This window comes from Balaenoptera borealis (genome assembly GCF_965194805.1).
Source record: "Balaenoptera borealis genome assembly, chromosome: 19".
NCBI lineage: Eukaryota > Metazoa > Chordata > Mammalia > Artiodactyla > Balaenopteridae > Balaenoptera > Balaenoptera borealis.
The window spans coordinates 60,357,358-60,598,978 of NC_138878.1; the positions used below are offsets into that span (position 1 = coordinate 60,357,358).

A 241,621-nucleotide genomic window follows, 5' to 3' on the forward strand; every position below is an offset into this window, starting at 1 on the left:
TTAAAAAAAAAAAAAATCTACTGAATTGGGGAATTCCCTGGTGGTCCAATGGTTAGGACTCGGCGCTTTCACTGCCGAGGGCCCAGGTTCGATCCCTGGTTGGGGAACTAAGATCCTGCAAGCTGCGTGGCAAAAAAAAGAAAGACAGAAAGAAAAACCAACTGAATTGTACATTTTAAATGGGTGAATTACATACCATACAATGTATGGTATGTGAGTTATATCTCAATAAGGTCGTTACCACCCTATCCCAAACCCTCCAAAAAAAAGTCCTTCCGGATGGCTCTCATCTCACACAGAATAAACCCAATGTCCTCACCACAGCAGGTCTGACCTTGTGTGTTCTGTCTTCCACGTCTAATCCTTCTATTTTATGAACACGTCGCCTCCACTGTCCCTTTTGCTCACTCTGTTCCGGCTATACTGGCCTCCTTGCATGTTCTGCCCCAGGGCCTTTGCACTTGCTGTTTCCTCTGCCTACAATACTCTTCCCCTGAAATTTCCCATGGCTCCTTCCCTCACCTCCTTCAGTCTCAGCTCAAATGTCACCTCCTCCAGCCAGGCCCTCCTGACCATCCATCTAGAATAGCAGTGCCATCTGCCAGGCTTCCTTCTGTCCTCATTGTTTGATTTGCCTCCATAGCACTCCTCACTTTCTGACATACCAGACATGGACTTGCTTCTTTATGCATTGCCCCATCACCCTCAGGGGACTGAGCTCTCTGAGGGCAGGGGATTTGTTCTGCTCACTGCTGTATCCCCTGGTACTAAAACAGTGACTGGCACATAGTAGGTGCCCGAGAAACATTTGTTGAATACACAAATAAGCAAATGCTCTCTGCATCCTTCCTTCTGTGAGCCTCAGGTCTGTGTGTCCGAAGGCCTCCTGGTCCTTTCCTGGGTGACCCCCAAGAGCTCACACTCACTCTAGTGGGTCGATGGTAGCCCCCAAAACATGTCTACATCCTGGAGCCTATGAGTGTGACTTTACTTGGAAAAAAATTACATCTTTGCAGATGTAATTAAGTTAAAGACCTTGAGATGAGATCGTCCTCGATTATCTGGGTGGGCCCTAAATCCAATGACAAGTGTCCCTATAAGAGATAGAAAAGTAGAAGATGCAGACATAGAGGGAAGACCAGGCAGAGATTGGAGAGATGCAGCCACAAGCCAAGGAATGTCAGGGGCCATGAGAAGCTGGAAGAGATAAGGAAGCATCTTCCCCCAGAGCCTTCAGAGGGAACAAGGCCCTGCTGACACCTGGATTTCAAATGTCTGGCCTCTAGAACTGAGATGGAATCAATTCCTCTTGTTCTAACCCACGTAGTTTGTAGTCATTTGTTACAGCAGCCTTAGGAAGTTAAAACACTCTCCATGTTCTAATAACCTTGGCATATTCCTCCAACCTGCTCTTTCCCCATCTCAGGAAGGACCTTACCTCCCACCCCGTCACCCAGCCGAAGATCCAGGCCTCAGCCTGGGTGCCCCCCCACCCCGACACCCTCACCCCTCCAGGGTGGTCAGTCTCAAAGTCCTGTTAGTTTAAGCCACTAAGTTTGTGATAACTTGTTACAGCAGCAACAAGAAACGACTACACTGTTGGAGTGATTGTATCTAGAAGGGAATTCACCTCCCCAAGCCTCAGTGTCCCACATGTAAAATGACAATGATTATAGTCAGTGCTCACCGTTCACATCTATGAACATCTTTTCTCTCACAGGGCTTTGCACACAGCAGGCACTTAATGTCTGTGCAGTGAATGCGTGCTTACTGATGCGAGGTACTGCCCTAAACTGTCCCGGGGTTAACTCAGTTACTCCTCAAGAACACACCATGAGATTAAAAACCATAGTCGACTCACTTTCCAGATGAAGAAACAGAGGCAAGAGAGGTTAAGTGACTTACCCCAAGGTTGCACAGTGTGTATGTAGCTGAGCTGGGACACAACCTACCCCCTGCAGTTGGGAGACTGACGCGAAGCTGTGTCACATTAATGGAAGCGGACGGGACGTGCCTAGTATTCTCAGCTCTGCCAAGGATGCCAGTCATGGCTGCAGCCAGCGGCCATCACTCTGCTCTCAGTGGGCATGGCGGGAGGGGGCACAGCCCCTCCAGAGGGCACTAGAAACACATGGGGGGAGCTCCCTGGTGGTCTAGTGGTTAGGACTCGGCGCTTTCACTGCCATGGTGCTGGGTTCAGTTCCTGGTCGGGGAACTAACATCCCAGAAGCCACACGGTGCAGGCAGAAAGAAAAGAAAAGAAAAAAAAGAAATATGCAGGAGTGTTTTCTGCTGTCACAAGTGCTGAGGGCCACTCGGTGCTGGCACTTGGCAGATGGAGGTGGACAGTCTTACACAGTGAAGAATCTTCCTACCCCAAGCGCCAGCAGTGCCACTGCTGAGAACCACTGAACACTGGGACCAGCGCCTGCACCTCCGGCCTAGTGGTTAAGAAAGAACAAGGATTCTGGAGCCGCCTGCCTGGGCTCAAAACCAACTGGTTCATCTGCAGACTCTCCACGTGACCTTGAACGAGCCTTGTAACCTTCTCTGAGCTCAGTGATCTCCTCTGGAAAATGGGGCTACTAACAGTCCCTTCCTCATCATCTTGCGAGGATTAAGTAAGGTACTACGAGTCAAGGCTTAGAACGGCGCCTGAGAGGCATTGGTGTCGGCCCTGAGCATCGTTATTTTAGTAGCAAGTGCTCAGTGTCGAGATCCGTCACCGCTTCCAGCCCCAGCAGCCCTCTGTGGGCAGAAACGGGTGGGAAAGCATCTGCACTCCCCCTCCGCCACCCTCAGCACGAGCAGTTTGTTGGGGCTTTTTTTTTTTTTGACTGCCCTGCACGGCTTGTGGGATCATAGTTCCCCGACCAGGGATTGAACCCAGGCCCCCTGCCGCAAAAGCTCAGAGTCCTAACCACTGGACCACCAGGGAATTCTCACGAGGAGTGTTTGTTGACTGACTGCCTGATGCACTGATGGCAGGGCGTCTGGAGTTGCCCCTGGTTCCCAGGGAAGATAGGCAAGGGCTCAAAAGACACGAGGCCAGGCGGGGACCACAGGTTTACTGGGGGCTCCACGCACGCACTCACGGCATCACACGACAACGGCATGGTTACTCGGTACACGCGAGTGGCCTCCGCCCACAGCTGGGGCCCAGAGGCCGTGGGGGCGGCCCCCTCCCTTGTGGCCCAGACCCGGCTGGGTGCCTTCCTCCAGGGCAGCTGAGGGAGGGGGCCGCTGGGGTAGGTCCCAGGCCTGGAAAGGGGAAGGAAGCAGGCTTGACCGGGGGCGGGACCGGGGGCGGGAGGGGCCGGCCAGCCCTCACTCCAGCGACTGCAGCATCAGCAGCTGTTTGAGCACCTTCGTCTGGCTGGTCTCTCGGATTTCGCCGGCCAGGAACATCTCGTCCACGACCGTGTAAACCTGAGTGAAGGGAGGGTGAGGGGAGACCCTGGTGTGAGAGGTGGGGAGACCCCCAGGATGCTGGTCTAAACCTTGGGAGCTGAGGGCTCTGATGCTCAAGTGCCAGGAAACAGACCCTCGCAGAGGCACCGGGGCGGCTGCGGGGGTCCGGCCCACCCCCCTTCCCCCTCCTCCGGCTCCCTCCTCCTCATCTCCTCCTCATCTTCACCAGGAGCCCACCTTGTAGAAGTTGAACACCAGGTCCAGTTCACAGACGTTGTGGAAATATTCGTTTAAGACCTGGGAGAGGAAGACAGAGGTGGTGAGAGATGGGCAGGGAGAGAGACACACACACACAGAGACAGGAACAGAGGGCATCAGAATGAGACGGCAAAAAAAAAAAAAAAAGGCAGAGAGAAGCTGAGGAAAGGGGAGAGACAGAGACCAGAGGAAACATCGAGGTGGGCCGAGAAAGACAGTGGCCCTCCACCCCTGGCCTCTGAGGGGAGGGCAAGGAGGGCCCGTGCATCCCAACAGAGGGGACAAGGGACGGTGCCCGCCCGCCTGTGCACCTCCACAAAGTTGTGGATGGCCTCCAGGTAGGCGAGGTTGTTGTCGTTGACGTCCACACAGATGCAGAAGTAGAGGCCGGCGTAGCGTCGGTAAATGATCTTGAAGTTCCGGAACTGCGGGGCAAAGAGGCAGGTAGTCAGTGACAGGGCGTGCCCAGGACCCAACGTGCTGGGCAGGGTGGAGCCAACATATTCAGTCCTGTGTTCCACGTGTGGTCCCTGAGGCTCTGCTCTGTGTCTGGCCTTGTGCTGGGGACACAGTGGTCCTGGCCCTCCCTGCCTAGGGCTCACTGTCCAGTGGAGACAGATTCATCCTCAGTCATCCCGAGTGGGCAGGGCTAGACTGTGGGAGCCCCGAGGGGGCAGGCAGCTGACCCAGGATGGGGGTCTGGGAGGGCTTCCTGGAGGAGGGGGCATCTGGACTGAGATCTGGAGGATGAGTAGAAGTGAACGGGCAGGAGTGCTTTAGGCAGAGGGAACAGGCTATGCAAAAGCCCAGAGCCCAGAGAGAGAGGCAGGGGTGTTCCACGGTGTCCATTCCCCCCTTTCTGTGGCTCCCTGTTGCCTCTAGAGAGAGTCAAACTCCTCAGCCTGGAACTAATCTACTCAATCATTCCACAAACACTGCCTGAGTACTTATTGTGTGGCAGGCTTTGTGCTGGGCAGTGCACACTCACCACCTGTAACCAAGACAATCTCAGCCTTGCCCTTAACTGAACAATAATATAAATACAAATATTACTACCTTATCACATACACACAATCCACGAATAAATATGCATGAACCAGGGATACAGACTCTAATTTTATACGCATGTGTAAGTAGATAAAGCGATAGACACATAGAGATATGCATACTGGCTTGCAAAGCTCCATGTCTTTGGCCAAAATCTGAAAAATCCAGCCTGGCGTGTGTGTGTGTGTCACCACCTGGTGGCGACTGCAAAAGCCAACACAAGTCTCTGATTTTCTTTTCTTTTTTTTATAAATTTATTTTTATTTATATACATTTTTTTCACTGTGTTGGGTCTTCGTTGCTGCGCGCAGGCTTTCTGTAGTTGCGGCGAGTGGGGGCTATTCTTTGTTGCAGTGCGTGGGCTTCTCATTACGCTTGGCTTCTCTTGCTGCGGAGCATGGGCTCTAGGCGCATGGGCTTCAGTAGTTGCAGCAAATGGGCTCAGTAGTTGCAGCTCGAGGGCTCTAGAGCACAGGCTCAGTAGTTGTGGCTCACGGGCTTAGTTGCTCCATGGCATGTGGGATCTTCCTGGACGAGGGCTCAAACTCATGTCCCCTGCATTGGCAGGCAGATTTCTAACCACTGCACCACCAGGGAAGTCCTCAAGTCCCTGATTTTTATTTATTTTTTTCCTAGTGTATCCTTTTGTTAATTCCTATACTTTGAGCATGTTTTCTAACTTTTTTTTTTTTTTTTGGCTATGCTGCTCAGCTTGTGGGATCTTAGTTCCCTGATCAGGGACTGAACCTGCACCCTTGGCAGTAAAAGTGAAGAGTCCTAACCACTGGACTGCCAGGGGATTCCCAGTATGTTTTCTAATATTATTACAGTAGTTCCTGCACATAATCCATGGATTAGTAAGAATATATCAAGAATAAACCTATCTAAGGAGGTAAAAGACCTGTAGTCAGAAAACTATAAGACATTGATGAAAGAAATCAAACATGACACAAACAGATGGAGAGATATACCATGTTCTTGGATTAGAAGAATCAATACTGTGAAAATGACTGTACTACCCAAAGCAATCTACAGATTCAATGCAATCCCTATCAAATTACCAATGGCATTTTTCACAGAACTAGAACAAAAAAATCTTAACATTTGTATGGAGACACAAAAGACACCGAATAGCCAAAGCAATCTTAAGAAAAAAAAAACAGAGCTGGAGTAATCAGACTCCCTGACGTCAAACTATACTACAAAGCTACAATAATAAAGACAGTATGGTACTGGCACTAAAACAAAAATATATATCAATGGAACAGCGTAGAAAGCCCAGAGATAAACCCATGCATCTATGGTCAACTAATCTATGACAAAGGAGGCAAGGATATACAGTGGAGAAAAGACAGCCTCTTCAATAAGTGGTGCTGGGAAAACTGGACAGTTACATGTAAAAGAATGAAATTAGAACACTCCCTAACACCATAAACAAAAATAAACTCAAACTGGATTAAAGACCTAAATGTAAGACCAGACACTACAAAACTCTTAGAGGAAATCATAGGAAGAACACTCTTTGACATAAATCACAGCAAGATCTTTTTTGACCCACCTCCTAGAGTAATGGAAATGAAAAGAAAAATAAACAAATGGACCTAATGAAACTTAAAAGCTTTTGCATAGCAAAGGAAACCATAAACAAGATGAAAAGACAACCCTCAGAGTGGGAGAAAATATTTGCAGATGAATCAACGGACAAAGGATTAATCTCCAAAGTATAGAAACAGCTCATGCAGCTCAATATCAAAAAAAAAGCAACCCAAACCAAAAATGGGCAGAAGATCTAAGTAGACATTTCTCCAAAGAAGACTTACAGATGGCCAAGAGGCACATGAAAAGATGCTCAACATCACTAATTATCACAGAAATGCAAATCAAAACTACAATGAGGTATCACCTCACACCAGTCAGAATGCCAGCATCAAAAAATCTACAAACAATAAATGCTGGAGAGGGTGTGGAGAAAAGGGAACCCTCTTGCACTGTTCATGGGAATGTAAATTGATACAGCCACTATGGAGAACAGTATGATGTTCCCTAAAAAACTAAAACTAGAATTACCATATGACCCAGCAGTCCCACTACTGGGCATATACCCAGAGAAAACCATAATTCAAAAAGACACATGCGGGGGACTTCCCTGGTGGCGCAGGGGTTAAGAATCTGCCTGCCGGGGCTTCCCTGGTGGCGCAGTGGTTGAGAATCTGCCTGCTAATGCAGGGGACACGGGTTCGAGCCCTGGTCTGGGAAGATCCCACATGCCGGGGAGCAACTAGGCCCGTGAGCCACAGCTACTGAGCCTGCGCGTCTGGAGCCTGTGCTCCGCAGCAAGAGAGGCCGCGATAGTGACAGGCCCATGCACCGCGATGAAGAGTGGCCCCCGCTCGCTGCAACTAGAGAAAGCCCTAGCACAGAAACGAAGACCCAACACAGCCAAAAAAATAAATTAATTAAGTTTAAAAAATAATAAAATAAAATATTAAAAAAAAAAAAAAAAAAAAAAAAAGAATCTGCCTGCCAATGCAGGAGACATGGGTTTGAGCCCTGGTCCAGGAAGATCCCACATGCTGCAGAGCAACTAAGCCCGTGTGCCACAACTACTGAGCCTGAGTGCCACAACTACTAAAGCCCGCGTGCCTAGAACCCATGCTCCACAACAAGAGAAGCCACGTCAATGAGAAGCCCGTGCATCACAACAAAGAGTAGCCCCCGCTCGCCACAACTAGAGAAAGCCCACGTGCAGCAACAAAGACCCAATGCAGCCAAAAAAAAAAAAAAGACACGTGCACCTCAATGTTCATTGCAGCACTATATACAATAGCCAGGTCATGGAAGCAACCTAAATGCCCATCAACAGACGAATGGATAAAGATGTGGTACACATATACAAAGGAATATTACTCAGCCACAAAAAGGAATGAAATTGAGTCATTTGTAGAGACGTGGATGGACCTAGAGACTGTCGTACAGAGTGAAGTAAGTCAGAAAGAGAAAAACAAATATTGTATATTAACGCATATATGTGGAATCTAGAAAAATGGTACAGAGGAACCAGTTTGCAAGGCAGAAATAGAGACAGAGATGTAGAGAACAAACATATGGACACCAAGGGGGGAAAGGGGGGGTGGTGGTGGGATGAACTGGGAGATTGGGATTGACATATACACACTAATACGTATAAAATAGATAACTAATGAGAACCTGCTGTATAGCACGGGAACTACACTTTGCTGAACAGTAGAAACTAAAACAACTATACCCCAATTTAAAAAATAGTAATAAAAAAAATTAAAGAAAAAAGAATATATCAGGGTGCTAACTCTACTTTTTAAAAAAACTGATACAGATACATGATCACATGTTTGAAGGCCCCTGCTCTGGAGTGGAAGGTTCAAGACAGGAAGCCAAGAGGGCAGGAAAACTTGATCTGGAGAAGTTACCAGCTGACTGTCATAGCTGGTGTGGCCTTGGCAGGATCTGACCCTGAGCAGCACTCTTCTCTACTTGAAATTCACCCTTTCCTGCTGTCATCCTCCTGGTTCCTTCCTGTCACCACTGTGTCACCAGCACTGCCCTGCACAGGGCTACGCGCTGGAGTGGGCCTGGACTGGGAGGAACCTAAGATGGTCAGGCCCCCTTGTGACAGTTTCACCTGACCAGCCAGCCTCTCTGGCTTCTCCTGTCTATTCAGGCCTCCCTGTCCCTCTCTGGGTCCCTCAGTTGCTGCCGTTTCTAGCACTCAGTGTGGGACCCACCCTGCGCCGGCAGCAGGATGCCCCGGGAGGGCGGGCATCCCTTGACCTCCCCGCTCCTCTCCCTTCATCCCCTCCTGGACATCTCGGCTGGGATGAGAACAGACACCTCAGTGCTGATCTTCACCTCAACCTGCTCTTTCCTGAGTCGGCCCCATCCGAGAAAGTGACAGCGCCCCCTACTGGTGGCTCCATTTTCTTTCACACACCTCATCCAATCTTTGGTCCTTCAGTTGGCTCTACCTTCAAAACGCTTCTCAGCACCCCTACTGCTTCCATGCCAGTGCCAGTCACCAGCATCTCTCACCTGGACCTCAGAGGTCACCTCCTGAGTGGTCCCCCTGCTTCTGCTCTTGCCCCCTAGAGAGGGATCCCTAAAGCCTAAGTCAACCCATGTCCCTCCTCAGCTCAAAACCCTTCCGTGGCTCCCGTCTCACTCAGAGCAAGAGCCCAAGTCCTCACCACGGCCCACAACACCCTGCGCCTTCTGCAGTGATCTCATCTGCTCCCACCGTCCTCCCTGGCTTACTCCACCTCAGATACACTGGCCTTCTTGCTATTCTAGGAATGCCCCCGTACATTCCTGCTGCCTCAGGGCCTTTGCACTTGCTGTTCCCTGGGCTTGGAATGTTCCTTTCTCAGATATCATCTCCTTCCACTCCTCAGTTCCTTCAGGTCTGGGCTCAAATGGCCCCTCTTCAATGAAGACCTCCTGACCAAACCATTTAAACCTGCGTTCTAACCCCTGCTGTACACACCCCAGCAATTCCATCCCCCACAGCTGCTTCTTTTTTCTCCCTGACACCTATCACCACCTGATACACTATATCTTTACTAACAGTCTCCCACCCACTAGAATGTCAGCTGTCAGCTCTCCAAGGACAGGGACTGGGTCTGTTTCGTTCCCTGCTGTATCACCAGTGCCTAGAACATTGCCCGGTACACAGCAGTCCCCCGATTAACATTTGTTGAATTCTACAGAACAATCAGCCTGGTCTCTTGAACACGCTAATCCCGTGGGAATTAAAGCTGGAGGCATCTCAGTAAAGAGACCAAAGAGACATGGAAACCAAAAGCAATGCCAAGATCCTTGACTGGCTTTGGACAATCAGTTTTGATGATTTGGGGGAAATTTAAGTATTGATTGGGTATTAGAGTAATAATAGTAAGGAAGTATGACTCATTTTATCAGGTCTGATGATACTTTGGTCATGGAAGGAAGTGTCTTTATTTTCTGAGATGTATCCTGAAATATTTAGGGATGAAACATCATGGTCTCTGTAACTTATATTTTTTTTTGGCTGCACTGCACGGTTTATGGGATCTTAGTTCCCCAACCAGGGATTGAACCCGGGCCCTTGGCAGTGAGAGTGAGAAATCCTAACCACTGGATCGCCAGGGAATTCCCCCGTGATCTCTGTAACTTAATGGAAAACACTACAGCAAGGGATGGTTCATTATACCATTCCCTACTCTTGTGTGTTTGAGCATCTTTATAGTAAGTTTTTAAAAGGCACCAGAAAAAAAAAAGTTGTTCGGCCGGAAAAAAGAGAATAAAGGTAGAACAAAAATGCAGGACTTCCCTGGTGGTGCAGTGGTTAAGAATCCGCCTGCCAATGCATGGGACATGGGTTCGAGCCCTGGTCCGGGAAGACCCCACATGCTGTGGAGCAACTAAGCCCGTGCGCCACAACTGCTCAGCCTGCGCTCTGGAGCCCGCGAGCCACAACTACTGAAGCCCACGCGCCTAGAGCCCGTGCTCCGCAACAAGAGAAGCCACCGCAATGAGAAGCCCGCGCACCGCAAGGAAGAGTAGCCCCCGCTCGCCGCAACTAGAGAAAGCCCGCGCAGCAACGAAGACCCAACGCAGCCAAAATTAGATAAATAAATAAATAAATTTATAAAAATAAAAACAAAAGCAAACTCTTAACACTATGAAATCTGGGTAGTTTGCAATCAACTTCTCTCTTGTTGTACTAACCTGTACGCCGGAAAATTTTCACACTAAAAAGTACCCCCCAAAGGAAGGAAGACAGCAAGCATGTTGAATAAATGAATGTGGGAAGGAAGGAGGGCGTGAGGGGTTATTGCCATTAGAGGTTGGGCAGGAGGCTGGGAAGGAGGGGTCAAAAGGAAGCAAGGGAGTGGGGGGGGCATTTTGGCCTGGGGCGGTGGGGGGGGAGGGGGAGTTTCCCGTCACCTCCACAAAGTTGGTGTGTTTGGCATCTCGGACAGTGACCACGGCGTGCACCTCCTCGATCAGCTTCTGCTTCTCATCGTCATCAAACTGCATGTACCACTTGGCCAGGCGGGTCTTGCCTGCCCGGTTCTGGATGAGGATGAAGCGGATCTGGGGGCAGCAGGAGGAGGAGGGAGGGAGAGGGGTGGGGAGGGCGGGCCAGGGTTGGGCGGCCCTGCCCAACAGCCCCACCCATCCCCACAGGGGAGACGGGGCCCACGTGTCCCTGCGGCCTGTCTTCCAAGGGTCTCAGCCACGCCCCAGAGCCCAGCCAGGTTGGTCTGGCCACACACTCCTGTCCCAGGTCCCTCCAACACCCCTGTGATTTCTCTGGCCAACTCTGCAGTCATTTCTAGGGTACTAAGTCCCAGGCTCCACCAACTCTCGTCTCCCTGACCTTGGACAAAAGATCCGCCCCCCTAAGCCTCAGTTCCCCCCCCCACCCCCCACCGCAGCAAAACAAGTTTCCATAGAAGACCCACTTTGTCAGGGTGTTCTGAAGGTTAAATAAGTTTATACATTTAGTCTAGTAGCTGGCGCTAGTAGGTTCACTCGGTGTCGGCTACGATCATCATCAGTGATGGCTAGGAAATGTGTTTTTATGATTCTGAAAAGCCAGCTCAACTCTCATCGGGCTACTATGAACACTGAACAAGGTGACCCCGGAAGTGCTATGCATAGTGCCTACGACATACTGAGTGCTCAATAAAATTAGCTATTATGGCTGAGGCATTTGACCAAGTGGCTAAGAACACAGACTACAGAGCCCGAATGAATCCTGGCACTGCTGGCTGTGTGTCTGCAGGCAAGTTACTTAACCTCTCGGGACCTCAGTTTCTCCGTCTGTATAATGGATATAACGAGAGTATCTCCCTCAGGAGACTGTTGCATGAGTTATTAAATATAAGAGGTATAATACAGTGACTAGTACATACTAAGTGTTATACAAATATTAGTTCTTAGTAATATTATAATCCATTGGCATTTGACTTTGAGAAAACCATGGCCCAAGTTCACGTAGCTAGGAAGCCTGCCTTTGGGCTCAGTTCTGTTTGAGATGCGCATGCTTATGCCCATTTTACAGATGAAGAAACTGAGGCTCAGAGAAAGGAAGTCTCACAGCCAGAAAGCAGAGCTGGGAGTCCAAAGGCTTTGCTCTGAACCCCCTTACCCTCACTTGTGGGAGCCTCCACCCACTGGCGAGAGTCCGCTCTCTTTCCTAAGCCTCACTCTCCACACACTCCATCCCTCCTCCCCCAACCAATCAGGCTGCACAGAAACAGGATATTACACTCTCCTTCCAAGAACCCCTTCTGCTGAGCCAGGGAAAACCACTTCCTAGCAGGGCAGGGGTCCTGGCAGGCAGGGAAAGGGCGTGGGGTGGGAGTTGGGGGGACCCACGCCACGCAGCCACAGCCTGGGGGCAGAGCCAGAGATAGATGGGGTATCTAGGGAGGAGAGACACAGAAGCCAGTCTACACAGCTGAGGGAGAGCTCTGCCTCTTACTCCTAAATTCCCTCACACACCTCTTCCTGTTTCTCCTCCCAGTTAGAATCTCTCCACCTCAGGGAATCCACAATGAGAAGTCCCTTCCCTCCTGTATCCTCGCCCCTCTGATGTCCCCTCTTGATGCTCCCCAACCTTCTCTGTCTCCAAGCCCCCTACCCAAAAGGGAGTTGCTCCCTTTTGACTCCCGCTTTCTCCATTTCAGTGCCCTCTGTCAGGTCGCCCCATCCCGATCCCCGGGGAGGGGTGACAAATCCAATGCCCAGTCCTTGCTCCCAAAGCCCCATCCCCACCTCTCCCACTTCCATGCCTACTCCTTATTCTCCAAGACCCCTTCTCTTGCAAAGACCTACTCCATTGCTCCCCACTCATTTCTAGCATTCATTCCCTACGTCAAGTCTTCCCCCTTTTATTGCACACTTTCCCTGACATTAAAGCCCCATTCCCTACAGCTGTCTACTTCCCGTTTCCAGGGTCCAGTCTCTTCCCCTTGAGATACCTCTCTCATCAGCAGTATCCGGCCCAGTTCCAGCACCCCCCTCCGCCTGCAATGTCAGCTTCCTGCCTCTAGAGACCCCCTCTCTCCTATCACAATGTCTTCCATTCTTCAACTCTCCTGCCACGCTCCCAGAGAGTCCTCCTCTTAGGATGTCCCCTCCCCACCTCCAATTCCTTCTGCCCATCTGAGATCCTCCCTGATCTCTTGCCTCCCTGTTTCAAAACCCTCCAGCCATCTCCAGTGTCTCCCTCCCGCACAGCTCTCTCCCCTTGCCATCTGGTCTCCAAAGCTCCCTGGCCTCGAGAACCCTGGTACACTCCAGCGCCCAGAACCACCTCCCAGTTCCCCCCTTCCCCGGCCTTTGATCGGCCCCAATCCCGAGAGCCCGCGCCCGGCCCAGACCATCGCACCGCAGCAGGGGCGGCTTGTCAGTATCCCAACGAGTCTCCAGTACCTGCACGTGGACCCACCCTTCCCCCGTCCCCAGCGTGGGCGCGCCCCCGTTACCATGGCGACCCCCGTCCGGACCCCAGCGGCCCTGGTCCCGCGGCTTCTGGGCGGCTCCGGCTCTGGCAGCTGTTGGGGGACCGAGGGCTAGAGCGGACTTCCGGGAGACGAACTCGCCCGCCCTCTCGCGCACAGCCCGCTGGGAATTGTAGTCCGAAAAAAAAATGAGTTCGCTCGTCTGGGAGGCAAGCCTGGGAAAAGAGCCAGTCTCGCTTCCCAGCATGCTGCGCGACTGTCCTTTTCCTACCGCACATTTCGGACTCCAAATACATGCTGGGAGCCGAGGGCGAATTGTAGTCCTCGGAGGACTACGATTCCCGACATGCTTGACGGCCAGCGAGGCGAGTGCTGCGTCCTGGGAAATGTATTTCCTCCAGCCTCCCTCCACCTCCCCGCCAAGGCGGAAAGGACAAGCTGGGAATAGTTGTTTTAAATAAGAAACTGCGTTGGGGGAGCTAGAAATGTAACTGTCTTTCCGTATTCACCCAGTACTTTGTTTAAAATGTGTTGAGTGTTTTCTGTGGGAGACGGACAGTGGTTTAAGAGCATGAATTTGGAAGTCAGCACTGTGTGCAAATCCTGCCGTCGCATTTCCTAGCACTTTGGGCCAGCAATTTCACCTCTTAACTCAATTTCTTCATCTGTAAAAGAGGGGTGATCAAGGGGTCACCTCAGTGGGGTTGTTGTAAAGCTTCGGTAAGTTTCCAAAGTACTTAGCACAGTGCTCAACACATGGTAAGTGCTCAATAAATATTAAAATCATGAATGTTCACTGTTAACATACATCAGGTAATAGGGGTCTTCTTACTTCCTATCCAGAGGCAGACCTGCCTTCTTTCAGTTACCCAAACAGGCCAAGGGCTTTCCCACCTCAGTGCCTTTCCTTTGCGCTGTTCCCTGGAAATCCTTCCCCCATTTATTTGCTGGCTGACCTCTTTTCTTCCTCTAGCTTAAACAGCACCTCCACAGTACTGTATAGAGGACCCAACATACAAAAGTCCCCCTCTCCGACCCCTCAAATTCTCTAGGTCAGCAGTTAGTTTGATTTTTTTAAGCCTTTTTACGACTGTTAATGATTTATTTGGGGTGTGTGGGTCTGTTGTCTGGATCTCCCCTTAGGTCCCTGTTGAGAGCAGGGACCCTGTCTGTTAACTGTATCTACATCACCTAGAACACGGTGGCACATAGTAAGCACTCAGTAAAGGTATTGATACTGAGGGGAGACGCCCTAATAAAAACAAACCATATCCTAGAACAATGTAAATTAAAAGTGTAGTATTGGCAGAAGAACCAACACATAGCTATTGAATAATTGCAGGGGCAACAAGAGGTCAGAGATCAATCCGTCTCTTGCACTGCTTTATCTCCAACAGGGTTGGGACCAGGATAAGGTAAGCAATGTGCCCAGGGTGAAAAAGGCACTCACTCGGGACTTCCCTGGCGGTCCAGTGGTTAAGACTCCATGCTTCCAATGCAGGGGGTGTGGGTTCGATCCCCGGTCAGGGAACTAAGATCCCATATGCCGCGGGGCGCAGCCAAAAAAAAAAAAAAAAAGTTGAAAAGGTGCTGACCCAGCCCTTGCAAGAGCCTGAAAGTGAGCACCTGGCTTGCCTCCCCTTGGTCCCAGCCCTGATCTCCAGTGCCCAGCTCAGTGCCTGGCACAAGTCTGGTGTTTGTTTGATAAACATCTGCTGAATGAATGAATTAATAGGTATCAAGAAAACAGACATGTGTAATGCTAAGTAAAAGAAGTCTTACACGAATGAGTAGTTACTATGTGATTTGTTTGAATGACCATGAAGACTAAAATTGGTAAAACTAATCTATGATGTAAAAACAGGAACAATGATTGTCTCTGTGGGCAGGGGGCTAGGAGGTGAGGATTATGTTAGATTTGGCATAGTAATATTCTATACTTTGAAAGAGGTTTTAGTTACATGGATGTAGATATACATCAAAAATCAACAAATGATACACAAGATTTGTGCATTTCACCTTACATAAAATTTACCTGAACAAAAATAGTCAGTAAATATTGAGCTCTATTTGATGATATGCATATTGGTTTGTTTTTTGTTTTTTTGTCTTTTTTTTGTTTGTTTGCTTTTGGCCACACCATGCAGCATGCGGGATCTTAGTTTCCCGACCAGGGCTCAAACCCGAGCCCCCTGCAGTGGAAGCGCGGATTCTTAACCACTGGACCACCAGGGGAGTCCCTAAAATTAACTTTAAAATATATCAGAAAAGTAAGTTAGATTAGTGGATTGATTAAAGGATAGAGAGGTGAAAAGAAAAGAAACAAAATTATAGAATCTAGATGCTGAGTATATGGGCATTCACTGTGTAAAACTTTCAAACTTTATGTTTGGAAATTGCCATAATAAAAGAAAACAGACACTGTCCCCACCCCGACGTCATTCATGGTCTAGCAGGGGAAATAGACTTAAATGACATATGCAAATAAATAACAAATTACTGAGCAAATAACAATAAATATTTCTTATCTCACACAGCTTCTGTGGATCGGGAATTTGGGAGCAGCTTACCTGGGTGATTCTGGTTTGGTGTCTCTCATGAGGTTGCAGTCAAGATGTCAGCTGGGAGACTTCCCTGGTGGTGCAGTGGTTAAGACTCCACGCTCCCAATGCAGGAGGCCCGGGTTCGACCCCTGGTCAGAGAACTAGATCCCAAATGCATGCCGCAACTAAGAGTTCACATGCCACAACTAAGGAGCCCACCTCCCACAACTAAGACCCTGCGCAACCAAATAAATAAATATTAAAAAAAAAAAAAGATGTCAGCTGAGAATGCAGTCATTTGAAGGCTCAGTCGACTGGCCCTGAAGGATCTCCCTCCCAGGGGCTCACTCATGGGGTTGGCTGATTAATGCTGGCTGTTGGCAAAAGGCCTCAGTTCCTCGCAGGTGGCCCTCTCCACAAGGACACATGAGCTGTTTTCCCCCAGAGTGAATGATCCAAGAAAGGGCAAGGCCAGAAGCTGCAATATGTTTTATGACCTGGCCTCAAAGTCACACCCTGTTATTTCCACATTATCTTATTGGTACCCGGAACTGCCCTATCCAAGGTAAGAGGGGACCTGAATACCAGGTGAGAATAAGCGGGGTCCGTCTTGGAGGCCTGGCTACCACAATTGCTTAAAGCAGAGGCACCTAGCCTAGCTGAGGAGTTAGGGACAGAGTTAGGCAGAGTGTGCAAGCAGGGAACAGACCTTGTCTCTGCTCTCAAGAATCTCATGGCCTGCTCTCAAGAATCTCATCTATGGAATATAGATATAGACAGAAAGGACTAGTCCCAGCACTTCCTCTTTACTACAGAACATGGAAAGGCCCTTTCCTTTGAGGTGTCATTTCAACATGCTTGCCATAGGGAAAAATTGGAAAGAGGCAAAATATTCATTGATAGGGGAAAAGTCAGCTAGTTCATATGCAGTCACATAACAAAATATGTGCATTCAGGCAAATATATAGAGAAGTCTGGAAGAAAACACATTTCTGGAAAGGTGAGGGGATGGGGTTGGGTTGTCCAAGGAGACTGCATCTTATCTGGTGTATTTTAAAATTTTGTAAGCACAAGAAATTCATGTATTATTGGTAATTAAGAATAATTAAAAGAATATATAACACAATTGAAAGTGGGCAAAAGATTTGAACAGCATTTCACAAAAGATGCTATTCAAATGGCTCATGTATATATGAAACGATGCTCAACCTCATTAATCAATGGGATAAGACAAATTAAGACCACAGCTGGATACCACTACACAGACATTAGAATGGCCAAAATTAAAAAGATGGACAATATCAAGTGTTTGGGGAAACGTGGAGTAGCTGAAATTCTTCTGCATGTCTCTGGGGATGTAAATAGGTGCATCCACTTTGGGAAACTGGTTGAAGTACACATGCACACCCTGTGACCAGCAATTTCACTCTCACGTACATACCTAGCAGGAATGAGTACAAATATTTACCAAAAGACATGTTCTAGACTGTTCATAGCAGCGCTATTCATAATAACCAAAAAGTGGAAACTACCCAAATGCTCACCAACAGTAGAATGTATAAATACATCGTGGATTCTTCACACAGTAGAATACTACACAGCACTGAGAATGAACGATCTCCATTTACACAAAGTAACGTGGATAAATCCAACAAACTATGTTGATCAAAAGAGACCACTTAATTCCGTTTATGTAAAGTATTAAAACAGGCAAAACTAAAACTAAAATAAGCATAGAAATCAGGATAGGGGGTCTCCTTGTAGGGGGGAGAGGAGTGACTGGAAGGGGACGGGGTGGGGGGGCTTCTCAGAGATTGGTCACATTCTGTTTTTTTATCTGGGTGCTGGTTACAAGGGCGTGTTCTCTTGGAATGTTCATCGAGCTGTACACTTGTGATTTGTGTACTTCTCGGTATGCATGTTTTATTTTATTTTTTAAAATTATTTTTTTAAATGGGATCTCTCTCTCTCTCTCTCTCTTTTTTTGGCCGTGCCACGCAGCCTGAGGGAACATAGTTCCCCCGTCAGGGATCAAACTCGTGCCCCCTGCAGTGGAAGCGCGGAGTCCGAACCCCTGGACCACCAGGGAATTCCCTCCATTTTTAAAGTTTATAAAAATTGGGAGGCTCATCATCCATCCTTCCATCAGACATTTAGCGTGTGCCTCTATGTGTCAAACACTGGCCAGGCGCTGGGATTTTGCACTGAGCCTAGGCATCCCCGCCTCCCGTTCCTTCCTCGTGATTGGCTGCTCTTCCGGCCAATGGCGGAAGAGTTCACCTCTCTTTGCCATAACACCCGCAGCATCAGCTAGCTGCAGCTTCCTCAGTTCGGTTTGTAGGCGGCGCTGTGAGCTCACCGACTCCTTGGTCAAGCTGAGACCTGGTCCCCACCCTCTGATTCTTTCTGACTCTGAGGAGTGGAGAGAGAATATGCCCCAGCACCTCCACCCTCTTTGCAGAACTCTTTCGTGGATTTTTCTGCCTGTGCATCTCCCCGATGCGGATCCAGATCCCCAGGTTCCGCCTCACACCTACTCCAGCTCCACGGTTGGTGTGACCTCCAGTCCCAGCTATTCGGGCCTCTAGGTCCATGCTTGGGAAATCTTGACAGTGGCCTAGGCCGGCAGTCGGCACCTCTCTCTGTCAGCTAATTGTTTACTCGCTTGTCTATTTATCCTGGAGTGGAGGTTAGCCGGGTGCGCGGAGGCGGCTGCCCCCAGGGAAGCCTGCTTCCTGTGGTTGGCTTGCTCAACCAACACCCGACCTCTTGTGCACTGGAAAGAAATGCAGAGCTGGGAAGGCGCTCCGTGATGGTTCCCCTCGTTCATCCAGGGAAACACTGCCTGAGCCCCTGCCTTGTGCCTGGACCTGTGCTAGGAACATCAACGTTGATTGGGACATCCCCACCCTGTCCTCCTGGGGCTCACAGGCCAGTGGGATAGAAAGACCTATCAGTACAGGGGAACAACCCAGGGGTGGTCAGGGCTTGGCTGGAGGACCCGAAGGTGCTGTGGAAGCCTAGAGGGAGACTGGCAGGGCCTCAGGGAGGGCCTCCCGGAAGAGGGGACATCTGAGCTAGTATCTGAAAGAGGGAAAGGAGTTAGTCATTAAACAAGGACTGTGTCTTGGCTACCATGCCTGCAGTGCCAGCCATCATCCCCTTTGTTTAGAATTAGATTCATTCATTTATTCATTAGCAGGTATTTATTGTGGGCCATTTTCCAGACTGAGGAACTAGCCAGAATTCCTGCCTTCAAAGGGCTCACACATAAAATGGTGATACCAGGGACTTCCCTGGTGGCGCAGTGGTTAAGAATCCGCCTGCCAATGCAAGGGACACGGGTTCGAGCCCTGGTCCGGGAAGATCCCCTATGCCGTGGAGCAACTAAGCCCGTGCGCCACAACTACTGAGCCTGCGAGCCACAACTACTGAGCCCGCGTGCCACAACTAGTGAAGCCTGCACGCCTAGAGCCTGTGCTCCACAACAAGAGAAGCCACCGCAATGAGAAGGCCGTGCACCGCAATGAAGAGTAGCCCCGGCTCTCCACAACTAGAGAAAGCCCGCGTGCAGCAACAAAGACCCAACACAGCCAAAAAAAAAAAAAAGAATAAAAATGGATACCAATACAGAACTTCAACCCCTGATGGAGTGCTGTGAAGAAGTACTAGGTGTGCAGCTATCTGACCCCAGTTGTCTGGGTTTGAATCTCACATCTGCCACTCACTAGCTGTGTAACCTCTCTGTGCCTTAGTTTAGCAGAATAACAACTCTAACCTACTTGTAAGGTGTTCTGAAGGTTAAGTGAGTTAATATGTTTAAAGTGCTTTAGAATGTTGCCTAGCATAAAGTGCCCATTTTTATCAAAATATGAGGGTTAGGCCAAATCTGCAAGGCCGCCCTGAGGAAGTGACTTCGAGTGAGACTTGAATGATAAGACAGGGTCGATGGGCTCCAGAAGAAGGGGAGAGGGGCATCTGGATCCAGAGTGAGCCCAGGCTTCTCTCTTCTCTAGGTGCTGCCAGTTCAAAAATTTCCCAAGATTGGAAGGACCTAGAACACGGCACTGGAGTTATAAACACGTATTAATTTGAGGTAGGGGAATCCGATGTCCCTTCTCCCGTTTTTCTGGTGTTCTCAAGTGATAGATCTCAAAATCACTTACAAACCAGGGCTTGCAGTGGCACCTAAAGAAAATCTGGCCCACGCATTGGATTTGTTTAGCCCACAGTGCTAAAAACAAACTTTAAAAAAACTCATGAACAGGGACTTCTCTGGCGGTCCAGTGGTTAAGACTCCCGCTTCCACTGCAGGGGGCACGGGTTGGATCCCTGCTGGGGGAACTAGGATCCCGCATGCCACGTGGGGCACCCCCCCAAAAACAAGTCATGAGCATCTAAAAATCAAATTTCATGCATTAAAAGTGTTAAATTAAAAAAAAAAAAGGGAGTCAATGGAAACGACCGTCATCAGTAATCAGAAAACCTTTATTTGATGGGATGCTTTAAAACTTGAGCACACTTCAATTTTATTTTATTTTATTTTTTTATAGATTTCTTTAATTTATTTATTTACGTATTTTTTGGCTGCATTGAGTCTTCGTTGCTGTGCGCGGGCTTTCTCTAGTTGCTGCGAGCGGGGGGGGCTACTCTTTGTTGCAGTGCGAGGGCTTCTCATTGCGGTGGCTTCTCTTGTTACGGAGCACAGGCTCTAGGCGCGCAGGCTTCAGTAGTTGTGGCACACAAGCTCAGTACTTGTGGTGCACGGGCTTAGTTACTCCGCGGCATGTGAGATCTTCTCGGACCAGGGCTCGAACCCGTGTCCCCTGTATTGGCAGGAGGATTCTTAACCACAGAGCCACCAGGGAAGCCCCACACTTCAATTTTTTAAAAAAGCATTGAGATATGACCTCAAAAACAAAACAAAACTTGAGCGCATGTAATTTTATTTATCAACGTTTGTAGAGCAAGGCATGATTTTCAGCGCTTTACAAATAGAACTCATTTAATTCTCCCTGCAAACCTTACTAAAGAGCTAAGATTATCATTCCATTTTTTAGATGAGGAGACTGAGTAAAGAAATGAAAAATGCAATCAGAAGCATAGCTTTTCTTCATGCATTCCTTAAATATTGACTGGGCTCCCAGAACGCTCATCTTCCAAGACCCGTACTTCCGGAGGGGTCCCAGAGGAACCCCTCTTCAGTTCAGAGGAATTCAGGGGTTACAGCGGTGCCCCTTCCCATCACTACTCTTTCCCCTCCGGGCTCCCGAACTGACATTTGATTTGCAGTCATTTACACAATGCCGACTTGGAGGCCAGGGCTGCATGCGGGACCAGGCCCTCGCGCCTCTTACGGGATCAGGCGATCACAGAACCCAAAGCAAGTTGTAATAAGGCACTCGTTACCTGCAGATTTTCTTCTCTGCCCGGAAAAAGAGCACGCGCTCCTCAGCCCCGCCCCTTCTTCCGGATCGACGAAGTGCTAGGCTCCTATTGGGCTAAGGCGGGCCACGCCTCTCCGTGTTCCCCAATCAACTTCTCCACTGAGTGCGCTCCCTCCTCCTCAGCCCCGCCCCACCGCCCCAAGTTACGTCGCTCCCTCTCTCCTCCTCCGTTTTCCCCGGGGCTGCGCTCGCGCGGCAAACCCACCGCCCCTTGCCTCTCATTGGCTGGTCAGGTCCCGCGCGAGCGGGATCGCGCCCTTCGCTCCCGCCCCCAAAGCTGGGCCATGCCTCTCCCCTCCCGTTTTCTCCAAGAGCCAGGGCGAGAAGGGTTTCGGCTGCTTCTGGCGCGCGCAAGGGTGCGCGCGCCTCTCGAGGACCACTCCCTCCGCCTCGCGCGAGTAGCCGCGGCGGCTGGCAACCCCTCCCGCGCACGCGCACTTGGCCACCCATTCCTCTGCCCGGTCGCGGGTCGCCTCGCGCTCTGTCTCGAGCTGCAGCCACCGCACTAGCGGCATTTCTTGGGGGCGCACGCGCACTGCGCCCTCCGCACCCGTTCCCTGGACGCGGCCGATGCGGTGGCAGTGAGTCCGTCGGGCGCGCACGCGCTCTCGGTTCTGCCGTGCCACGCGCCGGTTATCCCCTCGCGGCGCGCCCTCAGGGGACGTTATCCCCCTGCAACGGTCCCCGCGCCACGCACGCGCAGCAGCGAGGGGGAGCGCGCGCGGGAGCGGCGACCGCAGGAAGGAGGCGCCGCCGCCGCCATTGCGAAGGAGGGAGGGAAGGAGCGAGCAAGGCTGGTCCGCCCTCCCCCTGGTTCCCGCCCCTCCCCCCTTCCCCTCCCCGCCCCCCGCCCCGAGGGAGAGCCGCGGAGCGGCGGGAGGAGGAGGTGGAGGAGGCGGAGGAGGGAGCCCGCGAGGGAGGGTCTGCCCGGCCCCCCGCCGCCGGAGCTGCCGCCGCCGCCTCAGCTGCCGCTGAACGAGGAGCAGCAGAACATGGCGCCGGGGCCGCCGTCGCCGCTGCCGGGATCCCGGAGGCCAGGGCCGCGCTGAGGGCGCCCAGCTGGTGAGTGCGCGAGCTCGCTGGCCCCGGCAGCGAGGCCGGGCGCCGCCCCGCTGCGGGGTCCAGGGGGAGGCGGGGACGGCGGGGCCCGGAGCCCGCGAACAATGGAGGAGCCGGAGGGGGAGGGGAGGGAGCGGCCCCCCAGCCCCCCGGGCTCCGCCGGCCCCGCCGATTCGCGCTGCGGCCCGGCCCTCCGGGGCCCGTCTGCCCTTCGGACTTGCCCCTGCCCGCCCAGCCCTGCTGTCGCCGCGTCTGCCCCCACCCTCCAACCCACTGGGATCTCGGTGTCTGCCTCGGCCTCCCCCCCCAACTCTGCTCCCAATTCTGCGCCTCCCCCTTCCCTCTTCCGCCCCTCAGTGATGCCCTTCGCCCCTCCTAGATTCTGCAGTGCTCATGGGATCCACCTCCTCAGTGACCCTTCCGCATCCCTTAATTCTGGATCCGTACTTTGAGATTCGTGATCCTTCTGCCTTCTTCGATTCCGCTCTCCCCACCCTGGATCTGTTCCCTTCTTTGACCCATCTTCTGTTACCCTCCGCTGTTTCACCGCCAGGAGCTGTCCCTCTAGGACCTGTGGTTCCACCTCCTTGGTGATTCATCCAAGACCCTGTTCGTCTTGGCACTGCTGCTCCCAGGTCTTCTCCTTGGCCTTAATTCCACGTCCCTCTTGGGCCCTACTGCCCGCTGACAAAACCTGCCCCACCGCCCCCCGCCCCATACCCCTGGACTCTCTGACCCTCGTCTGCCTCAGTTCAGTTCCCTGCCCCCTCTCGGACTCCGATGCACCATGCTTGCCTCCTCCCCTGCTCAGACCTTGCTCCCGTTTGCCGTTCAGATCCTTTCCTCTCTTCTAGACCTTTCTGCCTCCCCACTCTGCTCTTCATCCAATCTCAGATCTTGCTGTGCCCTCCAGCCTGCTTGCTTTCTGACTTTGCCTTCCATGAGGCAGCCTCCTCCCCCTTCTCTGACCCTGCAGCTCTCTCGTTTCTGCCTTTCACTTCTCTGACCTTTCTCCCGAGCTCAGCCTCTCCGCAGCCTCAAGCCCTGCAGTCCCCAGTTCCGCCCCAGTGTTCTCCTTGCCGTTTCCTCTCTTCCCCACCTCCTTATTGGCCCTCTTTTGAGCGATTCCATTCATTTGCTCCGGCTTCCTTTGACCTGTCTCCCCTTCAGTACTTCTCTGTGTAAGACCTGCTTCCAGCCTGTTTCTCCAAGTCCTGTCCTCTTCATTTTGGCCCTTCTTAGATTTGTCCTTTACCTCACTGAACCGTCAATAACTTGTTTCTGACGCATCACCCCCTTCCCTTCCCATTCTGCACCTCAGACTTGCCCCAAATCCTTTTTGCACCTGCTCTTTCATTTGTTCACTTCTGCCCCATCCTCTCTATTTAGTGCTTTCCTCACAGCTCTGCCCCTTTTGGAGCTGTCCACTTGTCCACCTATTTTTTGGACCCATTTTAACTTTCTTACTGCTGTCCCCTCTCGGTGTGGTCCTCTTTAACTCTGGTCATCTTGTGACTGCCTCGCACCTCTGTTGCCTCTCAATTCTAAGTTTTCCACCTGATCTTCTATCCCCCCACCATTTTGATTCAGCTCTCAACCTCCACTCTCTCCTTGCTCGTATTTGTCTTTCCCTTTTTGCCCTACCTCTTACCCCCTTACTGAGTCTCCTTCCCCCTGCTCTGCCCAGTATAGAGATGTTTTCCCAACCATTCCTACTTGTTACTCCCCCCACCCCAGCTTCCTCTTGGAGCTATCTCGGTTCTGGGCTAGAGTCTCCCTCCCTTTTGTGATCCCTCTCCCAGATCTGTTCTTCTTTGCCTTGTTTTCTCCCTCATCTTTTTTTTCCCCTTGTATCTTGCTAGGCTTCTTCTCTTCCCATTTAGTTCCTATCAGATTTGCTTCTCCCAGCTTCCCCGCTTGACCTGCCCATTCCCACTGGGTGCTTCCCTTCTTCAGGCATGCCTTTCTCTGGTCTCCATCCCTCAGCCTCGGAGGGGAAGGGGCTGGGTTGGGCCTAGGCTTCTGCAGGCTCAGGTTTAGACTGCAGATTCTCTCAGCGCTCTGACCCTGAGGGTTTTATCTCGAGGGATCCTGTGAGATCTGAGGAAATAGGTGGGGGTTGGTTGATTGGTTACTGCTCTTGAGTCTGGGAGTGTCTCCCCCATCTCCCCCATTTCTGCCAAGGTTAGTGGTGGTGGGAGTATATCTCCTTTCCACTGCCCCGCTTTCTTTCCCGCTGCCATTTTGCTCCCCAGCCCCTTCGGGTCCCTGGGCTTTGCAGTTTTGTGTCCTTCGGAAAAGGAGAGTGCAGCTGCTCACAGGTCTGTCTTCTCTTTCTCACTTTCCCTCCCTCCTTCTCTGAGCTATTGTAAAGAGACAGTTGTACCCTCTCCCCCTTTCACTTCCAAGCCAGCACCCTTTGGGAGAATTTAGGAGTATGCTTTTTTGGTTTTCGTCCAGCTGACAAGTCATATATTTGTTTTACCTTCGGCTGGGGAAATGCCAGTTCTCGAGTTCTCCCCAGTCCCACCGGGGGTTGTGGTCGCACTTGGTGTTTACTGCTGTGGGTCTGCAGAAGCTGCCAGTCTTGCCTTCCCTAATGGCCTCTGGTTTGCTTTGTGACCTTCGGGAGGGGTGGTGGAAAGTGGGCTTATTTCTTTTTCACCTCTGCCCCAGGAAGGATTCAGCTTCCTGGTCTTCAAAATGGTGAGGGCCTGGGTTTGGAAAACTCTTTGCAGTTGTTTGTTGAAACAGAGTGCCAAGTGTCACTTAGATTTCTGCCCTCTGGTATTGCAGGCGCTCCCAGCCACAGGAGCCGAGTGTTTATAGGTAGATCCATGTTTGGGAAAGGGAGGGGGCTCATTGGTGTACCAGGAGTATGTGGGTGGGCCCTGACACTCCCCCAGCCTTTTGACTGCCCTGATTTGGTAGAGTGAGAAATGGGTGCCAGGAACTGGCTGATATGATTGGGTTTTTGGTTTATTACCTGCGAAATGTACCTTTGCTGCCTTTTCCTTGAGCTTCAGTGATCTTATGTTGGGGGTAGGGTTTAGGAAATTCATTCAGAGGAAGAGGTGGTTTTTACAGAAAACCAGACAAGCGTTTTCCTTCCTTACCTTGGGAGAAGGAAGCTTTTGCATGTTCTAGGTTTATTTATTTTATTTCTTAAGTAAATCAAAAGCCTGATTTTCTTCCCCCCCTGTGGCCTAGGGCAATTGCATATTAAAGCAGCCATCGAGCTGTGAAGGAGCGTTTACTGGAAGGACTTTATTTCTTAACTGAGCTATAATCAAACTTTGTTTACTTCAGAACTTATTTAGAATAGTTCTGTGTGAATGCATGTGAAATAAAAAACATTCACTGTCATCTACAGAATTGAACCATTGACTCATCAAATGTTAGGGCATTTGTATGTGAGACGGTAAGGGGGGCTGGATAGCAGATCCATATGGCTCCTTTAGTTTCTAAGTTCTTAGGACTTTAAGTTTTGTGACAAGCAGAGTCTGGTAATTTTAATTATCTGTGGCATTTGTCTTCACCATTATTGACTTTAAGAATTTTGGTTCATTTCTGTTAGTTTCTGTTCATTTCTGAGTTTTGGCCTTGTGAACCATGATTAATTCTCTGAATTTGTTTGCGTTTATGTTCCTCATGTTGGTATAAATAGTTGTTTTGTTTTTTATTCTTAATGTGGAAGTGGCAGCTAATTAAGAATAAAAACAACTGTGTATGCAGTCCTGCTTAAATTCGTGTTCCAGGGTTTTAACATCACTGGCAGCATAGAAAGTTTCTGCGTGCCCAAAGCTTACGTTTACATAATAGGAAGAGAGGAGACAGAAGAACAAAGAGCTGATTTTTCTTCCTAAACTGGTAACTGATGTTCCAGAGCTTGTCAGATTTCTCTGATGGTAGCAGAGGCTCCAACCCCTGTATCAACATTTGCTTTCATGAAGGAATTGGGTGCTACAGAAATCTGAGGTGGTAGCCTTGGCCTTCTGGAACATTTAATGTGCCAGTTGGGGGTGGGGTGTGGAGTGGGGGATGGCGGTAGACGACTGTTTTCGACCTCGTAATATGTCTTCAAGGGCTCTTGCCCTGCCTAGAAAATCTTTGTATTACTGGCCTGATTAAAGTTCCTGTCTTTTTTTATACTAGCCTTTCTTTTTGGCTATGTCCCCCCTCCCTTACCCTCTGCCCCTTTTTTTCTTGCTATGATGAAGGCCAAAGATTTAGGACTATAAAAAGATCAGAAAATAGTCATTCCTCTTGATACTGGACACATGCAAGTTGTCCTTGTGCAGATCCATGGGCCTGATGGTGACTCTTGACAAAGGACAGTCTGGGAAGAGTGAGGGTTGCATAGGTGATTGTAAACTACAGCCTCATAGGTGTTTGGTCAGTCGTATGTGATGAGGAAACACATCAGGTCAATACAGTTGGAGACTGAAAAGATGAGACTAGTTGTCTGTTTCCCTCTAGTCTTGTCTGCTTTCCCCTCTTCCGTGTGCTGTGGTGTTTCTGAGAGGTGTTAGGTCTCTTGTAGGGCCTTCCTGTGATCTGCTTTGACTCTTGTCATTCACCAACTGGCAGTCTAAACAGTGTGTTAACATACTCAGTCACTGTGACATTTTATTTATCATCTAGTTCAGTCGTTTAAAATTTCTTTTCCACACTATATGAAATAGGTAAACTTGGAGATTCTCTGCTTGAAGAGGGAAGGCGACCAGCAGAATACCTTTGGGTTTGGAACAACAGTTTGAAGCTCAGTGCCTCGTCTAGCCTCCTCATTTACAGTTGGGGAAATGGAAAGCTTGCAAGGGGCATGCTGACAGGCTTCCTGTCATAGTTGAAAAAGTAATGGGCATACGGGTAGGAGACCTTCTGGTCTAGGCCTTAACCTAATTAGAGGGTCACTTGGACAGAACGCTTTACCTCTCTGGGCTTCACATTCGTAGCCTGAAGTCTTGTGTGCCATTCAGCTCTGATTGTAGATTCTCGCCCTGGATCACATACCACGTCAGAGCTGGGGCTGGGACTGGACTCCTGGTGCTACTCTTAACCACCGCCCCCCGCCCCACCCCATCAGATCCAGTAACCCAGAACAGGCCAGGCAGTGGGGGGGCTCTTTCCCCAGGGGATGCAGTAAAATGAATTGGATTACCTTTGTTGTATGCTTTTTCAAATATAAAATGAACACTTGCCTCTTTTTCAGGCAGTCACATGAAGATTAGTTTATAATTTGGGGAGAAAGGGGCATCCAGATTGTATTAACTACATAACTAAAACCATATACCTCTTAAAAACAGTATGGAATTTTTCAAGCTGAGTCATTGTTGACCCAGGCTCTCAAATAGCAGTGGTCTGAATAGCACTTGAATGCTGGTATTAAGAAATGCAAACAAATCATTCATGTTCATCTTCCTGAAAGTTTATTTCAATTTAATTTTTGATACTATGCTTTATCAGGCTTCATCTATGAAGAATTCTTGAAAATAATACTTGGCATCTGTCAGTCTAATCTTCATTTATTTGCTTCGCTGATGTTAAGAGACACCATTAAGTTGATATATTAGCAGAGAACCAGCCATGAAGCATCCTCACAGGAAAGTAATATTTATTTTAGTCAAAAGTAGCCAGACTTGCCTATCTCCTTCATCCTTTTTGAAATGAACATTTTCATTTTATGAAATTTGTGGCAGTTGTGATGTTGCATTATGCATCTATAGGTATTTCATACTTAAAAAAAAATTTATTTATTTATTTTTGCCGTGCTGGATGACATGCGGAATCTTAGTTCCCTGACCAGGAATTGAACCTGCGCCCCTGCAGTGGAAGGGCAGAGTCTTAATCACTGGACTGCCAGGGAAGCCCTCATACTTTTTTTTTTTTTTTTTTAATTATTGGTTGCACCAGATCTTAGTTGCGGCTTGTCAGCTCCTTAGTTGCGGCATGTGGGCTCCTTAGTTGTGGCTTGCGAACTTCTAGTTGCGGCATGCATGTGGGATATAGTTCCCTGACCAGCGATTGAACCTGGGCCCCCTGCATTGCGAGCGCGGAGTCTTAACCACTGCACCACCAGGGAAGTTCCTACCCTCATACTTCTTTTGCTCTCCTAGTGTCTGCCTTCTTATTTGGAAAATGTTCTCTTGCTAGTCACTATTGTAATATTTGCATTTGGTAATCAAACTTGAACAATTGAGAGGCAGCTTCCTATGGCATAAACAAGGTTGAATTGATAAAGAAGAAACCTGGGTTCTAGCCCTGGCTCTGCTGCTTACTAGCTGAGTGACTTTGGCCAAATCATTTTCACTTCTCTGGGCTACAGTTTCTTCATTAGAAAAATGAAGGGATTATACCAGTTGGTTCCCATTATTTCCCATCATACCTAGCAAAATATCTTGTACATAGTAGACCCCCACTACATACATGCTGATTGAAGCCAAGGTGGTGCCAAAGACTTTTTTCTTTTTTGGGGTGGGAGGGGGGGAGTTGGGGAGATGTGTACACTGACCATAATGGCTATTTTTAGGCTTGAAACCCTTAGATGGCATGCCCTCTTGGTTAGCATTTAATCCGTATACATACATACACACATATATCCTAAGTGTCTTGACCAGGGCTACACAGCTAATAGATGCTAGGGCTGTGTTATAAATCCATGTCTGTCTGATTCTAAAATCTGTGTTTATTTTATTAGACTGCCTTGCCTGTCTGGGATGTAAGAATAAGCTATATTTCTAATCTCTTGAGGAATTCATAGTCAGTTATAAACAATTAATTATATATATAATATGGGGTAGGGTGAGGGAAGTGAATGTTCAATAGACTATTACTAATTTCTAGCTGCTTTGGAGGCAGTCCCATATTAATCTTAAAGATTTTCATATTCAGAGACTGAACACACATTAGGTTCCATATCACAGTATTTTAAAAGGAATCCACAGCCACAAGTACCAGCTTGTCTTTCTAGTCAGCATATTGAAGAAGTTGAGCATTTTATTTCTGACCTGGATTCACACCCAGGTATAACAGAAGTGTAAGTAAATTTGTCTAACAGAAATAAGATGGAAATGTTTGGTCATGTAATGGCCTTAAATCTATATTTCGGGACTTCCCTGGTGGCACAGTGGTTAAGAATCTGCCTGCCAATGCAGGGGACATGGGTTCGATCCCAGGTCCAGGAAGATACCACATGCAGGGGAGCAGCAAAGCCCGTGTGCCGCAACTGCTGAGCCTGCGCTCTAGAGCCCGCGAGCCACAACTACTGAAGCCCGTGCTCTGCAGCAAGAGAAGCCACCACAATGAGAAGCCCATGCACCGCATCAAAGAGTAGCCCCCCTCGAAGCAACTAGAGAAAGCCCGCGCACAGCAACGAAGACCCAGCGCAGCCAAGAAAAAAAAAATCTATATTTTCTTTGGCAAATAGAAAAGTATCTGAATAGCTCCTAATTGATTTTTTTCTGAGAAAACTCTCTAGACAACTACAAATGTATAGATAAAAATATACTTTGCCCCTTGACTTGTTTGTGTGGAGCTCCCTATAATACTTTTTTTTTTTTAATTACAATTCAGAAAGTTATTAAATAATGTTGGGGTGAGAGAGTGTTTTCCAGCTACAGCTAATAGCCTCCTGAACTGTAAAAAAAATATTGTTGCATTGTACTTCTTCCCATCTCCATTTAAAAGAAAGGTCAAAACCGAGGCTTCATCTATTGCAGCCTGCACTGCTTAGGAATAAGACAAGGAAAATGATTACTGTTAATTGCCACGGGCAATTAAAGAGGATTCTTTGTTCAGTAACAAATTGATTGTGTACAAATGAAAGTCAGCACTGCATTAATACAAGATTATTAGATTTTTGAAAGCATCTTCAGCTAGAGTGGCTTTCACTTCAAGGGAATTGTGTCACTGGGAGTAGTGTACCTAAATGCTTGGTGATTAAAAGTGTCACTAGGTCTTGGACTTCCTTGGTGGCGCAGTGGTTAAGAGTGTGCCTGCCAATGCGGGGGATGCAGCTTCGAGCCCTGGTCCGGTAGGATCCCATATGCCGCGGAGCAACTAAGCCCACGTGCCACAAATACCGAGCCTGCGCTCTAGAGCCCACGAGCCACAAATACTGAGCCCGTGTGCCACAACTTCTGAAGCCCATGTGCCTAGAGCCCGTCCTCCGCAACAAGAGAAACCACCACAATGAGAAGCCCGTGCACCATAGCGAAGGGTAGCCCCCGCTCTCCGCAACTAGAGAAAGCCCGCACGCAGCAACGAAGACCCAACGCAGCCAAAAATAAATAAATTTATTGGGAAAAAAAAAGTATCACTAGGTCTTTATATTTCAGAAATGCTTATTAAGTTTTTAGGTGGAAGGCTGGTAGATGCTGCTTTTGTAATATCATTTTTTTAAAAGAATTTCACTTTTATTTATTTATTTTTGGCTGTGCTGGGTCTTCATTTCTGTGCGAGGGCTTTCTCTAGTTGCGGCAAGCGGGGGCCACTCTTCATCGCGGTGCGTGGGCCTCTCACTATCGCGGCCTCTGTTGTTGCGGAGCACAGGCTCCAGACGCGCAGGCTCAGTAGCTGTGGCTCACGGGCTTAGTTGCTCCGCGGCATGTGGGATCTCCCCAGACCAGGGCTCGAACCCGTGTCCCCTGCAATGGCAGGCAGATTCTCAACCACTGCGCCACCAGGGAAGCCCTGTAATATCATTTTTAACAGACTGATATCATTGAATATTTTAATGCTGCTGACCTATAGGAAATTTCTTCCACTGATTGGTCAGTCAGTTGAGGAATGCACATAAAACCTTTGATAAATGAGGAAAAAGGACCCTGACTGCTGCGGGAGTGGGTTGTGGCATATGCCTAGTATTAGTCAACAGCCATGAAGGCTTAAAAATGGTCAGTTGAGCTAAAGTAGTTGTGATTTGATGTTACATGTGTGTATGCAAGGAATACATATTTTCTTATGTACAGATTCCCTTAACATTTTTTCTTTTTGTTTACTTTTTTTAAAAAATTAAGTGGCAACTTACATGTAGAAAAGTACATAAATCTTAAGTGTACATTTCTGAATTTTCTACATCTTGTACAGACCCCTTTTTCATATGATGGGGCATAATTTCCTTTCCACACAATTCTTCAAAAGTTGGAAACTGAGAGTCTGTCTGTAAGGCACTTCAGTCATGACTTTAATATACAAATGTGAATGTGTAGGATCATATTTATAACTTTTCCAAGTTTGTTCAAGGTCATATACCTGATAATGAATGGGATAATAGTGATCTCATACAAATTACAAGTGTCAAAAGCATCTTGTAATAACAGATCTTTCCTATTTGTGTTGTAATTCCAGAGTTTTTGGGTCTCTGTTTACTTGGAATTAAAAGGAAATAGGTATGGTCACTGCTGTGACATCATGATGGGACTGTCAGGCACGCAAACTGGTGTGAACTTTCTGGAAAGCAGTTTGGCAATGTTTTAAGAGACACAATCCTTGATCTAGTTATAGGTATCTATATGGACCCAAAACTAGAGATGACCACCAAGGTTTTATACAAAGATGTTAATTATAGTGATGTGTATTGGAAAGAAGAGAAGCAATCTAAATGTTTTAACTTTAAGGGAATGGTCACTTTATGGAAAAGTCTGGAGTCATGTAAAAGGGATGTTTTTGGAGAATTCTTGACATGGGAAAGTGCACACAAAATAAAATTAAGTATGAGAAAAAAGCAGGATATAGAACTATAAACAGTGTGGTTCCAGTTATTTTAAAATATATATGGGAAAAAGTGGAAGAAATATGCCAAAGTGCTGTTAGTATTTATCTCTATGTTGTAGAATTTTGAGTGATTAAATTTTTTTTCTGAGTTTTCCCATTTTCCATAATGATTTTACTGTTTTTGATTCAGAGGAAAAAAAGGTTAAACAAATTTTTTTTTTTTGGCAGAGCAGTTGTATTATATTTGGTTTTTCTTGAAAACATATGAAGGAAAAATTGAGCTGAAAAGCAAGAAATTAGTAATAGTGAGGTCTGTTGGACTCCAGTACCTTTTTTTTTTTTTTTTTTAGAAGGTTTATTCAGGAAGAAACACACTCCACAGACAGAGTGTGGGCCATCTCAGAAGGCGAGAGGCCGACTCTAGTACCTTTGAAGGTAAGGCAGTTACCCTTTTTTAGCACAATAATTGAATTAATTATAGCAGTATTACCAGTTAATAACAACAGTATGCTTATTGAGTACCAGGAGACTCCTGAGTGTTCCCTCATATTCTTCTCACCGTAATCCTCTGCTCTGAGGTACGTGGTATTTCATTTTCTAGTGAGGGAGCTGAGGCTTCCTGAGGGAACTTACCCAAGGCCACAGGGCTGATAGGTCCCGGAGGCAGTCTGGTTCAGAGCCTTTGCTTGGAGCCCCTGCTTTCTGCCACTTTCTCTGGTGTGCTGTACACTTTACAGAACTGATTTTACCCCAGAGATGAGGAAGATAAAAGTCTACTTCATGGCTGATAGCTGTAGCTATACCAAGGTGTCCCCCACCCCAACCATGCTTGTTTTAAAGGAGCCATTAGTACATTACTTTTTCCTTTTCTTGGTCAGAATCAGGAATGGACATGGAACTAGTTATATCTTCCCTTTTAAGGGCCAAAAAATTCTTTAAATCGGATTTAAATAATTTTATTTATTTAATATAGTTGATTAATTTTACTTAAATATTTAAATAACTTAAATAATTAAGGACTATTAAGCAGAAGAGGGAACAAACTGGTTCTCTGAGCTCCAAAGGATAGAGGTATCGGGAGACAAGTTTTATTTTTCCCTTTTCCTCCCTGTTCAACCAATGTTTGGGTGTCTACACTGCTTAGAATACCAGTTGTACAAAACATGCCTCCTCCTCTCTGAGAGTTTATATGCCATTTATAAAACAAAAACAATTCTTCCCTTACAGGTGACACAAGGAACACCCTGTTTCTGTACCAGAAAGTAAAAAATTTAGAAGGCCAGTGGCCTGATTTTTTTTTTTTTTCCCCGATCTTATCTTAAAGAATTAAGTGCGACTGAACATTTCAACACAAGAATGCGTTGACTAGGAAGACAGATATCATCTTATTATGAGAAAGAAAGTGGTCCAAGTTCATGTTTTATCTTGAATACGGAATAATTTGGAAATTAACAGTTTTACCTTCTTTGTTTTTATTGTTGTTACTAACAGGACATTTGCACACACATATACCTGTTCATTTATTGGTCATTCTTTCTTTCACTAGGGAGAACATCGAAGACCTGATGTTCATTTGCAGTGTGAGGGGTTTACATTTAGACATGAGGAAGAAATTGCAAAGTAGCTTGGAAGCTCCACAGGGTTTTTTTGTTTTGTTTCCCCGTTTATTCTGTGAACCCATCACATTTGTCCTAGAACACGTCAATAGAAGCACAGTATTTGTTGAATTAAATATATGATTTTTTGAGAGAAACCAGGAAAAATAAAGTCTCTGGAATCCTTTAGTCCTTAGGTTCTTGGGTTTCTTCAAGTGATGTAAAAACCCTTTCTGCCGTTTTCATTTTGCTTCTTACCAACTTTGTGACCTTGGACAAGTCATTTATCTTGAGTTCTTGTCTATAAAATGGGCCTAAATACCTATTCTGCCTGCTACAAAGGCTTTTTGTGTCCGGTTTTTTTTTTGGAGAACTAAATGCCAACAGTGGATGTGGAATTCTGTAACATTGGACAGTCTTTCAGTTTTCTGGGAGGATGAAAAAGCACAGTTTGATTAATTAAACTGTTTAAGTAGGCCAGCATGTTAGAGGAAGCCTGATGAAGTTTTGAATCAGTAGAACAGCATGTGCTATAGATCTGTAATCTTGTAACTCACCCCAGGTAGCAGCCAATTTTAGGGTCTTAGCAGGGTCTCACACATCTAAATGTTGTAGGTCATAGGCCGAGTAGCAGTTGTTGAGGTCTGTTTAGTATTCACAGCGTTAGCACTGAGGCCTCAGTTACTCCTCCCATCGTGATGCATGGCCTCGGGTCGAGCCCCAGTCCCACCTCTTGCCAGCTCTGCACCCTCAGACAACACACTTAAACTTTGGTGCCTTCAGGCACCTCATCTATAAAAAGGGGAATATAATAGTGTCTACTCATAGGGTCACTGTGCAAATTAAAACAGATAGTGTATTTAAGAAGCTTAAGATCATGCCTGCGGTAAATGCTCTGTAATGTCATTATTGGTGCAGTAGTTCCAGACTTGGCTTTTACAGACCAGTTGACAATATGGTGGTGGGAAAAAAAAAAAATTAATTTACCAATTTTTAGTTTCGCCAGGGAGGACATTAAATAAAAAGAAAGAAAGGGAAACTACTCACCGTTATTTCGTTGAAGAAAAAGGACCCACTATTAGAATAGAAGACAGCCATTTTCTCTTTTTTGGCCGCGAGGCTTTCGGGATCTTAGTTCCCCAACCAGCGACCCCTGCAGTGGAAGCGCAGAGTCTTAACCACTGGACGGCCAGGAAATTCCCAAAAGATAGCCATTTTCAAGGAAGTTGGCAGCTTTACGTGGACATATGTAAGTGTATGTTTCTGATTCTCATTTTTACATAGACTGGGGAAAACTGCCACAGGCCAACACGAGTAGTATGTGCACAGGTATTAAATAGACAGATACCTGTCTCAGTTCCTGCATTTATTGTAACCTTAAGCTCTTCTCTGAGCCTTAGTTTTCTCATGTGTAAAGTAAAGATACTAATAGCTGTCTCACAGGGTTGTTTTGAGAAACCGGGGTAATGTATGAAAAACGTTTGGCATATAGTAAGTGTTCAGTTGATAGAGCTTGTTATTCTCAAATGATTAGTTGAGTATTAAGCCAGTTAAGCAAAATCCCCTGTGCTTTGTACCACTGGGAATTCTGAGAAGTATGGTATTGTGCTTGATTGCAGAAGTTTCCTACAAAGGTGTCCTCTTCATTCTTTCCTCTCTCGTTTATTCTCAACAAGTCACTGGAGGCACTAAACAAAAACCTGACTGTTGCTCCCATGCTTTAAAACCTTTGGTGCTTTTCTATGGTCTGTAAGATTAAGTCCAGATCACTAGTGTGTTCTATGGAATCCTTTATACACTTTGGCCCATCGTGCCTTCCCAGTCTCCAGAACACGCTCTGTTCTTTTTCTGCCTCTGTGTGTTTTTTAAATTAATTAATTAATTAATTTATTTATTTTTGGCTGTGTTGGGTCTTCGTTGCTGTGTGGGCTTTCTCTAGTTGCAGGGAGTGGGAGCTACTCTTCGTTGCGGTGCGCAGGCTTCTCATTGCGGTGGCTTCTCTTGTTGCTGAGCACAGGCTCTAGGTGCGCGGGCTCAGTAGTTTTGGCTCACGGGCTCTAGAGCGCAGGCTCAGTTGTGGCGCCGGGGCTTAGTTGCTCTGCTACATGTGGGATCTTCCTGGACCAGGGCTCGAACCCACGTCCCCTGCATTGGCAGGTGGATTTTTAACCACTGCACCACCAGAGAAGCTCTGCCTCTGTGTTTTTGATGAAGCTGGTTCCTCTTGAGAGTTCCCTTACCTATCCTCTGATTGGTGAATTTCCTGCTCATTCTTCAGCATCCTCTCAAGTGTCCACTATTGAGACCTTTCTTCCTGGGGTTTTTCCTCAGCTCTGTTCCATTAGCACTTTGCTGGTGATGTTATACATATCACTTTTTTGTGTGTGTAGTGATATGTTTATATGGTTCTGAATCAGCAGTCACAAAACACCCATACTGTTCCCTTATCCCTGTCCCCCAGCCACCCACTTGTCCCCTGTGGAGACATCAGTGTTCTACCAGAGATATTTTTTTCCTTCCAGAGATACTTTATGCAAACAAGCAAATAGAAGTATGTATGCATTCCACCCCACCCCCTTTACATGAATAGTAGCATACTATGATTACTGTTCTGCATCTTCCTTTTTTCTACTTAATATTTTGGGAGATGTTCAGTGTTAGCACAAAGGAAGCTTCCTTGTTCTTTTTTTGCAGCCTCGTGGTATTCCACTACACAGATAACACTGTAATTAGCCAGTCTCCTATTGATGGATATTGGATTTGTTTCCAGTTCTTTGCTTTTGCAATCAGTGCCGTAGGGGAAATGTGAATATATGTCAATTTGCATGTGTGAGATTATACCTGGAGGAGAAATTCCTAGAAGTAGAATAGTTATCTTCTACTACTTCTTTTCTTCTTTCTTTTTTTTTGGCTGCCATGCCATGGCTTGTGGGATCTTAGTTCCCTGACAAAGGATTGAACCCTGGCCACTGCAGTGAAAGCGCCGAGTACTAACCCCTGGACCACCAGGGAATTACCATCTTTCGCTTCTTAAAGCTAGGAATTTGTTCTTTTTTGTTTTTCACTTTTCCTCATAAAGTGCCTAACTTGTCACTGGTGCCTAATTAATGCCTGAATGAAGGATAGACTAGTCCAGCTGGTAAGCCAAGATGGATTTTTGAAAAAAACTGGACTTTGATTCCTAAGTCCTGATATCAAGGGTCCGCAGCTAAATCCTAAAGCTTGCCGAAGTTCTGGCAGCTGTCCCCCCATGGCTTTGGGTGTTATAATAGCGCATAGGACGTGGTTGGAAGATGTCTGTGTAGCTCACTCAGCTTGGGACAGATGTGACTTTTCAAAACCCCCCTCCCAATATGACAGTCAATACAATATCCCTCTCCCCTGTGAGCTAACCTCTAGGGAAATCCTTTTACTCTCTCACCAAGTGAAACTAGGTCCTCAGAAACTTCTGCAGTAATAATAGCCAATACTTCTTTAGTCCTTTCTATGTGCTAGGCACTGTTTTATGCACTTTACGTGTATTAACTCAAGGAATCCACGTTAACAGACCTCAGAAATAGGTACTGGTACTATTTCTGTGCCCATTTTACAGATGAGGGAACTGAGGGCAGCATGTGTTTAGGTAATGTAGGTAGATTCAGAGAAAAGAGAGTAAGAAAAAAACACCTGCCCCTTAGAAAGTACCAAATTGTTATACAGTTTTACCAGGCTGGTTTTGTGTGTGTGCTCTCTTTTCTCTCTCTGTCTCTGCAGTTTCACCTTAATTATTGACCTTGATTATTGGGAAATGTTTCTCCCACTGAAGGGTATTTGGATGAACATGGTACATTCTTTCGTTTGTCCCCTTGATCCCTAGTTTAGCTTACCTGTTAAAGATTTCCAGAATGATCTAGCAGTTAATTCCAGTTCCATTTTCTGCCCCTCCTTTTTAGTGAGGTCCTAATTGGACTTTATAATCTAGTTTTTTCATCTAATCTTATCTTAGCAAAATACAGTCAAAGCCTGTTACCCAATTCTTTCTGTTATGCCTCCTTGAAAAATTTGCTTTTGATTTTTGGGGAATAGCCCTGGGAATTTTGGTATTGCATGATGTTCAAGGGAAAAGCCAGTGGCATGTGTTGTGTGTCATCAGCCAGCCTGGAATGCTCACTTTAATAACCATGTCAGATGCATGTCTTCCCGGAAACCTTGCCCAGATCCTTTCTCTATTTCCAAGCTCTGAATCAGCATCAGAGCTTCTTTTAGATCAGCCCTGTCTAATCACCTCTGTCCTTTACAACGGCCATCAGCCGCGTGTTTCTACTTGAAATGGAGCTAGTGTGACTGAGAAACAGAATTTTAAATTTTATTTAATTTTGATTAAACTTTAAATGGGCAAAGCATTAGGGAGTGCAGATGTAGACTGTATCCTCCACAAGGGAGAGATTCTTCTTTTCCTCCCTCTCCTAACTCTGACATAGGACCATGCTTCTTATGTATTTGATGAATGTTTGATAAATAGCCCGCAGATAAATAGCTGAAATATGTAAAGAAAGTTAAAATATTCCTTAAATTCTACTTCCTAGGAATAGCTATTTTTAAGAATTGTGTTTTAGTTGTAGAAAAAATTGCCAGTTTTCATTGGCATTTCAGTGATTTCTGCAAAGGATTCATCCTTGATTCTACAAATTGAAATTCACCAGGGTTGTTGTAGGTTTGGGAATTTTCAGAGATGGAGGCTTAGAATAAATATAATAGAAAGGGTCATAAATTTAATAGAAGTATGACTAATGTTGGTCAGTTAGCTTTACGAAGATTGTTGTGACAAAGTGGAATTCTGTCCAAATGATTAGAGTCCTTAGTGAAAATCTAAGAGGATGAATCATCATTCTTTCCACTTCCATATCCCAGATGATTTTGCTGGCATTTTGTTTTGAGGATGAGTCGGGTGTTCCGGTGTTTTTGGCTTGATTCCTTCTTGGGATGATTGGGGTATTTGAAGAGAGAGAAATTAAAGGATTTATTACTTGCTAGCAAGACTAAAGAAGCAGAAGCGGATCTGCTGTCATTTCTTTTCTCTTCCATAGTGGAAGCAGTACCAAAGGCCAAGTTCTTTTTGTAAAGGGGAGGCTAGGGGCGTGTGTATGTGCGTGCTCACGTGTATACGCTTTTCCCATGTAAAGATGTCACTGATTTAGTTTTTATTAAATTTCCTTGAATCCCTAATGGTTTTCCCTACTCCAAATCATTTGTTTTTGGGAACTTCCATTCTGTTCTGAAATGATGTAGTATTTACATTCTAAGTGGGCTGGTGATGTTGGGGCCTAGCGAGGCATGGATAGAGTGATGAAAAATGATAAAACTGTGGTGCTCAGGAGTAAAGGAAGGAATTTTTTAAAGTCTTTGAATTAAGTGGAATGTGGCATTGGATCCTGGAACAGAAAAGAGAATTAATGGAAAAACTGAAATCCAAATACAGTCTGCAGTTTAGTTTTTTGTACCGGAGATAATTTCTTTGTTTTGACACGTGTAAGTCTAAAATTATTCTAAAATAAGTTTAAAAAAAAAAAAAAGAAAAAGCCAGGAAGAGCAAGAGCATTTAAGGGCTGTGAGTTCACTAAGTGGGATGGGGTTTACATAAATTTAGATTATATAAGGGCCCTCTGGGAGCTCTGCCTCTCTCTCTGTCCACTTCCCTCATTAAACTCAGTGTTCCAGCCACGTTGGATGACTGGTAGCTCTTCCAGAGATCCTTGCTTCTGACTCTTTTCATATACTGTTTTCTTTTTTATGGTATATTTTCCTGCCACCCCTTACCCCCAACCAAACCAAACCGAAACCAAAACAAAACCAAAAACAACCCCCACAAACAGACAAACCAAAAAAACAAAAACACAAAATTTAACTAATTCTTTAGGTCTGCCTTAGATTTTATTTCCCTCAGAAAGCCTCCCCTGACCTGCAGTGGTGAGCCCCTTGCCTGAGTTTATCCCTAACGTGGTACTTATTACTCTGTGTTCTGATTGTCTGCTTTCTTCTCTCTTTATCCAACTACGTCTTAACACCTTGAAGACAGGGGCTGTGCTTTTCACCATTTTATCTCTAAGCATATAACCAGGGATCTAGGCATCATTGATGTTCAGGAAATGTTTCTTGAATAAATATCTTTACAACCAGAAGCAAGACTCCTACTCACACCCCCTCACCCTCTCAGACCCCACTGGCAGTTTCCCTCATTCCTTTAGGGAATGGTGGCTGTAGTTTGCTGTATAGTGGCATATATACCATAGATGGCCAAATCCCTGCCATAGAGACAGAAATCAGGACTATAGAGATGAGAAAGCACATTTTTAACAAACTTAGTCTTGTATTTCAAGCTCCCAGGGGTCCAATTCAGGAAAATATTTTGTTTTAAAATCTGCTAGTTATGTACCAGACTATCTTTTCCTGTACTACATTAATTTATATCTCACTTTACAATAAGAGATAACGTGTAGGTTGTTTTAAATCTGTTCTTTAAGTAAACCATTATCTAGATAATTAATATTGTCAGATATGACACCTGCTTTTGAATTTCTTACATTCTGTTTGGGGGAGAATGAACATGCTTACCCCCCAGTTTTTTACTGTGGCATAATAACATGAATCAGGTAGTGAGAGGAGCAGGGACCCTTTGTTGTGGTGGGCAGTGAGACATTGCCAGTGCTAAAGCTATTACCTCTGTCTTCAATTTCCCGAATGTGGGTATGACCTCTAACGAACAAAAAGGTTGATGAATTTGGGTTGCATCTAGTTAGACGGGGCTTAGAGATGTGGATTCTAAGGAAAAGTTACGAACTCAAGGGTCTATGGACCCTTAAGGGATTGAGATGGGGGAATGTCCATGATGCTGTCAAGAGTATGTCCTGAATTTTGGTTCTGTTTATTTTCTGTGAAGAGAGGATCTGTAGCTTTCTTTTAATTCTCAAAGGGATCCATGACCCAAAAAAGATTAGAACCACTGGTTTAGAGTAACACTGACACCCATGGCCTCATTTTGTCTCCCTTTTATTTCACCATTTTAGATTGGGCACTGCATTTCGTTTTTCCCTGATATATATATATATATATATATATATATGTATATAATTTGTTTATTTATTTATTTATTTATTTTTAAACAAGCATGTCAGTTGATTCTTTTTTTTTTTTTTTAATTTTTTTTTTGGCTGTGTTGGGTCTTTGTTGCTGTGCGCGGGCTTTCTTTAGTTGTGGCGAGCGGGGGCTACTCTTCGTTGTGGTGTGCGGGCTTCTCATTGTGGTGGCTTCTCTTGTTGTGGAGCACGGGCTCTAGGCACGCGGGCTCAGTAGTTGTGGCTCCAGGGCTCTAGAGCACAGGCTCAGTAGCTGTGGCTCACGGGCTTAGTTCCTCCGCGGCATGTGGGATCTTCCCGGACCAGGGCTCGAACCCGTGTCCCCTGCATTGGCAGGTGGATTCTTAAGCTCTGCGCCACCAGGGAAGTCCCTTTCCCTGATATTTATTTGGAGGTGTCTACTGTTGAACATCTAAGGGAGGGAGGAGTGTGTAAGTTTTCTTTTTGGAAGCTTGGTTTATGGCTCTTAAGCCTTCATGTATTCTCATTGTTTAGTAAAAATGTCTTTGTATTTGAAATATGATTACTACTTTCCTACGTCTAAGTAGCTGAGCAGTGGTCATATAAAGATGAAAATGACTAGGTTCTGGCCTTAAATAGGCTTTCAGTGATATACAACGTAAGTGCTCAGAAATGGTAGCTAATAGTCTCATGGGAACAACTGTCATGTAGTGTCATGGCTATAGTCTTGGAAGATGTACGGGGTAGAATAGGAACATGAGGGGAAAATTATCCAGACTTTATTTTATTGAAATTTCACCGTTGGGGTTTCCCTGGTGACGCAGTGGTTACGAATCTGCCTGCCAATGCAGGGGACACGGGTTCGATCCCTGGTCCGGGAAGATCCCACATGCCGCGGAGCAACTAAACCCGTGCGCCACAACTACTGAGCCTGCGCTCTAGAGCCCGCCACCCACAACTACTGAAGCCTGTGCACTTAGAGCCTGTGCTCTGCAACAGGAGAGGCCACCGCAATGAGAAGCCCGCACACGACAACGATGAGTAGCCCCCGCTCGCCACAACTAGAGAAAACCCACGCGCAGCAACGAAGATCCAAGGCAGCCATAAATAAATAAATAAATAAATAAATAATAAAAAAAAGAAATTTCACTGTTGATTTATCTCATTACGTCATTGATATCTTGCAAACCTTTGCGTGCAAGGGTGTAACATAGATGAGGTGCTTAGGGTCATTGACAAGCTGGAGAGGCCCAGTTGGAAATACAACAGTGACTGAGGTCCAAGCTGTGACACACGCATTCACGTGGAACTCTTTTAAAGACTGTTGACACCATTTCCCCCCTTCTGTGGACAAGGTTCTCTTTGCCCATAGTCACTCAGCACGTATTTATTGGCCACCTGTACGTAGGGTGTGTAATACTGAACTGGAACCTTGGACTGGACTGTTTACTTACTAGGAGATGGCAGTATCTTTTGATCGCTCCCCATAATCAATATAGTGACAAGGTCCTTTTTGCTGGGAGGCAGTATAGATGGCCTTTGGAAGTCAAAATGCCAGAGTTCTAAACCCAGCTCTGCCATTTGCCAGCTGAATAGGCTTGAGTCAGGTCAGTTGATCCCTCTGAGCTTCGGTTTCCTCTGAAATATAACTATTATATAGGACTTTAGTATTATATACTGCATATCAGCTGCTTTGCGGAGGGCCTGTCACGACGTAGTCAAGCCCAATAAGTAGAAGCTGTTTTGTTGCTAGCTGATGGAGATTATAAAACTTGGAGAAATTCTCTTATTTTATTTATTCACTAAGGATAATTACTACGTCACTCAGAAGAGAGAGTCTACATATGTGAATGGGGGGAATTGGGTACTCCTGGTTAGTATTAGAAACTGCAGTTATGTCTTTTTTTTTTGGTTAGTCCTGTTTGTTCCATAATTTTTACTAGGGAAAGGTTCTTAATCGGGGTTCCTGAATTTTTTTGTGTAAGTGCATTTTTCTGAGAGAGAGGGTCCATATTTTCATCAGATTGTCAAAGGGATCCTTAACTGCCAAATGATTAAGAATGGTTAATTGACCTATTAGGTCAGTATAGAGTCACAATTGGTACCCTTGATCTGAAATTATCCATTACAGTAATATATTACTGAGAGAACGTTTCCAAATAAAAAGAACGTAATGAGGATATAGAGTGAATACTCAAAAGCTTTTGTGTGCTACCCTTATCTATTTATTTATTCTTTAAGCTGGGAGGAAGTGGGACAAGTAGGAAAGGAAGAGAGGTATCAGAGGGAGTAAGAATCTACCTGAAGAATTAAATGCCAGCTTCTTGCCCACATATTCCACAGACTGATTCTAGGTCATCACTCAGCCTCCTCTTCCCTCTACTATAACTTCCAATGAGGCTGAATCACTTGTTTTCTTCCAGACATGTTTTAAGGTTTTATCACCTCATGTTGGTCCCTCTACCTAGACTCTCCTTTCTCCCATAATTTGCAGGTCCAGTTCTCTGTGCTTCAGAGCTCCTTCCTGATGCTGCCTTTCTTAATTGTCATCAGCTTATAAATCCCTTGAAAGCACTCACTCTCATTCATCTTTTGTCCTCCAGAGGCACAGTCCTTTGTATAGAGTTAGGCACTAAAGTGAAGAATGATGCATAAGATGGAACCGAATATCTGCTAAAGGGAGGAAAAAGATACAGGTTAAAATTACTGAAAACAGAAAAAATGATCAGATGCCAGTGTGAGTTCTGAATTCTGGGAGGGAGTTTGGGAACCCCTTTTATAGCTTCAGTGACAGCCTGGGTAGGGAGAAGAACCCACCCTGAATTAGGAAGCAGGAGTGTGGGGAATAGGTAGCCAGCATTATGGCCTTGGCCAGGTCATATCACTTCTGGACTGGGGTTATCTTCTCTGGAAAGTGGGTTGGGCTTTTTGAATATGTAATAGTGATGGTGTTGATGAGCATCTGCTGTGTACTAGGTGCTATGAGAATATGATACGGAACAACCAGACAAGGCCCCCTGCTTCTGTTCCAGTAGAATGTATTGGGTGGGTTGTCCCTTCACCAGCTTTAAAATTCTGTGATCTGGAGGATGGGGCACCAGTCTCTGCTTGGGATTGTTGTGAGGATTAAATGAGAAAGTGCTTTGAAGATTATAAAGTGCTCTTCTCTTATTTATCAATATTTTGAGTATCCTCCACCCCCCGTCTTTGACCTATAACTTAAACAGATTAAAAATGTTTAAAATGTGTATGAAGGTCACTGCCAGCATTTTTACATTAGCCAGTCCCCAGTGAGGTTTCATGCCATATTGTAAGCACATTAGCATAGGAAGATTGGATAGAAGCTTTTTGCACCAGTAGGAGTATGAACTAATGATCCCAGGGTTTAGGTAGAGTCAGGCACTTAATTCTTTCCATTATAAGTGAATCCCTTAACAGGATTGGAATATAGATCTGTAATACAATCTTCCCCAACTAAAAATGTATTTGAGGAGAGTACATTTACTTACGAATGTTTCTGAATTTTTTCTACATTCGGTTTGTTTCAGCCTTTTAATTGAGTTCTGTTTTTTTTCCCCCTGAAGATTTCAGGCTGTCTCTTAAATTCTTTATTTTATTTATTTATTTTTGGCTGTGTTGGGTCTTTGTTGCTGTGCGTGGGCTTCTAATTGTGGTGGCTTCTCTTGTTGCAGAGTGCAAGCTCTAGGCGTGCGGGCTTCAGTAGTTGTGGCGCGCGGGCTTAGTTGCTCCGCGGCATGTGGGATCTTCCTGGACCAGGGCTCGAACCCGTGTCCCCTGCCTGCATTGGCAGGTGGATTCTTAACCACTGTGCCACCGGGGGAGCCTTGTCTCTTAAATTCTTAAATGTAATTTCATTCTGGTGAAGGCTGCATGTTGGGGAAAATCAAATTTCTCTACTGATATGGGGCTTTTTGACCATAAATTCAGGAGACAGTTTTTCTTCAAGTGCTTGCATTTTGTGATTAGGATGAAAATTTTAAAGCACAACTCCCTTGTCTTTAAAATTGTCCCAGAACCCTCAAAACAGAGAGCAAATGATGCAATTAGGGTGCAATCCATTGCCTGTGAGTTTCAAGGGAAATCATTTTCTACACAATTCGGAAGCTCATGGATAAAGTCAAGATTCCTTTTATATCTGGTGAATTTTGTCAAAAATGACCTGATGAGGTGAGATTCTTACCTTGAGGTTAGAGTTTTTGAGTGTTAAGCAATGCTGTGAAATTTGTAAGATAGCTCTGATTTATGAATAAAATGTCACTTCTGATTCATTCTTTGAGATGTTTTTATTCTTTTTTCCTTGGAACTTTAAATGGAATTGACTTTGTTCACCCTATTCTGGTGTTTTTCACTTTTGGTGAAAGGAAAGACTTCCATCCTTTCCTGCTGTCTCCTGTGTTACGTCTTACTCTGCTGTTTGTGAGTTCTTGGGATTGAGATAAAAGATGAATTTTTACCTACCCACTGATTTTTAGTATAGATATCTTAATTCCTTTAAATTTGAGACTGACTTTCTTTCCATAGAATTTAATTTTATGATTGTCCTTATTGGGGGCCAAACCCCTCAGGATTCATATGAACACAGCTGTCTGATCATTAAGGAAGATGCTTCTTCCAGAGCCTTGAAAGAGTATTTCTATAATCGTGGAGTCACATAATTACTTTTTTTTTTGGTGACTTTTCAGGTGTACTTTCTGTGTGAGTAGAAATCAGTTTTTGCAATGGGTTGAGAAAAAAAAAAAAAGAGGTTAAATTCAAGGGCAGAAACTTATAGCATCTTCTCCCTTACATTGTTTGAGAACTGAAGAAAGGTGCAAGTTAGTGTTTTCTCACAACTTAATGCTCAGATGACTGAAGTCATATTAATTCTTAATTGCAAATTACTGAAGTTTAAAGACAACCATTTTCCATCAAGTCTCATTTTGGAAATGGTCTTTGTGGTTAAAACCACGAGAGACATTCTGTTTCTTCTGAGTCTTGGGTGACATCAGTGTGCCCATTGAGGAGACAGCATATTGAATCCTGACCTACTTTCCCTTCCCAAGTGGGTTTAAGAAGCCGTAAGACAAGGTATGTAATAGTACTTTGAGCAACATCAGGCGCACACACATTTTTATGGGGAGTGTATTATTAAAGTTTTGCCTCGAGGTAGATGAAAGCCTGTTCCTCTTATAGTGGAGAGCTCTGCTGAAATAGCAAATGGATTATAGCGATAGTAGCTTCTGTTATCTCCAGAAAGCTCAAGCTGCACAGCTGTTTTTGTCCATTCAGTCTTTGCAACACTGCAGTGTTGGGGTTAAGCCATGTACGTAGGTTTCAGAAGCAGGCAGCTAGGACCACACGAAGCTGGGTGATCTAGAATGAGTCACTTGACCTCTCTGAGGCTGTTTTCTCATCTGTAAAATGGGGATGATAATAGTACCTGACTTGGGTTATTGTGAAAAATGAAATGAAATCACATATGTATATTGTTTATTTGGTGCCTGGCTCATGAATATTTGCTATTATTACTTGTATAAAAGAGAGATGACTAAATGGGAAAACAACTAGTGTAGGCGTGTGTGTGTATTTAAAGCCAATTCTAGTGCATTTTCTGTTCCATCATTTACCCCACATACTGTGCAGTGGGAAGACTTCATGTTGGCATGGGACTCCTGCTCTGTCCTTTTATTTCTCATCTGGCCCCAAGAAGGCCTTCAGTAAATGTTAAATAAGTGATGAACCTGAAGCCCCTCATTGTGAAGTGCTGGCTTAATTATCAGAGAAAGATGTGATTTCCTGTGGTAATTGCTAGATACATTTTTGTATATTCCAGTTTGTTGAGAGTTGATTATCTATGAAGCATTCAGTAAATCCCATTTTATCAGACCTTTTCATTTTCCAGTCTCTGAAAGGAATTTATTGTGCCTAACACTTGGAAAATGTTTATATTGGGTTATACGGCATGGTTTCCTGTGGTAAGGTTGTTAGAAGTAATAATGGACTAGCTAAAAATGTTAAAGCATTTATCTATTAGGTTAGTTGGCAGATGAAGTATGAAAATGACAACAGCTGATGGCCCAGTTTCATCATTCAGCCTGGAAATCAGTGAGAATCAAGCTTCTTTGTGCTCTGGTTGGAGGTTATATCTTCCCTAAGGTTTCCATTTCATGAAACATTTTTTTGTTAATGGAAAACTGGGTCAGCAGATGATGTGATGAAGGGCCATAGGTGTGGTTTTAATAATTGTTAACCTCCGGAGTTACTGGGTTTTTATTTAGCCTTTTAAAAAATTTACACTCTCTAGCACTTCTTACCCTTATCTACGTTTAAGATAATACCTGAAATTGAATTTAAGATAAGACTTAGAGATGTCTAAATGACCTCTGAGCAGGTTGGAAACACAGACTTTCAGGAGCTGGAGGTTTGCATCTGTACTAGATTGATTCAGTTCTTCATCCTTCTCAGAAAGGTAAACTGTGTTCTGGGCAGTTTTTTGTAATGGGGTTTTCAGGCTAGATGTTTAACAAAAAAATAGAGACCCTCATCAGAAGTAGAGGTTCGAGGGTGGCTTCGGCAAAGAGGACGCAAAAGTCCCTGCCTCATGTGCCAATTGAACTCCTCCGCCTTCCTTCCCTAGTGGCTGCATTTCAGGACTTGAAAGAGCTTTGGAATCCTTTGTTGAGTGTTCTGGATGAGATTTGTATTCAAGTTGCTTTTTAGAACTAGGCTATTTGCTTGGCCTTCACTCCCAATCTCTGTGAATCCCACAGCTGTATAACAGACATCAGTCAGACACCAGACACCTAAGAAGTACCTCTTGTGTGTGAGGTTCTGGGGAAACATAGAAGGAAACACATAGAAGGATTCTCTCTATTCCCTAGAAACTCAGTGAGTCAAAGAGAGAAGCGATACTGACTTCCTTTAAAAAAAAATGTACACCTAAATAAATATACAGCTAAACTAGCATTTTAATCTTTAGAACTCAAAAATGACATTGCAATATATCTAGGGAGACATTTTCTAGGATTTCATTTTATGAAATTAAAAAAAAATTGGTGGTCTTCATTCTTTCGCCATTTTATGTTTTATTTTTCATTTAGTTGATATTACTATTTTTATTTCTTCATTATCTGCTGTTGGATCAGTTATTGTCCAATCAGGAAAGTGGGAACCACTCTAGATACTTCAAGCAGAGAGGGATTTGTTACAGAGGTGGTAGAAGGGCTGGAGGAGCAAAAGGAGGAAAGGAGGTGTGTGGGGGGCAGCACAAGGGAGAAGGGGGTTCTTAGCCAAAGATCAGAAAGCTGCCTTTGGGCTGGAGCCCAGGAGTCTGCACTCACAGATGAGCTTGGAGCCATATTGCCACAGTTCAGCAGGAACCCAGAAACCAGTGCTCCGCTGATGCTGCTAGAACCTGTGGTGTGTGTGCAGTTGCCTGCAGTCCTCCACAGTTGCTCGTTGCTGCTGCAGACATAACCAGAAGCAGGAAAAGTGTTGTATCCCTCTTCCTGCCATCCAGTCTCTAGCCTTTGGCAGATTCTTAACTGGAAGCCAGCTAGCAAAGGAGTCTGGGAAATGTAGTTTGCAGGCTTTCAGTTCTGGTGATACAGAGAAGAGTATAGAAAGTGTAGGTATGGCCAAATGAATGCTAACATTACTTGGGAATGATGAATTTGTCATAGTGGACCTGAGCGGAGAAGGCATTATTTTAAACTGATAACATTCAGATAGGTGGAAAAGTGTAATGGCATTCCAGCTAAGGGGTATAGCCTGGGTAGAGGTGTGAAAGCAGGAATGTACAAGGCAGGTTCAGGGAACAGTTTATCTGGAGCTTGGAATTCTTATTGAAGGATAGTTGGAAATAAGGTTGGAAAGGTAGGTTGGAGTCAAATTGGGATGGAGGTGTTGCGACAAAACTGTTCTAAAAGTAACACAGCAATGATTTGGCCTGGGAGAGACCAGTGAGGAAATGCACATGATAGTCCAAGTTTTGGAATAAAAAGGACACAACTAAGGCCACGGTAGTGGAGTTGGAGAGGAAAATGCAATCCGAGATAAGCTTTTAACTGGTATATATCAGTGGGTTGGGGCAGGCCATTGGAAGAAATAATGAATTCTCATTTTCTGTTAGTTTTTCCACATAAATTGAATGTGTTAATTACTATGATCTTTGAAGGTCTCTGTTCTCTACTTTTTATGCTTTTACCTCTCTCTGGGATGGTACCTTAATGAGTAAGTCTCATCATAATATTGTGTGGATCTCTCTCAAAGTGGCACTAAATTAACTCTGATCATAAACTTTATTAGTAAATCTGAAACCTGTGTAACCTCTGCAGGGGCCTTGATAACTTGAGGTGACACTTTTATTACTTCGGGACACCTTTTTGGCTTTTTCTTTAGATACAAATTCACGTATCCCGTTCAGCAAGTAATTATTGAGCCAGGTATTATGTGCGGTACTGAGGTTGAATGGGGAGTGGAATAGATATGACACTAGGTCCCCATCTTCTTGGAGTCAACAATTTAACAAGAAACACATTAAAGGAAAAATAGTACTCGGCCTTAACAGTCTTTGTAGTTGCTGTTTACCTGGAACGCTCTCCTCTCAGCCTCCCACATTATTAACTCCCTCACTTTTCTGTTTTGTAATTGTCTGTTACCCTTTGTTAGAATGTGAACTCCAGGAGGGCAAGGATCTTTGTCTCTTTTGTTCATTGCCATATCCCCAGTGCCTAGTGTAGTGCCTGGCACAATAGTAGGTAATTTACAAAGGCTCAGTATTTGTTTGTTGAATGGTTGAATGAGAATATGTGAATAGGGGCGCCCAGGGAACTGGATAAAGGCCACAGTGGTTTTAGAGTCCAGTGAGAAAGAAGTAGAGTGGTGGAGACGAGGTCACATAGGGATGTATAAGAATTTGGGGTTTTATTAGAAGGGCAGAGGGAAGCTCTGAGGGGTTGTAAGCAGGAGATCAGCAAGAACAGATCTGTACTTTAAAAAGATAATTTGCTACTCTACAGAGTATGGATTGCAGAGAGCAAGAGTAGGGTGGGAAGGAACACTTGACACTGTAGGGATCTAGCTTCCCTGGAAGCAGATATGTTTTCTTTCTCAGCTGTTGAATTTGAGTGTCTGTTCCAAGGGTAGGGGTTGATTGTTATCAGTCTGATTATAATTGCATGCACTTAGGTTATCATTAGCCCCAAGAGGCCTACCTGTCTCCTTGAAGAACATCATTGTCCAGGGATCCTGCTGACGGATGAAAGCTGTCAAGACAGCTTGGCTGTGAGATGCCATTTAACTAGTTTGTGTCTGTGTGTGCCTCCCTTCCCCTCTGTGAGATTTAATGACCTAGTTAGAAAGTCCAGGCCTCTTGGCTACTCTCCAAGCGTTCTACCACTAAAATGTTGATATTACCTTTCTCAGAATTCTTCTGAATCATTTGCAGGCACTGTAAGTGGTTTTTTAAACTTCGATTTTGCCACTTTAAAGACTGCTCGTACTAGTACTTTTCCCTGTAGGAATTTGAGTTGCTTTGGTTACTTGAAGAAGGCCTTTTCACTTGCCTCTGCTGGTTTTTTTTAATATATATATATATATATATGAATTTATTTATTTTATTTATTTTATTTTTGGCTGCGTTGCTGTGAGCGGGCTTTCTCTAGTTGCGGCGAGCGGGGGCTACTCTTCATTGCGGTGCACGGGCTTCTCATTGCGGTGGCTTCTCTTGTTGCAGAGCACAGGCTCTAGGCGCATGGGCTTCAGTAGTGGTGGCCCGCGGGTTCTAGAGCGCAGGCTCAGTAGTTGTGGCGCAAGAGCTTACTTAGCTGCTCCGCGGCATGTGGGATCTTCCCGGACCAGGGCTCGAACCCGTGTCCCCTGCATTTGGTAGGTGGATTCTTAACCACTGCCCCAACAGGGAAGGCCTGACTTTGCTTTTTTTTTTTTTTATGGCTGTGTTGGGTCTTCGTTTCTGTGCGAGGGCTTTCTCTAGTTGTGGCAAGTGGGGACCACTCTTCATCGCGGTGCGCGGGCCTCTCATCGTCGCGGCCTCTCCCGCTGCGGAGCACAGGCTCCAGACGCGCAGGCTCAGTAATTGTGGCTCACGGGCCCAGTTGCTCCGCGGCATGTGGGATCCTCCCAGACCAGGGCTGGAACCCTCGTCCCCTGCATTGGCAGGCAGACTCTCAACCACTGCGCCACCAGGGAAGCCCCTGACTTTGCTTTTTAAAACGGAGTTGAGTAGCCTGTGATAGGTAGGAATGTTTCTGCCTCCTGACGTGGTAGTTGGCAAAGTAGTAGAGGCAGCCCTTAATAAAGCTCAGTTTGGAAGAATATTATTTAGGTACTTAGCATTCTTGGCATTCTTGTGGAATGATACAGGTTTATGGCCTTTTTATTAAGTTCTTAAAATCGAATGGTCTTTAATTAGAAGCAAGCACATAAAACTTTGTGACTCCAGACAACACTGGTTTTACTGTATTAGATTGTAGAGTGTGGTTTGCGCCTGTAGGAATATGGGTTTTGGAGGAGGAATCAAGAAGGGGTGTGAAAAGGCCGTATCGAACACATTCTAGCCCTGTCCAGGCCATTGGCTTACTGCAGCCTTAACTGTGTGGAATGTGGACATACAGCTTTCAAGCTCAATTGCCTTTTGATTGCTCCTGACTAGGCTTTTAGTTCTCATGATTCAACTGGTTGAGTTGAGCTTTTGTTAGATAGTCAATATGGAAAATGGAGTTCAGTAGCTTAAGTTTTTTTAACTCATGTAATTATAAGACTTGACAAGCCATGATTGCATAGATTTTAATCGTCATCTTTGAAATGGTCTGCTCTAATGTTTTAAATAAGACAGTGGAGGAATATATACATTCAAGGATTGACAAGTTATTACAACCACCCCCGCCCGCCCCCCCCCTCCAAAAAAAAAAAAAAACAGTGAGAGAAATCCCACCATACTGTATGTATTGTGTAAGATTCTTCACTGGGCAAAAAGGCTCAGGAAAGTGTATATCACGTCTTCATCCAAGTGTAACTCGGGATGTCCTTAATGAGGAAGACCTGAAGGGCCGGTGTGTTTGACAGAGCATTTTGGTATAGACACGTTATATAAGTTTACAGGCTGACACCTGTGCTGTTTAGGGGAGTTGATAGCCAGAGGGATCATCCTGTTATGGACAACAAAATTAAGCCCCTGACAGGCTCTCTTAAACACAGTGGATTTTCTGAGCAGAAAGTTGAAATAGCAGTTGGATTGCAGGAGCAAGTGAGTGGTCTGAGGAGTTGGGAAGATACGTGCAGAAAGTGAAGGAGCTTGGCTGAGTCACCTCTGTTCGTTACCAAATCCTCTCTTCCTTCTGCAGACTATAGTAGTCACATTAGCCATGTTATAAAAGTTTTCATTTAAGCATAGCTGATGCTGTAGGTAGTTAAAGTCAGTCTGCTGACAAGGTTTTAAAATGGTGGTATATTTTTCTATTCCGTTCTTTCTAGTGTGAGTTAGAAATCAGTAGCTATTTCTTGTACACTGATTTTAAGACTTTTCCAAAGAAAGTAGCTGTGATATGTTCCCAGGGCCATGTGTAACCTGGGGAGTGGGAGGTGAGGTCAATGAGGGAAACAGTCAGTGGGTTTATGTTGGGATGAAACAGTGTGAGCATTCTGTGCACAGGTAACTGAGAAAGGTATGTTGTCACCTAATGTAAGTATATTTTTGATAATTTGAACTCAGGGACATTGTTTTCTGAATAGCAGCCAAATACATGAGGTCAAGGTGATTTCCTCTTGTAGGTAGGACAGCTGTCATGGAAGAGTAGGTTGAACCTGTTTTCCTTCTTAAGTATGAGGGCTGAAGTAGTGGTAAGAGATGACTCATTCGTTTTCATGAAAATTACTGGCCAAGGACTTTCAAGGAATGGTGGTTGATAAGGAGGAACTAGTTACTATTCTGGTCTGTTATCTAAGGGAAAATCATTTTATAGAAAATGCCATTTATTAAATTCCTTATATGACTACAAGTGTTTTCTTAGTTATTTTTGGACTCCTCAACAGGACATGTTACTTTTATAGTTTGAAATTTATCTTGAAGTAATGGGTAGTAGATAGGTGCTATATGGAACATATAGCAGAAGCTCATGAAAGTATACATATGATGAGGGACAGAGGTTGTTTTTGTCCCCTTCCTGATCATTTTGATTCTCGGATTTCATTAACCTTATCGTCTCTGCCACCCACCCATGGCAGAGAGTGGTGTGTAGAAACAGCCCTGGGGTGGGGTGGAGTGGGGAGAGGCGGGAGAGACCCTAGCACAGGTCTGATGGCAGCTTCTGTGACTTCCCTTTTCCTCTTCAGCGTCCTCATCTGTTACCTGAGGGAGCTGGCTGACAGCTCTCCACAGCTCTGCATTCAAGGGGCTTTCATTTGGAGAGACAACAGATTGGTTCATCTAGAAGTCTTTTTAGTTGTTAATCCCAAGAAGAATCTTAGGAATTTTTTTTGGCCAGTTTTCTTCAGATTTTGCTTCTTATTTATCTGCCCTTTCCCCTTGGCCGACTCCCTTGACAGTGAGACACAGGGTCATCGGTTTAAGTATGGGAAGGAAATTATGGCCTTGAGCACAGTCAGAAAGAATCTGGCTCTCAGGCACTTCCTGTGAGCCACCACTAAATTACAAAGACTGAGCCCTGACAAGGCTTTTCAAAGGGACATCTTACACCACCACTGTGTCAGCGTTTCCATCGTAAGCAGTTGTTTTTCATGGTGCTTATTATGACCAGGTTTGAAGTGGCCTTTACACGGAAAGCATTTACCCAGTAGGGTGAGGGTAAAATAGCAGAGAGAGATATGGAGGGAGGGGGAGAGTACAAAGATTGCTTTCAGAATTCCCTCGTTCAGCCCAGACTGACCATGCCATTCTGCTCAGAATCCTGGGGGCTCCTCAGAGGATGAAGTCTAGACTCTCCTTATTGTGACAGGGCCCACCACAAAACAGGTTTGCCCCCGACCTCTCCCACCATACATACCTTATGCTCGCTGTTCCAGTTCTCTGGCCAGGACAGCATGTTAGAGCAGCAGGACAGGCCTGGGGGCGGGTGGGGAGGTGTCAGACCTGGGCCTGTCAGACGGGGCACCATCCCTTACTAGCCAAGTTGTTTCCTTTCTCTCTGTCTCGGTAGTCACTAATCTGCATAAGTTTCCTGAATGAGAAGAGAAGGGAGCCTTTGGGGGACAGACAGGAGACTCTTTTTGACTCTTGTCTCTTGGCAAAATCTTGGGAATTAAACCACCAAATGTCTGCCTATTAAATTGGTTTTTGAACCGTGAAGTTTTTTGAGCTTTTTAAAAAACTATAGAAGTTGAAAAATTTTTTTTCTTTATATGTGGAATCCCAACATATAAAATAGATCAAATTGAGTTGCTCTGTTTTAAGGCTGGGAGGTCTGGTGTTCCACCTGTTCAGCCTTCTCCATAGCCCTGAAGATCTGCCAGTTACATCCGGGGCCCTCCAGGGCACGCTCCTCAACTGTTCTTCTTGTTGGTGCGTGAGGATTAGAGTCACCTGTTTAACAGGACCCCAGGCAGAGGCCTAGTATACAAGGGGGAGAATGTGTCCCCGTGGTTGAGAGAGGGGCGTGTTCACATCCCAGCTCTACTTCGTAGCTATGTGAACCTGTGTTTCTTCATTTCTCTGAATTGTATCCTTTTTTAAAAACTGTAGAGAAAAGTGTATAAAGCATGTACAGTCTGAACAATTATGAAGTGAATACCCTACCCGTGTAACCAACCCAGGTCAAGAAATACAACAGAAGCTCCGCTCATATCCTTTTTCTATCATACCTTCTTTCCTAGCCTCAAAGTAGGAACCTGAAATATGCTTTTCAGATAGTGAGGTGAAAAATATTTGAGTAAGAAATATTTTTCATAGTACCTTTTTGTTAATAGTGCCTACATGTAACATCTTCTCATTCAGAAAATCCATTTTGTGTTAAATGTATTAATTCATAAATCCATCACCTCTAGAAGATAGGGATAAACACCTCAATTTAGCAGATTTTCAGATATGATGAATTGAGCCTAAGGCATGATTTTGTGCTAATTCCAGGCTCCTTCCCATGTTCTGTCTTGTAACTGTTCATTTTCCATTTCTCTCAGACCTCTGCTTTTAACTTTATTTGAAGCAAGGGAAGTATATAAGTAAGTGTGGAGGCTAGAAAATGGAAAGGAGAAATATAAGTATTGGTTTGCTAGTGTGAGTCCTAAATAAGTTCTTTAATCTGTGAATTCAAATTGTTCCCTACTAAAATTTGCTGGATTTAGAGGTTGTTCTGTTATGTTTCTCTGTGACCATTGTTCTTATCTTCAGTACAGGTGAATTAGATAAAATAAAACCAACTGTTCTTATTAAAAAAGTTTATACATGTGGCATAATTTTTATTACTAGCAGTGGTCTGCTTTAGGACTGGCAATTTATAGAATAATGCAAATGAGTAGTGAGGAATAATTAGAGATAATGGGCTGAAATCCTCATGTCATCTTAGACTGCCACCAGGGGAACAGAATAGTAAGGCTTACTGTTGGACTTGAAAACAAGCCGACCTATTTTTCCCAATTGACAGAAATGCCTGTTTCCTCCTCTGCAAGACACATTTGGCTGTACCTCCACTCTTGTATATTCAGATAAATTTTTTTGGAGAATGTTCTTGAAAAAAACTTGTTTTTTCCTACTGAACTTTAAAAATAAACTGAATAGATCAGAAGTGCTCAGAAGCAACTGCTGAGATAATTTTATAGGTTTTCTTTACCATTTCAAAAATCAATGACCCGAATACCAGGAAATTCAGAGGTAAGATGTGGCTGTGTTTTTTTGTTTTGTTTTGTTTTTAAGCATCTTTATTGGAGTATAATTGCTTTACAATGGTGTGTTAGTTTCTGCTTTATAACAAAGTGAATCAGCTATACATATATGTGGCTGTGTTTTTGTATCTTGGTTTGGTAAGAATCTTAGCTCACTGTATTAATGGTAGATAGGCTGTGATACCAAGGTGGATTCGAGTAATTTCAGTTTCCACTTGGCCTTGGTGTTGCATTTCCTTTGGCGTGGAATATTTTTGCAGGTTATCAGAAATTGTATGTTGTTGTTATCGTTCTTAATATAGGTAACCCAGAGAAATTGTGCTGCATCAGTGAGAAAGATTTCTCAGCCTTCACTTTTGTCTTTGTTTATAGTTGCTTTGATCAGATAGCCTGATCAGAACTCCAGAGTTACCTGAGAGAAAGCTGCTGAGGATAAAGTTTAAGGAAGTGCTTTTGCTGAAAGCAGCTCCCTTCATTCATCAGGGGAATTTGATTTCATCCTGTGAATAACTTGGCTTAGAAATTTTGTTTCTTTGGGACTGGCTTGTAGAGTTCTGCATGAGAACTGTGTCATGGTGAAAAATGGGCTATTTACTTTATTCTTTGTGGGCCGGCTATGATGGTAAGATAACGTAGCTGTGTTTTTCTACGCTGGAATTTGAGGTACCTTTACCACGGTTTGGGGGGAAGATAAATCAAGAGGCGCATTGGGACTTCCCCGGTGGTCCAGTGGTAAAGAGTCCGCCTTACAGTGCAGGGGACACGGGTTGATACCTGGTCAGGGAACTAAGATCCCACATGCCGCGGGGCAACTAAGCCTGCGCGCCACAACTACTGAGCTCTTGCGCCTCAGCTAGAGCCCACGTGCCGCAAACTACAGAGCCCACGTGCCCTGGAGCCTGCTCACCACAACTAGAGAAGAGAAAACCCACACGCCGCAACTAGAGAGAAGCCCGCGCACTACAACGAAGAGCCTGCGCGCCTCAACAAAAGATCCCGCGTGCTGCAGTGAAGACCCCGCATGCTGCAACTAAGACCCAATGCAGCCAAAAATAAATAAGTAAATAATAAATCTTAAAAAAAAAAAAGAAAGAGGAGCATTAAGAGACATTTGTAAAAATTATATACGTAATGTCAGAGAATCTTTCATAGCTGTCCTTTAAAAAATTAACTTTGGGCCAAATTATTTTCAAAACAGACATCTGAGTTATCAGTCCTTGAAAACTGTTTTTGATCCCTTTGTGTTTTCTTCATTGGGCCCTCTGGAGCGTGCTGTCCATTGCGTAGCGCATAGTAAGAGCTGAGTGCACATACATACCCATTGTCCAAGAATAGCCCATCTGTTGTATGAGATTACATGTCTCAAGACCAGATGGTTAAACACTTAAGTCAGTCTTTCCAAAGATCCAGATGACCCATTTCAGAGATTTCCTGTACCCAGAGCCCTGGGGATGTAGTAAGATTCTGTGGCTTTGAGGAAATCCTCCCTCCTACGCTAAACAGGAGTAGGTGTATGTAGCCTGTGCTAGTGGGAGCAACCACTAGTACTATTCTGGGCAAATATTTGCTGTTTGCTTCCTTTGTAAAATCCGTGGCTTTCTGCCCCTTCCCTACCATGTTATTTGAATTTGCATTGGACTGAACGGTAGAAATATAATTGCCATATTCAAATGGTGTTTTCTTTCACGTAAGATGATCATCTCCTTAGACTGTGTTAATTTGTTAGGTGAGGAGTTGAGGTAGCAGTGTTACCAACAATAAATAACACTGGTGGGATAAAAGATTATTTTCACGTTAGATTCTCACAGGTAAAAATACAGTCTGTTCATAGTCTGAGCCCTGCTGACCTTCTTGTCTTCTACCTTCCATGCACGAAAACTCTGTGCCAGTCAGTATGTCCCAAAACATATCTGCTGCTGTTCCATTTTGGTCACCGTCATTCATACCCTTTTATGTCTTTAGAATACCTGGGCCATCTCTCCAAGCCCTGCCAGTCTTTTATGTACCAATTCAGATTTTACTTCTGCTCTGACACCATTCCCAGTCTATCCCACCATTCCCAGTCTATCCCAGATCTGAATGATCTCCTCTTCCTTTCTCTGGATCCCAGGAAATTGTCTATGCCATTTATTGTCTGTGATCTAGTTATTTTTTAAGTTAAAATACTGTATTTCTAGTAAATTATTAGATTCTCACCAGCAAGGACAGGGTCCTGTTTCTTCTTTGTTTCATCACGTTGTCTTAGGTATAAATATGTATTTGATTTTCTTGATGGACAGTTCAGTTCTTAATTTTAAGGATTAGAGACTAGAGTGATACAAAAATGGTTAACGTCTCTGAAATATTATGAAGGAAGGAGAGAATTTAGCTACTCTGTAACTGGGGCCATCAAATGGCTTACCTTTCTCTTTTATTCAGTGTTAGGGGCTATGTTGTGCTTGTTAAGTTTGATGTAGTCATTTCAGATGTAGTCATTTCAAAAGATACTTCTCGCGGTAAAGAAATGAGCAGAACAAGGGCATTTCTTCACGTTTCAATAGAAATCACACGGAGGAAGTGAAGACTCCCTCTTTATTTTGGTGTCAGATTTATAAAGATGAAAATTCCTATTTATAGCTAAATACTCTGATACATCATTTGTGCACATCACTAACCTGAAGGTTCTGTAAATTTATTTGGATTTCACAGATGAATTAATTGGATAAACGAGGACCTTGGATTCCACTTCCAACTTTAATTTCTTTTTGTAAAGGAAAACAAACAAAAACCTTAGAAAATTTTACTTTAACATTTAATAATGTGAAAATAGAAACATTGGGTTTTTAAAGACTATTTTGTTTAAGTAGACCAGAGAGTCGTATTCTCTTCTTACTGGAGCTTTTATATCGCATCCTTTCTGGCCTGTTTGGAAAGTAAATTCCTCTGAAAAATTCTTAAGGAATCTTTCTTACAGGGAAAATGCTTCCTGGTTAGATCCTTTCCTTTTGTTCTTCCCCTCCCCTCTGTAGAGCAATGAGTCTTATCATGTATCTACTTAATGCAGACATTTTAACCAGCTGTTGATGGTAATTTATAGTTTGAAAATCCATTCAGAAATTTAATGTGTTCAGAAGTATGAGGTATTAAGGACATTTAGAAAATGCTCTGCTTTCTGTTAAATTAAAATGCATATTTCCATTCCTTTCTCCTATTGGAATTAAGAAAAATTATGGTAACAAGGATTTTGCTTCCTTTGCTAGTAGCTCACTATGAAATTATTTCCTTATATTATCATATAATATATAATTATTATACAGTGTTATATTATTATTAGTTTGGTGGTGGTCTGTATATGGTTGTTTGAAACAAAATGCATTTTCAGAATTTGTTGGCTAGTCTCATAGGCAGAGACAGTAGTTTTGGTTATGAATAGTGGTGGTAGGTAGATAGATCTGTGTCTTAACAGGGCATTCTAGGTTATAGAGCCCAGAAACATTTCCTCTTGGGGGTGGGGGTAGGGGGTGTGAGGTTGCGGATGGAAGGGTGAAACACACACTGAGCTGCTGATTGTATGAACTTGAGCAGTCATAGTAATGCTGGATCACAGTGGCATTTCTGTGTCCTATGAAATGTGTACTATCTTGGGAATGTTACCACTTCTTGTCCTGGGTGTTTTGTAGAGGTGTTAAAAAAGAAGACACCCCTCCTCCTACCTTCCAGGTGAGGTGCTCTTTGTGGAGCTACTGTCTTGGTTAAACAAGTCAAATAACTCCGGAATCTTGGTGACAGGTTCTAAAAAAGCTCTCAGATGTTTGCATTATGGTTTTGTTTTTTTGTTTGTTGGTTTTTTTGATGTGGACCATTTTCAAAGTGAAAATTGAAATTGAAAATTGAAAATTATTGAACTTGTTAACAGTATTGCCTCTGTCCTATGTCTTGGTTTCCTGGCCGCAAGGCATGTGGGATCCCAGCTCCCCGACCAGGGATCGAACCTGCACCCCCTGCGTGGGAAAACGAAGTCTCAAGCACTAGACTGCCAGGGAAGTCCCTGCATTATGTTCAGCCTATATTTGTGACAAAGAATTGAAAATACTCCTGGAGTATTTTCCTTCCTAAAGAAGTGGACTTATGGCTTCAAATGTGAAGCTAAATGTTAGGTTCTGCGTTTTAATTTTTCTAATACAAGTAGCTCAGTAAAGCTTAAAGATAAAAGGAGTTACTGGTTTTTTTTTTAATTAATTAATTTCTAATTTTTTTGGCTGCATTGGGTCTTCGCTGCTGTGCGCAGGCTTTCTCTGGTTGCGGCGACCGGGGGCCGCTCGTCGTTGCGGTACACGGGCTTCTCACTGCCGTGGCCTCCCCCATTGCGGAGCATGGGCTCCAGGAGCATGGGCTTCAGTAGTTGTGACACGAGGTCTCAGTAGTTGTGGCACGTGAGCTCTAGAGCGCAGGCTCAGCAGCTGTGGTGCACGGGCTTAGTTGCTCTGCGGCATGTGGGATCCTCCCAGGCCAGGGCTCGAACCCGTGTCCCCTGCATTGGCAGGCGGACTCCCAACCACTGTGCCACCAGAGGGAAGCCCGGAGTTACTGTTTTAAAGAATACTTTTTTCCTCCTCTACTGTAATTCTTCAGTTTTAAAAGGATTAGTATTGGCAAATTATTAGAATGGGTGTTCAGATTTTGCTGTTTGAGTAGCTTAGTTGCCCACTAAGAACACCAGTTCCCATCAGATTTACACTCTAAAGACATTGCGAAGTCTTGGACATGCCCTGTCTTCTACTTTCTCTTTCTTTGTGGCCTTCAGATCATTAAATTTAGTGACTCAGCTAATTTTTTTTACCCACCTCTTAGAAAAGTCCAACGTGTTTGTGACCAAGCACTTAAGGTTATTTCCTTTAAACCAAGTGTTTGAGACGTTTTTAGATTTATAACAGTCTTTGTTTACCATGTAATTCAGTCCAATTGAGGAACTAGTAAAACTGCATTATCCAGACATCAAAGACAGACATGTAAGAAGAGTATACTTATACCAGGGAAACTGTTAGGTTTCTAACAAGTGGAAAGTTACCAGGTGTCCAGAAATTAACCACTCCCATGCCACCTAATTCTCATTTCTTGTAGCTTTTTTAGTTCAGCCAGAAGCATTCTGGGTTTTAAATATCAGTTGCTACATTCTTGAGAGTTGAGAGTGTTTTCTTTTCTTTAGCATCCTTCAGATAACTGAGACTTTGACTTGAATGGACTAAATAGAATATCCTGCCATAAAAAAAATTGTAAGTAACAAGGTGTTGAATGGACTATACATTTTAGTTTAGTTCAAAATTAAACCAATATCTTTATTTCTTGAGGTTTAAGAGCAGGTTGTGGTTTTGTTTTCCTGAGATTTCTGTGAAGAGGTAGATTATTTGGCCCACTTTACGGAGGGTAAGTGGGATGATTTGCCAGCTGCATGCAGCAGTTGCTTGAAGTAGGACCTGTGTCGCCAAGTTGCATTTCAAGATTGGTCAAGTGGATGGCCTTGACTCCTGCCAGACCCTGGGATGAGGAATGATAGAGAAGGGCTCTGTTAGGTGCGCACTCTTGACTTCCTTAAACCTTCGTCAGCATTCCTACCTGAGGCTCTGTTAAAGCCTCATTAAAACAAAATTGTAGGGACTTCCCTGGTGGTGCAGAGGTTAAGAATCCGCCTGCCAATGCAGGGGACACGGGTTCGAGCCCTGGTCTGGGAAGATCCCACATGCTGCGGAGCAACTAAACCCGTGCGCCACAACTACTGAGTCTGCGCTCTAGAGCCCGCGAGCCACAACTACTGAAGCCCGCGTGCCACAACTACTGAAGCCCGCGTGCCTAGAGCCTGTGCTCTGCAACAAGAGAAGCCATCGCAATGAGAAGCCCGTGCACCGCAACGAAGAGTAGCCCCCGCTCGCCGCAACTAAAGGAAGCCCGCGCGCAGCAACGAAGACCCAACACAACCAAAAATAAATAATAAAAAAATTAATAAATTTAAAAAAAATTGTATATGTGTACTACAGAATAATGTGCAAAAAGCACTTTGATTTCATATAAATCTTTCCTTTTCAGGTATTTCAGAGGTTGTATGTAAACATGCTTTAGATGTTCATAAGCGTCTTATAATTTTACTTATGTATGCAATCACCTAGGGAAGTGGGGGATGGGGAAGGTTGGGTTTTTTTCTCTTTCCCATAGCTATCCTGCTTGCTCCTCCTGAAGCCTGGAGCTTGGCTTCTATAGGAGCATGCCACTAGGTTATCTGGAGGTGATTACTTACAGGCATTGAGATTTCTCTTTTGAGAAATGGTCAGACAATTTTTACATACTATCTAGCCACATTTTGTCTCCATAGAGGGTTTGGCTTTCTGGGTTATCAAAGGAAGACACGGATTTTTGGGAAATGTCTTTGACCTTTCAGGGTTATCATCATAGGGGACAATTGTGCTCTCCCATTTGTTGCCCCCTTGTATCAGTCAGAATAATGTATGGTGGTCTGACTTCCTGTGGCACTTCTTGTGAGATAGGCTCACAAAAAAATATTAAGGTTGTGGAAATGCTGGGTTCCTACCAAGCATAAATGAGATTCAAAAGAAAATTGCTGTTTATTTTAAATTCTTCTCTTTGGAGTGTCTCAGGAGACTGTTCATTTGGCTACAGGTTCAGCAATTGCACAGTTATATTTACATGTGTAAGTAGCCTGTAGTGCAGCATAAACTGTAGCAACCAGAAGAACGTTTACGTAGAGGCAGCCAAAGACTACATATTTTACTTATTTCAGCTGGGAAGCTGCTACAGGCTTTGTAAGACATCATCATAACATTTTGTGACTTCAGCTATAGGTCCTTTTAGGTGCCACTTCACAGGCACAGTCTGTGACTCCCCATAGCCTTTGGGGAAGAATCGAAGCTCTTTGAAAGTGGCTTAATCTGGTCCCTGCTTACTTGCCAATGCATCTCACCCATCTCCTCCCCGTACACACTTAAGTTCAGCTGGTTCTTCCACGGGCAGTGCCCTTTTCTGGAGAGAGAGGAGTCTGCGCAGTTCGGCCCCTCTACTTTAGGTCTCACCTGAGATGGAACTTCCTCCAGCAAGGCTTTCCTAAATCTGAAAGGCTGGGTTTGGGGACCCTTTAATAAGCTCTAATAGTCATTCATTTATTCATTCCTTCAGTAAATATTTGTGTCAAACATGTTCTCGTAGCTTGAGGACACAGAAGTGAAGAAGGCAGGGGTGGGCCTTACCCTCACAGAGCTTACATTCTTGTCAGGGAAGCCACCCCATATTCATACCCTTTAAAAAACAAACAAAAAAAACCTTTTATTTGGAAATAATTACAAACTTAGAGAAGTTGCAAAAATTAAAATAGCACAAAGGAATATCCTGTACATTTTACCCAGATTCACCTGTTGTTAACATTTTACCTTGTTTGCGTTCTTAGTCTCTCTCAATATATAGGTGTGATTTTTTTTTTTGGACCAGCCACATACATTATGGTCTTTTTCCTCTAAATACTTCAGTGTGTATTTCCTAAGAGTAGGGCTTTTCTCTCACATGATAGTTGTAAACTTCATAAATTTACACTGATAGAATACTTTTATCTAATTCCATTCATAGTCCAATGTTATTAATTGATCTAATGATGTTCTGAATAGCCTTCCTCCTCCTGCCCCTCCACGCCCGCCCCATACAGAATTCAGTCTAGGATCAGATAATTGCATTTAGTTAGGATGTCTCTGTAGCCTCCTTTAATCTGAAATATTTATTTACAAAGCCGTTCTGTCTATTATGACACTGATTTTTTTTTTTTAAGTACAGAAATGCCCCCCCACCCCGCACCCCCGGCCGTAATAGAATCTTGCTCATTTTGTGTTTGTCTGATGTTTCCTTGTGATTAGGTTGAGGTAGTGCATTCTAGGCCATCATACTGCATAGTGATGTTGTGTCCTCCTGGGGTATCACATCTGGAGGCCCATGATGTCCTTCTGGCTCTTTGGTGGTAATAATTTTCATTACCCAAAGTGTTGCCCAACATCTCCACTGTGTAATTAGTGTGTGTTTGTTTTTCTTCTTCCATTTGCAATAAGTAGTCTATCAGGAGACCTCATTTCTGCACAAAATCCTGCTCCTAATCAAAATTTCCCCCCCTAGATTAGCATCAAGTGATGATTCTTGTCTGATCCAGTATTATGAACTCAAGTTCCTACTTCTGCAGTGGATTGTAATTCGTTACTGTACTTAATTATTTTGATGTTCAGAGTGTCCCAGATTTGACCAGTGGGTGCCCCTTCAAACTGGCTCCCGTGTCCTTGTGAGGTACCCTATCATTTTTTCAAGCACTTCCTTCCTTTCTTGTACAATGAGATGTTCCAGGCCCATATTGTACCAACCCTGCCCTAGCCCTGGAATCAGCCACTTTTCCAAGGAGCTTGCAAGCCCTTGTTTTAGCCCTTAGCACACTGCTTGCTTATGTGTCTTCCTCCATTAGATGACATTGTACCTCTGAGGGTACAACGGATGTCAGTCTTTTTTTTTTCAATAATTGTAAACTGCCTTGCTTTGTAGATTGCCTTTAGTGCAAATGCTTTGGTTATTTCACCATTTCTTACATTCTTTGCTGTTGGCAGATTCTCTTTTTTATTTATTTTTTTATTTTTGGCTGCATTGGGTCTTCGTTGCTGTGTGCAGGCTTTCTGTAGTTGCGGCGAGCAGGGGCTACTCTTCGTTGCGGTGCGCGGCCTTCTCATTGCGGTGGCTTCTCTTGTTGCGGAGCATGGGCTCTAGGCATGTGGGCTTCAGTAGTTGCAGCACGTGGGCTTAGTAGTTGCGGCACGTGGGCTTAGTAGTTGCGGCACGTTAGTAGTTGCGGCACATTAGTTGCTCCGTGGCATGTGGGATCTTCCCGGACCAGGGCTTGAACCTGTGTCCCCTGCATTGGCAAGCGGATTCTAAACCACTGCGCCACCAGGGAAGTCCAGATGTCAGTCTTATTTGCTCTTATGTCTTTACCCAGCTTAAGGCCTCGTACATTTGATGTTTACTGTAATTATTTGTTGAACAATAAAATTGATTTTTCCTACTGTTTGGTGATTAAAATTGGTTTCAAAATTATGATGCTGATTGGTTTTCTTTTTTCCTCCCCCACCTAGGAAGAAATGTTGGCTATTTGGCGATGAGAAGTGGCAAAAACTAACCTCGTACTGGTATACAAGCACGATGAGATCTGACACTTTTGCTTCGTGGGCAGCCGGCCCCCACTGATAATGTGGGGAAGCCATTGGGTCCACTGGAAAACACTAATCTGATCTTGGAAGTAGCTGATTGTGGCAGGATGTGTCGACGATGATGATGGCAAGAAAGCAAGATGTCCGCATTCCCACCTACAACATCAGTGTGGTGGGATTGTCTGGGACGGAGAAGGAGAAGGGCCAGTGCGGCATTGGGAAGTCTTGTCTGTGCAACCGCTTTGTGCGCCCGAGTGCTGACGAATTTCACTTGGACCATACCTCTGTCCTCAGCACCAGTGACTTTGGTGGGCGAGTGGTCAACAATGACCACTTTCTCTACTGGGGGGAAGTTAGCCGTTCCCTGGAGGACTGTGTGGAATGTAAGATGCACGTTGTGGAGCAGACTGAATTCATTGATGATCAGACTTTTCAGCCTCACCGGAGCACGGCCCTGCAGCCCTATATCAAGAGAGCTGCTGCAACCAAGCTCGCATCAGCTGAAAAACTCATGTACTTTTGCACTGACCAGCTGGGGCTGGAGCAGGACTTTGAGCAGAAACAAATGCCAGATGGAAAGCTGCTAATTGATGGTTTTCTTCTTGGTATTGATGTTAGCAGGGGCATGAATAGGAACTTTGATGACCAGCTCAAGTTTGTCTCTAATCTCTACAATCAGCTTGCAAAGACAAAAAAGCCCATAGTGGTGGTCCTGACTAAGTGCGATGAGGGTGTTGAGCGGTACATTAGAGATGCACATACTTTTGCCTTAAGCAAAAAGAACCTCCAGGTTGTGGAGACCTCAGCAAGATCCAATGTAAATGTGGACTTAGCTTTCAGCACCTTAGTGCAACTCATTGATAAAAGTCGGGGAAAGACGAAAATCATTCCTTATTTTGAAGCTCTCAAGCAGCAGAGTCAGCAGATAGCTACAGCAAAAGACAAGTATGAGTGGCTGGTGAGTCGCATTGTGAAAAACCACAATGAGAATTGGTTGAGTGTCAGCCGAAAGATGCAGGCCTCTCCTGAGTACCAGGACTATGTCTACCTGGAAGGGACTCAGAAAGCCAAGAAGCTGTTTCTCCAGCACATCCATCGCCTCAAGCATGAGCATATTGAGCGCAGGAGGAAGCTGTACCTGGCAGCCCTCCCACTAGCTTTTGAAGCTCTTATACCCAATCTAGATGAAATAGACCACCTAAGCTGCATAAAAGCCAAAAAGCTCTTGGAGACCAAGCCAGAATTCTTAAAGTGGTTTGTTGTGCTTGAAGAGACACCGTGGGATGCCACCAGCCACATTGACAACATCGAGAACGAGCGGATTCCCTTTGACTTAATGGATACCGTCCCTGCAGAGCAGCTGTACGAGGCCCACTTAGAGAAGCTGCGGAACGAGAGGAAAAGAGCTGAGATGAGAAGGGCATTCAAAGAAAACCTGGAGACCTCTCCTTTCATAACTCCTGGAAAGCCTTGGGAAGAGGCCCGCAGTTTTATTATGAATGAAGATTTCTATCAGTGGCTAGAAGAATCTGTATACATGGATATTTATGGCAAACACCAAAAGCAAATTATAGACAAAGCAAAGGAAGAGTTTCAGGAGCTGCTTTTGGAATATTCGGAATTGTTTTATGAGCTGGAGCTGGATGCTAAGCCCAGCAAGGAGAAGATGGGTGTCATTCAGGATGTTCTGGGGGAGGAACAGCGATTTAAGGCATTACAGAAGCTCCAGGCAGAGCGTGATGCCCTTATTCTGAAGCACATTCATTTTGTGTACCACCCAACAAAGGAAACATGCCCTAGCTGCCCTGCCTGTGTGGATGCTAAGATCGAGCACTTGATTAGTTCTCGGTTTATCCGACCATCTGACCGGAATCAGAAAAATTCACTTTCTGACCCCAACATTGATAGAATCAACTTGGTGATCTTGGGCAAGGACGGCCTTGCACGAGAGTTGGCCAATGAGATTCGAGCTCTTTGTACAAATGATGATAAGTATGTAATAGATGGTAAAATGTATGAGCTCTCCCTGAGGCCAATAGAAGGGAATGTCAGGCTTCCTGTGAACTCTTTCCAAACACCAACGTTTCAGCCCCATGGTTGTCTCTGCCTTTACAATTCAAAGGAGTCTCTATCCTATGTGGTGGAGAGTATAGAGAAGAGCAGAGAGTCCACACTTGGCAGGCGAGATAATCATTTAGTGCATCTCCCCCTGACCTTAATTTTGGTTAACAAAAGAGGAGACACCAGTGGAGAGACCCTGCATAGCTTAATACAGCAAGGTCAGCAGATTGCTAGCAAACTTCAGTGTGTCTTTCTCGACCCTGCTTCCGCTGGCATTGGTTACGGACGCAACATTAACGAAAAGCAAATCAGTCAAGTTTTGAAAGGACTCCTGGACTCCAAGCGTAACTTAAACCTGGTCAGTTCTACTGCTAGCATCAAAGATCTGGCTGATGTTGACCTGCGAATTGTCATGTGTCTGATGTGTGGAGATCCGTTTAGTGCAGATGACATACTCTTTCCTGTCCTTCAGTCCCAAACCTGTAAGTCTTCCCATTGCGGAAGCAGCAACTCTGTTTTACTTGAACTACCAATCGGACTACACAAGAAGCGCATTGAACTCTCTCTTCTTTCATACCATTCCTCATTTAGCATCAGAAAAAGCCGATTGGTCCATGGGTACATTGTTTTTTATTCAGCCAAACGTAAGGCCTCCTTGGCTATGTTGCGTGCCTTTCTTTGTGAAGTGCAGGATATTATCCCCATCCAGCTGGTTGCACTCACTGACGGCGCTGTAGATGTCCTGGATAATGACGTAAGTCGGGAGCAGCTGACCGAGGGGGAGGAGATCGCTCAAGAAATTGATGGAAAGTTCACAAGTATCCCCTGTAGCCAACCCCAGCATAAACTTGAGCTCTTCCACCCATTCTTTAAAGATGTGGTGGACAAAAAGAACATAATCGAGGCTACTCATATGTACGACAATGCTGCCGAGGCCTGCAGCACCACAGAAGAGGTGTTTAACTCCCCCCGGGCAGGCTCTCCGCTCTGCAACTCAAACCTGCAGGATTCGGAAGAAGATATCGAGCCCCCTTCTTATAGCCTGTTTCGAGAAGACACATCACTGCCCTCTCTGTCCAAAGACCATTCTAAGCTCTCTATGGAACTGGAGGGAAATGATGGGCTGTCTTTCATCATGAGCAATTTTGAGAGTAAACTGAACAACAAAGTACCTCCGCCAGTCAAACCAAAGCCTCCTGTCCATTTTGAAATTACAAAGGGGGATCTGTCTTATTTAGACCAAGGCCATAGAGATGGACAGAGGAAGTCTGTGTCTTCTAGCACCTGGCTACCTCCAGATGGGTTCGATCCTTCTGATTATGCTGAACCCATGGATGCTGTGGTCAAGCCAAGGAATGAAGAAGAAAACATATACTCAGTGCCCCACGACAGCACCCAAGGCAAAATCATCACCATTCGGAATATCAACAAAGCCCAGTCCAACGGCAGTGGGAATGGTTCCGACAGCGAAATGGACACTAGTTCTCTAGAGCGAGGACGCAAGGTATCCATCGTGAGCAAGCCAGTGCTGTACAGGACGAGATGCAGCCGGCTGGGGAGGTTTGCTAGTTACCGAACCAGCTTCACCGTGGGGAGCGATGATGAGCTTGGGCCCATCCGAAAGAAAGAGGAGGATCAGGCATCCCAGGGTTATAAAGGGGACAGTGCCGTCATTCCGTATGAGACAGATGAAGACCCAAGGAGGAGGAATATTCTTCGCAGTCTAAGAAGGAACACTAAGGTAAGACACGAGTTTAGGAATGAGTTATAGGAGTGGCTTGCACAGCACAGTGTCTTGGTAAGAGTTCATTGATGATGATGAAGATTTTCAAGGACAGCTTACTCTGGTAAAAAAACTGCCCTGTGGGTGTGTGGGTGTGTGTCTTTACTCTTTGACTTAGCATTAAAAAATAAGCAGTGTCTCAGATAGCTACTACTGGTAGCTCTCAAGTGGTAAGGACTTTGGATAGACAGCCCGAGTTGTCTTTGTCCAAAACAATAGTTAGGTAATTACCAAAATGAGCAGATCATGTAGAACTTGTCAGTGTCCTGACAAACAGCCAAGCCAGTGACAATGTACTTGGCCTTTCTTCACTTAAACAGCAGAACCCAGAATCACAGCCCTCAGTCTTTGACTGAGAAACAAACATTTCATCCATACATCTCTTAAATGCTCCTTTTCCCCCTTGCTGATCTGTAAAGGTTGCTACACTTTAGATTAGGAAAAATTAGATGGTTATTTTATTTGCACACATAAATCAGTGAAGGGTCTTCAAGTACCTAAATGAAAAATAATCTTGTCTCTGTGAGTTATAAACCTGTCCCGTGTTTGTAAAATTGGAGTGCCCTCCAGCTCCTTGAGTGAGTTGCTGCTGCTATCAGTGAGAGCTTCAGATTTGATTTAGGGACCACAAGTGGGGCAGGAAGGGGAAAAGAAAGAAAAAGTAAACCATGTGTGTTAGGAATATCAGGCCTGCTGTCAGATGTAGAGGAAACAGCCCCACATGTAGGAGCAAATGAAGTCTCTATCTTGCGTGGAGTTGCACTGTGCAGGGCAGTGTGCCCTGTCCTCTTGGGCTTAGGCTTTGAGATGGAAAAGGTATTTCTCAACTTTATTTTTTCCCCATTTAGAGTAGGGGAAATACCTTTTGTTTTTCAGAGAAAGACATCTTGGTGAGACACCACAACAAGAACTCTGTCAACAGACTGTTACATGCGGGCCCGCCCCCAGCATTGTGTATACAGGATGGTTTCTCTGCATTGAAAGCTTTTGCTCCTCTCCCTACCATGAAATGGCAGAGAACAAAGTCACTTGTCTGAAAGCGTTTTAGGGAACTTTGGAAGAAAGAGTCCCCAAAACTTATGTTATTACAAGACATACCAAATCAGAAGGATCTTGAGTCCAGGCTGTTTTGAGAGCTGACAATTCTGTTGTAAAATACTATCTGGAGGCCAGTTCTGCAGCTCATATTGGTTAAGAGGGTCCTTGGAGATGGAGGAACATGGTGCCATGGCCCTCACAGGGAAAACCTATTCACTTTGTGTTCCCTGATAGCATACAGCATGCTTCTCAATCACCACTGGCCAGAGCTTCCAGAATTTTCTTACCTATAGAATTTCAGAAAGGGCAGGGCAGTATCATTGTGTGTTCTGTTCCCCTCCCATTCTGAGCTGTATATCAATAAATATCATAGGAATTCTTCTGTTTGCTCTCCCTGTGGTTTGCTTTTACATTTCTGTACCTTTATCTGCCTGCAGTATTTTGTTCTCCAAGTTAGTAGCGGGCAGACCAGTGGAAAGCAGTTCTTATTAGGAAGCCAGAAAGTAGCCTGACCAGCCTGCCAGTATTTCCCCAGAGCTCTCCTGTTTGATGATACTGGAATCCAAACATTTTGAACATTTTGGCCTTCTTCTCTTCCTCCTCCACTCCCGGTGAAGACTGTTGCCAGCACAGCGTATCTAAACGCTGACAGTCTTCGAAGTGTGGAGGTGTCTGCACACCTGGGAATTAGGAAGGTGGCATAATATCACACTGTGAATCATAACGGGTTTTCCGACTTCAAGCTACGTTTTTAATACTGTTGAAAATAAAGCTTTTAAAACACATTCCCAAACAAGCTGTGCTTTAAAGAGCAGGCTCAGCAGAGAACGGCTGGTCACAGTGAGCCTCTGAGACGGCCCCCTCCACGCTGGTAGTGAGTGCCTCCTAACCTAGAGCTGCCTCATGCTGGATTGCTGGGTCAGCGTGCAAGAAGTGATCCACTTCCCGTCTATCTGGGTTATGTGGGCCACACCTCTCCTAGTCAAATAAAAATGATACCTCTGGCTCAAGAGCAATAGCGTGCCAGAAGTCATTTAGGAGTATCCTTTGGAAAGAGTGAGTAAAAGGTGAAATTGTCTTTTCCTGCCTTGGAAAATGGTGCCTTAAAATGAGCATAGCTGCTTTGTCATCCTAGTGCAGAGATAAGCAGAGTTTTCATTCTGTTCCTGGTTGGAGCAAACCTCCTATTGAAATTTGCTGCCGTTAAGAAATCAGACTGACACTTGTTTACTGGAAAAGCAAGGTACCATGGGGGCAGAGAATGCCAAGCCAGCCCCTACATGGGGAATTTGGCCTTTGATTTTTATTGGCATGACAAAGCAGTACAGTATTTATTTGAAGTGAGGGGAGAGCCATTTGGTAATGGAAAACACACTTAGTTCCTCCTGCATGCCACACACCACTGGGGAAATGGCACAGACCCTTCTTGCCCAGACCTTAGCACCCAGTTGAGGCAGCAAGACCTACACAGCTTCTGAAAATAGGTGGTCTGCCTAAGAGGGTGAGGGGAGGGGGTCTGTGTGGGGCAGAGCAGATATCCTGTGCTGGGGGTGGTTAAGGTAGTGCAGTGTGTGGTGATCAGGAGCTCTGGGAATCAGGGGGCCTAAGTCAAAACCCAATTCCTCCTCTTCCTTGCTGGGCCTTCGAGCACTTGATTCACGTCTCCACGTCCCTTCTGCAAAAGGGACGAACTTAGTAGTAGCACCTTTCTCATACGGTGTGAGAGAGGGAATGAGATTGTGCCTGTAAAACACTGAGCATACTGCATGCTGGATAAGCATTAGTTATTATTATTTAACTTGAACTTGAAGAATGAGTAGAATTGAAGAAGTGGTGTGAGGTGGGGAAAGGCTTGAAGGTGAAAATATGCATGTTGTATTCAAGGAGAGGAGAAAACTGGTCTGGTCTAGCTGAGAGCTTGAGGGACCAACATTGTCCCTCCCTTTTGTATAAGTTTTAAACCCTGTGTGTTACTTAGCTGCTTTCTCCTCCCTTACCCTAGCAACAGCCCTAACAACAACCAAAAAAGCTATGCTCTGGGTACCTGTGTGATGTGGAGAAAGAGAAATTGCTCAGTGCCCTTGGCTAATATGCTAGATTAGCTCCTTACTGTAAAATTGGAGTTGAAGTGAGGGAATGGCTTTCATTTCTACTAATGAAAGTGCAAACTGTAAAGCTGACTCTCATTCCGGGGCCTTTTCCCAGCTGAACCATTGAGCAACCCACCCTCATAGTGGGAGCCTTCCGCACTCAGCTGAATGAAATTGAAAATCTACGCTTGCACTTCAGTGGGGTCCATGAATAGATGCTTTGTCCGTAAAGAGTTGTCGTTGCACATGGTCTCTGTCTCCCAGTGCCATGCGTTTGCAAAGATGAGATCAGGACCAGCAGGGTCTTATTTTAAAGCCAAAAAACAGGCTGGGGTGCCTTGCTCCACACAATGTGCTGTTTGGGCAAGCTCAAATTGCTGAATTCGTTGTGCTTGACCACAGATTTAGAGAAGACATTACTGGCTATTTTACCCTTCTATCTGATGTGCTCTTATTTTGTGTTTTTTTTTTTTTTTTTTTTAAAAAGACAAAACAGAATGATAAAGAAAATCTTTCACTCACTCTAGCTACCACATGACAAGACAACCTATTGAAAAGCAAACCAATTCAATCACGCATTGTTTGGTCTATAAGGCACCAAGTAACCAGTTTGACAGTTTGTGTCCCCCCCCCCCAGTGAATTGGCTTATTTCACTGGATTCAGTGAATTGGCTGGTTGTTGTGGCTTTGTGTGGACACAGCTCTCATTTTGTGAGGCCTAGAACGGAGTTAAAGTTTCTAGTGTGAATAAAAACCAGCTGGGGAATTGGACTGCTCGTTCCACAGGGAGGGATGTTGCATTTTGACAAGCTGAATGGTATGAAATATGAGCTCTTTGTAACCTGCTCGGGAAAGACTCTCAGTGTGTGCTTCAGAAAAGGCTAGCCCTGCCCCATGAGCACTGAGTCCAGATAAATACCTTGGTCTTAAAAGTGGGGTAGGGGCGCTGACTGGACCTTGGATTTTCTGATTCCCGAAAGAATTTTATCTTTTAAAAGAAGTACTCTTGCTCCGAAGCACATGTTCATTCATTCTTTTAGGAAGGAAACATTCAGCTCCACGCACGGGCATTTCCTGAGCACTTGTATGCCTGGTGTTGTGCTAAGTATCATATGTGTGGTAGTTGCGTTCATCTAGTTTACCATAACAGAGAATGATAGATTTTATACATGTATTTACGTGCATTTTGAATGTTGCCGGAGTGGAGGTACAGGGTGCTAAGGAATTGTATAGCAAGGAGTTTTACCCTCACCTAGGATATCCGGGAAAGCTCCCGGAGGAAATGATATGTAAAGCTGAGACTTAAAGGGTGAAGCAGACAAAGTCAGTGAAGATGGAGGCTTCCTGGGTCGAGCTTTTGAGAAAACAGTGTGGAACTTGGAGCTGAAAAAAATGTGGCATGTGCTAAGACTTGAAAGAGACCTAGAGTGGCTACTGTAGAGGGTGAGGGAGAACTGGGCAGAATAACAGAGGGCTACGGATCCCATGTGAAAGATTTTGTACTTTCCTGCATTTATTGAATACCTGCTGTATGCCAGGTACAGTACCAGATATTTTCACATCACTTTTTCATCTATTTCGCTTAACAATCTTAAGGAAGTGATTTTTTAAAGTCCTGGTTTTAGAGATGAGGAAACTGAGTCTCAGTGCTCCCAAATTAGTGTAGTTACTGAGTGGAGGAGTTGAGATTTTGGAACCCCAGTCTTCTGACTTCTGTCTGCTTCCAGTGGGTTTTTAGAGTCCCGTCTCCAAGAAAGATGGTAATATTCAATAGCCAGGCACACAGTTGGAGTACTCAATCAATCCAGTCAATTTGTTCACTTTAGACAAAGGACTTTGGTTATTATCTAAAAACATCTATTTCCCCACACTGCCCTCTAAGAACAGCGTGGTGCTGTTTGTTTCTAGCTTCAGTGTCTACTTGAGTAGAGGACAAAAAAGGCATGGAGACACTGAAATAGCAACTGGAACTTTGAGAAATTGTTTTGAACTGGTGTCACTCGGTTCTCAGTTTATTTTAAGCCCAAAGAACTGCTGTAGTTTGTTTTTGGTGACAAAAATAGGCTATCTTTAACTATCTGCTTTAGCTTAGAGCACACCTGTTCTTTAAAAAAAAAAAAAAAGAAATTACAATAGGCAACCCAAATCTATTTTTCAAAGAACAGAGAATTGCTCCGATCTTCACTGGGCCAACTTGTTCTCCTCTACCACCTAGTGATACTGAAATATCTTTGTAGGAACTCAGATTATTTCAGCTCGAGTCAGGGATCACCTCTACTTCCATAGAGAAAGGCCTTCTGAATACTTTTTATACAGTATTTGAGAGGAGGCTAACAGGTAAACACTGACCCCCAACAGCTCTGGAAAGTCCAGATTCAGTGGGTGTCGAACCAGGCAGGAATGTTTATAAACATTTCCTGGAACTAGTGGACCCTCCTCCCTGCTTAGCCCCCTACTGCATTGGCCATTCAGCCTGAGAAGGCAACAGGGATTGACCCAGATTCATGCCTTTATAGGGCAAAAAGCTATGGTCTCAATTTATTTGGTGCCTATGAGGGGATGACATGCCTTTCTTTTCCCACCATGCAAGAGGGAGGGTGAGGGATGCTAGGAGACTTTGTGCTACTTCCTGGTTCATCCCTAAATAGAGATGCTCCAAGTTGGAGAGTGACCGGGTCATAGTACTAACTGCCAGCTTGAAGGAGACAAGGCTGAGCATTTGTGCTTTCATAATAGATTTTGCCAGTCAGAACAGATCCATCCCCAGGTTTTCTCTTGAACTTGGGCTTAGATTTTTTCAGAGCCAGAAGGGGGAGCACCAGTCAGCCAAGAATGCATTTGGGGCATGAGCGAGTAACTTAATTGAAAAGGTCCTTTTGAAGCTGTGTTGGAAATACGAGAGAATCATCACCAATCAGAAAGCTGTAATGTTGAATACAGAATGCAAGAAAACACTTTGGGGGAAAGCTAGAGTAATGTAGTTTATGGAATCTTCTGGTTTTTCTAAGATTCCTACCAGTTACAGTTGGTTCAGGGTGTGCCACTCTACAACTTGGCAACCCATGTGTGTGACCCTCTAGGGCTTTGCTGCTATCAGTTTCACTCTCAAGAGGGAGAATTGCCCCGTTCAGAGGACACTGTCCCTGTTCCAGACTACGTCCTGTATGTGGCATTCCTCCTTAAAAACAGAAACGCAGACTGGAGTCTGTTTTTTATTTGCTTTATTAGGTATGTCACCAAGCATTTAAAAGGCTGTGCTAGGTGGTACAACTCCAATGACCACGTTTTCTGACCCTAAAATCTGGATAAGTAATTTGACATGGATAAGGGTATTTATGGAGACGGGGAGAGAATATTTGAAGTTGGCAGTTTAGGATCACTGAATAGCTGTACCTGCTGTTTCCATAGAAGATAGAATATTCTTTATCCAGAAAGAGTGGCTGACCTCTCCATTGAGGCTGTGGGAGACTTTTTTTTCTTTGTGACTCAGTTGGTTTTTATCTGATATCTAGATCACCTTTGCTTGCTGTAGACATATATCTTCTCTAATACCCATTAGATTGTAAGTTCATTGAGGGCGAGAGATGACTTCAGTATTAGCTCTGCTGCTAGTCTGTTAGGTGACCTTGGGTATAATTCATTAAAAAGGAAAAATGCCTAGATTCCTGCACACTGGAAACTTAGCCCATTAGGAAAATGGTCATATGTGTATGTAGATGACTCTCCCTTGTTCAGTGCTCGCAGAGTGATACAGGGAATTCATGACGTCATCTGTTTTTTAAATCGGAGTCTGTGATGTACTACTCTCAGTATGAACATGACGTTCTGAACCTCACCTCACATCCTAGTAAGAGCAGCACAATGTTAGAAGACGAAAAAAATACTCTGGTACCCACAGAGATAGTCATCATCTCAGCTAAACTTGAAAAAATATAAAGAAACATTGGCCTTGTGCATTATTGGAAACTGTTTTTGTTCAAGAAATTTATTGAGTGTCAATTGCACATCAGGCTCTGGAACCCAGTCATTTTACAGGCTGATAGAAGGGGTCCTTCTCTTGGCTGTTACTTATTCTTTGGCTGGCATTCTAATCATTTTCTTGCCCCGTGGACTTGGAGGAGCTGTGGAGTGGGCGTACTGTCCCATAAGCAGGAGTTTCCCCTTTATGCTCTTTTCTTGTTTCAGAAAGGCGGAGAGGCCAGAGGCAAATTCCAATCACCATTTCTCCCCAGTGCAACACTGGCATAAGCTATTGGTTTATTTCTTTGTTTCCTTTGCCACCTGGTTAATATCAAGACTAAGAATCAGGCATGTTTTTAAGGAAACTGCGAAGTAAAGAACAATGGACTATGTTATTTATTCAAAAAATATCTATCCAAAGGACAAGGTGAAGATGATTTGAGCTGACCCAGTCCTTTGTTTATGTCAGCGGTGTGTTTCATCATGGAGATAGTTCATGTAGGGGAAGGAACATGGGGCTTTGACATTCATACATCACTGGCCTCTGAATCCTGGCTCTCTCAGTGCTGGGTGTGAATCTGTGTGAGCCTTTGTTTTCTCATCTGTAAAATGGGGTTAGTAACCCTTACCTCGAAGGGTGGTTGTGAGGTTTCAGATAACTGTGCAGAGCACCTAGCACAGTGTGTCTAGCACGTGGCCACTCGTGATTAATCACTATTATTTTCCATTTTGGACCCAGTCAGACTCTAAACTTAGATGTGCAGATGTGTAGTTTGTTCTCAGGGCTTGGTTTCCTCTGGCTAGATGCTTTTTTCAGTTCAGCCTGCTAATGAGTGAGCCCAAAAGAAGATAGATGTTGGGACGGTGTTGTTTTCTTCTCTCCAGGGACCTGCCGTTGAGAGTGCTCCACTGACTCCCTAATGAGTGACACATATCTGACCTGGGACTGAGACATCTGGCAGGCCACTCAGAAGAATGGCATTTCCATCTTGATGTGTGCCCAGTAACCCTTCAGATGCCTGAGGTGTTGCTTGCTTTGTCAACAATCTGGTCCAATTCTTGGCATGCACCACAAAGTCTGATTTCCTTCCTAGGAAGGTTTAGAATTAGTTGTGCAAGAATCCCTGCCTGATTTTGTGACACCCTAGAGAGCCTTCAGTTATTTCAAGGAGGTATTTTGACATTCTGTAAAGCAGAGTTTGTTTAAATCTTAGGGAGAATGAGAATGAATACCCATGTCATTCAACAACGGGAGTTGATGCCGTTGCCAAAGCTTACTCTCTGTTTTGTAAGTTGAAGTGCTGAACTAGGTTAGATCTTATTAGACTCTTTGAGGTGAGAGGGATAAGAGCAGCTCTCTGGGACTTCCCTGGTGGCGCAGTGGTTAAGAATCCGCCTGCCAATGCAGGGGACACGGGTTCGAGCCCTGGTCCGGGAAGATCCCACATGCTGCGGAGTAACTAAGCCTGTGCTCCACAACTACTGAAGCCCCTCGCGCGCCTAGAGCCCGTGCTCCGCAGCAAGAGAAGCCACCACAGTGAGAAGCCCGCGTACCCCAACGAAGAGCAGCCCCTGCTCGCCGCAACTAGAGAAAGCCCTTGTGCAGCGACGAAGACCCAACGCAGCCAAAAATAAATAAATAATTTTTTTTTTAAGTTACCTTTAAAAAAAAAAGAGCAGCTCTCTAATTTAGCCTTCCATCTGACAGCAGAATCTCCTTGACAATGAGTATGGCGGGTAGGTTGCAGCCTCTGCTTCGAATACTTACAGAGCAGTCCTTTCCTTTTTAAACAGCTGGGGGTTTTTTGTTTTTTAAATTTCTCTGGCCAAAATTGCCTCTTTGTCTTCCTCTTATCTCTCCCAACATGACTATACAAAATCATCTGCTCTCTTTTCATGAGATAGTCCTGTAGCTATTTGAAATAGCTGTCATCATGCCCCATTCTTCCCTTGCCCAGCTTAAAGATCCCTGGTATTTTATGTGGTCTTTATTACCTTTAGAAGTTCTTCAGATTGTCAGTGTACCCCCTTAATCATTTATTTAATCATCCATTTATTTATTCTGCATATCCCAGGAACTTTCAGAGGAAGGTAATGAACCATAGTGGTTAAGAACGCGGGTTTTGTAGTCAGAACTGACTTGGGCAAGTAACTGAATTTTTCTGGGATTCAGCTTCTTCATCTGTAAAATGGAGTTTTAACACCCATATCTACAGATCTGTTGTGAATCTGGAATGAAATAATACATATAAAGAACTTAAGCAAGGATCCGGTGCTTAGTAAGTATTCAGTTGATGGAGGCTGAATTTTCTAGCTCACTTAGACTGTTAGAACACACCTCATCATCTTGCTCTAGTATTGAGAGGGTGGAGGAAGCATGAGATTAAAATTTATTGTCTGTTTACTAGAACTGTGGTCAGAAGGCATTATAGTGATTGCAAGTAGCTTCCTGGTAGCTCTCTTAAAGTTCCATTTTTTTTTATTCCATAACAGCAGTTTATTTGGAAGCTTCAAGGTTTTATTGAAGAACAATGCTATTGTTATGTTAGTTTTGCCGGGCAAATGCTGCCTGGTTGGGGTTGGCCAAAAGAATGTCGCTTAAATCCGGATGGTCTTCCTTGTGTGTTCAGATTCTTCAGCTGACAGTTTAAATGGTATGGCATTTTTAAGGGAGAGCCTCACTTGATACATTGTTACGGGTTGCTACAGTGTGTAACAATGGAAAACACTCAGCCCTTCTCACATTGTTGGACAACTACTGCGCTCTAGGCACTGAGCCACTTTCAGTACATCGTATCATTTCACCCTCAGGACCACCTCATGAGGAGGGTGCTGTCCCCAAGGTGCTAAATTACTTGACCAAAGTCACAGAACTTCTCAGTCAGGATTCAAACCCAGGTCTGTTAGATTTGAAAGCTTAAATTCTTTATGTTGTATTTCTTGTAAGTAGAAGATGCTAGGGAGAGTCTAGATTGGTTAAATTATTTCACGTCAAGATAAATCATTAATTTGCTTTTCCATACTTCTTTGGTAAAAAGTGTGAAATCAGAGCCTGTTTGCCTCAGGCAGTCTGCACAGGGGAGAGAGAAGCAGCCACTCCCTGCAGCCTGAGAGGCTGTGTCACTGGTTTTCCCAGGAGCAGGCATATCGCAGTGACAGGCTTTGTGGAGGGCATGTTCTTCTCTGGGACCCTCGGATCCATTCACACTGCATTACAGTCCTCCGCACCAGATCAGTTAGCGGGCTTTGTGAGGACTGGGTCATCTTTGCCTTTGGGTTGTCATTTCAGATAGTGTCAACCAGCAGTCCAGACATGGCCTCGCTCCTTCTTTCATGTACAGTTTATTCTCAGCTGGTTTTTTTTTTTTTTTTTTTTGCCACTTGTTTGCACAGGAAGTCCTCAGCGAATTTCAGACTAAACAGGAAGTGATTTGTTCTCATATAAAGGGGGTACCAAAAGGAATGAGGATGAGCAGGATAAGGAAAGGGAATGGTTGACCCTGACCTCGAAGCTAGTTAGCTGTCCTCTTTAGTGGATTTTATGCAGAGATCCCTAAATACTTTTAAGTTCTAAGTGGGGCATATTTTTAAATAAACCTGCCCTTCTAAATTAGTCTCATTAACTTGCAAATGAAACCGAATTGCTGGAGACACACCTGGGTCCATTTACCTTGATTCTGTTCGGTTATCCTCCTCTTTAGTAGATATTTTAACAAAAGCCCAACATTTTAGGTGTATTTCTGTAGCTTTAGGAAATTTACCATCGGTTTAGAGCATTTTTTCCTCCTCATGTGATCTTCAAAATAAAAGGATTGAATAATTTTGGAGCAAAATATCTCAATAATGTTTATGAGCGTGGGCTTTGGAGACAGACCCTCCTGGGTTTGAATCCCAGCACTGTCACTTGTTAGTTGTGTCATGTGAGACATTTTTCCTTGGTAAAATGGAATGCCATAAGGTTTAATAGAAATAACATCTGGGGCTGGCTTGGTACGTAGCAGCTCGCAAGTAGTTGTTGCTGCTGCTACTCCTACTACATGAGGAAGGTGACTGCTAGGAAGGAAAAGACAAAGAATTATCTTATTTGTCATGTCTGATTAGTTGGTTTTACCCTTTCTTAATGCAGAAGCCATTGGGAATTAACCCCAGGCTGATGTATCAAAGGGAATTCTTCTCTTGGGCTTTCAGCAGAATGCATGCTCTCTTTTCTCGAAGGAGGAAATTATTAGTTTTCAATTCCACTTTTTTAATCTTTTAAAAAGATTTTAGCCATCCTTGAGTGTATAATATCTATTATCTGTATGGAATGTTTGGAAATTTTCCTGTTTACTCCATTGTACCCCTGATAAAGGATGTTGGACAGTCATCTCATTGCTATTAAATAAACATGGCCTGCTTCTTATAAACACCTTTGTTCTGATAATGCAGTTTCACACCCAAGGTGTGACTATGTGGCAACTTGCCGGCATCTTGTGTGATACTTGGAAGAATGAGATGAGTAGGTGGGTCTCTTTATCCTGCTTGGAATCTTTGTAACAGTTTCCACACCACTGAGAGTTCGCCTCTGGAAGCCTTACTGACGTTTGAGTTGTATGTTGAGAATCACTTTGTTTTTGTGCTTTCTTTTCTCTTTCCTGGACAGAAACCAAAGCCCAAACCCCGGCCATCCATCACAAAGGCGACCTGGGAGAGTAACTATTTTGGGGTGCCCTTAACAACCGTGGTGACTCCAGAGAAACCGATTCCTGTATTTATCGAGCGATGTATTGAGTACATTGAAGCCACAGGTAAGTGTTACCTCAGAGCCGATTACAGCTTTCACTGTTTACAGGACGCTTTCTAGAGGCTAAGCCATCTGGAGGTTCTGGAATTATTTCTTGTTTCCGTGAGATGCTTTCTGGGAAGGAGCTGAGTAATCCCGACAGCTGTCAGACTTGTGGATCCTCCATCTTCATGTAGTTTTGAGGCTGTCGTGCAAGATGTGTTAGGCCTTTCAGTGTGTGGGAGCAGTCCTGTTGTCAGGACTGCAGTTGTGGCTGGTTCGCATACCTTTTCTGTGCTCCCGCAGCTCCCTGTCATAGCGTGCAGCCTGTTTGTCCCCTACAGGTCTCTCAGCAGGGAAAGGGTTTTATTTATCAGTGACTTCAGCGCTGTACTGGACCCAAATGGTAACACATTTTGGTTTAACAAAAGGAATGTGTAGATGGCCATCGATCAGGTGCCTGAAATTCATATATTGATAGAATTTTTTTCCTGCAGTAAGAAACCAGCTAAGGTGCTTAGATACCATCTAGTCAAGCAGCTGCATTTCAGTTCCATTGGCAACTTGGTGTTATCACAAAGGCCGACTGTCTTAAAATTTTCTGTATTGCTCTTGAAATGTTAAAATTTTACCTGTGTTAAAAACATTTATTTTGTTCATTTAGAGGTCCCATAATGTGTCTCCTTGGCATTTCTTTTTCTTTTCTTTTTTTTTTTTTTTTCCTTTTTGGCCATGCCGCATGGCTTGTGTGATCTTAGTTCCCTGACCAGGGATTGAACCCAGGCCCCGGCAGTGGAAGCTCAGAGTCCTAACCACTGGACTGCCAGGGAATTCCCATCCTTGGCATTTCTTTTGTAACCCCCGGAGCTTCCAGTTTCATGTCATTGTTTCCCTTGATTTTCTCCTGGATACTTTCAAAGCTGATGAGCTTTGAGGAGGTGGTATAGTGGGCACATGGTTATGTGGACCCTTGAGCATTAAGAGGTGAGCTCAAGGATATAGGCTGCTACTAATTTGAAACCAAGGTAGGGATTATAACCTCCCCATTGTTCTTTCTAATTCCAGTATTACCTGCAATGATATTAAGTATTGTGTGGTGTGGACAGCCTACCAAACTCTGCTAATAATTTCAGCAGCATCATGTTAAGCTGAGTGGTGGTGTTCATATTTACTCAGGATGTGCCAAATCAGGGGAAATGGGTTTCAAATTGAAGCTCTCTAAAGACTCTGTAGTTATTTCCAGGGTTTTCTCAGTAGCACACCAGGAGTGAATCACAGTAAGCGCTTGGCATAATCATAGCAGATCTGTAGTTTGTTTAGACCATCTGTACCCAAAGCCTTTTGTCAGTGTCCATCTTCTTGACATTGGTTTTATATCAGTTTCTTCCTGGCACCTCTGCCTTGGGCAAGGAGGAAATCTACAGGAAGCAAGTTTGAGTGATTCAAGCCTCTCCTTGTTGACCTAGCACTTCAGAGAGATAGTTTATATCATTTGAGGGGTCCCTAACTTTATTTTGAAGTGATTTCAGATTTATAGGAAAGTTACCAAAATTTTAAGTTGTAAGAAATTGAAAGTTATAATTCCCAGGTTCCTTAAATGTTAACATTTTACCACATTCCCTGTATCGTGTGTGTGTGTATCTTTTTTTCTGAAATGTTTGGAAGTTGCAGACATGATGCACCTTTACTTCTAAATACTTCAGTGGGTATTTACTAAAAACATTCCCTTTATGTAAGCACCATGCAGTTATCAAAATTAAGACATTGACATTGACCCAATACTAACCTATCTAATCTGTAGACGTTTTCATTTCATCATTGGTCACATTAACATCCTCTAATAGCAAAAGACAAAATTTTTTTTGGTCCAGGAGCTAATCTCAGACCACATTAAATGGTACATTTAATTATCAAGTCTCTTTAGTCTCCTTTAATTAGAACAGTTCAGTTTATCTGTTTTTCATGGTCTTGATAATTTTAAAAAATACAGGTCAGTTATTTTGTAGGGGGTTCCTCAACTTGGATTTTTTTTTTTATGTTTCTTCATGATTAGGTTCATGTTTGCACTTGTGGCAGTAACAGCAGGGAAGCGAGGCTGTGTCCTTCTCGATGCATCATACCAATTGACATGCGTTGTCAGTTTGTCCCATCACTGGAGATTTTCTCTTTGATCCCTTGATTAAGGTAGTGGTGTCTGCCAAGCTTCTCCACTGTAAAGCTACTCTTCCCCCATTGTATGAATAAGTATTTTGTAGGGAAATGCTTTCAGACTGTGTAAGTATCTGTTTTCTCCTAATATTTTCACCCACTAGTTTTAGCATCCATTGATGATTCTTCCCTGAGACAATGATCACCCTAATTCCTTCTTCATTTATTAGTTAGGATTCTCCTGTCAGGGTGAGCTTCCCTTTTCAGTGGGCACCTTGACTGGCTCACCTGTGGTAGCACCAAATGCCTGAATTTTACCCGCATGCCCTCTCGCTGAGCCCATCTGTGGGCTTGATCTACCATACCCACCTTGCTTCTCTGACTCTTAGACTGCGATTAGCTTTTTATTATGTCCACTGCCTGTCTTCTACCTGTGCTTCTACAGGTGTTCTTCTACCTGTGAATCCTTTCAGGTGCGAAGACCTCTTCAACCCTGCCCCCAGTTCACCACCAGCCACTACTGAGCTGCTGCTTCTCTTAAAGCTCTGTTAGATTGAACCACTGCTCACCCTGACACCCAAAAGCTTGGAACTTCAGGGTCCTCTCTGACTCATCTAATCAGTTCCCAAGTGTGTCACTGTCCTTTGTCATCTCTTGGCTCTGTCTCCTCCACTTCATTTCCACTGCCCCACTGTCACCCTCCTTCTCAGTCCATCCTGATTACGTGGCGTTTCCTCTACTATAAACCTCTTCTTGCTTCCTCACTGCCTACCAGATGCCTGCGCACTCTCGACTCCTCCCTCCTACATGCACTACTGCAGTACTGTTATGCTGTGGTTGTCTGCCTGCCTTTTCTCCCTCCCTCCGACCCTCCCTCCCCATTCTTCCTGTTTCATACTACCACAGGCATTAATTTTAAAATTGTTTTACAAGAATACACACCATGGGGCTTCCCTGGTGGCGCAGTGGTTGAGAATCTGCCTGCCAATGCAGGGGACGCGGGTTCGAGCCATGGTCTGGGAAGATCCCACGTGCCGCGGAGCAACTAGGCCCGTGAGCCACAACTACTGAGCCTGCGCGTCTGGAGCCTGTGCTCCGCAACAAGAGAGGCCGCGATAGTGAGAGGCCCGTGCACCGCGATGAAGAGTGGCCCCCGCTCGCCGCAGCTAGAGAAAGCCCTCACACAGAAACGAAAGACCCAACACAGCCAAAAATAAATAAACAAATAAATAAATTAATAAAAACAAGCTCCTGCTTTAGGGCTTTAAAAAAAAAAAAAAGAATACACACCATGTATTAGAAGGATATGGCTAGAGCAGAATTTCTTTGTATTTCTCTGCTTTGCATATACCCTTCGTGTGTTTGAAATGTGTCCCACGTTCCTCCTTGCCTCTGGAACTTGTCCTCATTCTTCAGGACTCTTCCACCCCCAGCAGCACTTTGAATGTAACCTTCCTGGTAGTTCTTCCCGGCACATTTCAATCCTGAGAACAGGATTCTCTGTTCCCCTTGTCTCGGAGAACCTGGCACACAATACACATTAGTTGTTGATGGAATGATTGGTTTTCAACCTGGAATACCTTAATTCCATTGTTTTCTTCTTCTTTCTTTCCTTTTCCTTTTAAATTCTGGTCATATGCTTCCCCTCATTGGCATTAGTTTGTACTTTTATAGAATTTCAGGAAAATAATTAGATGTGGTATCTGTGAGTTTAATGTGTATGTTGGGGGCAGTTGTCTTTTGTGTACTCAGTTTCCTAAAAGAACTTGTTTTCCTCTTCATAAAATTAAAGCATGTTCATTGTAGAAATTCAACAAAAGGCAAAAACTGAAAAAGAATTTAAAGATTCATTATCTTCCACTTAATGAGAACCACTGTTGATATTTTGATGTATTTCCTTATAGTCTTATTTCTCTGCATGTGTATAGGTTTTTAGTTTTACGTAATTCAGAATATGTGGTATTATAGTTCTCAAAAAAATTTTAGCATCACTCAGATGAGGCTAAAGAGCCCTGAGTTTACCAGCTTACCTACTCCCGTTTTCCTGCAGGAAAAAGAACTCAGTAACTAAGAGTTATGTTGGAGGACCATTTTTTGAGAACCATTACCTTTTAAACCAGACATTATTTTGTGACCATGTTCCCCTGTCATTAAATACTCTGTGAAAATATGACTTTTAATTGCCGTACAATGTTCCATTAAATGGCTGTATCACAGATTATTTAACCATTCCCCGTTCTTAGGCCCCTGTAGCATTTTTCTCCTGATGTACTTAAAATAAAACAGATTCACTAGGAGAGGCATTTGGGAAGAGTGATATAGAGCTTCAGGTCTGCAATTAGACCGCATTTAGAATCTTTGTTCTGCCATTTGCTCATCTGTAAACTGAGGGTGATGACAGGACCTGCCTGCTTGGGCTGCCAGGGTTCAGGGGGACTTGCACGTGGGGCGCCGAGTGTGGCGCCTGGCACGCGGAAGTGCTCAGTGCGCGCTGGTCGTCGCGGTCAGCTTCCCCCGTGGTACATTTGGTCTTCCTTCCTGTTGCCGGTCAGACTTTATCGAGTTATGACCTTTTTCTTTTCTCCCTAACTTTTAAATTTGAAAGTGGCCAAATCCCTTGAAAGAGTACTACAGGAGTCACCCAGTCTTCACCAGTGGTTAACATTTTGCCACATTTGCTCTCTCTCCCCACAATTTGTATTGTTGTTAAACCATTTGAAAGTGAGCTGCGGACACCTTGTCACTTTACTTCTAAAAATCTCAGCATATATCCCTAAGCTTAAGGACTTTCTCCTCTGTAACTACAATAACATCATCACTTTTAAGAATATTAGCATAATTCAAGAGCATTTCATATAGATCTGTGTTTAGATGTACGCAATTGACTTAAAACTGTCTCTTACAGCTGAGTCTTTTGTTCTAGGATCCAGTCAGTATTCACAGTGCATTTAGCTGTTGCCTCCTTAGTCCCTTTCAGTCGAGAACAGTTCTCTCTGCCTTTTTATTTTAGTGATGACCTTTTTTGAAGAGTCTAGACAGTTGTCGTATAGACTGTACCCTTGTGTGGCGTGCTGTCTGTTCCTCTCCAGTGTCCTCAGCCCCCTTGTGACACCACCCGTAGCCACCTCCTCATGTGGCTCCCGTCTGAGCCGAGGGCTGGGGCTGCAGATACGGTGCCCGGGGCAGCAGGACTGCCGCCTCCCTCCCTGGACACAGCACATCTGTGAATTGGGCATCGGGACTCTCTTGAGATTCTGGTGACTGGCTGAATGAATTAGTCAGTCAGGTGTTTTCCCCAGCTCTGGCTGCTTTCTACTGAACTTGTGCTTTTCTTAGGGAAAGCCTGTGCTGCCACCTGACTGCCCCATCCCATCTCTCCCTCTCTTACTCAGGGTAGAATTGCCACATGACCCAGTTTCCATGTGGTAGTCCAGGCAGTCACTTCTAACCAATTAGAGGTGATATTCCAAATAAAACTTGTTCGTCAGGACTGCCCCACGCAGTTCAAAGTCAGAAGTCATTGTGTCCCTGTTTTTGTGTCCCTCTCATGCACCTTGGCACTGTGCTCATCCTGGCAAATAAAATATTGCATCATCACTTTCAAGGGCAGTGCTTGGGAGTTCATAGTCCTGCCAGCCGTGGTTAGGCCTTCCATGCCTCAGGGCCTGTGTTGCTACCCACCTGCCACTTCACAGCCAGTGTCACAGTAGAAACCGAACCAAAACCTTGCAGTAGAGAGGAAATGGTGTGACCGTTATGAATTGGGACGACTTAAACCATCCCATCACCTTAAAAATATTTTTTCTGGGACTTCCCTGGCAGTCCAGTGGTTAAGACTCTGTGCTTCCAATGCAGGGGGCACCGGTTCAGTCCCTGGTCAGGGAATTAAGATCCCGTGTGCCGCGCAGCGCAGCCAAAAATGTGAAAAAAAAAATCTTATTATAAGAGTAATATACTTGTTCACTGTAAAAAAATTTAATCATTATAAACATAGGTAGATGTTACATAGGTATGTAACAAAGTGAAAGTCCCTTATAATCCCAAGTCTCCAGAAGTAATCTGCGTTAATAGTTGGATTATGTTTTCTGCTAATGCCGTCCCCCAAAATGTTTAAAAGCATGAGATCATGTACTACTGTTCCACAGCTTGTTTTAATTTAACACTGTGTATCTTGTGCATCATCTTTTAAAATTTCATCTCCAAGCCAACTGCATTTTAACCTTTGACCTGAGAAGAGGGTGGCAAGAGTTGGGCTCAAAGGGGGTCTCTAGGAGTATGGGAGGAGAAGCTTTGTTTGCAGCCCATTCAGCCTTCCAGGGGTGGCAGGTTCCTGTCCCATGTTTTGTGAGTAAATTGCTGACTCCTCCTAAACACGAGTCACAAAGAAAAGATTGCTGCCTTCTTGTCTCAAAATGTGCTGCTCCTGCTATTACCAGGACTCTGTTGGAGCTCCTCCCCCATATTCTTAGGTTGGCTCATAACATTGTGGGTGGAGATTGGTTCTAGTTTGCACCTGTTTTTTGTTTTTTTTTTAACATTTTTTAAAAAATTATTTATTTTTGGCTGTGATGCGTCTTCGTTGCTGCGCGCAAGCTTTCTCTAGTTGCAGAGAGCGGGGACTACTCTTCATTGTGGTGCACGGGCTTCTTATTGCAGTGGCTTTTCTTGTTGTGGAGCACAGGCTCTAGGCGCGGTGGGCCCAGTAGTTGTGGCTCGCGGGCGCTAGAGCGCAGGCTCAGTAGTTGTGGCGCACGGGCTTAGTTGCTCCGCTGCATGTGGGATCTTCCCGGACCAGGGCTCGAACCCGTGTCCCCTGCACTGGCAGGCGGATTCTTAACCACTGTGCCACCAGGGAAGTCCCTGCACCTTTTTTTTTTCCTGAGCTTTCTGACCAGTTCATTTATCTTTTTTCCATGTTTTCTAAAATTGGAATGTGTTCAAGAAATGACCAATAGGTAGAACAGCTTTCAGATTGATTTGCAGATGCTTTTAGCCCAGCCCAGGCCCAGGGACAGACTCTGTGCTTTCTGTGCTAATAGGATATTAGATTTTCACTTTCTCAGCTCTGGTTACATGGGAAGGCTGGAAAAGGGCACGTAACTACTGCAGCTGCTCTGGGGTCACCATGGCAGCGGGGTGGGAGGACTGACTGGGGGTCAGATTTGACTTTGTGTTTCTGGTTAGAAAGCTTTTTCTTCCAGTTTTCATCCATGTGGAAAATTGGTCAGGGCAGTAGAGTCACTGCTCCCCTTCGATAGCAGTGTGGCTCCTCAGTGAAGGGAAGCATTGGCCAGGCTAATCTGAGATCTCTGATGTGTGGCAGGAAGTAGGAATATTCAATTCTGGACAGTTTATCTCACTGGAGTTGGGGTGAGGCTTACTTTTAGAGCCTACTCACAATCCTCCTGAGAATAATTTCTCAGGATAAGTACGCTATCTTTACACCTCACTACGGTCACAAAACTAAGGTTTTATACCCCGAGTCTCTGGGCCAATTTTGAGTCAACGCTTCCTTCCCGAAGTTGGGGGGAAGTATCCACGTCCTACAGCATAGAAACTCCCTGAAGGAGCTTCTTCCAAGTGTCACTCCTCCCCATCCCAGGAGGTCTAGTATCCTGGAGGCTGAATGCCTAGTGCCCTGCTCATCTGGGCTCTGCTGCATGTGTTCCCCAGGCCCGCAGCCTCACTTGTCAGCCATTTAGCTAAGAATAGCATTCTCTAGGAATGATTTCTTTGAATAATGTGTGAGACCAAACCTCCTTGCTCCCTCTTTCTGTGATTTTTAACCTTTTTCTTTTGGCAGTGAGAGGGGGCAGGGTGACAGTGGCAAAAATCATTTCACATCCAGACATCCTTTTCTTAATTGCTTTGCTTACTGAGAGGTGACCAATCCCCAGCACCTCTAGCAAGTGCCACAGAGGGCTGAGAATAGGAATTGTTCCCAGGGAGAGGTAGTTTCATTTGGACAGAAGGCCCCTCTTTTGCATCTTAAATTACAATGTATTCAGACCATACCATATAAATAATTGGTAGGCCATGGTTTTGTTAGTGCATCTTACTTTCTGTTGGTCCCTGTAGAGTGAAAAACTCCCTGTAGTCAAGGAGACCTGCAGCTGTTTAAAATAATAATGCCAAAGATGGTCTGCCATCACGTTAACTTTCCCCATTTTCTATTCCTGACACATTTATTGAGTGCTTGCTATGATCCCAGCATTGTACTGGGCACTTGGCATGTGTGATCTCATTTCACAAGAGATTGTTTTGTTGCTGTAAGAAGCCAGATGTGGCAAGGTGGCCCTTGGGAGGCAGTCAGGGTACATCACGGTCTTTTATCACTGTAGGGAGGACCTCGGTGTCAATAAAGTGCAGGGTTGGCTTGGCTGGAGAGAAGGTGGCAGCATTTATCTTCTCTTCCCCTGCTCTCTGGGAGGAATCCTACCCCACAGTCTGGTAACAGAAGCAGGACCCTGCCTTTCAAGGCAGTGCCTACCTGGGCACAACACTGCCCCTGAGATTCACATTTATTTTCAAAAGCCCTTTGCTGGAGGGCCTGGAATCGAACCACACTACCCTGCATTGGGGTTTCAGTGCCTGCACTTAGCAGGCTTTGTATTGCAAGAGGGACTTTTTCTTTTCTTTCTTTCTTTTTTTTTTTTAAGATTTTTTTTTGATGTGAACCATTTTTAAAGTTTTTATTGAATTTGTTACAGTATTGCTTCTGTTTTATGTTTTGGTTTTTTGGCCGCGAGGCACGTGGGACCTTAGCTCCCCAACCAGGGATCAAACCCACACCTCCTGCATTGGAAGGCGAAGTCTTAACCACTGGACTGCCAGGGAAGTCCTGAGAGGGACTTCTTCTGTCTGCCTTCCAGGGGCACTCCTTGATGGGCAGCAGAATCAGGTCAAGCTTGACCTCTCATCTCTGATGTAGTGGCAAAATCCAGATACAGCACCGAGTGGTTGTAGAAAGAAAGAAATGTCCTGATAAGTCGTTAGTAGGTTTAAAAATATTTAGCTTACCATCTTTTGGTGTTGGGGGGGGGATGGATGGATGCCAGATTCCATTCATTCAGCAGATATTTATTGGATTAATATATTACTTAATGCTAGGCATTGTGTTGAACTAAAGTTGCCCTCATGATGACCAGGGGTGAGGGAAATAGACATAATTACACGAATGAATAATTAATTCAGGCAAGGAACATTATTGGATTTTAAAAATCACTGGAGAATAAAACGACTGACAGGACCAAGTGACGATATGGAGCAGTTAGAACCCTCACCGCTGCTGTTCAGGTAGATAAACAAACTGGTCCATCCACGCCCTGGAATACTACTCAGGGGCCAAAAGGAATGAATTACTGCTACACACAGCAACATTGTCAGGTCTCAGAATCATTATATGCTGAGAGTGATAGAAGCCAGACACAGAAGACTACAAATTATGATTCCATTTATACATGGCTCTGGAAAATGCAAACTAATCTATAGTGACAGGAGGCAGGTCAGTGGTTATGGTTGCCTAGGAGCTGGGAGTGGCAAGAAAAATTGCTTGCAGAGGGGCATGGGAAAACTTTTGGGGGTGATGGAAATATTCCATATCTTGATTGTGGTGATGATTTTACTCATGTACTCATACTTCAAAATTACCAAACTGTATGCTTTTAATGGATACAGTTTATTGTATATAAATTATGCTTCAATGGTTGATTTTTTAAAAATCACTGAGGAAAGGTGTTGAGGGAACTTGATATTTGCATGGTCTCAGAATACCACCCAGCACATTAATTACTAATTACAAAGGAGAAATGTACCTTTATAATGGAGAGATATGGGGGTTACCACCTTAACAAAAGGTGATCAGGACTGGCACCCCCAGTAGCTGTTCAGCCTAACATTATGTGCCTTGTTGCCAAAAATATTTAATCTGAATCTTATCATGAGTAGATAATCAGACAAATCCAGAATGGGATACATTTTACAAGACAGCTGGCCTGGACTCAATAAAAAGGTCAGTGTCCTGAAAAAGAAAAAAGTTCGGGGGCCTAGTGCAACTTCTGTGTTTATAACCCGAACCCCTTTCCCATTCAAGTAGCCAGGTGTTAAGTCCATGAGCTTTTGAGTTACCTCTAGTGTCCTGACTTTCCCACACAGTAGCTGGCCTTAAACTGTCTAAGCCTCATTTTCCTGTTCCTTCAAATTGGGAATAAAAATACTAGCTCTTTCAAAGGGAATTTTTTAGAATTAAATGAACTCCTGTTTGTAATGTTCTTAGCATAATGCCTAATACGTAGTAATCACTCAGTCCATGTTGGCCATTATTTTGGTGGCTCATGTTACTGATTTACTGCGGTTGTGGAAATCCAAATAGGACACTTACCCAGAACAGTAATGGATGACATTAGACAATGTCTGTAGGCAGGTTTTTTTTTTGTTTTTTGTTTTTAACCGGGTGAGGAGGCAACAGAATCAAGCGTTTTATTTTTTTTTAAATTTATTAAAAAAAAAATTATTTATTTTTGGTCACATGGCCTGCAGGATCTTAGTTCCCCGACCAGGGATTGAACCCGCGCCCTCAGCAGTGAAAGCATGGAGTCCTAACCACTGGACCGCCAGGGAATTCCCTGTAAGCAGTTTTTAAAAACTTCTCATTGAAGTATAGTATCCATTAAGAAAAGTGCGCTCATCATAAGTACAGCTCAATGAATAGCCACTAACTGAATACACCTGTATAACCAGTACCCAGACCAAGAAACAGAAGATGACCAGCTGCCTGCAAAACTTACTACCCTGGCTTCTGCCCCTGGCTTCTGACAGTTACAGAATAGTTTTGCCTGCTTTTGTACTTTAATAATGGACTCATACCAAATGCATAGTTGTGGTCTAGCTTCTTTCACTCAGCATTATGTCTGTGACGTTCATCTGTAGGTGGATCTGTAAACTCCCTCGTGGTTGTGTGATTCATTCATTCTCATTGCTGTATACTGTTCCATCATGTGACTAGTCCACAATTTATTTATTCATTCTACTCTTCCTGGATATTTGGGCACTTTCCAGTTTGGGGGCTGTTACGAATAGTGCTGCTGTGAACATTCTTGTACATGAATATTGGTGCCTGTATGTGCACTCATCTACTTCAGGTATATACCCAGGAGTGAGGTAGTTTTTAATGATTAATTTTAACATGTTGAACATGTTGGTTTAAAAGATGTCTTGAAGCACATATTAGTTCCTGAAGGGGCAATAAGTCTATGAGGCTGCGAGCTAAAGCAGTAAGAGGATCTCTGCTACCTATTTATGGCTTTGTGTTTCCTGTCTTCTAAGGGGTAAGGGGTCATTCTGGCAAGGGTGTATGTGGGTACACAGAGCTGTGTCATACATTATTTTAGCAGCTAGATCATTCCCGTTTGCAAAGTGTGCCTGGCTGGAAGAATCTTGAATTCTTCCAATACCTTGTGGTGTAGCCCTTTTCTTTGCTGGGGCTCTCCTCGTGGTTCCGAGTTGAGACTGTGGTTAGCACAGATCTTGACAACCCTATGGTGTTTACTTGATGGGCTGTCATGGGGCATTGCTCCCTGATTCAGTTTTGGCCATTTGTAGCACAGATAAATAGGTGTTCTTATTGACACCTACCAGTGAGACTCTAAAATGAAAGGTTCAGCCCTGTGGGCAGTTTGTGAGGGGAGGAAGGGTGAGGCAGAGTCTGGAAGCGAAGCTCTTCCCCCAGTGTGTCTGAGTGTGAGCGTGGAGCCCTGCAGCCGTGGCTGGAGATCAGCTTGTCTGCTTTGTTCGCAGGTCAGAGGTGACCCACGGCTCCTCTGCGCAAATGGAAGCCCTCTGTAAAAATGCTCTCTGACAGAATACTTAGAGCTGTGACCTTCTTCCTGATGGAGCTCGTTTGCCCGGGGAAATGAGCAGAGTGCTTTCTGCGTGGCAGATTTACATTTCACCACTAATTGAGGGTAGCATCTTTGGGCAGAAGCGCTTGCCATTAGATCAGAGGCCTTTTGGGAGACAGCCTGGCAACAAGCACATCAGGGCAGATTAAGGCAGGGGGTGGAGATGGGGAGAGGACAGAGTGCAACTGTTATTAGTAACTGGGGGACGGTCCACGGAGAAGCCAAGTGAGAACTTTTGCCATGTGCCTGTGGGGACTGTGCACATATGCACATACGTGTTGCATATGTTTTGATGGGCTTTTTTCCCCTTTTTTCTTGCTACTGACTAATCTGTACAGGGTGAACCTGGAGCCAAACTGCCTGGATTCAAATCTCTGTTCTGCTGCTTATGAACAAATGTTTAACCTCTCTGTGACTCAGTTTCCTTGACTGTAAGGTGAGGATAATGATAGTACTTTGAATCATTGAGGTGATTCAATATGTTAAAAACCTTATAACAGTACCTGGCAGGTTGTAAATGATCAATTAGCATTTGTTGCTGCTGCTTTTAGCACTGACACTAAAGTGCATCTTCCACTCTAGTTGGGCCTCTCAGCTTGCTGGAGCCTCATTTGCCAAGCCCTGCTGTCCGCTAGCCTTGGTTCCCCTCCCCCTGTGCAGAGGCCCCTCACCTTCAAAGTCCAGCCCAGGCTTCTCCCTCCAGGAAGAGTAGCCCATTGACTCCCTCCCCTTTCTGAGTTTCAAAGAGCTTGATAGCCAGGCGGGTCAAGCATAGACTTTGGAACGGGTCATACCCCGTTCAGAATCCCAGCTCTGCTGCTACTCTTCTCAGTTACACCGCTTCACATCTCTGAGCTCCGTGCTTCCTCTGCAAGATGCGGCTAACGATAATACCCACCTTGTTAGGCCTGTGAGGGTTGAAGGAGATCGTGTATAAGATACTTGGCCTGGCACATACTAAACACTCAGGAAAGGGGAGACCTTGTCATTTTGTGATGAAATCTTCAGTATTAACTTCTTGCTTGTCCTCTGATTATTTCATGAGTTGCTTTTGAGTCCCTGTTTAGATGTTCACCCCTTACAGTCAGGAATGTTTGTTACATGTTTTAGATCTTCTCCATGCCTACTCGGCCTGTGATAAATACTTGGGAATCTTTTTTTCTACAGAGCCATCCTCACCTCCATATAACCTCACTCTTTAGATAACTCTGTGCATTTATTTCTCTGCCTGATTCCAGAGTGCCAGAGGACTGGAGTGCGTCGAACTGTGAGGATCCTGTCCTTCTCTCATTCATTCGGTCCATAGATAATTGAGCACCTTCTATACTGTGTGCCATGCACTGTTCAAGATGCCGGTGATGCAGTATTGGAAAAAAGAGATAAAAATCCTTGCCCTCATGCACCGTGCATTGCAGTCTTGTGGGGGAGACAATAACAAACAAAATATAAAGAATCTTAGTGATTAGTGCTTGAGAGGAAAAAAATGAAGCAGGAGAGTGGTATGTGAAATGTCGGGGGTGAGTGTTAAAATTTTAGATACGGAGGGCTGGGGGAGAGTGCCTTTTGATGCGAGCCTGAAGTAAATGAGGGAGGGAGCCATGCAGTTCCCCAGGGAAGAATCTTCCAGACAGAACAGCAAGTGTAAAATTCCTGAGACTGGAACATTCCTGGTAAGGACCTTGGCTTTTACTCTGAGTGAGGTCAGAAGCCATTGGAAGGTTTTGAGTGAAGGGACAGTAATTGACCTTTGTTTAATAAAATAACTCTGACCACTGTGTGGAGAGCAGTTCTGACCCTTGAGGACTGAAATGCACTTGATCTAGCTGCCTTTCTGCAGATCTTCCTCCATTCTGCCCTTCCTTTCTCTGCATATGTACCCAGTCCTGCATTATGCTGGCATGGGTTCACCTAGACCCTTAGTTTAAACCTGAAAGGGTAGAGGTGTATAACTCAGCATAGGAGGGCAGCCTGGATTAGAGCCAAAACTGGAAGAATGCAAGAAATGGTAAGCAGATGGGTTGCTCATCTTTCTTCACACTTTGCAGTTTCATGCCTCCATGTCTTTGCTCATCACTGTTCTTACTGACTCATATGTTGTTTCCCCTCCCACCCGACAAATCCCCACTCTTTCTAAACCTTCCCTCTCTAAACATGCCTTTGTCACAGCAGGTTTTCCCTTGTATTAGGGTTAAATGAAGTCATAAGGGTGGGCCCTGTCTAAAAGGATTAGTGTCCTTATAAGAGGAGACATGAGAGAGCTCTCACCAGAAACCAAATTGGCCAGCACCTCGATCTTGGACTGCCCAGTCTATGGTATTTTGTCATGGTAGCCCAAGCAGAAGAATACAGATGGCAAGGTGATTGATGCAGGCATCAAAACTCCTGAGATCCTTAAGGTATGGGCTGATCCTTCCTTCATTTATGCATCCCCATGGGGCCTAGCTCTCCAGAGACCTCAGTCAGGGATCTTTGTGTTCACATGACCAGGACAGAACAATTGGGTCAGTAGGAATGGGAATTGAGGCAACAGAAAGTCAGAAGGACTGAAGCTGGTGGAAGAAGACGTGGAAGAATATCACTTGAGAATCCTGGTCTAAAAAGATAAGCTCACTCTTTTGTGTTGTACCTGGCTCTCAGGTGGTTTATTTGTTTGAAATGTAAGATGACTTGGGTATCAGACAATTGAATCCCCCTTTTTCAAACAGAGATGGTGCAAGGCCTTGTGATTTCACCCCAGTTTGCGTTCTTTCACCCTTGGCTGGAATCCTTTGTCTATTTAAATTTGGTGGCCTCCCAACAGTTTAAAAACAAACTCACACAATTCATCTTTTCGGGGAAGCTGCAGTTTGGTTGAAACAAGACCTTTCTAGCATGTAGCTCCTGATAACTGCAACTACAATCCGTGTTTCTGTTTTGTGATCTATTTTTTGTGTTTCAAAAGCCACAACAGAAAACTCTTTCTTCTTTTGTGGTTGTCAGGAGCCAGCATTTGGGTTGTGGCAGCAAGAGAGTGTTTTTGTGGAAACTTAATCCGTAATGAGGTATTCCACTTCCTGGCCTGGGCTCTCTGTGAAGAGCATGTATGCCTTTATAACCCGTGAAGGGAGTGAAGGACCCCAAATCTGGGTAAATTCAGAATTCTTCTGAGCCTTGAAAAATGTAGGTTATGTAGTAGTTGTTTTTGTTGTTGTTTTAATATCACTAAGACCAAATGAAGAAAAACAAGGTGAAAATACCCAATCTGAATTGAATTAAATGTAACAATTATTGATTCTAAGAAGCCCCTTGGTTCTAAACTGCCCCCATCCGTGTGATAACAGCTACTGGGGGAAGGATTGTGGGGCAGTACAGTAAGTGTAGGTATTAACAGTAAGTTAGCCTAGTGTGGAAAACATTATAATGGGCCGAGATGCACATCATCAGAGGGAAGGAATGTGGTAATGGCTGTTTTAACAACAATAGTGATGAGGATAATTAACATTAAGGAGGCCCGGCCCTAAGCTCTTTATAAGCATTATTTCATTTCATCCTCACGGTGAGGAGTTGTCCCTTGCCCACACACAGCTAGCCTTTCAACAGCCTTCTGGGCAGCAATTATGTAAGGCCGACAATATCTTTCTAATCTGAACATCACTATTTCATATTTCCTGTGTTTGGGGTAAGGAAGCTCTATCCTCAGAGTGATCTTTGAAGGGAAGGACTTACACAGCATTTAAATCATATAAGCAAGGGCTTCCCTGGTGGCAGAGTGGTTAAGAATCCACCTGCCAATGCAGGGGGACACAGGTTGGAGCCCTGGTCCGGGGAGATCCCACATGCTGCGGAGCAACTAAGCCCGTGCGCCACAACTACTGAGCCCGTGTGCCACAACTACTGAAGCCCACGCGCCTAGAGCCCGTGCTCTGCAACAAGAGAAGCCACCACAATGAGAAGCCCGCTCACCACAATGAAGAGTAGCCCCCGCTCGCCGCAACTAGAGAAAGCCCGCGCGCAGCAACGAAGACCCAACGCAGCCCAAAAAAAAAAGAAAGAAAAGAACAACCCCCTGGAGTCAGTCTGCTTGGATGCCAGGCTTAGTCCTGCCACCTCATTAGCTCTGTGATCTGGAGCAGGTTACTTACCCTATCTAAGCCTTAGTTTCCTCATCTATTAAATGGGGGTGCTGATAAAAACAATATTTTGACATATCCAAATATTCTCTTAGATTTAACCAGCTATTTCTGAGCATTTGAGAAGTACTTATTTATAGCTCTCAACATACTAATCACCAGTGACTTTTAGCAGTTCTTAAAACAGACCTTCTAACACTGCTATTCAGATGGTACCATCCTTCATCTTTTTTTTCCCCAAAAGTCTGATTTAAACTAGCTTCGATGTTTTATTCATCCAAATAGGCTTTCTCAGTTACTTCAGATTTGTGAAGCTGGGCCTATAACCATTTTGGTATGGTGGCAGGTGATAGACGGCAGGCTTCAGAACATGTGACTCTGAGTTCTGGATCTGTTGCTCGCTCGTTCAGGCCACGAGGATGTCGATAGAGCATGTTCAGTAATCCAGAAGACAGTGACTTGAACGTGGCCCCCTGCCGTTAGGAGTTAGGAAATGAGAATGGGGGAGGGATACGCTTGTGCTCAAGACTATGAGAACCCAACAGGGGAGCTGGAGTCACCTCGTTGCTCTTATCCGTAATTTCTTCAGTGCACGATGGATGTAATATCTGCCTTACCTATGCTACATGGCGTGTGATATTGAAGATCAAAGAAGAGACACATAGAAGTATTTTTAAATTATGAAACTTTGCAGCTATTCTTGTCTTGAGGTGTGTTGGTCTTATAATTTGAAAGGCAGAAGTAAGGCCTTCAGTTACTCTTGAATAGGTATGTGCTAGGTGCTGTATCTCATCTAATCTTTACAGCAGCCTTGTGAGGTAGACCATCTAATAATGCCATAAAGATTAGAGGTGGGGACTTCCCTGGTGGCGCAGTGGTTAAGAATCCACCTGCCAATGCAGGGGACACGGGTTCGAGCCCTGGTCCAGGAAGATCCTACATGCCACAGAGCAGCTAAGTCCGTGAGCCACAACTACTGAGCCCGTGTGCTGCAACGACTGAAACCTGCGCGCCTAGAGCCCGTGCTCTTCTTTCAAGAGAAGCCACCGCAGTGAGCAGCCTGCGCACCACAACGAAGAGTAGCCCCTGCTCCCCGCAACTAGAGAAAGCCCAGGTGGAGCAACAAAGACCCAGTGCAGCCATAAATATATAAATAAATAAATGGATGAATGAATGAATGAGTTAAAAAAAAAAAAGATTAGAGGTGATTGGTAGCTGTGCCTTCCCAGGTAGGGAGCAGCGTGATCACAACTTTGGTCTTACATCTTGCATATCTTGCCTGTTAAGAGGTTGTCAATTTAATCATGACCGGAACTACAGCGGCTCCCAGACTTTTTGATTTGGTGGACTAGTGCTGTTACCCTCAGCATTTTGGGGGTGGCAGAGGGTTGCCAGCTTTTTGTTCTGCCGAGCAAGGATATTACATTTTTTTAAAATATCTTTTATGACTGTTATTTCATAAAAGTGAGAATACTTCATCAACCTCGAAGTAGTAGGAAAGAAGATTTCAAAATATAAGCTAGCCTTCTATTAATTTTTTTTTTATCATGTGTTTGGTGTAAAATGCGGGACAGTATGCAGCGAAAAAGTAAGTCTCCCTCTTAGCCTTCTATCCCAGTTCCCCTAAACTAGCAAACTCCCTTTGTCTGTGTATAAGTTGCAGACATCTAATTGTTTGATTTATTTATAATCTTTGTTTTTTATAGAATTCATTTATTCATTTGTTTGTTTTTACAGTTGAATTTTCTTTTGTTTCTTTTGGCTTCTGGGTTTTTGATACACTCACTTAGAAAGGGTTACCCCGCTCCAAGATTATTTGTGAAAGTCTACCATAGCTTTTTTCTAGTGTTTTATGGTTTTATTTTTATCTGAAATTTATTTTGTGGAAGATGCAACATTATTTCAGATGTGACAGCATTATTTATTGCATCTTCTACTGATTTGAAAGCCACTTGTATATATTGCAATATACACTACTGAATTCCAGAATGTATTGGAGTGTCTTTCTGAACCCTCTCATCTCTTTGATCTAGCTAACTCTAGCTACCCATCCATCCATGTGCCAGAACTACACTGTTTGAATGACTGAGTTTTATAGGTAGCCACTTTGGAATTATCTTGGCTTTTCTTGTTTAATTTTCCGTATGAACTTCAGAGTCTGTTTAACTTTTAAAATAAGCCTTTTGTAACCCTTAAATCATACATTAACTGTTGATATCTTTATGATGTTACATTTTCTTTTTTGTCTCTCAGTAGTGTTTTAAACTTTTCTTCATGTAGCTCTTTGTGGCTTTTTTTTTTTTTTTGGTTGCACGATGAAAGGGACTAATAGGTGTGTGTTTATATAGATGAAGGCTTTTGATTTCTGCATATTAACTTTGTATCCAGACTCCTTACTTGAATATTTTATTGCTTGTAATAGTTTTTCAAATGATTCAGTTGGGTTTATTGAAATGTAATATACATATAATAAAACTCACCAATTTTAAGTTTACACCCAATGAGTTTTGTTTTTTAAAAATATTGATTGATTGATTGATTTATGGCTGCGTTGGGTCTTAGTAGCAGCACGCAGGATCTTTCGCTGTGGTGTGCGGGCTTCTCTCTAGTTGTGGCGCACAGTCTCTGTAGTTGCAGCACGTGGGCTCTCTACTTGCAGCAGGCGGGCTTAGTGGGGGATCTTAGTTCCCTGACCGGGGATCAAACCCGTGTCCCCTGCATTAGAAGGCAGATTCTTAACCACTGGACGACTAGGGAAGTCCCACCCAATGAGTTTTGACAAGTGTGTATAGTTTTGTAATCATCGCCACAGTCAAGGTACAGAGCTTCTTGGGTTTTTTTAGGTAAATCATGACACCTGTAAATATTTATCATTTAACTTCTTTTCCTCATGTTTATTCCTCTGATTTTTACCCGCCTTTGGACTAATTATATTGGCCAGTAGTACCTCGAGGACAATATTATATAATGCTAGTAATAGTGGATATTCTTACCATGTTCCTTTTTGGCTTTGGGATGAGACAGGAAAAAATTTTTTTTTCATTTTTAAGGACTTACTTATCCATCCATCCTTGTTTACTAAGAGTTTTTTGGTTTATCGAGAGTGGAGTTAAATTATATCAAATATCCTTTGAGCTTTTGTAAAGATGCAGTCATTATAATTTTTCTCTTTTGATCTATTTGGAAATACATTAAATTAATAATTTTCTACTGTTGACCCACTCCAGGAGTCCTAGAATAAATCATACTTGGTGTGATATACTGGGAAATAGATTATTTGGTCTCCGTCCTCAGGTTCTGGCACACAGCTCCGAAAACCCTTGGAATCTCTGGACAGGTGAGTGTCTTTTGTAGGCTAATGAGATGACTGGTGACTTAGGGCCCCTAGATAGATTCAGGATGGGGCTGGTCACCAGAAAGACCCAGGCACAACTAGAGGGTTGGAATTTTTAGCCCCACCCCCAAACCTCTGGGGAGAGGCAAGTGTCTAGAGAGTGAGTTCAATCACCAATGGCCAGTAAGTTTAACCAGTCATACCTATGTAATGAAGCCTCCATAAAAACCCCTAAATGATGGAGTTCAAAGAGTTTCCTGGTTGAGGTGCTGGGAGGGTGCTCAGAGAGGGCATAGAAGCTCCACGCCTCTTTCCCTACACCTTGCCCTATGCATCTCTTCCATTTGCCTGTTCCTGAGTTGTATCCTTCATAATAAACTAGTAATATTAAGTAAAATGTGTTCTTGAGTTTGTGAGCTGTTTTGGCAAATTATCAAACCTGAGGAGGGGGTCATGGGAACTCCTGATTTACAGCCTGTCGGTCAGAAGTACAGGAGGCCTGGGACTTGTGACTCGTGCCCAAAGTAGGGGGCCAGTCTCGTTGGGACTGAACCCTTAACCTGGAGGTCTGCACTGACTTCAGGTGTAGTTAGTGTCAGAATTGAATTGAACTGTTGGACATCTAGCTGGTGTGCAGAGAGTTGGAGAATTGGTTGGTATGAGAAAAAACCCACACACATTTGGTGTCAGAAGTGTTGTGAGTAAAAACAGGTCCCTTGGTTATAGAATATTATTTTTAAACGTGCTGTTGAGTGCTATTTGCTAATAGTTTTTGCATCAGTGTTCGTAAATGCGGTCATTCTATAGAGATTTTTTTTTCCTCTTGAATGTTCAAAAATGTTAATTGTCTTTATATTCAAATGGCAGTATTGCTGTATATAAAATTGGGTTAGCCTTTCTTTCCTCGAGGACTTTATGGACACAGTTCTGCTATCTTCTAGTGTGGGCTGTGCATGGGAGAAATCTGAGGCCAGCCTGTGTTTTGCCTAAATGCCTTGAAGATTCCCTTCCCTCCCTCCCTCTCTCTTTTTAAAGTTTAATAAGTTTACCAGGACATACCTTGTTAATTGAATTAAGTCAGTTTTTCCTGGAACATAGTGAGCCCTTTTAATCTGTATATTGAAGTCATCCTAGCTTCGGTTCTACATGTCCCTTACAGGGTTTTCAGCAATGTCATTTCTTTTCCATGTGTTTTTGGTTTCTGTAATGGAAAAAGATTTATTTTTCTCTTCTACTTCCCTAGCTCTGCCCTTAAGTGTTTTATCTACTTTTGTTGTCTCTTGTCTTTTCTTAGTGTATCTCTGCTTTACACATTGTTTCATAGAAGAGATTGTGTGGTTCATTTGTTTTTTATTTCATGGGAATATATTTTTATTTACTAATGGCAGCATTTTGGGGGTTTTTTTGGTTTTTAATTTTTTGGCTGTGTTGGGTCTTACTGCACACAGGCTTTCTCTAGTTGCAGCAAGCAGGGGCTACTCTTCATTGCAGGGCACAGGCTTCTCATTGCGGTGGCTTCTCTTGTTGCGGAGCACGGGCTCTAGGCACGGAGGCTTCAGTAGTTGTGGCTTGCAGGCTCAGTAGTTGTGGCTCGCGGGCTCTAGAGTGTAGGCTCAGTAGTTGTGGTGCATGGGCTTAGTTGCTCCGCGGCATGTGGGATCTTCCCAGACCAGGGCTCGAACCCGTGTCCCCTGCATTGGCAGGCGGATTCTTAACCACCGCGCCACCAGGGAAGTCCCTAATGGAAGCATTTTTGGATGAATGTTATTTGCAATTGGTTTTTCTTGTGGGTTTTTTTGAGGGTTTTTTGTTTGTTTGTTTTGTGTTTTTGCTGGTTGTTTTGTGCTGGTTCCTTTTTTTAAAAAATTGTGATAAAATATACATAACGTAAAGTTTACCATCAATCATTTTTTAAATGTACAGTTCAATATGTGCTAGATCCTTTTATAAAATTGTCATTCATCTTTGAATGAGGTGATTCCTTCCAGTCTAGCAGTCTGTAGAAAATTCTTTGGGGAAGGGGCTAGCCTAGCAGGGGTTTTTCTTGAGTATTCTACTAGCCTTTCTTGCCCTCAGACATCTGGAAATGGCAGTTGTAAATGCCCCAGGCATTCTCCCTCTGTCACCCTACCTCCTTGACAGACTGCTTCCTGTAGGTTTGACTTGAGTATATGATTCTTCATGCCGGACTGGGTCTGAGGAAACCTCAGTCGCCAGTCCCTGAGCCAGTTCCCACTGTTGGAAACAATGGATTGCTGGTATTGCCCCCTTGGAATGAAGCATTTACTTTTTAGAAGTGGACTTGCATGCTTTGTCTGACATCTGTAACAACAGGCGTTCTCTCTCATCGCTTTCCCACACCCTTGTTTGACCTTTACAGCATTTGGTGGTTCTTACTCACATATTGGGGTTTGGGGTCACAGATGTCTCTAGTTTTGTCAAAGACGTGATGTTTCTGTTTCTCATTCTCCTGGTTGCTTTTGTGTGGTTCTCTAGTGGAGAAGGGGTAAAGTCTTTGTTCTGCCATTTTAAAACGAAGTACAGTCTTCTGACTTTAATAAATTTAGCTTTCTGAAAAACTCATTTTTTAAACAGTCCTTATTTTTTGCCTACTCATGAGAACTTCCTCACTACCATTGGTTGGGAAATCGCTGCTTTTGTGTCATTTAAGGGTAATCTGATCTTGTTGAGGGAGCAGCTTGAGGGGTTAGTGAGAGGGATGTGTTTAGACCCTTTCCTGTGTTCTCTCCATTAGCCTATTTCTGTCTCCCTCTGTTTTTATGAGCATTTCAGTTAGATCTCTGTGCTCGGTTACCCATCTTCTTGTGTGTATATATCACTCTGCTGAGAAACTTGAGAAAGCTATGTCTCCTTTATGATCCGGCAGTGTGTGCGGCAGGAGTAAATGCAGGCCGGTCCCGTCACCAAAACAGGAAGCTCTGTGAGTTTGTAGGTAACAGACCCACACAGACCCTTGTGGCTTCCTTAGGTCTTGTAGTATGGCGAATTTCGTAGGTTTTCATTCTTTAGTCTACATAAAGAAAGATTCTTTTTAGAGAATAGATTTTAATTTTCACCCCAGCCTTAATTATTACTGTCATTTCTTTAGCTAAATTCTTTTCCAGCTGGCCATAGTATATCAGTCAGATGAGGCCAGCTTACAATTTCAATGGCTTCAAAGAGCAAAGATTTTTTTTCCCACTCATTTATGATATTTGTTCTGGCAGCTTTGCTCTGCACTGTCCTCACTCAGGGACGCAGCTGATGGAGCAGCCGCCCTCTTGAACGACGCTAGGTGCGAAGGGAAAGAAATTTCTGGAGGATCTCATTCCAGCAATTAAATGTTTCAGCTTCACCTCACTTCTGCTCACAAGTCACTGGTCAGAACTGGTCGCATGACTTTGCCCAACCACAGTGGGAGCAAAGGAGTTTATTCTTCCTTGTTCCCGGGAAAGGAGAGTGGGACACTGACAGAAGTACTAATTAAGGACAACCATGGCTACCTGTCAGTTGTTTCAGCAGAGTTGGCAAGTGTTCCATTTAGAATTTCTGGTGTTTGAATTTGTACGTTTTTCTTTTAGCGTACCAGTGGATTGGAATGTCTGTGCCCAGCTCTGCATAGAACTTCCTGAGTGATTTTGCAGAGGAAAAAGGTTCTGAGCTTTTCTCTCTTCTGCATGATCTTACTTAATCCCCATAGAGTCTTATGAGGCGGAGACTATTATTTTCCTATATTAATGGTGAGCTGGTATTGAGAAAAATTAAGTCGTTTGCCCAAAAGTGGCTTAACTCATAAATAGCAGATTCAGCTCAAATGTTGATCTATCTAATTCCAGAACTCAAGCTCTTAATCTTTATATCTTAAGACCTGAGTGTCCCCAACTTTTAAATGGGAGGCTTATTAGACTATCTTGTCTACAACGGCCTTGCTGACTTAAAAAAATGCCTGCCTTCCTAAAACTAGCATAACAGCCCTGGTTGTCTGTGCTTTGAAATGCTAGCCCTGTTTACAACATTTGGCATTTCCTAGAAGCAACGAACCAAAGCCCAAATAATTTTACAGTGTAATAAGTCTTGATATGGGGGAGAAACACGATTCATGGCAACACAAACTATACTTCTCTTGCTTGATTGTAGCATGGACCTTGGCAGCCAGAAGTCATGGTGGCGTGATAGTTTCTGATCAAAATGTCGAGGGCCAGCATTCTTCGTGTGTGGGGATATGTGCAGAGCAGTAAGTCAGGTGCTTTCTTTGGCCTTCTAAGTAAATCTGGCAATTGGGAGACCAGCTTTTAAAATAGGTTAAACTTAAGACTTTTTTTCGCTAGGTCCTAAACCTAAAGGTTTCTACTCCTTTTTAAAGCGTTTGTTGTTCTTGTTGTAAAATAGGTACTCCTTGTTAAAAATAATCAAAGGCAGAATGCTTAGAATTTGGTGCACTCGTGTACTGTTGGTGGGAATATAAATAGACGTAGCCATTAAAAAAGATAATTTGGCAGTATCTGTTAAAAATTTAAACCTCTTACGTTCTCAGTCCCAGCCAGTGGCCCTTCTGGGAATTTATCGTCCTATGGAAGTGTTTGTATATGTCCACACAAAGGTATGTACAGGATGTCTGTTAATAGAATAGTGCATCTGTACAGTGGAGTTCTAGCAGATGTTAAAAAGGTAAGGTTTATCTAGCCAATGTGGGACTGTACGTCCGTGATTTATTGTAAGGTGGGAAGCGCAAGTTGCAAAATTATTTGTGTAGTGTGATCCCATTATAAGGTGGAGTAAACCTGTGCTTATGTCAAGGTATATGCTTACGACTTGATGTGAAAAATGTCTGAAAATGGCAAGGGTTTCAGGAGTGCCTCCCAGGTGGCTCTGGGAGGGGAGGGAGATTTTTGATAGGGGTAGTGTTGGAAAATCGGGCTTTTACTGTTTATACGTAATTGCTATATTGTATGAAAAGAAGTTTAACAATAAATGTATATTACTTAAAAAAAATTAAACTGTGTAGAATTGTTTGAAGTGGAAAAGTAAAGTTGCTTTCTCATTCCTCGTAGATATCTGCTGTTAGGAGTTTGAATGGTTCCCTTACAGAGATTTATTTTCTGTGCATATACATATACATAATAAGCATCACGTGCACAATGTGTTTATACACAGTTGGAGCAGCACTAAACATACTGTCCTATGACTTATTTATTTCCACCTAAAAAACATGTTGTGTACATTTTCCCATATTGGTAGGTATAAACTACTTATTACTACTGCCACCACTACTTCTTTTTCCTCTTCTGCTTCTGCTTCCTCCTCCTCCCTTTCACTGCCTAGTATTTCTTGGTCTGGATATATCATAATTTATTTCCTGTTGAGGGACATTGTTTCTAGTCTTTTATTATAAACAGTACTGCAGTGGATATCTGTCTATAGGCATGTGTATACACACTCAAACACGGGTGTACAAATATATCTGTAGGATAAATACCCCAGAGTGGACTGAAGGGTACGTTTTGTGTTTTGATGGATATTGCCAAAATACTGTTCAGTGTATAAGGGTAGCACATGTTTTTAAAATAGTCATATGTTAGAATTGCAAGATGCCTTAAAAATCATGTAGTTCAGGGACTTCCCTGGTGGCACAGTGGTTAAGAATCCGCCTGCCAACGCAGGGGACATGGGTTCGAGCCCTGGTCCTGGAAGATCCCACATGCCGCAGAGCACCTAAGCCCGTTCGCCACAACTACTGAGCCTGAGCTCTAGAGCCCACGAGCCACAACTACTGAAGCCCGCACGCCTACAGCCCGTGCTCCACAATAAGAGAATCCACCGCAGTGAGAAGCCCGTGCACCGCAACTACAGAGTAGCCCCTGCTCACCGCAACTAGAGAAAGCCTGCGCGCAGCAACGAAGACCCAACGCAGCCAAAAATAAATAAATAAATAAATTCATTTATTTTTAAAAAATCATCTAATTCAACTCTGCGATATGGGTGAATCTCACGAACGTGTGGAACAAAAGAAACCAGAGACAAAAGAATATATACTGTGTGATTCTGTTTATATAAAGAAGAAAAACAGAAAAACTTACCTGTGCTATTATAAATCAGGACAGTGGTTATCCTTGATGAGGAATAGAGACTAGAAGGGGGCTTCTGGAATGCTGGAAATGTTCTGTATCTTGGTCTGGGTGCTGTTTACATGGTGTGTTCAGTGTGTGAAAATTTATCATTGTACACTTCTCTATAAATTTATAAATGTGTATTATACTTCAATGAGAGTTTTTTGTTTTTTAAAGCATCTAGTCCAACTCTTTGGTTTTATAGATTAAGACCCCGAGAGTTGAAGGCTTTCCTCCCTCTCCTGCCAGATGCAGCTGAGGTTTCCTGAGAGCCTCATGCTGGCTCTGGAGCCCCAACCTGTCTTGCCAGTATTGGACTAGTGATGCTCTTGGCACTCGGAAAGGCTGTGAACGTGTGACGGTGTCTCTCACCTTGAGGCCCTTGAAGAATAACGGTGTGTCTGAGAGCCAGCTGCTGTGTCAAATGGAGTTTCTGGTTTTATAGCACACGCTGCTGTGTTTGGGAATGCCCTAGCACAGGCCTCACACACCCAGTCGATAAGACAAGCTCAGAAGGTTTACAGCTGAGGAAAAGTCCAGTTCTCTGTCATTCCAGCCGGCCTCTCACTCATGATTTCTTTTCCTTGAGCCGCCTTCTCATTGCATCCTAATCTGTACTTTCCACTGCTTATTTCTAATTGTTTTCAGGCCAGTCCCTATTTTAGATAATTGTATCTTTTTCAGTAAAATTGTTTGTTTAAAGTAGAAAAGAAACAGATTTCTGTTTTATCCTTCCTGGCCTGCTTTAGGAGGGTGGTGGAGTGGTGGATTCCAAGGAATTGTTTTGTGTGGTGTGTGACTCCAGGATTTTCAGCGTCCAGGATTCCTTTATTTTGCTGTGGAGATTCTATCTGGAAACTTTCTGTGAGTTAAAGCATAGTTCGGTTGATTGAGCATTTCCTGTGGTCAGAAATTTTCCTTGTGGTCAAAAAATTGATCGGAGATTAAGATGTATTCTGAGCACTTGCCGGCATGCACATACCTATTGACTTTGCTAGTGCTAGTAGCACATCTGTGTGGGATGTCCCGTTTGATCATGAGTTAGAAATAATGGCTAAATTACAAGAGCCAGCCCTCTTAACATAATACAGTCTTATTATCATGGCCGAGTCCATGTCCTGACAATACCAAGAGATTGATTTATGCAAATTTAGGTAAGTATGTAAAGTCCAGAATGGCCACCTCTTAAATCTTAAACATCCCTGACACATGGAGGAAATGTTAAAGGTAGTTACTGATCTATTCTAAAGGGGCATTGGTAAATACAATGCTGGGGGAAGACATTCCAGATATGATATTGAAGAGACACCAAATCGATAAGTCCTTATTTTGAACCAGACGGGGCCTTCTGTAAGTGGGCCCTCTCAGTAGAAAATTCTCATGTTAGACTTCACTCCAAGCCCCTACCCCACCTCACTACTTTCTGCCCTTTTGTTTCCCTTCACCCTCTGCTTCCTTCCTCCACTCTGGCCTCAGCAAATCAATTTGTTATCAGAGATCCAGCTTGAATTATGCCTTCTCACTGATTGGCCATCCTTACTTCTACTGACCTCGCCCTCCCTCTCCTGGACTTCTGTGCCAATATTGTCTGTGTACTCTGCTTAGCAGTCACATGTTCTACCTTATAGCTTATCTTTTATTATCTTTAATTTGATTACACTTTTCACGTCTTTACCTTGTCTCCCTAAATTGTCACGTCCTGAGAGGATATGACAGTGTTGGTGATTTTTATATCCCTAGTGTAGTGTCACCCAGGTAGTATGCTTTCAGTAATGATTTATTGCTGTGGTACCCTGTTGCCCAGATACCACCATGTGTCATATCATCAGAGATGCGATTACTATAAATAGAAAATGCAATTGCTAATTTATTTTGCAAACTTGAGCAGGTGGCATCTTTCTTTGTCTTCCTTTACACCATAGGTCAACCTCCATTGAAAAATTGTGTGATAAAATTATTTTCAATTTCTGACTGACTCAGCTGACCCTCTGGATTTAGGGGGTAGTATTTGCTTGTCAGGGCAGTTTCACTTCAGCGGAAGAGTTGATGTGGTTTGTTGGAGCTTAGTGGAAGAAGATTTTACCTGGCCTTTTTTTTTTTTTTTTTTGTGGACCATTTTTCGTTTTTTTTTTTTTTTAAGTCTTTATTGAATTTGTTACAGTATTGTTTCTGTTCTATGTTTGGTTTTTTGGCCGCGAGGCATGTGGGATCTTAGCTCCCTGACCAGGGATGGAACCTGCACCCCCTGCATTGGAAGGCGAAGTCTTAACCACTGGACCACCAGGGAAGTCCCTACCTGGCCTTTAAGATCAATATGTGAATTCTTTGAAAAGGTAGAATAGGCATAAGCCAACATGAACCCAGGGTGAGACTATAAAAGTCTCAAAAACTTGCAGAAATGCATAGTCCTGATAAGTCTTTGGTAGCCTGTCCAAATATGAAGCATGGATCTAAATTTTTATTCAGTTATCGTAGTACTACCTTTTGTATCATCCTCTGTGTCTTGTGACAATTACTTTATCAACCATTAGATCCTAAAAATTGGGTCTTTTCTAAGATGTTTGTTTTACAGATTTCACACTCGTTTTTATACCAAAATCATGGTTCGTGAATTCTTATTTTATAATGTGTTCTAATAACTGGTAGAATTAATCATTTTCAACTCTTTACCAGAATATTCTATAGCCTCACACTATCCTAAACGAGTAATTAAAAACCTGTTATATGCCAGCTCCCCTTAGGTGCTGGAGGTTCAAAGATGAATAAGACAGTTCATATTTCCCTAGCAGGGCTCTCAGTCTAGTGAAGATTATAGTCAAGACCAAGTTAGTAAAGGAAGTAGTTGGCAGCAAAGCTTCCATTTTTCTACAGCCCCATTGCCTAGCTTATACGCCCAGCAGCCACCGAGGTCTACAGGGTAACCTTCCAGACTGCCTCTGTGTGATATTTTTTATGGGATCTTTTAAAGATAGTTTTGCTGTTTTTTTTTTTTTACAAAGTATCTTAATGTGACTTTTTGAATTATTTTCTTTAGTGCATTTAACCATTCCATTGAGATGTTTAAAAAAATATTTACTTATTTATTTTTTTGGTTGTGCCGGGTCTTAGTTGTGGCATGCGGGCTCCTTAGTTGTGGCATGCGAACTCTTAGTTGCGGCATGCATGTGGGATCTAGTTCCCTGACCAGGGATCGAACCCGGGCCCCCTGCATTGGGAGCGTGGAGTCTTAACCACTGCGCCACCAGGGAAGTCCTCATGCCATTGAGATTTTTATTTGGTTTATGTTTAAAATGCAGTTCAACATCTTTGTGTAGTGTATGGTCTTTCAATTCAAGGTCATGATATCTCTGTGTATTTTTTTCTCTTCATTTTTCTCATAATTAGTCATTGCTGTTGTTTGTGTTTACTTTCTAAGGTTGATGAGGTCGGGTGAGTGTAATAAAGTAGTTTGTCAATCTGTAAATATCTGGGCCTATTGAGTACCAGGCGTTTTCAATGCTGAGGAGATCCTGAGCCTAAGGCCAGGTCCCATTGGAAAGAGAGCTACATGGAAGAGGAAATTAATAGTTAATAGTTCACGGCAGTGAATTTGCCTCAAGTCCATGAGGCTGAAACATTAGGTGGAAGTCGGGGAAGGAAGGAAATCCCTTGAGCTGGCTTGGTACTTGTCTGGGCTGGGGGCTTGGGCTGAAAGATAAGTTGGATTCTGTAACAGAGAAAGGATGGAGAAGAATCTTCTAGGTAGGGAAGGTGGACTGAACAAGATTCAGGTGTAGAGGTGAGAGGTGCTGTTGACCACATAGCTATGTTGCCCCAGAATCCTTTGAATGTCAGGTTCTGGCATTTAGACTTGGACAGGGGTTTTCAGATTGTCTGTCTCGGATCCCTAGGATTTTAAGGAAGGTTTTCTGTGTGGAAACAGGGAACGCAGGCCACTAGGATTCTGGGTCCTTCACCCTTAAAGTTCAGTTTAAGATTTTATTTGGAAAAAGGATTTTGGTGCTCTTGAGAAAGCTTATCAACCCTTGTTATCAATGGGAAGGCAGGGTTTGAAGGTTTTTATCTGAGAGAATTCGCTGAAGCTCTCAGAGGGCACTCCCTTGTTACCTTCCCATATAGGGCACTCCCTTGTTACCTTCCCGTATCAGTCAACCTAATCAATCGATGCTGTTGTTTTTACCACTTGAGTGGGTCTTGAATCTGGCCCCTGCCACTGCAATTAATCTCACTCTCTTCCTGGTGTATGATCATAGCCTCTTGGTAATTGGTCTTTCTCCTTCTGGTCTCATGTCCGTTCAGTCCTTTAGCCACACTGCTGCAAATATCTTTGTAAAATAAATGAGGTCACATCACCTTCCCACGTTTAAAATTCTTCAGTGGCTCTCCATTACCTCCAGGATAAAGTTTAATGCTGTTGCCAGCAAGACTGGCCCCTGTCCATCATCTAGCCTCACCTCTTGCCATTTTCTTTTTCTTTTTTTAAATAAATTTATGTATTTATTTATTTATTTTTGGCTGTGTTGGGTCTTCGTTTCTGTGCAAGGGCTTTCTCTAGTTGCGGCGAGTGGGCCTCTCACTATGGCGGCCTCTCTTGTTGCGGAGCACAGGCTCCAGACGCACAGGCTCAGTAGTTGTGGCTCACGGGCCCAGTTGCTCCGCGACATGTGGGATCTTCCCAGACCAGGGCTCGAACCCGTGTCCCCTGCATTGGCAGGCAGATTCTCAACCACTGCGCCACCAGGGAAGCCATTTTCATCCACGATGAGAAACTTCAGCCGCACAGATTAGAGCGGCATGCCGCTTCTTAAGCTTTTGTGATATTTCTCACCCGCGGTACCTTTACTTGCTGTTCCCTTTCAAGAGTCCCCTCCTGGCGTCCTTCTCTGGCCTCCCCTCTGAGCCAGTGCCCACCACCCTGTGTTCTGTGGTGCTCTGTGCAGTGCTCTGTGAACCCTTACACTCTGGGCTCTGATTGTCTTCCTTCCTCAATGGATCCTAAGTTCCTTGAGGGAAGGGACTGGGTCTTCATCATTGTATCCTCCAAACCAAGACACAGGGCTCTAATAAATGATTATGAACGAATGAATGGTGTAGAGACATTCAGAAGACCTCTTTCCTCAAAGTGCCATTCAGTGGAAACGTAGAATTGTATCTAAAGAAACGGAGAAGTAAAAAGATGCATATAATACTAAGGTCTTGAGCAAGGTTGCAACATCTGAGTGAGCACTTATTTCCCTGTGTTCTTAGTGTGAGGGGTAGAGGGTGTATTGCTAACAGACCAGGGAATGTGAAACTTTCGAGGTAGGGTACTTACATAGAGGGGCTCAGAAGGAAGGGAGCTGCGAGTCAGCAGAGCAGGGGGAAAGAAAGCGAGTGAATCAGGCTGCCAGGGCTAATGGGAGACTTGGTGTCCCGAGGGGGGTGCGGCTGGCCATGAAGATTCAGGTGCACCTTTTCTGAGTTGGGGGAATTGTCTATAAATCACTTTAGAGTTTAGAGTTCAAAAATAAGGGAATTCCCTGGCGGTCCAGTGGTTAAGACTCAGCGCTTTCACTGCTGTGGCCTGGCTTCGATCCCTGGTCGGGGAACTAAGATCCTGCAAGCCACGCAGCACGGCCAAAAAAAAAGAAAAAAAGCTGTTATAATAATTATGATGATACTAATAAATGGAAGATAGGTGGATAGATGTTTTACCCCAGGGGATTTGGCACCTTAAGTGTTTCAGTCCACTGCAGCCTGTATCATTTCAGAGGTCCTTAGAGCAGAGACCTGCTCTGACAAAGATTCCTCATTACCTGGTGATTTCTCTTCTCCCTGATGCACCCTGGGACTGCTCGAGCTATTGTTCAGCTACCGGGAGCCAGCAGACTGGGCGGAGACAGCGTTGGAGTCTCTGTGACTCTAAGTGAACATTTACATCCAGGCTAATCTGAGCAGCAATGGGCAGACTGTTAGCGAACACGCTTCCTTCAAGGATGTAAAGACAGAGAGCTTGACTGTCTAACAGTTGAATGAACTGTTGTCTGTGGGGTGTTGTCAGCCTCAAAGAAGCAATCAATTTTCTCTCCTTGCCCTCTGAAAAAGATCTACTTGTGCCATTGTTAGATCTCTTTGCTACAAGTATTCTTGGGTTGGATTTGGCTTCTGAGTTTATCTCCATTTTCAGGAATCCTTCCCTGAATACCCAGCCGCCCACCTGCCCAAGGCAAGGGAAGGTGTCACTACTGGCAGAACCGGTAGGCTGTCTACTACTGGTAACGCAGCCCTGTTGTCACCACGCTGCATTCATTGTCTTTGTCACTTTGCTGCTTTGTTTCCTGCAACGCTGCTACACTAAGGAACTCAAGAGCAGAAGACTGTCTCTTCTTTGCCATCACCTGGCACAGCACCTGACGTGCAGTAGGCACTTGGGTATTTATTGAAGGAATAAGTGATTTTTTTGTCCGATGTGCTAAATTAGTTAGATTAGGGCAGATAAGGAAATAGACACTAGATGCAAGATGAATTCTTGAGGATTGATCACTTCTTGGCAAGTCTGTCTACACTTTTGCTTTTTTTGCTTCTCTTGCTTCTCTTTTTCCCTGCCCAGGCTCTTAAATTGATTGCATAAAATTTTGTTTCCCTTTGAATGCTGTAGGGTGCTGCTGCCACAAGAGCTATCTTTGGAGTTTACGTAAATATTTGTTGTTTAAGGGACCTAGTACGGTCAGAGCAGGGAAATTGCGGAAAAGCAGGTTCTCAAACCCCTGGAATCTGTGACTTGAAGAACTGTGTGGGTTTATTTTTACTTAGGGGCGCATAACCTAGGGACTGTGGATAGGCTTCTGGAGGCGTGTGAACCCCTGATTTCCTACAGCTGTTGGTGAGATTGTATGTGTGTGTGCGTGCACGCACAATGTGGATGCACCAGAATCTACAGCCTTCATTAGGGTATCAAAGTAAGAGGAGTCTCCTCCTCCCCAAAGGTTAGAGACTACTGTGCAGCTACTGTACTGTGAGTGTTGGTGGAATACCTTCCATATGATCCAGAGCAAGCGGAGATGATGGCACACCTTTGTCCTCAAGGAGTTTATGATCCAATAAAGATTAAAAGATTTGACCCTAAACCTCTTAGAGCTGGCAAAAGAGAGATCAGTGAGGGCTGGGAGATAGATTTGTTAGGACTTGAAGGATGAGTAGCATTGAAGTGATTGAGACTAGATCAAATAGTTTTCTCTTCCCAGCTCTCCAAGACAGGAGGCCTCATAGCTTCCCAGTGATTCCATGCGACTTGGTGGCCCAAACTGCTTGTAGCCCACCTCCAGTTTTACTGTGTGCCCATCCCCTCCCATTGGATCCTTTCCAGAATAGTCACTGATCTCGTATACTCATGACAAACAGCAGTAATAGCAGCTAATAAAACTTTTAATGTGGTAACATTAGCTCCTGGCTTTATTTTCAGTATCTCACCTCCATATTACAGATTGAAAATAGACAACCCTCCTGGGTGCTGGAGTTTAATAACTGCCTCGGTTTTATCCCTCCCCACAGAGAGATGGCTCAGCACACATCTGTCTCCCTTGTGTGTTCAGTGACCGCGAGAAACAGACGCCAGTGTCAGTGAACACTTTGATGTGTGGTGTACCATTCCTCAGAAAACACCAACCCAGTCTTTCCTGGAACTGCCTTCCAAAAAACCCCACCAAACTAGTAAATGGAAAATGGCTGCTAAGTGTTCGGAATAAGTAATATGCATATATTTCAGCTTTATAACGAACTGAGAGCAAATTACAGTGTTGCCCTGATGGGAGACAGCAGGACAAAAGGCCAGACTCTTTCTCGAGCTGATTTCCTACAGCTGTTGGTGAACTCCCAGGCTGCTTAATCTAATTGGGAAATGCTCTTTATTTAGCCCTAGCGTGCGGCACAGAGCCTTCTGCGGCACCTGTGGGCGGCAAGGCAGGCGTGACCCTCAGTACGTTCCTTACCTTCTCTGAGTCTGTGTTTCCTTGGCTTCCTTGCAAGGGTAGTTGTGCATATTAAGAGAGAACACGTGCCAAGTGCCAATTAGGACCTCACGTTGCCAGGCCCAGTGCTGAGTGTTTCCATGAGTCTCATCCCATTCTCATAGCAGTCTTCTGAGAAGGATGTAATTTCCAATTTTCTGAAAAGGAAAAGAGGATTCAGAAAGATGGAGATTGGAGCTGGGACTCTAGCCCAGAGCCCTTGTTACCCTTTTGGCCACATCGCCTCCCTTCACTGGGGTAATTTGAAGCCCAAAGAAGACAGGTCAGTTGGGCCCTGCCAACTAATGGAGCAGTGGGATGGGGCAGCTGATGTCGGACTCTGGTCTTCTGCACCAGTATCCCCTCCCTCTGACTGCACGGGAGGGTTTTTTCCCCTCCTGACACCAACTGTGTGGGGTCTTTTCCAATACCACGTCAATTCTCTGCCACCAACCAGGTGTCCTGCCACCCAGTTCTGGCACTAACCACCCAGAGTTATCGTCAGGCTCTACAGGTTTAGGGCTCAATCCCACAGAACCACCCTCACTTCACCACGCCAGTTGCAAGTCCGTGGGCTGTGCACACTCTGTCTGACTTGGTCAGAAAGTCGGGGGTTCCCACAACCTCCCCCCAGGTTCAATAATTTATTAGAACAACTCACAGAACTCAGGAAAATGCTATGCAGTTGATCCTTGAACAACACAGTTTGAACTGGCGTGGGTCCACTTATACTCAAATCTTTTTCAATAGTAAGTACAGCCGTACTCCCCAGTCTGCGTTTGGTTGAATCTGTGGATGCTGGACCACTGATACAGAAGAACCGCAGATATGGGGCATCGACTATAAGTTATGGGCGGATTTTCAACTGTGTCGAGATTCAGCACCCCTAACCCCCACGGTGTTCAGGGTTCAACTGTCTTACTATTACAGTTTACTATAAAGCATACAACTCCGGAACAGCCAAATGGAAGAGATGCCTAGGGCAAAGTATGGGGTAAGGGACACAGAGCTTCCATGCCCACTCTGGGCACGCCACCCTCGATGTGTTCACCAACGTGGAAGCTCTCCGAACCCTGTTGTTTAGGGTTTTTATATAAAGGTTCCATTAAATAGGCATGATTGATTAATCATTGACCATTGGTGACTGAGTTCAATCTCCAGCCCCTCTACCCTCCCTGGAGGTGGGGGTGGGGCTGAAAGTTCTACTCTTTCATCAAGGCTGGGTCTTTCTGGTGACTAGCCCCCATCCTGAAGCTATCTAGGGCCCCCCCACCAAGAGTCCACCTCATTATCATAAACTCAGGTATCGGGTAACAAGGGGCTTGTTATGAATAACAAAAGACACTCCTGTCACTCAGGAAATTCCTGAGGGTTTTAGGAGCTCTGTACCAGGAACTAGGGACAAAGACCAAATATATATTTCCTTTATACGACACTGTCCCTGCCCTCCCTACAGGGTTCCTGCGTTTAAAACCTTGCCAGTGGACTTCCTTGGCCCCTCTGTGCACACCTAGGGCTGAATTGGCCCGTGACCTGAGGCTGGGAAGGAGCAGCGGGAAGAGCCCCACCCCGGGCCAGTGCGCCTCTTGCCCTGCCGGGAGGGCTGTGCTCAGGCGGGGCTTTTTCTTCTTAGAGCACCTACCTGCCTTCTTAGCTGCTCTCCCGTGACTTAGAGGGCAGCATTAATCCCTTTTTATAAGAGAGGGAACAGATCCTGGAGTTCTTTGGGCAGAGGCCACTCAACAGCCATCAGAATGGAAAGGACCCACATTCCAGCCCTTTCTTCTGCGCTTCAGGCTGGCAAAGCTGTGAGCTTTGTAGCATCAGACTGAACCGATTCAGAACTTTACCAAGTTCCTTCCCACTTGGGACTGCCCTAAAAAAAGCCTCCATATTTCCATCCACATTTATCACAGCCACTTTCCACAGTTATCCGGGAAGGGAATCGGTGGGGCTAGAGCTGTTAAGTCTAGTCAGTTATTCCCCAGCAGTCAGCCTAGGTCTCTGTAATTGTGTCTTCCAGAAAAGGCAGCTAATTTCAGTAGAGATGCTCCCATCTATCGCTATAATAGTTTAATAGGTGCAGTTAGTTACAGCTCGAATATACCAACGGGCTTTATGTGAGTAACTGCCATATTTATGCTGCTTTGAATTGATGGTAAAGTGCTAAAATATGAGGTATGTGGTTTCATATGCTATGATTTTATGGGGGTTCTGTGTTACTTAATCTCTCCCTCCCCCTATAATTCTAGGTTAGCTAGTTGCTTTCTCGTTATCCAAATAGTTTTAAAACAAAGCTTTCTCCACATTTTTGGACTACTTCCCATGTGCCCATTTCTCACCACCCTCCTGTATTCTGCTTGCTTATAAGTTAAACACAAGTCATTTGCATTCCAGAAATGCCTTCTTGCCATAAAAGCAGGCAGTCAGCTCCACTTTGGGCTCTTTCAGATAAGCAGCGTTCATGTAGCTTGTGACTCGGCAGTGCTAGCGGATTTCCTCGGGACCCAGTGCCCTGATCGGAACAGCATGCCCTGGCAAGCTGCCTGGAGAGCCCAGCAGCCAAAGCGAAGTGAAGCCTGTTTCACAGAGTAATCCCGCCCTTCCACCCAAGACAGAAACCATCTGGGTGGAAGCCCAAATCCCCAAGACAGTTCCGACAGGCCTGCCTTGCCCGGCTGTCCCGTTGCACTCTCCCTCTCCACAGCAGTGAGCTTTGGTGGACAGACCGCTCGCCCTTCGCCGGCGCAGAGGAGATGAGACTGCTTTTGCCCCGACAGGCAGCACAGCAGGCTGTCCTGCCACAGCCGCCCTGCGGAGCCGCACCCGCTCTCCACCGAGGGCCCTCGCGCTCTCCCTCCCTCTCCCTCTCATGGGGGGCGTGCGCGTGCCTGCGTGTTTCTGTCCAGCTTCTGGGAAAGGGTGCAGCCCTCTTGGGGGGGATCCCAGGCAAAGCGAAGCCGTTGCCCTGCTCTGGAAAAGTGAGCAGGCCAGATCTAGAGACCACATGTAGAACAGCAGATGGCTTGCCCTGGTGAGATCAGGAATTCACTCAGTCCCCATGACTTCTTTAGGGAGTAGCGGAGGCAGGGAAACCAGTCCGTAAAGGAAGGGAGGAGTTGGGTGCGCTTGTGTATGAAGCACCTTTTCTGTGCTGGCCAGGCCTGAGGCTTTCTCTCTCCCATATTCTGTGGGCTGGAAGGCCTGCCAGTATGCCTTGAGGCACGAGGGTGGTTGAGAACAAACTACTTCAGTCTGCTTCCTTCCTCTCTTCAGCCAGAGAGACTGCACTTTTATTTTCAGGCATGTGTTCCTCCTTCCCTCCTTTCTGTGGATAGTTACTGAATGCCTTCTCCAGGCACGAGTTACTGTGCCAAGTCCAAGTACATAGAACGGTAATCGGAAAACATGCCTGTTCTCTCCTTGGGGGACCAGCATGCAGCGAATAATCACACAGCTGTACAGTAACTTTCAAGTTTTGCCCAGTGCTATATAGAGAAAGTATGGGGGTCGTGTAGTGCGGTGGTTAGACACGGGCTTTGGCGTCTGTATGGGAATAGTCATAATGGTAGTATACAACTCATGGGGCTGTCGTAAGGGTTTCAGAGATAATGCATGTAAAACGCTTATCACTGTGCCTGGCCCAAAATATGAGGATTGCATAAATGTAAGCAGTTTTTATTATCATAACTGACTTAATTTAGATCTGGGGGTCAGTGGAGACCTCTGAGGGAGCAATGTTTAGCCAGCCAAAAAGGTGGAGGTAGAAGTAGAAGGAACAACCTATAGGAAGGCTCGGAGGCAGGAGGGGCTCACGCTTCGAGGCTCTGAAAGGCCATCGTGATTGGAGTGAAGTGGGTTGGGGGCGGGCCGCAGGATCAGGTGGTGATGCAGGCCACCCAGGCCACATGTGGACAACTTTGTGTTGTATCCTAGATGCAGAGCACAGATTGTAGGCTGGTGGCTGGTGGGGACCACGATCAGATTTAATGCCAGAGTGTTAACAGCCTTTTAACCTATGAAGTGTACTTTCTTAGTGAGGAAAGAGAGGCCAGGAAAGGAGGGACACTGGGCTGTGATTGGTGACATCACAGAACCTTTCGTGATTCATTGGGAATGAGGAACCAGAAAGAAGGTAACCTCTGCCCTCATTAATGCTTGAGAGGAATCTGCCTATGACCTCAAGGGGCTTTACTTGGGGGCCTGCTGTGGAAGGGAAGTTGGCATTGTATGCATGGGGGGGGTATATTGTACCTGTGTGTTAGTTTGACTGTTTCTTTGTTGGTGGCTCTTTGTTTAGTCAGTGAGGACCCCCCCCCCCATTGCAGTGGCACTAGCTCGCCTCCGAGTCACACTGCCATCACCCCCGTGCCACTGGGCTTGAGTGTGCTAGCGAAGTCACACTTGGAGCCCGAAGGACGCTCGCATTCTTGGCAGTAGGGTCTCCCAGCTGCTCTTGGCTTCGAACATTCGTTGCTGCTTTGCAGAGTACAGTCTGCTCACCTCAGTTATAGGTCACGCTCCTCTCCCCTCCATCCCGTGCTGCCCAGAAAGAGCAGTATTAACTCTGGGCTGGCCTAAGGTTCACTGTGTCATAGTGGTTCTCTTAAACACATATATTGGGCTATGCGTTTTCTTGAAAGTCAGGAGAAAAACAGAGCCCCTCATTTGGCTCAGAGCAGGGTCCAGAAGCCCTCTTTCACAGTTAATGACAGTAAATACATGGGTAGCTTATAAAGGATCAGCCAGATGCTAGAGCCATATGATGCCCCAGACTTGGTGTGATATTTTCATCTCTTCCCTTTCAGATCTCTTCTCCCTTCCTCCTCAGCCTTGAGATTTATGACGTGGCCGTGTGTACATGCAATGGTGTTGGAAATTTATAAAGCCACAATGCCTAGTTGTGGGGCTAACACCCGGTCAGGCAGTCATAATAGAGTGCTAGTGGCATTCTGTCATGGGGAGAAAGGAGGTCTGGCATTGCCAGAAACAGATCTTGATTGGGGAGGGAATTACCAAGGGAAGACAGCTAACAAAGGGGCACTGGAGGGGCCAGAGTGACCCTAGTGTTCAAGTAATAGAAGAGCCAGAAAATCATTCCAAGCACATCCAAAACAGGAAGGCAACAGGGAGATCTAGTGGGGATTCTTTAATGTTATCAATAGTAGAACTTCATCATAGGAATAAAGCACGGACACTGTCCATTGGCTGCTGTCTGTCGAGAGAGGAGGCAGCATTTTTTCTCTGGCTCTCCCTGCTTATCCTCCAACTGACAGATGAGAACACTGAGTGGGGTGTGAATGAAGAGATGAATGCGTATGAGTAAACAAGGGAGGAATGGAAAATCCTTCTAACCCGTAATGAATCTGGCATTTATAGGATAAAGCCTACATGTAATATTTAAAGGATAAGGGAACAGGGAATTAACATTGGAGGGAGTAGCATGCTGTTTAAATGCACAGTCAAGGTGGGAAGGAGGCTCAAGAGGGAGGGGATATGGGGATATAGGTATGCATATAGCTGGTTCACTTTGTTGTACAGTAGAAACTAACACACCATTGTAAAGCAATTGTACTCCAATAAAGATGTGAAAAAGTGAATACAAATAAGTGCACAGTCATCCAAGACAGAGACTCGAGTGAGCCAGTTCAGAGCCTGCTCCCCCCATCGTGTACACACAGCTCTGTGGCCTTGGGCTTAGCCTCTCTGAGCCTCTATTTGCTCTCTGTAAAATGGGAATAAAAATAATAATATTTACCTCAAGGAATTATTGGGTGGATTCACTATGATAATTCTAGTGCAGAGCTTAGGAAAGTGCCTGGCACATAGTTAAGCCCTCAGCAAAAGTTAACTGTTATTATTATTGTTTTATTATTATCATTATTATTTCAGTGTGCCAGCCATTTGTATTACTTGCTTTCATATGTGTAATCTCAGTATTCACAACATCTTGATAGTCATTAATAAACAACCCTGTATTTGATGAGGAACCAAGGCTTTGAGAGGTGGAGTGATTTGTCCTCAGTCGCCCAGCAGCTGTAAGACAGAGCCAGGATCAAAACTGAGGTTACTTTGGTGTCAAAGCCCGTGTGTGTTTTTAATATTTTTCTGCCAACTGGCCTGTTTTGGCCGGGCCCTCAGAGCAGGCCATGCCTACAGGGAGGCGCTGCTGTTGAAGCTTGTTAAAATGTAGAGAAAGGGCAGGGGGAAGGCATTCTGCTGTGGGCTTTACGTAGGTTCTCATTTGTTCCTTGCAGTAGTCTAAGAAGGTGGGGGTTAATCCACTGTAGAGTCAGATGTGCAGAAGTTAAGAGTCAGATTCCGAACCCGGCTCTCCCTGACAGCAAAATTCAGGTGCTCCTCCACTTGCTAGCTTGCTTTCCACTTAGATCGTTAGGATAATAGCTGCTCCCTTAGCCCTGTGCTAAGACCTCGTTCAGTGCACCCCACCAGGGTGTACGGTGGGGACTGTTCTCTGTTGTGCAGAAGAGGAAAGGAAGCGCGATCGCCCAGGATCTTACAGCCGGTGAGTGGCTTGTGATTCCACGCTAAGCGTCAGCCACACCCCAGGCCTTTCACCTTCCGTCGCGGCGGGGGTGCTGCAGTGTGACCCTCAGGAGGAGACAGACTGCAGTGACACTGTTGGCATTTGACCCAGAGAGGTCGGCCCCCTTCAAGACAATTTGGACTTTATGCTCGACGGGGTTTCCTTTTCTCCCAGAGTTCTCAGCACCCCTCTGGCCTTGAAACTTAGCCTGCCTGAGACTTACCTCTGGGATACAGGAAAGAAAAGGAGAATGGTCTATTAGATGCATTTCCTTAAAAGTTGACAGAAGTAGTTTAGTAGTTAAAGCCTGTCTGATGTGGGGCGTTTTGCAGCACTGGCAGCACCGATTAAAAAAATTTTTTAAGGACTAAAGTGCTGAGTTTTATATCTAAATATAGAAAGTGAAAAATAAACAAGTCAGAGTTTGTCTTGGAGGAAGTATTGATTTGTTGCTAGAAAGGAAACTTAGGAGGAACTGAGTCCTGGTGTGACCGGTCAGGGGCGAAGCCTGGCCGGGGCAGACTACGGAAAGACTTCAGGCCAAGAATGCCGGTGCCGAGAAGTGGTGCTTGGGATCCAGGAATAAAAACTTTTTTGGACGTTTCAGAAAATCAGACACGTACCAGAGCAGAAGGTGGTTCTCCTCTCGGTTTCCAAGCTCCTGCAGGTCACCTGTCCATTCTCCTGGTGCCCCTGGTGTGGCAGGTGCCACAGGCATCTCTCGGCCGCTGTGACGGGGAAGTCAAGGGTAAAATATGCCAGTTCTTAGCCCATAGGGAACGCCTCGTGGCTGGCATTGCTGGGTCATCTAGCCTTCTGTCACCAAAATGGTTTTGAGGAAGACCACAGCTGAAAGCTCTGTGAAGGATCTTACCTGCCATGTTGGGTGCTCAGTAAATTTTTTTTTTTTAATTTATTTATTTTATTTTATTTATTTTTATTTTTGGCTGCATTAGGTCTTTGTTGCTGCGCACGGGCTTTCTCTAGTTGCGGCGAGTGGGGGCTACTCTTCGTTGCGGTGCATGGGCTTCTCATTGTGGTGGCTTCTCTTGTTGCGGAGCATGGGCTCTAGGTGCGTGGGCTTCAGTAGTTGTGGCTCGTGGGCTCTAGAGCGCAGGCTCAGTAGTTGTGGCACATGGGCTCTAGAGCGCAGACTCAGTAGTTGTGGCGCACGGGCTTAGTTGCTCTGCGGCGTGTGGGATCTTCCCAGACCAGGGCTCGAACCCGTGTCCCTTGCATTGGCAGGTGGATTCTTAACCACTGCGCCACCAGGGAAGCCCAGTAAATATTTATTGAAAGAAAAAATAAGGCCTCTTTGCTTTTCTCTTTTTTAATGTCCTTTTGAAAAATCACACATGGCCGTGGTTTAAATAATGTGTAGAGGCTTGCTAACAAATAAAAAGCACCAGTTTTAATACTTTTTGGAGATGCTTTGTCCCTGAAGTATCTGGTATTTATTTTTCCTTGTATATTGCCCCCCAATGTTATTGAATCATAGATTTTAGGAGTCAGAGGGACCTTAGAGGCCTGGGCCGTCTTCTAGGGTGGTGGCGGTTCTCACAATATGGTTCCTGGGCCAGCAGCATCAGCGTCACCTGGGAATGTGTTGGAAATGCAGATTTTGGGGGCCCACTCCCAACCAACAGAATCAGAAACCCTACAGGTGCAGCCCTGTAATCTATATTATAACCAGCCCTCCAGGTGATTCTGCTGCACGCTCAAGTTTGAAAACTAGTGACTTAAAACGCAGTAGTAGAAGAACACAGGCTCTGGAAGCAGATGGGGTTCAGATTGCAATTCACTAGCTCTCTGACCTCGTGCATGTTACTTTGGCTCTTAGCCTCTGCATTCCCATCTGTAAAATGAGATTAGTAATAATCTCTCTGAAGGAGCTATTGTGAGAACTGATGTAAAAATGCACGGTAAGGACTTAGCATTATGTGCCTCACACACAGCAAGCGTTCAATAAATGGTTTATTACTGGTGTTATTAGCTGTCTTCTTAGACCAGGTATTAATCTTTTTAAACAGCATCCCAGACAGATGGCTATCCAGTGAGAAGGGAGTTCAAAAGCTCTGGCCCTTTATAATGAGTGACAGCTGTAGCTATTATTATTTTATATATTGAGACAATATTTGCCTTCCTGTCATTCCCATTCTAGTCATAGCTCTGTTTTCTAGAGCCATTGGAACAAGACTGTTCTACACAGAAATTGTTTAGATTTTTGAAGATAGCAGCCTTGGCTATTCTGAACTGTCTCTTGTTCTATTCCCACATGTTAACTTGTTTCTCTTGTTCTATTCCCAAAGATTAAAAGATTCCCAAAGAAATCAGTAGGGCTCTGTAAAAAAAAAAAAAAAAAAAAAAAATAGAACTATTGCCGAGATTCTGCTATGGTAATGGGTCTTTGGAGATTTCTGGTATGTAGAGATGCCTCAGAGCTTAAGATTGAAGCTTTCTCAGTGGGACCTCTAGCCGTGGAACAGATCTTGTGGCTAGGGGGTACTGCTTTCTGCTGGCAGGTGTGAGCCAGAGTCAGCCCCTGAGTGTTTCTGTGTGGGTCTGTGGGTCCCAGGATGCACACCCCTTGGAATCCAGCGTCTCTGCCTGGGGCCCTGCTCCAGGCCCCCAGCCCTTCCCCTGCTCCGGTCTTGGGCTCCTTGGCAAGCTGCCCGTGCTCTGTCAGGCACCCTAGTTCTCCCCTGTGTTGCCAGCTCTCTGTTTCACGAGCAGCCTGCAGTTTGCAGTCTGCTCTAAGATTTTTGTTTTTATTTAATTGATGTCTAATTAATAGTTGTGAAAAATTGTACTGGCCAAGCAGATGATACCTTTCCTAAATTATGCCATGTTGTTGTGGAGAGCAGTGGCAGAATTGCTATTTTAAAGTGGGATTTCGTAACATAAACACATGTCCAGATTACAGGAAATACTAAGATGATGATTAATTGATGCTGTGGAGCTGGCCTTGCGCGTTCAGATGCTTCCATTTTTGTGATCATCCATCTAGTGAGGTTTCAGCAGGCCCGCACCGCCGATAATTTCCCGATAGCTAATTTGCAGTTTGTTTTCTGGCCTGTGATACCGGGGCAGGTGGTCATTAGGAGACAATGCAGAGGACTCCTCTGTCCGTGCGGAAGGTCGGGGTTGCCAGAAGATGATGAATGGCCTGAGGCTGTCAGGATCTTCTCCGGTTCAGAGAGTGCCTCTCCACACTGGGGCTCAGGAACTGTGGACATTGCTACCTCATCGAGGACTTTTTAAGCTCCTGCCGTTTGTAACATTGTTTTCTTTGTATTAGAGAGGGCTGACATTCAGGTAAAGAGAAAAGTGTAGTGATTTTTTTAAACCTAGGGGGTGAAGATTTGAATCTGTTGACACATACCCAGGGCTTGTCAAAACGTGGGTGATTTCATGTGTAAGCATGTGACGTGTTACCCGAGATGTGAAATAGGTAGAAAGTTTAAATATGTCTGAGAATAGTTTAGAAAAGTCACTGAGGAAAGAGACCATTGTAAAATTACTAACTAGGGATGGTGAACAGGGGCCATCCTGACCTCTAACTTCTGGAGGTTGACAGCAGTAGAGGGGATGGACCATCTCAAAATTGGCTACCCAGAATACTGAGGGCCAGTGGGTTTCACTCAAATGTGATGTTTCTTTGAGGGGATTGGCGGGGGGAGACTGTGGTCTGGACCCCAGCCTGATGGTGGATGAATGTCAAGCGTCTTCTGGAACAGTGTGGAGGCAGAAGAGTAGCAGAGGCCCTGGACTTAGACCACTCTGCCTCTTACCAGCTGTGCAGTTTAGGGTGCGGACTTCACCTTTCTGAATCTCCCTTTTCTCATCTGTATTCTCTCTCCATCCAGTAGCCCCACCATAAGGGGTTGAGGATTCGATGGCATCATCATTCATCTAACAAATGAGTGGTGGATGTGGGAAAGCATGTAGCCCAGTGCACAACATGGTGACCATGCAGGAAATATTAACTCCAAAAGGGAGGGCAGTGGGAAAGGCCACCACTGGGCTGGGGTGTGTCCAGGGCCTCAAGTTTGGATAGTGTCTGCACTTCTTGTGCCGAGTACAGTGATGGCGCAGCTCCCTTGTAGCTGGGCATTGCACAGTAGGGTGTCCTTGAGGCTGGTGCGTTAACCCCCTTTTCTCTGGGGTGAAAGGGCCCACGTGCAGTTAACAGTGTTTAGGCTAGGGAATTGATGACTTTTGCTTTGATGTTCTTCACAGTTCACCTGCCACCAATCTGGGGCTCCAGAAACAGGCTGACTGCTTTTATCTCGCCTGATGGGTGCCTCTCCAGAGGCATCAATTACGGTGATAACTGACGTTGAGACACTTGGCTCTCAAGAGCCTCCTAATGGACTTCGGGGCCTAGTCCTCTCTCCACTGTCCGCACTGCCTTCTGGTGTTCAGTGGTGGCTCCAGGGTGCTTCCTCAGTGCCCCTTCAGCTGGTCAGAGTTGCTCAAAACCATGATCTTCAGAAGGGAACCAGGGTTGGTTTGGCCATGAGATCCCATCTTGGTTTTCACAGTGACGTCATTGTCCTTTAGACCCATGGTCTTAGGGGCGCAACAGTGGACTTTCCTTCCTGGAGAGAAGGAGAACCAAGCTGAGAGACAGTGCTTGGAGTCCACTGCAAGCTGCACAGTACTTCCTGTGCCGAGGGGTGGGGAGTGAAGGGTGGAGGGAGTCATTCTCTCACTTGGTCCTTTATATCCTCCCATGTTATTATTTAGTTGAATTTTAGCATTGCTTTTTTCCTTACCTAACACTGTACACCAAGTAAGTTCCAAAAGAATCACAGAGTTAAACGTAAAAAAAAAAGTTGTAAAAGAACAAGAAGGAAGAAATAGAAGAGGGCTTCCCTGGTGGCGCAGTGGTTGAGACTGTGCCTGCCAATTCAGGGGACACGGGTTCGAGCCCTGGTCTGGGAAGATCCCACATGCACGGAGCAACTGGGCCCGTGAGCCACAACTACTGAGCCTGTGTGTCTGGAGCCTGTGCCCCGCAACAAGAGAGGCCGCAACAGTGAGAGGCCCGCACACCGCGATGAAGAGTGGCCCCCGCTTGCCGTAACTAGAGGAAGCCCTTGCACAGAAACAAAGACCCAACAGAGCCAATAAATAAATGAATGAATGAATGAATGAATAAATAAGAAAGAGAGAACGAAAAGAAAGAAAGAGAGAGAGGGAGGGAGGGAGAAAGAAAGGAAGAAAGAAAGAGAGAGAGAGAGAGAAAGAAAAGAATGAAGAAATAGAGAATATCTGATCTAGGAACAGGAAAATCCTCTCTAACCATAAAAACAAATGAAGACATCAGAAAGAAGTTGATGGGTCTTGAAAACCTAAAATTTTTGAATTATGTACTTCCAAAAAATTCAGTACACAAAATTAGAAGACATAACAAAAGGGAAAAAATGTAAAGATATATAACATTAACGTAGTCAGTTCCTTAATATTCAAGTACAAAATGAGAAGAACCACTCCTATAGGAAAATGAACAAGAACATGAATAGGAAATTCACAAAGTAAGAAATACACACTGCCAAGAATCTTTTAAACTTAACTAGCTATCAAAAAACATAATTGTGGGTTATTCCTAACAGTGAAAACTTGGAAAAACCTAAATGATTAACAATAGATCATTTTTAAGTTACTGTATATTTTGATGTCTTTAAAATCACATTGTAAAAAAACATTTAATGATTTAGGTTCACAACATACTTTGTAAATGAAATGGGTGGGTTAAAACAGTATTCTCTCCATTTTGTTAAAAAAAATTAAAATTCCAGAGTATACATCAAAATGTGGACAAAAGATATCTTTGTCTGATGTGTTTCTGTATCATTTTAATTTTTACAAAAAACAAATATTTTTACATTTTTAAGTGAAAAAGAAAATGGGCAAAAGTGGGTTGAAGCACCTAGGCAAGTCAAGAGTGCTTTAGCCCTGTTCCTCTCTCCCAGTGGGTGCCTCATGGACTCTCCCCTTCTTTCCTCAAGTGCAGTCCTCCTCATTCTCTGCTCTCCACTTCCTGCTCCTAAGACACCTGCTTGTTTCTTCTCAGGATTGAGCACTGAAGGCATCTACCGGGTCAGCGGGAACAAGTCAGAGATGGAGAGTCTGCAAAGACAGTTTGATCAAGGTAAGGCCACAGCCCAGCCGAGCACCGGAGGCCAGTCAGGGCAGACGCAACAGCCAGACTGCCAGTGGAGCCCCTCGGGGGTGCTCCTGCCACACAGCCCCAAAGCCGAGAGGTGCTGGCTGGGTGACTGAGAAGGAGCAAGTGTTTGGCCCCTGTCCGCAAGCGGAAGTGTCATCCCCGCCAAGCCTGCTTCAGCCGGGCTACCCCCGCACCTCACCGTCCACAGGCACTGCCCCAGCTCGCCCGGCACGTGCCGCGTTCACCAGGAGAGGGCCCTGCTTCCCTGGGACTGGGCTGTGCAAGAGTTAATCTCAGGCACATGATGTAAAGCTTGGGTTGAGATGACAATCCTCTTTTGCCAGGGCCACAGGAGTACCCTCAACCATGAGTACCCTCCTCACAGAGTCCCTGCAGGAGAGAAACAAAGCAAGGGAGCATTTTGTGATGAGCTGAGCCTTGGGCCCCAGACTCCCAAAGCTGAACTCTCATGAGTTAGACTGGCTCTTGGCAGGGACTTCTGTCTCCTAAGCTAGATCAGGTCTGAGAGGCCTACAGCCAGATGGCCAAATCTATTTCACCCTAACCCAACAGCCAAACTCTAACTCTTAGAACTGAACACCCACCAATGCCAGAAGCAAATGAGCCAAAGCAGTAAAAATTCACAGATGTCACTGACCAAAGAGGAAAGTAGGCTGGGGATCAAAGTAGGGTCCAACTGAGCATGTGACTGGGCCTCAGGAGACCAAGCCAGGCAGCCTGTGCGGGCCTGCAGGACCAAGCAGCTAACCAGTGTGCACTGGGGGCAGGCACCCCACCCCAGCACCCAGGGGCCCACAGCGCTTCGTAACACCACAGTCAGTCTGTGCTGGCTGGCAGCGGGAGGAGGTGACCCAGGGGAGAAGGAAAATGTGCGTTAGTCTTGCAAGATAGGAAGCAGGAGGTCAAAATGAGGGTAAAGCCACCCTTGGGTATACACTTGATTATATGCCAGAATCTGTAACATGGGTTACATACAACCCCCAAATAGAAACAGCTGATATCTATCAGTAGATGATTTGTTACGATCAGAAATGCAATAAAGTATGTAAAGAAAAATTAGAGACAGAGGTCAGAGGTATCATGAGCTGGAAGGGACCAGCAAGGGGAAAATGAGCCTCGTTGCCCAATCACCACAAGGAGCAGGGATGGAGATGGCAGTCCAGGTTGTTGGTAACGTTTTTGTAACCTTCCAGGAAAAGGGAGCTGGCCTTTTGGGAAAGCCTCCTCCTGTTTTCCCTGAGTGTGAGGGTGTAAGGAAAAGGTAGCAGCACATCCAGGCCAAACAAGGGGAGTTGGATGGCACAGAATGGGGGGTGCAGCTCCTCTACTCAAAGGCTGACCTTGGAAGGTTGGCTGTCAGCCTCTGTCTGTGAATCTCAGAACTTTCTTTTCTTTTTTTTTAGCAGCACCCAGGGATGCCACCTTCTGTCCAGTCTGTGATGATCCCGAGTCCCTGCCCAGGCTCCATGCCTGCCCTGGGCAGCATCCCTGGGTCCTCGTTTCTCTGCTTATCCCCAGCGCTGAGTGTTCCTTGCTTCTGCCCAGCTTAGACTGCTCTGGCCTCACTCTCCCAACTTCCTTTCAGATCACAACCTGGATTTGGCAGAGAAGGACTTCACAGTGAACACTGTGGCAGGGGCCATGAAGAGCTTTTTCTCAGAACTGCCAGACCCCCTGGTCCCATACAACATGCAGATTGATCTGGTGGAGGCACACAGTGAGTAGCGGCAGCCGTGTGTAGCCTGTGGGCCCCTGGCAGCGCCCCAGGCGGACTCTGTGTTGGGCAAATTGAGGGAGGGGGTGCAGCACCGTAAGAATGGGTCCTGCCCTCAGAGAGCTGACACTTTGACTCTTGGAACTGAGATGTGAAGGACATAAGGAAAGGGAGCTAGCAAGGTGGCACCGAAGGGGCTGACACATTAGGCCCCTGCCTTGGTTGACCAGAGGCGCTTCTCTGAGGGTTCTGTCAAGAAAGTTGTGGGTGGCCCCAGAACTCCGTGAGTTGAGAGCCTGGTTTTGATGTCGGACTTGGGGCAGATCTCTGCTCCATTGCTTGTTCACGGTGTGTGCATGGCCAGCGTGATCTTCCCTGGCCCTTAGTTTCCTCTGTTACCATCCCTTCTCGTACTTATTAAATGAGGTTAGGAGAGGTCTGGAGGCAAGGCTATGTCACAGACCTGTTAAGTGGTAGGTATATTACTTTCCTTTGCCCTCCTCTCACTCACCCCTCTTCTCCCAGCTCTCCTAGAAGGAAATTAACGTGTGGTGCAGGGCCAGATAGCCTCTGAGGAAGCCATGCTCTTGAGGGAGGGGCAGCGCCAGTGGTCCTGACCACGTGATCACTTGAGGCTGCGGCAAGTTAGCATCTCTGGTTTTAATGGTCACCTTGCACGCCATCCTGCCTGCCCCGAGAGCTGTTTCTGCCCTGGCTCGCCTCTCTCCAGAGGCATTTGTCCACCATGTGGGAACCTTCCCACTGGGCAGCCTTTCCTGGACTTCATGTAGTGCTCTGGGGGGGGGGCCTGACCTCTCCAAGCTTTCCACGGGGTGACACTTCTGAACGTTTTTAGCCAAAGGCAGCCTTCTACTTTGTACCTCTGGTGGGCCAAGACCCCAGAAGCAACTGCTGCTGTGCAGCTACAGAAGGGAGCATCTTTGCCAGCGACCAAGGGGGTGGGGAAGTGGAAAGGGAGCTGTGTTCCTGGGACCCCAGCACATTAGTCTTATCTTGCCACTGCCCAACTCAAAAGAGGGAGTTTTAAGCAAACACGATTTACTCACAAAGCTGATGGTGTGGGCAAAAATCGGGGGGCTGTCACAAATTCGCAGGACTTTAAGATGTGGGTCACAGACTCTTAGTGGCTTCGGGAAATAGAGGTGCCGACAGAAGCCCAACTGTGGAGGGGAGGGGTGTCCCTGTCAGAACCTGACTGCTGTCAGCGCTACAAAGCCCCCAGAGTCACTGTTCTACGGTCTGCCTTTCCTGTGGTGTTTGTTTCCACAGTCTAGTGCCACCTTCACCACCATATTTTACGCACACCGTCTTAGCTGATTGAAATTGTTCGCACCCCCAGTCTTACCCAAGCCCCCAGGGATGGGGTAGAAGCACTGGCAGCTTCTGGGACTGTCATAGGGTTCCCTGGCCGCCTTCCCCATCTGCCTTCTCAGGACAGGAGTCTGGGTTTCTCCAGGTGAGTTAGGGGGTGGGGACAGGTGCCAGCTTCTGCTCTGGTCCTACCATCCAAAGATAGAGGTCCTCCCAGCAGTCACTTCTCTAGCAGGCTCTAGGCTGGCTCAGATGTGAAACACATGGGAAATCTCCATCCAGAGCCAGCTTTCTTTCCATCCAAGCTAAGCTTGTCTCTGGGCAGAAGTTAGGAAGAGAAGGTGTGGGCTGGTACCCAGCTTGCTGGAAGCCCAGCAATTCCTGACAGCGTTGTCTTGACTTGGCGCCATCTAGAGGCTCTTAGAGCCCTGGCACCCCGCAGAAAGAATCCCATTGTTTCTGCGGGAATTGCTGACATAGCGTCTTTTTGTTTTGGGAGGGTCATGGGGGGCAGGAGAGGAAGGTGTTATTGATAGGGAATCAGCTGCCTTCCTACAGCAGCTTCCGCCGCCTGCCCCTGCTAAGGAAGGGAGCTTCTTGCTGCTACTGCAGTCTGGAAAAGGGTGGAGATTTTCCGCTTCCTCTTCCCATTGTGTGTTTCCTGTGCCCCAAGCTAGTCAGCTGGAGCTCCGTTGTCTTGAACCTGGTAGAGAGAAGTGTATCTCACTGACATGGCACGTCTCACGGCCTCAACAGTTGAGTGAAGAGTGGGGCTGTGTGTGTCAGAGCTTAACTGAGCCAGAAATACCGACCAGGCAGTGCCAAAGTTAGTGTTAAGGGACATGATGGAACAAAGGTTCTCATGCCCAAAAGTAGCTATTTCTCAGCCTGGCTGGGTTTCCATGGCAACGTCAACTTGACCAGCTCTTTCCACGTAGTACCTAAGAGCTGTTGTGTCTGTGTGTGTCAAGGGCTTGGAAATGGTTTCCGAGCCCATCACAACAAATATCAAGGTCACTATCAAATTGTTTTGTAAGCTCCAAAATTTCACAGTAGTGAACATTGCTGAAATTGTGCCTACAAATTGAGATTTTTGTGATTATTCACCAGTTATTTTCCTACCACATTCAAGGTGATGTGTGGGAGATTGAGAAATGAATAGCAGCAGCCGCAGCCCGTACTGCTAGGGAGTGGCAAGCTGGGCGTGACCTTCTGTGCTGAGACATTGTTCCTGCCCTCCCCGGGTGCTCATTTAAGTTCTCTTCCAGACAGTGTGAAGCAACCTGAGCTGGAAGTGCAGAAACGCAGTAAGGAGAGAGGAAGGTAGAAGGCCTCGTGGAAGAGATGGCACCTGAGCTTGGCTTCAGAGAGGACCAGGATTTCAGGAGGCAGCTAAAGGGGGCTTGAATTCCCTCTTCTGTCTCGTCCTCACGTTTCACCCCAGCCTTCAAGAAACAGTATCATTTATTCTTGCCCCGCATCTTCTTTCCCTCTCACAGCCCCCCCAAAACCCCACCACCACCTATCCGGAATCCCTCTGGTCCAGCAGTCCCCACACACACTGTCCTATGTCTTTTGGGCCAGAAAAGGCCCTAGAGCTGCCTGTCTTGGTCCAGAGGCTCTGAGCCTAAGGACCTTTGGCCTCAGAGCCTCGTTAGCCCCCATAGACTGCTTGTGAGTTGTGTGTGTGCATTTAAGTCTACGGAAAAGACCATTGTCTTTCATCAGATTGTCAAAGGGATGGGACTTCCCTGGCGGTCCAGTGGTTAGGACTCCACAGTTTCACTGCCAAGGGCCCGGGTTCGATCCCTGGTCAGGGAAATAAGATTCCACAAGCCACACAGTGTGGCCCACCCCCCCCAAAAAGAAAAAAAAAAAAACGATCATCAAAGGGATACATGACCCCCGATGGTTCAGAATGCTGGCCTATCGTCTCACCCTTCCCATCTACAGATGAGACAACTTGGGGCTAGAGATTAGTAGATGACTGACTGGCAAGGTCACCCGGCGGACCAGTCTGGCTGCTCCCTGGGCTCGTGTTCACGTGCTGCCGTGTGATGTTGCTAATCCTGGGGTCCTGCTTCCCCTTGTCTGTCCAGCTAGCTGCTTGAGAGCACGGGGCTGTTCCTCGTCTCCTAGCGTGTGCCAGGCCCTGTGTGGGACCGCGACAGGTGGCAGCAGACAGGCAAGTGTGCCGTCCCTGCCTTCATCTGCTGGGTAGGAGACATCGGACAGGTTACTGCAAGGTCACACCTCCAGGAGAAGGACACCCTGAAACTTCCGTTCTGGGCCCGACAGAGTGCGAGTGCAGCCTTGGAGTCACTTTCCCCCAGAAGGACAGGTGGCCGTTGCATGCCGTGTGTGCCTGCGGTCGTCACTGAGCGGGTGTGGCCTGAGCCGGTGTTTTCCTTTTTTGGTGGTGCAGGTGTACAAGGTGGTCAAAATCCATCAGGGATTTTCCTCTAGGCACTGAGTTGAGCGGTAGCAGATCCAAGCCTAGAGCCTGGTTGACCGCCTGGGTACCAGAGATGGCAGCAGAGTGACACAGCCAGGGCAAGAACAATGTTTGGGATTAGGGCCCTTGACACCAATTTGTGTGACCTTGGACCAGCATTCTTACTTCTTTGGGCCTTGGTTTATCTGTATACTGTGAGAGGTGTAGCAAGCTAGCCTCTGAGGTCCCCAGTGGCCTCTGGCTAGCCTGTCTTTCTTTTTTTTATTTATTTATTTATTGATTGATTGATTGATTGATTGATTGATTGCTGCTTTGGGTCTTCGTTGCTGCACGTGGGCTTTCTCTAGTTGCAGCGAGCGGGAGCTACTCTTCATTGCAGTGTGTGTGCTTCTCATACCAGTGACTTCTCTTGTTGTGGAGCCCGGGCTCTAGGCGCACAGGTTCAGCAGTTGTGGCTCGCGGGCTCTAGAGCGCAGGCTCAGGTAGTTGTGGCGCACAGGCTTAGTTGCTCCGCAGCGTGTGGGATCTTCCTGGACCAGGGCTCAAACCCATGTTCCATGCATTGGCAGGCGGATTCTTAACCACTGCGCCACCAGGGAAGTCCTGTCCTCTCCTCTTGCTCCAAAGTTCTTGGGACCTCAGTTCCAAGTTCCCTGGTCTGTATCCAGACTTCGTCTTTTTTTTTTAAATTATCTATCTATCTATCTATCTAGTTAGTTATTTTGGCTGTGCCAGGCCTTCGTGCTGCAGCACACGGGATCTTCATTGTGGCATGCAGGATCTCTTAGTTGCAGCAAGCGGACTTCTTAGTTGCGGCATGTGGGATCTAGTTCCCCGACCAGGGATCGAATCCAGGCCCCCTGTATTGGGAGCACGGAGCCCTACCCACTGGACCAGCAGGGAAGTCCCCAGACTTCGTCTTGATTCAGCTGACCTCAGATGCCTCTCCTGAACCTGTATTGATGTCTCAGTTGACAGACACATGGTTTCAAAAGTATGGTTTTTTAGCTGAGGAGGCCTGAGCCCTATAGAGCCCCTCACCCCTTTCAAAGAGGATTATTGAAGCTGGCGAGGGCTCTGAGCATGGTGGCAGGCAGGTGGTCCAGAGCAGGAGTGCTGGACTTGGAGACAGAGCTTGGTGCCCACGCCTCCTTCCCCTCACCAGCCTTGTGTCCTTGGTGTTGCCTCTTGAGTGGGTTTTCTCAGCCAGCTGTTGGCTAAACCAGCCCCACCTTCCCTCAGGTGGTGGGAGGGCTGCACAAACAGCAACTGTGAAATTGCCCCGCCGACATTCCTGCACCCTCCAGAGGTAAAAAGTCACTGGTGTCGTGACTACCATGGAAAGACTGCCAGTTTGAGTGGGTCCCTCAACACTGGTGGTGGTTTGCTTGCTGGAGGGAAATCAAGACAGAAGGACAGGTCAGGTCAGAAGGATGTCCGCGAGGTGGACGTTGTTTTTCACGGGGCCAGGCTTTGCACTGGGAGGCTTCCCGTTGTTCCCTTTGCCATCCTCCCCCTCCTCCTGCCAGCCTTCTGGTGCTCCCCGGCGCTCACGAGCACCTGCCCCGAGCAGCTAGCGGGGAGAGGGAGACGAAGCCCAGGGAGCTTGGCCATCTAGGTCCTTGTTAGGCACCTTGCTGATGTGCTACACCGGGACGGGGAGAGAGGCTGGCATTCCTGAGGGTGGCCCTTGAATCACTATCCGAGCAGGTTCTGTAATCCCCCCGGCCCACCGCCTGGAAGAGAGAGAAGGAGCAGCCGCCCTTGTTGCTCAGCGGATAGGAAGGAGAGGGGACGTCCCGGGCCGGCGGTGCCAGTAGCAGCCCCATTTCCTGCGTCCAGCCAGGAGGACGGGTGAGGCTGGGCTCTCACGTGAAGGTGCTGCCGTTCGTACCCAGCTGTGTTCTTGTCGTACAGGCGCCTCGGAGAGACCTGTGCCAAGCCCCGCCTGGAAGGGCGCAGCTATTCTGAGACTCGGCACGCATGTGCTGCTCGTGTTTTCCAGGATAGTTGTTCATCCCTCCACCCCCGCCCCCACCCTGAGCAGTTTCCTTCTTTTAAGTAAACTTTTTATTGAAACGTAACAGCAAAGGATTTTGAAACTCAAGGCCAGACAAAAAGTGTGCCCTTGAAGTTGAAGTCTTGGGTTCAGAGAAATGAAACTGATAATGGCGCCACATAATTAGTTCCTGTGGGGGGTTTGTAGTCATCTTCTAACAGACAGATGTTACCAAAACACTGTTTTTATCAAGCCACGCTCTCAAGTCAAAACATTCACCGGTTTCATGCTCGTTAGCCTGCCAGCGAACACTCTCAATAGCTCCATGCCTGCCATCTTTGCAGCCACCTCTTCCACTGGTCCCCTGAAACTCAGACTTGCTCCCAGGTGCTTGTTGTGTGTCTGGCTGTGAGCTCTTCACTTCATGGTGTGGTGTTGCCAAGTAAAGGAGGCGCTGTCATGAGCCTCTTTTATGGACACGGAGATGCCTCTCAGACGTGTCACTTCCCCGAGATCACACAGCTGTGGTGTCAGAGACAAGATCTAGACCACCACACAGCCCTTCCTCCCTGTGCCTCCCCACACCTCCCCACCAGCCGTTTATGTTCCATCTGTCCTTCTACGTCTAGCTTGAGGCTCCCAGACTGTGACCCTCTAGGAACGTCACCTCCTACAGAAGTTCTTAACTAGGAGGCCGCAGGCTTCCTAAAGAATACATGGGTCTGGGGAGTCTGTGAAACTCCAGGAACCGTAGACAGGGCTATACACAGTTTATCTGTGGGAGAGGGTCCAGAGCTCTCATCCATCCTAAAGGAGCCCGTGTCCCCAGACCAGTTAGGAACCATATTATTTCTTAACGAACCCCCTGTCCACCCACCCACCGCCGTCAGTTGTGGGAGAGCTGCCATCTCTTCATGGGATCCTCCTGTGATTTTTATGAGCCCTGGAGTCCTAGAGGATAGCCTTCAGTTCCGACAAGTGGCCATAGGGATATCTTTCCATGCTCAGAGAGCTCTCTCGACCAACTGGTTCCAAGTGGTCTCTGGACCATTTTTGTCTCACTAGCCCAGGGTGGCTCTCCCAGACAAGGCAGGCCAGGTCTCCTCAGGAAGGGGGAGCCAGGGCCCCAGGGAGCACAGTGGTCCTCACTCAGACTCTGGAGCCATCTGGAGAGGGTTTGGTTCCCAGACCAAGAGGCTGATTTCTGCAACCTCTCTGGGCCTCAGATTCCTTATCCTTGAGGTGGGGTGATAACAGCCCCAGCCTCGTAGGATTGTGAGGACTCGCTGAACCAGGCCTGGCGTGGATTACGCGTTTCCTTTTGGTTAGCTTATTTTCCCTCTCTCAGTACATTAGGATCCCATGATGGGCAAACTCTGGGCGGTAGTGGGGGAAGGGGGTATGTCGTCCCTTTGATGAACTACATAAGAATTCCCCCACTGTTTCCATCAGCTCCTCCGATAGGGAGATATGTGGAGGGTCCCTGTGACTCCAGGAAAAGGACAGAGCCCTGGTCTTGTGACAAACTCCCTCCCTAGACCGTCTGTCGGCGTGGGCGGGTGGCAGCGCTCACCCGCCTGGTCAGGAAGCAGGCAGGCTTTCTGCGTTGGGATGCCTGTCTCCAGGGGCAACCGGATGAGCAAAGAATGGTGTTCTTTATGGTAGATTCTCTCTGGATCGTGGAGTCTCGGGTGGGGGGGCCAGGAAGCCCCAGGCGTACAGCGCTCCCCTTCAGCAGGGGCCTGGGACACGGAGGTAGGCCTGACCCCTAGCCCCATGCCACTGCCAGGTGTGCCAGCCTTGGGCACCGGCTTGCAGGGAGAGGATGGGGTTGGGCTTCCCTCAGAGAAGGTAGAGTATACAGCGTACTCTTCCCTGGCCGCCAACCCACCAGTTTGGCCAACTGCCCAGGACCAGTATCTGCTTTGAGCCCCAGGCCTACCAGCCTTGGTCTTGGTTTTCTCTTTCCTCAGAAATCAATGACCGGGAGCAGAAGTTACATGCCCTTAAGGAGGTACTCAAGAAATTCCCAAAGGAAAACCATGAAGTCTTCAAATATGTCATCTCTCACCTGAACAAGTACGTTGCAGGGCTTGCCGTTTGGTCTTCCCTCCTTTGAAAACCTCCAGTCAGGGCCAGCTGGCTGTAGAGCGAGGCCGAGCGAGGCTCCGTCCTCAGCCTGTTGGGGTGCCGGCTCGCCAGGAGCACCCTGGGCTCTTGGCTTCTCCGCCTCAGGTTCTTGCCCTGGTTCTGCCTGAGAGAGGCCTGCATGGCCCCCGCACACCCGGAGTCCTTTCTCCAGGATTCGTGTTTCCTGACTGGCGTGACAGAACGCTGGGCCGAGACGGGTGTGCAGTGTGACAGAGTGAACTCCAGTCAAGCCAGTGCCCGGAGCCACAGTCAGGAAACCAGTTAGCCGCGTGGTTCCCACATTTATTCACACACAGAATAGGTTTGCTTTCCAGCCAGACCTATTCCTCTCCTGATGAAGGGGTGCTTTATGAACCCTGGCTGGGGGACACACGCTTCTTCTCTACAGCCAGAGCATTGCCCCGCTTTGGGGGCCTGGGGGAGAGTCCCTGAGGCATCCTGCCCACCCACGGGGCTGGGGGGGGGGGGCGGGGTGCCTCCTGTGAGCTGGGCCTCAGAGCCGCGTGGAGACACTGGAACAGAGGACGGGGCGTGGAGGGGCACGGGCCTCAACTCGCAGGCCAGGGCCCCGGAGAGCTGTGTTGGGCCATTTCTGTTCTCGGGCTGCGGGTGGGCGGGCCAGGAGAGCAGCCGGCGACGCAGTGACCATGAGCACAGGCGGTCGAGATCCTCGACCAGGCCTGCTGCGGGGCTCTGACCTTGAGTTTGGTGTCGCCTACAGAGTCAGCCACAACAACAAGGTGAATCTCATGACCAGTGAGAACCTGTCCATCTGCTTCTGGCCCACCTTGATGAGACCCGACTTCAGCACCATGGACGCCCTCACGGCCACACGGACCTACCAGACAATCATTGAGCTCTTCATCCAGCAGTGCCCCTTCTTCTTCCACAACCGGCCCATCAGCGAGCCTCCCGGCGCCACGCCCAGCTCCCCCTCTGCCCTGGCTTCCACCGTGCCCTTCCTCACCTCCACACCTGTCACAAGTCAACCGTCACCGCCCCAGTCGCCTCCGCCCACCCCCCAGTCCCCGATGCAGCCACTGCTCCCCTCCCAGCTTCAAGCCGAACACACGCTGTGAGCCCCCGAGGCCCAGGGCGAAAGGAGACACGGTCTTCCCTCTTTGACGGGGTGGCGTTTGGCCTTGAACAAAACCGGGTCTCCTGGGGCAGGGGTGGGGAGGGTGTCCCCTCTCTCCTCTCACCTTCTCGAGGTCTCAGCGGTAGCACCACCAGCCAACAGTCCGCCGGGGGCTGGGCCGTCCAGTGCCCTGAGCCCAGCGCTGCAGACCTGGGGCTGGCTGCGGGCCACAGCCGGGGCCCTGCCCTTTGACTTGGACCCTTTTGAGGACTGAACTAGCCAGGCAGCGGCCCTGTGGCCCTCCGCACGCTCACTGCTCCCCAGACCCCCTCCCTCAGCTGTCTGCTCACACCAGCCCCAGGGCGTCTGCCCACTGGACAGAGCACGGGCTTTGGCCAGGGGGGAGATTTGGGGCTTCAGGCTGCCCCAGGGCAGGGCCGGCAGCCCCTAAAGAGAACACTTCCCGCCTGTTGCCACGTCCACCTTCCGCGTCTGCACCCCACCCCCGTTGCCCGTGCAGCAGCCTCCTTGGGAACATGCAGGCCACGGCTCTGCCGCTCCGAGGTACAGTGCTGAGGGCGTTCGCCCTCAGAGCAGAGCAGAGCAGAGCAGAGGGAAGGTAGCTTCATGCCTGGACCGAGAGAGGGTGTCGCCGCTTCCACCCCCCACGCACCCCCTCCTCGCTTCACAGGCTTTGGGGATACGTTCCCTTTAAAGGAACACTGGAAGAAAAATGGGAAGACCCCCTCCAATGATTTTTAAAAAGAAAAGGAAGAAAACTACAGATGTCGAGATTTAGCTCTCTCCCCACCTCTGCCAAGAGGCAGACAGGTGGACGAGGACCCGTCTTGGTGACAGCAGAACGAGGGTGCCTGCCCAGGGGTGGTTGCCCGAGAGCCTGTTGGGGTCCCACTTACGTCCTGTCACTAGATGCCCCACCCCCCACCCCAAGAAGACGGTTTGAGCCGTTGGTGGGAAGAGCTAGGGAGACCAGCCTAGATACTGGTCTGCCTTGGAACACACTACAATGCTACAGAAACGCTGCTGCTGTGTGCGTGCGTGCGCGTGCGCAAGGTTGGGGGCGGGGGGGACAGCTGGAGGGTGCCAGGGTGCACTTGGGGTTTGGTTCAGTGTGTTTGGTGTTGAAGTGGAATCATTTTCATACTGCGCCGGCAGGGGTATTTGTGGGAAGTGGGCCGTGTGTGGGGAACCCTGAAGTACGGTGGTCTGCTGGTGCCGTGTAGGGCCATCCTTCATGCTCCCAGGCTGGCAGAGCCCAGAGGAGCTAAAGGTACAGAGACCGTGAGAGTCGTGAGGAGGGCATCGTGCCTGCCTGACACCATCCTCTTCCCGTGGCCTTCCCCCACCCTTCCTGGCCTTTCCACTGGCCCCTGAGAACCCTTCTCATTCCCACCTCTGCCCTCCAAACACAGCAACCCTGCTAAGGCTGCTACAGATACTGGCTGCCCCCCATTCCCCGTGGCTGGGCCATGGCCTCTGCAGTGAAGAAGCCTGACACTAAGGTACCCTGGGCGTGGGGTGGAGGCCCACACGCTGCATAATCCTCTGGGGTCTCTTTGCACTTTAAGAAGCAGCACCTGTGGTATTTTCGAGGATGCCCTGGGTTGCCTCAGCCGGGTGACCTGACAAAGTAAAACATGCCTCGGAACAATCTCAGCCACTCCCAGCCCCAAACGCTTCCTGTTGGCTGTTGGAGGGCAGGGTAGGCCCTTTGCTCACTGACTTCTTCCTCTGGATAAGCTGGATATCTCACTGTTTCTAGTTCTTGTTTGACAAAATAAGGTGCTTGGAAAAACTAAATTATCCCTGCAAGTTTTACCGCCTCCTTAGGGATACAAGTCAAAAAACAAATCCAAGGTACACGAATGTCTTACGTAAATGTTGGATGCCAGATTTCTTCTCTTCTGGTGGATCTGTGCTTCATGCTTTATAGGTCGGGGCTTGGCTGGAAGGCAGTGTTTGTGTTTAGTTTTGACTGAGGTTGGCAGACTCTTGCTTCTCTGGCCCTCTAACCCCCTCAGCTCTGAGCTCCAGGCAGGTGAGGAAATTACTCCATTAATCTCTGCCTTTTCTAGGTCATGCTCACCTACTCCCAGTCAGTCCCAGTTTGGGGTGGGGGTGGCCTGGGGCCACTGTCCCATGTGTGAACTAAAACAGAAGTGGCCCAGATCCCTCCCACTGCCCAGTCTATACTGCCACCCCTTTGTGCTGGCACACTGGGCTAGCTGCAACCTTGGCTCTGCACCAGGAACTTCACAAGACCCCAGCTGTCCCGCCTTCCCAGGCCACCCCCATCCCTGAGACTGCACAGTCCTGTAAATGGTAGGTGATTTTTCTGGATGGGGAAGGGCCACAGTGAGGGCAAACACCTGTGCATTGCATCATTACCCATGTGGGAATAGAAGAGACCAGGCTTCCACAGGTTAGCCTCCGGTCCCACAGTGCCCCCGGCTAGACACTCTGGGCAGCTGCAGGGACCCCCTCACGTGGCTGCCCCCAATGTCCTGCCAGGGCTTTACCTGTGCAGGTGCGGGCTGGTGGCTCATGCCCCAAAAACCACAATTGGACAGGAAGCTCCAGGGGTTCCTCTTTGTTTGCTTTGCTAACTCTTTTACATTTTCTGCTTCTCGGGCTGGAGGACATTCATTCCCAGTTGGCATTGGTACCAGTAGCAGTGCTGGGCCCTGGGCTTTGGCCTCTGGGGGTGGGGGAGTCAGCATTTGGACCAAATGGGCACTTGGAGGGGACCCACGAAGGCGAGTGTGGGAGTGTGTTGGGGCAGGCTACCTGTAACTGGAGTGCCTCCCACCCCTCACCTCCCGTTCATCTAGTGTTAAGCTCTGGAAAGTTCTCTGACAAGTCATTCTCATGTGAGCTGCACCACAGCTCTAGGAATTGAGGGAGTGGCAGGCATTATCTTTTACCAAAATGGGTAAGCATGTTAGTGGGGGTATGGGGCTTGTTTCATGCCTCACAGCAAAATAGCGGTGTGTCCGGAAGCTCTTTCCCTGTCCAGTGTTCTTTCTACATCCACGAGAGTGTAGGCACCAAGAGCTGGAAATGAACAGCCCTCGACTGTAAGTATAAGGCTGATTCTGGATCTGCAGCACTGATGCTTCCACAGAGGGAAGTTGTCCAAGGTTAGGAGGCGTGGCTTGTGAATTTGCCCTCAGTTCTTGGTTGTGTTGCATGTGGGTATCACAGCACATTTATTCCTGCGTTCTGTCAAGTTCTTCCCATCACTTGACATTTTGAGGAGGAACGTGAAATACCGAGTACTGTTTCCTGGGTTTTCCTACATCCCACTGCCATCTTGGTCTTCCTGCTTAAAGCAGAATGTATGCTGCAGGTGAGATTATTCTAGCAGAATGTGTTTGTCCTTGCCAGGGTGGACAGAGGGTGACAGCATAGGGGCAGCACACCGGCCAGAAGGGGCTGGGAGAGCACGACTTCCCTCCTCCCTGTGCCTTGGCTCCTCCGGGGGGCCGGGGGTGGGGGGGACCTGGAGGGATGCCATCCCGTAGGCCACGTGTGTTCCAGCCTCAGCCCTGAAACTCGGAAACCAGTCAGCTGCATTTGTAATCCAAGGTCATCTCCATCTTTGCCCTCCCCAGTCCTCTCCTGCGAGAACCACACTGCTGGGGGGATGTTTGCTGGAGGAAGTGTTGGCTCTGCCACTGAGGGCTCTGCTTTTCCAAGAGAAGGAAGCTCCAGGGATTTGGGTGGGTTGCTGCGGACCAAGTTCCCTCCCTCCACCTTCATCGTGTGCGATGGGCACGGTGTGCCGCGGGGCCTGGGAACGGGCCCAGCTTGCTGGGGACAGTCACGGTACTCGTTCCTTGGCACCGCTGGTTTCCGCAGACAGTGGATGGAAGAGTTGCCCTCACTCCAGTTGCTGGGCGGGTTCAAGCCGCTCGTTTCGTGCTTAGGTGAAAGGACGACTGAGTCGTGTATGCCGGAAGCCTAAGTCACATCCGTGACTGCTGGTGATCGCACCAGAGAAGGCCTGGCATGAGGGGAAGGGCCACTCTCGTCTAAGGTCCTGGGCTGGGCCTGCCGCTGCTTCTTAGAAGGGAAGGATTCTTCTCACCTCTTCCTCTGAGAGCCATCTTTCCACCGGCCGCCCGCCTGCAGACTCCTCCAGGGTCAGAGGTGACTGCCCGCCGCTCCGGCCCAGCAGCCCCGCTCGGCAAGCTCCGACAGCAGTGATGTTACACTTCGATGTAGTCGAGACAGGGCGTAAGTTATTGTTTGCATAAAAAAAGAATCATGTTCCCTGTGTACATTTAAAAAAATTTTTAAGAAGTCTGAATTGTATGGGAATAAAACTTGTTTGAAAATTTGGAATAGTGCTGCTGCCAGCTTATTTTTCTGGTACTTGTATTTTCACATGTTAAATGATCTTTATATATGTTGAATTAACAAATATTTTGAGTTTCCTGAGGGAAAAAAAAAAAAAAACATTAATGGTATTGAAATGTGTTAGTAGCCCGGCTGTGTGCCCAAAATTCTGTTTCGCAGCAAAAGTGAACTGTATGTAAAGAAAGTATAACAATTATTTCTTTGTATTTTAGGGGCTTTAACCAGGACATCCTCTAGTTGGTATTAGGAATGTTTGCTTAATTTCCAAACTTTTTTTTTAAACACGTCGTGGGTTTTTTGAGGCTCCAACCTGATTAGTGCATGGTCAGCCATCAACTAAGGCTGAGGCATCTCTGACTGAGGTGTTTTTGTTTGGTTTTGTTTTTTAAAATCATGTATTTGCTACAGAGTATTGTACTTGTCTCAATGGGAATGGTGTAAAAAACTGAAAAGGCCTTATGTGATATGTATCATAGTTAATAAATCAATCTTGTAAAAAACCAAACCTGAGCGAGATGAAGGTGGCCCCTCCTCCCCGGGCCCTGAGCACACCCGCGCCGGGCAGGCCAGGCCCCGCCCCCTCGGGCCCCGTGGGGACGCTGGCTCCATCCTCAGACCCTCAGGAGGAGCGCGGTGGGTCTCTGGCCGTGGAGGGAGAGGGTCCCACAGCGCCCCTGGGAGCAGGCGTTCTCCAGCAGAGCTGGGCCCCGTGGGGAGCTGCTGGCACCTTCCGCCTCCGCTCCCGGGACTGCGGCCGGAGGCTCCCGCCTGCGCAGGGCCAGCGCTGGCCTCGCCTCCCCTCCCCTCCCCTCCCCTCCCCCCCTCCCCTCCCCTCCCCTCCCCCCTCCCTCCCCTCCCCTCCCCTCCCCCCTCCCCTCCCCCCCTCCCCTCCCCCCTCCCCTCCCCTCCCCTCCCCCCCTCCCCTCCCCCCCTCCCCTCCCCCCTCCCCTCCCCTCCCCTCCCCTCCCCTCCCCTCCCCTCCCCTCCCCTCCCCTCTTCCCTCCCCTCCCCTCCCCTCCCCTCCCCTCCCCTCCCCTCTTCCCTCCCCTCCCCTCCCCTCCCCTCCCCTCCCCTCCCCTCTCCTCTCCTCTCCCTCTCCCTCTCCCTCTCCCTCTCCCTCTCCTCTCCCTCTCCTCTCCCTCTCCTCTCCCTCTCCTCTCCCTCTCCTCTCCCTCTCCTCTCCTCTCCCAGAGCGATCTGCTTCCCTCCAAGTCTACAGTCACTCCTGCAGTTTACTTTAGGTCATCATGCGAAGCACCACCCAGAGACCCCTGTGGCCACAGGGACCCAGCAGGCCAAGGAGACACCGAACGGTAGCTCCTGTCCTTCCCTGTCACTCCCTGTTGTCTGAGCGGAGGCCACGCGCCAGTGGCTCTGGGGTCAGATGCCAGGGTTTACCCCTGGGTGACCCAGGAGAGTCAGCCTCTCAGGACAGCAGCTCCAGGGATGGAGGTTGACTGCCCCTCGAAGACACCTCAGCCACTCAGGCTCGGTCCGCTCTACGCCTGTTCCCTCCTCACCCCTCCTTCCTTCTAGGCTCTCTAGGTCACCTCCCGGATGCCACCTGCAGCCGTGACCTCTCTGTCCCCACCGCCTCCGTTCTGGCCCAGGTCCTAATTCTGGCTCACCTGGACTCTGATGGACACTCCCACACCTTCAGTGGCCTCCCCGTCCTCAGTCTTCGTACCCCGAAGTTACTCCAGAAGGAAGACCTGGCTTTGCGTTACCTGCAGCAGCAGTGGGGACTAGTCACCGAACGAGATGCCTCTCTCCCCTCCCGTGCCCATGGCAGGCGCAGTCATTGGTCACAACCCTCCCCCGCCGGAGCTCGGGCCCTACACGCCCCTCCAGGCAGTCGCTGCCCATCGACAGGAGCCAGCAGTCACTCACAGGTCTACCGCGGGCCAGCCAGGGGCCCCTCCCTCTGGACCCAGCCTGCCCTTCTCTCCCACTCCTCCATTCAGACTCCCAGCATCTGTCAAGATCATATTCTCTGAATGCACTTGGCTCCTCCCGGCTTCCAAGTCTTTGCTTGTGCTGTTCCCTCTGCCCGGAATTCCTTCTACCCACACACCCCCCAAACCTCAGCTCTGCCCATCAGATCCTCGCCTGTCCTTCAAAGCCAGTCTTCCTGTAGAAATTCTTCCCAAACCCTTTTACACACTGACTCACCCAACAACCATTTGCCTGCTATGGGGATTCGTGTGACTCCCATAAATGCTTCAGCATTTGTTCTTTTTCAAAACAATTTATACAGTATACAGTTGGCACTCAATATGTGTGCTGACATAAACCTTTGTCTCAAGTCACGTGTATTTGTATACTTATACCTCTCAGCCCCATCCACCCAAGTGGAGAGCTTTGGGGGGGCAGGGCCTGTGGCTCCCCCATATGTCCTCTCAGAATGCCCACCAAGGTGCCTTGAACAAGATGCCCACCAAGGTCCTCGGTCTGTAGAACGCAATGGTCGGTCTCAACCTTGCCCTTGACTTGAGTCTATAAGCCAACCTCTCCCATGTGACTCCAGCACAGACCTCCGCTCCGAGGGCCACATTCCTATTCACCTGCCTGTGACACTCCGCTTGCTGACCGTGACATACCCACAGCCACACTCCCGACCCCTTTCTCCAAACCTGTTCATCCCCCATGCTTCCCCAAAGCCAGAGACCCTGGAGACCTCCTCAGGGTGTTACTCTCTCTTTCCCATCAACCCGGCCCACCTCCAAGTTCCATTTTACCTTCCACGTAGCTCTCAGATCCCACCATTTTCTTCCTCCTCATTTCCTGCCACCATCCTGATTGAATCTCACCAGCTTCCCCCTTGGCCTCCTCCCAGGTCTCCCAGCCTCCAGTCTCACCCCCTCCCTTCCATCTCCCTGTGGCAGCCAGAGCAAGCTTTTCAAAACAGATCTGGCCCTGCCACCCCTCCCTTAACACCTTCTGGGGTTCCCCAGTGCCCTCAGAGGCAAACTCTTCAGCAGGTCCTGTGAAGCCCCCACCAACTCCCCAGGGAGTCTTACCTTACACCCTTCGGTCCAGCCCTCTGACTCCTCAAGGGCCTGCCCACCTCAGGCCTTTTGCACATGCTGTTCCCTCCTGGAACACTGCCCACCCCTCCTTGCTGACTCCCTCCCTAACCTTTAGATTTCAGCTCCATGGACTCTTCCTTGGGAAAGTCACCCCCTCCTGCCGAGACCAAGATGAACTCCTTTGCTTTCAAAGAAAAAAAAAAATGTTCTCTTCTTCAACAGCACTTTTCTGTTACTTGTTCAGATTGTATTCGCCCATTTAACTCATTTCCTGAGTGTTTACTCTGTGCCGGGCCCCCTGGGACACAGCTGGGAGCTGACCCCTAGTGGAACAGACACAGTAAACAGGCAAAGAAATGAATGTATGCCGTAATGTCGGGTGTAGACAAGGTATTAAGGGAGAGCAGGGATGTTATTTGGGGTGGTCACGAAGACCTCTCTGGGGACGTGACATCACTGCAGCAGGCAGAGACCAGGATGACTTGCCTCTGATACAAAACTTAAAGGGACACAAACTCAGTGATCAAGATAAAATATATTTCAATTCATGTTTTAAAAAATCAAAGTCAGCGCCCCAAAATCCATGATCAAAATTTTAGGTAAAAAACAGATTCAGTAACAGTGCTGTGAAGCCCCAGGCAAAAGGAGAAATCGATAAGACAGCCTGGAGTGGGGAGGAAAGTGATGGTGGATGAGACCAAAGCCAGGACGGTGGACGTGGACAGAGGAGGTGGGAGTCCGGATATCTTAAAGGTCAGGGCGACAGAATCTGCTCAAGATTGCACGTGGCTGTGAGAGAGAGGAGATGGGACGACTCCAGGGTTGACACAAAGTGTATCTAATCACCGTCTGTTCCCCGAGTTGCAGCCAACACCGAGCACCTACTAGGCTCTCACCAGCTCCAGGCCGACTGCCCGGAAGTGGAGAACGCGGCGTGTTACTCCATGCGGCCACCAGGGGTCAGCAGAGCGCCGCCCTGTCCAGCAGTGGTCGGGCCTGGGAAGTGTTGGAAGCCGGGTCGGTGACGTTTTAAGGGAGGGTGAGAACGGGGTTGGAAGTGTCCCAGGAGCAGGCTGAGAAGCAGGGGGTGAGCTACTCATCCAACCAGCCCTCCATCCATTTATTCAGGGCGAGGTAATAAGCTCAAAGTTTGTCCTGGGGGCCCTGGGGAGCCATGGGGTAGTTTGAGCATGGGAGAGACTGCGTTGGATTTGCAGGAGCTGAGGAGGAGGGAGAAGAAAGTGGGGATTTGACAGGTACTGCTCACCGGAACTCTGCCTCCTAGGTGGGGATTAAAGAGCATGCAGTTGCCATAAATGTTAGCAAGACAAATCATATTAATAGAAGCTAACAGGGAGTTTGGGATTGACATGTACACACTGCTATATTTAAAATAGCGGGGCTCCCCTGGTGGCGCAGTGGTTAAGAATCCGCCTGCCAATGCAGGGGACACGGGTTCGAGACCTGGTCCGGGAAGATCCCACATGCTGCGGAGCAGCTAAGCCCGTGCACCGCAACTACTGAGCCTGCGCTCTAGAGCCCGCCAGCCACAACTACCGAAGGCCGCGCGCCTAGAGCCCATGCCCCGCAACAAGAGAAGCCACAGCAGTGAGAAGCCCGTGCACCGCAACGAAGAGTAGCCCCCGCTCGCCGCAACTACAGAAAGCCCGCGCGCAGCAACGAAGCCAAAAATAAATAAATACATAAATTTTAAAATAAATAAATAAATAATAAAATGGGTGACCAATAAGGACCTACTGTAAAAATAATTAATTTTTAAAAATAAAAATAAAAGCTAACAGTAAATCAACCACACTTCAATTTTTTTAAATTGATTAAAGAAGAAAAAAAGTATCTTTAAAAAAAAGAGCTAACAATTTTTGGACACTTACAAGGTATCAGGCCCTGTTTTCATAATTTTTCATGTATCGATTTTCACACACACTCTATGAAGTAAGCATTACCATTATCCCCACTTTCCAGATGAGGAAACTAAGGCACAAAATGACCAAGTGATTTGTCCAACATCACAAGCTAGTAAGTGGGAGCCAGTATTTGAACCCCAAAGCCCATGGCTCTTCCTGTGGCTACTGTAACAAATGAGCGCAGACTGGTCATAACAACAGAAATGCCTCCCCTCACAGCTCTACCAGCCAGAATCCCCAGATCAATGTGTCATCAGGGCTGTGCTTCTCCGAAGTCTCTAGAGGAGAGCTGTTCCTCGCCTCTTCCAGCCTTTGGTGGCTCCAGATGTTCCTTGGCCTCCCTCCAATCTCTGCCACCGTTTTCGCATGGCCTCCTCTTCTTTCTCCCTGTGTATTTGTATTTTTCCTGGGCGTCTCCTCTTCTTTTTTATTTATGTATTTATTTATTTTGGCCGCATGGCAGCTTGTGGGATCTTAGTTCCCCAACCAGGGATTGAACCCGGGCCCTTGGCAGTGAAAGCGAGGGAGTCCCAACCACTGGACCGCCAGGGGAGTCCCTCCTCTTCTGTCTCTTATAAGGACACTTGTCACTGGAGTTAGGGCCCATCCAGATAATCCAGGATGATCTCATATCAAGATCCTTAATTACATCTGAAAAGACCCTTTTGCCAAATAAGGTCACGTTCACAAGCTCCAGGGTTAGGACATGGACATATCGCTTGGGGTGGGGTGGGGGCACTACTCAACCCCCTACAACTCTTCCCCATGATACTATCATTCTTATTGTTGTCATCGGTATTGTGCTTATGACCTTGAAGGGCAGCTCGGGGCTGGAATAAAGTCGGAGACGCCCAAGTGGGTGGTTGGGAAGTCAGGGACAGTGAGAAGCAGGCACATTTAATAATTGAAGGGACTTCCCTGGCGGTCCAGTGGTTAGAGCTCCGCACTTCCACTGCAGGAGGCGCGGGTTCGATCCCTGGTCGGGGAACTAAGATGGCGCATGCTGAGCAGTGCAGCCAAAAATTAATTAATTAATTAATTAATTATTAATAATTGCAGAGGTATCTCATCATTGCCCCACCTTCACCCTGCTGCCTCCCCAGCTGGTGCTCAGCCTCTTGTCCCTTCTCCAAGGGGACTCTGCCGTGTCAGTAGTGGAGAGAGTCCCTTTCTCTCTGGTAGGAGCAGCCCTTGGGCTGGGAGAGCAGTCAGCCGAGCTCCCTGGGCATCCCCACAGGTCCCTCCTGGGTAGGCAGGACCACTGGCCCACTGGCCCAGACCCTGAGAGCTCTGTCTCTGTAGCTGGTCCCCTAAGCAAATGAGTAAAGGTGACAACAGAGTGACCACCAGGCACTGCCCCCTCCCTAGAGGATCACACTGGCTAGTTTGCTGCTTGCTACTCATTTAGTGCTGTAGCCTCCACCTGGGTCCATGGTCTTGCCTGGTGTCCCTTGGGGGCAGGGGACCAGCCCAACAATGCCGACGCTCCCGCTGTGGGCTGTGCTGTAACGAGCATCTCTCTCTGTTCCCTGAGGCTTGCTCTCCTCTTTCGGCACCTATGGACAGGTGACAGGTAGGCCTTGATGTCTGCTGTGAAGTTAGAGTTCTTCCCTGACACCTTGGGTGGCCTGAGGAGGACAAGATGGGGCTGGAAGATCGGAGGCGCCCGGGACAACACCCAAGTGTCAGTCTGGGTGACACTTGGATGTGGGGCTATTTATCGAGTTGATGGGTGGTGTTTTCTTTCATTTCCCCACTTCCTTTATTCTTCCCAGTAATCGTCAGTACTTTACAAGCCTACCTAAAATCGCGTGCGTGCACATATGCACGCACACTCCCCTGCTTCATTTTTCTCTAGCACTTAGCTCCATCTGATGCAGGTATTTTCTTGTTTTATCTGTTGTCCGACACCCCCACCTGGATGCGAGGTCCAGTGACAAGAATCTCTGCCTGTTTCTTCCCTGCTGGATCCCTGGAGCTTCTGGCACACAGTAGGTGCTCAATAAATGTTCACTGGCTGGATCAAAACCAAAAACAGAACAACTCTGGGGCCACGTTGGGCTGCCCAGTTCTCAAATGACCCTTCATTGTCCGTTTAATGTGCTTTAAACGAAAACAGTTTTTTGGTTTTTTTTTAAATTAATTTATTTATTTTTGGCTGTGTTGGGTCTTCGTTTCTGTGCGAGGGCTTTCTCTAGTTGCGGCAAGCGGGGGCCACTCTTCATCACGGGGCACGGGCTTCTCACTATCGTGGCCTCTCTTGTTGCGGAGCACAGGCTCCAGACGCGCAGGCTCAGTAGTTGTGGCTCACGGGCCTAGTCGCTCCGCGGCATGTGGGATCTTCCCAGACCAGGGCTCGAACCCGTGTCCCCTGCACTAGCAGGCAGATTCTCAACCACTGTGCCACCAGGGAAGCCCCCGAAAACAGTTTTACTCTCAGACCTGAACACGAGCTTCTCCGCTCAAGGAATACACTCCTGGGGTGCTGTACCCCATTAGCACCCCTGGTGGTCAGGGGAGACAGCTCCTTGACAACCTGACTCTCAGAATCCTGGCCTCCAACAAGGTCTGGCTCCAGGAACTCTCACTATAAGCTTGCAAAGTGCAGGAGTGAAAGCAGGAAAGATGAAGATCAGATGTGTGGCAGGACTTTCCAGAAAGTGAAAGCCTGGAGTATGCTGGAGATTCAGGGAGTCAGAGGTCTGTGCCAGGTGGTCTCAAGAACAATGAGACTCAGCTTTGAGGGATTTCATTTGCTATAACCCCCTTGGGAGCTCAGACCCAACACCTGCTTCCCCAGCCCTTCCTGCTTCATCTATTCGAGGGCAGCTGCATCCTCCAGGCACTGGAGCCAGAACTACCGCATCCCCTTGACTCCTCCTCTCTTTCTGTCATCGCCACATCTGGTTGCCAGCCAATCCCGGCAGCCCTGCCTTTGAAATATCCCCAGTATCCGACCATCTCTCCCAACCCCCACTGCCTCCCTGGGGGCCACCATCACCTCCCTCCTGGACTCTTCCAGTCGCCTCCTCAGCTGGGCCCCCGGCTTCTGCTCTCACCCCTTACACTTCCTTCTCCACCCAGCAGCCCAAATTGTCTTCAAAAATAGGAATCAGGGGGGCTTCCGTGGTGGCGCAGGGGATAAGAATCCACCTGCCAATGCAGGGGACACGGGTTCGATCCCTGGTCCGGGAAGATCCCACATGCCGCGGGGCAACTGGGCCCGTGAGCCACAGCTACTGAGCCTGCGCTGTAGAGCCCACGAGCCTCAACTACTGAACCCACGCGCCACAACTACTGAAGCCCGTGTGCCTAGAGCCCGTGCTCCGCAGCAAGAGAAGCCACTGCAATGAGAAGCCCGCGCACCGCAACGAACAGGAGCCCCCGCTCGCCGCAACTAGAGAAAGTACGAAGACCCAACGCAGCCAAAAATAAATAAATAGATGATAGATAGATAGATAGATAGATAGATAGATAGATAGATAAATAAATAAATGGAATTAGATCAGGCCCCTCCCCAATCTAACAACCTCCAGTCCCAGTGAAAGCCAAACCCCTCCCCGCAAGTCCCTGCCCACTGCAGCTGGCCCAGATACACGCAGGCTTTTTTATTTTTCTCCCTAGTTCCTCCATTCCACCTCAGGGCCTTTACACTTGCCATTCCTCCTGCCTGGAGCACTTTTCCTATAGATTCATCTCATCTCAGGCTTCCCAGCAAATGTCACCACCCTTGAGAAGGCTTCCTGCCACCATAACTACCCTCCAGTCACTCTCTCGCCTCACCCTGTTTTATTTCCTTCACAGCACTCAGTATGAGCAGAAATCATCTTTTCAATTTACTTGTTTACTTGTTTGCCCCTCATATACACACATAAGGACCTTGTCTGTTTTGTTCACTGATGTCTCCCCAGCCCCTGGCACATAGTAGGTATTCATACCTTTTTTAGGATTGAGGAATTGCATTATGTTTACTTATACATTCTCGTCAAACACATACATGGTTTAAAAATTTAGTTAAAAAGAATTCTGGGGGCTTCCCTGGTGGCGCAGTGGTTGAGAGTCTGCCTGCCAATGCAGGGGACGCGGGTTCGAGCCCTGGTCTGGGAAGATCTCACATGCCGCGGAGCAACTAGGCCCGTGAGCCACAATTACTGAGCCTGCGCGTCTGGAGCCTGTGCTCCGCAACGAGAGGCCGCGATGGTGAGGGGCCCGCGCACCGTGATGAAGAGTGGCCCCCGATTGCCGCAACTGGAGAAAGCCCTCGCACAGAAACGAAGACCCAACACAGCCAAAAAATAAATAAATTAAAAAAAAAAAAAAAAAAGGAATTCTGGGACTTCCCTGGTGATCCAGTGGTTAAGAATCCGCCTGCCAATGCAGGGGACATGGGTTCGATCCCTGGTCCAGGAAGATCTCACATGCCGTGGGGCAACTAAGCCCGTGCGCCACAACTACAGAGCCTGCACTCTAGACCCCACGAGCCACAACCACTGAGCCCACGTGCCACAACCACTGAAGCTCACGTGCCTAGAGCCCGTGCTCCGCAATAAGGAAGTCACCGCAGTGAGAAGCCCGTGCAACACAACGAAGAGTAGCTCCCTCTCAACACAATTAGAGAGAAAGTCCACGCGCAGCAACGAAGAAGACCCAACACAGCCAAAAATAAAATTAATTAATTAATTTTTAAAAAGAGTATAGTTTTAAAAAATAAATTTATTTATTTATGGCTGAGTTGGGTCTTCGTTGCTGCGCGTGGTCTTTCTCTAGTTTCGGCGAGTGGGGGCTACTCTTCGTTGCGGTGTGCAGGCTTCTCATTGCAGTGGTTTCTCTTGTTGCAGAGCACAGGCTCCAGACGCGCAGGCTCAGTAGTTGTGGCTCACGGGCCCAGTTGCTCCGCGGCATGTGGGATCTTCCCAGACCAGGGCTCGAACCCGTGTCCCCTGCATTGGCAGGCGGATTCTTAACCACTGCGCCACCAGGGAAGTCTCTGAAAGTATACTCTCTTAATAGGGAAAAGTGAGACTGTTTAAGGAGAAGTCATTGGAACCCTCCAAACACACACACACACACACACACACACATCCATGTTCTTATTGCCTACTAAAATCCTTGTCCCTCTCCTTGATTCCCCCTGGTTACAGGGAGCTCACCACCTCTCAAGGACATATACCATCCTCCCCCATCTCTTCCACCCAGGTGGCTTTGGGAGTGGTGGGGTCTCCGAGCTTTGATGGGAAACGTCTCCAAAGCTGAGGAAGGCCAAGGAGAGCTGAATGCAGCTGAGCAGCTGAGAACCCAGGCTAGGGCAGGAGGTGTCAGATATGAGACCATGAAGGTCTCGACTGCCACAGTCCCAGGGTCCCTTAACAACCCCCTCCCTACCCCTTCAGGCCCCAGATGGTAACACCAGCCCTCCTAGATTTCCCCCAAACCTTTGTCAAGAGTCCTTTTTGAAACGCCCCTCGGTTCCCAGCTGGAGGGCCCCGGGTGTCTCCTCCTGGGGCCCCGCCTGATGCACACCCTGACCCAGAAGCTGTCCTATTTTTTCCCAACTGTATTACCAGAGCTGCAGAAGGGCACAGACATCACAGAGCAGCCCACCCATTTCACTGATGGGAAGCTGAGACCCCAAATGGTGTGTGTTTTTCAGTGACTCCCTGAGTGGTGTAGAGGTAACATGATTTGCGTCTGGGTATATGAGGGCGACGTGTCTTTGGATGTACATATCACATCTAGCATATTTAATGCCTGGATCTATTCTCAGCTTCAAATGGCTTAACTCAGCGATTCTCAGATTTTTTGGTCTCTTTACATTCTTAGGGAAAACCAAAGAGCTTTTATTTCTGTTTCATAAGTCATATCAGAAATTAAAACTGGAAGTTCTTGGGACTTCCCTGGTGGCGCAGTGGTTAAGAATCCGCCTGTCAATGCAAGGGACACGGGTTTGAGCCCTGGTCTGGGAAGGTCCCACATGTTGCAGAGCAACTAAGCCTGTGTGCCCCAACTACTGAGCCTGTGCTCTAGAGCCCATGAGCCACAACTACTGAGCCCGCGTGCCACAACTACTGAGGCCCGCATCTAGAGCCCGCGCTCTGCAACAAGAGAAGCCACTGCAATAAGTATGTGCACTGCAACGAAGAGCGGCCCCTCCGCTCGCCACAACTAGAGAAGGCCCACGCACAGCAACGAAGACCCAACGCAGCCAAAAATAAATAAATAAATAAATTTATAAAAATAAAACTGGAAATTCTTGAAGATGATTCAAAATTCATTTTTAAATAGCAATAATAAACACATTACAGGCTAATATAAATAACATATTTTATGAAAAATTTTAGTGAGAATAATGTCATTATTTTATACTTTTGCAAACCTCCTCAAAGCCCAGCATAACAGAAGACAGTTGGATCCTCCTGGCTGCTTCTGCATGCAGTCTGCTGTGATATCACATGTCATACAGCTTCTGGAAAACCCCACCTGGCACTCATGGGAGAATGAAGTGAAAAAGGCAGAATATGTCTCAGTATGAAAATTTGACCTCGCGGACCCCCTGACATGGTCTCAGGAACCAGTGCCCAGGTCACACTTTGAGAACCGCTGGCTGAACTTATTTAATGCTCACAATGATGCTAGGAGGTGGGTACTAAAATGAAATTATCCCCACTTTACAAGGGAGAAGGCCCAGAGTGGTGAAGTTACTTGTCCAAAGTCACACAGCAGTAAGGGGTAGAACTGCGGTCTGAACCCCAGAAATTAGGCTCTTAACCTCAACAAGATCTGTGTGTGTGTGTGTGTGTGTGTGTGTGTGTGTGTGTGTGATCATAAATAAATTGTATAGTATGAGTGCACTTCTCAAGGCCTGGCATGGCACCTGCCCAGGTCACACAGCCAGGAAGTAGCATCAGGAGTTAAGAGCCAGTGCTCTGAGCTTGAATCCCTTACCCTGACACCCTAACAAGTCTCTCTGGGAAAAAACAGGAAAATATTCGCTGACAGACCATCATCAGCAGGCTATCTAGTCTCTATGCCTCAGTTTTCCTAGCTGTAAAATGCGCTTAGTAATAGAGCCCAGCTCAGAACCTTGCTGTGGGGAAAAAAATTAGCAGAACATAAAAGATTAGTTCCCAAGTTGTTCAGTGTGGTTATCCAGAGCCACTTGAAGAGTGTTCCCATCAGCCAGTGCACATGAGAGTTCAGAGGTGTGTGCCTCGGTTCCTCTGTCCAACCAGACAGAGGAACCCTTGCTCTCTGCCAGCCTCCACCCACCTGCCTCTCCTAAGTCTCCTGTCCCACCTTCATTAGTTGCATTGTGGTCTCCTAGGAGCACTTAAGCGCCTGGAAACCCCCATGCCAGGCTGCTGAAGGGGTTTGGGAGAGAGAGGTGTAGTATCTCCTACAAGAGTGGGAAAGGCCTGGCTCAGTCACCTGGGTCCCCATTTCTCTGTGGGAGTGCTATAACTCCTTAGTTCCCATTTATGGTCTAATGGGAAGCTCTGATGTCGGGGTTCCCGTGGGAGCAGTGGTGGATATAAGACCCCAGGATCCTGGTCTCTGAAGTTCCTCGGATACCTGTGTCCCAGTCCCTGGGAGGTCCAGATGTCAAATCCTGCTCTTATAAGTAGGGGGGCAGAGCTTGGGTGCAAGGTCACCTTCTTGTCCAGGGGGTCTTGCTGACACCCTTAAATTCTCTCCTGAAAAAGAGTCTCTAACACCTGGATTTGCGCCCCTGGAGGGGGCACCGACGTCTGGGTCTCCACCCTTAAAAGAGACTCAGGTGCAAGGTGCCCGTCTTATCCCGAGGGGCTGCTGGGGTGCCGGGTTCTCTTCGGGAAGATGGGATGATAGTCCCTCCCAGTGGGGTATAGAGATGGTGCCCGGACTCTGGTGTTCTTCTCTCGGGGTGGGGAAGCTGACTTCGACGTTCTCGTTCTGGTGGGGTGAGGGCACTCGGACACCTGAGCAGCCCGGGACTCCCTTGCTTGGAACCCCCTATCACGGAAAAGGCCAGAGTGGCCGGAGCTGGGCTGGACCCAAGGGCGGAGAGTCTGTGGGCGGGGCTCCAGCAGGCCCCGCCCCCGCCCGCCAGCGCTGTCCCCGCGTCTCGAAGTCTGCGAGGCCTCGGTGGGCGCTGAGAGCCTAGCGCCACAGCCCGCGCGACTCGCCGAGCCCGGCCCGCCCCAGGGTCTATGGGGCCGCTCCTCTGCTGCGCCGCCCGGCCGGCCCCACGCCGCGCCCGGAGCCTGACCCGTGGCCAGGTAACGAGGCTGTGGGTACTGCGGGTAGGGAACGCCTGGGGGCTGGCATGAGAGGACAGGGAACTCCTGGGTCCTGGAGGAGAAGGGGACCGGAACTCCAGTGTGCTGGGAGCTAGGGCATCGGAACGCCTATATCCCGAGGCTGAGGGAGGGGGCGCACAGATGTTGGGTCCTGGAGAAATAGGGGGCTGGCGGATCTGGACGCCAAGGTCTAGGGCATCGGGACACTTGGTTGGGGAGGCTTGGGGGCGGTGTGGATATGGGGAGCGGGGGTGGATCCTGAATGCCTAGTCCTGGTGGAATGAAGACCTAATTCAACACGTTCCTTGTTCTGGGGGATCTGGTTACCAGGACACTTGGGCCCCGAGTGTCTGGTCCATCCTGGGGGCGTCCTCGGGCTGAGGCTCTGGCCACTGCATCTGGGGTTGAGGCTCGCACGTCCGGGCCTTCAGGGAGGAAGTTGTGGTTGCGGAGATTTGGCTGCCCGGACACGTGGCATCACCCCGAGGGGATGGGGGTGGTCCTTGGGCAGAGCATAGGGTGGGGTCCCTGGCCTCTGTCCCCCCTACCTCCTTAGCCCAGCCCGGGAAATAGGCGCACGGCAGATGCAAGGAACCGGACTCCTGGGATGGGCTTCTGGGGGGCGGATTCCCCGGGGCAGAGGGCTCTGGGGACGGCAGCCGGGCGCGCCCGGGCCCCGGCGAGGCGCCCGCCCCCCGTCCGGCTTGGGCATGCTTGGCACGCAGCGCGCGGGCCGGTCGGATCCGTATGCGCGCCGCGTGCGCCTATTGGTATGCGGGAGCCGGCCTGGCGCGGGCGTGAGGCGGGCGCTCTAGCGGGCTGCGCGGGGGAGGCGGCGGCGGGGCACGTCCTCGCCCTGAGCTTCTCCCAGAGCCCGGCGCGGTGAGAGCCTCGGACTGTGTAGCGGGGCCCCCAGGAAGGGGAAACTGAGGCAGCATCCAGCCGCAGCTCCTTGCTGGGACCCTGCGCCCCACGCGGACCTCGGTTTCCCTAGCAGGTGCCCCACCGGCCCCCTCGGGCGCTGAGCGCTGCCTCCCGCTCCTTCCCGCTGCAGGAGACGCGGCTCTCGAGTTCCGCAGGCTGCTCTGAGCCCGCCTGAGCGGGTCTCCGCGGAGATGGCGGCCCCCTACCCCAGCAGTGGCGGTGGAGGCGAGGTCAGGTGCGGGGGAGGTCGCGGCGGCAGCGTCCCTTGGGACTTTCTGCCGGGGTTCGTGGTCAAGACCCCGCCCGGACCCTGGTGAGCAAAGCTCCGCCCCTCGGGCTGTGGCCCCGCCCCCAAGGCGGTGTCCCGGGAGGATTCACACTCACCTTCTGCCCCGCCCCCTCGGGCCAGAATTTCTTACCCGGAGTTGCTCAACTGTTGTTCTGTAACACCCACCCCACACACCTGACGTTCTGTTCCTAGCCCCCTTCCTCGGAATTCCTACCCAACATTCTTATCTCTCTCCTCTTCCTCCTCCTTCCCCCAGAATTTACACCCGAGGTTCTGCTCCACGGCCGGGTGTAGAAGTCACACTCAGGCTCTGCCCCACCTCCGGAGTGTTGAATCCACTTTCAACATCCCGTCCCGTTCCCGAGGCCCCAAGAGGCGAGGCTCGCCCCCCAACCCCAGACCCCTGAGTCCCCGGGCCCCGCTGACGCTCCCTCCGCGCCGCCCGCCCAGCCTGCAGGCGCAGCGCAAGGAGAAGTCCCGTAACGCGGCGCGCTCGCGGCGCGGAAAAGAGAACCTGGAGTTCTTCGAGCTGGCCAAGCTACTCCCGCTGCCCGGAGCCATCTCCAGCCAGCTGGACAAGGCGTCCATCGTGCGCCTCAGCGTCACCTACCTCCGCCTGCGCCGCTTCGCCGCTCTCGGGGCGCCGCCCTGGGGGTTGAGGTCCGCGGGGCCGCAGACTGGCCTAGGTGAGTGCGCATGCGCAGGGGTCGGGGGTCCAGGCGCGCTCCCCCAATGCAGGGCACCCGGTATCTGAGGGTGCGCGCCAGCTCTCGCCCAGCTCCTGCACCCGGAGGGAGTACAGGATTTGGAGTCAGACCTTTTGTGTGTTCCTATCAGGCGGCTTCTACTGTCCAAGCCTCAGTTTATTCACCTCTAAAACGGGCTCACCAGGTAGGGACGATTTCATGAATTCTGGCCTAATCACGGGCCTGGCCACACTGGATCATACCACCAGTTAATGCTATTATTGTTATCAGGGGAAATGAATCATTATTATCACAAAGGAGATTATCACAGCTCCATGGACGGGACAGAGGGGACCCAGCCTGGGCCTCCTATCCACTAATGGGCAAGAAACTCCCGCACTCAGACCTGAGGGACCCCAGAGGGAACCTTTAGAGTCTGAATTCCCAGTTTGGGATGCGGGAGGGAGACAGGATTATATGGCAGGTAAGATGGCGAGCTTCAGAAAGACGGGGGTCCCTGTCCCCACTCAGCCAGTCCCCACCGTTGTGACCCTGGGCAGGTCGCCTCACCTCTCTGTGCCTCACTTGTGAAATGGGAATCATGATGAAGCCCCTCCCCCACCCGCAGGGCTGAGAAGAGAAGAAGATCTACCAGGTAATATTTACATGTGTAAAGACCCTAAACACACCTGGCACAGAGTAAACGATCAATGTCTAGCAAGCACTGTTATCAATGGTTACCTGCAGGTTTATTGAGCATCTACTGTGTGCCTGCTACGGTTCTGAGCCCTCGAGATCCAGCAGGAAACAAACTGCATAAAAGTGCCTGCCCTGGACAGGCTGACATCCTACTGGCCAAGACACAATAACGAAATGCAATCAATAATATGTTAAAATATAGAATATGTAAAACAGATATATATAGAGAGATAGATATCTACTTTCATTATTATTCAGACTTCATTATATAGAAGCGTTATGTTATTGTTATTACTTTTATTTTATGTTTTATTGCTTTACTCTTATTACGTACGAGAAGAGAGCGAATCGTCTTCATCTGAGGTCGCAGGTGACAGGGACAGGGCACCCTAGGCTACTTCCCCCCCCCCTTCCCCGCCCAAGAAGGATTGTCCTTAAGGTGGGGTTGGAGGGGCTCCAATTCCCCTCCTGCCCTGGTCTCAGGGGGGAGGGGGGAGAGAAAATAGCATTGATTAAACTCGCAATAAATCACCATTTAAATTTAAATAATCCGGCTTCCCAGGCGGTAATTAGGCGAATTGACTGGCGCGGAGAGAATGCGGCATTAGCGCCGCTGATTACTGTCATTACCGCGAACAACATGTGCGCCGGCGGGGGATAAACATCTTGTCTATTGTCCCCAAGCCCCGGGGAGAGAAAGGGGGGGGGGGACGCTGAGAGAGCCCCACCAGCGTCCGGCCTCCCCCCTCCGTGCTTGCCGGGATGGGTAATTCGACGGGTAATTCAAGACCACTGACCTCAGCAACCTCCCTGCCTGTACGTGGGAAGGGGGAGGGGCAGGACAGTGTGCGGGGGAGGAACTGCGTGGACTCCCGCTGTACCCCCCAAATTAAGAAATTGGGAGCATCTCCTGCTCTCCCGCGTCCCCAACAAGAGGCCAAGCACCTGCTTCAATAGTTCAGATGGGAAAACTGAGGACAGTGACTTAGCTGCTGTCAGAGAGCAAAGCATTGTGCCTCAAGCTCTCTGTAAAGGAGGGAGCTCCCGTGTTCTCCTCAAAGATAATAGCAATAACATACCAGTCAGACACAGTGTTGAGTGCTGCATCCAAATTCACTTGCTAATCCTCTCAAAAATCTTTGGAGGGAGGCAATGCTATGTTCCCATTTTATAGAAGGGGAAAACTGAGACCCAGAGAGGTGAAGTTCTATGCCCAAGGTCACATAGCCGAGAAGGGGCCCAGCTGAGATTCAGACTCAAGTGGCCTGGCTCCAGAGCCCACCTTCTCAACCACCATCCTTGGCATGTTTGTGGGTCTCCAGGGATGGGTCCTATGTTGCAGGTCTCGGCCTCTCTCTGGGCCTTTCTACCATCTGTGAAATAGGATGACAGATGTTGAAGTCTAGCCAGGGGACTCTAAGTCTGGGGAGGAGACAGCCTTGATCTCCTATCAGTGTTTGTCATTCATTCAACAAACGCCCAATGAATACCTTCCCTGTGCCAGGCACCGTTCTAGGTGCTGGGGACATAACAGGGAACAGGACAAAGTCCCTGCCCTCAAAGGTGGGCCTACACACCTGACATGGTAGGTCCCCTGCCCCCCACCTCCCTGATATCACCTTTCTACCCCTCTGACCTCTTCAACACCCCCCCCCCCCACATGGGCCACCTAGCTGTTCAGAGAAGCCTGTTCCCACCTCAGGGCCTTTGCACTTGCTGGGCTTCCACCAGGAACTCCCTTCCCTTAGAATGTGGGCTTTTCAGTCAAGCCTTCCCTGACCACTCTATTAAAAATGACAACCCTGGGATTTCCCTGGTGGTCCAGTGGTTAAGACTTCGCCCTCCAATGTAGGGGGTGCAGGTTCAATCCCTGGTCAGGGAGCTAAGATCCCACATGCCCGGGGCCAAAAAAACAAAACATAAAACAGAAGTAATATTGTGGCAAATTCAATAAAGACTTAAAAAAAGAGAGAGAGACTAGCACGTGGTATATAGTAGGTGCTTAAAAAAAAAAAAAAAACACAATCCCCTGCTCCCAGCCTGTCCTATCGTCCTTTCCTGCCTTATTTCTTTCCATAGTACTAATCATCATCTAATACTATATATTTTTTATTTCTCTTGTTTATTGTGTTTCTCCCCTACAACACCTTGTGTGCTGAGCCTAGAATAGTGCCTGGAACACAGTAAGGGGTCACTAAATATTTCTTGGGTGACTATAGAACTGCGTGAGGGGAGGAGGGGGGACATCACAACTCACAGGCCAGGCACGGCCTCTCTGAGTAAGTGACCTTTGAGCTGAGACTGGAAGGAGGTGAGGGAGCAAAAGCTAGGAGAAAAGCTGGAAGGAGAGTTTTCCAGGCAGAGGGAACAGCAAGTGCAAAGGCCCTGAGGCAGGCAGCAATCAGCTTGCTAGATGCAGGCCACAGTTGTGAGGTCAGGGGCTCCAGAGAGGAGTAAGTGAGGCAGGAAGTGGTCAGCGGGTCAGGGGCCAGGTCCTGCAGGGCCTCTCGGGCCATGGTGAAGACTTTGGCTGTTACCCCGAGTGAGATGGGAGTCACAGAGGTGGTGGATGTGAGGGCAGAAGCTGGGAGCCCAGTGAGGAGGCAAGTGCAGTGGTCCAGGTGGGAGGTGGGGCAGCTAGACCAGGGTGGGGGCAGTGGGGTGAGAGGTGATCGGATTCAGGTGATGCAGTGAGGGGCCAGCCTCAGGACTTACAGAATATGGGTGAAGGCGTGGGAGAAAGCAAGGGTCAAGGTGGATGGTAAGGAAGCCTCCCCAAAAGGTAGAGGTGCCCGAAGTAGAGCTTATCCTAAGAATAGTGCAGGACTCACCTACTGTGTACCTGGCTGTGTGCCATTTGCATGCATGAACCCATTCAGCTCCTGCCCTAGACCCATTTCACAGATGCAGCTGAGGAAAGTACAGGCAGACATGCACCCACTCCAGTCCTCAGGCCTGCTCCCAGGGAGCAAGGCACTCTGATTATGGCAGGGGGCTCCCTCTTCCAGACTTCCAAAGCTAATGAAGTCCCAGCCCTTCATTAGCTACCCTAGCCCAGGGCAGCAAATCCCTCAGGGCAGTTGAGAATGGGAGGTGGAGGGGAACCCCTGGGAGAAGTCCTGGCTTCTCCCCTCGGCCCCTCAGCACCCCCTCTGTGTGTGGGGGAAGATGACAACTGGGACAGTTTTGTTCCAGCAGAGGCAGGCTCTGATAAGAAACTCAGCAAATGTTTGTTGAATGAGCGAATGATGGTTGGGGTCCGGATGTGAGGAGGGGGCAGATCTGAGAGTAGGGAAGAGCCCGCAGCTGAATTTGGGGGACACAGGAGTTGAGGTATTTGTGGGAGAGAGGAGGGAACACAGAGAGAGGAGTCAGGGAGTTGGTGGATTTGGGGCAGGGGGAGGCCAGGGGTAATAAGACACATCAGTCAGGGATGGGGACAGAGGCCGGGGAAAGGATGGGGGAACAGCAAGTGGCTGAGCCCTCCTCCTATACACACCCCCCTCCCGACGTGCCCATTAAGGCTGTTAATTGCAGCCGTTCAGTCTGACCTGGGCTGATCCTGTGAGAGGGAAAATGAAGGAATTAGCAAAAATGACAGGGGAAAATTGCGACAATTAGCAGGCGGCATTGTTCCCGCCTGTCACCCGGCTGGTTCCCGCTGCATCTCGGGGGAGGGGTCCCCATCACCCTCCCCCCCCCAGTTATTGTTCCTGGAGCTCCAGGCGGGGGTGGAAAAAGGGTGTGAACAGCCGTGGGGATGTTGGGGGTGCTCCTGGGAGAGGAGGCGTGACCAAACATTAAGGGGCTGGGGGCGGGGCTTGGGAGCTGCGTCCTGATTGGGGGGAAGGGGGCGGCGTTTCGCCGCCTGGTGTTTTGATGGTCTGGAAATAACAATAGTAATCACGCTATTAATACTGATCCCAGCTCTGTTTCAGAGCACCTGCTGCATGCGGGCGCCTGGTAGGCCCTTTCAGCTCCCTAAGCCAACTGAATGCTCAACACCCCTGTGAGATCAGCTCGCTTAGCAAACCCACCTGACAGAGGAGGAAACTGAGGCACAGAGAAGTGAAGGCACTGGTTCCAGGGCACACAGCCAGGGAGGAACAGTCCTGGGACTTAACACCAGAACTGGACCCTCAGCCCTGCAGGAGCCAGATGCTTGGGGACCCTCGAGGTCACTGGCTCCCCAGTCTGGGCACGGACCCCTTGCGGGGGTCGTTCTCTGCAGGGTCAGGGAGGGCATCCTGGGTGGGAACAGAGTCCAGGAACACAGAGCCTCTGCCCACGCCCAGCATGGATGTCTGGAGCTCTCTGCTCCTCGCTGCGGGGGATGGGTCGGCCTGTGTCTCTGTTTCTGTCTACTTCGCCATCTCTGTCTTCCTGCCACTTTCTCTGTATCTGTCTCTGTGCATCTCTTTCCCTCTGTCCCTCCATCTCTTTATGTCTCTCTGTCTTTACCTACCTCTGCCTCAGTTTCTCTATGTCTATATATGTCTCTACCCCTCTCTTTTTAAAAAAATTTTATTGGGGTAAAATTTATATAACATGAAAGTCACCATTTTACAGTGTGCAATTCGGTGGCACTTAGCACATTCACAATGTTGTGCAACCAGCACTTCTGTCTAGTTCCAAAACATTTTCATCACCCTCCAAAAACCCTGTCCCATTAGCAGTCCCTCCCCATTCCTCCTGCCCCTCCCCCCAGCCCCTGGCAACCACTGATCTGCTTTCCATCTCTGGATTTGCCTCTTCTGAACGTTTCATATAAATTGAATCCTACACTGTGTAGCCCCTGTGTTCAGCTTCTTTCACTTAGCATAATGTTTTCAAAGTTCATTCACGTCGTAGCATGGATCGGTACTCCATTTCTTTTTATGGATGAATAATCTTCCATTCTATGAATATAGCACATTTTATTTATCCATTCATCAGTTAATGGACATTTGGGTTGTTTCCACCTTTTGGCTATTAGGAGTAATGCTGCTATGAACATTCATGTACAAGTATTTGTTAGAGCACCTGTTTTCAATTCTTTGGGGTGTATACCTAGGAGTGGAATTGCTGGGTTATATGGTAATTCTATGTTTGACTTATTGAGGAATTGCCAAACTATTTTCCAGAGTGGCGCATCGTTTCACATTCTCACCAGCAATGCACGGGGGTTCAATTTCTCCACATCCTCGCCAACACTTATTTTCTATTTTTTAAAAAAATTCGAACCATCCTAGCGGGTGTGAAGTGATCTCTCATTGTGGTTTTGATTTGCATTTTGCTAATGACTAATGATGTTGAACATCTTTTCATGTGCTTATCGGCCATTTGTGCATCTTCTTTGTAAGAATGTCTGTTCAAATCCTTTGCGCATTTTTGAATTGGGTTGTTCATCCTTTTGTTGTTGAGTTGTAACGTCCTTATTTCTTTCTCTATTTCCTTATACCTCTCTGTCCATCTATTTGTGTCTTTGTCTCTCAATGTCTCTTTCTCTGTCACTCTGTCTCTCTCCTTTTCTGTCTCCTATCACCCTTCAGGTCTGAGCTCAAACACCCCCTCCTTCAACAGGCCTTACCCCATGCTGCTTCTTTTATTTATTTATTTATTTATTTTAAATAAATAAATAAATAAAATATTTGGCTGCGTTGGGTCTTTGTTGCCGCACGCGGGCTTTCTTCAGTTGCGGCAAGTGGGGGGCTAGTCTTCGTTGCAGTGCACGGGCTTCTCATTGCGGTGTCTTCTCTTGTTGCGGAGCACAGGCTCTAGGGGTACAGGCTTCAGTAGTTGTGGCACGTGGGCTCAATAGTTGTGGCTTGCAGGCTCTAGAGCGCAGGCTCAGTAGTTGTGGCACACGGGCTTAGTTGCTCCGCAGCATGTGGGATCTTCCCGGACCAGGGCTCGAACCCGTGTCCCCTGCATTGGCAGGCGGATTCTTAACCACTGCGCCACCAGGGAAACCCCCCATGCTTCTTTATTTCACACCACCTATTCGATTCTTCATAGCACTGGCCACAAATGATAGTTCTATATTTGTTAGTTTCTTGCTTGTTTATAACTGCCCTGGCTTGGGTACCCTGTGAGGGCAGGGCTGGGTTGTCCTGGTCACCTATGTGTCCGCAGCACGACCCAGTGCAGGGCCTGGCGCACTGCTGATGCTCAGGGAGTTTGCTGAATGACTGAATGGATGAATGGGTGAATGAATGAATGAATCCCTTTCTGCATCCCCTGGTGTCTCTGTGTCTCTGTGTGTCTCGGTTTGTCTGTCCCGCCCACCCCTGCCCCACCCACCCCTCCCCACACCCCAGGTCTCTCCCTGACAGGGCCCAGGTCCCCCCAACCCCCCAAGATGGCTGCAGGACTGGGGAGAAGAGAGGGAGATATGTAGCCTAGCTCCCTGGGGGTCTGCCCAGAAGGTCAGGGGTCAAACCAACAGGCCCTGGCCTCACCCCTCCCTCTTCCCCCAACCCCAGGCCGCAGGGGCCCCGTGGCGCTGGTCTCCGAAGTCTTCGAGCAGCACCTGGGAGGACACATCCTGCAGGTGAGGCCCCTTCCCCGCCTGCTGCTCCTTGCTGCCACCTGGTGGCCGTCTCGGGAGAACCGCACCCTTTTCTCCAGCATCGGTCCCGTGGGGGAGCCCCAGAACTGGGAGGCAGAATGCTCAGGCTCCCCCTCCTGCTCCCCCCCGGGGCCACTGAAGCGCTTTCCCCCAGAATAATCCATCCCAGGCTGAGATCCAGATTTCAGAGCCTCTTACAGATGCCAGGCCCTCCTCTCCCCGACCCCGTCTCTCTCCACTCTAGTCCCTGGACGGCTTCGTGTTTGCCTTGAACCAGGAAGGGAAGTTCCTCTACATCTCAGAGACAGTCTCCATTTATCTGGGTCTCTCACAGGTAAGGGGCCCGCAGCAGCCTGCCTGGACTGGCTCAGCTGCCATCTCCCTTGCTGGCCCTCCTCTCTCCTGGCCTCACCATCCCAGCATGAAAAAAAAAAAAGACTGGATCTTTGGTTCCCAAAGTGTGTTCCTTGGAACCCCACATGGCACCTAACATGGCTCCTCCTCCCAGGCAGAGGAGGGTTATTAAAGTAAGAGGTCGATTTGGAGAAAGCAAAATAGCAGAAAGATAAATTTGCCTATGAGTGGTTGCCAACTGTACCGTATTTACCAAAACTTGTTTATTCTTAACACTTTTAAAGGATTACAGCAATTCGTACCGGAAGGGCTTGGGTTTTCCAGCTTGGAAGATTTTCTTTGGCATTTTAGTTGACTAGTTTGCATTTTGCCTTTATTTCAACCCACTGTTTCTGTTCCAGCTCCTGCAGCTGGTGGCTGAAAGGTAAAAGGAGGGCAAAGAGAAGCCAAAAGCCCCCATCCCTGGAGTCTTGGCTCCTTGCAGCATCTTAGGCCTTGCCAATCCAATCAGTACAAATTGCTGTCAACTTTTATCATTTTTACAAAGATTTTAACAAATGGTAAATTTAGAAAATTCAGTGCGTTGGTATTTGGCCTTCGTGAGCAGCTCTTCAGTGAGTTGTTGGAGGTTCCTGGAGGAGGAAGACCCTGAAGGGAGAATATGGACAAGAGGAAGGGAGTGGGGGGAAAGGCTCGAAGCTGGTGTGTGTGGGGGGGATGTTTAATGAGGGATAGAGGGAAGCATGTGACCCCAAGCCCAGGGGCTGTGGGAGCCATGGGAGGTTTCTTTCCTTGTTTTAAAGTTTTATTTTATTTATTTTTATTTTTGGCTGCGTTGGCTTTCCGTTGCTGCGCACGGGCTTTCTCTAGTCGCGGTGAGCGGGATACTCTTCGTTGCGGTGCGCGGGCTTCTCATTGCGGTGGCTTCTCTTGTTGCGGAGCACGGGCTCTAGGCGCACGGGCTTCTGTAGTTGTGGGCTCAGTAGTTGTGGCTCGCGGGCTCTAGAGCGCAGGCTCAGTAGTTGTGGCGCACGGGCTTAGTTGCTCCGCGGCATGTGAGATCTTCCCGGACCAGGGCTCGAACCCGTGTCCCCTGCATTGGCAGGCAGATTCTTAACCACTTCACCACCAGGGAAGTCCCATGGGAGGTTTCTGAGAGGAGGAGGGCCATGGTCAGGGGAGTAACTTAGGGAGGGGTATGTACGTGGGGACTAAGGCCAGAAGACCAGTGAGGACGCTGGGACAGAAACACAGCAGGGAGAAGATGGGTGCCGGGACTGGGAAGGTGTGGAGATAAGGGGACTGCTGTGAGAGATTTGAGGGATGAATGAATGTAAAAGTCTGTCTAATTAAAAGGTTCTAACTCTTTAAAGAGTTTGAAAGCCATTCCACTGCTTGTGTCCTGATTTCCATCCTGTGAGTCATTTCAGGGCGCAGTTGTTTGCTGTATGGGGGTGAGTGAGTAAGCAAGAGCTGCGTAAATGAAGGCTTACGACACCCCCATCCCAACCACATACACAGCTTCTTTATACTGTAGGCAGGGGCAGAAAATCCTTCATAATCTCTGGGTTTGAAGTGGGGGGGCACGGGAAGCGCCTAAGTTTATATCCGCCTTTAAAAGGGTTTAAATATATATATGTTTTCCTAATAAAAACACACACCTGCTTGCAGGCGAGTGAGTCTGTGGCAGAACAGGCGGGCGAGTGACTGCGCGCGCACCTCACCCGCCCCCTGCATCCCCCTCCTTCGCCGGCAGGTGGAGCTGACGGGCAGCAGCCTCTTCGACTACATTCATCCGGGGGACCACTCCGAGGTGCTGGAGCAACTGGGGTTGCGGGCCCCGACCCCCGGGCCCCCCACCCCGCCCTCCGTCCCCTCCTCTTCCTCCTCCTCCTCATCGTCCTCCTCGCTTGCGGATACCCCTGAGATCGGTAATTCTCAGGATCCCCAAAGAAAGAGGCCTGAGGGTAGCTTAGGGGATGCTGGGTACAGTGTATCCAACTATGTCTCCTTTATACAAAAACACTCTTGCTAGAGTTTTGCAAGCAAGTTTTTGTAAAATGAATCAGCGTCTAAATTGAGGTAGCGAGACGTGGCTCCCTAAGATTGCCCGGATCCCCAAGATTTGAACTTTAGAAAGACCCCCTCTGGCTGCAGAGTGGACGTGGGTGCCTGTGGGTGACAGATGTAACCAGGCTTTGGTAAATAATAATAACGTGTGCTTATTGGGCATTTACACGTGCCCTGCCTTTAAGTACATAATTTTATTAAATCCTAACCACAAGCCCACAAAGCAGGAGCTATGACTATCTCCATTTTATAGAGGAGGAAACTGGGGCACAGCATAGAGAGGTTAAGTGTCCCAGGTCAGCTGTAAGTGATTGAGCTGGACTCCAGCCCAGGCTTGTCTGACTCCAGCGTCTGTGCTTCTACCCCTTCTCTCCAGTGGAAAATTCCACTCCATTTTGGGGAGGGTGTTGGAGATTACCCTGAAAGTTCCTTTTAGCTCTGAGATATTGGGGGACTGAGGTTATCTTTCTCATAAATAGGCTTTTCTTATATGGGGTTTGCTTAATACCCAAACCATCTGAGCTATCAGCAGTGCTTGCAAGCTTGGGGAGATGTTTGTGACACATGTGGAACTGTTAGAGAGCGTGATTGTATTTACACCTCAGTTTGAGGCACAGGGTCATCTGGGTGTGAGCATATTTATAAGACAATTTCACAGGGTTTATAGAATAATCTGTATTTGTGTGGCTTATTTGTTGCTATAGCCCAAGCCCCCACTCTGTGCTCAGCCCTCTGTTGGGCAGGGCTGGGCACAAAGTGGTGACAAGAGCCCCAGCCCCACCCTCCCGGGGCTCACAGTCCAGTGGGAGAGACTGACCCTGTCCCCAGACAGTGATGACCCAGAGTGGGCAGGGCTGGGGTAGGAGACCCCAGAGGGGCAGCTGACCCAGCCTGGGGGTCAGGGAGGACTTCCTGGAGGAGATGTCTGACCTGAGACCTGGAGGTTGTGGCTAGAGATGACGTCAGCAGGAGGCAGTTCTTGCCAGTTTTAAGCCATGGTGAGGAGGGGCTGGGCTTTCCCCCAAGGGTACTAGGGAGCCATGGCAGGTTCAGAGCAGAGGAGGGATGGGGTCAGATCTGAGCTTTAGAAAGACCAGGCTGGGTGCTGCTGGGAGGGGAGGTTGGTGTAGGATGTCAGTGGGCTTGTAGAACCAGTAGGTGCGTCTGTGTGACTGTGGCCATGACCCTGTGTCTGGATAGCTCTGTAGAGGGCAGGGGTGGCCCGTGTTTGTCCTTTTCAGGACCCCATAACATTCCTTCACTCTTCGCCCCAGAGGCCAGCCCCACCGAGGTGCCCCCCTCCTCCCGGGTCCAGGAGCGGTCCTTCTTCATCCGCATGAAATCCACCCTCACCAAGAGGGGGCTGCACGTCAAGGCCTCAGGGTACAAGGTGGGTGTGGGCTCTCCGCCCCAGCCTCTGACTCCCGCGTCCCCTCCCTGGCCCGAGGAGAGCGCCTGTATTCATGCCAGCTCTGTCCACGGGCCCCTGTTCTTGGGGATGACAGCCAGAGCCAGGCCCTGTGGCCAGGTTGTGGTCCTCCCGCCCCACTGGCCCCGCCTTGCCCTCCTCCGATCGCGCCCGCCACCTGCAGGTCATCCATGTGACCGGTCGCCTTCGGGCCCGCGCCCTGGGCCTTGTGGCCCTTGGCCACACGTTGCCCCCGGCCCCACTGGCTGAGCTGCCGCTGCACGGACACATGATCGTCTTCCGACTCAGCCTGGGTCTCACCATCCTTGCTTGTGAGAGCAGGTACCGGGGTTGGGGGCTGAGGTGGGAGGATGGGGGCGCACGGGAGAGGGGGTAGGCAGGAAGTCAGAGGAGCTCGGGGTCGGGGGGTGGGGGCGGCTGGGGCCCTGGGGAGCCGCGGGAGGAGGGAAAGCAGCGGAGGGCGAACTGGAAGAGGGAGTGAAGGCGGAGGCTAGGGCGGGGCCTGGGGCGGGGCCTCTGGGATGGAGGCGGGGCTGTGCTCGATTCCGAGAGGCCCAGGCCCTCCCTTCTGCAGAGCTCCGCCCTTCCCTGCTCCTATTTCTCACTGCCTCTCCGGCCTCTCATCTCTCGTCCGCTCTCCCGCACCACGCAGTGGGGGGAAATTAAATAGCGAAATAGTCTCCACGCACCGAGCGCCTCTGGAGTGCCCGGGCCACCCCACACCCAGGAGTGCCGTCTGCTTGAATGCCCATAGCTGCTCGAGGAGGGACACTATTATTTTAAATATTCTCCCACCCATTTTACAGAGGGAAAAACTGAGACCCAGAGAACTCCAGAGCCAGGGTTTGGACCCTGAGGGATTCCAGAGCCAACCCTGTCTCTTTCTCCCCACCCCATGGTCTGGGACCCCTTCTCCCCTCCTGTCTATTGCCCCCTGCCCTCAGAGTCAGCGACCACATGGACCTGGGGCCCTCGGAGCTAGTGGGCCGCAGCTGCTACCAGTTTGTCCACGGGCAGGATGCAACCAGGATCCGCCAAAGCCACCTGGACCGTGAGGACCCCTCACCCCAGACTTGAGCACCCCCACTGCCCCACTCCCTGCAAGTCCTTCTCCTGGGCTGACCACAGTCCCTCCTGTTGCCACCTCTGGGGGCTCCACCCAGCACAGGAAGAGCAGCAAGGAGACTCTGAGCAACGGCTCAGGATGGGGGCGTGGGGAGTAAGGGGAACCGTGGGGTCGCTCTGACCCACCCTTCAAAATCCAGGGGCCTTGATGCCGGGTCACCTCTCGGTCTTTCTGACTCGGGCTCTCTCTGCCTCCCTCTCTGTACTTTGCCTTTCTCTTCTCCACACCGTCTGACCCTTCCCGTTTCCCTGTTGCCCCCTCTCTGCCCATCTCCCTGTCCATCTCTCTCCCACTGCCTCTCTCTGCCCCTCTCACCTCATCCCGCCCCTACCCCATCCCTTCCGGTGTCTCCGGTCCCTGGGCTGGGCCCAGTGCTGGACAAGGGCCAGGTGATGACCGGTTACTACCGTTGGCTACAGCGCGCCGGGGGCTTCGTGTGGCTGCAGTCCGTGGCCACCGTGGCCGTGAGCGGGAAGAGCCCTGGAGAGCGCCACGTGCTCTGGGTCAGCTACGTGCTCAGGTGAGGGTTGCGCCCCTCTCCTTTCCCACAGGGAGCTCAGAACTCCCTCCAGAAGATTCTGCCAGCTCTCCCCACCTTCGGGTGGGGGCTCTGCAGGGAGGGCTTCTAGAAAAGGACAGATGTGGGCGGTGGTGGTGAAAACATGAAGGGGAATAGCGTCCAGTGAGAGTAAAGGCCTGGAGGAGGAATGAGCTTGCAGGAGGCCAGGGGTGGGTGGGGGAGTGACAATCGCTTCCAGGGAGGAAGAGGCAGATATGAAGTGGCCTCAGGCCCTGGTTGATTCTGGGGCACTGGTGAGCCATGGCAGGCTCTTACCAGGGGAGGGCCAACACAGAGCAGACCAGATGATGGAAAGAAGCTGGAGGTGGGAAGGACGTTCCAGGCCGAGGGCACAGCATAGGCAAAGGCTCAGAGTCACAGCCGGACCCACCTGAGGAGCTAAAGGGAGTGCTCCGGGCTGGAGTATAGAGTCTCGAGAGACGAAGCTGAGGATGATGGTGGGGGCACTGGGGAGCCATGGAAGGGTTTAGGGCTAGAGAGAGTCACAGTCAAATCTGCTTCTTGGAAAGACCACTCTGGCTGCCACGTAGAGGGAGGTCTGTGGGACAAGACAGGGACTGGGAGGCCAGGGGCAGGGCCTGGGAAACGCCAGGCAGCACAGGCGGAGGAGGGGAGGCGGCCATCTGGCCACCTCTGGCTTTGCGGGGCCTGGGTCTGAGCCTCTGAGAGGAGCAGGTTTGGAAGGAAGATGCTGAGGTCAGATGAGCATGAGGTACCCGGGGGACACTTAGGTGGTGACAACCAGGCGGCCACGGGCTGCAAAGGTTTGGCCTCGGGAGACTGGGCCAAGCTGGGCTAGAAGCCAACTTGGAGTTTGGGGTCCAATGATGAGTCCTGAGTGCCTCGGGCGGGGGCTCTCCAGTCACTGCGGGGGGGTGGGGGGAAGCGTCTACACTCAGAGGGGGAGGGGAAGTCTACACTCACAAGACTAGCAGGCAGGAGGGAGTCTCCCCTCACCAGAGGCCGGGTGGCCCGGGACTCGAGCTCCCAATCCCATCTGTCTTGTCCCAGTCAAGCCGAGGGGGGCCAGATACCTCTGGACGCCTTCCAGCTTCCGGCCAGCGTGGCCCATGAGGACACGTCCAGCCCGGAGCCAGCACCCACAGGTGAGCCCACCTCCCACCCCAGCCCCTGGGAGGCTCCGAGTGGCCTCTGGGACCTGTGCTGTCCGGTGCGGAAGCCACTAGCTTCACATGTGGCTATTTACAGTAAGATTAAAATTAAAATTCCATTTCCTTAGTTGTACTCGCCACGTTTGAAGAGCTTGGTGGCCATAGGTGGCCAGTGCAGGTATGGAACTTCCTTCCATCCTCGAAGGAAGTCCTCGAAGGACAGCCTGGGTCCAGACCAGAGCCTCTGGCGTCTGGGGCATGGTCGCGCCTTGTGGTGGTGGCCGTGCCATGCACTGTAGGGCTTTTAGCAGCACCCCTGACTTCTACCCACTAGAATCCAGGAGTGTCCTCCTCCCCAGTTGTGACAACCAGAAATGCCTCCAGACTTTGCCAAATGTCCCCTAAGGGGACAAAACCCCTCCAGCAGAGATCCACGGGTCTCGGGTCTTGACCACCGGGCGCCGCTCTATTCCACAGATGGGAAGGCTGAGGGCTGGGGACGCGCACACACGGAGCCCTTCAGAATCTTCCTCTTGCAGAGCCAGAGCCTCCAGTGGAAGGAAAGCAGGCCGCCCCCCCGCAGGAGGACAAGGCCCCCCAGCCCCGGGGCAAACCCATCAAAGTGGAGCCTGGCCCGGGGGAGACTGAAGACCCGGAGAACAGTGGGGATGAGGAGCCGTCCGGCCACCTGGCCCCAACGAGGCCCGAGTTCACGTCGGTCATCCGGGCGGGGGCCCTGAAGCAGGACCTGGTGGGGCCGTGGGGCCTGGCGCCTCCTGGGGACCCGCCACCTTCCCTCCTGCACACTGGCTTCCTGCCCCCCGTGGTGCGGGGCCTGTGCGCGCCTGGCACCATCCGCTACGGCCCTGCCGAGCTGGGCCTCGTGTACCCGCACCTGCAGAGGCTGGGCCCAGGCCCCACCCTCCCCGAGGCCTTCTACCCCGCGCTGGGCCTGCCCTACCCGGGGCCCCTGGGCACCAGGGTGCAGCGGAAGGGGGACTGAGGACTGGAACAGCCCCCCACGTGGCCGGACCTGGGGGATGGGTGGGGACCAGGGCTCTCCGCCCCGGTGAATTAAACGCCTGCTCCCGCTCTGTGGCTCCTCTCTGGGGTCAAGGAGCTCCTCTCTCCTTTTCTGCCTTCTTAGGTATCTCCGCGTGCCCCCCAGCGCCTTCCGCCCCTACCCTCCTCCTTCGCTCAGCATCCCCTCAAAAGCAACCACCACTCGGAATCGGGAGCGAGGGAAGGGTCAGGTTTTAATGTCCCGGTTCTCGGGCCCCGGCAGTCCAGCGCCCGGCCGTTCCCCGCGGCCCTGCGGCTCACTCCGGTGGCGGCCGGCCCGCCTCGTCCGGCCCTTCCGCCGCGGCAGTCCCGTCGTCTTCGGGCACCAGTTCCACGTCCAGCTCCAGCTGGCCCATGTAGAGGCCGACGGCACAAGCCCAGAGCAGGCCGGCGGCCAGCACGGCGCCCACGCCTGCGGCCGCGCCCCCCAGCGAGAGCTGCATGGGCCCCCGCAGCGCCGCCAGGCCCACCACATAGGAGGCGCCGCCCCACACCACACACAGGCCGCCCAACAAGAAGAAGCCTGTGGGACAGAGTGCGGGCCGGCGTCAGGGAGGCTGATCCTGGGGACCCAGGCCGTTCACGGGACTGAGGTGGAGTTAGAAAGGGGATGGGGCACACTCAAGAGCGGGGTAGGGGTCAGGGACAGTACAGAGCCAAGGTCGGGGACAGGAGAAGGAATCGGAGGGGTGGCTAGGCTTGGAGGTGGGGGGCTGGTCTGAGAGCAAAGATAAGGTCGGAGGGGAAGGGGCAGGGGCAGGACCAGGCTGGGGGTGGGGCTGGGACAGGGACCCTCATCTTTGTTGAGAAGTCAGATTGGAAAGGATGAGGACCCACAGCCCTGCCCTGAGCCACCCCCTCTGGTGGGTCCAGTGCCCAGGAGGTAGGGATGGGGTGGGTAGAAGGTGGACACTCACAAGTGAAGGTGAGGCCGCTTCCGGTGGGGGAAGAATGAGGGGTTCTAGCGACGTTTACTCTGGGGGGGTGACGGGATGGGGCAGGAGTCTACCTTCCCCAGTGGGGGAGGGAGCGCCCACACTCCCTGGTGGGGGCGACACTGGGGTCTGCACTCACCGTAGGCGGCCTCCCGACCCATATCACTCTGCATGAAGGAGATGACCCCGATGCCTGATGCCAGGAGGCCATTGCGGAACCAGGAGAGGAAGGCTGGAGGGGGTGGGGCGGGGCAGAGAAATCAGCATCAGCCCAGACAGTCAAACTGAGGGGCGCCTCTTCATCTCACCACCCAGTCTGGCCCCAAATCCCCACCTTGTCCTGGCGGTCCGCCTACCAAACCCTATCCCCCGAAAACCCTCTCTCGTCTCCATCTCTGAGCCCCTACCCACCCCAAACTCTGCAACACCAAAGATTCAAGACAGTCTGCAGAATCTGGCCGAGGATCTAAGATCAAAATTGCACAACCTAAATCTGAGGAGAGGAAGGTCCCAAGAGGTCATCTTGGTCAACGTCCTCCCCACATGTGTATCCCCAAGGGGTGCCCCCTCACTTCTTCCTCAGACCTCCCGACAAATTTTTACCCCCCCACTCCCCCAGGCCTCTCTCCAGCCTCCCCCTTCAGTTTTCTGAAACCTCACTATCTGCTGCTGGGTATGCTCTTCCTTGGTGTCATTCATATCCATTCAAGTCCTTGGTGTGGCACTAACGGGGACTAGCCGGGTCACAATCCCCCCACCCCTACCCCATCCTGTACCTACAAGACCAGTCCTCTCCAATCCGGACCCCCACCGCCCACATGAGGCCCCGCCCCCTGCAGCCAGGAGCAGCACGCCCTCCAATCAGCCCAGAGATTTTCTTCTATTGGTTGTTCCCTCTTCTAATCCGCAACTTCCTCCCTCTTCTGTGGGGCTCCACGCTCCCGCTTTATGCAGAGTGGTCGCCTCTTTAATCTGAACTGGCCCCTCCAACGAGGCCCCCTCTTGTAGGCAACTCCCCCGCCCATAGCCCTCTTTGGAAGCCTCTCCCACCCAGACAGCGCAGTTTGATAAGGCTGCCCGTCCTGGCCCGACCAACCTCTCCAATCCCTACTGCACCCCATAAACCGGACCCACGGTCCCATCCACAAGCCCTTCTCCTATGCGGACAGACTGCCCTCTTGCAGCCAGCGCTTCCCTGCGCTTACACGGAAGCCCTTCTCCCTCCTGAGCCCGGGCCCCGTTTCCAGCAGAAATCCCACCACCATCCTCCACTCGCGCGCGCGGACAGCTCAGCTATGCGGAACCCCCTCTCCCATCCGGGCCGACCCCAGCCACAGCCCCAGACCTGTCTCATGAGCCTTCCGGAGGAGCCAGGCGTCTGCGCGGTCCAGCTCGGACACTGGGGGCGGCGAAGCCCCAGCGCGGGGGCCGTGGCCAGGAGCAAAGGACCCCCGGGCGCCCCCGCTCCGGGGCCGCGGAGGCGGCAGCAGCGCCCCCCGGAAGCGGAGTCGGGCAAGGCGGGCAGCCCGAGCCCACCACCAGCCACCTCCCATGGTTCGCACTACGGCCGCGGCGCACCGCACCGCCCCATGGGCCGCCCGTAGGCTGAAGCGCACGTCACTCAGGCTTAGCCGCTCATCTATTGGTTTTGCGTGTGCCACTCAGGTCCGGTGCGCACTGTCCACTGGTTGAAATAGCGGTGATCCCTCCTCTGTCATCTGTGCCGGTACTGTGCGTCCCACCTTGCTTCTGGGGCTGGACTTCGAATCCCAGAGTTCATTGCGCAGGGGGAAGGCCGGTCTTCAGAAGTCGGAGGCGCGAAATCTACCGGGACTTGTAGTTTTTGTTAATACCTTTAATAGCCAAAAAACAAAACAAAACTCGTGGTGCTTAATGTAGAACCTTTGCAAAATCTCGAAAAGCCCAGAGGAGAAAGTAAAATTCAACATTAATCCCACCAATGAGCGGTTACTGCTAATATTTTGTTGTACCCCTATTCCGCCTTTTTTCTAGGCGGGTGTAAAAGGTTGCCGTTTGACAAATTAATTTTTTTCATATGGTAGCAGTCAATCGTGAATATTGACCGGTGGCATTGGATATTTTTCCATAGCATAATTTTTTTTTATTTTAAAATTTTTATTTATTTTGAACATGGTACAAGATGCAAGTTACAAAGTGGTCTAATGAAAAGTAATTCACATCCGGTGCCCCCAGCCAGTCCCCATCCCCTGTTCCGCAGCAGGTTTAAAGCTTCACACTGATGCATTATAAGGACGTACCACAAGTTATTCCAAGCCCTAGATTGTTTCCAATTTTTCCTGCTATAAACAATTGTTTCCTTTTAGGTCTAAGCCAATGTCTGAGTTGAGAGGGACCTGATTTAACTGTCAGATTTCAGCAGCCAGCTTCCGCCTCTGGGTCCACAGATGGCTTTATATATGCCCTTATTACAGTGTTGTAATGATTTCTATACTTATCTGTCCCTGCCATCAGGCTGTGAGCTTCCAGTGGACTGGGTCCTTGATCAACAGATCTCCATGTCCCTCCATTCAATATAGGTAGGGGACTTGGTAAATAATAATAGCAAACATTTATTAATGACTTTCTCTGTGCCAGGAATTGTACTAGGCACATTATGTGCATAATGTCATTTAACCCTATCATAACCCTAGGAGTTAAGGATTAGAACATTCCCTCTTTTATAGAGGGAAAAAAACATAAGGCTCAGAGAAGTGAGGTAATAAAAGTTAATGTTTGTTGAGCACTAACCATGTCAGACACTGTGCTCTTCCTTTACACGGATACTCTCATTAAATCCTCAACCCTAGGTAATATGTACCATTATTATCCCCATTTTACAGAGAAGGAAGAGGAGAGGTTAAATTAGTTGCCCTAAATCACACAGTTAATTAAAGTCCAACGCCAAATTACTAGCCACTGTGCCATGCATCTTATACGCATTCATTCATTTAACAAGTGTTTACTGAGAAATTGCTCTCTGACAGCATTATGCTACACATTTGGTATAAATCAGTGAACAGATAAAATTCTCTGCCCTGAACTTCCTCAATCTGATAAAGGGCATCTACAAAAAAACCTACAACCAGCATCATTCTTAGTTGTAAAATATTTACTACTTTTCCCTTAAAATTGGAAATAAATCAAGGATTTCCACTCCCACCACTTCTGATCAAAATTATATTGGAGATTCTAGCTAGTGCAATAAGGCAAGAAAAAGCAATAAAGGGCATAAAGATCAGATGGAAGAAGTAAAACTGTCAATATTTACATGTGATGTAATTTTTTTTTTTTTGGATGCTCATCTTGTGGGATCTTAGTTCTCTGACCAGGGACTGAACCTGGGCCCTCAGCAGTGAAAGCATGGAGTCCTAACCACTGTACTGCCAGAGAATTCCTGTGATGTGATTGTTTATATAGAAAATTCTAAGGAATCGAAATAACTACTGAAACTAATAAATGAATTTAGCAAGGCTGCAAGATACATGATCAATATACAAAAATCCGTCATGTTAATATACTTGCAGGAAACCATTGTAAAGTGAGATTTAAAATAATTCCCTTTACAATTAGCATCAAAAACAAAAATACTGGGACTTCCCTGGTGGTCCAGTGGTTAAGATTTCGCCTTGCAATGCAGAGGGTGCAGGTTTAATCCCTGGTTGGGGAGCTAAGATCCCACATGCCTCGCAGCCAAAAACCAAAACATAAAACAGAAGCAATATTGTAACAAATGCAATAAAGACTTAAAAAAAAAATGGTCCACATCAAAAAAATCTTTAAAAAAATACTTAGGAATGAATTTAACAAAAGATGTGCAAGATTTCTATACTGAAAACTACAAGATACTGTTGAGACACATTAAAGAAGATCTAAATAAATGGACATGTATATACCATGTTCATGGATTGGAAATTTCCTTGCTTTCACGGAGCTTACATTCTAGATCAGTGATCCCCAACATTTTTGGCACCAGGGACTGGTTTCATGGAAGACCAGTTTTCCACAGACGGGGGGGTGGAGGGGTGGTTCAGGTGGTAATGCGAGGGATGAAGAGCAGCAGATGAAACTTTGCTCGCTCGCTGCTCACCTCCTGCTGTGCGTGCCTGTTCCTAACAGGCCACCGACCGATACCAGTCCATGGCCTGGGGGTTGGGGACCCCTGTTCTAGAGGGGAAGGCAGAAAATAAGCAATAAATATGCTAAATAAGTAAATTCTAGGGAAAGTCTGGGACACTAGAGGAGTCCAGATAAGGCACCTAACCCTGCCTGGATGTGGGGTCAACAGGGGGTGCCTAAGTTGAAACTGGAACTATGAGTAGGCATGGACCAGGTAAAGCATGATCAGAGACTTGCAGAAAGAATCTGGGGCCCAGGAAAGATTCCTGTGAGTGTAGGAAACTGAACATAACAATAAAATAAATGCCGATTATTTACCGTCATGAGAGAGTTTCCTTAGTTTCTTGTGGGCAGCTGTGATAATTATATGGTCTGAGATGACCTAGAGTGTGTAGAGATCTTTTGAATCCAGAAAAGCAGCTCTCTGCTCTCCCTAACCCCAACCAGAGCAAGGCATCGATAATCTTAACCCTCCAAAATCACCCCATTTAGCTCCTGGGTCACCTTTAATTCCTGATCCTGTGCACTAGGGAGCTATGGCGCTATGGAGGATTTATGCAGGGAACAGACAATGTTTAATTTATCTGTTAAGAAAATCACTCTGTCTCTCTTTGGAGGATGGATTGTAGCAGGGAGAGATCAGAAACTTGCAAGAGGACGGGTTACCATATCAATACCTATCTATTTCTCTCCAATCCTCCCCTAGTCCAAACCCTTGTTATCTTTCACCTGGACACCTGAAAAAAAGCTCATTCAATGATCTAAAGACCGCCCCTAAAGTAGATTCTCCATTTATTAATTCAGCTAATATTTACTGATTACCTACTATGTACCAACCTCTGTTTGAGACACTGAGGATATAGCAGTGAACAAAATAGAAAACTGTCCCAGCCCCTATGGACATGACACTATTGGGGAAGGGAGACAAAGGAATAATTAATGTAATTTCAGGTAGTGTCAAATCCATGAAGAAAATAAGTCAAGGTGATGAGCTAGAAAATGATGAGAGAGTGTGGCCGCCAGCCTCTAAGATGATCCAGTGATCTTCACACTTTGTATAGTCCTTCTTTGTTTGTTTTGTTTTTAATTAATTAATTAATTTATTTATTTATTTTTGGCTGCATTGGGTCTTCGTTGCTGTGTGCAGGCTTTCTCTAGTTGTGGCGAGTGGGGGCTACTCTTTGTTGCAGTAAGCGGGCTTCTCACTGCGGTGGTTTCTCTTGTTGCAGAGCATGGGCTCTAGGCATGTGGACTTCAGTAGTTGTGGCATATGGGCTCAGTAGTTGTGGCTCACAGGCTCTAGAGCGCAGGCTCAGTAGTTGTGGTGAATGGGCTTAGCTGCTCTGTGGCATGTGGTATCTTCCTGGACCAGGGCTTGAACCTGTGTCCCCTGCATTGGAAGGTGGATTCTTAACCACTGTGCCACCAGGGAAGTCCCTGTTTTGTTTTGTTTTTTAATTTATTTGGCTGCGCCGGATCTTAGCTGCAGCATGCGAGATCTTCGTTGCCACGTGCAGGATCTAGTTCCCTGACCAGGGATCGAACCCGGGCCCCCTGCATTGGGAGCGCAGAGTCTTAACCACTGGACCACCAGGGAAGTCCCCTGTATAGTCTCTTGCCACATCCAATCAGGACTGCTCTGTGTGACCAATAGAATGCTGTGGAAGTGACAGAATGTGACTTTCAAGGCTGGATCCCAAAAGACATTACAACTCCCACCTTGGTCTCTTGAATCACCTTTTCTGTGGGAAACTGGCTGCCACATTGTGAGGACACTCAAGCATCTTTGCGGAGAGGCCCACGTGGAGAGGAACTGAGGCCCTAGCCAACAGCCAGCAACAGCTTGCCAGCCACACAAGTGAACCTCCTTAGAAGTGGACCCTCCAGTCCCTGTCAAGTCTGTGGATGACCACAGCCCCAGCCCAAGGTCATGGGAGACCCCGAGCCAGAACCACCCAGCTAAGCCACTCCTGTAAGATTCCTGACCCACAGAAACTATGTATGATAATACATTTATTGTTTTAAATCGCTAAGTTTTGAGGATGTGACATGTGAGTAGTAATCTGAGTAACAAGAAGGAGTCAGCCATGAGGTCATGAGGAGGAGGGGTGCTCCAGTCAGCGAGGATAGCAAGTGCAAAGGCCCTGAGGCCGGAGCGTGCTTGACACGCTGGGGAAATAGCCAGGAGGCCAGTATGGTTAGAGCAGAACTAAGCAATGGGGAGAGTGGGAGGAGAGGACGTCGGAGAGAGAATGGGGGGCAGGGGTGGGTTATTGGGGTCTGGTGGGCCATAGTGCGTGATGGGAGCAAGCGGGAGATTTTGAGCTGGAGTGTAGCATGCTCTGATGTATGTCTTTTGAATGTGGTGCTGAGGGCTCAGTGGAAAACGGATGTAGCAGCTGGAAGATTTTTTAATTAATTAATTAATTTGGCTGCACCGGGTCTTAGTTGCAGCACGCGGGATCTTCATTACCACGTCTGGGATCTTTGTTGCGTCGTGTGGGATCTTTTAGTTGCAGCATGCGGGATCTTTTAGTTGTGACATGCCGGATCTAGTTTCAGGACTGGGGATTGAACCCAGCCCCCTGTGCTGGGAGCGCGGAGTCTTAACCACTGGACCACCAGGGAAGCCCCCCGGAAGAGGTTTTAAATGAGCATCAAGTGACGTTTCTCCCCAGCTTAAACCCTCCTATGAGGGTGAAGATCTTCCACAGCTTTCCATCACCCGCCAGAACCATGGCTGCAAGGCCAGCCAGGCCAGGCCCCTGTCGACCTCTGCTCCTTCCTCTCCTACTGGGAAGAGCTTGGATTTTACGGAGGGAGAGGCAGGTTGGGGGGTTGAACTTGGGGAGGGAATTCAAATGGGCTGTACTAGATAGTCTGCCTGCTAGCAGTGAACACTAAGCATTAAATGGGCTTAAATGGGAACTGAAAATATTTGAAACACATTTTTCACATTTTTGGCTGATGAAAGGTTTTAGGCAGATGAGAAAGGAGAGAAAAAAAAAAAAGATTAAAGGGTCATTGCAGAGAAAACAAATCCTCTTTAAAGAGACAGAGCTGGCCAGTTGCTTCTGCACTTGTGATTCCGTCAGTGGTTCTAAAACGAATCAATCGGGAACTTTAAGAAAAACATTAATGCTCCAGCTCCATCTTGGAGTAACAAAGTCAGGACCTGCGGATCGGAGGGTGAGATCAGGCATTGGTATCCTTTTACAGTGAATATATTTTTATTCATCACAAGAAAAGGAAATATAATTATGCGATGCGATGGAGGTGCTCCAACACTGCAGTGGTAATCATACTGCAATATGTAATTGTATGTATAGATCAAGGTGTATCAAATCATCACAGTTACAATACAAACTTATACAGTGTTATAGGTCAATTATATCTCCATTTTTAATTTTTTTTTTTTTTTTTTTTTTTTTTGCCACGCCACGCAGCTTGTGGGATTTTAGTTCCCTGACCAGGGATTGAACCTAGGCCCTCGGCAGTGAGAGTGTGGAGTCCTAACCACTGGACCACCAGGGAATTCCCTAAACATTTTTTTAAAGAATATATTTTTATCAAGAACTGACTAAAAAAAAAAAAAAAAAGGGACTTCCTTGGTGGCACAGTGGCTAAGAATCTGCCTGCCAATGCAGGGGACACAGGTTCAAGCCCTGGTCCGGGAAGATCCCACATGCCACGGAGCAACTAAGCCTGTGCTCACAACTACTGAGCCTGCGCTCTAGGGCCTGCAAGCCACAACTACTGAGCCCGTGTGCCACAACTACTGAAGCCCACCCGCCTAGAGCCCATGCTCCGCAACAACAGAAACCACCACAATAAGAAGCTCGCGCACCGCAAAGAAGAGCAGCCCCTGCTTGCCGCAACTAGAGAAAGCCCACTTGCAGCAATGAAGACCCAATGTAGCCAAAAATAAATAAATACATTTATTAAAAAAAAAAAAAAAAGAACTGACTAGATGGGGACTTCCCTGGTGGCGCAGTGGATAAGACTCCGTGCTCCCAATGCAGGGGGCCTGGGTTTGATCCCTGGTCAGGGAATGAGATCCCACATGCATGCTGCAACTAAGAGTTCACATGCCACAACTAAGGAGACTGCCTGCTGCAACTAACAAGCCCACGTGCTGCAACTAAGGAGACTGCCTGCCGCAACTAAGGCCTGGTACAACCAAATAACTAACTAACTAACTAACTAACTATATATATATATGTATATATGTATATATATATATATATATATATATATATATATATATATATATATACGTATATATAAAGGAACTGACTAGATGTCAGGGACTGTTCCAACACCCATGGACACAACAATGAACCCAATGAACCAAGGAGATAAACGATCAGCTTTGGTGGCAGGACATTTCAGAGTGTGCAGGGGAAGTACAATGTCAAGTTGTGAAAACCACAAATAAGGCATTTATTCAGGTTGTCCTTGAACAAGATTTCAACATTTTGTCCAACCAGCTGTTCACGGCCCATCTCTCACCCTCTGTTTTGCTCTACGCAAACGTAAGTCTGGCTTGTCTCCTCCCCCCAGGCCCTCAACTGTAGCTTCCCTCGCTTCCGAAGGACCGAAAGGTGGGACATGCCCCCTCGTCAGCTTCTCCTGAGAACCCGCTAACCCCAGGAAGACACACTTCCTGTGTGTCTTGCAAACCACTGTGGTTACTTTTCCTCATCTAGGCAACTTCCCCTTGACTGCGAAACCCTCTTACCCTAGACAAGCAATGTCTTTTTCTGTCTGATTTTTGAGATGCTTGCAGATTTTTTTTTTTTTTTTTTGCGTTTTTTGGCTGCACCACACGGCTTGTAGGATCTTAGTTCCCCGACCAGGGATTGAACCTGGACCCTTGGCAGTGAAAGAGCGGAGTCTTAACCACTGGACCGCCAGGGAATTCCCGCTTGCAGATTTCGGAGCTCTACTGCAGTGGGCTTTTTGAATAAAATTAACTCAGTCCGGAATATTTGACACCTCCAGAAAGTCCTTGTGTGTTCTTCATTAGGTTACTTCCGAGATACCTTCTAGTTTTTTATCGCTCTTGGGAAGGTTATCTGATTTTCTGTTAATTTCCTGGTTGGTTATTGCTGGTATATAGCATTTTTCTTGACTAAATAACACCTCTCCACTTTTTATCCTCCCCACACCCAGATATTCTCTTCCTTGTAAAAATGACTTCAAGGATGTACTCCAGAAAGTGAACATGTGAATCCAGGGAAGAGGAGGCTATGGGTTGTGAGGGTTTTACATGTGAGGGAACAAGGTCTCCCTGTGACAACAATGAGATTCTGGGTAATACTTATTTTCTTCTTCCCATTTTTTTGGGGGGAGGAGGGAGTTTTCCAAAAAATTTTACCATTAAGATTGCTTTGGGGGGCTTCCCTGGTGGCGCAGTGGTTGAGAATCTGCCTGCCAATGCAGTGGACACGGGTTCGAGCCCTGGTCTGGGAAGATCCCACATGCCGCAGAGCAACTAGGCCCGTGAGCCACAACTACTGAGCCTGCGCGTCTGGAGCCTGTGAGCCACAACAAGAGAGGCCGCGATAGTGAGAGGCCCGTGCACCGCAATGAAGAGTGGCCCCCGCTTGCCGCAACTAGAGAAAGCCCTCGCACAGAAACGAAGACCCAACACAGCCATAAATAAAATAAATAAATAAATAAATAAAATAAAAATAAACAGGAGCTCTAAAAAAAAAAAGATTGCTTTGGGGACTTCCCTGGTGGCGCAGTGGTTAAGAATCCGCCTGCCAATGCAGGGGACATGGGTTCAAGCCCTGGTCCGGGAAGATCCCATATGCTGCAGAGCAACTAAGCCCATGTGCCACAACTACTGAGCCTGCACTCTAGAGCCTGTGAGCCACAACTACTGAGCCTGCATGCCACAACTACTGAAGCCCGCGCGCCTAGAGCCCGTGCTCAGCAACGAGAGAAGCCACTGCAATAAGAAGCCCACGCACCGCAACAAACAGTAGCCCCCCACTTGCCACAACTAGAGAAAGCCCGCGCGCAGCAACGAAGACCCAACGCAGCCAAGAATAAATAAATAAATTAAAAAAAAGAAAAAAAGAAAAGAATCCGCCTGCCAATTCAGGGCACACGGGTTCGAGCCCTGCTCCGGGAAGATCCCACATGCCGCGGAGCAACTAAGCCCGTGCGCCACAACTACTGAGCCTGCGCTCTAGAGCCCTCGAGCCACAACTACTGAGCCCGCGTGCCACAACTATTGAAGCCTACGCGCCTAGAGCCTGTGCTCCGCAACAAGAGAAGCCACCGCAATGAGAAGCCCGTGTACCTCACGAAGAGTAGCTCCCACTCACCGCAACTAGAGAAAGCCCGCGCGCAGCAATGAAGACCCAATAAATAAATAAAAATTTTTAAAAAAGATTGCTTTTGTAACCTGGGGTGGGGGGTGGGAGAGAGGAGAAATGTCATTTTGGATTTTTTCCCCAGCTTTATTGAGATATAATTGGTGTATAAGATTGGGTTTAAGATGTACAGTGTGATGATTTGATATACATATATATTGCGAAATGCGTATCACAATATAATGTTAGCTAACACCTCCCTCACTTCACACGGGTACCATTCTTTTCAGTGTGTGTTGAGAACATTTAAGATCTGTTTTTCTGTGCTTTCACTGCCGAGGGCGCGTGTTCAGTCCCTGGTGGGGGAACTAAGATCCTGCCAGCTGCGTGGCACGGTAAAGAAAAAAAGTTAAAAGATCTACTGTCTTAGCAACTTTCAAGTATACAAGAGAGTACTGTTACCTGTACTCATTAGATCCCCATAATGCATTCATCTTCTAACCGGAAGTTTGTATCCTTTGCCCACCTTCACCTATTTCCCAAGAAACGTCATTCTGAAAGCAGAAATGTCAGGGCAGGCCAAGCCGCAGGGAGTGGCTGGGGCCCTTCCCATTGCCCCCTGAGCTGTTCTGTTCCCTATGGCTTCCTGGCTGTTTGCCTCGGCTTCAGGGTCCTATCCATCTCTGGACCTGGATATCCCTCTGGTGGACACAGACTTTCCGCCCACCTGTGGTAAGGAAGAGACATGAGGAGATGAAACGGAGGGGTTTGAAGGCTCTGGATGGGAGCCTTGTTCTCCCTGCCCCTCAGACCCCACCTAACCCTGAACTTCTCATCCATCTCTCTGCTAAAAGCAACTCCCCTTTCTGATCTCACGACTTCGCCCCCCAGGCTGCCAGACCTTCCCTCCCTCCACCTTTGTGTCTCCCTCTGGGATTCTTGGGGGTCCCCTCACACAGTCCCTTCCCTTCCCTCCCACTTCCTTGGCCCCCAGCCTATCCAAGGATCAAGACTCTCCTTTAGTGTCTCCACTTACCTGAAAATTATCCTACTACACTGGTTTGGTTAGAACAAGAGAATTTTCTGCAAAATGTTAGTAAATTGTCATCATCAGTCTACAAATCTATGATTTCCATGTGAATGATGTCCTTTCAGGTGCGATGTCCTTGTTCAGTGTTAAACCTGCACAACTGTACAAGGCGATCATATGTCCTATACACCTGGCAGATGCCCAGAGAGCTGGGTCTTTCCTGGACGCCCATCCATCCATCCACTCCCTCTCCAGGCTTTCCTGAGTTCCTCTCCCACAAGATGTGGTCTGTGTGTTTAGCTCTTAGATGACCACTGGCTTGGAGCACTGGCTATTTGTCTTAACTAAGTCCTTCATGAAGACACATCAGATCATCCATGAGGTGTAGCAGAAGCAACAGACAGAAGGCTGGATAAAGTGAGCTGTGTGGGGAAGAGAAAGGTGAAGTTGAGCCCTGTCAGGGAAGATGCAGAGCTTGCTCTTCCAATTTCTGGGACACACTGGGGAGAAAGGGAGGTGCCCAGGGTAAAGCAGGGCTTAGTGGGAAGGGGTCATCTCCCCCCTCCCCTCTTCCTCCACCAGCTTGTCCCATCTCCTCCTCACTGCAGACCCTCCTCTATAGTTGTGCTGTGACTCTGAGGACACCACAGGGTGACGGCTGGGTCCCCTACAAGAGTAACAGCTCACGCAGCAGAAGCTTTCACATGCCCCTCAAAGACAGCAGATGCCTGGGGCACGAAAAAGAGAGTCAGTATGTTAGATCCACACTCGCTGCCCTCCTATACCTTCCTCTCTACAACAGGGGCCAGAAGCCTGCAAACTACATTTCTCCATCTCCTTTGCCAGCTGGTCTCCTGTTAGTTTCTGGCAGTTGGAAGGCATAAAAAGCAAGAAGTTTTTTCTCCCCCTGGCTTCTGGTGACGCCCTGAGGGATGGTTGCCAAGCTCAAGCTCCAGGAGCCCTGCTCAGGCAGCCTGGTTCCTACTTCAGCAACATAACAGTCTCTGGGTGACACCATCATTTTCTTGTTACACTGACCCTGGGGATCCTAGCAGCTTCCTGCAGCTACTAATCGGTGGTAACCCGATTATGCCTCTTTTACTCCTCCAGCCCTTCCAGCCTCTTGGTGTCCAATTCCCTGTATTACATTCCCTTTGGTTTAAATGCCTGGAGTGGTTTCAGTTTTCCTGATCAGATACTGATCAAGAGGGAAGGAAGGGCATCGCTCTGGATTCCTCTGACAACCGCAAGCCCTGGGGCATGGCATCTCTTCCTTGGAGCTGCTCTCTCTCCCCAAGAGTAAGATGACTCTGGAGCCAGACTGTCTGTATTTGGAGACTGACTTTGCCACTCAGTAGCTGTTGATCTAGGACAAGTTGCTTAGTCTCTCTGGGCCTCAATTTCTTCATTTGTGAAATGGGAACATAATAAGACCTACTTCATGGAGTTCTGAAAATTATTCAATACATGCAAACACCCAGACCAGGGCCAGCACCATCTCACGTACTGTGTGTGTATGTGTTAGCGGTTATTGTTTTAGTACCTGTGATAGCATATGAGGCCTTAAAATGGTTCTGGCTGTCTGTTGTATACCGACTCAGGTGACGCCAGGTAAGTTAGTTCCCTGTCTGTTTTTTTCCGTTCCCTGTAAAGTGAGGATTTAGCATGGAATGGTAGAACAGAGTTACGCAGTTTTCTGTGTATATAATCTAATCTTCTTAGGAGCTACGTTTTTCTTTTGTTTTGTTTTGTTTGTTTGTTTGTTGGCTGCACAGCTTGCGGGATCTTAGTTCCCTGACCAGGGAGTAAACCTAGTGTTCCCTGCAGTGGAAGCACCAGGGAAGCCCTGGAATTTCTTATTTAACTTTTTATTAAAGCATCACACACATCCAGAAAAGTACAAAGATCACGGCACATAACTCGATGAATTTTTTTAAAATCACACCCCATATCACCAGCTCCCCGATTGAGAAATAAACATGATCAGTGCCCCCAGGGGACCCCTCGAGCCCCTTCTTAGTCACTGTAGCCACTGCCAAGGGTAAGCCCCTGAATGACTTTAATACCACAGGTTAGTTTAGTCTGTGTATTTGTTTCCCATGGCTGATGTTATAAATTACCACGAAGTTAGTGGCTGAAAGCAATGCAAATTAATTTCTTTGTTAACAATTCTAGAGATCAGACATCTAAAATCAAGGTGTTGGGACTTCCCTGGTGGCGCAGTGGTTAAGACTCCACCTGCTAATGCAGGGGACACGGGTTCAAGCCCTGGTCCAGGAAGATCCCACATGCCGCAGAGCAACTCAGCCCACGTGCCACAGCTACTGAGCCTGTGCTCTAGAAGGCGCGAGCCACAACTACTGAGCCCGCGTGCTGCAACTACTAAACCCTGCGCGCCTAGAGCCCGTGCTCCGCAACAAGAGAAGCCACCACAATGAGAAGCCTGTGCACCGCAACGAAGAGTAGCCCCCGTTCGCTGCAACTAGAGAAAGCCTGCGTGCAGCAACGAAGACCCAATGCAGCCAAAAATAAATAAATAAAATAAATAAAAATTTAAAAAATAAATAAAATAAAATCAAGGTGTCAGCAGGGCTGCTCTCCTTCTAAAGGCTTCAGGGGAGAATCTGTTTCCTTGCCTTTTCCAGCTTCAAGAAGCTACTTTCACTCCTTGGCTCGTGGCCCCTTCCTGGAATCACTCCAACCTCTGCTTCCATTGCTACATCGACTACTCTGATCTCCTGCTTCTCTCTTATAAGGACCCTTGTGATTACACTGGGCCCGCCCAGATAATGTAGGCTCATCTCCCCATCTCAAGATCCTTAACTCAGTCACATCAGCAAAGTTTCTTTGCCATGGAATGTAGCATTCACAGGTTCCAGGAATTAGGACACGGACGGAAGTGTTCTTATAAGAGGGAGGCAGGAGGATCAGTTAATAGAAGAAGACGTGACAACAGAAGCAAGAGTTCAATTCTCCCTTGCGCGCTCCAGAAAGAACACAGCCCTGCCAACACTTTTATTTTATTTTATTTTATTTTTTTGGTCACGCTGCGTGGCTTGTGGGATCTTAGTTCCCCGGCCAGCAATTGAACCTGGGCCCTGGCAGTGCAAGTGCGGAGTCCTAACCACTGGACCACCAGGGAATTCCCCCAACACCTTGATTTTAGACTTCTGGTCTTCAGAACTATAAGAGAATAAATTTGCATTGTTTTTAAGCCACTGAGTTTGTCGTAATTTGTTACAGTTACAACAGTGAACAAATACAGTTATCAAGCTTGACAATGAATACAGTTGCCAGAAAGTGGGAGGTCTTGAGAGGAAAGTAAATGGAATGATTTGTAATTTTTAAAAAATATTTATTTATTTATTTATTTATTTTAGTTCCGCTGATTCTTAGTTGCGGGACACGGGATCTTCATCGCGGCACGTGAGCTTTTTATAGTTGTGGCATGCGGACTCTTAGTCGCGGCGGGCAGACTTAGTTGCAGCATGCATGTGGGATCTAGTTCCTCGACCAGGGATCGAACCCAGGCCCCCAGCATTGGGAGAGCAGGAGACTTACCCACTGGACCACCAGGGAAGTCCCATATTTTTAATTGTAATCATTCTAACAAGGAGCCCCAGCTAGGGTTTAGAGCTGTGCCATCCAACGTGGCAGGCACTGGGCACATGTGGCTCTTTAAATTTAAACTTAAAAACGAGAAGTCAGTGTCTCAGTTGCACTGGCCACACTTCAAGTGCTCAGTGGCCACATGTGCCCAGTGGCTGTCATACTGGACAGCACCGAAGAGAGAACATTTTCATCATTGTGGAACATTCTAGTGGGCACTGCTGGTTGAGAGAATCAGACACAGAGAATGAGCTGTCATAGTATTTAGAAGAGCAGCCTGAAAGTAAGGGGGAGGGAAGGGAGCAGGAAGTTGGCAGGAAATACCTAAAGTTGACATATTTCGAGCGAAACAGAGTAACCACCAGAAGAAATAAGAAAGAATGTGAAAGCTTTTGCTTTTCAGGTGGGCTACTGGGGATATGGTGGAATGGACCGGGTGGGCGCTAAGGACTGAACTGTGTCTTCCCAAAATTCATATGTTGAAGCTCTAACCTTCAATGTGACTGTATTTGGAGATGGGGCCTTTAAGGAGGTAATTAAGGTTACATGAGGTCATAGATTGGGGCCCTGATCCAATAGGATTAGGGTCCTTAGAGGAGATACTAGTTTTCTCCCTCTCTCGTCCCAGCAAACCCTCATCCCTGGGTCCCACCCCACCCCACCCCCAGCTCACTCACTGGCTGGAACAGGCTTAGGGGCGTGGCCTCCACACAAACCTGGTGGTGAATCTCTGGGTGCAGCAACCAAGGCCTTAAGATAATGACGCTCCCTGCGGTGAGAGATCCAAGCCACCACACCTCCTCCGCTGGCAGTGTAGCCCGTGGCATGGCACCTGCAAACAACGAGGGATGCCTGGGAGAAATGGGGAGGGCTGATGTGGAAAACATTAGTCCTGGTCTCCAAATATTTCCAGCTCTCTGCCTCCTGGCCACTTGGTAGAATTGCACCTCCCCATCCCCTTGAAGTTAGGCTGGCCCCCTTACTCGCTTTAGCTAATGAAACGTAGCCAAAGCAAAGTCCTTGGCTTTGGGGAGGAAGCATTTAAGAGCTGGTGGGCTCTTCTGCACCTCCCTCGCTGCTGCCAAGTTGTTCCAGGGGTAGTGCTTCAGCCAACCGGGGTGCCTCGGTGACTGCGATGAGCAGAGCCTCCTGCTGACCTGTGGATGAGCCACTGAGAGTTGGGAGTCTGTGTTTCTGCAGCATAAACTCGCCCGTCCTTATCAATACAACTGATACGCTCCAAATCTTAAAAAAAAAAAAAAAAAAAAAATTATTGGGCTTCCCTGGTGGCACAGTGGTTAAGAATCCGCCTGCCAAAGCAGGGGACACGGGTTTGAGCCCTGGTCCGGGGAGATCCCACATGCCACGGAGTTACTAAGCCCGTGCGCCACAACTAATGAGCTTGCGCTCTGGAGCCCATGAGCCACAACTACTGAGCACACGTGCCACAACTACTGAAGCCCGCACACCTAGAGCCTGTGCTCCGCGACAAGAGAAGCCACTGCAATGAGAAGCCTGCGCACCGCAACGAAGAGTAGGCCCCGCTCGCTGCAACTAGAGAAAGCCCGCGCGCGGCAACGAAGGCCCAACGCAGACAAAAATAAATAAATAAAATAAATAACTTTATTAAAAAAAAAAATTTTTTTTTCCGAGTATCGTTAAGAAATGCTCACCAGGGCTTCCCTGGTGGCGCAGTGGTTGAGAGTCTGCCTGCCAGTGCAGGCGACACGGGTTCGAGCCCTGGTCTGGGGGATCCCACATGCCGCGGGGCAACTGGGCCCGTAAGCCACACCTACTGAGCCTGCGCGTCTGGAGCCTGTGCTCCGCAACAAGAGAGGCCGCGATAGTGAGAGGCCCGCGCACCGCGATGAAGAGTGGCCCCCGCTTGCCGCAACTAGAGAAGGCCCTCGCACAGAAACGAAGACCCAATGCAGCCATAAATAAATAAATAAATAAATAATTTTTTTAAAAAAATTGGCACTTAAAAAAAAAAAAAAAAAAGAAATGCTCACCAGGCTCACACCATGGACAACGCTGTTGGGAGAAAAAGCAGCTAGCTCATTTTCCCCTAGGTGGGTCTTTTGCAAATACCCAGTAAAGTGTTCCTAGGGATCTTATTGAATGATCATATCTCATCCAAAAGGTTTTATTGCTAGGTGAGAAATACTCTAGTAGCAGCAAGCGTGGCACACGCATACCAGGACAGATGTCAGAGGGAGTTGGTAAGGTCCTGCAGGACCATCAGACCCTTCTCTGCCCGCATCCCGGGAACCAGCTGAAAGAGTAGTGTAGGGGGTTAAAGTGTGGCCCCCCCAAATATATGTTCACATCCTAAGCCTCTGAAACTATGAATATGACCTTTTTTTGGAAAAAGGATCTTTTCAGATGTAATGCTTAACAATGAGTTTTCTTTTGGGGTGGTGAAAACATTTTGGAGCTAAAAAAATGGTGATGGCTGTACAACATTGTGAATGTACTAAGTGCTACTGAATTGTTCATTGTAAAATGGTTAATTTTATGTGAATTTCACCTAAAAATAGTAATATTAAATACATTACAAAATAAAGTGCTGGCAAAGATGTAGAGCAAGTGGAAGTCTCATTCACTGTGCTGGGAATTGTAACATGGTATGACCAGTTTGGAAGACAGTTTGGCAGTCTCATAAAACTCAGTGTTCACCTGCTCTATGACCCAGCAATCTCCGTCCTAGGTATTTACCCAAGAGAAATGAACAGCTATGGTCACACAGAGACCTGTACACAAATGTTTACAGCAGCTTTATTTATAACAGCCCCAAAGTAGAAATGGCCAAATATCCCTCAGCAGGTGAGGGAGTGATTGTGGTCCACCGTCTAAGGGGGCACTACACCGCTATGAAAGCAATGAGCTGCCGATATAGGCACCGACCATCCAAGATTACTTGGATGCAGAAGTAATCTAAGAAGGAAAGAAACCAGAAGAGTGGTTGCCCGTGGGAGGGTAAGAGCAGGGAATTACCAGGAAGGGGCATGAGGGAACTTTGTTCTCTAGATTCATAGGGGTTTGGGGTACCTAGATGGATGCATTTCTCAAAACTCCACGAGTGTACATGTAAGATTTGTGCATTTCACGATATGGAAATTCCACCTTAAAAAAAAAAGGGAACATAAATAAATATTGAACTCTGGTTAATGATACACATGCTGCAGGATTTAGGGTGTTCTGATGTCTGGAACTTATTTTGAAATGCATCCAAAAATATGGGACTTGCCTGGAGGTCCGGTGGTTAAGACCCCGCGCTTCCACTGCAGGGAGCACGGGTTCGATCCCTGGTCAGGGAACTAAGGTCCCACATGCAAAGCAAACAAAACAAAACAAAGAAAACAAAAAAAATGATGTATGGGTGGATGGAGGGATGGACAGTTGGCTAAATGTATGATGAAACAAGTACAGTAAATATTCACACCTGTAGAATCTAGGTGGTGGGGCAGGGCAGGTACCCGAGGAACACCTGGCATTCTTTGCTGTTCCCAACCTCCCATTGGAAGGCTCTCAGCCCCACTCACCAGCCGATGCTTGATGGCCACTCCTGTCCCGTTTCAGTTTCCATTTCTTCCTCCAACAGCGATGCGGCTCAGAGCGCCACGTGCTTCCCGAGTGACGTCATCCGTTCCCACAGCTTTGATGACCAGCTCTGTGGAGGGGCCTCTCACAGCCTGCAGCACAGAGCTCCAGGTCCAAAGCTGCACTCAGCCCCTTCCGAGACCACCTCCTCCTCCCATGTGCCACCTCAGTAAGGAAACTGCCCTCCTCTGGGCTGCCGCAGACATCCTGTCCTGACCCCTCATCTCTGTCACCTGCCACATCTGACCCAGATACAACTCCTATGTGCGCTACTCTCTGAGTCTCAAATCCATCTGACGCCCAGCCCCTTGATCCTCCTGCTTTGTCATCCCACCAGGCTCCCCACTCGCCCTACCCCCACCCCATCTTGCCCTGGCCAACCCATGTCCTACACCTCCGCCAGATGGAACGTTCTGACTCCAGTCGTTACTTGAATACAAGCTCTTCCCTGCCCATGTCTGTAACACAGCCTTCAAGGCTCTCCAGGACCTGCCAACTTCCCAAGCCCCAGGTGCCACCTTCCTTCTCCTTGCACACCTCACCCCAGACAGTGGGTCAGTCCTGCTGGAGCCCGGTGCCAAGCACAGGCTCTGGTGCAGAGAAGGTCCATGCCCCAAACACTTGAATGATGCCTGTACCACCGCTGCAGCTTCCAACTCCTGCGCCGCCTTCTTCCTGCACGAGCCCCACGGGTGTTTGCATGTTCACCTTCCAAGCAGCCATGTGCTGGGCCCCAGGACGCTGGATCTTTGATTAGTCTAAGAACCAGATGTCAGACCTCTATTTCCCCTCTTGCCATGGACCAACGTAGGGAGGGGCACACCATCTAATCCAGCCAATGAGACCTGAAAGGAAGACTGAGGGACTTCCAGGAAGCGTTTCCTTGTTCATAGATACATAGGAAGTTTCTTTTCTGCTTCTGCACTTGGCTGGGTGAGGAGGTGAAGGCTGGAAGATGCTCTAGCCATCTTGCCATCACGAGGGGTACTGCTGCCCCAGACCAGCAGTGTGGAAAGATGGGCTGAACCTGAGTGAATTTGGAGTTAACTCTGACTTTACCAACCCTGAAACCACCCTACCTTCTTACCTAAGATGATGGACTCCTTCCTGTTTAAGGCAGCTGAGTTGGAGTTTTTTGGGTTTTTAAAAAAATACTTACTTTTGGCTGCGTCGGGTCTTAGTTGCGGCACACGGGAACTTTCTTTGCGGCACGTGGGCTTCTCTCTAGTTGTGGCACGTGGGCTCCAGAGTGTGCCGGCTCAGTATTCGTGGCGCGCGGGGCTTAGTTGCCCCGCAGCATGTGGGATCTTTGTTCCCTAACCAGGGATCGAACCTGCGTCCCCTGCATTGGAAGGCGGATTCTTAACCACTGAACCAGCAGGGAAGTCCCCAAATTGGAGTTTTGAGTTACCGGTGAAATCATCCTTACTCGATGTGGATGAATTAGAAGAAATTCAAAGGCTGAACCCTGAATTTTTGACCGAGACCTAGAGCTTACCTGCTTAGACCAGCAATCAGTGTAAGGGCTGTGAGAACCCTTCTCTTAGAAATACCCAGGATCCCAATTAAAGGGCAGGACTGCTTCCCAAAGATGTCCATGTTTTTTTTATCCCAGAACCCATGAATATGTAATTTACATGGCAAAAGTGACTCGGCATATGTGATGAAGGATCTTGAGATGGGGAGATGATCCTGGATTACCCAATCTAATCACATGGGTCTTTAAAAGCAGAGAACCTTTCCCAGCTGTGGTCAGAGAAAGATGTGACAATGGAAGAAGGGCCAGAGACATGTGATGTTGCTGGCTTTGCAGACAGAAGAGGGCCACGAGGCAAGGTGGGTGGGTGGCCTCCAGAAGCTGAAAAAAAGCACATAAACAGAATCTCCCTGTTCTTCCAGAAAGGCAGGCAGCCCTGGCAACCGTTACATTTTAGCCGAGTGAGACGTGTCACGCTTCTGACTTCCAGGACTGTAATGTAACAAGTTCCTGTTTTTGTTTTTTGTTCCCCCACCTCCCCGAGTTCCTGTTCTAAACCACTTGGCTTCTATAATTTATATGGCAGCCATGGAAAATTAATAGAAGCCCATTGAAACACAGAAACCAAAGCAATTCCAAAGAAGACATGGCTACTCTCCAGGCCAAGTCCTGCTCCCTTCTCACCCTCGCCGAGTGCGGCTTCCCCCGAGAAGACCCCTGGTTAACAAGTGAGTAATGTCTGAGTCCGCTGGGGCTGCTATAACAAAATACCACAGTTCTGGAGACTGGAAGTCCAAGATCAAGTGCCAGCAGATTCAGTGTCTGGTGAAGAGCCTCTTCCTGGTTCCCAGATGGCTGTCTTCTTGCCACATCTTCACACGGTGGAAGGGGCGAAGATACTCTGTGGGGTCTCTTTTATAAGGGCACTAACCCCATTCGTAAGGGTTTCATCCTCCTGACCTCATCACTTCCCAAAGGCCCCACCTCCAAACGCCATTGCATTGGGCAACTAGGTTTCAACATATAAATTTTGAGGCGACACAAACAGTCTACAGCAGTTAGAGGGCTCCCGTTTCTCATCCCTAGAAGCCAGCCCAGTTGTCCTGAGTTCATCACTGGCCTCTTCTGTGATCTGTGCGGGGGCAGGACCATGCCTGTGTGGGCCATCTGTGTCCTTAAAGGCCGAGACTGGCCCGGAGCCAGAGCTCAGGCACTGTGGAATGCAGTCGTCAGCCGCTAAGGGAAGCTGAGGCTGTTGGGAGGCACCATTCCCACAGTGTCATCATGAATGTCACCCTGGGACTGGCCACCGAGAAGAGACCCTGGTTTCAAGGTTTCACCCCCACCCCGTCATTTCTGGGGCAAGGAATGGTGGGGGCAGCACGGAGAAACAAGACCCACAGGCTTTTTAAAATAACTGCATCCTTTAATGGCAGTAATACAATTATTGGATTAAGAGACCACAGGAGAAAGGGCAGGTGACATTTCTGGAAGACAGATATGGAGTACAAAAAGGGGGTGGAATAGAGTCATGCGACGATCATTGTAAAAATACAGTACGTTATATACATATTTGCACCATCAACTTTCAACTCTGAAATAGTATTTACACTTTTGTTACAATCCTGGTTAGAGAACAATTTTTCTTTAAAAGCTCGGCCTGATGGCAAATGAAAATTTCGGGTGAATTCATAGTCCCATGAGGTTCTTAGGCTGAATATTCCAACAGGAGGGTTCCAGCTTCTATTTCATCCACAGATTTCAGTTTTAAAAAAGTATTTAATTTTGCTTTTATAAAAAAAATTCTCAAAGGAGGGGAAAAAAAACCCAACCACAGCCACACTGTGTATTCTTTCTTATTTTACAAACACTAAGGGCTGCAGCCCTCTGCTTCAAGGCCAACACTGGTGGCTGAAGAAAAATCTCACTGATGATTGTTTAAAACAAAACAAAAAGACACAAAGACAAACCAAACCAACCTGATCATGGCGCACTGCCTCTCCCGCCCTTGCTTCTGGCCCCAAACTCAATGGCTATTTCTCTTCTGGGGCAGGGCGTTTGGTATTGAACCCTCTTTAATCTCCTACCCCAAGGAGGTGGGAGGGGGAACCCTTTGGCTGGGACACCATGTTTCCTCATTATTAGTAAGGGTCAGGGCCCTTAAGCGAGGTGGTTGAGATGGTGGGATGAGGAGGAAAAAGGCAGGAGACAGCCGGCAAGTACTGACACACAGGCGGGAAGGAGCCCTGGCCGCACAGGCCTTGCCCAGTTCCCCTCAGGCCACGTCCACGGGGTGGGCCTCCTCTGGGGCTCTGTGGACAGGATGGGACCTCAGCCAGGGTCTTGGGGGAGGTGGGGGGAGCCTGGGCAGGCATCTATGCTCCCTTCCCGGCTCAGCCGGATGAGGAGAGTAGGATAACAGGCTTTGGGTCCCATGGCCCCTGCCCACAGTGGGGGTCCCAGTCCCTCTCCTGGAGAGGGCCCAGCAGCCCACACCCTGCCCTGGCTAGTCTCCCACCGTGTCCTCAGGCCCCCTCCTGGAAGTAGCCACAAATCCAACTCTGTACACGCTTCGAACCCATGCACCTGTCAGCTTGGAAGAAAACCAAACACACCAAAACCACGGGCCCTAAAAATATGGTGCAAGGAGGTGTGAAGAAAGCGGAGAAAGCAAAACACTTTGCCGAGAACCACCCAGGGATCCCTCCATCACGAGCCTGGTGGCGTGGCCATGCCATGGATCCTTGAGCTGTCCCCAGAGGGCCGGGGCCGGCTCACTGGGAGCTTTGCCTTCTGAGCCCAGGACAGAGCCCAGCACAAGGGGGAAAGGCATGGCCGGGACAAGACAGGACGGGACGGGCTAAGCTGACGGAAAGCGCGCGCTCTGCCTCTCGCAGGCAGCTCCTGGCCACACCAGCCTTGCCGACTCCAGGTCCATTTCTCACCCGGAGTCTTCTGTTGCAGGCTGGAGGGCGCTGGTTTGCTCTGGGATGAACTCTGGACGGAGGATGGCAAGGAGGCGGGTGTGTGAATCCAGATGAGACAGCAGTGGAAAAGGACTTTGTTTCTCCCCGCCCAGGCAGCTTCCAAAGGCTCTTTCTCTTTTCCTTCTGTCTTGACACTTTCTCACTTCCGCTGGCCCCTGAAGCGGGTCATCATGGCCTGCACACTGCAGAGGAGACGCAGAAATGCCTAGACCTGCTTCCATGCGGGTCCTGCCCACCATCTCGGCTCCGTCTCTTCTTGCTCATGCACCACAGGGTGAGCAGCGCTCAGTGCCTTCTCGACGCCTGCTGTTCCCTTTGTCCTGGGGGCGGGGGGGGGGGGGGGGGGTAGGATGGGGGGGGAGGGGCCAAGCTTTGCCCAGAAAACCCACCAGACTCCCAGCCACCAAACTGGGGCCCCAGCCTTTAAGGAGTCCCTGAAAATCAGGCCTGGCCAGGCCAGGCGGAGTGCCAGCTGGGGCTGAGGCCCAGGGGGACTCGCAACTGTACACATGCACATGTAGGTTTTCTCGGCGGGAGCCTAGGAGCCCCGCAGCACTGACCAGAAGTTAAAGATGGTTATGTACAATTTATATGTTTCAAAGAAAGTTACTACTTTAAAAAAAAAAAGGGGGGGGGGAAGAAAAGAAAAAAGAATAGGAAAAAAGAAAAGAAAGAACACCCAGACCCCCTCCCCCCTCCCCCCAAGTCCCCAACTCTGGTTGCTGCCCTTAAATATTGCCCTGGGAAGGGTTGGGTGCAGGGAGCGCTCGACTCCGGCTTAACACTACTGGCAAAAGGGGGAGGCAGTGGGGTCAAAGCCTTTAAAAACATCTTTCAGGGACCCAGCGTCCTGCTCACCCTCTTGGGCCGGGCTGTTGCCAGCAAATGGGCTTCCGGAGCCCGTCTTGGGTGCCTGTTTCACGGTCCCGAAGAGGGTGGGCACCGGGAGGTTGTGCACGCCGGGCTGGGGCGGAGCGCCCTCTGCTGGCGGGGCGCCCGTGGCGGCGGCGGGGGCCGCAGCGGCCTTGGGCCGGGGCCGGTTGTAACTGTTGTACCTGTCTGTGGCCGTGGCTGCGGCCCCATCTGCCCCGGACTTCCCCGATTCAGGCTGTTCCAGGGCGGACTTGCGGACAAATGGGGGCTCCTTGGCCTTGGTGGCGGAGCTCTTGCCGTTGCCCTCAGGGCCCTTGGGCTGGGTGCCTGCATCAGCGGCCGGCTCCGCAGCTTTGCCACCCGCGTTGGGAGTCCTGGGGTCGTAGAGGCTGATGCCGCTCAGCACGCTGCTCTGCCCACTCCCGCTGCCCTGGCCCAGGCCTCCGGCTGCCAGCACGCGGGGGTCATAGGGGGCGGTGGCTGGCGGGGAGGACTCCCCACTGGGGCTGGCAGCTGGAGAGGGCGCTTCGGTGGGGCCAGGCTTGGCCGCCCGGGAGGAGGCAGCAGAGTCTGCTGGTTTCTGCAGCCGGGGGTCGGTGGGTGTCTTCCGCACTCGGGGGTCACTGGGCTTGTCACCGGGGCCAGGGGCTGCCGAGGGGCCAGTGGCATTGACAGTCTTGAGGATGCGAGAGAGGAGCTCAAAGTCAGGCAGGCTGGAGCCAGATGTGCTGGGATCTGTAGAGGTGCCTGGGCGCTGCCGGGGGTTGGGGGGGCCCGAGGTGGCGGTGCGGTGCAGCCTGGGATCCAGGGCAGGCATGGACTGCAGGGCCGCGGGGACGGGGGGCACTGCATCCTGCTTGGGGATGGGCAGGGGGATCAGGTCCTCAGGGTTCCAGAGCACAGTGCGGGCAAAGCTCGGCTTGCTCAGGGTCACGTCCTTCTTGATGTGGCTGAACTGCTGCAGCTGCGATCGCGGGTCCCGCAGCGGGTGCCCAGGGAGGGGGTCCAGGGGAATGTTCACAGCCTTCTCCCGAAGGGCCCGTTCCCCTTCCTCCTCTTCTGCAGGGGGTGGCCCAGACCCCTTGGAGCCACTGGGGCCTGCGGGGCTGGAATGAAGGCCGCCTTCGGGCTTGGGGGTGGACAGGGAGCGAGCCAGTCGAGGGTCAGAGGGTCCTGTGTCACCTGGGCCTGAACTGCTGGAAGCCTCGGCGTGGCGGGTAAGTCTGGGGTCCCGGCTGAGGCGGGGGTCAGCCAGCCGCCCTCCTGTGGGGTGTCCCTTCTGGAGGCGGGGGTCCCCCAGCCCACTGCTGCTCAGCTCCCCGACGGAAGCCTGGGGTCGGCTAGACGTCTGCTGCCTCAGGGTCTTCAGGATGGAGGTGACGCTGCTCCCACCCTCATCCTCATCACTTGAGTACCAGTTTCCAGTGTCACCTGAGGAAAAGCAGAAAGGAGCAGGGAGAGGGTGAGTGGCCGCCACATCCGCCGCGAGGCCTCGTGGACCCCATGGCAGCCCACTCCCCTGCCTCTTACCTCTCAGAACCTGTTTCTCCTCTCTTAAAACACCCCACCCCCACCACAGGACGCCACGAAGAGCCAGTGAGCTCAGGCAGGCCAAGCACCGAGCTTGGCAGGTCTCTGGCTATCGTTTATGGACCTTTCCCCACGTACCGGCACCATTCTAAGTGCTTTGTCTTATTTGTCACAAACACCCAGGATATAGCGTTATCATCACGCCCATTTGACAGATGAGAAAAACAGAGGCACAGACAGTGCCATAAGATAGGGGGCGGAGCCAGGGTTGAGCTCAGACTCCGAGCCCAGGGCTCTGCCGCCACCTCCTCACCTCCTGGGCAGGTTCAGGCCCCAACATGGCAGGCCTGGCTCTGAGTGCCTGTGAACAGCTACTGCTGCCTTGGCTCTCACTGCGCTTGGGGCTCACAGACACGTGCCTCCCAGGCCCCTCAAATCGTTCCCGCGACCCAGGGCAGGGCAGTCACCAGCTGACAAGAGGCGGGGCCAGGTGGGCAGACTCAGAAGCTAGCCCACGTCCAACTTTCTAGGCAGGTGCAACCGGAGCCCCTAGGGGAGGGGGCTGTCCCCTGTTCTCACTGTCCCACTTGCTCCTCGGCTCTGGTCAGGGCCACCCATGGCCTTTGGCTTCAGGTTCTAGATACCGTTTTTGTCCGCCCCCTTTCACCCCGGGGTGGATACCATCAGGTCACTGCACGGCACCATGAGACTTGGCAGCTGTGCCTGTGATTATTACTGGTTTATGTCGATGACTAGCTCTCATCTGTTGGCTTCCCGAGAACATGGTCTGGGGAAAGGGGGACTGAGAATCTCCCTACAGCCTCCTCTGTAAGGGTGCAGGGGGTGAATCCTATTGCCTGCTGTCTCCTCCAGGGACCAGCCCACCTCCCTCCTCGATGCGATCAGGGTCTCTCCCGAACCCCACGACACAGAAGGGCAGCCCCGACGTCTAATTTTCTCAGGGACATGCAGCAGCCCCAGCAGCTCCACAGACCTGGGCAGGGGTCCTCCCCGGCCACAGGTCCCTTTCTGACACAAAACCCGAACTAGGTGCTCCCCACCTCTCCCCTGCACGGCGGCCCGGGGGGCCTGCGCCCGTCGGGGAAGGCCCCTGTCCCTGGGGGGGACACATGCCTTCCTCATTCTCCCGGTCCTGCTTGCTGCTCTCAGCCAGCCTCCTCGCTCTCTCCTCCTCCTCCTGCTGCTTCTGCTGGATCCTCAGGTACAGGGCCCTCTGGGCCGAGGGCAGGAAGTCGGGGACACCGGCGCCCGGCTTCGGCCGGCCTGGGGGCCCTCCCTCAGGGAAGCTGTCAGGCTCCAGAGGGTGCTCGGGGAAGAGGCGCTCCCCAGGCTCCCCCGGCAGCTCTTCGTAGTGCCCGTAGTCCTCTGTGGCAGGGGAGAACCGAGGGTTCATGTCGGGAAGGGCCTCACGGCACCGACTCCGACCCACCCGTGCCCTCAACTGGAAAACCCCCCCCGGATGGCGATGGGTGAGAATGTGTAGCCCGTCCCTTCCGACCCTCCCCAGGAGGGGCCCCACGGAAAGCCCAGCAGCGGAGGACGGAGCAGCCAGTGGGGGCGGGGAGGGTCCCACCTAGGACGCAGCCACTGAGAACGGGGTTCACGGTGAGGTTCAGTGACATGGGCAAACGCTCATGAGGTGAAAACAGGACGGAACGTCGGACGCATGTTTGTAAAACACAAAGAAAAGGTTTTGAAAAGACAGACAGAAAACAGTCCCTCTGGGGATGAGAACAGGAGAGAGGGGCTGAGGGCTCTTTCACTTTTTACTCCACATATTTCTGATCTGTCTTCATTACTCTTGATGAGCATTAATTTTATGATTTCTTTAAATAAATAATCAATAAAGAAAAACACACCCTAATCTCTCAGTGAGCTCAGAATACGAGTCAACCATGGTAAACAAAGACTAGTAAGGAAGAGAAGAAAACACACCACAGTGTTGCTGTGGCTACCTGTCAACCCCGAGGCTGACGGCTGACTCCTCCTCCTCCTCCTCCTCCCTTTACGGGCTCCTAACTCCACAAACGTTTATGAGCGTGCTGCTGCATTTACAGGGACGGGGCGGGGGGGTTTCTCCCATACAGCATCGAGGAAGCACACGGCGGAAGGGCTTGCCTTCATTCTCGAAGGGCGGGCAGGCACCCGGCACTAGCCACCTCCCTTCACAAACGCTACCCTACCCAAGCCAGAGCCAAAGACGAGGGGAGCACCGTGGGCAGACCTTCAACGACACGCCTGGAGACTCGTGTGTGCGCGCGCGCGCGCGCGTGTGTGTGTGTGTGTGTGTGGGTCGGAGACAAAGTCCAGTTAGCACTGTCCCACAGAACGTTCGGCAACGATGAAATATCCCCTATCTGCACCGTGAGATGTGGCTCCCCTACTGAGCAGCCAAAATGTGGCCAGCACTACCAAGAAAGGGAATCTGTAACTTAAACTGAACTTTCAGGATTAAAGTAATCAAATCTGTAAACACGTCATACACGAAGTGTATAAAGCATAAAGTGAAAGGTCACTTTCTTCTAGCCCCTGAACTTCATAACATGTGAACCTGATGGGCGAGTCTGCTCTGAGCCACACCCTGGCTCGGAGGTGAGGACACTCCTTAAACAACGGTCCCACCCAGTCCGCCCTGCACGGAATTCAAGAGTGAATTTCTTGATGGTTCTGCTCTTTTCAATATATTAAAAACAACTGAATAGTACTAAAAAGGTAGATTTCATGATATGGGCATTAGAGTGAATTACTCCAGAGATACCAACTGTTATCAGCTTGACAGACTTTCGGGTTTTCTTCCCCACCCAGACCTTTGCCATGCACATTTCATACACGTTGTTTAAAGGGGGAGGAAGCCCCCTCAGGTCGCCTGCTTTTCTCACTTGAGAACATGTCACTCACCTGGCTCCCTGCCCCAAACACCTGCTCTCATGCCTCTGAACACAACTGAGATGCCAAAGACTCCCACACTGACCTCCAGCCTGGTCAGCTCCCTGACGTCTGCATGGCTGTCAAACGGGCACCTCATGCTTAACGTGGCCAAAGCAGAAGTGCTGCCCTGCCCCAACCTGGCTCAGCCTGGACACCCAGAGCGGCTCGCCGGCATCCGCCCCTGCCGCCTGGCCACGCTGGCCCGATGGCTCCACCTCCACACCTAGCCCTGCGGCTCCCTGTCCTCTCCCGGCTGCCACCCACCTCACCTCTGCCCAGGGCGACTCAAGGGCAGCCCACAAGCTCCCAAGATTCCCCTCCGGCCCCTACTCGCATCCATCGCCCTTGCGCTCCACTCCTCCACTATCCCCGTCACTCTTCCGCCGAGTCCACCTCGCCATGGCCCACAGGGTCCTGTGTGCTGGGACTTCTCTCCCCCGTCCTCCCTTTCCAAGCCACATGGACACCTTTGTTTTCCACAAACAAGGTGACTGGCTGAGGCCTCCGCACCTGCTGCAGCTGCCACCTAAGCCAAGCCCACGACTCCCTCCCCGCCTTCACCTCGCAGACAGGCCTCCGCCGGCTGTGACGCACCCCGCCGGTCCGGCCTCCACCCGTCACCCTCACTCGGTGCCCCATTTCACCGCCAGCAATGACCAATGCCGAAATGAGCTGACGCCCTTGTTTACACATTTCCTGTCGGTCTCCCTCCACTCAAATGAAGTTAAGGCAAGGACTACGTGCTTTGCTCGCTCTGACCCCACGCCTAGAAGCACGCCTGGCCCCTGGCAACAACGACACATCTCGTCCTTCTGAGGGCTGCACGCCACCTCCTACTGACGCGGCACTGTCGTCCAAGCACCCGACTGTCGGATGTTTAGTTTGTTACCAACACATGTTCTCATTTTGTAAGAAAGGAAGGAAAGGAGGAAGGAAGATGGTCAGTTGTGGGGACAGAACAAGCAGAGTCGCAAGGCAGCTCCAAGCCAAGAACCACCCCAGAAGGAGGCCGCTTTGGTTGGGGGCACCTCAGCCTGGAAGTTCAACACCATTCCACACCCGTCCCTCTAACTTCCCAAGCTCCCACTCCACACACACCAAGCAAAACTTACAGAAATTAAATAAGTTATAGTGATGGCAATCATAACACTCCTCCTAGACTCAACAGGGTAGTGAATCCCACATCACTGAAAACGTTCAACCACTCACGGGACAGAGATGGAGTTGGATTCATGTTTTCAAAGACTCAGACCGAGGAAGAAAAACCAGATCTTCCTGACTACATTCCACTGTGCAGACCCCAGCAGCCCCAGCTGGCCCCCACCCTGAGCCCTGCATACCTGCGTCCCCAATGAGTCCTGGTTCCATCTCCATGCCCTCTTGCTGCTGGTAAAAGTTTTCATAGAAGTTCTGGGCTGGTGGGATGGGGGGCATCATTCCAGAATGTGGGGAGTCTCCAGGACCATAGGGCATCATTGGAGGGCCACCAGGTCCCATGGGCGGGCCAGGATTCATGCCAGGGCCCATTGGCATGTCGGGGTGCATGTCCGGATGCATATCAGGGTGCATGTCCGGGTGCATGTCGGGATGCATGTCGGGGTGCATCGGGGCCCCCATCGGCCCCGGGGGTCCCATATTGGGCCCGGGGCCCATCGGCCCTGGGGGTCCTCCGGGTCCAGGGAACCTGCAAGAGAAAACGGTGCCCGTGAGAGGGGCTGCAGAGGAAGGGTGGCAGCCACATCCCTGAGAGACACAGAGGCCTGCTCATGGTTGAGCAGCAGGGGGCTCCAGACCAGGCCTCTGAGGGCTTTGGAGAGAGGCAGGATGCGGCCTGGTTAGGTTCCAGGCCACAGGGCCCTGGCACAGAGGAGCCTGGCTGAGGCCAGAAAAGCCCCCAGGCACTCACCTCACACCCAGTTTCTCAGCCAGCTGTCCTGTGGGCCGCACCACAATCTCAAACAAGGAGGGGATCTTCTTGTTGTACATGTCCTGCTGCTGCTGCAGCTGCTGTGGGGACAGCGGCTCGTGCACGGGCATGGGCAGCTGAGGGGGGCCGGGGGGCGGAGGCGGGGGTGGGGGCGGGGGCGGGGGGCCACCCTGCATGGGCCGGCCATTCGGAGAGGTCGGGGCCGGGGGGCCAGGTGGGCGGGGCGGGGTGGGCAGGAGGCCCACGCCAGGGGGTGGTTTGGGCAGGGGGTTGATGCCCTGCTTCTTCAGCTCCTCAACTTCCTTCTCATCCTCAGCGCCTGCCTCTGCGTCATCAGCCAACATCTGCGGGCCAGAAGGACAAAACAGTGAGAGTCAGGACAGGGGAGGAGGCGGGTTGGAATGCACTCCTCCAGGGCTGAGAGCCGAATTTGCAGAGGATAACTCTTCAATACCCTGAGGCCCTTACAGCAGGGGTCCCCAACCCCCGGGCCACGGACTGGTGCTGGTCTGTGGCCTGTTAGGAACCGGGCCGCACGGCAGGAGGTGAGCGGCAGACAAGGAAGCAAAGCTTCGTCCCGTTGCTCGCATTCCTGCCAGAGCCCGGCCTCCTGTCAGATCAGCGGGGGCGTTAGATTCTCATAGGAGCTCGAACCCTACTGTGAACTGCGCATGCGAGGGGCCTAGGCTGCACGCTCCTTATGAGACTCTAACGCCTGATGATCTGAGGTGGACGTGAGGCGGTGATGCTGGGCTGGGGAGCGGTTGCAGATACAGATTATCATTAGCAGAGAGGTCTGACTGCACAGAGACCATAATAAATCGGTTGTTTACAGGCTCATATCAAAACCCTATCAGTGAGTGGCAAGTGACAATTCAGCTGCATCTCACAGAGTAGACTGGACATAAGCAACACACTTCGGGTGTCACTGTCTCCCATCACCCCCAGATGGGACCATCTAGTTGCAGGAAAACAAGCTCAGGGCTCCCACTGATTCTGCATTACGGTGAGTTGTATAATTATTTCATTATATATTACAATGTAATAATAAGAGAAATAAAGTGCACAATAAATGCAACGCGCTTGAATCACCCTGAAACCATCCCCCATCCCCAACCGGGTCCGTGGAAAAATTGTCTTCCACAACACCGGTCCCTGGTGCCAAAAAGGTTGGGGACTGCTGCCTTACAGCATCAGGCCAACGACCACAAAGCCTCTCTGGCACAAAAGTCATCACCCCATACCACTGCCACATCCCTTCTCGGTGAACAGCTGACAGGGGAGCCATTCTTATTTGGCAGCAAAATACATGCAACATACTATGTACTATTTCACCATTTTCAAGTGGACAATTCAAGGACGTTAAGTACATTCGCGATGTTGTATAACCACCATCTCTATCTAGTTCTAACACCGCCGAAGAAGACTCCATACCCATTAAGCAGTCACTCCCCATGCCCTGCTCCCTCCCAGCCCCTGGCAACCACCAATCTACTTTCTGTCTCTATGGATTTGTCTATTCTGGACATTTCATAGAAACGAAATCCTATAATATTGTGGCCTTTTGTGACTGGCTTCTTTCACTTAGCATGACATTTTCAAGGTTCATCCATGTTGTAGCTGTATCATCTATTTTATCTATTTCATGGCTGATTAATAGTTCATTGTTCTGGGCTTTCCTGATGGTGCAGTGGTTGAGAATCTGCCTGCCAATGCAGTGGACACGGGTTCAAGCCCTGGTCTGGGAATATCCCACATGCCGTGGAACAACTAATAAGCCCATGCACCACAACTACTGAGCCTGTGCTCTAGAGCCCGCAAGCCACAACTACTGAGCCCGCGCACCACAACTACTGAAGCCCTCACACCTAGAGCCTGTGCTCCACAACAAGAGAAGCCACCGCAATGAGAAGCCCGCGCACTACGACAAAGAGTAGCCCCCGCTCACTGCAACTAGAGAAAGCCCACGTGCAGCAAAAAAGAACCAACGCAGCCAAAAATAAATAAAAATAAAATAAATTTATATAAAAAAAAGAAAGTTCATTGTTCTGTTTGAATTTTAAGGGCCCCTCACCGCACTTGCAATCAAAATCCAATCACTTACGAGGACCCACAGGGCCTGACAGCAGGGCTGGGTGTCTGGGGAGGACTTCACAGCACCCTGGAAGCTTCATTTCCTTCTATGGTGTGCGGACTCCTCCACCCTAAGCACCCAGCTCTGTTTCAGTTCTGCGGACAGCTAAGCTCTTTCCCCAGCAGGGTCCTGGCCTGGACCAGGCCTCTCCCCAGGCATTTGTTTTCCCCTCCATTCTTAATGTATGGCTCAATATCCCCCAATTGCTGGGGTCTCTTATTAAAGGTCAACTCAGAGTGACTGGCCAGGTCTCCTGTATTTACTACTGGAACACCATTAGCTCCCTTGAAAGCACTGCTAAGCTTTGTAAGATTTTACATTTAGTTGTATCTTTGTTTATTCCTGGCCCAACGACTACCAACTCCACAAGGGCAAGACCCGCAGGGCCCACCATAAGGGCTGTTACAGGGTAGGTGGACAATTCCAAAGTCTGGATTCAAGCAGAACGTCTCACCAATTAGGATCCTGGGCAGAAGTTAACACTGCAGGCCTGCCTGCTTCTCTTGGAAGGCCAGCTTGCAATGTTGGCCTTTGGCTGGTGCCTGAGAACCTAGATTTCGAGAGGGTTCCCAGGATTCCCTGACTGCTAAGAGGGGCTCACTGTGTCTAAACCGTTCGTACAAACAGCATGCTTTCTGCGGAACATCCCTTTTCCTTCTGGGAGTCTGGGATTTTGGTACGTGCCAGGCAGAGGCTGCCCTCAATAAAAACCCTGGGCACTGACTGAGTCTCTACTGCACGCCCATGCATTCTACACGTTCTGTCACAACCTGAGGAGTTATACACGTTCCATGTGACTCCAGGGGGCGAGGACTCTTGGAAGCTGGTACCTGGTTTCAGCCTTTACCGCCTGCCTTTTCTCTTTGTGCATTCTGCTTTGTGTGCTTTCGCTGGAGTTAAATCTCAGACAGCTCGGCCCTGGGAGTGTCCCCAGCAAATTGTCCAACCTGGGCCCAGGTGGCCTTGGGGACCTCGGCACACACGCCTGAGTGGATCCTAACGCGGGGCTCTGAGATGCCCCGGCACCTCAGCCTCAGCATTGCTCAAGGCAACTCCTCCTCCTGCTCCTCCGCCCAGGGACGGTGGTGGCGGCGTGGGTGGCGGAGGCAGGACTTCCTGGCGGGTGTCAGGCAGTTCCCAGCTTTTCTCTCTCCTAACCATCAGCAACGGTATGTGGACCCAGGGACGCAGGGTCCAAGAAGAATTTGGCTTCAAGGGGGATGGAAAACTTGGAAGTCTGATCAGTGGAAAACATCTGTCCCTTAGAGCCCTGCTACTCAAGGTGTGGTCAGAGCAGCCTCCGGTCACAGAGCCAAAGCCCTGCACTGCTAGATCCTCTCAATGGCAACGAAATGCCCTCAGGTGTAGGCAAAACCTAAGGAGGAGGTTATACCTCATTAAACAGGAACAAACTTGACCACAACTTCCTCCCCGCCCAGGGAGGGGATGCCGTGGTCCAGCCACCAAATGCGCCAGACTCCCCTCGCCCCCGAGATAGGGTCACACATCTCTGTACCGCTCCGCACTCGGGAACACCCAGCCAATGGCCCCTGCGCGGGGGACAGAGGCTGAGGTGATCCTTCCACTGCCACCCCCGGCCTGGCACGGTGCTCAGCACATGGGGCCATGCAATGAACTCAATGACCAAACGAACTGAAGCACCGGCCCACAGGACAGCCCCTACGAGTGTATCGCCGGTCCCCAGGCAAGGCGGGCCCCCTCTCTCTCACACTCACCTCCCTGGGTCCCATCACTTCCGCTTCCCCACTGTGCCCCGCAATCGGGGCTTCCACACCCATTCCACGCTGGGGAGAAGTCTCACCTCACGGCGGGCTCCCACTCCAGGACTTCACCCCCCTCACCCCTCGCGCAGACCCCACAACACCCCGATGAGGACTCCAGCACGGGACACAGCCAGCTCCCTGCACTTATCTCTTTACCCGCCACCCCCACTGGGCCGCAAGTGCTGCCTCAAAAGCAGGGGCTGAATCGCATCAGAGCCCAGAACACTGATGCATAAGATACATAGGAGATGTCAACACCCCACCCCCACCCTGAAAAGCTGAACCCAAACCATCCAGGCAGTCCTTCAGCACATCTATCCCTAGAGACTCCCTCCCGCCCCTTCCTGGGCCTCTCTGCAGCAAGAAGCTCCCTCACACCACACAACCAGGGCCTTGCTGGGTCCCACAACCTCCCCCGCCAGGACTGATTCTGAATGATTCCCGGGTTTCCAAAAGTCAAAGGCATCCTCTCAATGGAAAAGGACGGCCACACCTGCGGATACACATAGACATGTGGGCCAAGGTTCATTGGGCCAAGGAAATAAGCTCATGTTCATTTGTTAAACATTCTAAGCTTTGGGAATTCCCTGGTGGTCCTGTGGTTAAGACTCTGGGCGTCCACTGCAGGGGGCGTGGGTTCGATCCCTGGTCAGGGAACTAAGATCCTACAGGTGAACTAAGATCCTGTACGGCACGGACAAAAAAAAAAAAATCTAAGCTTTTGCCCCAAACTGCTAACAAATCAAATGTTCTTCAACTGGTGACTAGATAAACAATCTCAGATCATCCACACAGTGGAGTACTACTCAAGAACAAACAGTGATGAACTACCAATACTTGCAACAATGTGGATGAATTTCAAACACCTCATGCAGAATGAAAGACGGCAGATTCAAAGGCTATTATAGGGCTTCCCTGGTGGCGCAGCAGTTAAGAATCCGCCTGCCAATGCAGGGGACACAGGTTCGAGACCTGGTCTGGGAAGATCCCACATGCCGTGGAGCAACTAAACCCGTGCGCCACAACTACTGAGCCTGCGCTCTAGAGCCCGTGAGCTGCAACTACTGAAGCTCACATGCCACAACTACTGAAGCCCGCGTTCACAACAAGAGAAGTCACCGCAATGAGAAGCCCGCGCACCGCAACGAAGACCCAACACAGTGAACAAATAAATTAAAAAAATATATAAATTTATAAAAAAACAAAAAACAAAAGGCTATATAAACCGCACACATGTTTAGAAGCTACATACCATATATCTATTTATATGACTTTCCTGAAAAGGCAAACTACAGGGACAGAAAACAGATCAGTGGTTTCCAGGGGCTGGAGATGGGAGAGGCACTGATTACAAAAGGGGAGGGGTTTTGGGGGTGAAAGAATGAATTTCCTCTACCTAAACTGTGAGGTGGTCACATGATTCTCTGCGTTTGTCAAAATTCACAGAACTAGGGAATTCCCTGGCGGTCCAGTGGTTAGAGCTCTGCACTTCCACTGCAGGGAGCATGGTTTCAATCCCTGGTTGGGGAACTAAGATCCTGCATGACACCCAGAGCAGCCAAAAAAAAAAAAAAAAAAATTCACAGAACTAAACAGGGACGCTTTTTTTTTTTTTTTAGACTGGATACAAACTATACCTTGACAAACCTGACTATAAAACAGTATAGGTATAAAACAGTCACTGAAGGATTTAATGGTAAAGAACCATAATGTATGCAACTTATTTTCAAATGGCTCAAGGAAAAAAAATAAATGAGAGCAAAGTGATAAAGCAAAGGGGGCAAAATAATGCTGACAGAGGAATCTAGGTGGACGGAATTCTTTGCATTATTCTTGCCACTCGCTCTCACGTTACAGTCACTGACAGCCCCAAAGGCAAGCACATCTCAAACCTAGAGTGGATGATTGGAAGCTGATGTATCTGGACAGACAGGAACGTCACCAAGAAGCAGGAAAATTAAGCTGAAGAAAAGGGTGGAAGAGAGAGCACAGACATTTCAGGAGAGGATGACGAAGGCCCTGTCCTCACAGCTTGGACCCAAGGGCTGCCCAGGAGCCTCAGGCCCCAGCCCTAGTTGATCAAGCTGCAACTCTGTCCAGGAGAGAAGGAAATGGCTGACCCCACATGTTTATCAGGGTTACCCTGGGCCCGTTGTAAAGGTTTAAGTTTTACTTTCTGACCACCCAAATTCGATTCTGGAATGGTTCTTCCAGGTTCAACGCTCATTTTTAACCTACTGAGGCTTGACTTTAGATAGGGGATGTTACTGATACTCTCAAAATGTTTGTGGCCAGAAATGGAAATGTGCCACCTTGATTTGCTTTGAGTTATTAGGGTGTCTAGAGCTGTGCTGTCCGATATAGTGGTCACTGGCCATGTGTGGCTATTGGGTGCTTGAAATGGCGCTATAAGTAGAAAATAAACACTAGATTCCTCAGACTTAGTACAAAAAAGCCCAAAAAAACCCCAAAATATCGTAATTATTTCATTATTTATTACCTGCTGAAATGGTACTTTGGACATGGATATACTGGGCTAAATAAGATACACTAATTTCATCTCTTTTTACTTTTTTAATGTGGCTACTAAAAATTTAAATTTGTGGCTCTGTGGTGTTCCTACTGGACAGCACTGGTCTAGAGAGCAAACTCTGAACCACCAGCAGGGGGCAGTCCTCAGTCAGAGATTCTTTAGTTCTTCAAATGAGAAATGAAGCCGCCATGACTTTTCCCACTCCTTACCCTGAGAATGACTCACAGATTCTAGACAGCTACCAGTTACAAAACCCTGTTCCTAGGATAATAGGTCAAAGGGCCTGGCAAAGATGAGAACTTTCTCCATGAATGCTCTCCCAATGAGGAGTGGACGGTCTCTTGCTTTGCTTGTGCAGGGCTTCCCCTCAACCCCTCAGGCAGCCCCGGCCCGCATGGGTGGATTCCTGAACCTGGCTGAGGTACCTACGGATTCTTTCCATTCCCAAAACACAGCCAATCTCCTTAAACTTTCTGGGAACCAGAGAGAAGGCAGGAAAAGCCGTCATGTGAAAGGACACGTGTTCTCGCACCCATTCACCCTGTGATGGATGTCAGAAAATCAAGGACAGGAACTGGGGGCCCCAAAGTCCTCAGCCTGACTCCTCAGGGAGAACAGACATGAGGATGAGTTTCAAATGTCATCTGGCTGGTAAGGAAGCCCTGATACCTCATTGGAGGAAGTCTCCCCATCGTGAGAGCCTCCAATTGCCCCATGCTTTTTCTACTACGTAAAAGAATCCTTAAGACTTGGAAAGAAACATATGACCCTTCCATCAAAACAGAACCCATGGGGCTTCCCTAGTGGTGCAGTGGTTGAGAATCCGCCTGCCAATGCAGGGGACACGGGTTCGAGCCCTGGTCTGGGAAGATCCCACATGCCGCGGAGCAGCTGGGCCCGTGAGCCACAAGTACTGAGCCTGCGCGTCTGGAGCCTGTGCTCCGCAACAAGAAAGCCGCGATAGTGAGAGGCCCGCGCACCGCGATGAAGAGTGGCCCCCGCTTGCCGCAATTAGAGAAAGCCCTCGCACAGAAACGAAGACTCAACACAGCCATAAATAAATAAAATTAAAAAAAAAAAAAAAAAAAAAAAAACAGAACCCATCCAGGGACTTCCCTGGCGGCACAGTGGTTAACAATCTGCCTGCCAATGCAGGGGACACGGCTTCAAGCCCTGGTCCGGGAAGATCCCACATGCCGCGGAGCAACTAAGCCCGTGCACCACAACTACTGAGCCTGCGCGCTAGAGCCCAGGCACCACAACCACTGAAGCCCGCACGCCTAGAGCCCGTGCTCTGCAAAAAAGAGAAGCCACTGCAATGAGAAGCCCGCGCACTGCAACTAAGAGTAGCCCCTGCTCACCGCGACTAGAGAAAGCCCACGTGCAGCAATGAAGACCCAGCACAGCCAAAAATAAAAAAAATAAATAACTTAAAAAATTATTAAAAAACAGAACCCATCCGAAGTCTCACCTCCTCTTTGTATACCACGGGCTCTCTCTAAAGGACAGTTAAGAAATCACAAGGTATGTTTGGAGACACACCACGCAACATTCCTTTTAGGGAGCTGCCCCTCCAGGGAAAACCGTCCCGGCGGGAGAGAAGACACACGTGTGATCACCTCAATTCTCCCTGCAGAGAATACAGTCCCCATTTCCTCCTGAACATGGCCCAGCTCCAATCAACGCAACTGGGGATTCTGGTCCTGCAGAGGCCAGACAGGCGGGCTGCAGTGCCAGGCCCGTGGCAGGCGCACCTCCTGGTCCCCATTAGCTACGGCTGCTGTCAGCCTGGACGTTACCTTGTCCAAGAGCTCTCTGGTCTCTTCGGTCAGGGGGTCGTGAGAGAACATGCAGTCATCGCCGTTGATGCAGTTCCCGGTCGTGTGGTACAACTTACACGGAAAATCACGTTCACGGCAAGTTAAGGCAAATGCCTCACCTCATGAAACCCACCCAAGGACAGAATCCAAGCCCCTCTGTTTTAGAGACAAGGAAACTGAGGCCCAGAGAGGCGAAGTGACTGGCTCAGAGCTGCACAGCAGGTTGGCAGCTGACCCAAGATGAGACCCCGGTTCTCGACACCCCCACTCTGGAGTGCTTCCCGCCCCACCATGCTGGCCTTGAGGCTGTGTCCTCAGATCCTCACTCAACAGGAAGAGGGGAAAAGTTCAACGATTTGCCCATGGTTACACAGCCATTTGAAAAATCTCAGAAAGATAACAGGCAATGGTGTAAGCCAGTCTCGAGAGTACACTTGACCGTTGAACAACATGGGGGTTAGGGGCGCCAACTCAGTCAAAAATCTGAGTATAATTTATAATCTGTCCTCCATACCCTCAGTTCTGCATCTGTGGATCCAACCAACCACAGATCGTGTAAGTACTGCAGTATTTACTACTGAAAACAATCCAATCTCTGAGTGGACCTGCAGAGTTCAAACCCATGTTGTTCAAGGGTCAACTGCATATGTAAAGGGAACATACAACATGTGTGCCTCCGTTTAGTCATCTGCAGACTAGGAAGAGCAGACCCATCACAGGGCAGATGTGAGGGTTAAGAGATAGATGCGCAGAAAGCTCTTGGCACAGTACTGGCACACAGAGCGAAAGTGTGGGGAAGATCAGCTGTTATTACCAATAAGGAGAAAAGGAGCTCTGCACCCTCAATCAGATCAAATGTGAGCACCAAAGGATATCATGCATATAGGGGCAGTTCTCGGCTCTGGCACAAAATCCGGTGATGTAAAACTTGCACAGTTCTCGCTTCTTTGGTAGCTCGATGTCGTGGCTAAAATTACAGTGGTCTCCCTGGAAGAGAAGCAGTGAAAAGGTAAGCTGTTTGCAAAAGGAAGTACTGCTCTATCACTGCTAAAGCACAGAGGGACCAACGACAGAAACAAACCCCCACCCCGACCCCAGAAAGGGCAGGAGGCCCAGGAAAGGCAGACACATAAATGCAGTTTCCCACCAACCTGAAACTTCTGCCAAAGTGTGTGGCCCTTTGTCTTGCCCCTGCCTCCCTCCCCCATGTCCTCAGTCCTCCCGGCTCCATTCTGCTGCCTTTCACTGCTTCTATCTAACTCTTCCTCTTCTTGCCTTCGCCTCTCTTACCCACTTACTGTTTGCTGCATAACAGCCAGTATCCAGTTTCATGCTTCTTCCTTTCTAACAGAACCCCAATTTCTAACAGAACCCCAAACTCCCCAGGGAAGACAATACTGCCCTGATTTTTTAAAAAATCCCTTCACACAGTTTTCTTCCTCCTAGCCCTTGGATGTGATGCCTGGAGGCACAGCAGCCATTAAGCCAACCATGAGGACGAAAGCCACACACTTAAAGATGCCAGAATAAAAAGTAGGAAGGAACTTGGGTCCCCCATGGTGCCACTGACAACCGTACCAGCCCTGTAATGCCCCCGCGTCCCTGCCCCAGACTTTTTTTTTTTTTTTGGCCACACCACGCGGCATGCAGGATCTTAGTTCACCAACCAGGGATCAAACCCATGCCAGCCGCAGTGGAAGTGCAGAGTCCTAATCACTGGACCACCAGGGAATTCCCAGACTATTGTGAGAGACAAACGTCTATGCGTTTAAGCCAGTGGAGTTGAGTTTTCTGCTATCTGTAGTCAAACTGTACAATCCAAACAAAACAACATCCAGGTAAACTGAAAAGAGAAACTGTTCGATACTCGTTCCCCCTTTCTCTTAGGAATAGCTACTCTTTTTTGTTTATATATATTTCAAGTTTCTAAAAATAGTATGAATTGCAACTATAATAAGGACTATTTTACACACAAACACACCTTTGTCTGAAACACAATAATATTTTTTCCTAAGACAGGTACACAGGTGCAGTACTCCCTGGGTACTTGCTTGCCAATATCTGCCTGCTGCCTGTATACCTGAATAAAAAGCTGCCTGGTTGAACTAACACTGGATTATACTTGTTTCCTTCAGAACTTTCAGGTCATTGGCCCATCTTCTGGCATTATACTCTGCTGTGAAGGTCAAGGCTGACCTTGACCACCTTTTCCATCTGGATGCCTTAATGATTCCCTCTCCCACACTGAAGTTCAGTAACTCAACCACGATATATTACACCTTTGCATGAGCATCAATTCTAACAAAACGTTTGAGGCCATATGGACTGGGTGAAAATTTTGGCCAAAAAAATCCTCCCAAACCAAAAAAACCCAGATGCGTCCCCGATCTCGTCCTGGCTCTTCAGTCACTCTGAGGAGTGAGCTAAGCCTTCCAGGCCTTCCAGGCATCTCTCAGACAATCACTCCAAGCCCACCAGAACACTGCCCCCAGTGAGTGTGGCCTCCAGAACATTCCCAGAGGCCCATGTGTCCCTGCTCTGGGCACCCTGGTACTGGAACTGGCCCCTTACCCATGTGCACCGCCCTTCCACGAAGTATTTGCAGATGACTTTGCCTTTCTTGTCGGACTGTTGGTGGGGCTTGTCATGGTCACCCCTCCGGTAGCTTCCGCCGCCGTCCTGTTAGGAACACAGAGCGTGACTATAAAGGGGAGTGGAGAGGCAGGGTAGGGAGGGGCCTGTGCAGGCCACGTGGAGACGGGCTCTGAGGGAGGGAAAGTGAGACAGGCTGGCTGGCAGGGATGAGCGCGCCCCCGTGTAACAGGAGTGCTGACCAGCAGCTTCCATCCAGCACCCAACTCTGTGGGGTCTGAGCCCCGGAGCGTGGAGTGTGGGCAGCGGAGGACTCGCGCGCCACACACCTGCGCGGGAACACATTCATTCCAAGAAGAGGCGGCACGAGCCTTCCTGGAAAACTCTCCAGGGTTAACTCAGGGACTCAGAGGACAGGTGACTGCAGGTGCTACAAAGATATGGTTTTAAAAACAGAGGGTCTCACCAGCAGTGCAACCCCCATGAAAGATAATTAGTGCTGACAGGCCCTACGGGGAACGGCTGATGGGAACAGGGGGACAGGACCAGCCTCGGAGAATAACTCATTAAAGAAAAAAAAAAATTTCAAGAAGGAGCCTTGAGTAAAAACATCAGATCAGAATGAAGAGCCGACTTACGCCCATGTCCTCGTCGTAGAAGTCTTCGTCATCATTCATTCCACCCTTGTTCATCCCTCCTCGGCTGCCACCTCGACCACGGCCCCGGCCCATCCCTTTCCCTCGACCTCGGGAACCCCGGCCACGGCCTCGACTTAGCCCTGCAGAAGAGAGAAACGGCGTTCACCTGAGGCCTCTCTCCAGCACCCGAGGCCAGCAGCTGCCAGAAGGAGCCCCACTGACTCGCCCGCCCCTTGCGGCCCCCGCCCACCTCGTCCTCGGCCGTCCTTGGACCGGCGGTACTGGTTCAGCTCCTTGGAGTAGTCGTCATAGTCATCGTCTCCCATCGGCTCCTCACTTTCTCCGTACTGGAATTCCGGAGGGAATTCAGGAAAGTGTCATTTGGCGAACATGAACAATGTCCTGAACTATATACTCCACCCCTTTCTGCCTTTTTGTACACTCGGGACAACGTCAAACTCAGAAGAGCAAGCGAGCAACCCAGTGACTCCCACCTGTGCCCCCTCTTCACACGCCGCAGCCGACGCGGTGGCTGGTCCTAGTCCTGCCCCGCGCAGCCTTCACTCGTAGGGCTCCCAGCCCACTGGGCAGCTCCCAAGGGGCAGCGGGGCAAGGTCTCGGGCAGCGACAGAACAGTGAGTGTGGTAGCTCTCCTCACGCGCACACGCGTTTGTGCGTGTGCAGGAGGGAACTGAACAGGCACCTGACTGCGAAGGCATTAAATGCTTCGAGTACCCTGGGGAACCCTGTCTTCAGGGATGGGAACTAAGGCGCTCGCTGAGACAGAGGTGAGATGAAGATGTTTCTGACAGCTCACCCTTTGGTATTTTTTCAATTTTGAACCATAGAAAGGTTTTCTCTATTCCAAATAATAAATGAACATTTTTAAACACATAAACCTGCCACCTGATGCTTCCTTTCCACCTTAGTCTTACAGACTTAGTCTTGCAGCCCACCAGCCACCCGACCCCACTCCCACCACCACCCCGCAAGCTGGAGAAAGCCTCACTTCCATGTCCTCTTCATAGAAGTCCTCTTCGTCCTCCGGGTGGTCTCCCCCCATGGAGCCTCTGCCTCTGCCTCGGCTGCCCCTGCCCATGCCTCGGCCTCGAGACCCTCCACGGCTTCCACGGCCTCGGTAGCCCCTGCCACGGCCTCGGTTGCCTGCATGGTGATTCAGACGGTGAGAGTCTGAGCAAGCAGGACCCACCAGCAGAAGAGAAGTTAACCTACTGTCTGCCCAAGGTCAATCATTTCCTCCTCCTCCTCCTCCTGTTCTAAGAAGCCTTCCCGGCTGCTCTAGGCTGATTCATGGTCCCTGGGCCCCTGGACAGGGGTAGCTGAGCACCGTGGACACACGCCTGCTGTAGCACTCACTACACTACCCTGACTGAGGCGCTGTCCAACACAGAGGCACCAGTCACGTGTGGCTACTGAGTACCTGAAATGTGGCTGGCCAAACTAAGAAATACTGTGAGTATAAAGTGTAAACTGAATTTCAAAGACTTAGTTAAAAAAGAGAGAGAGAGAGAATATAAAATATCACATCTATCTATTTTGATTACATGTCGAAATGAGATTTGGAATGTATTTATAAAATGTGTTGTTAAAATTAATTTCATCTGTTTCCTTTTACTTTTCTAATGTGACCACTAGAAAATTTATAATTGCATGGTGGCTTGCATTATATCTCTATTGGACAGGCTAGTCCAGACTCTCCCCAAAGAGCAGGGCCTATCTAGGGAGGAGTGTAAGAAAGACCACCGAAAGAAAGAATGAATGACCAGCCACTCAAACAATAAGCTGGGCCTCAAGCAGGGCTAAGAACTGCTGGGCTGGAAAATTCTGGAAGCACTCTGGGGTTGGGAAATATCATTGGCAGGAGATGGTTCTAAGAGGCCGGGCTGGGTCGCTGGTGCTCTGCCCTCCCCCACCATCCTCCTAACTGCCACAGGTTCAAGGTTCAGAGGTGTGGCAGTCCCGTGGCTGCAGTCACACTCTGTCAGGTGATGGGAGACGGGAGCCTGGGGGAGGAGGCGCCAGCTGTCAGTTACCGTCCCCAGGGGTGAGAGCTGTCCCTTCTATATCTCTTCACAGCTGACCAGGAAGTGAATTTAAAAAACAACCCTTCAGGGACTTCCCTGGTGGTCCAGTGGTTAGGACTCGGCGCGGGGTGTGGCCAAAAACAACCACCACCACCACCACCACCACCTTGAGCCACAGCAGTCTTCTCCTTGCCTCACGCCAGTCTGGCTCCATCCCAACCACGGCTTCAGCACTGGACCCTCTTCTCATGTGGCAGAACTCCGGTCCCCTGTGCTTGGGATGGAGCTCCCTGCCTGTCTCCTTCTATGCTTATCTCAGCCCTGCATGACTGCCCATCTCTTCTCCCGGACCTGACGCTCCATGAGCATGTGGCCCATGAGGTCTGTCTGGCTCTGCACTGAGCGCCCAACCCCCAGCCCCGGGTCCGCCCCGACAACCTGGAGGAGAAGCTGTGGCTCTCACCTCGGCCCCGGCTGCTGCCCTCCTTGGCCCGCCGGTACTGGTTCAGCTCCTTGGCAAAGTCGTCGTAGTCGTCCTTGCCCATGTCCTCCTCCTCCTCGCCCTCGTACTCCCCGTACTGCTCGTTCTCGTAGTCTTCGTACAGGCCGTAGCCCTTGCTGTCCATCTTGGAGTAGGCCTTCTTGGGCAGGGGCGCGGTGTGCGACGGGGGGTACTGCTGGTGGGACTGATAGGGAGAGGACAGTGAGCTGGCCCTGGGGCCTCGGATTCAGACCAAGATCCCCACTATTCCCTGAACTGGCACAGCTGTCTGGGTGTCTCTGCTGTCCCTGGGGTGAGATGCTAGCCCCCAGCCACCTGAATGAGATCTGGGCTGTGGGCCCAGATGTTTCTGTTCTTCAGAAAGAGCCACAGCTTTAAAGACAATTGCGAAACACAGGCCCCATGACCCCTGAATTACTGGAGAGGGAAAAGAAGGGTGTATTTCCCAGGGATATAGAACAATCTCATTTGGGGAGGAGGCCTGATAGGCAAGAGGGGTGCTCCTCAGTCAAAATTTTCCTGGGGCCTTAGAATTCAATTAATGACTATCGGGCAACCAAACTAGAAAACCATTTAAAATGATGCTTTCCAAAGTGTGCTAGTTCCAAGAGATACTGGATGAAGTTTAAAAATACACATACGTGCACAAATGGAAGACACCAAGATATCCTTCAATAGGTAAATGTATAAACAAACTGGTACATTCAGACAATGGAGTATTCAACAATTAAAAGAAATAAGAAAGACATGGAGGGACTGTAAACGAATATTGTTAAGTGAAAGAAGTCAATCCGGAAAAGCTACATATGAGTCCAATTAAATGACATTCTGGAACAGGCAAAACTACAGAGACAGTAAAAAGACTGGTGGTTGCGAGGGGCTTGGGGGGAGGGACTGATGAGTAGGTAAAGAAAAGATGACTTTTAGGGAATTGAAACTATTTTATATGATAGTGTATGGTGCATATATAACAAGATGCATTTGTCAAAACCCAAAGGACTGTAAAACACGAAGGGGGACCCTAATGTAAACTATGGACTCTCATCAAATACGTACCAACGCTGGCTAAACAATTACAACAAACGTGCCACACTAATGCAAGACATTAAAAACTGGGGAACTGGGTGGGGTGGGGTGGGTAGGGAACTGGACTACCTGCTCCATTTTCTCCCAACCTAAAACTGCTCTAAAAACAACAAGGTCCTACTGCATAGCACAGGGAACTATATTCAATATCCTGTGACAAACCACAATGGAAAAGAATATGAAAAAAGAATATGTGTACGTATAACTGAGTCACCTTGCTGTAGAGAAGAAATTAACACAACACTGTAAATCAACTATATTCAATAAAATTTAAAAAAATAAAACTGCTCTAAAGATAAAGTCTATTCATTTAAAAAATCCACACTCATTATAAAAAAAAAAGAAAATATAAAACATGGAGATGTACACAACTACTTTAGCAGATCCTTTTTTCTTTTTTTTTTTTTTTTTGCCTGCGCTGGGGTTTTCGTTGCGGTGTGCAGGCTTAGTTGCCCCGCGGCACGTGGGATCTTAGTTCCCCAACCAGGGATTGAACCCGTGTCCCCTGCATTGGAAGGTGGATTCTTAACCACTGGACCACCCGGGAAGTCCCACTTTAGCAGATCTTAAAATGCCTCAACCCCTAGTTCCCAATCAAAGCTGGTGGTATTCTCTCCATTCATTCCCTGCTGCCCTCAGGTTTAAAGTCTGAATCTACGTTAGTAGACCAATGTCAACTTATTCCTTACAATAAATTATCTGTTATGATGCATGATGCTGAGTCACAGGATACCTTTAAGAACTAACTTGAAAAATACTTTTTATCAAAACTTGAAAATCTATGTTGATTTACTTCTTACTGGTTTTGCCTGAGGAAAATAAAACAATATACAAACCAGACAAATAATTTAAATTTATGCTTAAGCTCAGTGGTATATAACTTCTGACCCCACAACATCCGAGATGATTTACTCCCGTAACCGTTTCATTCTCTTGCCAATTTTCCACAAAAGGACACTGCTGAACAGTGGAAAAGTCAGCTCTCACAGGGACAAATCATCATCTTTCTTGGGGACAGGGGATATGACGAGCCCTGCCAAGGCCATGGGAAAAGGTGGCGTAGAGAAGTACGGCAATCAGCCACTGACTGGCCTCACCCCCAGCTCCTGCACTTCAGAGCCGTGCAACCCGGCTGAAGTTCTCCAAGTCTCAGTGTCCTCACCTATAAAGCGGGGATAAAAACAATACCTAATCTTACAGAATTAAAATCCGTGTAAAGTGCCACGTAAGAATGCCCAGCACACAGCCAGTGCTCAGGAAACACGGGCGATTTCATCACCCCCGGCTCCGAGCCCCATGGGGGCCCCTGACCGGCAGTCACTCACCGGCGCGTAGGGGGGGCTGTACTCTCTGTACTTGCGGTGCCCCTTCTCGCTGGGGCTGAAATCCGAGTCATCTGAGAAGTCAGAGAAGTCATCGCTGGAAGAAGCGTGGCGCTGCAAGGACAGGGGCAGAGGATTAGAGCTTCTGCGGAGGGCTGGCCACCTGCACAGCCACTGCTGGAATGTGCCGGAAGAGCTCCGTGCGAAACGCCTCACCTAGGGGCATCTAACAGCAATGGAGCATGAGCTACCAACTCTTTTAGAAAAGGTCTTTATCCAATTTGGGGAAAGGAAAAACAGCCCGATTAAGAGTGCCCTCTGGCCGGACAAGATGAGCTCAGCCCCTGGGGCGCTCGGCTGGGCCCAGCGCCAGGAGGCCCAGCACATCCGCCAGGACCTACTTTGTGCTTGGATTTCCTCCTCTTCTTGGATCTCCTCTTCTCCTTCTCCCGCTCTTTCTTGCGTTTCCGCTTCAGCCTCCGGTGAGACTTCTCCTCATCTGAGTCGCTGTGGTGCTTCTCCCCCTTCTCCTTCCGGCTCCTCTCGGGGCCTCCGGAGGCGTCCTGGGTCTCCTCGGCCCCGTCATCCTCCAGTTCGCCTTCTTCCAACTCACCATCTTCCCTAAGAACCAACCCCAAAGCCGACGTGAGCACGGGGTTTGAGGGGAGGGCCGCGGGGGCTGTGGGCTGGCCCAGGGCGACGGGAACGGGGGGCCCAGCGCTGAGGGCGAGAGGCCCGGGGAGACGGGGCGGGGGCCGCTCCCCGTCCCATCCCGTATCTCCCCCAAAGGGCTGCATTGGCTCTGTCTGTCCTGGCGGGGGGCGGGGTGGGGCCGTGGATGCCAGAGGTGCTGCCACGAGCCAACAGGCTCCGGTCCCCGGGCTTCGAGGTCTGACCCGCTCCGCCAGCTCCACGGCTCTGGGCCACAGGCGGGGAGCTGAGCAGGTGGAGGGAGGGGAAGGGTCCCAGGCCCCTCCTGACGCGCCCACACGAGGGCTCACCCCCCACCTGCTGCTCACCCCCTTGTTTCCCACCTGACTTGCCTCACCTCCCGGTATCCCTTCTGGCTCCCTGTCCTACGACTTCCTGACTCTGCAAAATCCCCCACATGTCACCCCAATCTCCCTTACTTTACAAAATAAAAGCACTCTCCACATGTGACAGATGCTGCTGACAGGACGTTCTGAACATCAAAATACGTACAGGGTGGGGGGGTGTGGGGGGGATAAATAGGGTTAAGAAAGGAGCAGCTGGAAAAAGAATCCAGTTTTTGAGCCAAACCCACAGACACAGTCCTCACAAGTGCAGGAGTTGCTTTAAAAAAATAAACAAATGTAAAAAAATGTCAAAAGCTCCTCAAGTTCCTCATGCATGACGATGGCAAAGTATGTGTGAGAGCATAAAAAACTCCTTCCTTCTCCATTAACTAAGACCCACAAAGAGAATGAGGAGAAGATAAAGAGTCACATAACGAACCCAGGACCTAGTAGGCGAACCACAGAGAGAACTAATCTAGGCCAAAGAGGCCTCGGCCGCTCAGAGGGGAGCCAGACGGCGTGGGAACAAGCTCGTCAGGCGAGCCCGGCCCCTGGAGCCCTGAAGGCTCTAACAGGCTTTGTGGAGAAACAACGGCCGACCTCTCTGCGGATCCTCCACGGCCCTTTCTCTCGCACTGCTCCCCACCAACAAGGGGACCCTTCCATTAACTCTGACTCCCAATTCAAAGGGGTCGGGGCAGCTTCAAACCCAAATGGTACAGCCCCACGGTTACCCTGGCAGAGGTCAAGGGCAGCTCTCAAACAGAATGCAGGACCAAAACCTCCTCCCGACGTTTCAAAGGAAACAATACAGAGAGGTGACTGATGGGTGCCTCGTGCTGTTCCCCTGGAACCACCAGGCTGTCGTGGGCCAGCCCCGAGGGAAGACGCCGAGTCAACTGTGGAGGCGGCATTCCTGACAAGTGAGGCACCTTCTGGCTTGGGTGCGGCCCACACCAGGAGCCGCTCTCGTGGGAGCAAAGCTCTCATGGGATGAGGCAACTCTGCCAGAATGGCCTTGTCTGCAGTAAAAGCGCCACCTAACTGGGGAAACTGGTTTTGGCAAGCTCGCCAAGCTGAGGGGGAAGCTGTTACTAACGGGCAGGGCAAACTTGCTGCCGCCGCCGCGTGGAGTTCTACAGGACACTGGGAGAGTGGTTCCTGGAGCTGCGTGTCCCTGCTGGGCAGGCCAGGTCGCCACACCTCAGGAGAAACACAGGGACAGACAGACTAGACAGACGCTTTGGAACTAGGGAAGGCCCAGCGACAGACCGGAGAGGAAGGGGTTGGTATTCTATGAAGAAAAGCTAAACAAAAGCATCACTCTCCACACTTTAGTCTGGAAAGGAAAAAGCTGAAAGTACCCAGAATCCCAGGGCAGGGATGGAGGGAACCCAGGAAGACAGAAACTGCCTGGGGGCCCAGAAGCGCGGATGAGAAGAAAGCCCAAGATCGCAAAGGGCAAAAGACCCTCCTGGAACCAGAAGAGGCGTGTCAGAGTGGAAGGGACAGCGGGGCACCATCAACCCCCTCATTTTCAAACAGGAGGAACTTAAAGGGATAGCAGGTGAAAGGATCTGTCGAGGTCAGATAGACGGGGTGACACGAAAAAGCCAGAAACTGGCTCTAGGCTCGCCGTTCTTCCTCAGTTGGTGAGGACAGAAAGGGAAGGGGGAGCCCACTCATCGACCGCCTACTGGATGCCACAAACATTTCTGAGCATCTTCTCTGCGCCGGGTCCTTGACCACCTCCTGTTCTGCACTGTCCTTGCAGGAAAAGATACAGATTACAAGAAACCCAGGCCACAGGGCAGTGTCTGTGACACAGGGCCGGGGCAGCTGAGCCAGAGAGGCTGGCACCCGCAGACACTCCTCCACCTCTACGTTCACGGGCGAGGATGCCGTGGCACGGCCAGTGAAGGGCTTGCCCAGGGTCAGCTGAGGCCTCCATCCCTGTCCTGCTGCTACACATCACTGCTAACACTCGCGGGAGGGGGGAACAAAAGACCATCCAAGCAACTCCAAGAGCTTCAACCATCCTCAAGAATGGCTCCAGAAGAATGCCTTTTCATTCCAAAGGCAGGGAGGTACAGCATTCAAATCCACCCTTCAAAGACTTTTAGCCAAAGAGGAATTCTCTGCATTATCTATATTAACAGCCCCAGGCAGATGTGGGCTCAGTGAGAATCTACGACTTTTTACAAACCGGGTAGTGAATACTTGAAACTTTGTTCCCCTGGAGTTGGGAGCAGCTGCAAAATAAATAGCATCAAAAAATCCCTGGTGATTTCTGAAGGGGAATGGGATATTGGAGGGGACGCGGGGATGGTGACACTTGACTGCCCACTGCGCATTCTCACTACCATCTGGCCCACCATGCTCTCCAACTCTTCCAAGCCCTGGGCCCACCTCTGGTCACCTGAGGGGGTTCCCCTTGATAACGCTGGAGATTCCAAGCTAAACGTCCTGCATGAATACAGGGCCTATTTTCTTCAGACTCTGTTTACCAGAAGAAAAAAAAGAAAGAAAAACAAGCCAACTGGGATAGAGGCAGGAATCCTGTGGGCCACTGACACAACCGCACAAAGGCTGCCTCCATAAAACAGCAACCGGGGTTAAGTGGTGCCACTGAACAGACTGCCAGCAAAATCCATGTCAGAGTGGGATTAAATACCGAGGGAGCACGCTGAATAGACTGTGACATGATCCCCCAAGAAAAGTGGGGGAAGCCCTACTGCACTAATCATTTCAATCTAGACGTGCCAAACCTTCTTGAGACAAGCATGTAGGAGAAACCCTGAAGCATCGGCCTGGGCAGAGACCACTTAATTCCCAGAGTCTGGACCGGCAACGCGCTGGGATGGCTGCACCAGGGCTGGCCCGCCAGAGCCATCAGGAACTAGAAACCAACCACGCTGGGCGACCAACTTGGAATGGATGCCAGGGAGGAAACGGGAAAAGGCCAAGGCCTTGCTGAGGCCCAGTTCTGCCTTGTGCCTCCTGGACTAAGCATCCGGGGCATTTAAGTTTCCACTTGCAGAGCTGGTGATGGCCAACTCCTCCTTTTGGGTCAAAGAAGAGATCAGGGTGCCCATTCTAAGGAATGCCTACTGGGCCAACTCCACAGGGCACAGAAGTGTTTCAGGTTCATCACATACCATGGGCTTGGCAAAAACAGTACCGGAAAGAAACCTCATGCTTCAAAGGAGGCTGGGCCCACCCACCAGTCTACAGATTTGGGCATCCTGCTTCCTTTTGTAGACCAAGTAACTCAACCAGCTCTGCGTCTTCCCTAGCGTGTGCTCTTGGTACGGAACCTGAGCCTCGGTTTTCTCATCTGCAGAACGGGATAAGTGTAGTACCTACCTCAAGGGGTTGTGAGGGTTAAACGAGATAACATGGATAAAACCCTTGACATGGGGGGCAGGCACAAAGTAAGTACCAGACAAATAATAGTTATTTGTATTAAGAACCAGCTAGCATGAGCACACCTCCACGTGGATAATCCTAAGCCAGCTGCAGTGCTTACTGGGAAGCATTTTTTTCTATGGAGAAGCTACAGCCAACTCCCCTCGGGGACCACTGCTAACTGCTGGCCAACAAGTTCTCACTTTTCTTGGCCCGTCTGTGCCACCGTCCTCTGCCAATAAATCCTGCTGACGAAACTGACAAATCGACATCTCCCCTTCCTCAGCTCTCATCTAGGTGGTATGAGAAAGTAACCAAGTGGCTGACCAGGAGGAAAAGGCACAACGAGAGCTGAGCCCCGGGAAAAAGGGAGAAAGGTCCCTTACAAAAATTAAGTTTGGGGCTTCCCTGGTGGCGCAGTGGTTGAGAATCTGCCTGCCAATGCAGGGGACACGGGTTCGAGCCCTGGTCTGGGAAGATCCCACATGCCGCGGAGCAACTGGGCCCGTCAGCCACAATTACTGAGCCTGCGCGTCTGGAACCTGTGCTCCGCAACAAGAGAGGCCGCGATAGTGAGAGACCCGCGCACCGCGATGAAGAGTGGCCCCCGCTTGCCACAGCTGGAGAGAGCCCTTGCACAGAAACAAAGACCCAACACAGCCAAAAATTAAATAAATAAATAAATAAATAAAATTAAAAAAAAAAAATTAAGTTTGGCAACACGGAAATCCTCTAGACGAGAGTTGGATGGAAGCTGAAAGGGGCCTGGGTTTATGGATCTACCTGATTTACAAAAGAAAAAAGAGAGAGAAAGAGGAGAGACAGGCAAGAAACAAAAAAGATGAAAACCCATGGGAGCAGTGGCTGTTACCTGAAGATCATGAGAGCCCTTGACAAGAGGCGGCTAGGTTAATGTGAAGGTCACGGTTCTGATCATTAACTGCCCAAACTCTCAACAAATTGCCTGGGTAGGCTCTGAATGACCCATTAACTAGGGACAAGATTACAAAAATTACAAGGAGGCTCCGCCTCTTCAAATGTTAAACAACAGGCCTAAATGCAGAAGTCCAGGATCCCCAAATCCAACCCTGCAGGACAGTAATTTACTAGGAGTGAAGGCAGGAGCCTTTCCTTTACAAAACTGGCTCCGGGCTCATGGCTGAGGAAGGCCCCCAAGACCTTCCCTCGATTTAGGCCGTGGTGAAGCAGCCACGGGGGGAACCTCACTGAGGGATTTTCAGAGGCAGAAAATTCTTGAAATAAACCTCTGGGTCTTGCACATGTTTTTCAGCGTCCTTACTACGTAGGTTCATCAACCACAGATCAAGAGCAAAGAAGCACTGTGTCTCCCTCCCCCTCAACATTCTCAGGTGTGGTCATAACTGGCTCAGTGACATCACATCATTTCCATGGCAACATGCCCACATCACAGACACCACCTGAGCAGCAAGCACGAACCAACCACAGGAGAAGCCCAAGCCACAGCCTGAACCCCTCACTTCAACAGAAGCAAGACAGCCTGTCCAGTGCCAGGACCCTGACACGAACACACCTACTGCCAGAAGTCAACGTGGGGGAAATTGGAGAAATCTGAACCCGGACTGGGTATTTGAGATACTAAGTAATTATTGTTAATTTTGTTAGGCATGATTATGGTTCTGCGGTTATGTTAAAAAAAATTAAGTTAAAGATTCACACTGAAGGGGCTTCCCTGGTGGCGCGGTGGCTGAGAGTCTGCCTGCCAATGCAGGGGACACAAGTTCGTGCCCTGGTCTGGGAGGATCCCACGTGCCGCGGAGCGGCCGGGCCCGTGAGCCACAATTGCTCAGCCTGCGCGTCTGGAGCCTGTGCTCCGCCAACGAGAGGCCACGACAGTGGGGGGCCCACGCGCTGCGATGAAGAGTGGCCCCCACTTGCCGCAACTGGAGAAAGCCCTCACGCAGAAACGAGGACCCAACACAGCCCTAAATAAACAAACAAACAAATACTTAAAAAAAAAAAAAAGATTCATACTGAAGAATGTATGGGTGAAGTAAGATGAGGTCTGGGATGTGCTTTAAAATACTCAAGGGGGATGGGGGGAGGTAGTGAGATGAACCAAAATTGGCAAAATGTGTGTAACTTTTGAAACTGGTGATGGGTATAAGGCAATCTATGATACTATTTTCTCTTCTCTTAAATATGTTAGAAAATTTCCCTAAGAAAAAGTTAAAAAATAAAAAAGATGCCCTGGGTGGGGACAACCTCTCAGTAAAGGGAAGAGAGCTCATCAAGGTCCTCAAGAAGTTAATTTCCCTAGCAAAGAGCTGGAGTTCAAGGTGGGGGCCTCCACCAGCCCTCACCTCTCTGCTGTGGTTTCCTCAACTACAAAACCTTCCTGGGCACCCCAGGGTCTTATAAAATCCAAGAGCCATAGGAAATATTCACTACTAACATCCTGTAGCAGCAATTTCCATGCCAGGGACCACACTGCTGTGCTCTCCACTTCTGCACATCTGTCACTGAAACGCATTAACAAACGTATGCAGTAGCAATTCATTAGTATTCCCATTTTACAGACAAATAAACTGAGGCTCAAAGATGGGAAGAAATATGCCCACAGGGTCACAGCAGGAAGCAGAAGAACTGGAACCAGAGTCCAGGACTTTCTGACTCCAGGTCCAGCTCTTAACCTCAACCCTTGAGACAATTAGAAATTATCCAAAAAAGAATAATTTACTAAACAGGCCAACAAACAAAACAACTCTCACCCTGAACTTCATACTTGAGTTGGAAAAAAGTTAAGACATAGGTACAGGAAACAGATTAAATGAAACAGTTCTGCAAAAAATGCCAAAGTAAGGTACTAAGACACTGGGCAAGCTCCTTAAACACTCTTGTTACCTGTTTCAATTGTGAAGTGAAGGCAGTAAAGGAACCTCCAGGATGGATATATATCCTCGTAGGAAGAATTCCCTGAGACCATGTAAATCAAGTGTTTAGCACCAACCTGGCCCAGAATAACTGCTTAGGAGTAAAAACTATCAACATGCAAAGACACAAAGCCAATCCAGGCCATCCAACATCAAATGAATGGAATTGAGACATTCAAAAATATGACCAAAAGACATCTGGATAGTTTAGGGAACAAGAGGTGCCCAGAAGGGACTTCCCTCGTGGTGCAGGGGTTAAGAATCCGCCTGCCAATGCAGGGGACACAGGTTCGAGCCCTGGTCCGGGAAGATCCCACATGCCATGGAGCAACTAAGCCCATGCGTCACAACTACTGAGCCTGCACTCTAGAGCCCGTGAGCCACAACTACTGAGCCTGCGTGCCACAACTACTGAAGCCCGTGCACCTAGAGCCCATGTTCTGCAACAAGAGAAGCCACCACAATGAGAAGCCTGCGCACTGCAACGAAGAGTAACCCCGCTCCCTGCAACTAGAGAAAGCCCACGCCCAGCAATGAAAACCCAACGCAGCCAAAATAAGTAAGTAAATAAATAAATAGTGTCTTAAAAAAAAAAAAAAAAAAAAAAGACGTGCCCACAAAGGTCCAAGGAATCCTAGCAAAAAAACAAATAGGACTTATCCCAAGAGGGACAGAAAGCAACATGAATCCAAGGGAAGAAAATTCCAAAGTCCTCTAATGCTAGAAGGATCACTACACTCCCAAGTGTGTGGCATCCACACTGGGGTTCATCCAAGCACACAAACCTCTTAGGCAGAACATTTCTGTAGAGTTTAAAACAAGCTGACCAAGAAAAACCCAGCTTGCTAGATGAATCTCTAAGTCAAAAGTGTCCTTTTCTTTGCTCAAATAGCTATTCTCCTACTCCCACTCACTCTGAAAACAGCTCGTGTTCTTGACAGAGGCAGCTCTCTGATCCAAGTTTTTCCTGTCAGATGAACCTCTGAAATCTGCTTCGCAGCAACAAAGAATTTCCTAACCACCTTCTCAGGCCAACCACGCTTTGGATTGCTTAAAGCTGGAAAGATGCTGGTTCTCATCCAAAGAGAGACGATTTTTATTATTCCAGAAAGGAAAATCGAACCATGAAACTTGTGAGCTAAGACTTCTTGTTTATAATTTTTTCAGGGGAATCAATTTGGTTCCATTCAGCCAAGACAAAGTATTAACATTTTCCTCTTAAAAGAGACCTGGCCTAGGATGCAAAGATTTCTTGTTCATATACGCAATTATCTGTATACAATTATTTGTTAACTTCCAGTCAACGGTGGGCTCCTGGAGGGCGGAGAAGAAAGAGGCTGGCAGTCATCCCTGAGTTTCCAAGGGCCCAGCACAGGGCCAGGTATAGACTGGGTGGGTGCTTGGGATATGGTCTACACAAACAGGCATCAATCTCAGCCATCCACACCCTCTTTGTCAATTTCACCAACATAGACATTGGACCATTTCCCAGGCAGCAACCTGGATCACTTAAAACTCTAAATAGGTCACTGAGGGGTTGCCTTTGGTCACAAACTCGTTCCCCAAGGTGTTTATCGAGGGCTTCCTGACAGGCCAGAGGACAAATGACAAGAGCCCCATGTGACTGGTGCATCACCGAGCAGATGAACGTGGCTGTCGGTCAGCCGCCTCAGGGCTGCAGCCAGGGGCTGCCTCTGTCGCTGAAAGGCTGTGCCTCCGGGGACTGCTCTGGTGCCCCGTGCAAGGGCAGGGGCTGGAATCCCAAGGAAACCTAAGCCCTGGTGTCTGTTAGGAAAATGAGGAGGGCAATAATCCAAGCCACCTGCAGTGGAAGTTTAGCCAAGTGACACTCACGTCTGGGCCCAGCTCCCTTGGGTCGGGCCATAGAAGGGATGTGTTAGCGGCCATCCATTTCCTCACTGGGCTTCAAGAGGTCTCCAGTTCCTTCTAATGAACGAACATCCCTTCAATTTAAAGGTTCCAAAGCCTGGGTGTGGGCTTCTACACCCACTGGAAGGAGTGGAACACAGGGATGACGGAACCTCAACAAGCCAGGGAGGGGCAGTAGCACAGCCCCCTTCTCTCTGGGGACAACTTTAAAGTCCCCTGCCATTGCCCCCAACACCTCCACCACCACAACAAAGATAAACGACGGTGGCTGCTGTGTACGCCCTCCAGGCACTAGGCCCACAAGGCCAGCGCAGAGGGCAGCAAAAAACACTTTAGGCCGTGCGGGCCGCACAGTCTCTGTCCCACCTAGTCAACTCTGCTGTTCAGCGCAAAAGCAGCCGCAGACAAGATAAACGAATGTTCCAATAAAACTCAGCTTATAAACTTTCACAAAGCCACATTTAACCTCTGCGGTACTCTGCTTTTTCTACCCTCTTCCATTTGTTTTCCACATACAGGAGGCAAATCAATAAATGGACCTTATATCCCACTAATGCCTGCATGCTGCAGTTTGAGAGACATTGTGCCAGATCCAGGACGGCCTCTGGGTATAGACCTCAGGGCTGGGTACAGGTTGGCTGGGTTCTAACTGCCTCCACACCCAACAGCTCTGTGACCTTCAACAAGTGACTTCACCTCTGTTTCAGTTTCTCAGCAGTAGGGCTAAGGTGAGCTAATGCATGAAAAGCACTCAGACGGCCCTGGGCAGATAATTGTTGACCTTCACATGACAATGCCCAAGAGGTACTGTCACACCTTTGGGAAGGCCAGGAGACTGACCCAGGAGATGCGTAACTCCTGCGGCACATCCCGTCTGCCTGACACCCACGTCCACAGCCAGCCACCGCTCCCCACCATCTCTCTACCAGAACTGGGCCTGCCTGGTGGGGAGGGAGCAGGCGGCATGCAGGCTCTGTTAAGCTTTATGGCTCCGAAGTGTAGGGTTTTCTGGGATCACTCAACAGGGACAAGGGATCCAGCCTGGAATTCAGCTAAGCTGCGGAGCCAAGGTTTCTCTACCGGCTCTTCCCGGGATCTAGCCGCCTGGCCGGCCCTTACCATTCATTCTCAAGGCATCTACCCTGCAGCTGGGTATCTATCAGGAGCTGCAGCCATGCCTCGCCGTGGCCAGAAGCGGCAGAAGGCAGGGCAGATACGGGAAGGTAACATGAGGCCTGGTAAAGGCAGTACCAACTTCTGCCCAACTCTAAATAAAGTCCCGAGGAGAGAAGGGCTCCTTGAAAACTGTTCGGCTCCAAGAAAAGCACGAGACAAGCCTGGCTGCTGAATGAACAAAACCTTAACTGACTCGGCCAAATCACCAAGGGGTGAGAGAATCTGGGAGCTGGGACAGACCTTGCTCGTTTCTCTCGGACTCTGGTGAGGGTAAAGGACTTACTTCAGGGGACGTGACTGGTTAGCAGTGGGTGAGGTGCTAGAGCGCTGGCTTCCCTGGTCTCAGGAGGCCTACTGAGGCTGTAGCCCTGACTCAAGACTCTCAATTGCAAAAGATGAGCAGGGGAAGGTAGCCAACACGAGCTCAAGAAAGCATGACTGTTGCAGCATCGTATAATAAGGACACTGAGCCAGCAAGAAATGCCTTAAGATGGCTTCCACTTAGTTGAAACCCCAATCAGCTCCTTGCAATTAAATTGCTGACCAGAAACCTAAGAAGTGAAAGATAAATTGACTTCCTTCAAAAACACAGATGTTATTCTTACTTCTGTTTATACACCAGACTGTAAATTCTATTTAGAGTTTTTTCTCTAGTAGGGACAGCAGGAAGATAAAGAAACCAAGATTCTCTGAATGCCAGGCATTGTGTGGGTGTTCTGCATATGCCCATTTGACCGCAATGCCCCTGAGAGGAGGGCATTATCCTCGGTGGCCACTGCACACTGAACACAATCTTATCTGCCTCCAAACCCACGCTGTTCCTTCGTATCCTGTTGCCACCTCCAATGTTCAAAAGATGTCACCACTTGCCTTACAAATAGCGAGCTGAGTCACCAGCTCACACAGATGAAAAATAACAAAAAAAAAAAAACAAGAGAAAGATCCTCTACCCAGAGCAATTTGGCCAACAGAAGCAAACTATGCTCTGAGCAAATAACCTATGTACTACTAAAAAAATTATTCCAAAAGCAGGATGCAACTACGTCTACACCAACTAACAGGCCATGTCTTCATCTTGGTCATCAACTGACTAAGGGTCAGAAATGTATTTTAAGAACTGCCCTCATGGGCTTCCCTGGTTGCTCAGTGGTCAAGAATCTGCCTGCCAACGCACGGGACACGGGTTCAAGCCCTAGTCGGGTAAGATCCCACATGCCGCGGAGCAACTAAGCCCGTGCGCCACAACTACTGAGCCTGTCCTCTAGAGCCCGTGAGCCACAACTACTGAAGCCCGCAGGCCAAGAGCCCATGCTCCGCAACAAGAGAAGCCACCGCAATGAGAAGCCCATGTACCGCAACGAAGAGTAGCCCCTGCTCACCGCAACTAAAGAAAGCCCATGTGCAGCAACGAAAACCCAAGGCAGCCAAAAATAAATAAACTAAAAAAAAAAAAAAAATTTGAAGAACTGCTCTCATAACCTCATATTGTTACTAAATCCAGGCAAAAAACTTTGCACAATGTCTTCAAGACTGCATCTTCATGAACTATCAAAAGCAAAAGAGGCCTGCAGCAAAGACTCAGCCGATAAATTTGGAAAGCCAAATCCATGATACCAAACAATCTCAGTTTTTGTTTTTGTTTTTTAAATTTATTTTATTTATTTATTATTTTTGGCTGCGTTGGGTCTTCGTTGCTGCACGCGGGCTTTCTCTAGTTGCGGCGAGTGGGGGCTACTCTTTGTTGCGGTGCGAGGGCTTCTCATTGCGGTGGCTTCTCTTGTTGTGGAGCACGGGCTCTAGGCATGCGGGTTTCAGTAGTTGTGGCTCGTGGGGTCTAGAGCACAGGCTCAGTAGTTGTGGCGCATGGGCTTAGTTGCTCTGCGGCCTGTGGGATCTTCCTGGACCAGGGCTCGAACCCGTGTCCCCTGCACTGGCAGGCGGATTCTTAACCACTGCGCCACCAGGGAAGCCCCAACAATCTCAGTTTTACCTTAACTTACTCAAATGAACTTTATATGCCACCCAAACAGGCAGCTTTTCCACTCTTTCCATTGGGTTCTAACTCTGAAACCGACCTCAAACCATTTAACAGTTTTCCCTCCACCAATGAGCAGACCGCTCCTCCGGATCTTGGAATCAGCTTATTAAATACCAACTGCCAGAAATCTCAGAAACAATCCTTTTTTTCCTCCTGTTATGTCAGTAGTTATGTTACCAAGGTACAGGTGAGCACCTTGCTCATTTAGAAACTCAGCCACTTCACTTCCTATTTGCTCTGAATTATTTTCTTCTAACCTCCTAATCTGGGTCAGAACCAGTCACTGGTACTAGAAAATATCGTCTGCAGGGACCAACATTAGGTTCTCTGGAATATGGTTTGACCTGAAGCTACCCACAGAGGCTGGGAAATAGTTTCACTAGCGATTTTCACCATAGAGGTTATTTACTGTAACTGGATCTGGCCTACACAACAAGATGGTTCTAGGAACCTGATAACCACAAAAATGTAACACAAGCAAACAACAAGTAAGGCAACCCTGAGACATCCATTTTTCGCACATCAGGGAAGGAAAAAGATCTAAGAGAAAGGAGCGGAGGTAGAGGCATTATTCAACAACAAATTACTGAACCAGCCCGATATGAAATTGTCTACATTCAACTGGAGGGAAATCACAAACTCAGAATCAACCATTCATCTCTAACTTGCCAGTCAACAGCTGGGAAAGCCTTCATTTCTACAGGTGCAAAACAATTTTCCCTTGGGATCAGCCTTCCTGGCTGAGGCAAAGCCATACTAGTGGTTTTCTAAAATAGCTAGCTCTACTTTAAGAAAACTCCGGCTTGTTAATAATCAAAAATTTAAACCTTCAGAGCAAATCGAAACCCTATCTGGGAGATAGTACAGATGATGAATTAGAAAGCCCTTTTGCGGAATCACATTTTTTTCTTTTGAAGAGCAAATTTGAGGGGAATAAAAAATATAAAGGGGTTTATGACCAGAATAACTATGTTTTCATGGTCACAAGTGATTCTGTTTCTACTGGGAGATTTTTATTTGCTTTCAGATTAAAGCTCTCCCCAGAGAACATAAAAATTTTAAAGATTACAAGTGTACAAGAGCTGCTGTTGAATCAGGGATTCTGAGTGACACCCTTTTTTTTTTTTTTTTTTTGCAACATCCATTAATTTGAAATTTAACTAATACTGGTACATCAGTCTGAGGGGGAAAAGGTAGTACTGTGACATTTCAAAAACAAAGACTACTGAAATAGTTTGACATAATTACTGGGGCTTCTTGGATTTGATGGATGAGATTCCTTTGAGAAGGAAAAAACAATAAACCCATGTGTTGATATGCCTGAGCGTTTTTAAGTGCTTGAGGAAATATTTTAACATTAACGACAGCTAAAATTTTCACTTATAAAAGAAATGCAATTTCCTTAACATTTCATTTTAAAAGTAAAGTTAAAAAAGCATCCTTCTACACTTAGTAGTCCTTGTCACTTGGAAGGTTCATCTGTTAGCATCCAGTTTCTGCACTTGGCTCCTGGAGGAAAAATTTTACAAAGAATGGGAAACTTCAAATAAATGCAATTCATTTTCGGCTGACCCTGCGCACTGGATAGTGTGTTCAGTTTGTGCTTCAGACATTGTTTTGCAGGAATACTGGACTGTGTGGACACTTCTTCCTCCCACAAATGATTTTACATACCTAAGATCATCACGGCAGTTAAGTTGTGAACATACCGAGAGGAAGAACAAAACAAGTGACCCACTGAATTGCAGTTTACATGTTTCCTCATCTAAATGTCGGTGAATTTTTTTTCTCCTAAGAATGGAAAAAAGGAAACAGGATCTTGGGAGGGGAAGAGGACTGTGTGTTAAAAAGTTTTCTCTAACAAAGTATGTCAGGGACCAAAAGTGGGCAAGAGGGAAAATGGAACTTCAACGTGTTTTGTCTTTTAACGGAAGAACTTATGCTTGTAAAACACATCAGAAGTAGTGTTTGGTTCTGCAAGTCATTTCTGTTGCTGTTTTTTTCCTTGTACATGTAGGAGAGGGGGGACTGGGGGCCGGAGGAAGTGTTCTCTCCACCATGGCTGGGCGTGTAACACGTTTGCATCGACTTTTCACGGTCAGGCATGTGCTTTCGAACAAAGGAACAGTGGAGACGGGGAGAGGAGACTGAGGCTTGACACACTTTACAGATTTGGTGCTTAAACAGTACTTTACAAATGACTTGCTTAATTTAAACGTCCATCACCATAAGAGACATCGGAGTCAAATGAGAAAATTGGATCTACTTGAACCACAATCATTTTGGGGCGGTTGGGGCAGAGGGGAGGGAGAACATTAACTTGCACGCAAGCATCATAAACCAAATTCAGTAACCTCGTCTCCTACAAATGGACTTGAAGTATCCACTTTCTTCAAAGATGAAGGCTGGAGACAAAGCAATGGACTGAAATGTCAAGAGGGGTACCAAGGGCTTGAAAACATATGGGCCTTTTACAGAGGTTTTTGTCATGTTACAGTAATACACTTTCTTTTTTGAAAAAACTGTGTACATCAAATTTTAAAAATTAAACATTGAAAAGGATGTGCAAGTCTAAAAGGGCTCAACAGGGTTACAATCCTGATTTGAACATATAAATTCACGCTCTCAAGCATCACTTTGGTCTAAAGGCGAGGAGGAAGGCAGGCAGGAAAGGGACAAAAAGAGGGAGATAATTGAATTACTCAATAAAAGAGGCTACTTACCATCCCAACCCATTGTAAGACATACACTTCTGACATAAGAGAACTCCTTAGAGGTCGAATAAAGCGTGTAAGCACCTTTGAGTAATGCACCTGCCCCCAAGAGGGGGCCCGGAAGCCCAACGTGGGCTTAGCGAACAGACCTTTGCTAATCTGTTTATTTCCTTGAACTGGAGTCAGGCTGCGATGGGCTGCGATTCCCAGGACGATACATTTAATTAGAACAAAACAGAACAAAACAAAAAAAAAATTTGTAAAAGCTCACCAAACTGCTGCACTTGTGTCTCTGAATGTGGGTGGCATTTCTTTTAAAAGGCAAAGTATGGTCTGTGAAGGAGAAAGGGAAAAGGGGAGGTGGGAGTGGGGAGAAGGGGCCGTGGTGCCTGGCATGGGAAGCCCTAGCTAAGACCCCTGTCTAAGGGAGGGTCCTCTGCGACTCCCCAGCCCCGGGCTGCGACGGGCCAGCCATCTGTCCAGCACCTTCTCTTCCCCTCCCCACCCCCACTCCCTCCAAGACTCACTTTCCTGCCGGCTGAAACCCTTCTACGATTTCCAAATCCACTCTCTAGCCACCTCTTCCCCTGCCCCACCAAAAAAGAGTGGGCGAACCCTGCACCCCAACCTTCTGCTAGCGCAGGGTAAATGGGGCCCCAACCTCTCGCTGAAACGCGCCGGGCTGGCCCCTTTATCACCCTCCAGAGAAGGACATGGGGCGAGCCCATTTCGTACTTAATAAAGGGGAGGGGGGTCCTGCCTTTCACCCCTTGCCAAAGCACAAGGAAACCTCGTTTTTTTTTCTCCCGGAAGGGATGGCGCCCCATTTTAGCCCGAAAAAGGAGGGAACCCCACGAGAAAGAGGGGACCAACTTCCTCTCCTCTCCAAGGCAGGGAAACCAAACCTCACCAGCTTCCCCCCCAACCCCCACCAATAAACGCATCACCTACCTACGAAAATCAGGAGGACCCCTCCCTTTAAGGAAAGCATGGGGAAGGGTCTTCTCCCCAAAAGGAGGCAGGGGCTTCCAAAGGGGCAAAAGATCCTCCCAATTTTGCCCCCTAGAGAATAGCTAGGAAACACCTCCCGCCAAAAAAAAGTGCAAGAGGCCCCCACCGAAAGGACCCCCCGTAAGGATGGAGAAATTAACGAACCCCCACTTCCTGCCTCCTACAAAAGCTAGGGTACCTCTCCAAGTAGGGCAGGGCACACCTCCCCCAGGAGAAAGGATACTGCCGGGGTCTGGGAGCCCCCCCCCCCGACTCCAAACCCCTAAGAGCGGGGCTGTTGCTCGAGATCCCCCCCAAAAGGGTCCGGGAGCCCCTCCCCCATTCCCTTCCCCGAAGCCAGGCGACGGGCAGGCGGGCCCGTGGCTGCCAGCTCCGGGAGCAGGGGCAGCCAGGACCCCGGTGGGCCTCCGAAGCCCCCCCGCCCCCGGCGCCCCCTCCCCAGGGCGGGCGCGGGGGGTCCGGGGGGCGCCTCCTCACCTTCCCCTCAGCATGGCGCCCAAAAAAGACAGAGCGAGAGCGAGGGAGAGCGGGCGAGCGCCGCGAGGGGGGGGAAACGCATGAGGCCGGGAGAGAAAGCAAGTGAGAAAGAGCGAGCGAGCGAGAGACACCCACCGACCCCGCCCTTCCTCCTCCTCCTCCTCCTCCGCGGCCCGGCCCAACATGGCGGCCGCCCCCTTCCTCCTCCTCCTCAACCTCCCCCCGGGGACGCCGCCCCGGCCGGGCCGGGGGCCTGACCTGTCGTCAGGGAGCGGGAGGCGGTGGTGGAGGAGGTGCGGGGTGGCCAGGCAGGCGTCGGGGGAACACAGAGGAGGCGAAGGCGTTGATGGCGGTGGCGGCGATGGCGGCGGCAGCGACTCTGATGGCGGCGGCGGGGGGGTCCCGGGCGCGGCCTCCATCGTTCCTTTGGGGGGGGAGGGGATGTTAATGCACGAAAAAGGACTGCTTGGGCGTGGCGGGAGGGGCACACTTCAGCTCTGAGGGCTCCTGATAGGAATGGGTATATATTTTTTCAGTTTCGGAATCACCTCTGCGCCGACCTCCGCGTAGGCCGCACGGCCTAGGCCTCAGCGGGCCGCTCGCCGCCTGCTTTCTCCGCAGCCTGCCCCTGGGGTCACTCGCTCACAGGCGCGGGGCCCTCATCGGGGCGAGAGAACCCACCACACACACACCGCTGCGGGCCCGGGGATGGGAGACCCGGGGGACACGGACACTGGTGGGTGGTTCGGTGTAAGTAGCGCGGGCCGCACGGAATGGAGCAAGCGAGGGGGAAAGGGAAAAGAGGAGAGCGAGCGAGGGTGATTAAAAAAAAAAAAAAAAAAGGAATTTAGAAAAAGGAAACGGGCCGCGGAGACAGGCCGACGGTCTGTCAGTCTGCCCGCCCTTGGTGCCCCGGCTTCCCGGCCCCCGCCGCAGTCAGAAATTCACACAAAATGGCGGCTCGGGCCCGGACGTGCCAAGAGGCTGAGGCGGGAGGAAGGGCGAGGTGGGAGGGGGAACTGGGAGGTGGAGGCGGCGTCACGTGGAGGAGAGAGGCACAGACTGCTCTCCCGAAGGGCCGCGGAAAGAGCCGAAGGGAGAGAGAGAGGCCGAGGCAAGGCGGAAAAAGCCGGAAGGAGCTGAGCTGAAGATCGCGAGGGGCGGAAAGAGCCGAAGTTGTTAACGGGGGTGGGGCTAGAGAAGGAATGGGAGGCCCCGGGGAGCCGGAAATAGCCGAAGCGAATCGGGACTGGGAAAAAACAAGGAACTGAGGTGATCCGGAAAGAAGCGAAGGCGGTGTCTAGGGTGGGTGACAGGAGGCGGAAACAGCCGACTGACAACCGGCGGCGGTAATAGGATTTAGACGGAAAAAGCTGAAGTGTGGGGCTAGTGAAGCGATTAATTAAGAGAGTAAAATACTTTGAGGAATTCGCTCGAGAGCAAGCGGGGAGAACCGAAAATTGCTACCTTGAGGGAAGGCGGGAAGAGTCGAAAGTTTTAAGTGGAAGAATGGGAAAGAAGGAATTCGGGCTATGGAGAGAAAAAAATAACCGAAGGCTGGAGACCGGTTGCCTGGAGTTGTAGGTTTCCGGAGGATGAAGCTGAACAGGCCCGGAGATGACATCATTAGAGACCTGGGTTGATGATGTTATCCTTGGGCGGTGCGGGTGGGCGGGGAGGGCGGTCCTTGGTAGTGCTTTGGAGGAGTTAAGAACCTAGAGCTCGCTTAGTAGGTGGAAGATCTTAAATGCTGGACATGGGAGCACTGACTGGGTTCGAGTATAAAAACGTAAAATCTTTTGATCCTCACAACTGTACTAAGGGAAGCTACTATTGGCTGCCCTTTTTTTTTTTTAAGTGAGAATTATTTTATTTATTTATTTATTTATTGGCTGCTTTGGGTCTTCGTTGCTGCACGCGGGCTTTCTCTAGTTGCGGCGAGCGGGGCTACTCTTCGTTGTGGTGCGCGGGCTTCTCATTGCGGTGGCTTCTCTTGCTGCGGAGCGCGGGCTCTAGGCGCGCCGGCTTCAGTAGCTGCAGCACGCGGGCTCAGTAGTTGTGGCGCACGGGCCTAGTTGCTCCGCGGTGTGTGAGATCTTACCGGACCAGGGTTCGAACCCGTGTTCCCTGCATCGGCAGGCAGATTCTTAACCACTGTGCCACCAGGGAAGTCCAAGCTGCCCGTTTAATGGGTGCAGACTGAACCTCGCGGTGTCTAGGTAATTGGCTCAAGATCATAGGATTAGCTTTAAGGAGCATAACAAGATTTTTAATCAGAGCTAGTATTCCATTGCCTCCTGCAAAAATTCTGTTCAGTACTGTTTACAAGAGAGGATCTTCATTCGATGCTTTTGTGAGCTCCTTGTACAGTGCCAAGTCCTGTGATGGGCGAATGGAACATAGTTTCTTTTTGGAGCTTAAAAACTGATAATGCCCCAGGGGAAAGAAACTCTAGGTTGAAGAGTAAGCGGGGGCTCCTATTATACTGGGGGACAGGGTTGTTTAAGCTGAGACATGAAGAAGAGATAATTCCAGGCAGAAGAAATAGCTTATTTCAGGCCCTGAAACAAGGCAAGGACCACTTAGTTTCCAGGAACAGAGAAAACCCTGGAGACAGAGGCGCCAGATCACCCGCTATATTAATCTTACTATAAAATTTAAAATGTCCCAAACCTGGTCTGGGACACAAGCTCTTCGTGTGGGTAATTTACAATCTCTTTCAGGGAAGAAATTGGCATTCCTGATAAAGTGAAATGATTAAGCCATTTTCTATTGAATTTTGATGGAATGAAACTTCTGGGAAATCAGTGGCCCACCCAGTTAACAGTCAGCTGACTGCCAGCCAAGAATCTGCTATCTTTAACCGGATCATCTTTTCTTCCTGGATCTAATCTGTAGTCTAATAGGGTTATTTAACAATTCTCTTCTATAAAATGACCTTACCAAGAGAAAATGTTTCAGTTGGCCTACAAGAGACCTTTTTTCCTTGCATGCATGATTGTAATAAAACATTGGCACATGCTCATAACTAAATTGTCCAAACAAGGTTTTCTTTTTTTAACACACGGAGAGCTAGTAGAGCAGGATTGTGAGAATGGAAAGGAAAAGCACAGAAGTGGGTCATTATGTGTAATTGTGAAAGGTGCCATTCCCCTTCTATGCCTTGATTTCTGAACCCCGTGTATTCTAGTTATAGACAAAACAATACTAGGTGAGACCACAGACCACGTCTAGGAAGATGGTACCGTCTTTTCAAGATGTGGTCTCCAGTTGGCATCATTTCTGAAGCTTCAATAAGCAACAGTTCTAGAGGGCTATCTGCTTTTGAGGGCCATCTGCTTTTAGGTAATGAGGAAAATGAAAATATCAGCGAATCCCAGGAAGCAAGATTTCTCCATGCTTTTTCAGTGTCATACTACAACGTTGTCCACCACGAGCTTCTGACATTCTAGATGACACTTGGACTTAATATTTAATTGTTGATTAGGGTCCAGACTCAGTAAAGTTATGGAAGATTCTCATGTTTCAAAGTGATTTTTTTCTGCCAGAAAAGACAACCCTGAAAGACATTAACCAGTTTTGTATCAAACTTTCCAACTTAATTCCGGCATTTTTTCCCCACTGTCTGTACATATTCATATCTCATGTCCTCCCTTGAACCAGCTTTATTTCTCTGCTAGTTCCCCCATTGATAAGTTAACTAACATCTTTGATACGTGCTCACCATGGTTTTGTGTGAGGGTGATGTTTTTAACTTTTAAAAATGTATACTGTGAAAACAGGTAGTAAAGTTCAGGGATGGTGATGTTGGCAGAAATAGGGCAGAGGCAAAAAAAAAAAAAAAAGTTCCCAACAGTGATGACAATCATTATTCCAATGAAGGGGAGTTGATGACCCTTCCAATTTGAAAGGATCCAAGGTAAACAATCTGCCACCAGTGGCTGGTAAGTGTGAGACCTTTTCACAGAACTACTTGTGCCTTGAGGACCAGCTTGGGTTCAGTCCCCAATATAATACTTTCACTAGATGCTGGGCCTGCCCACTTCATCTCTTGGTGCCTCAGATAATGCACCATCACCTGGGATTCTGTGGCCAGTCAGTGGTCTTCACAGAACCCATGAATATGCCAAGAGCTGATTATTAGTACTAGAAGAATCAATCACCAGACAGACCATGGCTTTTTATAAAACCCCAAGGTTTATTTCTCCTTGAGGCTTACCAGAGGTCCACAGACTACCCTTATTTTTATTTTTATTACTTTATTGAAGACTAGCATACATACAGAAAAAATATAATCACAAGTGTTGTGAAAATTAATAAACAGAAACCTCATTTAAGATGGAGTCAGGGACTTCCCTGGTGGCGCAGTGGTTGAGAGTCTGCCTGCCAATGCGGGGGACACGGGTTTGAGCCCTGGTCTGGGAAGATCCCACATGCCGCGGAGCAACTAGGCCCGTGAGCCACAATTACTGAGCCTGCGCGTCTGGAGCCTGTGCTCCGCAACAAGAGAGGCCGCGATAGTGAGAGGCCCGCGCACCGCGATGAAGAGAGGCCCCCGCTTGCCGCAACTAGAGAAAGCCCGCGCACAGAAACGAAGACCCAACACAGCCATAAATAAATAAATAAACCCAAAGTTAAAAAAAACCCTGAAAATACAGTATGAATTCAACTTAAAAAAAAAAAAAAAAAAGAATCTGCCTGCAATGCAGGGGACATGGGTTCGAGCCCTGGTCCGGGAAGATCCCACGTGCCGCGGAGCAACTAAGCCCATACACCACAACTACTGAGCCCGCGTACCACAACTACTGAAGCCCACGTGCCTAGAGCCCGTGCTCCGCAACAAGAGACGTCGCCACAATAAGTCCGCGCACCGCAACGAAGAGCAGCCCCCGCTCGCCACAACCAGAGAAAGCCCAGGGCAGCAACGAAGACCCAGCGCAGCCAAAAATAAATAAATTTATAAAAAAAAGAAAAGATGGCATCAAGAGTCCAGAAGGGGGAGCTCTCATGCCCTGCTCCTTGATGCCAATTGTGTACCCCACGGAAAGAAACTACCTTGCACTCCCAAACAGGAGGGGCGACTGCTTTACTATACCAAAGGAAGAATTTCTCCTCGCTTAGCAACAGCCCAGCCAATGAGAAATGTTACAGCCCCGCCAATGAGAAGTCATTGCCA

At 48.4% G+C, this 241,621-nt stretch overlaps 5 protein-coding genes and 1 long non-coding RNA gene across 17 annotated transcripts; 2 read left to right on the top strand and 4 right to left on the bottom strand.

The window, feature by feature from the left end:
• Nucleotides 1-3,049: 3,049 nt before the first annotated feature.
• On the bottom strand, nt 3,050-13,365 carry AP2S1 (adaptor related protein complex 2 subunit sigma 1). The gene is made up of 5 exons (XM_082370191.1): nt 13,227-13,365; nt 10,675-10,824; nt 3,981-4,094; nt 3,649-3,708; nt 3,050-3,429 (listed from the first exon to the last, which is right to left on the bottom strand). Exons 1-5 carry the CDS (start codon nt 13,227-13,229, stop codon nt 3,328-3,330), a joined length of 429 nt encoding a protein of 142 aa, XP_082226317.1. The 5' UTR covers nt 13,230-13,365; the 3' UTR covers nt 3,050-3,327.
• Nucleotides 13,366-22,117: 8,752 nt separating this feature from the next.
• ARHGAP35 (Rho GTPase activating protein 35) lies at nt 22,118-141,814 on the top strand. Of its 2 annotated transcripts, XM_082370129.1 has the most exons (7): nt 22,118-22,254; nt 64,624-68,500; nt 80,273-80,417; nt 126,601-126,678; nt 128,303-128,434; nt 136,191-136,296; nt 137,090-141,814. In XM_082370129.1, exons 2-7 carry the CDS (start codon nt 64,817-64,819, stop codon nt 137,445-137,447), a joined length of 4,503 nt encoding a protein of 1,500 aa, XP_082226255.1. In that variant the 5' UTR covers nt 22,118-22,254; nt 64,624-64,816; the 3' UTR covers nt 137,448-141,814. The 2 variants fall into 2 exon arrangements, with proteins under 2 accessions (XP_082226255.1, XP_082226256.1); XM_082370130.1 differs by lacking the exons at nt 136,191-136,296; nt 137,090-141,814 and adding an exon at nt 131,032-131,709.
• LOC309617669 lies at nt 83,819-126,594 on the bottom strand. Its single transcript, XR_014238105.1, has 2 exons — nt 108,286-126,594; nt 83,819-108,072 (listed from the first exon to the last, which is right to left on the bottom strand). It is a non-coding gene; the product is annotated as an uncharacterized lncRNA (long non-coding RNA).
• Nucleotides 141,815-154,865: 13,051 nt separating the features above from the next.
• NPAS1 (neuronal PAS domain protein 1) lies at nt 154,866-171,976 on the top strand. 2 transcript variants are annotated; one of them, XM_082367693.1, is made up of 12 exons: nt 154,866-155,038; nt 156,114-156,296; nt 156,723-156,958; nt 164,116-164,189; nt 164,452-164,541; nt 166,318-166,492; nt 167,906-168,021; nt 168,224-168,381; nt 169,005-169,111; nt 169,559-169,706; nt 170,778-170,872; nt 171,418-171,976. In XM_082367693.1, the coding sequence occupies exons 2-12, from the start codon at nt 156,175-156,177 to the stop codon at nt 171,879-171,881; spliced, it is 1,785 nt and encodes a 594-aa protein (XP_082223819.1). In that variant the 5' UTR covers nt 154,866-155,038; nt 156,114-156,174; the 3' UTR covers nt 171,882-171,976. The 2 variants fall into 2 exon arrangements, with proteins under 2 accessions (XP_082223819.1, XP_082223820.1); XM_082367694.1 differs by having other exon boundaries at nt 169,606-169,706; nt 171,418-171,554.
• Nucleotides 171,977-172,115: 139 nt separating this feature from the next.
• Nucleotides 172,116-174,470, bottom strand: TMEM160 (transmembrane protein 160). Its single transcript, XM_082367695.1, has 3 exons — nt 174,221-174,470; nt 173,015-173,107; nt 172,116-172,463 (listed from the first exon to the last, which is right to left on the bottom strand). The coding sequence occupies exons 1-3, from the start codon at nt 174,426-174,428 to the stop codon at nt 172,198-172,200; spliced, it is 567 nt and encodes a 188-aa protein (XP_082223821.1). The 5' UTR covers nt 174,429-174,470; the 3' UTR covers nt 172,116-172,197.
• A 19,995-nt stretch (nt 174,471-194,465) lies between these two features.
• Nucleotides 194,466-237,443, bottom strand: ZC3H4 (zinc finger CCCH-type containing 4). 10 transcript variants are annotated; one of them, XM_082370134.1, is made up of 15 exons: nt 236,704-236,869; nt 220,184-220,403; nt 219,786-219,896; nt 217,336-217,558; nt 215,837-216,018; nt 215,078-215,174; nt 214,828-214,967; nt 214,169-214,276; nt 212,473-212,584; nt 211,577-211,686; nt 203,306-203,670; nt 202,740-203,083; nt 199,585-199,836; nt 196,906-198,351; nt 194,466-196,229 (listed from the first exon to the last, which is right to left on the bottom strand). In XM_082370134.1, exons 1-15 carry the CDS (start codon nt 236,862-236,864, stop codon nt 196,216-196,218), a joined length of 3,885 nt encoding a protein of 1,294 aa, XP_082226260.1. In that variant the 5' UTR covers nt 236,865-236,869; the 3' UTR covers nt 194,466-196,215. The 10 variants fall into 10 exon arrangements, with proteins under 10 accessions (XP_082226260.1, XP_082226259.1, XP_082226262.1 ...); XM_082370133.1 differs by having other exon boundaries at nt 194,466-196,367; XM_082370136.1 differs by lacking the exon at nt 194,466-196,229 and adding an exon at nt 236,994-237,443 and having other exon boundaries at nt 196,376-198,351.
• Between the last annotated feature and the right edge of the window lie 4,178 nt (nt 237,444-241,621).

Coding starts and splice junctions, on each gene's coding strand:
- AP2S1 (XM_082370191.1), bottom strand. Junction 4,095..10,674: donor AACACACCAACTTTGTGGAG/GTGACGGGAAAC, acceptor TTTGCCCCGCAG/TTCCGGAACTTCAAGATCAT. Junction 3,709..3,980: donor CCATCCACAACTTTGTGGAG/GTGCACAGGCGG, acceptor TTCCTCTCCCAG/GTCTTAAACGAATATTTCCA.
- ARHGAP35 (XM_082370129.1), top strand. CDS start 64,817: ATGATGATGGCAAGAAAGCAAGATGTCCGCATTCCCACCTACAACATC. Junction 68,501..80,272: donor GTCTAAGAAGGAACACTAAG/GTAAGACACGAG, acceptor TTTCCTGGACAG/AAACCAAAGCCCAAACCCCG. Junction 80,418..126,600: donor TGAGTACATTGAAGCCACAG/GTAAGTGTTACC, acceptor GTTTCTTCTCAG/GATTGAGCACTGAAGGCATC.
- NPAS1 (XM_082367693.1), top strand. CDS start 156,175: ATGGCGGCCCCCTACCCCAGCAGTGGCGGTGGAGGCGAGGTCAGGTGC. Junction 168,022..168,223: donor TCAAGGCCTCAGGGTACAAG/GTGGGTGTGGGC, acceptor CGCCACCTGCAG/GTCATCCATGTGACCGGTCG. Junction 169,112..169,558: donor CCGCCAAAGCCACCTGGACC/GTGAGGACCCCT, acceptor GGCTGGGCCCAG/TGCTGGACAAGGGCCAGGTG.
- TMEM160 (XM_082367695.1), bottom strand. CDS start 174,428: ATGGGAGGTGGCTGGTGGTGGGCTCGGGCTGCCCGCCTTGCCCGACTC. Junction 173,108..174,220: donor CCGGAAGGCTCATGAGACAG/GTCTGGGGCTGT, acceptor CACCCCCTCCAG/CCTTCCTCTCCTGGTTCCGC. Junction 172,464..173,014: donor GGGTCGGGAGGCCGCCTACG/GTGAGTGCAGAC, acceptor TCTGTCCCACAG/GCTTCTTCTTGTTGGGCGGC.
- ZC3H4 (XM_082370136.1), bottom strand. CDS start 236,864: ATGGAGGCCGCGCCCGGGACCCCCCCGCCGCCGCCATCAGAGTCGCTG. Junction 217,559..219,785: donor ACAGCCCCCCCTACGCGCCG/GTGAGTGACTGC, acceptor TCTCCCTATCAG/TCCCACCAGCAGTACCCCCC. Junction 211,687..212,472: donor GAACTGCCCCTATATGCATG/ATATCCTTTGGT, acceptor CTTGCCGTGAAC/GTGATTTTCCGTGTAAGTTG.